Below are 287,135 nucleotides of genomic sequence, written 5' to 3'. Positions count from 1 at the left end.
TGCTCCTCCGAGTGCCGGTTGTCCCTCCGAGACTCCGCCTTTAGGAGGCTGAAGCAAAACCACTGGTCGTTGACCACACAGGATGGAGGGGCTGAGGACCCCGGCACTCCCAGGCAGAGAATAAGCTGCCTCCTCAGGGTAGGTCTGAGCCGATAAGCGAAGAGCAATCGGCAGGCCCTCAGAACCACCAGCCCGCTAACCGTCTCATTCATTCAATCGTATTTATTGAGCGCTTAGTGGGTGCAGAACACTACTAAGAGCTTGGAAAGTACAATTCTCCAACCTTCTCAGGTCCCCCGCATTGTCAGGGGCCAAACCACTGCCTAACAGGAGATCCCCACAATCCCGCTGGGGCTACCAAGCCGCAGGGACAATCCATCGATCTTATTTATTGAGCGCTCACTGTGTGCAGGGCATTCTTGGGAGGGTACAATAAACAGAGCCGGTAGACGTATTCCCTAGCTACGTGAGCTGACAGTCCCACTCCTCAGGATGCTCCAGGCCATCTTAGCCATCCTGGATGTGGGTAGGACCCCCTTTACCTCTCCGCAGCTAAACCCTCCTTTTCCCCTTTTCCCTCTGCTCCTCCACCTCTCCCTTCCCATCCCCACAGCACTGTACTCGTCCGCTCGACTGTATATATTTCCATTACCCTATTTATTTTGTTAATGAATTGTACATCGCCTTGATTCTATTTAGTCGCCATTGTTTTTACGAGATGTTCTTCCCCTCGACTCTATTTATCGCCATCGTTCTCGTCTGTCCGTCTCCCCCGATTAGACCGTAAGCCCGTCAAACGGCAGGGACTGTCTCTATCTGTTGCCGACTTGTTCATTCCAAGAGCTTAGTACAGTGCTCTGCACATAGTAAGCGCTCAATAAATACTATTGAATGAATGTAGGACCAGGGGAGGGAAGCTGCTCGGCTTCAGAGTCGTGACAGGATTCTGTTCCAGGCTGGGCCTTGGCTGCCTGGAGGTAGCCAAATGGGTGGGGTGGTTTGGGATCCTCTGCCTCCGGAGCTTTGCTCTGTAGCTTCCAAGGATCCCAGTCAGACCTCCTTGTCCAGGGAGTCCTCCAGATCAGAGCAGACCTCCCTCTTGGGGCAGGCGGATCCAAATGCACTGGCTGTGGGAGGCCATGGAGACTCAGGAACCAGTTGGGAGACGAGGTTGGCATGGGAGCCGTGGCACCTGGTATCCACCGACTCTCTAGACTGTAAGCTCATTGCGGGCAGGGAATGCATCTCCCAGCTCTGTTGCCTTGTCCTCTCTCAAGCACCTAGTAAGGTGCTCTGCACATACTAGGTACTTAATAGAGGCCATTGATTGATGGACTGATTGACTCAGATCATTTCATGAGGGGCGGGAACAACTTTCCTCCCAGCAAAGAACAGCAGGCACTCCCCGGGGGAGGAAGACTGAAACATCAAATCACCACTGAGAGTCTTCCACCGATCTGGCACTCGATGAAATTCCAAGTCAATCACAGAACAGCACAGGCCAGATGCAGAGTCAGTGCCAGGCCGGGCTTTTGGATAAGCGCTGAGTGATGAGAGGACACTTAGTTCAGGACTGTGAAATCAGTGAACGGATCAGTAAATGCTTGCTGATAGAAGGACTAGGTCTGCACAGGGCAAAACTCCAAATGATCTCCACAAAATGCCAGAGCCCTGTTTCCTAAGAAAGGAATCGTGTCCTGCTCCATTTTCACTCCCCCAAAAAGGGACTGCAAAACAGAAAAATCGGTCAAAGCTGGTCATCGGAAGTTTCGTGGACCTAGATCTGTGACTGATGCTCCTGCAAGCCTCTTGATCGGTCCAGGAGGTCCACTGACAACTACAGCCTAGGGGTCCTCTCCTCGCCTTCTCATGAGGCCTTTGGTCTGGAAATTATCTAGGGGTTCCTCAAGATGGTAGCAGGAAGGGGACAGGAATAGGAGCTGGAAAAATCCGAAGCGGAGTCAGCCGAGCCGGTGAGAAATGCCGTCTTGAGGCTCTCAGGGACGGCTCTGGAGAGAGGCTAGTGGGAAGGCACCACTCCTGCCTGCGTGTTTTGTTTTTTTTAATAGTATTCGTTAAATGCTTACTATGTGCCAGGTACTGTATTAAGTGCTGGAGTAGATATGAGTCTACTACAGGTTGGACACAGTTCATGTCCCATATGGGGCTCACAGTCTTAATCCCCATTTTATAGATGAGGGAACTGAGGCAGAGAGTTGAGTTGAGTTCATTCATTCATTCGATCGTATTTACTGAGCGCTTGCAGAGCACTGTATTAGTTGGGTCCTTGGAATTGGTTCTGCTGTTTCCTATAACTTAAAGAGAAAAGGTCTTTCAGGGCCAAGCTTGGCTGTTGTGAATGATTTATAAAGAAGTAGGGATGAAAAGCTGGCTTCTTTTCATTCCTAGTCTTCTCTTAAGGCTGGATCCACCCCCTTTCTCTCCACCTCAATGGCCACACCCAGGTTCAGATGCACGGCATCTAATGATTACACTTCTCTAGCCACGTGCTCATTGGTCTTCTAACGTCCAGCCTCTGCCCTCTTCAGCATATACTCTACGCTGCTAATCTCCGCCCTCTTCAACATAGAATAATAATAATTGTGGTATTTGTTGAGCGCTTACTATATGCCAGGCACAGTTCTAAGCACTGGGGTAGCTATGAAATAATAGGGTTGGACATGGTCCCTGTCCCACCTAGGGCTCACGGTCTTAATCCCCATTTTACAGATGAGGGAACCGAGGCACAGAGAAGTGAAGTGACTTATCCAAGGTACACACAGCAGGCAAGTGGCGGAGCCGGGATTAGAACCCAGATCCTTGTGACTCCCAGGTCACACTGCTTCCCTAGCATATACTCCTTCCTGTCGCCCAAGATCATCTTCCTAAAATATCATTCAGCATGTACCTCTCCACTCCCCTAAAAACCTCCCATGGCTACCCATTTCCCTCCACCTTAAGCTGCAACTCCAGTCCATAAGCGGCAAGTCTCATCGCCAGCTTTCTCCATCTTAGATTTTGAGCCCCGAGGGGGACAGGGACTGCTCCTGATCTGATTATCCTCTCTCTACGCCAGTTCTCAGCTTAGTCTTCGGCCCAGAGTAAGTGCTTAACACTGTTATTGTTATCTATCTTCTCTCTCCATCCGCTACACCCCACTTCACATCCTTTGCTTTTCCCTAGCCCAACCTAATAAATACTAGTAATAATACTATTTGTTAAGCGCTTACTATGTGCCAAGCACTGTTCTAAGTGCTGGGGTAGATCCAAGGTAATCGGTTTGTCCCACGTGGGGCTCATAGTCTTAATCCCCATTTTACAGATGAGGTAACTGAGGCACAGAGAAGTGAAGTGGCTTGCCCAGGGTCACACAGCAGACAGTGGCGGAGCTGGGATTAGAACCCATGTCCTCTGACTCCCAAGCCCATGCTCTTTTCACTAGGCCACGCCGCTTCGGTGGGATGTGTTAAACCAAGCCCTGAACTAAGTACTGGGGTAGATACATGACAAGCAGGTCAGACACAGTCCCTGTCCCGCAAGGACTCAAAGTCTAAATGGGAGGGAGAAGAACATGCACTTAAAAACTCCATTTTACAATTGAGAAAACTGAGGCACAGAGAAGTTGAGTGACTTGCCCAAGTCACCCAGCAGACAAATAGCAGAGAAGGGGTTAGAACCCAAACCCCAACTCTGAGATCCACGCTTTTTTTGATTAGGTCACGCCGCTTCCTTCTAACTGTTCTTCACACTAAATTTTTCTACTTTAGATCTCTTGCTCGTCCTCTTCTCCCTTCACAATCACAAGACCATGGCTCTCCCCACCGTCGAGGCTCTCTAAAAGGCTCCTTCCTCCAGGAAGCCTTCCCTCATTAATTTCCCCCAATCCAACAACCACCCACAGCAATTAAACACTTACACCCAACCTCGCTGATAATAATAATAATGGCATTTGTAAAGTGCTCAGTATGTGCCAGGGACTGTACTAAGCACTGGAGTAGATACAAAGTGATCAGGTCCCTCACAGTCTAAGTAGGAGGGTGAACAGGTAGTCAATCCCCATTTTACAGATGAGGGAACCGAGGCACAGAGAAGTGACTTGCTCAAGGTCACAGAGCAGACAAATGGTGGAGCTGGGATTAGAACTCAGGCCCTGCTAGTAAAGAGCTACTTTTGCTCCTTATTTTCACTTACGCATTCATCTTCCAGACTCCTACCACTACCAAGTGCATTCCTATTCTTTCTCCTGCTCCGGGGGTATATAAATAATTTGTCTGCTTACCTCCTCCATTAGATTCTAAACTTCTTGTGGGGGCAGTGACCATGTCGTTTGTTGCTTTTATTGTGCTCTTCCAAAAACTTAGTTCAATGACCTGCACACCTTGTGCACTCAATAAGTATGGTTGATTGAAGGTGAGGTAGGGCCTACCCCCACCCGCACTATCTCCAACCCCCGCAACATAATCACTGTCAACAGACCATCAGGAATGGAGCTCTCCCAACCCAAATGCCTTCCCTCCATGCCTCAAACTAGACATTAATCTTCTGCTCCTATTTATACCCAAACCCAGTAGAATTCCGGCTCGAGACTACATTTTTTCTACCTTCCCAGGAAGCTGGAGTCAGCCATGATCGGCCTCGATTCCACTTTAAATACATATAAGACTTTCCAGCACTGGCCAAACTTCATTGTTTCTTCCTTTTTTGCTTAAAAAAAAAAAAACCTTCCCCACTAGCTTCCCCAACCCCCTGACCACAGGGTCGGGATCAGTATCCCTGAGCCATCTCTTCCCCTAGTTTCTATTCCCAGGACCTCTCTCTGAGGTCCCCGTCTGGATCCGGATTCCCTGTGCCGCGATCCCACCTCTGCCCTAAACGGCATCATTTTATCACCTCCCACATCTATCCAGACGTCTAGCCTCACGGCATGATATCCAAGTCCAAGCTACCCAAACCCGGCATCCAATTCGGTCCTTTGACTATTTATAAAATGGCCCCGCTGGGGCCCCCACTGACCGCAAACACATACCGGAAGGCCCACCTGACAAGGACCACATTTTAACAGGCTTGTGTAAATATCCCGACAATCACACTCCTCCCTTCCGATGCAGCTGTCTAAAGGCTCTCTGGATATCAGATGTGGCATCGTTCATTCATTCAGTAGTATTTATTGAGCGCTTACTATGTGCAGAGCACTGTACTAAGCACTTGGAATGTACAATTCGGCAACAGATAGAGACAATCCCTGCCCGTTGACGGGCTTACAGTCTGATCGGGGGAGACGGACAAAAACAATAGCAATAAATAGAATGAAGGGGATGTACATCTCATTAACAAAATAAATAGAAATATATACAAATGAGCAGATGAGCACAATGCTGAGAGGAGGGGAAGGGAGAGGAGGAGGAGCAGAGGGGAAGGGGAGGAAGGGGGCTGAGCTGAGGGGAGGGGAAGGGGTGGGGCAGAGAGGCAGCAGATGGAGCAGAGGGAAAAGGGGAAGCTCAGTCTGGGATCGTACAACCCACTACCTGACACCAGTGACATTGGAGCCCCTGGCCGGAGGCTGACACCTGAAACAAAGCAGAGGGCAGCTCACCTCTTGGGTCCAACTTCTAGTTTCTCTGTCAGTCAATCATATTTACCGAGCGCTTATTATGGCAGAGCTTTGAACTGAGCACTTGGGAGAGTACCATACAATATACCACGCACATTCCCTGCCCGCAACGAGCCTACAGTCTAGAGGGAGCTTAGAGTATGGCCAAGAATCCCCTCCCACGGCCCTGACCTGCTCATCCTCCCAAACACACTACATAGTCTCGGGTCTAAGCGCTCTGAAACTCCCAGAGGCAGCAACGTTCTGGGGAGACTGGCTGCCATCCCACACAAGACCCTGGGTTCCAGGCCCGGCTCCATCACTTGTCTGCTGTGTGACCTTGGGCAAGTCACTTCACTTTCTAGGCTATAGTAACCTCATCTGTAAAATGGGGATTAAGACTGTGAGCCCCATGAACAGTGCTCTGCACATAGTAAGCGCTTAACAAATACCAACATTATTGTTATTATTACGTGGGACAGGGACTGTGTCTGACCTGATTACCTTGCATCTATCTCCCTGCTTAGAGCAGTGCCTGGCACAGAGTAAGCGCTTAACAAATACCATAAAAAAGAAGCGACCAGCCCCGCTGTCCTACCAACCCCATCAGAGAACCAGAGTGGGCATCAGGTAGCTGGGGGTGGCAAGCCACAAGGGCTTCATTTGGGTAATGCCTTGCTTTGTCAATTGTGAAACACAAAACTACCACTCAATCAGTGTTATCTCTTGATGTCTAAGTCCGGCCCAGAACACTTGGAAGACTACCCACGTCGTTCATCTAAGAAGTGGGAATGTTATAAACAGCTAAGAGTCAATTGACAAATAGTATTTATTGAGTGCTTTACTGTGTGCAGTGGACTGTACTAAGCGATTGGGAGAGTAAAATACAACTGCTGGTAAAGATTTTCCCCGCTCACAAGGAGCTTACAGTCGAGGACTAGCACTCCTACAGAGCTCCATTAGGAGGTTTTTATTTGAAGTAAACTTGCTTTGACTGTATTTTCAGCAGTGTTATTGTCCACAGTGATGACATTAATATGCTGCACTTTCAAAGCCATAACAAATTTTAAGGGTACAATTACTAGCCATGAGTCCCAGCATCCCTCTCCGAAAATATTAACCACGTTCCAACCCCTCCAAGAAAGTACTGGGGCAAGCAGGCCACCTGGGGAGGTGGGTGCCAGGAGAGCGGGCTGCTGGGTGAGGTGTGGGCAGGGTTAGGTAGGGGCCGGGTGAAGTAGGGATCAGGCAAGCGGGCTTTCCCGTGAGGTGGGGGCCGGGTGAGGTAGAGGCCTGGTTTGACCCGGGCCAGCAGGTCAGTGGGTGAGGTGGGGGCCAGGTTAGGGAGGGGCTGGGCTAGTAGGCTGCTGAGTGAGGTGGGGGACGGGTTTGGTGGGGACCTGGGAGAGCAGGCCGCCGGGTGAGATGGGGGCCGGGTTTGGCAGGGTCTGGGTGAGGTAGGGTCCGTGTGCGGTTAGAGACTGGACGAACAGACCACTGGGTGAGGGTAGACCTGGTTTGGTAGGGCCCTGGTGAGCAGTCACCTGGGTGACTGGCTGGGTGAGGTAAGAGAGACCGGGTGAGCAGGCCACCGGGTGAGGTAGGCAAGGGCGAGCGGGCCGCTGGGTGAGGTAGGCAAAGGCGAGCGGGGCACCGTGAGGTAGGCAAGGGCGAGCAGGCCGCCGGGTGAGGTAGGAGAGACTGAGCGAGCAGGCCGCCGGGTGAGGTAGGAGAGACCGGACGAGTGACCGCCGGGTGAGGTAGGAGAGCCTGGGCGAGCTGGCCGCCGGGTGAGGTAGGTCCGGGTGAGCGGGGCTCCAGGTGAGATAGGCCCAGGTGGGCAGCAGGTGTGAACTTAAGAGGTGGACGACGGCATAGCCCCATGTGGGTACTCTCCCCTGGCTCTCCGAGGCGTTGGATCCCCCACCCCGGGGGCGAAGAGGCCGGGGGGTGGGGGTCGAAGGGGCGAGAGGAAAGGAGAGGAGGGCGGTGGGCTGGCAGCAAGGGGCGGCTGAGTTAGGGCGGCCGAAGCGGCGGCGGGGAGGGGAGGGGGCGGGGCGGGGCCACGTGACGGGCAGGTGGGGTGGGGAGGGGCCATGAATCACCTTCTCCTCCCCCCCCCAGGTGACCCCTCCCCCCGGTGACCCCTCCCCCCCGGCGGCCCCTCCCCCCGGGCCGACCGCGCGCTCTCCCGCCTGTCCTTTCCGTGTCTCTACCTGTCGGGCTGAGCGCCGGTCCCGGCCGAGGAGCCCGAGCGTGCCGCGCAGACCCCCCGGGTAAACCCACCGGGACGGGGGGGGGCGGGGGGAGGGGTCCGCACGGGGAGCCCCCACCCCCAGCCCCTTCCCACCTCGGGCCGCTCGGAGATCGGCGGGCACCCGCCGCCCGAGGCCGCGCTTGGGGCCATCCGAGCGTCCGGCGAGGACGAAAGGGACCGGGGGACCCGAGTCCCAGCCCCCCCGACCCTCCCCACCCTCCCAGCTCCGGGACCCTCCCCCTCCCCCTCTCCTCCTCTCCCGAATCTGGGATCCTCCGACTTTGGGAAGGTCCCCCCGTCCGCCCTCCCCGCACCGGCGACCCCTCCGTGACCCTCCGCTCTCTCTGTCCGGCTTTTCCATCCAGGTTCCCTATGGGCAGCATCGAGGCCACATCATCATCGAGGCCCAGTCGCCCCCCTGCCAGCCCTGCCCCGGGGAACGAGTCGGACCGTCCGGCGGGAAGAGGAGCGGACTTCGCCTAGCGAGGCGAGGGACGCGGGAGTCCGACCGCCCGAAAGAGAAGAAGGAGACGAAGAGGGTCCTGCTTGGATTTAACCAGCTTCCCCCAGCCCTCTCTCCTCCCCTCCTGTGACTCCTCGCCCCCCACCCCGGGACTGCCCGGTGCGTGCGGCTGGGGCTTGGGAGGAGCCGCCGCTTGAGGGTCGAGGGGTGAGGAGGACGGGCGAGCGGCCATGGCCTACTCCCAGGTCCAGTGTCTGGACGACAGCCACGTAAACTGGCGGTCCAGCCAGTCCAAGCCAGAGTTCTTCTACAGCGAAGAGCAGAGGCTGGCCCTGGAGGCCTTGGTCTCCCAGGGGCCCGAGGCCTTCTACGAGGTCCTCAAGAAAGAGAACATCCGGGACTTCCTCTCGGAACTGGAGCTTAAAAAGATCCTGGAGACCATCGAGACCTACGACCCGGGCTCGGAGGATCTCCGCGGGTCGGGGAGCCCCGGGGGCGGGGGCTGGGGCCCGGGGCCCGAGGGGGAGGACGCCGAGCCGGGAGGGGAGGTCGAGGACTCGGTCCCCTCGCTGGAGTACTGGCCGCAGAAGTCGGACCGCTCCATCCCGCAGCTGGACATCGGCTGGCCGGACACCATCGCCTACCGGGGGGTCACCCGGGCCAGCGTCTACATGCAACCCCCCATCGACGGCCAGGCCCACATCAAGGAGGTGGCCAGGAAGATGATTAACCAAGCCCAGAAGGTGAGCCGGGGCCAGTGGGGGACGGGTCCGTGGCCGCGGGGGCGCGGAGCGGGGAAAAATGAGGTGACTCCGAGGGAGAGCCGAATCCCTACCCCGTGCCTCTCTCCCCGTGCCTCACTGTCCCCATCAGTCCAAGGCGGGGGGCTGGATCGAGGCTATCCTGTCCTCAGTTAGGGGAAGAACGGTCGGTGCGAGCCCAAAAGGAGATTGATGAGGTGTAAAAACGGAAAGCGTCTACAAATTCAGGCCACCGTCGTCATTATTATTATACTAATGGGGTTTGTTGGAGAGCCTCCTTTATTCGCCTTAGCAGGATGCTTTGTACCTGCCTTGACTGCTTCGTCTGATAGACGAAACCCAAAGTCAAAGGCAGATCATTCCAGAGCTAGAGATGGCGTTCATCAAGCCAGTTGTCATCAATCAGTCGGTCGGATTAATCCGTTGTTCTTATTGAGCGCTTACGGTGTACAGGGCATTGAACTAGGTGCTTGGGGGAGTGTAATAGAGCAGAGTTGGTAGGCACATCCCCTGCCCGCAAGGAGCTGACAGTCTAGAGGAAGTGTCCTTATCTCTCCTCCCCCAGAGTCTTACGGAAAAGGGTTCGAAGTCCGAAAATGGACTCAGTGGGAAAGAACTCTGATGTGGCGTGACAGTTTGAGGGGATGGAGGTGGGCTTGGTAAAGTCTAAGATGGAGCTATGGGTGGTGGGCCTCGGATGACTAGGTCAGAGCAGATCCTGGGGGACGGAAGCTCAAACCGGTCAAAAAGAGATCGCAAGGCAGAGCGTGGCGGGGAGAGACTCGGCCCCGAAATCTGTATCGTAACCCTGACTCGCCGTGTGACCTCAAGCAGATAGCTTTACGTACGTGCCGCCGGTTTTTTCGGGTGTAAAATGGGAAAGTAATTCCCACCGACCGTGCTCGTGGCTCTGCCGCGGCGTCCGGGGGGGTTCGCGGGGCAGCGGAGGGCATGGCCGTGGCACAGCTGAGCCCTAAAATACAACCGGGCGGGAATGCCGAAATGGAGGGCGGGGACCGGGCAGTGACCCCTCCCCACTTAAGTCCCTGTTGGACTTAACAACACCGGCACAGGCTGCTGCAACCTGGCGGGCTGATCTTGAGTCATTCTAGGGCACGCTGGGTGAGGGCAGCAGAGGAGGAAAGAAACCATGGGAAGAGGAAGCCCTTTATCTCTGGGAATACTGGGTGATTCCGTGCCCCTCTCTGCTGCTCCCCCCCAACTCCCACTCCCCACACCCACCGGGCAGCTCACCTTGTGCTGCCCCTCTGGGCTTTGGAGCAGAAGCAATAGCTAAGCCAACAGGGGAGTGGAATTGACTCACTTCTGTCCTTGGGACTGATTTAAAGACCAAAATTGCCACATTGCCAGCCTGGATTTTTTTTGTTTTCCTCCAGAGACTCTTCCAGTGCCGCAAGAGACAGTGAGACTTTGGGGGATTGATGTATACTTTCTTAATGGGCTCTTCACCCCACGTTTGGTAAAACAGGCCTCCTTCGATATAGTCCGGTCTCAAGTGGACCAGGTAATAGAATGTGTCGGGCCTGCTTATGGATCGCCGCCCTCTGTCTTTTAAGCAGAGAGCCGAACGGCCAGCTCAGATTTGCTTGTTGAGTTCCTGAAAGTCTCCCTGTTGCTATTTTTATGTTTGTTTGTTTGTTTTTCTATTGGCACTTGTCAAGTGCCAACTATGTGCCAGGCACTGTACTAAACACTGGGGCAGATACAAACTAATCCGGTTGGACACAGTCCAGGTCAGTCTTAATCCCCATTTTACAGATGAGGTAACTGAGGCACCAAGAAGTGAAGTGACTTGCCCACAGCAGACAAGTGACAGAGCCGGGATTAGAACCCGGGTCCTTCTGACTCCCAGGCCCGGGCTCTATCCACTAGGCTCCGCTGCCGTTTGGTGAGGGGAGGTGGGTGCAGAGGTGGGGGAGGATATGTTTCAGGCAGGGCCGGGAGTCTGTTAACCTCAGTCCTCTCAGGTTGACAAACCTGCCTAGGATGATCTCTGATCTCTGCAGACGCACACTCAGAGATGGAAGATGTAGGTCAGGAGCGGATGAGGTCACGTCCTGACTGCGTATCTGCCTGCCCTCCTTAGAACCATCCTGCCCCTCGGGACAGCCTGGCAACTCAGCCCGGGCTGACCAGAATCAGGGTGAGCTCGGATAACTGCCGGGGAACCGGGCAGTTCCCAAGTTCGTTCGTTCGTTCAGTCTATTTATTGAGCGCTTACGGGGTGCAGAGCACTGTACTAAGCACTTGGAAAATGCAATTCATCCATTTTAGACCTCCCCCCGCCAGACCTTTTTCACAGTGGCTAATGGAGAAAGAAATGGCCCTGCTTGAAAGCTCTTCCTCTCCCCACCCCTGCTGCCCTTGTGTCTCAGCACCCACTGCCCGGAGCCGCCGGATTGGGGCTGGATTGATGAATTTCAAAAGATGGGACCTCAAGTTTTAGCCTGGAGGGAATCTTAAACTTGGTGAAAGCTGGAAAGTGAGGACAAGTAGCAATACTGCAAAAATGAGCAGCTGGAGGGAGGGGGAGGAGAAACATCTGAGGTGGGCCACGTCCGAAAAAGGCTGGGAAGCCCGCTGGGGCTGCAAGGGCAGCCCAGATCTATCTGGGCATGGCCCACTGTGCCTCCTTTAGCTGAAAACTACCCCCTGCCCCGGGAACAGAGAGAGTAAAGCCCCATTAAGTACCCCTGGGCCTGATCCTGTGTTCGAGGGGAAAGGAGGGAGGTTTGAGGCCCCATCCATCCTAAGATCCAAAAAGGGGGAAATTCTCTCTGCCGGCTTTCCGCCCAGCCTGGAGAAAGAAGTCAAGATCCCTGTGAGACTCAAGGCAGGGACGGGGCGGGACTCAGGAGGAGAGAGGGGAGTGTCTGGCCGGGCGGGGTGCCCTGACGCCAGCAGCTGAGCCCTGTGCAAACGGAGAAACCACCCAGGGCATTGTCAGGCCTGTCGCCACCGTGCCAGTGCATTAACGAAGCTTTTCTCTGGACACGCCGAGGCTCCCGTTGCTACGTTTATTGTGGCCGCGTGCGGGAGACGTTGGCTTCCCGGGACAACCGTCTGGCTGCCGTTCGAGTTGGGAGCGTAGGGGTGCAGGGTCTGGTAGCCCCCTACCCTAAACCTGCACCTGTGCAGCGAGGCGTCGTGCCAACCGGAAGCGAGACCGCAGAACCCAACTGAGCCTTTTAAGTCTGCCTCTCCCTTCCTAGCCTCGTTCCCCCGGAGATCCAGGATTGTGTCCGCCGACTCTCCCGAGCGTCCGGAACAGTGGTCTGCGCGCAGTAAGCGCTCAGTAGATACCACTGATTGATTGATCCAAAGCTACCCCGGAGGGCCGGAGGCAGAGAGGACCCCCATCCAGGCCTTAGCTCCCTGTGGGAACGGAACGTCAAACCTGTAATCTCCCTGAAACTGCGCCCGCCCCGCCCAGTTCTGCCCCACCAGGGAGGCTGGGATGGGCAGAGTGGGGCTCCCCAGCCTTTGTTCTGAGCACTTTATCAAGTGACATTTCCCACGCCGCCCGCCACCTTGGAGTGAGGCTCCAGGGAGGAAAGCCACCTGTGGGGGAAGCTGATCGATGACAACGTGATGTAGAGAAAGACAGGGACCCAGCTCTGCCATGTCTCTGCCTACAGAGACCCCTTATTCCCACCCTGCCCAGAGATTAATTCATTCAATCATATTTATTAAGTGTTTACTGTGTGCAGGGCTCTGTACTAAGCCCTTGGGTAAGTACAAAGCAACAATAAAGAGTGACAATCCCTGCCTACAACAAGCTCACAGTCTCGAGGAGGGAAGGAAGGGTTGGCCTGGGCCCTTAATTCTGATTGTTGAGAAAGGGAAAAGTGCTTCTATTTAAAAAATTAAAAAAAAAAAAATCAGCAGGCAGTGCCCACGTAAAGCTAGAAATCCAGGTAACTGGCTAGACCGAGGGGACCGGGGCCAGGCCTCAGTTTACCTAAGAGACACTCCTTTCCCCTGGCAAGGAGGGATCTGATGTCAGCTCTTTGGACACCCTTGGCGGAAATGCTCTCCGAGGTCCAGAAGCGATGACGAATGCTGACGGGGCATTATTCCTGCCAGCTCTGATTCCCCGCCAGCACTCCCGAGACGGCGTTCCACCTCCTAACGAGGTCTCGGGTCCTTATCTCCCCACCCCCCGGCTGCTTCCATCTCCTGAATCACCCCGCCGCCGCAGCCTCACCCTCCACCCCATCCCACGCTCGCCCCAAGTTGAAAGTCGGCCCAGGAGCCTGGAAATCCCAAGTCGTCAAGCCAAGCGTCCTCCCTAGCCACGTTGCGCCCCTCTCTCCAGCTGGGTGCCACAGCCAGGGTGAGCAGGAGGCTCGGAGGGGCTCTCCCGCCCATCCCAAGTTGCCTTTTCCTTTCCCTCCAGTCTGGGCCAGAGTAGCTGCCATCAGCATGATTCACACTGGGTGCAGCAGCACCTGGGCCTCACGAACACCCGTCGCCCGACAGCCACCCCGGGCCCCCGGGGCAGGGAAGTGACTCTGCCGAGACTCACACAGGGTCTGGCCGAGGGGGCGGGAAGGGGTGGGTGTCTGCCTTCCCAACAACCACCTGGCAAGTCAAGACAACAAGCTGGAAGAAGAGATGGCTTTCTCCCGGTGAGAGGCCTCACTCGATGGGTTGCCTTTTCCCCCTGGGGAGGATGCCCAGAAGCCACAGGGCATCTGGCCATTGTGTGGGGCCACGGGAAGGTCGTTGTCATCTCCGAGCCGTGCTCTTGGCTTCTAACTCTATCTCCCTCCCTTTGTTCCCCCCGCCCCGCCGGCTCCCCGCCACTACCAAGTGCTCGCGCGTATGAAATGGATTTATAAGGGGGAAAAACCTGTTGCTGCATTCTACCTTCAGCTGCTGGAATTTCCAACTACATTCCGGGTGACCTGTTCCCTCCGCGTGGCTTGTTGTTTCATGTTGGGAAAGGGCAGAGCTCTGGCTTGGCTTCTGCAGAAGCCAGGATGGGCCACAATAACATTCCTCCGTGTGTTTCTCAAATTGCCTTCTGGGATGGGACTGGAGTTTGGGGCAGGACCCCCCGCCGGGGCCAAGAGGGAGACGGAGGTAGGGAAGGGGCATCAGGACTGGAGGGTCTTGGGAGGAAAACGGGCAGGGACGATTGATTACTGCTCCTTCCCGGAGAGGTGTCCCCGGAGGTCTGGCCGTATGACTGCCCAGGGTAGCCCCCCCCAAACTAGACTTAGGCATGGGATGGTGGGATTCCTGTCTCTGGAGGGACACGTACTCTGCCCGTATTGAGCTTACAGATGTAGAGGGGAGCCGATGATCTAGTTGGGGAGAAACACACTGAAATAATTTACAGGTGAAGGAGCGACTATGTTTCTGAGCAGTGTGACCTTGGGCAAGTCACTTAATTTCCCTGTGCCTCAGGATTGAGACCGAGTCCTCTGTGGGACGTGGACTGCGTCCGACCCGACCATCTTGTACCTACCCCAGCGCCTAGTACAGTGCCTGGTACATGGAAAGCACTTAAATACCATTATTATTATTATTATTAGCTAATGCTTAAATAGGGCTGTAAGTCAATGGAGACAGAAACACTACAGGCGGTAGCAAATATAACAGTCCCTCGCTGTCCCCTTTCCTACCTTCCGTCCTGTTTCCCTTCCTCCCCGTGCCCCCTTCCCCTCGCGCACACGCACACAGACACACATACACTTTGCAACCTCTGCCCTTCAGGAGCCCGTAAGGTGTGTTGGCTTCTTTCAGACCACAGCCTCAGGAAGCTAGCAAACCAGACTCCGGTCCCACCCTAAAGCAGCTACCCACACGCCAGACCTTTAATTGTGCTTCGGAGACTTTCTATTAAGGAGGAGTGCGTGTGCCGTACATCACAGCTCCACCGGGTCCAGTTGGCCCGTCTGCTGACAGTAAAATTAGTGATAATGGCCCTCCCTCTTCTACAGGACCATCCAACCATTTGTGCACTAATGACCTAGGGTGAGGCCCAAACATGGCAATTACTGCCGGGCCTCAACTAAAGACTGCTTTTCGCCTTCCCCCCTGGCTGTTTGGGAGGACCAGCCCCACACAGTCCAAGTGCGCCCGCGGTTATCCGCAAGTCTGGCAAGAATCGTCATCTGGAAGTAACTCGAGCCATCGATCGTATTTGTTGACCGCTTACCGTGGGCAGAGAACTGTACTTGGGGGAGTACAGGAGAATAGAGTTGGTAGACACGTTCCCTGCCCACAGGGAGCTTACAGTCTAGAAGAGACAGACGTTAATGTCAATACATGAATTATGGATTTGGACATAAGTGCTGCGAGGCTGAGGGAGCAAATCCAAGGACCTGGGCGACGCGGAAGGGAGCCGGGGAAGAGGGAATGAGGACTTAGTCAGGGAAGGCCTCTTGGAGGAGATGTACCTTCAATATGTAGAGATCCACAGCTTGGCCTTCATGATCGTAGGGAACCAAGGTGACCCTCTGGGACTTGGGAGAACTTTGACTGCTCCAACTAGGTGACCTGGGATGTCTGATAATTTCTTTTTGGCCTTTACCCCTGAACTGCCTTTTAGTCCCGGGAAACAAACTTCCCAGGTCATAGGAATGGGATAGCCCTCGTAGCTTTCATAATTCTAAGATGGAAGAGGAGGCCTCTGACCATCAAATCTCATTGCAACGAAAACTCAGGATCACACACACCCAGGCTGGGTGTGGCTCAATCCTGGCTGGGTTGGGTGGCCATCCTGCCCCAGCTCTCCCCGGCCAAGAATTCCATCTGCGAAGTAGCAGGTAACGAGCCAGAAGCCAGTTAGGGGGTAGCAGAAAAGTGTGCTTGTTTTTTTATGGTACTCGTTAAGTGCTTACCACGTGCCCAACTGTTCTAAGCACTGAGGTAGATATAAATTAATCGGATTGGACGCAATAATAATAACGGTGGTATTTGTTAAGTGCTTATACCCTCCCGCATGGGGCTGACAGTCTAAGTAGGAGGACGAACAGGTAGATATTCCCCATTTGAGGTAGCCGATGCACAGTGAAGTGAAGAGACTTGCCTAAGGTCACACAGTAAACAATTGGCAGAGCCAGGATTAGAACCCGGGTCCTCTGACTCCCAGTCTCATGCTCTTTTCCTCTAGCCCGTAGCTAGTGGAGAGGAGTGACGGCCTGATCATTGTTTGCGGTGGTGAGACCTTGCCAGACCCGACTCCTAGAAGAACCACCTTCTCCCTGGGACAACTCCATCTTCCCTAACTGATTCTGCACCCGACTGTTTGTCCGTGTTAATCCAGGGTGGCCCATTTAAGAGCAGTCCCATTTAGGTCAAGGAGCTGCTTGTCAAGGAAGCTTCCTTGCCGTAGAGTGCTTAGAATAGGTCATGACCCACAACCGTATCTATTGAGAGCCTGAGGCGGGCAGAGGACTGATTGTACTTGGTTTGCAGGAGAAGCATCAGGCGTAATCTCTGCCCTCAAGGAGGTTACTTTCTGAATATGTGAAACCGTACACATTGTTCTGAGCTGAGGAGCCCAACTTTCTGATTCCTTCACGTTAGCCTCTGGTCCGGGAGTCCGAATTTTCCTTACTTCCTGGTTCTGGGAAACCCAATTCCAGCACTCCTTCCGGAGGGCACCTCAAGCCCAACGGAATTCAGCCGAGAGGCAGGCACCAGGCAGGAGTTGAGGCAAAAACTGGAAGGAAGGATGGCCGAGGCGGCTTTCCGGGAACAGAGAGGGGATTCTGTTCGAGCTGCCGACGTAGGAGATGGGCATAATGGGGTATGGGTTCTGGAGCTCTGAAAGATGAGCAGCTCCATCCCCACTTGGACGAGGGGGAGGAGCGAGCTGGAGGTAAATGACCGCAATGGGGCCTTTGGCGTTACCTTAATTTAGTACCTTTCCCTTGGCTTGAAAGCATTTCAGGAGCCACACAACGTCATGTTTGGTTTTGCCCCTGAGTGTAACAAGGGAGGGTTTTGGGACCTGTGTATAACGGGGTGTGATAGGTGTGAAGTTGTGGCAATCCCATTCCGGCTAACATGGCCCTCCTGTTTCCTAATCCGGCCCCACTCTAACGCCACGAGCAGACAAAAGGCTAAATGCGCTGGATCCAAAGAGCAAGCAAAAGACACCTTCCAGTTCCCCCCAGAAAGACAAACTGGTTTTGGCCCTACCCTGGGTGTGCGCTCAATGTGATGGGGATGGGAGGGAAAGTAGTCGTAGAGAAGTAGAGTAGTAAAGAGGCAGCGTGGCTCAGTGGAAAGAGCCCGGGCTTGGGAGTCAGAGGTCATGGGTTCAAATCTCAGCTCTGCCACTTGTCAGCTATGTGACTTTGGGCAAATCACTTCACTTCTCTGGGCCTCAGTTCCCTCATCTATAAAATAGGGATGAAGACTGTGAGCCTCACGTGGGACAACCTGATTACCCTGTATCTACCCCACCATTTAGAACAGTGCTCCGCACATAGTAAGCGCTTAACAAATGCCATCATTATTAGTAGTAGTAATAGCAGCAACATTTACTGAGCACCATCTTCGGCCAGTGCACTGTTCTGGCTGCTTGTCTTAGGACAGTCCTGATCTCTCAGAGAAGCCTTCGAGTTAACACTGCCTCCTGAGGGTCCTGAGGTCTGGGGTGACCTCCAGACCGGGATATATATTATTTATTACTCTATTTATTTTATTAATGATGTGTACATATCTATGATTCTATTTATCTTGATGGTATTGATTCTTGACTACTTGTTTTGTTTTGTTTTGTTGTCTTCTCCCCCGTTTAGACTGTGAGCCCGTTGTTGGGCAGGGATCGTCTCTATCCGTTGCCGAATTGTCCATTCCAAGCGCTTAGTGCGGTGCTGTGCACACAGTAAGCGCTAAGTAAATACACTTGAGTGAATGAATGAATGAATCCCACCGAGAGCCTCCTGGGCATGGCTGGGGAAGCAGCGTGGCTCAGTGGAAAGAGCCCGGGCTTGGGAGTCAGAGGACGTGGGTTCTAATCCCAGCTCCGCCACTTGTCCGCTGTGTGACCTTGGGCAAATCACTTCACTTCTCTGTGCCTCAGTTACCTCATCTGTAAAATGGGGATTAAAAGTGTGAGCCCCACGAGGGACAACCTGAGTGCCTTGTATCGACCCCAGCGCTTAGAACAGTGCTTGGCACATAGTAAGCGCTTAACAAATACCATAAGTATTATTATTATTAGGGGATAGCACTAATAAGAGGATAGGGGAGACAGAAGGATCTGGGTTGTAATCCCGCCTCCGCCACATGTCCGCTGTGGGAACTTGAGCAAGTCACTTCAGTTCCCTGTGCCTTGGTTACCTCCTCTGTGAAAGGGGGATTAAGAGTGTGAGCCCCTTTGGGGACAGGGACTGTGTCCAAACTGATTAGCTTGTATCTACCCCAGTTATTAGAACAGTGCTTGGCACATAGTAAGCGCTTAACGAGTACCGGAATTATTATTAGTAGTAGTAGCGGTAGTTGCATTTACTGAGCACCCGTTCGGGCCAGGGCACTGTTCTGGGCACTTGTCAGAGAGCAGACCTAATCTCTCGGGGGAGTTTTGGGGCTAACACTGCTTCCTGAGGGGCAGTCTGAGATCTGGGGTGACCTCCAGTCTGGGCCACCCCGCCTAGGGCCACCTGTGTCACACCCAGCACCCCCCCAGGGTCGAGCCAGAATGGGCACAGACCACAAGAGAGAGCGGAAGGAGGAGGGCTGCCTCTCGGTGAACCCGGAGACAGTCGCCTTGCAGGAAAACTCAGCTCACCTCGGAAACCTCTCCCAGACCCCAGCGGGCCAACAGAGGGAAAGAGCATCCCATCACACCCTCCGGCTCCCTTGGCTGATCCGGCCAGGCCTTGTTCACTCCGAATTCTCCACCGATTCCCAGACTGGCATCCCTCCACTGTTTCACCCTTCACGGGCACCCTTCACGCGTGAACTCAGGCTACACAGTTAGCGGCGGGAAGAACGAAGCCGTGTCCCTGAAATTCCCTGGATCAGAGCTGCCTCTTTCAGGGGCCGGGTGAGGAGAGAACTGGTTTTTGGATTAGAGAGAGGGAGTGCTCCTCCGCGGGCTGTTCAGCGGGGCCCTCCGGGATCTGGCTTCTGCTCATCCCCCGGCTACGGGCTCTCCCCGCTTTCATTCCGGGATAACCGCACGACCCACGCCTCGGTGAAAGAAGCGCAGAACCGCCTGGGCTTTCCCCAGCCCTTTCCGCATGAGCCCTTCAGAGCCCGGACAGACGTTATCTCACTAATCCTTTCAGCGCCACTCGGGGGGATGGAGGCGGCGGCTCTGTGATCTTCCAGAGCGACTTATCCCGGCCGGCCCGGCCCGATTGCTCTAACCACTGGGTCGGGCCTTCCTCTCCTCCTCCCTTAAATCGTGTGGCTGCCCCAGCCCTGCGGGTTCTAGGAAGAGAGAAGAGACACTAGCTGCAGTCGAATCCTTGAAGGCAGCCACAGGCCTGTGGTCAGAATTGAAGAATGTCGGCGTGGGCTGGACGGAGAGCCAAGGTGGGGGAGGGGGCAGAGGGGGAGAAAGGACAAAGTTTTAGTTTAAGTGACCGGCTTGTGCAGCCCAATGGATCCCAGTTGGGTTTAGGAGGCGAGTTTTCCCAGGTCCGCACGAGATTCCTTCCGGGGGTTCCCGATGGTGTCTCTGTACTGAGAAGCTAATCCCGGCTCCGCCATGTGTCTGTTGGGTGACCTTGGGCAAATCACTTCACTTCTCTGGACAGAGGTTACCCCATCTTTTAAGTGGGGACTAAGACCGTGAGCCCCATGTGGGACGGGGACTGTGTCCAACCTGACTAGCTCTTAGTACGGTGCCTGGCGCATAGTAAGCGCTTAACAAATGCCATAAAAATAAAGACAAAAAGCTTCTCCCCCGCCGGGTGGCTGGGTCCTGCGGGTTTTCATTGTCCCTGAGTCAAGAAGACTTTGAAAATGGACTCCAGCAAACTCGGGTGGTGGAAAGGTGCCGTGAGATGTGGCGGCCCCATGAAAACTCTCCCGATTCCCAGCTCGTCTGTCATCCAATAAAACGCCCTGTGTCTTCAAAGGGCATCAACGAGCACCCGGATCGGGGAGTCCGGGCCCGCCACAGCAGCGTTGTGGGATTTTAACAGTGCTGACCGCTGAGCTACACGCATGCAGATCATGCCCTCGTCACCCATTGTAAAACCCCACCGGGGGAGGGGGAGGGCGAGGTCTAGCAGCTGGAGAGTAAAGGTGCCCGGGTTCCTCATTGGTCAGCGGCTTCCTGCGGTCCCCGTCGAACCCATCTGTCTCCCTTTTTAGCGCAAAGACAGCAATGGGTATATGTGTACATATTTATAATTATAATTCTATTGATTTTTCTTAATGATGTGTATATATCTATAATTCTTTTTACTTATAATGATGCTACTGATGCCTGTCTACTTGTTTTGATGTCTGTCTCCCCCCTTCTAGATTGTGAGCCTTTTGTGGGCAGAGATTATCTCCATTTGTTGCTGAACTGTCCTTCCCAAGCGCTTAGTACAGTGCTCTGCACAGAGTAAGTGCTCAATGCATACGATTGAATGAATGAATGCATCCGCTTCAGGATGGGAAGCAGAGGATAGAGAGGTGCCCGGTGGAGGGTCAGAGATAAATTATGGATGAATGTCTGGGCACGAACAGGAATTTTTTTATGAAAACTCCCCGGTGCCTCTGTGGGTCCAACCGGATTACGAGGGCCGTAACCATACCAAAGTTTGGTTGAGCTGACCTCGGTTTGGCATGCGTTTCCACATTGCCTCAGTTTATTTTCCCATCCACCTGTCCAGCTAAGGGTTCAAAAGAGTGAAGATGCCAGAGGCCAAGTGCGGAGGTCATTCGGCCCAGGTTATAGTGGAAAGTGGGAAGGACTCGTGAGACCTCCCTTCCTAGCTTTCTTTTCATGCATTCAATTCTATTTATTGAGCGCTTACTCTGTGCAGAGCACTGTACTAAGCGCTTGGGGGAGTACAGTACAACAGTAAACAGACACAGTCCCTGTCCGTTACTCACATTAGTAGACTGCACTCTCCCCTTTGGTGATTTTTAAGGTTGGCTTTGGGTTGGCAGGAGACCTTCCTGAAGAAGGAGAGAGAGATGGAAAGAAAACCCCAGGGAAGCAGCATGGCCTAATGAAAAGTGCCGAGGCCTGGGAGTCAAGAGTCCCAGGTTCTAATCCTCGTTCTACCACTTGCTTGCCTACTGTGTGACCTTAGGCAAGTCACCTAATTTCTCCGAGCCTCCGTTTTCTCATCCGTAAAATGGGAGAGGGGGGAGTTCAATACCTGTTCTCTCGTCTACTCAGACTGTGAGTCTCGTGTGGGGCAGGGACTGTGCTCAATCTGATTATCTGGTATCTGCCCAAGTGTTTAGTATACATTCATTCATTAGTATTTATTGAGCGTTTACTAGGCGCAGAGCACTGTACCAAGCGCTTGGAATGTACAATTCTGCAACAGATAGAGACGATCCCTGCCCAATGATGGGCTTACATTCTGATCGGGGGAGAACAGTGCTTGGCACATAGTAAACACTTAACAAATGCCACAATTATTACGTATTATCACTATTATTATTATTACTAGGTATATTCGAATCTTGCCTTTTCTAACTTTAAGATCCCCAACTTGGTTATTGCAGTGCATTCTTGATAATAATAATAATGGTATTTTTTAAGTTCTTACTATGTGCCAGGCACTGAGTGAGCAAGCGCCTAGTTCAGTGCTCTGCACAACGTAAGCACTCAATAAATACGATTGGATGAAAACGCTTGGGGAGATTGTAGTAAATCAGGTTGGACACAGTCCCTATCCCAGGTGGGGCTCACAGTCTCAATCCCCATTTTTCAGATGAGATAATTGAGACACATAGAAGTGACTTGCCCAAAGCCACACAGCAGGCAAGCGGGGGAGCCAGGATTATCATTATTGTTACGCGCTTACTATGTGCCAAGCACCGTTCTAAGCCCTGGGGTAGATACAAGGTAATCAGGTTGTCCCACGTAGGGCTCACAGTCTTAATCCCCGTTTTACGGATGAGGTCGCTGAGGCGTGGAGAAATTAAGTGACTTGCTCAAGGTCAAACAGCAGGTAAGTGGCAGAGCCGGGATTAGAACCCGTGACCTTCTGACTCCCGGGCCTGTGCTCTCTCCACTAAGCCATGCTGCTACCTGTCCGTTTAAACCGGACCCTCTCTAGGTTTTAGATGGGGTTCTGACTGGTTAGAAAGTCCAGCCCACTCACTGACTGGTGTCCGTAAAGACCGTTTTCAAAACGGACGCGCCGGGCCTCGGCTCAGGGGGAGTTTCCGTCCCTCCACCCCCGTCCGTGATGGTCACCCAACTCTCCAACCCACTTCACGTTGAACTCCGTGTTAATGGTGTGAATGGCTCTCTGAATCATCACGGCGTTGCCGGATTTCGCTCCTGAGAGCTGCAACACGGGCATCAGAATCAATTGCAACACTTCCTTCCTGGTAAGGAGCCATCCAGACGGAGCCAGCTTCAGCAGACCTCTGCCCGACCATAAAATCGAATAGCAGAACTTTAGCATTCAGGTGCCCCACAGCCCGAGCTTCCTCAAGCTGTACTTTACCCGCTCTCCGCCCAGCGGCCTGGAAGTCGTCCGTCTGGGGAAGAGGCGGCGGAAATCAGCGGAGCCCGCCGGGGGCAAAGAACAGCCCGTGGTCAGCATGTCATTCATTCCGACTACACCCCTGCTCCCAGGATACAGTGTGTTCCTCGGCGTCCAGGTTGTTAATCGGATTTTTATGGGCTTTCCGGCGTGTCCTCCTCCTCCTCCTCCTAAGACACGTATGGGCAGGACGTCTCTCGAGCAGCCCCCCTGGCCTTGGGGTGCCCGAGTCGGCCGACGTACGCCCCATCTGGGAAAGGGTGGGTCGTGTGGCCGTCGCCCTGGAACTGCCTGGCCTGCGTTCTCTTGGAACAGCGTACCCCCTGTTTATTATAATGGTATAAGAGAAGCAGCATGGCTTAGCGGAAAGAGCCCGGGCTTGGGAGTCAGAGGTCATGGGTTCTAATCCCGGCTCTGCCGCTTGTCAGCTGTATGACTTTGGGCAAGTCACTTAACTTCTCTGGGCCTCAGTGACCTCATCTGGAAAATGGGGATTAAGACTGTGAGCTCCCCGTGGGACAACCTGATTACCCTGTATCAACCCCAGCTCTTAGAACGGTGCTTAACAAATACCATAATTATTATTTAAGCGCTTACTACGGGCCAGACACTGGGGTGGATACAGGCAAATCGGGTCGGACACAAATCCATGTCCTACGTGGGGCTCACAGTCTCGATCCTCATTACACAGAGGAGGAAACTGAGGTCCAGAGAAGCAAAGTGACTTGCTCAAGGTCACACAGCAGACATGTGGCGGAGCTGGGATTAGAACTCATGACCCATTAGACTCCCAGGCCCGTGCTCTATGCACATCACGCCGCTTCTCAGTCGTGCCAGTACATATGTCCCGGTGGGCCTGCTACCCAGCCCTGCGAGTCTTCGTCGTTTGCCTCCGGAGTCGCCCTGCCGGGGAGCGGGGAAGGAAGGCTTGAGCCTGCCCTGACCTATTTTGCAACTGGATTCTCCCCTCCGGCTGGGGCCTGGGTCCCGCCCGGGATTAAGGCGGCAGAGGGTTCCTTTCCAGAGCAAGCTCTGCCCTCCCGTGTTCCCCTGCAGTGGGAGCAGCGGAAGAAGCAGCCTGGCCTAGTAGATAGAGCCAAAACGTCATGGGTTCTAATCCTGGCTCTGCCACTTCTCTGCTGTGTGACCCTGGGCAAGTCACTTCACTTCTCTGGGCCTCAGTTCCCTCATCTGCAAAATGGGGATTAAGACTGTGAGCCCCATGTGGGGCAGGGACTGTGTCCAACCTGATTAGCTTGTATCTACCCCTGCACTTAGAACAGTACTTGGCACATAGTAAGCACTTAACAAATACTATGATGATGATTAGCAGATTATCCCAACTCAGGACAGCGAGAGGCTTGGGAACTTCTAGTCCTGGGAAACTGCGGGATGGGAGTCCCCTCCACCATCAGAAAAGGAAAGCTGTAAAATCTTCGGCTTGGATGTCACTGAGCCCCGGCCAAAACGGAAGCAATCGATCAATGGTATTTATGCAGCACTTGCTGGGTGCAGAGCACTGTCCTAAATGCTTGGGCGAGGGCAGTAACTACAGAGTTTGTAGGTACGGTCCCTGCCCACAACGAAGCAGTGTGGCTCAGTGATAGAGCACGGGCCCGGAGGTCAGAAGGACCTGGCTTCAATCCCAGCTCTTCCCCGCGTCTGCTGTGTGACCTTGAGCAAGTCATTTCACTTCTGTGGACCTCAGTGACCTCATCTGTACAATGGGGATTAAGCCTGTGAGCCCCACGTGGGACAGGGACTGTGTCCAACCCAGTTAATTTCTACCTACCCTGGCATTTAGAGCAGCGCTGGGCACATAGTAAGTGTTCAACAAGTACCGTAATTATTATTACGGTGATTATAATAGTAATAATCATAATAATGATGAGCTTACAGTCTAGACAGGGAGTCAGGCATTAATAAAAATAATTCCTAACTTCGGCACGATCTTCTGAGGGGAGGGGAGATGCTCTCTGGAGCTTCGCTGAAGTCTCTGGCTTCAGGAGGAGGAGGCCTAGTGGAAAGAGCACAGGCTTGGGAGTCAGAAAGACCTGGGTTCTAATCCTAGCTCTGCTACTTGTCTCCTGTGTGACCTTGGGCAAGCCATTTCACTTCTCTGGGCCTCGGCTACTTCATCTGTAAAATGGGGATTAAGACCGGGCGCCACATTTGGGACCTGGACTGGGTCCATCCAGATTAGCTTGTATCTCCCCCAGTGCTTCGATCGGTGCCTGGCACATAGTAAATGCTTAAAAAATGTCATTAAAAAAAAAGGTAATAGAACAGAGCTGGCAGGAATCGGCAGGTGACATAAGCTCCGTCGAAGCTTTACTGGTGACTGGGTCAAGACGACTTGGTTAATCGATCTTCCCTGGGATGGACCCGGCAGGGACAATTCCAGGAGTAGAGAGGGAGCTTGGCGTGGCCCGGAGCCGAGGGAAAGGACTGTTTGACATTCCGTTCTAATAATGTTGGTATTTGTATTTGCTAAGCGCTTACTATGTGCAGAGCACTGTTCTAAGCGCTGGGGTAGATACAGGGTAATCAGGTTGTCCCACGTGAGGCTCACAGTTAATCCCCATGGTACAGATGAGGTAACTGAGGCACCGAGAAGTTAAGTGACTTGTCCAAAGTCACACAGCTGACAGGTGGCGGAGCCGGGATTAGAACCCATGACCCCTGACTCCTAAGCCCATGCTCTTTCCACCGAGCCACGCTGCTTCTCCGTTCTCCCCGTCTAGACTTCCACCTCGGTGTGGGCAGGGAATATATCTGTTACATCGTTGTGCCGTACTCTCCCAAGCGCTTAGTACAGTGCCCTGCACACAATCAGTGCTTAATTAATACAACGGATGGATTGATTTCTAATTGTTAACAAGGAGCGGGTGCAGTGGCTAAGTGCCGCCTCTCCCTCCCACACGGCCATCATCGTCATTCAAAGCGTCGAGTGCGCCAGTCAGACTGCCGGTCGTATTTATTGAGCGCTTACTGTGTGCAGAGCACTGTACTAAGCGCTTGGGAGAAAGCAGCCTCCAACCCCTCAGCTCAAAAAATCGGCACTAGTAAAACAAAAACAGGCCTAAGGGAAATTGTGCTCATCACCTTCCCCGTTGCGTTTTACTAGGGACCCTGATTTGACTGCAGGGAAATGCTGGGCTTTCCTACAAAGCCATGCTGACGACGGCGGGGAGCGGAATAAATATTGATTAGCCCTAACGGGAAATATGGCAAGAGTCACTGCCGGTACAGAAGGCCAGAGAGAACTGTGCTGGTCTCGATTTGCAACCGGGCATAGTGGGCACGGGCCTGGGAGTCCTAAGGTCTTGGGTTCTAATCCCGGCTCTGCCGTTTGTCTGCTGTGTGACCTAGGGCGAGTCACTTCACTTCTCTGTGCCTCAGTTACCTCATCTGGAAAATGAGGATTGAGACTGTGAGCCCCACGTGGGACAGGGACTGTGCCCAACCCGATTTGCTTGTATCCACCCCAGCACTTAGAACAGAGCTTAGATGCTGCTTAGAGAAGCAGCACGGCTCAGTGGAAAGAGCACGGGCTCAGGAGTCAGAGGGACCTGGGTTCTAATCCCAGCTCCGCCTCTTGTCAGTTGGGTGACTTTGGGCAAGTTGCTTCACTTTTCTGGGCCTCAGTTACCTCATCTGCAAAATGGGGACAAGACTGTGAGCCCCACGTGGGACAACCTGATTAGCTTGTATCCCCCCAGCACTTAGAACAGTGCTTAGCACATAGTAAGCGCTTAGCAAATACCATCATTATTATTATTATTATTATTATTACAGTACCTGGCACCTAGTAAGCATTTAACAAATATTGCAATTATTATTTTTATGAGACAGCATGGTCTAGTGGATAGAGCACAGGCCTGAGAGTCAGATGGACCTGGGTTCTGATCCCGGCTCCACCACTTGTCTGCAAAAGTGACCTTGGGCGAGTCACTTCACTTCTCTGTGCCTCAGTTACCTCATCTGTAAAATGGGAAATAAGGCTGTGAGCCCTATGTGGGATGGGGACAGTGCCAAATCCAATTATCTTTTCTCTACCTCAGTGCTTAGTACAGTGCCGGGAACTTAACAGATACCACAATTATTATCATTATCATTATTTTCTGAGATATCTGCAAGGCTACAGGCCGCCAATCTCCCGGCCTCTCAACACGGTCCCCCTCCCAAGATAGTCAGTCAGTTGAACTTATTGAGACATTACTGGGTGCAGAGTACAATATAACAGACACATTCCCTGCCCACAACGAACTTCCAGTCTAGAGGTCGCTCAGTTAAAAAGGAGGGTGGGGAGGCTGTGCTAATTCACGCTTTACAAGTCAACCTGAAATGATGACAGTTGTGACCGGTGCGGAGATGGTTTGCCGCCGGGATGTTTGAGAGTGAGATGCAGGTTGAATCGAGCCCGGGACAGGCAGTTCACAGGCTCAAAGAGTAACGTAGAAGCCCTGCTGTTTTCTGGGGCCCTCACCTCTGGCAAGGCGGCATTGTAGCCAAGGTATGACATATGCCTTGGCGGGCAGTAGCAGAGGAGATTTGGGGTGAGGGCAGGCCTGTAAGGGCCTGCTGACTGGGACGAAATGGTTCTGTGCGCAGAGGGTACGCAAACACGCCCCGAAGCATGCCTCAGGCCTCCAGGCTGTGAGCTACGCGAGGGGTTGGGCTGGAGGTAAGCGGGCAATGGTTGCGGGGGTGGATTTTGAGTAGGGGAGGGCAGGGGGCAGAGGGGCGGCGTTCCAGTTCGGAAGACCACGTGTACCTACCGGAGTAATGTGTGTGTGTGTGTCTGTATATAACACAACCCTGTAGACTAGGGCATGTCGGGGCCCTGAATGTTCCTGCAGGAGGGGCGGGATTGTGGGGATGGGAGGGTGCCTCGCTGTGGCATTAAGGTGCGTTTCGTAAGAACTGCAGGTAAATCCTAAACCAGCCGAAGGGCTTAAGGTAAACAGAGTCACCAAGGAACCCTGAAGCTTGTTCAGAGGTGCACAGAGGTATGAAATAACAGTCGCCCAGGTGACGTTCCCAAGCACCAGTTTGCCTTCCCTGGTGCTGAAATGTCTGTCGGTCCGTCAGTCAGTCATATTTATTGAGTGTTACTGTGTACAGAGCACCGGGCTAAGTGTTTGACAGAGTACAGTACGACAATAAACAGACACATTCCCTACCCACGTCGAGCTGCTGCGCTGGCCAAATATTTTGGCCACCATTGCCAGGGATTTATTATTCTGGGAGGGTGTAAAGTTCACCAGCTGATAATAATAATAATAATAATCGTGGTATATCTTAACGTTTTCCGTATGCCAAGCACTATTCTCAGCACTGGGTAGATACAAGATCATCAGGTCCCACATGGGACTCACAGGCTCAGCAGGAGGGAGAACACGTTTTGAATCCCCATTTTGCATACGAGGGAACTGAGGCCCAGCAAAGTGAAGCGACTTGCCCGAGGTCACACAGCCGGTTAGTGGCATAGCCGAGATTAGAACACAGGTCCACCGACTCCCACGCCTGTGCTCTTTCCACTAGACCACACTGCCTCTCTAAACTAAGTAACAGAGAGGCCCGATACCACAGATCACGGGACAGTTCAGTGGAAGGTTCAGTGAAAGGTTTTGTGTAGAAACCTTCCCCTACCCTTTCCACAGCAGCAACTTTGGTCCGGGGTTCTAATTTCCTCTTGGGCTCCTCCCGGCCACCATTTTGGAAGCATGGCCCACTCACAACTCATGGTTCAGGCAACACATACTTGCTGTCATCACTCACCCTCGCCCCCACTTGCCTATCCCCTTTCCAGTGGGAATCCCCACCTCCGGCTTTGATTTCCTAAGGCTCCATTTCCCCAGGCCCACGTCTCCCTTGCCGATGATTTTTCCACACAGAAAATGGGGGTGGGGAGACCCTTCTGGTCACCAGCCCCGGATACTGACTGAACTCACCTTACTGGAGTGGCCTTGTCAGTCAGTCAGTTGTATTTATTGAGGATTTACTGTGTGCAGAGCACTGTACTAAGCATTCATTACAAAAATAAACAGATACAACCCTTGCCCACAACAAGCTTACGGTCTAGAGAAGGAGAGAGACATTAATACAAATAAATAAATTACACATATGGGCGTAAGTGCTGTGGGCCTGGGAGGGGGGATGAATAAAGGGAACAAGTCAGGGTGAGGCAGAAAGGAGTGGAAGAAGAGGAATGGAGGGCTTAAGGAAGGCCTCTTGGAGGAGATATGCCATCAGTAAGGCCTTGAAGAGGGGGAGAGTAATTGTCTGTTGGATATGAAGAGGGAGGGCGTTCCAAGCCAGAGGCGGGACGTGGGTGAGAAGTCGGCGGCGAGATAGACGAGATTGAGGTTCAGTGAGAAGGTTAGCATTAGAGGAGCAAAGTGTGTGGGCTGGGTTATAGTAGGAGAGTGGTCAGGTGAGGTAGGAAAAGGCCAAGGTGATTGTGTACGTCAAAGCCAATGGTGAGGGGTTTCTGTTTGAGGCAGTGGTGGGTGGGCAACCACTGGAAGTTCCTGAGGAGTGAGGAAACTTGGCCTTCCCTCTGGAATTTCCGCTCTCTCGTGCCCCTCTGCACAGCCACGTTTGTTGGCTTTAAAGCATAATGCCAGCACGCGGGGTGGCCGCGTGACTAGTTGCCGAAGCAGTTAACAGCCCACCCACCTGCAGGGTGCGGGGTAACAGTCCAGCGAACAATAGGTTGGCCAAGTCCGGACAGGGAGGACAAGAGCGACGTCGATGGCCGATCAAACTGATCAGCTGTAGGGCGGGGAAGAGAAGCATTTGGAATTTGACCTTCCAGTATTATTAAGACCTTTGACAGACCCCCGAACTAGGTCAAAGATGAAAAACCTTTTCCCCTCGGTCAGCATGGTGCAACCCGGCTAGAATATATACAGACTCGGAGAGAGCCAACCCCTCGGAAGAAAACCCCCAGCAGGCAGAGGACCCAACCGGGGCTCACGGGGCCCTCCGCTCCGGACCCACCCGTCCGTCCTCACCCCGAATCCCAAGCCGTCCCGGTCACGCCTCAGGTGAGGAGGTGCCGGGTTCAGCCGCTCCCGGCTTGGCTCCGGGCCCACACCTCCTCTCAGTCAGTCAGTCGCATTTACTGAGCGCTTACCGTGTGCGGAGCGCTGTACTATGCGCTTGGGGGAATACAATACAGCAAGAGACACATTCCCTGCCCGCGACGAGCTTATAATCTAGAGGGGGAGCTGCCCAAGCCGGGTTCGGGATCTAACGTGCACTCTGGGCCCTTCCCCCGCAGGTGATCGCCGTGGTCATGGACATGTTCACGGACGTGGACATCTTCAAGGACCTGCTGGACGCCGGCTTCAAGAGGAAAGTGGCAGTGTACATCATCGTGGACGAGGCCAACGTGAAGTACTTCCTGCAGATGTGCGAGAGGACGCAGATGCACCTGGGTCACCTGAAGGTGAGTCTGCAGCAAGAGCTAGGGCCTGGGAGTCAGAGGACCGGCGTTCTAATCCCAGCTCCGCTGCTTGTCTGCTGTGTGACCTTGGGCAAGTCACTTTTCTGAGCCTCGGTTACCTCATCTGTAAAATGGGGATTAAAACTGTGAGCCCCATGTGGGTCAGGAGCTGTGTCCAACCTGATTGTCTTGTACCTACCCCGGTGCTTAGAACAGTGCCTGGCACGTAGTAAGCGCTTAATACCATAATGGATAATTATAACCCACTGGGGAAGGGGGTGGCCTCTATCTCTGGGAAGCTGCGTGGCTCAGTGGAAAGAGCCTGGGCTTCGGAGTCAGAGGTCATGAGTTCGACTCCCGGCTCTGCCACTTGTCAGCTGTGTGACTGTGGGCAAGTCACTTCGCTTCTCAGTGCCTCAGTTCCCTCATCTGGAAAATGGGGATTAACTGTGAGCCTCACGTGGGACAACCTGATTACCCTGTATCTACCCCAGCGCTTAGAACAGTGCTCTGCACATAGTAAGCGCTTAACAAATACCAACATCATTATTATTATCTCTGCAGGGCCTCCTGCTCCTTTGTAGCCTGGGGTGAGCAGAGCAGGAAGGAACCTTGCCCGAGGGAGGCAGAGTCGAAGGAATCTGTCCTGGTGCAGTGCGTGCTCACCCTTCCCCCGCCAACAGTCACCTCAAACTGAGAAGCACTGTGGCCTAGTGGATAGAGCACAGGCCTGGGAGTCGGAAGGACCTGGGTTCTAATCTTGGTTCTACCACTTGTCTGCTCTGTGACCTTGGCCAAGGCAAGCGTGGCTAGGTGGAAAGAGCCCGGGCTTGGGAGTCAGAGGTCGTGGGTTCTAATCCCGACTCCGCCACTTGTCTGCTGTGTGACCTTGGGCAAGTCACTTAACTTCTCCGGGCCTGAGTTACCTCATCTGTAAAAATAGGGATTAAAAAATGTGAGCCCCAAGTGGGACAATCTGATTACCCTGTATCTACCCCGGCGCTTAGAACAGTGCCCTGCACATAGTAAGCGCTTAACAAATACCATAATTATTATTATTATTATTTAACTTCTCTCTGCCGCAATGACCTCATCACTCAATCAATCAATCGTATTTATCGAGCGCGTATTATGTGCAGAGCAGTGTACAAAGCGCTGTGGGGAGCACAATACAACAGAATTAACAGACGTGCCCTGCCCACAATGAGTTTACAGTCTAGATGGGGAGACAGACATCTGAAAGATTTGGATTAAGACTGTGAGGCCCATGTGGGACAAGAACCGTGTCCGGCCTGATTAACTTGTATCTATCCCAGGGATCGACACGTAGTAAGCGCTTAACAAATACCATTTAAAAAAAAAAAAAGCGGGTCGGACCTTCTCCGGCCCATCAAGGCCCGAGGGACGCCAGTGCTCAAAGTGATTTAGACTCGCCAGGCCAGAGGGATGTAAGGACTAGAATGAAAGAAGATTTTAAAAAGGAGAGACTCCCAAATCACTGCCTGCTTTACAAGCTCCCCAGCTCTCGGCACCTATAATTTACGGGCTTTTTTCAAGAGGGATCTTTCTTTCTTTTTTCTCCAAAGTCTGAGTCCTTTCAAGTGGGAAAGTGCAGGCCGTATGTGTGTTGCCTCTGAGTTGGCAAATTCTCCCCCTTGCCCATAGGGAGAGCCTGGTGAGCGGCCTGAATTAATTAATTCATTCATTCGATCATATTTATTGAGTGCGTACTGTGGGAGAGCTAAGCGCTTGGGAGAGTACAACATAATAAAGACACATTTCCGGCCCACGACAGGCTTACAGTCTAGAAGCTGCAGCATCCTGGCCTGTGTTAGGTAACTAAGGTCTTCGAAGGGACGATTCTTAAGCTGGGAACTCTAACCGGCTGCCACTCAGGGCTGCCCGGGGGGTTCCCCTTTGGTGGATTGGCCATCGGCAATCACCGTTAGTGGAAGCCGGAATAAAATCGGGCCACCGGGTCCAGGAAGCTTAGCAGGTAGACCGTAAGCTCTCTGTGGGCAGGCATCACGCCCACCAATTCTATTAGACGTAAACTGGGAGCCCCTTGTGGGACAGGGACTGTGTCCTGATTACCTTTTTTCTACCCTAGTGCTCAGAGCAGTGCTTGACACCTAATAATAATAATAATAATAATAATAGTATTTGTAGTAGTAAGCCCTTAGTAAGCACTTAAGTACCATAATAATATTGTATTTTACGACATTGTACGCGTTCTGGAAGCTGCGTGGCATAGTGGATAGAGCACCGGCTTGGGAGTCGGAAAGTCATGGGTTCCAATCCGAGCTCCACCACTTGTCTGCTGGGTGGCCTTGGGCAGGTCATTTCACTTCTCTGGACCCCAGTTACCTCATCTGTAAAATGGGGATTGAGACTATGAGCTCCCGTGGAACGGGGACTGTTCCAACCCAATTGGCTTGTATCCACCCTAACACTTAGTACAGTGCCTGGCATATAGTAAGCGCTTAACAAATACCACAATTATTATTGTATGACAGAAGCAGATAGTAAGTCCTTAACAAGTGCTTGGCACGTAGTAAGAGCTTAATAAATACCATAATTACTATTGTTACTAAATACTTTCCCAAGTGCTTAGTATGGTGCTCTGCACGTAATTAACCAAATAAATACCACTGATTGATTGAAAGGGGTTAAGGAGCAGAGATCCTCCTGTTCTCCCTCTCTCAACCCAGGAGTCCCATGTGGGACCAGCGCTTAGTACAGTGCTCTGCATAAAGTAAGTATTCAGATAAATACTATTGATTTATTAATAGGAACCAGGTCCAATCTAACGATCGTGTTTTTATCCCAAGCCCCGTGCCTAACCCATAGTAAGTGGTCAATATTGCTATCGTCGTCCTTTTTAGATTGTAAGCAGGGAATGTGTCTGTTATATGGTACTCTCCCGAGTGCTTAGTACAAGGCTCTGCACCCGAGAAGCCCTCAATAAATACGATCAACTGACTGAACAGGTGATTGCCTCTCCCCTCCCAGTCCCCCTTACACCCCCAGGAGGAAAATCTGGGTCTCACCAGGGAAAGGAGATGGCCATCAAGTAACAGTGCCGTCCTCTCCAGTGCTGCCTCCCTGCCACCAGGCCAGAGGAGAGGAGAGTGCCACCTAATAAGAAACACTCATTAATGAATCCACCCCCAGCGCCCCTTTCAAAGGAGACTGCTCAGTGCCTACATTACAGATGAATCGATCAATTGATCAATCGGAGCTACTCCCTGATGCTTACTTTGGGCAGAACACTATACAAGGCACTTAGGAGAGTACACTACAGTAGAGTTGGCGGGCACGTTCCCTGCCCACAATAAGCTTACTGTCGAGAGGACTCTAGATTGTAAACTCGTTACGGGCAGGGATTTTCCCAAGCGCTTAGTAGAGTGAGCTGCACACAGTAAGCGCTCAAATACCACTGACCGATGGATTGAGAGGAGCTTACAATCAAAGGGGAGAGCCACGGGTTTCGCTTTAGGTTTATGTATTTATTTGTGAGCAGCAGCATGGCCTAGTGGAAAGAGCACGGGTCTGGGAATCAGAGGACCTGGATTCTAATCCTGGCCCTGCCACTTGTCTGTTGTGGGATCTTGGGCAAATCACTTCACTTCTCTGGGCCTCAGTCCCCTCAACTGCAGAATGGGGATTCAGTGCCTGTTCTCCCTATTTAGAATGTGAGCCCCGTGTAGGGCCCGATGATCTTGTATCTACCCCTGCGCTTAGAACAGTGTTTGGCACATAGTAAGCACATAACAAATACCACAGTTATTCATCTCTGTGCCTCAACTTCCTCGTCTGTAAAATGAAGATTAAATCATATTCCCTCTCACTTAGACTGTGAACCGCTTGTGAAACAGGGACTGTATCCCAGGTGATTATCTTTTATTGTACCCCAGTGTTTGGTACAGAGCTTGGCACATAGTAGCCACTTAAAAAATACCCTGATTGTTTATTTTACCCTGTCCAATGGATCTGGCCTCCACCTATCCCACCCAACTGATTTTTCAGTTCCCTTCCCTCGAGGCTAGCAAAGAACAGCTGTCTGGAAGGATACTGGCTCGGCCTCTAACCTCCTTGCAACCCCACTGCCTCATCTTTCCTCGCTTCAAAACTGTCCACCTCACAGGGAAGAAAAGAGCTCATCGTGGGCAGGGAACATATCTACCAACTCTGTCATAATGGGCTCTCCCAAGCACTTAGTCCAGTGGTCTGCGCACTGTACGCAGTCAATAAATACCATTGTTGGATGGATTGATTAGAGGGCAGCATTGGATGTAGACATGAAAACAAAAGATTGGTGCCACAGAAACCTAAGTTGGTGCCAATGCAGCCACACTGGCCCCGAAGTGGATTCTTCCAGGCTTCGTCTCATTATGACTCTTCCTTCAACAGTCACCCTAGTCACCTGGCCCGTGACTTTAACTTGTCCCTGAAACTCTGTGAAGACTCCTGAGAGCATTTGCATCTGTTTGAAGAAGATGCTTCGAAAGCGAAGGGAAAATTAGGACAGAGACTCCATTGGCCCCGAGGTAGCACTTGGAGGGCTCTGGAGGGAATTTTCCTTAGGTTCTGCCACCCATGAGCAAGTAAGCTCCTTCTTTTATGGCAGTCAGGTGCCCCGTGAAAGCCCCAGATTTCTGCCATCTCCAAAGTTTCCCCACATATCAGTAGACATTGTCTACCTAAACACCCACATGATGACACTTCATTGGAAGCTGATCATGAATCAACTTGGCAATATATACCATGTGCTTCTTCATTCCTACCCACGCCACCCAAAAATTATTCTCCTATGACCTCTACCCTTGAAATAATAATAATAATAGCTGTGGTATTTGTTTAAGAGCCTCATATGTGCCCAAAACAGTGCTAAGCAACATAGCCTAATGGGTAGGGCACAGGCCTGGGAGTCAGAGGGACCTGGGTTCTAATCCCGGCTCTGCCTCTTGTCAGTTGGGTGACTTTGGGCAAGTTGCTTCACTTTTCTGGACCTCAGCTACCTCATCTGTAAAATGGGGATTAAGACTGTGAACCCCATGTGACACGGACAGTGTCCAACCTGATTAGCTTCTGTCTACCTCAGTCTTAGAACAGTGCCTGCCGCATAGTAAGTGCTTAACACAGTCCATAAAAAAGCCAAACGCTTGGGTAGAAAGAGTACAATCAGATCAGATACCATCCCTTTCCCACTTAAGGCTCACAGTCTAAGTAGGAGGGAGAGCAGGTACCAAACCCCCTTTTACAGATGAGGAAACTGAGGCACAGAGAAGCTAAGTGATTCACCCATGGTCACACAACAGGCAAGCCAGGGCTGACGGGATTAGTACCCAGATCCTCTGACACCCGGCGCTGTGCTCTTCCGACCAGTCCATGGCGTTCCCCTGCCGCCGGAAGCCGTCGATGGCCAAAATGGCCGATGGCTCCACTCCCCCTCCTCATCCCAGATAACTCCTCTTACTGTTTCCTGCCCTGCCTCTGACCCACCCTCCTGCCCAGCCTCCGCAAGGTGTTAGCTGCTTCTGCCTCACTCTGCAAGTTACCCTGCCCTCAACACCCAACGTCATCTGGGCGTCTTGGGTTATCTTGTGTTCCTCAGCAGCTCCGTCCCTCCCTCTCTCCCTGTGCTTCCCTCCTTCCCTCCAGGCCACACGGGCCGAGGCTTGTTGGAGGTTTTCCTTACAGCTTCCTCTCTTGGCACCCTCCCTCCCGCTCCCCGGCCTCGCCCGTCGCCACCCGGGAGTTTCCAGTCTCTTGAAGGGTGCCAGCCTGCTGTATTCATTCCTTCCCTCCCCGCGAAGCGTGCTGTGGTTTCCCCACACTGGGGGAAACCGGTCCCAGTCAAGGGACTTAGGTCAGCCATGGCCTCCCCGAGGACCGAGGGGCCTCCAACCCTAAGGGTGACCCGGGGGCGGGACGGATGTCCGGCAAACCAAGGACGCAGGCCTGTGCTTTTCCACCGAAACCAGGCTGAGGCCACTATTTTTGCCAAGTCCGACCTTCTCACTAAGTCTGGCAGGGACTGGATTATCAGCAGATGACCGAGGAGGCCTTCCTTGTCTCAACCCTCATTTCCTTTTCTCCCACTCCCTTCTGTGTCATCCTGATTTGCTCCCTTTATTCACACACCCCTCAGCCCCACGGCACTTACGTACGTATCCGTAATTTATTTATTTATATTAATGTCTGTCTCCCCCTCCAGACCATAAGCTCACTGAAGGGAGGAAATGTGTCTATTATATTGTTATATTGTACTCTTCCAAGTGCTTAGTACAGTGCTCTGCACCCAGTAAGCGCTCATTCAATACCATTAATTGATTGCCTGATAGAGGCTCGGCCTCTTGCTGGTCACCGGACCCTTTCTGGGCCCACTCTGAGCCAAGCAGTGAAACCTTCAGTGCTCTGTCCACAAGGTTGCAGCCTGCTCTGTTTTTAGAACAGTGCTCAGCATAAAGTAAGCGCTTAACAAGTACCATCATCCTTTAGCAGACTATTTCTCTGTACAACTTATTTAAGACCATTACACCTGTACTCAAGAATAATCCTTTCTCTGAGTACACGAGTGAGAGGGTGTGTGAGTGAGAGAATCTTCTTTCCTCCCACTCCCTCAGTTATACACTTCTGAGATATGGGTTCAAAGTCTGTGATAATGGATGACTAGGAAGGAAGAGAGAAGACAAAAATCAAAAAATGATAACCTCCAGGAAGCACAGACTATGTTAAGCTCATCTCTAGATTGCAACCTTATTGTGGGCAGGGAATGTGTCTATCAACTCTGTGATATGTCACTCTCCCAATCACTTAGATAAGTACCTGTGGGACATTCAGTCCTCCTGTAACATAGAGGTTGGGTTCTTGAACTTTGCGTTGTGAGAAAATTGTGTTACAGCAACCGTTGATTGAATGAGAATTAATGGGTTAGGGGGTTGATGGTTCAAAGATAACCATAACTGACACTTTTTTAAAAACCAATTCCTGTATGATTATGACCAGTACCAGTAGAATGTTTTACACCAGTGCCACTCATTGCTATTTCACTGTTTTCACCGGTGTAAAGATAAAAAAAACACAGAGTACTTACTGCAAGTTCCAGATAGTACGGCTAAGGTAGCAAAGTCCTGCCTTGACCAACAGAACACACATACACACCCATTCTTTCCTACCTCAAATAATGCTTACACCACTTCTGGAGTCCCCAGTACGAATTCATGTAATGGGAAGAACTGTCCTAATTCTTATATCCAAACTGGGAAATCAAAACCCAAATAATAAGCTCTTAGTACAGTGTTTTGCACACAGTAAGCGCTCAATAAATACAGTTGAATGAATAACAGAATTTACCGATTTGCAGTGTCTCTCCCTCTTCACTTTCTGGGAGAGTCTTAGCACCTTTCTCCAAGGCACCCGGTGCCTTTTGCAGACTCTCACAACAATGCCAGGAGGGAAGAGCCATTAATCCCAGGGGAAATTAAGGCACCTAGGTCAGTTTGGGGGTAAGGACCTGAGGCCTTAGCTCCCACTTGAGCCTCACTGGGCTGGTTCTGGGCCTTCATTCCTCCTGACCAAGTCATCTCCAACCAGTGTCTAACCCTAAATATGGGGTCATAATGGGTTCTGGCTGTAACTGTCCCTTCAGACCCTCTGTATCAATCAATCAATGGTATTTATTGAGCACTTACTAAGTGCAAAGCACTGTAACCACAGAATTAGCAGACTTATTCCCTGCCCATAACGAGTTTACAATCTAGAGGTCTGTATCTCCCAACATGATCCTGCTCTCTGGTCCTAGCAACACCCATGCTTTGGCTGCAGATCCTACTAAAGATTTCTGCTTCTGAGATCTTTTATGTTTTTCCTTCTTAGAGGGACCAAATGTGGCACCTTTCGAGCTGGTGACCTTTAAAATCGGCAACCACCCCTCTAACGAGTCTAAATGGGTCCGTGACCGAGACTCCGGTCCGGGAACCCATCCGTTTGGATTCTCATCCTTAACCGGACGCGACCCCATTTGGTGACTTTGGGGCAAATCACTGAGCCACAACATGCCTCCATTTCTGAAAATGAGCAGAATAATCCGCACTTCCCTTTTCATCCGACAAGGATGAGGTGAAAATTACATCTGCATCATGATTTCACCTCTGGGAAAAGTTCTCGAGAGGGAGTTACCTTCTTTGGCTTTTCCAGGGTTCGTGAATTTGGTTCTCAAACAAAAATAGCCAGGTACAGGTCCTGGAGAGAGGTTGGGCCGTCATATCTTTTGCATCTTACATTTTAACAAGATCCTGCGTTCTCCCCTCCCAGGTTCTGCCTTCCTTTAGAAGCCGCGTGTCCTAGTGGATAGAGCATGGGCCTGAGAGTCAGAAGAACTTGAGTTTTAATCCCAGCTCTGCCACTTGTCTGCTGTGTGGTCTTGGGCAAGTCATTTCATTTCTCTGTTACAGTCCTCTAGACTGTAAGCTCGTTTTGGGCAGCGAATGTGTCTATAATATGATACTCTCCCAAGCGCTTAGTACAGTACTCTTTACACAGTAAGTGCTCGATAAATACGACTGACTCAGTCCCAATCCCCATTTAACAGATGAATATTACCAAAGAAAGAAAAATGACCCCTTTGGCAGCAATGTAGGAGATGTTAGACCTAAAATATTTAATGTCTCCGTAGGAAATCACATATATTAGTATTGCAAAATACTAGCGTGGCTTAGTGGAAAGAGCATGGGCTTGGGAGATGTGGGTTCTAATCCCGGCTCCGCCACTTGTCTGCTCTGTGACCTTGGGTAAGCCACTTAACTTCTCTGTGCCTCAGTTACCTCATCTGTAAAATGGGGATTAAGACAGATGAGATAACTGTGAGCCCCACGAGGGACAGGGACTTGCCAACCCGATTTGCTTCCATCACCCCAGCACTCAGTGCTTGACAGATAGTAAGTGCTTAACAAATGCCACAATTATTATTATTATGGACACTCTCCAGACCCCCGAGAGCCAGGATCGGGGCACGTTGGGGCGATGGTTGAGTGGAAGGGCCAGAGCTTGGGGAAGCCCGTCTAAGGAGGCTTCCTTGAGGTCTCCTGCACCTCAGCTGTGCTGGCAACTAGCCAGCCCCCATTATTTTCGTCTCCTTTCCCTGGCAAGATCAACAAGCTGGAAAGTGTCCCAAAGGGGTTTTGCGGTAGACCAAGAAAAATAGGACTTTGTGTTTTACTTGCACTCTTTATCTCAGGAGCTCAAAGGCTCTGCAGACGTTACCTCATTAGCCCACACGGCAAACAGTTGGTCGGGAGGGGGCATACGGGGTTCTTCCTTCCCATCCTAAGGATGGGAGAAACTGAGGCTTCTTCCTGTGTCGGAAGGAGCCGGAAATAGAACCCAGCCCCCACCCCCAACCCCGACCACCGTCCTGATGCCCTCTCCCCCTAACCACATCCTGGTGCCCTCACTGCTTCGTGATACCAGCTCAGTATTCAGGAAGTTGACAGGCACCCGCTAGTAACAAAGAATTGTTTTGTGGTTGCTGCAGTGACAGCGTACACACGTTCAGGAGGGTTCTTCCAAGGTCTTCCTCTTTATTTCCACTTTCTGGCCCCTCTTTAGTTTTTTGTTTGGGTTTTTTTTATGGTATCTGTTAAGCACTTATACGTGCCAAGCACTGGACGAAGCTCTGGAGTAAATACAAGATAATCAGCTTGGACACAGTCCAGGTCCCACCAAGGACTCACAGTGTTAATCCCCATTTTACAAATGGGGTAACTGAGGCACAGAGAAGGGAAGTGACTTGCCCAAGGTGGCAAAGCCAGAATTAGAACCCAGGTCCTCTGATTCCCAAGCCAGTGCTGTTTTCCACCAGGCTTCGCTGCTTCTTATTATTTTTGCATGGCTGGTTCAAAGTCACCGATGCTGATTGCTGCAGGTTAAGGCCAACTTTCTCTTCCAGTCTTAAAAAGAAATGGGGGGTGAACAAAGCTGTGGGAACAAATTATCATCATTGTTGTTGTTATTGTTGTATTTGGTAAGTGCTTACTATGTATCAAGCACTGTTCTAAGCGCAGGGTAGATTCAAGATAATCAGGTCGGAGACAGTTCCTGCCCCACATGGGGCTCACAGTCCAAGTAGGAGGTAGAACAGGCATTGAATCTCTGTTTTACAGAGGAGGAAACTGAGTCCCAGAGAAGTTAAGTGACTTGCTCAAGGTCACACAGCAGGTAAGTAATGGATCCGGGACTAGAACTCTGACTCCCAAGCCGATGCTCTTTCCTGTAGGCCCCGCTCTTCTCGCTAGCAAGACCCCCAGCTGAGGAGAATCGCTCCTCGATCCGCCCGCATGCTGACGGTGCTGGTGTCTTCCCTGCCGTGACACGGTTCGGTTGAGCACCACTGTTTGTGGAGCAGTCGGCTGGTGGCGGAATGACTCAAGTTATTTGAAATGGTTATTGCGTGCTTGCAATCCGTCATCAAAACCTTTGTTGGCTGGCACTTTCTTCCCGGAAGAGATTATGTAAACGGGCTTGTCCGGTGCAGTGATCTTCCAGAGTGAGGACAGGGAAGAGTGAAATGCAGGACATCTCCCCTGGGCGTTTTGGGCTCTCAGAAAAGGCCAGTAAGGCACTGGATGAAGCCAGGCAGCCCGGAGCGGGAGGAGTAGGGAATGCAGAAAAACAAAGGTTTGGGTTTTGGGACCTTGTCTCCCCCTCTAGACTGAACATTTCTGCTAGTTCCATTGCATTGTACTCTCCCAAGTGCTTAGTTAAGTGCTCTGCACGAAGTAAGGACTCGATAAATACCGGTGATTAATTGTAAGCTCCTTGTGGGAAGGGAAAGTGCCTGCCAACTCTGTTATATTGTACTCAACCAAGCTCTGCTCACAGTAAGTGCTCAGTAGATACCATTGATTGATTAATCGATTGATCGAAGAGGGGCTAAGAGAACACCCCACTTCCTTTAACCCTCCCAAGCCGGGGCTAGGGTTTGCCAAAAATTAGACCCCAGTTGTCTCTTGGGCATGGTTCATCCTGCAGGGCATCTGAGGCTTCCTTTAGGCAATTTGTAAAGGGAGCAGACACTTAGCAGTCAATTTGACTTGAAAACCTTGATTGCTTAAAATCCTCATGAGAAACATCTCTTTCCCCTCAGAGGATTTTGATTACTCTGGTTTTCTCCACACCACTTGGCCCATAGTGAACATCCCCCTGCTTGAGAACTGAGGGTACACACGGAAAGGCTTCCTAGGTTGGAGTCCGAGCCCGTTGAGATCTTCATTCAGCTCTCCCGTCCTCAGTTTCTAGAGACGGCTCTGTTGGCCGCCTCGATCGAGACGAAAAGAATCGTACTTTTCCGTACAGTCATGGATCGGGATGGAATTCGGAGGAGAAATCCTGTTAAGGGCCAGGGTGAGGGAAATGCCCTCCAGCTTCCTGGGGCCTCCCCCCAGACTCGGGGTTTTCTGGAAATCATAGCAAGGGAGGAAAGTTAAGCACCTGAAGAAAACAGGGCCACAGTCAACTGGCGATTATTACCAATGGTCAGGGGCACTATTAATCTTCCAAAAATGTATTTTAGCTCCTTTTCTCTTCCTCCTTTATCATCATTATCGGTGGTATTTATGGTGGTATTATGCCCTTACTTAACTCTTAGGAGAGAACAGTAGAACAGAGTTGGCAGACACCTTCCTTGCCCACAGCGAGCTTAGCGTCCAACAAGCCTTTCACCCGAGGCCTCTAAATAAGCAGCAGAGCTGTCCCTGCGGAACAGCTGCTTATTCGTCAGCCTACGGTGGTCCAGGGCCAGGCATCATGTGGGAGAAGGAGGCCGAGAGGAGAAGCGGGAAGAGGCTGGCTACCCGTTGTCCACCTGGACATTCCGCCCCACCCCGGGCACACGAGTCCATTTTCTCTTTCCCCCGTGCTCGACAGCCCGGGAGCCTCTCCCGCCCATCATTTTTTTTTTCTTTCCAGAATCTGAGAGTCCGGAGTATCGGAGGAACTGAGTTCTTCACCCGCTCAGCTACCAAGTTCAAGGGAGCCCTGGCCCAGAAATTCATGTTTGTGGATGGAGACCGGGCGATGTGTGGCTCCTACAGGTGAGATCCCGGCCAGCGGAAATAGCAGCAGCAACAGAGCCTGCGATAGCTTCTCCGGGGCCACGGCCTACCTGCTTTCCTATCCCGTGTGACAAAGACCCCGGAGAGTACCTCTGAGGGTCAGGGTGTCTGGGAGGCAGACATAGAGAACTTCTCTCACGCCCAGTGCTGTCGCCGATTCTCCCCACCCTCACCACTTCTGGCTGTGGTCATTCCGGGCAACGCCCCTTAATCCACGCCCTGGTTATTCCAGTCTTGGGATGGGCTGCTGTGGACAGAGGCGACCGATTCCAGCTAATGATGCTGGGGTTCTGAGGGATGGTTTTCCGCCCGGCAGACTCACCTGCACCCTGGCTCTGAGCCTGAATGTTTCAGCCTGGTCTCTGGAACCCAAACAATGCTGTGCCTCGATCCTGCACTTTTTGAGGAGCTGGGAGCTGCTTCCTCACTCGAAACTAAATACCGCAGAGGGAGGAGGGGTGGCTGGCTCGATTATTCTCCCCATTTAGCAGATGGAGAAACGGAGGCACAGACTGAGCACGGGGCTCTTGGAACTCACATGACTCTCTGGGGGAAGAGCAGAAAGTAGGCCTTAGGCCTCCTGAATCCCCCACGTCGGCTCTACCCTGGTTGCTTTCCCGTCAAGCCGGGGAAATGGCTCCCAGAGAGTAGACCGCCTATTAGCGCAGTGTTGTGAGGGAATCGCAAATATCTATCAGCCCTCGTGGCTAATCCACCGGCCCACCCTCTTCCAAGAGGTAACAAGGAATAAGATAATACAGCTCCTTGCCGGGCACCAACCGTGACCTAGAGAAGAATGGTTATCTGCCGGAAGTTGCCAAACGGCTTCCTTCAGGTGAAACTACCCACCTAGACCCAGGCTAAGGGTCGGCAGAGCCCGAGTGCCAGCCTGAGGAAACCGTCCAACCCAACCCGTCTCCTTTCTGTCCTAGCTTCACCTGGTCGGCGGCCCGGACAGACAGGAACGTGATCTCGGTCCTCTCGGGCCAGGTGGTGGAGATGTTTGACAAGCAGTTTCAGGAGCTGTATCTCATGTCCCGTGGGGTCAGCCTGAAGTCCATCTCCATGGAGAAGGAGCCCGAGCCGGAGCCCATCATCCTGCCCAGCGTGGTCCCCCTGGCACCTTCCGGCACCGTGGCCAAGAAGCTCATCAACCCCAAGTACGCCTTAGTGAAGGCCAAGAGCGCGGACGAGCTGGCCAAGGCCGCCCCCTCCTCCTCCGAGAAGCAGGAGAACGGCCCCGCCAAGCGGCTCAACGACAAGGGCAAGGCGCTGCCCGGCAACCAGCTGGCGGGCGACCTCCTGGAGCCGCCGCCCCCAATCCACCCGGGGCTGCTTAACATGGAGCGCGCCAACATGTTCGACTACCTGCCCACGTGGGTGGAGCCGGACCCCGAGCCCGGCAGCGACATCCTGGGCTACATCAACATCGTCGACCCCAACGTGTGGAACCCGCAGCCCTCCCAGATGAACCGCATCAAGATCTGCGACTCCTCCCAGGCCGCCAACGCGCAGCACAGGCAGCAGCTGCTGCAGGACCGGGAGGCCCAGGCCCAGGCCCCGCCATCCCCCTCCCTGGAGGGGAGCGAGGCTCCTCCCGGCCCGCACAGCCCTTGCTCCTCGGGGAGGGACAAGGCCGGAGCGTCTGCCTCCCCCGCGGGGAGCTGCCCCCTGAGGGGCGGGGGGGTGGACCGCGGAGAGGAGGAGGAGGGAGAGGAGGAGGAAGACGCGGGGCTCAAGCCGCCAGTCCCCAAGCCCCGGACCGTCCACGTCTCGGACTTTATCAACCAGGGCAAGGCCCTAGACGGAGGCCGGTGCTCCCGGGCCGGGGCGACCTCCGGCCAAGTCCCCACCAACGGCCACCCCAAGCTCCGCCGGCAGCTGTCCCTGGCCCAGGAAGACGACGACCCCCCGGCCCCGGGGACCCCCAACGGACTCGACGGGGCGGCGGAGCTGGGGGAGGAGGTGGAGGAGGAGGAGAGGAGGAGAGACGGGGACGAAGAGGACGAAGAGGAGGAGGACGACGACTACGTGACCATCAGCGACCAGGACAGCTTCTCGGGCAGCTCCACCCACAGCCGTCCCCGGCGGTCGGCGGCGTCCTCGGTGTCGGACGAGTACTTCGAGGTGAGGGACCGCTTCTCCGGCCTGCGGAGGCGCCACTCGGATCACGTCCCCAATGGCGCGGGCCACGGGCAGCTGCACAGGAAGCTGAGCGACCCGCACCTGAGCCGGGGGACGTTGGGCAGCCCCCAGTGGATGCAGAGCTTGAGTGTAGAGGATGAGTTTGGCAGGAAGAGAAACTGCACCATTGAGGAAATTAAGCATGTGTTGGGCAGGGGACTCCCGCTCAACGGCAACGAGGCGTATTCTAGCCCAGCAGCCCAGGTAGGACGGCGTCTCTCCTCTCACGCGCTGGTTCGGTAGTCTGCCCCCCCGCCAGTCCCCACCCCAGACAGACTTCAACACGAGAAGCCGTCCCCTCGGCCCCGCCAGACCCCTGTCCACCCAGAGACGCCTAAAACCCTGAGCTTGGAGGCACTGGGAGTCAGAAGGACTTGGGTTCTAATCTCGGCTCCGCCACTTGTCTACTCTATGACCTCGGGCAAGTCATTTGAAGCAGCGTGGCGTGGTGGATAGACCACCGCGTGGATAGTGCTCTATCCACGGGCCTGGGAGTCAGAAGGTTGCAAGTTCTCCTTCCAGCTCTGCCACTTATCTGCTGGGTGACCGTGGGCGAGTCACTTTATTTCTCTGTGCCTCAGTTTTCTGATCTATAAAATGGAGATTAAGACTGTGAGCTCCATGTGGGAGAGGGATTGGGTCCAACCTTATCTGCTTGTATCCATCCCAGCGCTTAGTACAGTGTCTGGCACACAGTAAATGCTTAACAAATACCAGAATTATTATTATTATCATTATTGTTATTATCCTCTGGGGTTCAGCTACCTCATCTGTAAAATGGGGATTAAAACTGTGAACCCCCCGTGGGACAACCTGATTACCTTGTATCTACCTCAGCACTTAGAACAGTGCTTGACACAATAATAGCACTTAACAAATACCATCATTATCATCATCGTTTATATATCACTCTCTGCGGACTGGCCCAACTCGAGCTCTGTAAAGCCACAGCGCTTCAGTTATGTGTCCACTCTCGACTCTTCACAGGTCTTTTTATTCCCGAAGGTTAACAGCATTCAATCCTCTGTGCAGACAAAATAACTGAGGGACAAGGAGAAGGAGACCTAGCAGCCAGTCGTAGTGCTGAGATAATAATAATAAGCACTTACAGTGTGCCGGGCACTGTACTAAGCACTGGGATTGATACAGGCAAGTCGGTTTGAACACCGTCCCTGTCATTCATTCAATTGTATTTATTGAGCACTTATTGTGTGCAGAGAACTGTACTAAGCGCTTGGAAGATACAGTTCAGCAACAAAGAGAGACAGTCCCTGTCCACGTCGGTTCACGTGGGGCTCACAGTCTTAATCCTCATTTTTCAGATGAAGTAACTGAGGTGAAATGAAGTGACTTGCCCAAGGTCACACAAAAGACAAGTGGTGGAGCCTAGATTAGAACCCATGACCTTCTGGCTCCGAGACCTGTGCTCTATCCACTATGCCATTCTGCTTCTCAGTCCTGCTAGTGAGTCTCTCCATTGGCTAAGCTTCTGCTGCAGGTCTTTGAGGTATGGGGGTGGCTGGATAGAGACAGTTGTTGGGAGAATTGGCTCACAGACCTCTAGATCAGATCCCATTCCAACTCCCATTTGATAGAAAAGATTAACCTGCATGGTGACCTCTACTCCACCTTTCAAGAGAATTGTGTGTTAGACTGTCCATCCAGCCTGCTACCCAGCAAGTCCCAGGCCCAGAGTTGGCCCTGGATTTTTGTTTTCTTTCTTAAGATACATGTTAAGCCTTTACTCTGTACCAAGCACTGTATTAAGCACTGGGGTAGATACAAGCTAATCGGGTTAGACACAGTCCCTGTCCCCCATGGGGCTCACAGTCTAAGGAGAAGAACTGAGGCCTCATTTTACAGGTGAGGAAACCAAGGCACAGATCAGGGAAATGACTTGCCCATGATCACACAGCAGACAAGTGGCGGAGCCAGGATTAGAATCCAGGTCTCCGACTCCCAGGCCCGGGCTCTTTCCACTAGACCACGTTGCTGGCTCTAACTGGGAGGAGTTGCCAATGTGGGAAAAGAGCTCAGAAACTCCGAGACCAAATGTTGTGGGCTCCATTCCATCCAGAGGCACCAAGAAAAGTCCTAGTAAAATCCCAGCCTGTTCCGAAAGCGGAAGCTATCGGGAACCACCCACCTTATGCTTCATGCCTGGAACCAAAGCCCAGGGTATTAAGTAAATCTCTCATATCCACTTGTCTGTTTGGTAGGCTTTAGAGTAAGAGGAAACTGCCCAGGTGAGTGATAAGAGTTGATCTCTCTCTCTCTCATACATACACACACAATGCCCCTGAACATGGAGAGGGAAGAGACTGAAAAACCAGAATATAGAACTTCCTTCCTAAAAAGGGCCAAATAGAGCTGGTTGAAGGGCAGTCTGGACATGCCAGGGAGGGATGAGGGGGGCACCCCAGTGCTGGCTTCTGCTGTAGTGGAGCTCTAGTGGAGGTGCGTGGAGCAGAAATTCCCTCCCGGGAGAACCGAGAGGGCTGGGGCCTACGTGGGAGATGGGAGGAAGGAGACATGAGGCCTTGGGGGCTCCTGGTCCGTATTAGCCGGCTGTCCACAGGGAACAGGAGACTCCTGCCCCAAGCCCTCTCTCCACTCCCTTCAGCATGGGGAGGGGGCAGCACTCGAGATGACCAGCCTGGCGCATCCCCAGGAGCCCTCCCTTCTCCTCGGCCTACCACCACCCACTCGGCCCGGAGAGCAGAGAACACGGCCTGGGAGTAGCCAAGACAAACCCACTGCTGTCCGTGTCCCTCTCACCAAGCTCACACCCGAGCACCGACAGGCCCCCGCTCACCAGCCCCTTCACCGGGGAGCCTGGCAGGGTGGGACTCTTCTGCCTCTGCCCTTTTGAGATCAGGCGAGGAGGCCAAGCAGGAGAACAGCATAGGTGCAGAGCAGCCGCGTGGGCAATACCGGTCGGCCAGGACCGAGCCAGAGGGCCCCGGCCCGCTGAGCCTTACCTGGGTAGAGGGCCCGGCTAATCATTCCCGGCATGATGATGAGGACCATGGGCAGCATCTTTAGGTAGCTGGCAAAGATGGACCCCCCTTTGGCGTGGTTTAGGTCCTTGGCCGAGAGAGATCTTTGGACGATAACCTGAAAGGAAATGAGGAGAGTGCGGCATTTGGATATAATAATAACGGTGACATTCGTTAAGCGCTTACTATGTGCAAAGCACCGTTCTAAGTGCTGGGGGACAAAGGTGATCAGGTTGTCCCACGTGGGGCTCACAGTTTTAATCTCCATTTTACAGATGAGGGAACTGAGGCACAGAGAAGTGAAGTGACTCACCCAAAGTCACACAGCTGGAAAGCGGCGGAGCTGGGATTAGAACCCATGACCCCTGACTCCCAAGGGTTTAATATCCATGGTTAAAAGGAGCTAAATGCTAAGGATGTTTGGGTTGGGTTTTTTTTAAGTGCTTCTATGTGCCAGGGACTGTACTAAACGCTGGGGTAGATACAAGATAATTAGGATGGACACAGTCCATATCCTACATGGGGCTCTCAGTCTTAATCCCCATTTTACAGATAAGGGAACCGAAGCACAGAGAAGTTAAGTGGCTTGCCCACGGTCACATAGCAGTCAAGAGGTGGAGCCAGAATTAGAACCCAGGGCCTCTGCCTCCCAGGCCTGAGCTCTTTCAACAGGGCCACACTGCTTCTCAGAGGACAGAAGGGTGGACCTGTCCTGAGATTTTGCCAGCGCTTCTCTTCCCGAGTCTTCGCCGGTCCAGAATGGTAGTGGAGGCGGCAGGCAAGGGCCTCAGAGAGGGCATGGGGCTGAGCTCCTGGCTCTGATCTGATGCCAATTCCAGCGCTAGGGTACCCCATAGCCCAGAGTCTATCTTCTCTGAACCCCCATCCTTCATGCTCCACCCGAGGCTGGGGTAACTCGGGGCCAAGCCTGTCATCAATCGCAGGGCAGTGCAGCCTGATGGCTCTTGGCAAGCAGTAACAGGCTGGCCCTCATTCGGACAAAGTCGGATTCCTCGTGATTCCACTATTCGGCTCTTTAGCCTGAGAGAGAAGGAGAGAGATAGTAAGGAGAGACACTGAAGGAATGTGGCCACAAGCATCTGGGTGAAAAATGTTCACGTCTGGATTCACTCAATCGTATTTATTGAGCACTTACTGTGTGCAGAGCACCTACTAAGCGGCGGATGTGGGGAAGAGCACCACATCTGCCGTAGGTAGAGTTGGAGTGGCGGGAACCAATGCCCTGCAGGATGAGGGTGAGGGAGGGGGGCTTGTCCAATTTTGTTGGTCTTTGACTCTGAAAGGCCTAGGAGCAGACAGCACGAGGGATTTTGGGGGACAAGTAAATCTTGGCTGATGGGTACAGTCACCCTGGCACTCCGGCCCAACTCCGCCTGTAGTTTGACCGACAGGGCCTGGGAATGGAGGTTCCCTCTTGCAGTCACCTTGCTTTCCTAGCACAGCCCAAGATTTTCCTCTCCCTCTGTCCAGAACCGAAGTAAACGCAGACAACTGGGACATCCCCCCACGAAAAGCCTCCGAGCAGTGTGCCCCCAGCCTGCCTCCCTGCCTGCCGTTCCGGTGGCCCTTTTGGCCTTGACCAGTTCTTCAGAGAGTAGCCCCCGGGCTGGGAACAGTATCCCAGAGGCCTGGGTGGCAGCTGGGGCCAGGGTCTGACCCCGTGGCCTTTCCCAAAATATCCAACGTAAAGAGAAGTAGTCTCACATTAAAATCATAAGAGCTGCAGTAGGAGAAGTGTGTGGTCTAGTGGAAAGAGCACGGGACCGGAAACCAGGAAACTAAACCCAAACCCACTAAACCACCCTGGTTTGAAGAAGGTGGTCTGCGGCCTTAAAGAGAGAGGGAGTACCAGGGAGGAGGGAGCTATTAGTATTATTAGTTTAATTATCGGTAGTAGTATTATAATTATTACCTTCCGCTTCGATGTGGATTTGGAGGTGTGGAAAGGGTGAAACCTGAATGGTGTCGTCTCTGAGAATTTTCATTCAGCTGTATTTATTGAACGCTTACTGTGTGCAGAGCACTGTACTGAGTGCTTGGGAGAGTGCAATAGAACAATAAACAGACACATTCCCTGCCTACAACAAGTTTACAGTCTACAGAATGGGGTCCCATTACAGATGACAGGCTTCAGGAGACCCTGAGCAGTGATTTTTGACAGCGTTTAGGAGAGGGGCTTTCTTAGGCCCAAATCTGGCTTTCAGCCGAGCAGGGGTCCCTCTTAACAGCCCCAGATGCTTGCCCCTGTGTGGTTACTGAGGTTAACGGCAGCATGTCAGGGAAGAGAGTGCTGGTAGGGGTTGGTTGAAGATGGAAGGAGACTAAAATGGTTTTGCCCTCAGGTTCTGGTTGGGAGTAAATAAGCTGTGCTCTATTGGTGACCCTGAAACTGAAACCAGGGGCCCCAGGGACCTGTTGCAGTGGGATTTGAAAGGCTTCCAGATCACCACTGTGTTAAGTTCTGGAAAGCAGTGTGGCCCATGCAGGGCAGGGCCTGTGTCCAGCCTGGTTAGTCTATATCTACCCTAGCACTTAAGAACAGCGCTCGGCATATAGCAGGCATTTAACAAAAATCACCAGTTCTTTATTTTTAATTTATAAGTGGCTGTGCCCAGGAAAGGAATATTTAACTGTGGTATTTTTTATGCCCTTACTAAATGCCAAGGACTGTAGTAAGTGCTGGAAAATAATTGTGGTATTAACCGTCACTGAGGGTAGCCAGGAGGAAAGGAGAGGGAAGAATGGAGCCAGGAAAAGAGGCCCGCTGATCTTCCATGGGTCGCCCCATGGAATGCCTCTCGGTCTGCTGCGTGGCGCAACTGGCTGAGAAGAGGCCTGGGGAGGAGAGGGGAAACAGGCAGGTTAGGTAGGACAGTGGCTGGCCTGAGCCTCTCCCACTAGCCCAAGGAGTGTGGTGGCTTTAAAACTCTGTCCCTGGGGCCACCTCCCTGGGAGTTGTGCATATTCTCGTGGGTCCCTGAACAGAGCCTGGCCCCCAAACGTCCAAAGCCAAAAACTTTGATCAGAAGGACCAAGAATCTGAGAGAAGTTCATCTCCAGACTGAAGAACATTGCTTTTCCAACTGTCAGTGTTCAGAACGAACAGGGGCAACCGTCCACGCTGGTTCTCAACTCTCCGAGTTTTTCCTATCCCGAGTCGATTTCAGTAACATTGCCAGTCAGTTGTATTTACTGAGCATTTTCTGGGTGCAGAGCACTCTACCAAGTGCTTGGGAGAGGACAGTATAACAGTAAACAGACACATTCCCTGTCCTCCAGTGAGCTTACAGCCTAGAAGGGGAGACCAGCTTTCCTGAGCCAGGAGGCCAATAACGGCAGCAACGGTGGCCTAGTGGTGGAGCACGGGCCTAGAAGTTGAAAGGACCCGGTTTCTAATCCCGGCTCCTCCACTTGTCTGCTTTGTGACCTTGGACAAGTCACTTAACTTCTCTGTGCCTCAGTTACCTCATCTGCAAAATGGGATTGAGACTATGAGCCTCATGTTGGACATGGGCTGTATCCAACCTGATTAACTTTTATATAACCCAGCACTTAGTACGGTGTCTGGTAAATAATAAGGGCTTAACGATTACCATTACAATAATAATAATGATAATAGCAATAATAATTGTGGTATTCATTAAGCACGTACTACGTACCAATCACTCTGAGAAGCGTTGAGGTAGATACAAGACGACCAGATTGTACACAGTTCCTGTCCCACCCGGGACTCGCGGTAGGAGGGAGAACGGGTTTAGAAACGCCACTTTACAGATGAGAAAACGGAGGCACAGAGAAGTTAAGGGACTTGCCCAAGGTCACACACAGCAGGCAAGAGACAGAGTTGGAATTAGAACCCAGATCCCCTGACTCCCAGGCCTGTGATCTTTCCACTAGGCCAGGTTGCAATGCCCTGAAGAATTCCACTGCAGCATCTCTCCATCCCTATAGCTCTGGAGAAGGGTCTCGGTTTCCTCCACAATGCGGGACCAAACCACCCAGGGGAAACGTGAGTTGACAAGCAGAAGTATGAAGCGGTCACTTTTATGGGAGGACTGGGGACCAAGATCCGGCTCTTCGAGGGAGACCAATGAAAAAAAGGCCTCAGCCAAGAACAGTGCCAAGCACTGTGCCGAGCACCGGGGTAGATACAAGATAATCAGACGGGACGCAGTCCATGTCCCGCATGGGGCCCACAGTCTAAGGGGAGGGGAGTGTTCTAATAATAATAATGATTGTGGTATTTGTTAAGCATTTACTATGTGTCAAGCACTGTTCTAAGCACTGAGGGAGTACAAGATAATCAGGTCCCACGTGGAGCTCACAATCTAAGTAGGGAGAACAGGCACCGAATTCCCATTCTGCAGTTAAGGGGACTGAGACACAGGGAAATTAAGTGACTCGCCCAAGGTCACAACGCAGGTATATGGCAGAGCTGGGATTAGAGCCGAGCCCTCTGACTCCCAGGCCTGCGCTCTCTCCACGAGGCCACACTGCTGTTCTGGGTTCCGTGTCACCCTAGTTGCTAGTCCCTCTGCGACTGAGGTTTCTGTCGTCCTACAGGCGGGCTCCCAAACCCCCTCCTCAGGTGGTCCACGGTCCTGGATCGTGGCCCCGATTGCTGCTGCCGACTGCTTTCCGTCTCCAGGCCGGCTGCTCCTTAGAGAGTTAGATGGGAGTCTTTCAGCCGGAGAGTCCCCTTCCACCCGACCCCCGCCGTTGGTCAAGTCCCTCTGTTTTGGGTCTGCGTGGGCGTTTTGGTGAGGGGAACCTCTCCCAAGAAGCCTGGCAACCACCCTGCCGGGGGCTCAAGACCATATCGTCAGGGGCTGCAGGGCGAAATGAGAGAAAGGAATGCGAAAAGGCGGCCGTCTCCGAGCCGATGGCTGGGCAGACCCTCCTCGGGCTACGTGATTTCACGGAGCTCGGTTCAGCCCGGTGGCACCCGAGGAGGAAATCCCTATCGGTGCCACGGCCCACAGAAACGCCCACAGCAAGGCAGCTTCAGTGGAGGCGGCCGGCGGCGGCAGAGCTGACCCTTGGCTCTAGCTCGGGGTCACCCGGCCGACCGGATCCTGCCCCGTGGAGTAGGTTTGCTGGCAACCAGGAAGCCATCCCCCAAGGCCGGCCGGAGATCCGGGCCCCCTCCCTTCCGCCAACTCCCACGTCCCTGTGTTGGCTTTTGTGCCAAACCGCTGAATGAGGAAATGACTGGGAAATGACAGGCTGACCCAAAAGGTACAGACCAGAGTCCAGAGCTGTATTCACTGGACCGTTGACTCCCAAAAAGCCTCTAAGGTCAAAGGACATTTCTGCTGCCACACTGGCCTCCAGAGGTACTGACCCCACCCCACGTCACTGTCACCCACTTCTATCCTAAAAAGAAGAATTGTGGTATTTGTTAAGCGTTTTCTCTATGCCAGACACCTGGCGGAGGACTGAGAACCAGCAGGGTGTAGTGAGACGCGGCATGGTTTAGTGGCCTGGAAGTCAGGAGATGATGCGTTCTAACCCCGGCTCCGCCACACGTCTGGCGTTTGACCTTGGACAAGCCATTTAACTTCTCTGGGCCTCAGTTACCTCATCTGTAAAATGGGGATTGAGAGTTTGAGCCTTTTGCGGGGCAGGGATTATGTCCAACCTGATTAACTTTTACCTACTTCAGCTTAGAACAGTGCTTGGCACATAGTAAGTGTTTAACATTTACCACAATTATTATTACTATGATGGAAGATACGGTTCTAAGTCTTCTTCCTCCTCAACCCCATCCCCTGAGGGCCCTTAGTAAAGATTCGCGTTACCGACTGACACACCCACTGCTTTCTCCTTCACTCAGGTGAAAGAACAAATATCCAATATCCGCCTGCAGCCAAATAACCTCAGGGTTTCGTGTTAAAGACAAACGTGTGTGCATCGGAATCTCTCTCTCTCTTTAACCCTAGGAAGCAGTGTGGTCTGGTGGAAAGAGCAGAAACCAGGGAGTCAGAGGACCTGGGTTCTAATTCCTGCTCCGTCACGTGCCTGCTGTGTGACCTGGGCCGAGTCACTTCTCTGCGCCTCAGTTTCTTCATCTGTAAAATGGGGGTTCGATACCTGTTCTCCCGCCTACTCAGACTGTGATCCCCAAGTGGGACGGGGACTGGGTCCAACCTGATGACTACCAGATCATCACCCCGGTGCTTTGAATCGTGTTTGACACAACAGGAAGCGCTTAACGAGTATCACAGTTAACAACTCTCCTCCCCACGTCCCGAAATGAAGAGGCAGAGTTTGAAATGCCTTTTGTTTGGACTTCGCTGTTTGCTATTTCTTAAGTTCTGGGCTGATCAACTCAAGATAGGGGTTGGTCTGAGAATCTCTGAACTCCACTCTACTTGTTTCATCAGAGGTAGACTATGGTGCCTCTGGCTATTCTGGGGCCTTGGTAGACTAGTAGAACCCTGTAGGTGTGGGGTCTGGCCTCTGCCTTTAAGGAGCACAAGGACCTAACAGATTTCATCTTCCTGACACATTAGAGAGCTAGAGATGGCCTTGTCGTCAGTTGCTTTGAGAGATTATTTTTCATACTCTTGTTAAATACTATGTGTCAGCCACTGTACTGAGCGCTGGGTTGGACACAGTCCATGACCTAACATGGGGCTCACAGTCTAAGTTGAAGGGAGAACAGGTATTGAATCCCCATTTTACAGATGAGGTAACCGAAGCACAGAGGAGTGAAGTAACTTGCCCAAGGTCCTACAGCAGGCAAGTGGCAGGGCCGAATTAGAACCCAGGCCCATGCCGTTCCCTCCAGGCCACGCTGTTTCCACACGGCTCGTTCCCGTCACCTGACCTTCCCACACCATTCTTTAGAGGGGGAGCTGAGGGGGAGCGCAGAGCATGGCTCGACCCAAGACCCCAGAATAGCCCGAGGTGCCCAATCCGCCAAACCTGGGCCCTTCGGAAAACCAAAGAGGAGGGTTAGCCCGGGTTTGCCAGGCGGAGCACCCGCCAGGCCTCACTCACCGGACGTTGGCTCACCGGCCGTTTCCCACCTTGTTCCCTCCCGGCAGGGGCAGCAGTTCTACTACTACGGAGACAAGCGTCCCCCGCTTGGGAGCAGAGACAAGGACAGCTGCCAGCAGTTGGTGAGGAACCCAGGCCTACCCAAGTACCGGCGGGACGGCGCCCACCCGAGCGACGGCCACCAGCAACCCGCCCAGAAGCCCAGCCCGGCCGTGGCGGGGCAGCGGTACTGGCAGAGTCAGGGTTACTCCGGGACCAAGGGCGGACCCCCCTCCCGCCTCTCGCCGGACGGCGGCCCCCTGAGAGCCGGCAAAAGCCAGGCCCTGGGCTCCCCGGCCGAGAGCAGGACCCTGGACGAGATGAGGACCCCGTTTGGCATCCCTTACTCCAAACTGTCGCAGACCAAGTACCTAAAGAACAAGATGGGAGGAGGCCAGTGGCAATCCCCTGATTCCAGGAGGAGGAACCACGGACCCACGAGCCACAAGGACCTGTAGCGACCCCTCCCCTGCAGGCAAACGTGCTCTCTCTCCCTCTCCCTCTTTCTCTCTCACTTTCTCTCTCTCTTTTGCTCAGACTAGACTCTGATCGTGCAAGTATTCTAGACCATGCTGCTTGGATCGCGGATGACCACGGGGGAAATGCAATTGTGTCGTGCTGGGGAAGGGGGAGGGCGGGTAGAGGGGGCGGGGGGGGGGGGGCGGAGGGAGGGTCAGGGCAAGCCGGGGAGATGTTTACATTTACCTGATCGGTGCACCAGTACCAGGTGGCCAGGACGGTCAAGCCAAACGTCATCCCGGTCCACGGCAGGTCCCCCGCCACGGGATCTCGGAAAAGGTGCATGGCGTCGGGCCGGGGAAGGTGGCACGTGGTGTTGGGGACCACCTTGGCTGGAGTGGCCTTCATGTACGTGGCCTCGAGCTGGTGGTAACCCCCGATCTGGTTAAAAGCTGAAAGGTAAAAGGGGTGGGGGAGGGAGTGGTGGGGGGGAGAGAATGGTGGCCCGGGAGATTTCAGATGCATTTTCTCAGTTCTCCCGTTGAGTCAGCTGGTAGCACCCTCTAATCCTGCAACAGACTTCCTAGTGCATCAAGTCTGGAGTCTTTTCACCCGCCTGCCCCCACCCCCAGCTCTCCCCCGGCGGGGCACACGGGGGAGAGACGGGGCGTGAAAAAACTCAAGTTTTATGATTGTATTTTATTTGTATTTAAAGAAAAAGAAACTATTAAATGAGCATTTTGCACACTGGTACTATTAGATTCCTGTTAACAGGACAGGGGGTGTTTCTGCTGCTCCATCCCGCACCACGGGGCCCTCAGAGGGAAGGTCTCCATTGGTTTGGGAATGGTAAGAAAAAAACATATATTTTTATTGAAAAGGGAGGGCCCCTGGGGGCAGGAGACGGTTAGGTTTCGTGTGTTAAACTGGTGGGCGGAGGAACCCTGGTTAAATTCCAGGCCTGGAGTCTAAGGTATGCTGACAGGGATTGGCAGCTCCTTGAGAGAGGGTTAGGGTGTGGTTGCATAGGCCTGGTGTCTCTCTGTCCCCCTCCCCAGCTTTCCTCCCACCTCAGAGACTTAGCTCAACTTCCACGGCGCTTCCCGGAAGCCCCCTTTCATTTCACCTACCGCCTCACGCCAGCCCCGAGCCGTGCGATCTAAAAGCTGCTCATGACCCTCGGAGACCAGTCTAGTACCGGTCTGCAGCGTCTGGCTTGGGAGACAGATACGCTGTCACCACGGCTAGCATCTCTACGTTTCTAGCCGTGTTGGGAGCGGGGGGTTTGCTGTGGTGGTGGTCAAAACAGGAGCTTGCTGACCCAATTCCTTCTGCCAGGCACATCCCTGAGCTAGTGACCCAGTGTGGCCAGACGGGGCCAAGGGTGAGCCACAGTTGTTCGCTTAGAAAGTCCAGAGCCCTCTGTTTGGCACCCCCCAGGCAGGGTCAGAGACGGATTGGCAGTCCGAGGAGAAGCAGACAGTCCAGCTCAGTGAGCTTGCTAACCCCAATCGCGACCCCAGAACTCTCCTGACAGAGAAGCAAGGCCTTGTTCTGAGACTAAGCCCTCTGGGGGGTTTTTACCCCTTCTGAGCGAGAGCTCGGGTGCTGTCTTCCGAAGGGGCGGGGAGAAAACCTGGAGCCCCTCCTTTGGCCTGCTGGAGCTGGGTTTCTGCCTCTCTGGGAGAATTCCTATCCAGTGGGGTCTTCTCTGACCCCAAGCTCACAAGCAGCCTTTTCTGTCAGCTCAAGTCTGTGTACCCAAACCTTCTTCCTGGAAAGGTCTGCCTGAGCCCAGCAACCTGAGAGAGTTGGGGATTTGGGGGAGAGCAATTCAGAGGATGGGAAGAGATAGGGGATAAGCTTCTATGCCTTTCTCCTGAGGCCAGCAGGGGATTTGGGCACCAAGGACTGCCCCTCGGGAACTGCCTCACGACAGCAGGAATGGGACGGGCAATCAGAATGGATAAAAGGACATCCCAGCGGATCTGGAGGGACCCAGAACAACCCCTAAGGACAGATCCCTAGGGATATTGTTTTAGCCACTAGTTTGGCCCAGAGAGCCAGATTCCGGGCTGACCCTTTGGACATCTAGGCCCCTCCGGGACACCTGTTTCCCAACTTCTCCCTGCTCTCCTTGTGGCTCTGCCCCCCTCCCCAAGCAATATGATTTTTTTTCCTTAACCCTAAGATTGGTAGATCCTTTCCCTCCATTCAGAAGCAGCCAAGGGATTTTATCCTTCCTATCCAGGCCCCTTCCCTTTCAGCTTGGCTGCATGTCAGTCACGCTATCATATTTATTGAGCGCTTACTGTGTGCAGAACACTGTACTAAGCTCTTGGGAGAGAACAATACAATAACAGATTCCTTGCCCACAATGAGCTTGCAGTCTAGAGGCCCTCAGCATGTGGCCCTCATTGGCTTCCCTATTCCCTGCTTCCTTCCCTTTGGAGGCCCTAGGCCTGGGTATTTGAAACGACAGCTGCCCTAAAAGATGCCTGCAGCTGTCTTAGCGAAGCAGGGGTCCCAGCGGAAAGGGCCACTGCTCACCCAAGGTTTTGCCAACATTTTGGTTCCCAAAAAGGGTTAGATGAGACTTCCCTGGGGTTCCGGTTTCTACCTAGTCCAGAATGTGAGCGTATGCGTTCTTGCATGTGCCTGTGGGTAAATGGGAAACCAGGGTAAGAGCTTTGAGGATAGAGGGGATGAAGAACCAGGGGAGCGGCCAGGGAAGATTGGAACCTGAACACTGGCTGTCGGGGCTCAAAGTCACCACCGGAGTAGAATCACAGTTGGCAGACTCAGCCCTTTCTGAGATCACGTGCAATCCTTAGGCGCCATCGATCCCAGTCCAAGCGCCATACTGGACAACCTGTCGTCCCTCTGAGGGCCTCGTTGTGCTGATGTGACCAGAGAGGGTCTGGCCTTTGATCCATCAATCAGTGGTATCTATTGGGCGCTGCCTGCTGCTGTGGCGGAATCTGTCTTTACCTGTTGGTAATTCACACTCAAAAAATGGGAACAGAGCCTATTTTGGGAGGAAGCTGGCTGCCTGCAGGGGCTGGGGTGCTTTATAGGGTACACAGCAATAGTAATGGCAGACGCCCTCAGAACCAGGACTTGAGAGCAAATTCCCCATCCGTAATGGGAAGGAGAAGTAGCCGGCGGCTGAATCTTCCGGCTTCTCCGGCCCGAGCCGAGGCAGATTTGCTGCCATCCAATGGGTTTAGACGGGGAGTGCCCAGTGCCCCTACCAGGATTTTGAAAGAAGAGAGGGAATGCTGGGGTGGCTTTCAGGGGCGTCCCCAGGGGCTTAGGCCGGAGACCAGTCCCAGTAACTGATTCAGGATGTCATGGCTCCCGGAGGCGGGGTGGATTTAGAGCCTCTGGGCAGCAGGGTACAAAGTTGAGACCTGGGGTCTACCAACTCCAGGAATCCTTTGGGAGCCAGCTTGGTCTGGAGGTCCCAGCATCAGGGCAGCCCGCTTCCTCCCCCTCAGCCAGTGGTCCGTGTTACCGTTTTGTGAGGTTTTTGTTTTTGTTTTTTTGTATTGTTTCTGGGGATTATTATTTTTTTAATGGTTGAGAGACATAGGTGGGTTTTTTGCCTCTGAATTGTACCTTTTTCAAAGTCTGTTTCTGGCTCCTGCGTGTAGTAGAACCACAGCAGAGAAATATGCACTGGAAACCCAACTTTTCTTGGGTTAATCGAGCAGTCAGATCCTGGGTCCAAACCGAGGAAGGGTTCTGCTTCTACAGGAGAGCTGGAAGAGGATGAGGCAGAGAAAGTCCGTGAGGACCACTCGCTTTGGCCCTCTTTTAATGGGGGCAGATCGGTTGCAGGTGTTTCCAGTGGGACCACCAGATGTACTGTACTCCGTGACTGTAGACACCACAACTAATTCTTGCTGAGCCAACAGCTGCTGAGCTATTCGGGGGAGAGGACCGTGTTGACTGCCAGTTCTGTTGCTGGCCTTTCCATCTGTATTATCACCTGAATTTGGCTTTGAGTATTTAAAGACCCAGAAAGCAAAAAGATGTATGGCAGAAACCAAACCAATAAAAGACTTGAAATTTACTCAGCCTGCTTGGTTGATGTTATTGTCTTCGCGTGAGAGTCCCTGAAAGGAAAGCTCGCTGAGAAGCAGCTTGACCCGTGGATAGAGCACGGGCCGGGAGTCAGAAGGACCTGGGTTCTAATCCGCGCTCTACCATTTGTCTGCTGTGTCCTTGGGCAAGTCACCTCACTTCTCTGTGCCTCAGTTTCCTCATCTGAAAAATGAGGATGATGACTGTGAGCCCCTTGTGGGACAGGGACTGTGTCCAACCCCGATTTGCTTGTATCCGCCCCAGTTCTTAGGCCAGAGTCTGGCACATAGCGCTAAACAAATACCATAATTTTTCTTATGGCCCTGAGCACGGGGGCCTGAGCCTCCTCCCTACCTTTAATCGCCAAGATGACAGCGCCAATTAGCATGATGAGTGTCTGCAACGCATCCGTATAAATCACAGCGGCTAGTCCCCCTGCAAGAAGAGAGAGCCATGTTGAGGGGTAGGTTCTCCGCCCTGATGGGGGCGGCGGGGGCGGAGGAGGAGCGGGAAGAGGAGCAGGAGAATAAAGGGCGATTGGATGCGAGGGAACAATGAACAAGGAGGGAGGAGGGGGTGTTTATCCCTCTTCTCTTTCTCCTTTCCTGCCGAGGCAAAAGGACCGACCTTGCCCATTAGCCTTCTGCTGCTCTCGTCCCTCCTCATTCACCACGGATCACCCACTCGGCCCCACGTAGGGGGCTGCCCAATAAGAGACCTTAGAGACAACAACGACTGGTCGACACTCAGTATTTCCTTTCTGATTTTATGGCCTAAGAGCAGCTCTATGGGTAGGACGATGGCAGAGGGGAAAAAGAAGATGGAATGGAACCCACTCATCTTCTCTTGCTTCTTTCTCTCATTCACGCACAAACGCCTACACACGAACACCGTACACACCCTCCCCCTTCCTAAAGTTCAGTGATTGGCTATCTTGGCCCTGACCTAAAGACTCCTGATGCTTTCAGTTGCTGGGTTTCAGAGACCTCCCAGGAAACAATCCCATTACATGAGTATGGTCCCAGCGGAACATCCCCCAGACAACACACACCCCCACTTCCTGCCATGTGGCAGCACGGCTCAGTGGAAAGAGCCCGGGCTTGGGAGTCAGGGGTCATGGGCTCGACTCCCGGCTCTGCCACTTGTCAGCTGTGTGACTGTGGGCAAGTCACTTCACTTCTCTGGGCCTCAGTTCCCTCATCTGGAAAATGGGGATTAACTGTGAGCCTCCCGTGGGACAACCTGATTACCCTGTATCTACCCCCGCGCTTAGAACAGTGCTCTGCACATAGAGGTGTGCTTAACAAATATCAACATTATTATGTGGTAATACTGGTGTCCTAGGCCCCTTGTGAGACCACAGGCTTAACCCACAAACTGCAGAAATGCCAACCCAGACCCTGTGGGATCACTTGGGGGCTTCTGGAGGTTTCTCTCACTCTTTCGCTCCTTCAGGAGAACAGCCGACGAAAGGGGACTAAATGGATAATCCAAGAATCCATAAGGAGAAAGAAGGTGCTCTCGAAATGTATGAGCGTGCCTCAGCCCTCCTCCTTCCCCTCCCAGTGCCAAAGGCCCCGAGCAGTTCTAATCCCGACGCCGCCTTTTGCTGATGTGTGTGACTTTGGGAAAGTCACTGGACTTCTCTGGGCCTTAGTTACCTCATCTGTAAAATGGGGGTTAAGACCGTGCGACCCATACGAGACGTAGACTGTGTGCAACCTGATTATCTTGCATTTACTCCAGTGCCTGGCATATAGTAAGCGCTTAACAAATTCCATTATAGAAAAAAGCTCAGAATCCAGGATCCACTGGCTACCAGTACAGCTACCGTGGACTTTCCTCGCTGGTCAGACCAGAGCCAGGTCTTTGCACCGGGGATGGACGTTCAGGCCAGGCCATGGGCCCTGGGTCAAGTGGTCCAAGTCGGTACCGAGAGGAAGGCAGAGGGGCTGGGGCTCTGCTCGGCATAAGCAGGAGGCCCAGAAGAGCCAACGGGTTATGAAATTATGGCGGGGGCAGCAGGAGGAGCGGCAGTCCTTCAGGCCGGCAGAGAATGGCGGGAGTGGTCTTGGGTCAGAGAGGAGCAGCCCCGTCCTCAGAGGGTGGAGCCGGAAACTGGGCTTTGGGCAGCGGCGGGAGTGGGGTGATGGGTGGTTAAGGACTGGATCCAGACAGCCCTCTTCCCGGAGACCTGAGGAGGTGAGCACTGCTGGATCGGAGGTGCTCTGTACACAGTAAGCGCTCAACAGATACGATTGAATGAACGGAGGACCCGAAGGCAAAACCACTTGGAGTCAAGACTGTGCTCCTCCTCAGCACAGCTCTTTCGGTCCAGCCAGCTGGGGCCCCCAGCCACCTCTCCCTGCCCACCAAGGTAATAATAATAATAATAATGATAATTACGGTATTTGTTAAGCACTTACTATGTGTCAAGCACTGTTCTAAGCGCTGGGGTAGATATAATAATAATGTTGGCATTTGTTAAGCACTTACTGTGTGCAATGCACTGTTCTAAATGCTGGGGAGGATATAAGGTGATCAGGTTGTCCCACGTGGGGCTCACAGTCTTAATGCCCATTTTACAGATGAGGGAACTGAGGCGCAGAGAAGATAAGTGACTTGCCCAAAATTACACAACTGACAAGCAGTGAAGCTGGGATTTGAACCCATGATCTCTGAGTCCCCAGCCCGGGCTCTTTCCACTGAGCCACGCTGCTTAAATATAAGCTAATTAATTTGGACGCAGTCCCTGTCCCACAGAGGAGTCACAGTCTTAATCCCTATTTTACAGATGAGGTCACTGAGGCCCAGAGAAGTGAAGTGACTTGCCCAGCAGACAAGCAGCGGAGCTGGGATTAGAACTCAGATCCTTCTGACTCCCAGGCCCTACCCACGAGGCCACCCTGCTCCCCGACCCCTATCTCGCCACGAGCCTGGTCTCGGAGGTTACAGGGAGAAGCAGAAGGAGGAGGAGGAGGAAGAACAGGAAAGGCTCAGGTCTGAGCAGGAAGTCCCAGCCCAGTCCTTCAGCCCCAAGGGCCCTGTCCCATAGAACTGTGGAAAGAGCCACTCTGGGAGTGGGGACTGAGGGGGAGGGAGGAATAATTGCCTCTCTCTGGGGGTTTCTCGTCCCTGGCTCGATAAGTCGAGACCAGAGGGAGCGGGAGGAAGAGGTTTGAGGGTGCCCAGCCTGCGGCCCCGCCCACGACATTATCACATTAAGCTGCGTGCCCGGCATAATGTGTGTGACATCATTAGCCGTGTAGTCAGAACTTCGATCTAGCTTCAGCAGCCCTAGCCTCAGTAGCCCTGCCAGGGGAGAGTGTCGGGGTCTCGGAATAGGCAGCTGCATTCGGCCTTTGAAGAGTAATAATAACGATAATAATAATGATGATGGTATTTGTTAAACACTTACTATGTGTCCAACACTGTTCTAAGCACAGGGATAGATACAATTAGTCACTATGGGCACAGTCCCTGCCCCACTCGGGGTTCACAATCTAAACAGGGAGGAGGACAGATACTGAATTCCCCTTTTACAGATGAGCAACCTGGGGCCCAGGGAAGTTAAGTGACTTGCCCGAGGTGGTACAGCAGGCAATTGGCAGAGCGGGGATTAGAACCCAGGTCCTCTGACTCCCAGCTCCCCACCATCTCCCTGTCCCTTACCTGCAATGGTGTAGAGAGCTGTGACCGCCAGCATCAGGACGGTGGAGAGGTACAGGTTCCAGCCCAGGCAGATCTGCACAAACAGGGCACCCGAGTACAGGTCCGTCTGAAAGAACCACACCAGACATCAATCCCCTGAGACCCGTCTCCTCCTCTATCTTTTCTTCCTTTTCCTTTTCTTCTTCTCCTCCACTGGCTTCCTGGGTCATCTCAGTCCTCAGTTTCCCTCCCTTATAAAATGGGGGGGTGGCCAGCCTGAGGTATGAGGAGGTATGAGGCACATATCTACCAACTCTGTTACATAGTACTCTCCCAAGCGTTTACTATAGTGCTCTGCACACAATAAGCACTCAATAAATACCATTGATTGATTGAGTTGGAGATGAGGAGCCTTAAAGCCCCTGGAAACCGTGGTATTCGTTAAGCGCTTTCTGTGTGCCGGGCACTGTACCAAGTACTGGGGAGGATACGAGCAAATCGAGATGGACACAGAACCTGTCCCACCTGGAGCTCTCAGTCTTAATACTCATTTTCCATATGAGGTAATTGAGGCACAGCGAAGTGAATGACTTGCCCAAGATCACACAGAATCGGGATTAGGACCCAGATCCTTCTGACTTCCAGGCCCAGGCTCTATCCACTAGGACACACTGCCTCTCCAAAGAAGTGTTGGTCTATTCCAGTCGTTTGCGTCGACTGTGGGAGGGTTCGTGAGCTTCAAGAAGTGCTTGGGCCCAAATGCTGAGAGGAAAGATCTATGCTTGGCTTCCCTCTCCCACCCAACGTGGTAGGGTGAGCACCTGAGGCCTTGCCCTCTTCTGAGAGCAAGGATGGGATGGAACCAAATGTTAACTCCACAGCAACCCAAGTATAATAATAATAACTGTGGGATTTAAGTGCATACTACGTGTCAGGCACCGCACTTACGCGCTGAGGTAGAAACAACATAATCAGGACCCACCCGGGGGTCACAGTCTAGATAGGAGGTAGAACAGGCCTCATTTTGCAGATGAGGGATCTGAGGCCCAGAGAAGCTAAGTGACTTGCCCAAGATCACACAGCAGGAAAGCGGCAGAGCTGGAACTAGAACCCGGGTCCCTCTGACTCCCAGGCCCGTGGCCCTATCCACTAGGCCACACTGCTTCTCAGCATCACAGAGCGAAAGACTCCACAGTGCCAATGAGCCTTTGGGAAGAAAGGGCTGCCGCAGGGAAAAAAGACACTCGTTTCTGAGACTACCTCCCCCCACCCACACATATATACTGATACCCACCAGCCCCTCGGGGTCCCAAACTCCATTTCTGTGACAGTTTTCCAAGAGGTCAGACTTCTCGGGCTTCCTTCCTTCAGGATCCTCTGAAATCTCCCCCAAGGCGCTCAGGAGGTGTTTGGATACATTTTTTTTTTTTAATGGTCCTTAAGTGCTTACTATATGCCAACATTGTACTAAGCAGTAGGGTAGATTCAGGATAATCTGGCTGAACACAGTTCCTGTCCCACATAGGACGCAGTCTTAATCTCTGTTTTTCAGACGAGGCAACCGAGGCCCAGAGAAGTTAAGTGACACGGCCAAGGACACACAGCATACAGGCAGCGGAGCCAGTATTAGAACCCAGATCCTCTGACTCCCAGGCCTGTGCTCTTTCCACTAGGCCAAGCTGCTACTCATTCACGGCCCAAGGGGACTCAGGGGTGTTTCGGTTGGGTGTTCCCTTCCTAATAATAAGGACGGTTGCTAAAAACACCAGTTGTCACCCGGACCCTCCCCAAACGACGCAGTCACCAGCGGAGGGAGAACACCAGGCTGAAGGGACCTGGTTTTTTTCCTAGGGCTCATTATAGCATAGGTGAAGGCCCTTCCTTAGGAGCTGGGGAAACCGAGGGGCCGAGCTGAGACATTTAGCCAATGGAAGTCCCCACCCCTGCCTTCACGCTCCCTGCCCCACCTGCACCCTCGGGCTGACTGGCCCAACTCCACCGGCAAGAAGCCCTTCCAGGCTGCGTCTCAGCCCTTCTGTGCCAGCTGGGGGTTGAGGGAAGGGTCCCCTCTTGCTACTGAGCCACCTCAGATTGCAGAAGCCTGCCATTTGCATGCTTGTTCAACGCAAGACTCCAGACATAGTAGCTGCCATCAGTGGAGCGGGCACAGTGACGGGACACGTACCCCCCGTGAGAAAGGGGGAAAGTCACCACTCTCCTCTAATAATAATAATAATAATGTTGGTATTAGTTAAGCGCTATGTGCAGAGCACTGTTCTAAGCGTTGGGGGAGATACAGGGTAATCAGGTTGTCCCACGTGAGGCTCACAGTTAATCCCCATTTTCCAGATGAGGGAACTGAGGCCCAGAGAAGTGAAGTGACTTGCCCACACTCACACAGCTGACAAGTGGCAGAGCCGGGAGTCGAACCGGTGACCTCTGACTCCGAAGCCCGGGCTCTTTCCACTGAGCCACGCTGCTTCCCCATACGTACATATATATATGTATACATCTATAATTCTATTTATTAATATCGATGCCTGTTTACTTGTATTGATGTCTGTCTCCCCACCAGCTCCAGACTGTGAGCCCACTGTGGGCAGGGACCGTCTGTCTTTATTACTTGTATTGCTCCATCCCTTGTCTGCTGTGTGACCTTAGGCAAATCACTTAACTTCTCTGTGCCTCAGTTACCTCATCTGTAAAATGGGGATTAAAGTGTGAGCCCCACATGGGACCACCTGATTACCCTATACCTATCCCAGTGTTTAGAACAGTGCTTGGCACATGGTAAGCACTTAACAAATGCCATAATTATTATTATTCCAAGCACTTAATACAGTGCTCTGCACACAGTAAGTGCTCAATAAATGCAGTAATGAATAAATGGTGACTAGTCCCCACTCCTGGTCCTAGGGGCCACCTACCCGGCCTTGAGATTGAGACCCTCTGGGGGAATTTGTTGGGGCTCAACTGCTCTCGTGACTCCTTTTCTGTCCACTCTCAGCTCTCTCTCGGTGTGCAGTCAGCTCCCACCTACTGCCCTCAGTCTCCTGCAGTGACCTCTTCTCTGCCCACTATCATCTCTCCCAGTCCCTCCAGTCAACTCCCACCTCCTGCACTCAGGCCCCACCTGTGACACCAGGAGTCCCTGCCTTTCCAGCCTCCGATTCCCATTCCCGGCCTGCGGCTCGGGCCTCGGGCTGACCAGACGGTATCTGAGCAAGAAGGAAGACACTCCATCAAATCCCAGTCAGGCCTACGACCTCCTGGAAAGCAGGGGCTCTGATTCCATCCGGCCGGGCCTGGGCCGCTCTTGAGCCACGCGTCAGGGCTACTTCCGTCACGGTCAGTCACCTGGCAATTCAGGACCGTGGCTCTTCTCCGGGTGAGGGGGCCGTCTCCTGCTGGTCAGTGCTCGTACTATTCATTCATTCAATAGTATTTATCGAACGCTTACTATCTGCAGAGCACTGTACTAAGCACTTGGAATGGACAATTCAGCAGCAGATAGAGACAATCCCCGCCCAATAACGGGCTCACAGTCTATACTACACTGCCTGCTGCCCTCACACACGCTGGCACAGGGTGAGGTTCAGTGTAGCTTGGTCGAGCAGATACGGCTCGGGTCTGGGAGTCCGAAAGATCCGGTTCTAGTCCCGGATCTACCATTTGCCTGCTGAGTGATGCTGGGCAAGTCATTTCACTTCTCTGTGCCTCAGTGGCCTCATCTGTAAAATGGGGATTAAGATTGTGATTATATCTACCCCGGTGCTTAGCACATAGTAAATGCTTAAATACCATCATTTTTACTTAATTTCTCTGTGCCTCAGTTACCTCATCTGTAAAATGGGGATTATGACTGTGAGCCCCACGGGGAACATGGATTGTGTCCAACCTGATTCCCTTGGATCTACCTCAGGGCTTAGAACACTGACTGGCACATAATAAGTTTGACAAATACCACACAAAAAAATTAACAATGAAGCCCTTGTTCCTGCTTTCGAGGCGCTCGAAGACTTCAAGGAGCATTTCTCCGGAAGTCGATCCCTCAGTTGGCAGTCCCCTTATGGTCTAAATGGGAAGGCCAAGGGTGGAGGGAGCTGGGGTACCTGTCAGGGTGGATGGGCTAACGGTAGCACCCAGGGGGAGACTAGGGTGCAGTTGGGAGTGGGGCTAACAGACGGGAAAGGAAGCAACAAGAAAGGGGAGGAGGTGGAAGCGTGAGGTACTGGGTAGAGCCCAAGCTTGGGTGTCAGAGGACTTGATTTCTAATCCCAGCTCCACCACTTGTTTGCTGTGTGACCCTGGGGGGTCACTTAAGTTCTCAGTTTCCTCAACTGCAAAATGAGGGTCTTCCCTTCAACTTGGACTGTGAGCCCCACGTGGGACAGGTACCGTGTCCGTTCTGATTCTCTTGTATCTATCCCAGCACCTTAGTACAGTACCTGGCTTATAGTAGGCACTTTAACAAAAAAAATAGAGCCCAGGCCTGGGGTCAGGAGACCTGGATTCTAATCCTGGTTCTGCAACTTGCCTGTTGTGTAACCTTGGCCAACTTCCCTCTGACTCAGTCTCCTCATCAATCAGTCAACCAGTGGTGTTTAGTGAGGACTTACCACATCCAGAGCACTGTACTAAGCACTTGGGAGAGCACAATACAATAGAATTATCAGACATCTGTAAAATAGAGGTTAAATATCTCTTCTCCCACACCCTTAGACTGAGCGTCCCATACGGTAGAGGGACCGTGTCTTCCCTGATTCTCTTTTATTTTCCCCGAGCTTAGTGCAGTGTTTGGCACATAGTTAGTGCTTATCAAATACCACAGTTATTATTACTAGGTAAGAGATGGGAGGTAACAGATGAAGGGAGAGATAAATTGGGAAGAGGGAGTAATAACAGGTGGGGAGCTAGGGTAATGTCCTGACGAGACATTCTTCCCCCTGCATTTCCCTTGATTTTCTGCTCTGGAATGGATTTTTCTCCCTTTTTGTGTGCTGGCTTTTGCTTTTGCCAAAAAGGACACTCCCTGTTTGCGCCCCTGACAAACTCCTCTCTCTTAAATTGTAAACTCCCTGATGATTGGGATTGTGCGACTTGAGATTGTTGTACAAAAATCTACTCTGTTTGTGAGGTCGTGACGCAGGTACGTCAACAGTCACTCCTCTCCTTGCCTCAACAGTTTCTGACCCATTCAGCGTCCCTCCTGTCCTGCCAGAACACCCCGCCCCCTCATCCCCAATGCAGAGGTTCAGGGCCTGGGAAGAAAGGCAGTGCCTAGAGCTGGGGGAAATGCCACGGCCATGTCTTTTCCCGGCTCAGCAGAGTGGCCAGGGAGAGACTGGCTTGGTGAGTCCTCAACACCAGCTCTGTCCGGCCCTCTGTCTTGCTGCCCCTCCCACAGTTCCCCCCTTCGGCTCCGGCAGCCTTCTGTCCCGCTGCCCCTACGGCCAGCTCCGCCCGGCCTCCTGGCGCGATGTCTCCACCATCAGTAGTTGTCCAGCTGCCTCCGCAGTCAGGTCTCTCCAGTCCCTGTCCCACAGTTCCTACCAACAGCTCTGTTCAGTCCTCACTCCCACAGCCCCAACCAACATTCTGGCTGGACTCCTGTCCTTCCCACTTAGACCCCCATCATCTGATAATCAATCAATCTTCAATCATATTTCTTGAGCACTTATTATGTGCAGAGCCCCTAATCTCACAAAGCACATTACAGGGCTAACTAGGTCCAGACCCAGCCCAGGGCCCGCGTCAATGAAAGTGCCTAAAACACACGATGTTAATTTTGATTGCCCACTCTGTCTCTGCCACAGCTGAACCTGGACTCAGCATCGTTCCCTGCTAGCCATTCGGCCCCACAGTCAACGAGAGGCCCGGCAAGGAGTGGAAGCCCATTTCCCAAATAGGGAAACCGAAACACAGAGAGGTTACGGGACTTCCCCGATGTCACCCGGCTGAGGGTCCCGGATAAGACCTCGTTTCCTTTTCCTTTCCACCACAGACGCGGATAAAAGAACCTCAGACCTCGACCCCTGGATTCCTCTGCCGGAGTCGTGACCCCGCTATCGCCCACTCAGGCTAGAGAATGATGGGTAGCCTCTGACAGAAGCAGGGTGCGAGGAGGGGTGGGAAAAAGGGTGCCGGGGGGCATCTGTGAGGGGCCATGCCGATAACCAGCCCACCGAGGGTGGTCCCCAGCCGATCCAAGGTAGATCGCCTAGCAGCGGCTCCCATTCCCCCACCTCTATGCTGCCTGGGGTTTTTTTTGGTGTTTTGTTTTTTAATGGTATTTAAGTACTCATTATTAATAATAATAATAATAATTGTGGTATTTGTTAAGCACTTACTACGTGCCAGCCACTATCTTAAACACGGGGGTAAATACAAGTTTACCAGGTTGGACACAGTCCCTTTCCCACATGGTGCTCACAGTCTCAATCCCCATTTAGCAGATGAGGGAACTGAGACACAGAGAAGTGAAGTGGCTTGCCCAAGGTCCCACAGCAAAGTGGAGGAGCCGACTTTAGAATCCACGTCCTTCTAACTCCCAGGCTCATACTCTACCCACCAGGACGTGCTGCCTGGCACATACGCTTACTACGTGCCAGGCACTATACTGAGCACCGGGGTCGCCACAAGTTAGTCGGGTTGGACACACTCCACGTCCCACATGGGATTCATGATCGATCCTCATTTTACAGATGAGATAACTGAGGGCCAGAGAAGTGAAGCCACCTGCCCAAGGTCACCCACAGCCAACAAGTGGCAGAGCCGGGATTCAAACCCAGGTCCATCTGACTTCCAGGCCCCTGCTCTATCCACTAGGCCCTTCTAAGGCGGGGAATCCTCAGAGGACCAGAGCGGGCAAGACCGACTGCTCCTCAGTAAATCCTGCCAGAGGAAACAAAGCCAACCCCACAAGGCCACCACTCCTCCCGAGGGTCTTCTTGCCACAGCTCTTCCGTCCAGGAGCTCCGCCTCTCATGGAGGACCTCCTTGCCAAGCTCCCCTTATTGAGCGCTTACTATGTTCTGAGCACTGTACTAAGGGCTTGGGGGAGTCCAGTGTCCTGGAGAGGAAGAGGACCACTGAGGGAGCGAAGTGAGGAGGGGCAGGCATCTCTCCGTACCCTTCCCAGCCCCGGGGGTGGACTAAGGTGTGAGCTCAGAACTGCCGATCTGCCGTCCGGGATGGTCACTCCCTGGCCAGGAGGCTCCCGCCCTTGTAATTTGGCCTTGGGAGGGGAAGATTGCAGGCACAGTCCTGCTCGTTAAAGACGTCTGTCGTCTGGGACAAGTCGGATAATTACACTGCTGCTTCCAATGAGGCTGGTGGGCCAGAGGCCTTTGAAGCCCGCTCCCTTGGGTCTATGGCCAAGGTCACGGCCCACGTGTTGGGGAACCTCTCTGTTCCGGGCTTCCCGCCCACCTCCCATCCCCTCTACCCGCCCCATCCTGACTGCAGGGTCTTGGGGGGGCCGGCCTCCTCGGCGTCTCTGGATTCACAGCGGGGAAGGTGACAGACGTCTTCGAGAAGCAGCTCTGCCTAGTGGATAGAGCATGGCCCTGGGAGTCAGAAGGACCTGGGTTCTAATCCCACATCTGCCGTTTGTCGGCTGTGTGACCTTGGACAAGTAACTTAATTTCACTGGGCCTGTTTTCTCAAATGTAAAATGGAGATTAAGACTGTGAGCCCCATGTAGGACATAAACTGCATCCAACCTGATGAGCTTGTATCGATCCTAGGGTTTAGTACAGTGTCTGACATAGAATAAACACTTAGATATTATTTTAAAAAAAACTTCCATGGGGATATGAGGATATTCTGTAGCCTATAAACTCACTGTGGGCAGGTAACATGTCTACCAGCCCTGTTATATCCTACTTGGAGAAGCAGCGTGGCTCAGTGGAAAGAGCACGGGCTTTGGAGTCAGAGGTCATGGGTTCGAATCCCGGCTCTGCCACTTGTCAGCTGTGTGACTGTGGGCGAGTCACTACTTCTCTGTGCCTCAGTTACCTCATCTGTAAAATGGGGATTAAGACTGTGAGCCCCACGTGGGACAACCTGATTCCCCTGTATCTACCCCAGCACTTAGAAAGGTGCTCTGCACATAGTAAGCGCTTAACAAATACCAACATTATTATTACTCTCCCAAGTGCTTACTACAGTGCTCTGCACACAATAAGTGCTCAGTGAGTACCAATGGCTGACTGACTAGCTATTCAACCCTCAATTCAACTCTCCACACATTAGTCCCCGCCTGGAGATTCCCTTCAGTCGGACCCTCAGCCAGTCAACAGATGGTGTGGATTAAGCGTCCCAGAGCTAAAGGAAATTCTAGAGGAAGAATGAGACAATACCTGCCCTCAAGGAGCTTATCATCCATTGGAGAAGTCGGGACTGGCACCTCACGTGAGAAACTAATAAACGTAAGCGCGAGGAGGGAAGAAAAGTAACATCAAAAGATACCAGAAACCTAGAAACCTAGAATTTCCGACCACGTGGATGATGAGGAGCGGTCGAGGCTCGGCAGTCCTGACGCGAACGTGCAGGGAGGAACTGGTTATATTGCTCACGGCTCGTTCAGGACCATTAGTCCTCTCTGGTCCCTGCCAGTCACACTCCTCTGGGGCCCAGGATGCAACGAGAAGCAGACAAGCAGCGTGGCCTCGTGAAAATAGCACAGGCCTGGGAGCCAGAGGATCTGAGTTCTAATTCCAGCTCTGCCATATACTTGCTGGGTTACTTTGGGCAAGTGACCTCTTTCTGCCTCGGTTCTCCTGTTCTCCCTCCTACTTAGGCTGTGTGCCCCATGTGGGACAGGGACGGTGTCTAATCTAATTGACTTGTACCTACTCCAGCACTTAGAAGAGTGTTTGACACATAGTAAGCACTTAGCAAGAACCATAAAATGAAGCAAAACAAATAAGAGTAGTCATCGTGGCATTTGTTAAACTCTCACTTTGCGCCAAGCACTGTACGGGGATCTGGGGTAGAGACAAGATCATCAGGTTGGACGCAGTCCAGCAGTGTGATAAGGGGCTGCCCCATCCCCGGCCAGAACTAAAAACCGGCACACTGCAAATGACAAATGTGACAAGAGAGCTAAGGTTGAGGTTTACTTGTGCACGGGGGAAATGTGCTCATGTTCACAATCATCCAACACTCCACTGCGCGCGCGCACACACACATGCAAGGAAGCAGATCATGTGTAGCACTCACACCCCAGGCTCCATCTCTCTCAGAAGTTCCAGTGTTCCCGGTTTCGCTCCTCTTCTCTTCCCACATACTCAATCTGTCACCAAATCCTGTCGGTTCCACCTTCACAACATCGCTAAAATCCGTCCTTTCCTCTCCACCCAAACTGCTGCCGGGCCGATCCAAGCACATATCCTGATCTGTCTTGATTACTGCGTGGCTCAGTGGAAAGAGCCCGGGCTTGGGAGTCAGAGGTCATGGGTTCTAATCCCGGCTCCGCCGCTTGCCGGCTGTGTGACTTTGGGCACGTCGCTTAACTTCTCTGTGACTCAGTTCTCTCATCTGGAAAATGGGGATTAAGGCTGAGCCCCATATGGGACAACCTGTTCACCTTGTATCTCCCCGCAGAGCTTAGAACAGTGCTTTGCACATAGAAAACGCTTAATGCTACCATTATCATTATTATTATTACTGCATCAGCCTCCTCAACCCTGCCTTCTGTCTCCCTCCACTCCAGACCATACTTGACTCTCCTGCCCTGATTATTTTTCTCTAAAACCTCTCCTCAAGAACCTCCAGTGGTTGCCCATCCACCTCGGCATCGAACAGAAACTCCTTTCCATTGGCTTTAAAGCACTCAGTCACCTTGCCCCCTCCTACCTTATCTCACTGATTTCCTACAACAACCCAGCCCACACTCTTTGCTCCTCTAATGCCAAACTACTCACTGTACCTCGTTGTCATCTATCTCGCCCTGACCCCCTCGACTATATCCTGCTTCGGGTCTGGAATTCCCTCCCCTTTTATATCTGACGACCCATCGCTCTCCCCACTTTCAAAGCCTTATTAACATCACATCTCCAAGAGGCCTTCCCCGATTAAGCCCTCCTTTCCTCCACTCCCTCTCTCTTCTATGTCACCCTTGCACTTGAATTTGTATCCTGTATTCACCCCACCTTCAGCTCCACTGAACATATGTATATAGCCATAATTTATGTAAATATAGGTATATACATCTCCTCCAAGAGGCCTTTCCTAACTAAGCCCTCCTTTCCTCTTCTCCCACTCCCTTCTGCGTCGCCCTGACTTGCTCCCTTTATTCACCACCCCCTTCCAGCCCCACAGCATTTGTAATTATATTTGTTTATATTAATATCTGCCTCTCTGTCTACCCCTCTAAACTGTAAGCTCATCATGGGCGAGGAATTGCCTGTTACACCGTATGTACTGTCCCCAGCGCTCATTAGAGTGCTCTGTACATAGTAAGTGCTCAGTAAATACGAAAGACTGACTATAGTCATATCTGTCTCCCCCAGTGGACTCCAAACCCGTTATGGACAGGGACCAGGGCTGCCAACTCTGTTCTAGTGTGCTCTCCCAAGCGCTTAGTTCAGTGATTGACTGACTGACTGATTCTCTCCGAATGTCACGAATGGGAAATGATGATGCTACAGCTGTGGCCTTTCTCCAGGACGACCCAGGGCTCCGGGCTGACACAGACCATCCTCAATTGACCAGATAAGCTCGTGGCTGTGGGGAGAGGTCCTAAAATCATGGTGGTCGGCGTCAGAGTGCACTGACCGGAGCCCGTTGCTGGGTTCCGGTACCACCTCGTCCCAGAATCTTTGACCTCCTTTACCCATCCGGTGCGTTCTCCGCAGGAAGCCGGGCGCATGTGGACTGTTCAAAGGGAGCTGGGGTGACTCCTCTCCTGCCCGCCCACGTCTGGACTACAAGGCGAGCCAGATGGCAGCCGGTGACGCGTGATCTTCAGCCAGAAATAGCCAAGCAAGCCGTGGCCAGACCTAGAAGCCGGGGGGTGGGGGGCAGGGGTTGGGGGGAGGGTGGCTTGCCCTGGGAGGAGGATCAGCTGTCTGCTGGATGTTTGTGGTTCAGCTCACCTCAAGGCCTGTGGCCATGTAGGCAGCTACACTTCAAATAGCCAAGATAAAACATTCTGCCCGGAAGCCATAGCTCATCAGTGGCACCTCTCCTTAGCCTGCTGTGAATATAATAATTAGCATTCTTGGCCTTCTGTTAGCAGCTTTCATCAAAATGCTTCAAAGCCCTTTACCGCCATTTATTATTCTGACCTAACCGTAGGTATTAGGTATTATGCTCTCCATTTTACGAGCAGGTAAACAGCAGGCCCTGTGAGGCTGCCTGAGTCGGCTTGGCTACCCACCAGTGGTGGAGCCAGGTTTTATAGCCAGGACTTCTGGATGCCAAAGACACCAGCACCCCTCTTCTTTCTCCCACCACACAATCCCAGCTGGATTCTTGATTTCCAAAGAATCCCCTGCATCCACTGTATTTTCAAAGCCAATCTACCATCTGACTGAACTTCCTCATATGCTGGATTGGTATTTTCCTCCCTTTTTGGCAAAGGACGAAACTGAGACAGGGAACGATTAAGTCATTTGGCCAACATTATCCATCAACAGTGGCAGAGGTCGGATTTGAACCCAGCTCTCTGATCTCCCAGGTCTAGATTCCCCCCGATGCCTTGGCTGGGAATATATTGCCGCTAAATGGTACAGGAAACTAACTGCACCCTGACGTGAGGCATTCTTGGAGTCCCACAGGGAGGAGAGGGTAGTAACTCTCAGAGTAGTGAGTACCGTAAGGTTGTTGTCCTCCCTGGAACCCAACTGAGTTCAATTTGCCTTCATTCTGGCCTCCTGCTAGCCAGTCCGGCAGACTCCACTTATTATCATTATTATCGTATTTGTTAAGCACTTACTATGTGTCGAGCACTGTTCTAAACGCTGGGGCAGATACAAGTTAATAAGGTCAGACACGATCCCTAACCCACAAGAGGCGCACAGTCTAAGAACGGGTATTCAATCCCCATTTTACAGAAGAGGAAACTGAAGCCCAGAGAAGTGAAGTGACTCACCCAAGGTCACTAGGCAGGCAAATATAGAGCTGGGAGTCTGGGAGAATTTCTCCCTTCCTCCCAATTACCTCAGCAGCTCAGCCCCATGGAGGATGTAGACTTGTAAGGAAAACTTGAGAGAAAGAGATTCTTTGTTTCCCAGATGTTTTAGGCTTAGGTTTTAGGTTGCCAGGGGAGAAGTCAGCTGAAGGCTGTGACAGGTTCAGTGTCATTAAGTTGAAACCTGACTATTGTTTTAACACAGCTCCCCAGTCTAGATCAGCCCTATAAAGAGCTTTTTTACTCTCTGGTCCAGGTACCACGTGGAAAAGGTACAGGTAAGAGTACTTTCCCAGCTCTTCAAGCCCCACAACTAATGCACAAGTGCTCTCCCTGTCAGGCACTGTATTAAGCATAGAGAGAGAGAATGAATGAATATGAATGACCCAGTGGATAAAGCATAGGCCTGGGTGTCAGAAGGACCTGGGTTCTCATCGTTGCTCTGCCACTTGGGTGCTGTATGACCTTAGGAAAGTCACTTCATTTCTCTGGGCCTCAGTAACCACCTGTAATATGGGGATTAAGACTGACCCCTATGTGGAGCAGGGAACGTGTCCAATCCGATTGGCCTTTAACCATCCCAGCGCTTAAAACAGTGCCTGGTACATAGTTAGTGCTTAACAAAATACCACAACTATTATTATTATTATGCTTCAATTACTTTGATTACTCTATAAATACTTTCACACCCGTCTGCTCTGTTAGAAGGCAGGCACCTTGCTTGCAGGGAATGTGGCACTAGCTTGTTTGGTATTTGGTACTTTCCAAGGACTTAAAGTAGTTTATTGCTGCTAGTGGGCCCTCATAACTGAGTTGGGGTTTTTTGTGGCATTCTGTTAAATGCTCACTGTGTGTCAAACGCTGCGGTAGAGACGAGATAATCAAGTTGGACAGAGTCTCCGTCCCACAAGGGGCTCACAGTCTAAGTCAGAGGGGGGAGGATTTAATCCCTGTTTTACAGATGAGGTAACAGGAATGGAGAAGTGAAGTGACTTGCCCGAGGCCACACAGCAGGAAAGTGGCCGAGTTGCATTAGAACCCAGGTCTTTTCACTAGGACACCATCACTTGCTTCTACACTACTACTATTATTAGTTGGGCTCATCCTGCTGGTCACCCTGATCAAGACAGGGTCAGAGGCAGAGAATCAAAGCAGCTTCTGTAATCTTCCCGCTGAAGACCTGGGTATAGAGTCCTTTCAATCCCCTGTCCCAGTTCATCTGAGTTAGGCAGAAGAGGAGAAGCAGCATGGCCTAGTGGATAGAGCATGGGCCTGGGAGTCAGAAGGACCATCGACCGATTGATTGATTAATTGACTCCTTCCCTGGGTAGTCCGGAGGGCGGGTGGTGGGACCCATCTCGCCCCTGAGCCTCCCGGGGCCCCACACTTGCCGTCACCTCCAGACCTCAGGCCCTCAAGAAGTGCAGGGTCCCTTGCAGGGGCCCAGAAGGATGAGGGGGGACAGGGGCAGGGCCACTCACCGATATCTTGGTGAAGACAGACAGCAGGAGTGACAGGACGGACAGATACACCCGGATCCTCTGTCCACCGAACCGCCTCTGGAGGTACTCTGGCACGGTGACCACCTGCGGAACACACAAGCCTCTGCACCTGCACAGCCTCGCCCACGGACCCCAGATCCCCTCCCTTCCCCGCCCCTGCCCCCGGGACCACGAGCCAGATGCCAAGTCACTTAAGCTAGGGTCTTCCCTACTTGGCCAAACTGGGCCTCGCCCTGAGCAAGAGGCTGACTCTAATGGGGTCATCATGGTCTTTGGTCAGAACCCCAGAAGGACGGGGATCCCCAAGTTGGGGGACATCCGAGGCGTCTCGGGGCTTCTGACTCTCTTTGCAAGAGCAGTCCAGGATGGGGCGGTGGGAAGGGCAGAGGTGAGGGGGATCGGTGTGGGGGGAGGGGAGAAGGGGCAGTGTAGGAGGGACTGGAAGCTCTTTATGGACAGGGAATGTCTCTGTTTATTGTTATATTATACTCTTCCAAGTGCGCAGTACAGTGCTCTGCAGATAGTGAGCACTCAATAACTACAAGTGACCGACAGCGAGGACCGAACACAGGAGTGTCAATGCCTGGAAAGAAATTGAGACATTCCTTCCCCCAACAGGCTCTCTTAGGGCTGATGGACGCCAGCCCACCACAAGTCTCCAAGTCTCCAGCTCCTGACTAGTGTGTGGTAAGATCTGAGTCACAGCCGGGGAATCCCCTTGGCCCTCTTGCCTCCCCCACTAGCCTTCCTCCCCGACGGGGGCGGGCGGGCAGGCACTCACACACACCCTTCTCAGAGCCCTCCCTATTGCCAACTGTTCAGGAGCCAAAATGAAATCAATCCACCAGAATAGAAGACAAGTGCTCCAAGGACCCTCTCCCACCTGAGGCCCTCCAGACACCCAATGGCCAAGATCCCAGCACTCTTTGGACCTGGGGTAGGGAAGAGCTTCAGGGACATTCAAGGTCCTTTCCCTTCTTATTTATTTCAATGCATCTGTTAATACGGCCAGGCATCGTACTAAGTGCTGGGGTTAGTACGAGCTAGTCAGGTTGGACACAGTCCCTGTCCCACAAGGGGCTCACAGTCTTAATCCCCATTTACAGACAAGGTGACCGAGTCACAGTGAAGTGACTTGCCCAACGTCACACAGCAGACAAGTAGGGGAGTCAGGATTAGAACCCAGGTCCTTTTGACTCCCAGGACCTGCTCTATCCATTAGACCACGCTGCTTCTGGGCTCCTTCTCACAGGCAAAAGGTCAGGATCCCCGAGCAATGGGGGCTGTGATGGTGGCCCCCGGCCAAAGTCACGCTCCCCGCCCCTCACACCAGCCCGGCCGGCCGCCGTCGGACGGGACGTGCTGACCCGCGGCGGAACACTCACCCCTGAGGAGATGTAGACGGGCAAGAACACCCAAGCCAGGGCCAGCAGCACGTAGGTAGCCTAGGGAGTGGAAAAACCCAAACCCAGTGTCAGAAGCGGATTCTTGCCCCAACCAAAGCCAATAAAATCCCCATCCCACTGCAGGACCGAGACCCAGACCCTCAGCCAAAGGCCCTGGGTCCTTATCCCGTGGGAGAGACGTCACCTCCTGCAACAGGAAGGCCCGGGCGGGGGCGGCGGGAGACTTACGTTCCACTCGAAGCCCGCTACCGCCAGGCCGCCCGCAGCACCCGCCCCCGCCAGTCCGATGAACAGCCCGGATCCTTCGCTACTGGCAAACAGGGAGGCACCGATCTGCAAAACAAACCCACTGAGCTGAGCTCAGGTGGAGGGCCAGCCCCGGGGCCTCGCCACCACCCCCAGGATGGAGACGGGTCCCGCCTTGGGGGAATGAGGTCCGCGCAGGGCGACTGGGGGCTGCAAATCACCGTCACGCTGCCTCCGGGCCTCCTCACATCACTGCCACCTCCCGATTCCTCTCCCCTCAGTCATTCAGTCGATCGTATTTATTGCGTGCAGAGCACTGTGCTAATTGCTTGGGAGAGTACAACCTAACACATAGCATCGTGACACAGCTCCTTCCAGCCTTCTCTGGGTCCCCCTTGCCTACCCCCATTCCCTCCTTCCGACTTCATCTTTCCTCCTTCACCATTTCCCTACATTTCTGGCTCCCCCAAATTCTACAACCTCCTCAGTTCTGCCCTTGGGTGATGTAGGGGGGGAGGAGAAGGGAGAAAGAAGTGGAAAAATTACTACTACTAATAATAACAAATAGCTTATAAAACTAAAATAAAGAGATTTATTGAGTGCCCATTGCTCAATGTGAGCAGGAAATGTGTCCTATCGTTATACTGTACTCTCTCAAGCGCTTAGTACAGTGCTCTGCACACAGTAACTAGTCAACAAATATGATGACTGATTGCAAGACACTGTCCTAAGCGTCTAGGCTTCGCCCTGCTCAACAGGGAGGAACTAAAGGATGGCCTAGGAGCAGGCATGGACAGAGGGAACTGGGAGAGAGGCTCAGTTGCAGTGGTAGGAAGTTGGTGGCTAGGAGTCTGGTGTTGGGGGAGCGGGCGGAGCGGGAGATTTTAGCAGGGGATTTAGGAGTCAGGGGCTGGGAGTCGGATAGCCTGGGAGTTAGGTGGCTGGGGGCTGGGAGCCAGAGGGCTAGGGGACAGGGAGCTGGGAGAGGGCCCGACAGAAAGGTGCCGGGGCCTGCTGTACATCCCCTCGATTCTATTTATCGGGATCAATTTGTCTTGTTTTTGTCTGTCTCCCCCGATTAGACTGTGAGCCCGTCAATGGGCAGGGATCGTCTCCATCGGTTGCCCAATTGTCCGTTCCAAGCGCTTAGTCCAGTGCTCTGCACATAGTAAGCGCTCAATAAATACTATGAAATGAACGAATGAATGGTGGATCAGGGAACGGGCCTGGAGAGAGAGGGTGAGGGCAGCTAGCTGAAGAGGTTGGGGAGGGGGCACTCACCGGCCACCAGGCCACATTCCTGCCCGCGAGGAAGTATCCGCTCACCGTGTCCGTGCTCACTCGGCACGAGGCCTGCAACGATAGGGTAGAGTCGGAGAGGGGAGAGGAGCGCCGGAGCGGTCTCAAACCCGGGGCCCGCGCTAAGGAGACACGGCCTCGCCAGCCCCCCGGGTGGGACGGGGGACGGACCAATCTGACCACATCTGCCCCGGGCCCACTGCCCGCCGGCCTCGTGGCCAAGGCGACCGGCGGTGACCTCGACACGGGGACCTGGAATCTGTGGGTAAAAGTCACCTCCTGGGGTTGGAAGGGCCACATTTTGGAAATGCTGGGACGGGGTAGCCGATGAGCCGGCGCGGAGAACTCCCGTGGCGGGACCGTCAGTCTGAGGCACGCAGGTGGAGGATCCCTGAGAGGGGAGCACGCACGGCTGCCCCTGCCCCAAGCTGGACGGGCCAAGCAGCCAAAATTAATTAACTATGGTTCCTGTTAAGTGCTTACTTCGTGCCAAGCACTGTTCTAAGGATTGGGATAGATACAAGTTAATGAGGTTGGACACAGCCCCCGTCCACTTAATAATAATCGTGGTGTTCGTTAAGCGCTTCCTATGTGCCAGTCACTCTACCTTGTCTTCTCTGTGCCTCAGTTTCCTCATCTGTAAAATGGGGATTAAGAATGTGAGCCCTATGTGAGAAAGGGACTGTGTGCAGCACAATTATCTTGTAACTACCCCAGCACTTAGTACAGTGCTTGGCACATAATAAGCCCATAAATACCATTCCCTCCCACCTAGACTGTGAGTCCCATATAGGTCAGGCATGGTGTCCACCTATCTTGTATGTTCTCCAGTGTTTAGTACAGGGCCTGGAACATGGTAAGTGTTTAACAAACGCCATTATTATCTGTGCTCATACTATTATCACTATCATACTATTATTACTGAGCACTTATAATTCTTTGGTCGTATAAGCTATTTGTTATTGGTAGTAGTAATAATAATACTTATTATTAAGCACTGTACTAAGCACTTATAACTTTTTATTTTAGTTTTACAAGCTATTTGTTGTTATTAATAATGATTAATATAATAACATTACTATAACATTAATAATAATAAAAATATTCGTATTTGTTAGGCGCTCACTATGTGCAGGGCACTGTTCTAAGCGCTGGGGGAGATACAGGGTGATCAGGTCGTCCCACGTGAGGCTCACAGTTAATCCCCATTTTACAGATGAGGTAACTGAGGCCCAGAGAAGTGAAGTGAGTTGCCCACAGTCACCCAGCTGACAAGTGGCAGAGGCGGAAGTCGAACCCATGACCTCTGACTCCGAAGCCCAGGCTCTTTCCACTGAGCCACGCTGCATTAAATGTTAAATAATATATTATAATATTATAATTGCTTATAATTAGTCAATAATAATAACAAATAGCTTATAAAACTAAAATTAAAAATTATTATACGCGCTTAGTACAGTGCTCTGCGCAAAGTGGACAGAGCACAGGCTTGGGAGTCAGAGGACGTGGGTTCTAATCCCGGCTCCTCCACTGGTCTGTTAGGTGACCTTGGCCAAGCTGTTTAACCTCCTCCCTACGCCTCAGTTCCCTCAACTGTAAAACGGGGATTAAGACTCGGCGCCCCGTGTGGGCCGAAGACCTGATTACCCTGTGTCTACCCCAGCTCTTAGCCCGGCGATGGGCACGTAGTAAGTGCTTAACAAACGCCATGATAATGATAAGAATTGATGATAATAGTCCTTAATACTGTTATTATTATATAAAACCGTGGATTGGTTATTCCTATTGCTGCTGCAAAAAAGAACCACACAGAAGAGATAGCCAGGAGGGGGCGGCCTCACCCCACACATCCTCTTTGATGAGGTTTCCACCCCCTTGATTCTATTTATCGTGATTAAGTTGTCTTGTTTTTCTCCCTCTGTCTCTCCCGATTAGACTGTAAGCCCGTCAGTGGGCCGGGACGGTCTCTCTCTGTTGCCCGATTGTCCATTCCAAGCGCTTAGTACAGTGCCCAGCACCCAGCGCTCAATAAATACTACTGAATGAATGTGTGGAGGCCATGGACACAGCTGACGTTGCCCCCTCCGGGCCCAGCTTGGGGGCTCAGACGAGGAGGCTGTCGGACTCCGTGGATAATAATGTTGGTATTTCTTAAGCGCTATGGGCGGAGCACTGCTCTAAGCGCTGGGATAGATACGGGGTCGTCAGGTTGTCCCACGCGAGGCGCACCGTCTTCATCCCCCTTTTCCAGATGAGGGATCCGAGGCCCGGAGACGTGAAGCGCCTTGCCCACAGTCACACAGCTGACAGGTGGCAGAGCCGGGATTCGAACCCGTGACCTCTGACTCCCAAGCCCGGGCTCATTCCACTGAGCCACGCCGCTTCTCGGGGATCCGATCCGTGCCCCCATTCCCCCTCTTCCCCAAGGCCCTTGTCTTCAGCCACCTAAACCACCCAGAGCTGACTAGTATCACGTAGTCCTCTCCCCTCCTCCAGGAGGCCTTCCCAGCCTGAGCCCTCCCTTTCCCTCCGCTCTTCCTCCCCTCCCCATTCCCCCTCCTCCCTCCCTCTGCTCTACCCCCTTCCCCGTCCCACAGCACTTGTCTAGATTTCTATATATTATTTATTACTCCATTTTATTACGTCAGGAAGCAGTGTGGCTTCGTGGCAAGAGCAAGGACTTGGGAGTGAGACGTCGTGGGTTCTGATCCCCCGCTCTGCCACTTGTCAGCTGGGTGACCTCGGGCAAGTCGCTTAACTTCTCTGGGCCTCAGTGATTTCATCTGTAAAATGGGGATTAAAACTGTGAGCCCCACGTGGACCATCCGATGACCTTGTATCTCCCCCAGCGCTTAGAACGGTACTTGGCACATAGTAAGCGTTTAACAAATACCATTATTAGAGAGGCAGCGTGGCGTAGTGGAAAGAGCACCGGCTTGGGAGTCAGAGGTCATGGGTTCTAATCCCGGCTCCGCCACTTGTCAGCTGTGTGACTTTGGGCAAGTCACTTAACTTCTCTGGGCCTCAGTTACCTCGCCTGTAAAATGGGGATTAAGACTGTGAGCCCCACGTGGGACAACCTGATGACCTTGTATCTACCCCAGTGCTTAGAACAGTGCTTGACACATAGTAAACACTTAACAAATACCATCATCATCATTATTATTATTAATGATTTGCATATATCTATGATTTTATCTGTTTTGATGGTTTTGATGCCTGCCTATTTGTTTTGTTTTGCTGTCTGTCTCCGCCGTTTAGACTGTGAGCCCACTGTTAGGCAGGGACTGTCTCTATCTGTTGCCGAATTGTACATTCCAAGCGATTAGTACAGTGTTCTGCACACAGTAAGCGCTCCAGAAATACAATTGATTGAATGAATGAATAATAATCATGATATCTGTTCAGTGCTTACTATGTGCCGGGCACTGTTCCAAGCGCTAGGATGGATACACGATAACTGAGTTGTCCCACATGGCGCTCACAGTCTTAATCCCCATTTTACAGACGAGAGAATTGCAGCACAAAGAAGGTGAAGTGACTTGCCCAAGGTCACCCAGCGGACAAATGGCGGAGCCGAGATCAGAACCTTCTGACTCCCAAGCCCATGCTCTAACCACCAGGCCATGCTGCTGCTCCTTCTTGGCAGAGAACGTCAGGTTTGAATCCTGTGAAAGATGGCATGTAGCGTGGCGATTTTAGAGGGATTTTGAAGACACTGGGTAGTCACTGAAAAGCAGGAAAGTCTGCAAAAACGTGATTTCCGGCCATCAGAGCCTTCAGTTAGCTAGTAAATAATGGAAAAATAAAAAGAACTGACGAATCAGTATCCACATAGAGCTAGGCAATGATTTTCCCAGTTGATTTTCCAACACCCCGGATAGTAAACGCTTAAAATATACCATATTTACTACTTACCGTATTTACTTACTATGTGCACAGCACTGTACTAAGCACTTGGGCTAGTACAACAGAATAAGCAGATCCGTTGCCTGCCCATAACAAATTTACAGTCTAAAAGGGGAGATGGACATTACTATAAATAATTTACAATATATAATTAAAAGACTAGTAACCTGTATCATATTTCTGCTGTTCTCTCCCAAACACTTAGTACAACGCCGGGTACCTAGTAAGGTCTCGATAGTAACTACTGATTGATTGGCTGATTGATGGCATCCAGCAGACAGAAAAGGACTATCCCCCTGCCCTATAAACGGTGACATTCTAATCCCACCGACTCGTTCGAGCCTCCTCACAATATCTCATTAAAAATAATAACAATGCCATTTGTACAGCATTTACTATGTGCCAAGCACTGTGAAAAGCGTAATGGTCGGTACAAGATAATCAGATCAGACGGTCCCAGTTCCACATGGAGCTCAGAGATTAAGCGGGGAGGGAGAACTCATTTAACCCCCATTTTACAAATGAGGAAACTGAGGCAGGGACAAGTTAAGTGATTTGGTCAACGGGTTAGGCCTGCCTCGACCATTACTGTCTGAACCCTTATGATCCAGAAGGAAATTATTATTATTAGTCAATCATACTTATTGAGCACTTATTGCGTGCCAAGCACTGAACTGAGTTCTTGGGCGGGAACAATACAACAATTGAACAGACATTCCCTGCCCACTACGAAATTACATTATTCCTATTATATTTCCTGAGTGCTTATTATGTGTCAAGCACTGTACTAAGCCCTGGGGTAGATATAAGTTAATCAGGTCCCACATGGGGCTCAGAGTCTGAGTAGGAGGGAGAACAAGTATTAAACCTCCATTTTGCAGGTGAGGTAACTGAGGCACGGTTAAATGAAGTGACTTGCCCAAGGTCACACGGCAGGCAACGGGCAGAGCCAGGTCCTCCGACTCCCAGGCCCGCGTTCTTTACACTAGGCCTTGCTGCTCCTCGAGGAAAGGGGGAAGCTTAGGATGTCCATCCAAGAAAGACTTCCAGGAACTCTCAAGAGTTATACAACATGTGGCCGGGCAAGCTGCCAAAAGGTAAATCCACAAGAACGACAACAATAGATTGGCCGACAGATCCGGGAGACGGAAGCCCATAAGGGCAGAGCTCACCTCCTCCAAGAGGCCTTCCCAGACTGAGCTTCCCCTTTTCTCTCTGCTCCCTCTCTGCTCCCGCTTCGCCTCCCCTCAGCCAAGCCCCCTTTCCCTCTGCCCTTCCCCTCCCCTCAGCACTGTGCTCATTTGTATATATTATTTATCACCCTATTTATTTTGTTAATGAGGTGTACATCCCCTCGATCCTATTTATCGTGATCACGTTGTCTTTTTTCGTCCGTCTGCCTCCCCCGATTAGACAGTGAGCCCGTCATTGGGCAGGGATGGTCTCTGTCTGTTGCCGAATTGTACGTGCCAAGCGCTTAGTACAGCGCTCTGCACCTAGTAAGCACTCAATAAATACTATTGAATGAATAAATGAACACCTTCCTGGAATACGCATCCCAAGTGCAGAGTAAACTCCTTCATGGGTTGACTTTAGAACCGTGAGAGGCACATAGTAACCGCTTAATAAATATTGTAATTATTATTATTATTATTGACCTTTGAACTTCCTGCACAGCAGGGAAATACACCCACAAGCCATGGCTCCTGCTCTCACTCTTCCTTGAGAGAATGAATGAATGAATGGCCGCTAGGAGCCCAGGCCAAGGGGCCGCCGTAATTTGGGGGGCGTAAAGAGGGAAAGGGGGTAGAACATCCGGGGGGTGGGGGGTTCTGCAGAAGCAGGAACAGAGGAAAGGGAATCGAAAGACGGAGAAGCAGCACGGCCTGCTTGGAAAAAGCCCAGGCCTGAGAGTCAGAGGACCTGGGTTCTAATCCCAGATCTGCCTGTTGCCTGACCTTGGGCAAGACATTTCACTTGTGTGCCTCAGTTACCTCATCTGCAAAATGGGGTTCAATCGCCTTCTTTCTGATTTTAACCGAGTAGCAACGTGGCTTCGTGGATAGAGCCCGGGCCTGAGAGTCAGAGGACCTGAGATCTAATCCTGGCTTGTCTGCTGTATGACCTTGGGCAAGTCACTTAGCTTCTCTATGCCTCACTTAGCTCATCTGCAAAATGGGGATTAAAACAGCGAGCCCCCGTGGGACATTGTATCCAACCTGATTAGCTTGTATCAACCCCAGTGCTTAGTACAGTGCCTGGCACACAGTATGCAGGCCCTGTGAAGACTGTGAGCCCCATGTAGGAAAGGGGCTTTGTCTGACCTAATTAACTTGTACCTACTCCAGTGCTTAGAAGAGTGTTTCATTCATTCAGTCGTTCTTATTGAGCGCTTACTATGCGCAGAGCACTCGACTAAGTGCTTGGAATGTACAATTTGGCAACAGATAGAGACAATCCCCGCCCAATGACGGGCTCACAGGGAGACAGCAAAGCAAAACAGAACAAAACAAGTAAGCCTGGCGTAGATATCACCAAGATGAATGGAATTATAGATATATACACACCATTAACAAAAGAAATAGTGCCAGGCACATAGTAAGCATATTATTATTATTATTATTATTCATTCATTCATTCGATCGTATTTATTGAGCACTTACTGTGTGCAGAACACTGTACTTGGAATGTACAATTCGGCCACCGATAGAGACAATCCCTGCCCAACAATGGGCACACACAGACAATAACACAAAACACATAAACAGGCATCAAAACCATCAAAATAAACAGAATCATCGTTAATAAAATAGAGTAATAAATAATATATAGAACTATACACAAGTGCTGTGGGGAGGGGAAGGGGGTAGAGAAGAGGGAGGGAGGAGGGAGGGGAGGAAGGGCAGAGGGAAAGGGAGGGGTCAGTCGGGGAAGGCCTCCTGGAGGAGGTGAGCTCAGTGTTTGTTACATAGTAAAGCGCTTAACAAATACCATAAAAAAAAACAACTCAGCGAGCCCCATGTGGGTCAGGGACTATGTCCAACCTGATAAACTTATGCCCACCCCAGTGCTTGACACACAGTAAGCTCTTAATAAATACCATAAAAGAAAAAGGAAAGAAAAACTGACAGGGGCAGAAGTTATAAAGTCAGGCACTGAACACAAAGCCAGCTTCCCAGGTACGATCGACAGGCCGGTGATACTTCATCAGGTGTCCAGCGCGGCTCAGTGGAAAGAGCATGGGCTTGGGAGTCAGAGGTCATGGGTTCGAATCCCTGCTCTGCCACTTGCCAGCTGTGTGACTTTGGGCAAGTCACTTAACTTCTCTGTGCCTCAGTTCCCTCATCTGTAAAATGGGGATGAAGACTGTGAGCCTCGCGTGGGACAATCTGATTACCTTGTGTCTACCCCAGCACTTAGAACAGTGCTCTGCACATAGTAAGCGCTTAACAAATACCAACATTATTATTACCTGCCCGCAACTCTGAAACAACTGTGGCCTGAGAGATGGGTGGGAAGAGGAACAATAGTTTTTTGGTCACATATCCAGTCGGATGATAAGAGATGAGGTGAGAGATGAACCTCTCTTGGTTTAGGTGAGGTCTACTGAGATAGTGGAGCTGTGAGGAGTTAGCCAAGTTTAATATTAATGAAATATTAGCATTCCGTGGTCTGCTGGGTGACTTCGGGCAAGTCATTTAACTTCTCTGGGCCTCGGTTACCTCATAATGGTGGTATTCGTTAAGCGCTTCCTATGTGCAAAGACAACCTGATTCCCCTATGTCTACCCCAGCGCTTAGAACAGTGCTCGGCACATAGTAAGCGCTTAACAAATACCAACATTATTATTAAGTGCTGGGGGAGATGCAAGGTGACCAGGTTGTCCCACGTGGGGCTCACAGTTTTAATCCCCATTTTACAGATGAGGTAACTGAGGCACAGAGAACTTAAGTGACTTGCCCAAAGTCGTACAGCTGGCAAGCAGCGGAGCCGGGATTAGAACCCATGACCTCTGATTCCCAAGCCCGGGCTCTTTCCACTGAGCCACGCTGCTTCTCAACACCTCCCACCGTCAACTGAGATGGGTGGGAAGAGGAACTACAGGCTTTTGGTCACAAATCCAATCGGATGATAAGAGATGAGGTGAGAGATGAGTCTCTCTTGGTTTAGGTAAGGCCTACTGAGATAGTGGAGCTGTGAGGAGTTAGCCGAGTTTAATATTAATGATATATCAGCATTCCGTGGTTTGCTGGGTGACTTTGGGCAAGTCACTTAACTTCTCTGGGCCTCAGTTACCTCATCTGAGATGGGTGGGGAGGGGAACTATAGGTTTTTGGTCACAAATTCAATCGGATGATAAGAGATGAGCCTTTCTTGGTTTAAGTAAGGACTAATGAGTTGTGCAGTTGTGAGGAGTTAGCCAAGTTTAATGATAATGAAATATTAGCATTCTATTAGCAGTCACTTGTCTGCTGTGTGACCTTGGATAAGTGACTTAACTTCTCTAGGCCTCAGTTACCTCATCTGGGATGTGTGGGGAAGGGAGCTATGGGTTTTTGGTCACAAATCCAATCAGATGATAATAATAATGTTGGTATTTGTTAAGCGCTTACTATGTGCCGAGCACTGTTCTAAGCGCTGGGGTAGATACAGGGTCATCAGGTCGTCCCACGTGAGGCTCACAGTTAATCCCCATTTTACCGATGAGGTAACTGAGGCACAGAGAAGTGAAGTGACTTGCCCACAGTCACACACAGCTGACAAGTGGCAGAGCCGGGAGTCGAACCCATGACCTCTGACTCCCAAGCCCAGATGAGATAAGAGATGAGAACCTTTTGGTTGGGATAAGGCCTAGTGAGATAGCACACCTGTTAATTAAATATTAGCATCCATTAGCAGTCACTTGTCTGCTGTGTGACCTTGAGCAAATCACTTAACTTCTTTGTGCCTCAATTACCTCATCTGTAAAATGGGGATTAATAATAATAATAATAATATTTGTTAAGCGCTCACTATGTGCCAACCACTCATTGTTCTAAGGGCTGGGGGAGATAAAAGGTAATCAAGCTGCCCCTGTGAGTGGAGCTCACATTCTTAATCCCCATTTTACAGATAAGGTGCCTGAGGCACAGAGAAGTTAATAATAATAATAATCATAATCATAATAATGATGATGATGGCATGGCTCAATGGAAAGAGCATGGGCTTGGGAGTCAGAGGTCATGGGTTTGAATCCCAGCTCTGCCACTTATCAGCTGTGTGACTGTGGGCAAGTCACTTCATTGCTCTGTGTCTCAGTTGCCTCATCTGTAAAATGGGGATGAAGACTGTGAGCCTCACGTGGGACAACCTGATCACCCTGTTTCTAGTCCAGCGCTTAGAACAGTGTTCTGCACATAGTAACGCTTAAATACCAACATTATTAAGCACTTACTATGTGCAAAGCACTGTTCTAAGCACTGGGGAGGATACAATTCATTCATTCAATAGTATTTATTGAGCGCTTACTATGTGCAGAGCACTGTACTAAGCGCTTGGGATGAACAAGTCGGCAACAGATAGAGACGGTCCCTGCCGTTTGACGGGCTTACAGTCTAATCGTTACAGTCTAAGGATACAAAGTGCTCAGGTCATCCCACGTGGGGCTCACAGTCTTAATGCCCGTTTTACAGATGAAGTAACTGAGGCATAGAGAAATGAAGTAATTTGCCCAAAGTCACACAGCTGACAAGCGACTGAGCCGGGATTTGAACCCATGACCTCTGACTCCCCAGCCCGTGCTCTTTCCACTAAGCCACGCTGCTTCTGTGAGTCCTATGTGACGTATAGACTGTGTCCCGTCTGATCAGCTTGTATCTACTCCGGTGCTTACTACAGTGTCTGGCACACAGTAAGTGCTTAAATACCTTTTTTCTTTTTTTAAAAAAAAGCTACTTTATTAAGAAAATGGGCTACATCAGGGGAGATAAATTATAACACATTCATGGGGGGGGGGGGTGCCCAAAGCCAGGTGAGGTAGCCTGCGTCTTTGAAGCCACGAGTCCACGTGGACACTGCAGGGCTTATTGAATTTCCTTCCCATTGAGTTAGCACCTGCAGGGTGAAGCATCGGCTGGTTCCATTCACAACCTTAAACCAGGGATGTGGGAAGAAAAAAAGCTGGATTATAATGTTGCAGAAAGCAGAAGAGTCCTCAAAAATTGAAAAAAGGAAAAAGGCAGATTTCAAGTGCGACCGGAAGGCCCTCTGAGTCACCATCAGCTCGCACCAGCCAAAACGACATTTGTTCATTGTTGCACTGTATTTTCCCAAATGCTCAGTACAGTGCTCCACACAGTGAGCGCTCAATAAATGCGGCGAGAGAATGAATGAACGTGGGGGCTGATGATCTGTGGGCACTCCACGTTTGCCCAGAAGTCTTAAGATTTAAATCCATTTTCTCCAGGTTTCGTTGCCGATGCTACAGACCCAACAAATTGCCTGGAAAGAGTTCATTGAAGCTGAAAATGAAGGGCTTGAAGGACATCAATATATAATTCTTTATGATCATTTTGTTTGATACTGATGATATTTGCTAAGCGCTTACTATGTGCCAAGCACTGTTCTAAGCGCTGCGAAGAATAATGACGGTATCTAGAAAGGCCCAGCATGACTTAGTGAAAAGAGCGCAGCCCTGGGAATCAGAGGACCTGGGATCTGATCCCGGCTCCGCCACTTGTCTTGTGTGGTCATTCGATCGTATTTGTTGAGTGCTTACTGTGTGCAGAGCACTGTACTAATAATAATGTTGGTATTTGTTAAGTGCTTACTATGTGCACACAGTCTTAATCCCCATTTTACAAATGAGGTAATAATAATAATAATGTTGGCATTTGTTAAGCGCTTACTATGTGCCGAGCACTATTCTAAGCGCTGGGGGAGATACAGGGTAAGCAGGTTGTCTCACGTGGGGCTCACAGTCTTCATCCCCATTTTACAGATGAGGGAATAATAATAATAATAATGTTGGTATTTGTTAAGTGCTTACTATGTGCCGAGCACTGTTCTAAGTGCTGGGGGAGGTACAGCGTAATCAGGTTGTCCCACGTGAGGCTCACGGTCTTCATCCCCATTTTACAGATGAGGTAACGGAGGCACAGAGAAGTGAAGTGACTTGCCCACAGTCACACAGCTGACAAGTGGCAGAGTTGGGATTAGAACCCACGACCTCTGACTCTCAAGCCCGGGCTCTTTCCACTGAGCCACGCTGTTTCCTAGGGAGGAGTGAAGTGACTTACCCAAGGTCACACAGTTGACAAGTGGCAGAGCTGGGATTCGAACCCATGACCTCTGACTCCCAAGCCCAGACTCTTTTCATTGAGCCACGCTGTTTCTCAAGGAGAGGTGACCTTTATACTGCTTTTCCATATACAGAGGTGCCAGGGTTCATTCATTCAATCGTATTTATTGGGCTTATTGTGTGTGCAGAACACTGTATTAAGCACCACGGGGAGTACGCTGTAACAGACACATTCCCTTCCCACAACGAGCTTGAAACTCCCGCTGGGCAATCCAGGCCCCAGTTCACTAGAACAGTAATAATAATGTTGGTATCTGTTAAGCGCTTACTATGTGCAGAGCACTGTTCTAAGCGCTGGGGTAGATACAGGGTCATCGGGTTGTCCCACGTGAGGCTCACAGTTAATCCCCATTTTACAGATGAGGGAACTGAGGCACAGAGAAGTGAAGTGACCCGCCCACGGTCACAAAGCCAAGTGGCAGAGCTGCGATTCGAACCCATGGCCTCTGACTCCTACGCCCGGGCTCTTTCCACTGAGCCACGCTGCTTCTCATAAACAAGGGATCCCAGAGGGAGGGGCTGGGGCTTAGGAGAGTGGCCTAGTGGATAGAGCGTGGGCCTGGGAGTCCAAAGGACCTGGGTTCGGGATAGCCAATCTTATTTATTGAGCATTCCGTGCCAAGTACTGTACTAGGCACGTGGGAGAGTACAAGACAGCCGCAAATGGACACATTCCCTGTCCACAATGAGCTAGGTCAAAAATCACATCAGATAAGAGATGGGCTGAGTCTCTCTTGGTTAGGGTAACCCCTAGTGAGATAGCGCAGCTGTGATGTGTAAGCCAAATTTAATGCTAATGAAATATCAGCCACTTGTCTGCTGTGTGACACTGGGCAAGTCGCTTGGCTCGTCTGTGCCTCAGTCACCTAATCTGTAAAATGGAGAATTAAGACTGTGAGCAGCATGGTGTAGTGGATAGAGGGTGTGGGTGGGAGTCAGAAGGTCATGGTTTCTGATCCCGGCTCTGCCGCCTGTCTGCCGTGTGACCTTAGGCGGGTCACTTCACTTCTCTGGGCCTCAGGTCCCTCATCTGTAAAATGGGGATTGAGACTGTGAGCCCCACGTGGGACAGGGACTGTGTCCAACCTGACCTTCTTGTATCTACCCCAGCATTTAGTACAGTGCCTGGCACATAGTAAGCCCTTAACAAATACCTTGATTGTTATTAGTATGTGGGACAGGGACTTACTCTATCCTAAGTTTCTATCCACCCCAGCGCTTAGTACGATGCCTCAATAAGGCCCCAATAATTATCATAAGCACTATGATAATCATAGTAAGTATTATTATGGTACTTCTTAAGCACTTACTATATAACGTTGGTATTTGTTAAGCGCTTACTAGGTGCAGAGCACCGTTCTAAGCGCTGGGGTAGATACAGGGTGATCAGGTTGTCCCACCGAGCCACGCTGTATCTACCCCAGCACTTAGTACAGTGCCTGGCACAGAGTAAGTGCTTAGCAAATATCATTTTTTAAAATACCATTAAAAAAAGAAAAGGTAAAAGAAATGACCCTCGCCAGGGGACTCTCTCCTTCGGACACCGATTTTACTAAATCCCATACAAAGCAGTGGGTAGCCCCAGGAGTTGACGAGGGACAGGAAAATACGACTGACTGACAAGGGTCAGTGTGGCCCAGAGGAAAGAGAACAGAACCTTTTGCCCGCTGTTGACCTTGGACAAGTCATTTAACCTAAGCCTCAGTTTCCTCATTTGTAAAATGGCGCTAAGATCAAACAATCGACGGTATCTGTTGGACACTGACTGTGCCGAGCACTGTACTGAGCACTTGGGAAGAGTACGACAGTTATCAGACATGATCCCTGACCCCCAAAGATTCTACAATCTAGCTGGAGAGACTAAACTAAATTATAGATGCCCTCCTCGTCACTTCGATTTTGAGTCCCGTGTAAGACAGCGATTGTGCCTGATCTGACGGGCAGGTATCTACCCAAGTGCTTAGGCCCTAAGGAATAGCTAAACATAACCATCGTTATTACTATTATTAACAAGGAGACACTTTCAACACACCCATAGTCCTAAACAATCAGTAAACTGGCAGACCGAAGCCAATGACTGTAGAAAGAATTATAACAAAAAAAAAAAAAATACCTCCATTGAGCATCTAAAGACAATCCTACAGCCTGCGATCGCTGGGTTTTTGTGAAAAACGCTGTCCCCAAAACGCTGAGCCCTATACTCCTCTAAACTGTAATCTCCTTGTGGGCAAGGAACGTGTCTACCAACTCGGCGCTATTATAACTCTCCCAAGCATTTAGTACAGTGCTCTACACACAGTAAACGTTCAATAAATACCGTTGATTAGCCCAAAAGCACCACCTGGGGCTACGGGAGCCCACAACTGTATGGCAGTGTTCAAATCTTTTTTTTTTTCCTATCGAGACTTCGCAGGAATGAATAGTAGCGACTCTCTCGAGCACTTGGTAAAAAGCTTTCAATAAATTCATGGATTGATCGACTGATTGACCACTTATCCCGCTTCCCCAGTAGCTCAGGGTTTCACAGCTCCCGATCCCAAAATAATCTGCCGGGAAATCAGTAATAATAATAATAATGGTGATACCTTTAAAGTGCTTACTCTGTGCCAAATACTGTCCTAAGCACTGGGATAGACATAAGTAGATCAGGTTGGACAGGATCCCTGTCCCACGTGGGGTTCACGCCCTCCCCATTTTACGGATGAGGTATCTGAGGCCCGGAGAAGTGAAGCGACTTGCACAAGGTCACACAGCAGCAGAGGAGTGGTGGAGGCAGGATTAGAATCCAGGTCCCTCTGACTCCCAGGCCCGTGCTCTCCCCAGCTAGACCACGTTTCTTTAAGGTTAAACACTTCAGGGGAAACCCCGAGGGACTCTTACCCATATTCCCACGGCCACATTCAAGGCAAAATACACGACGATGACGACGACGTCGGCCACGTGGAAGGGAGGCTGAGGCCCGGAGGCTCCGTCGGTAGAGTTGTCTGCCATGACCCCTTCCTCCTCTTGGGCTCAGTCCGGAATGAGTCCCGCAGAGGGGCAGCCGACGGGGGACCGCGGGCCGGCCTCGCTCACTGGGAATTGATCATTAAACCAACCGGCGACTGCATTTCCACCCCGGATCTTGCCCAGGCAGATCCCGGACTGCTTCGAAGCACACATGAAGAGTCCCCTCCTCCCTGCCGGATCCCAAGAACAAGGGCGGCGGGGCCGGGGTGGGGGTCGGAGGGCAGACCCGAACCCCCCCGGGAGCAAAGACCTGATGTCTGGAGGGGTAAGGGGGGACTCCTTAGACACCCCTTACTGCTCCCGGGCTGAAGCTGAAGGGGAAGTGACCGAGGCTGTATGGCAGGGAATGTGTCTGCTCATTCTGATGTATTCTACCTTCCCGAGCGCTTAGTACAGTGTTTTCTACACAGTAAGCACTCGGTAAACACCACTGATTGTTTGGTGGAAGGGACTAGAGGGAAGATGAGAGGAGTCCAAATAGGTGTTTTTTAGGGTGGTTTTTAAAAATAGGCTTCCTTAAGCGTTTACTATGTGTCAGGCACTGTACTAAGCCCCAGGGAAGATACAAGCCCACCAGCTTGGACAGAGTCCCTACTTGAGTTAATAGCGTGCCCGGTGCTAGCCAGTTACTCCCTGATTCCAGAACTCCACAGTCCAGCTTTAGTGAGGAATTGGGAGTCTCCTGAGGTTCTCAAACTTCAGATGGCCAGCGGGAATCTCCCCCCTCTTCACTTCCCAGTTTCATCCATGAAATCTGGAGCTCGGGACTGTTTGAACCCGGAGCCTTACTGCTCCCCAGAGCTTCGAGGGCGCCCAACGGTGGACGTGTTCATTTCTGGACACCCTCCAGGGCTGCTGCATCGTCCACTGATCAACCAACTGAAGGTCTACAGGGAAAATACTCAAAGAACAGGCCCATCTGCCAATAAAGATGGATTTGACTGATTGTTTTTAAACGGTACTTTTTATGCACTTACTGTGTGCCAGGCACCGTACTAAGCACTAGGGTAGAGTGCTTAGACAAACTAATCAGGTTGGATGCAGTCCACGTCCCATATGGGGCTCACAGTCTTAAGTAGTATGGCTTAGTGGATGGAGCACAGGCCTGGGAGTCAGAAGGAGCAGGGTTCTAATCCTGGCTCTGCCACATGTCTGCTGGGTGACCTTGGTCAAGTCTCTTAACTTCTCTGGACTTGTTACCTCATCTGTAAAATGGGAAATAAGAGTGTGAGTCCCACGCGGGACACGGACCGTGTCCAACCTGATTAGCTTGTATCTACCCCAGCACTTACAGAATAGAGCTTGGCACACAGTAAGAGCTTAACAAGGACCATGATTATTCTTATTATTATTAATCCCCATTTTACAGATGAGGGAACTAAGGCACAGAGAAGTGAAGCATCTTGCCCAAGGTCACACAGCACATAAGTGGCAGAGCTGGAATTAGAACCCAGGTCCTCTGGCTCCTGGGCCTGTGCTCTTTCCACTAGACCACAGTGTTTATCAGAGTTTCAGAGATGAAGCTCAGCGGGACAACTTTTGCTTGACTGGTGGTTCTTGGCATCATTTATCCTGGGATCCTTAGCTGCCTTGGACCAGGCCGAGACTCTAAAACACAGGGTGTTGTAACAGTAAAAGAGATATTATTTATTAAGCACTTAGTGTGTACAGAGCTCTGTACTAAGCACTGGGTAGGAATTAGACACGGCAGCCTCTGTATCTCATGGGGCTCCTCCAGAGAGGAAAGATCTTTCAGGTCAATCTCAGAGAGCCCCTCAGTTCCCTCTGTCTCATTTATTGAGTGCTCTGCGTATAGCACTGAGCTAAGCGCTTGGGAGGATATAACAACTGACACATCCTCTGCCCATAAACAAGCTTACAGCCTAGAGGTGGCGAAATTCAAAAGGGTTCTTCAGGGGGTCAGAAGTGAAACCGGAAAATTCTCCATCTGGGTACCCACGAAACCATGAACTTGGTTTAATTGGATCTGATTCCTTGCATATATTCTCCAAATTATAGAAAGACACTCCTGAAGTTCCAAAAGTCAGCATGGCAGGGGAATGAAGGGGTCCTGGAATCTGTTTAACGGTCCTTCTCCCCCCTGCCCTCTTCTGGGGGCAGGCACCTCTTTTACACCATGGTCTAGTGGACAGAGCACGGGTCTGGGAGGCAGGTCGTGGGCTCTAATCCCAGCTCTGCCACTTGTCTGCTCTGTAGCCTCGGGCAAGTCGCTTCACTTTTCTGTGCCTCAGTTACCTCATCTGTAAAACAGAGATTAAGACTGCGTGGGACAGGGACTGCGTCCAACCCGATTTGCTTATATCCACCCCGGGGGCTTAGTATGGTGCCTGACCCATAGTAAGCGCTTAACAAATACCATAATTATCATTATTATTATAACCATGCAGACCGACGGCGGCCCCAGGATAGGAAGCTCGCCCGCCCACCCAGTCAATTCCGGGGAGATGAAATGGCCGGGGAATCCTCTAGTTTTGCAGAAACTTCAAGTCACATAAGTTTCTCTTACAGGATCAAAAACCCAACTTCTGGGAGTGGAGTCAGTTTAGCCAGCAGAGCCAACCTGTGGTCAGGGCCTGTCGATCAGTGAAGAAATCCAGTTTTAGAAAACGATTTCTTTAATGTCTGGTCTTCCTAATCTGAGTGGAAAATTTGGATCACTCTTGCGTACACTAGAATCAGTAAATTCAACTTTTGCATCTGCTGAGTACTTATTAGCCAATTTCATTTTTCTTATTAGGACTCAGTTATGCGTTTTCAATGTATTTATTTCACCTTGGAATCGGGTTACCCTACCCTCTTTCTCATTCTAATTTTCCCCAATTCAATCATCACATCAACCTGGACCAAGCATTCACTGCTCTCCCAAATGGAAGATTTTTCCAAAACTTTCTTAATGTCACTCCATTAAGGTTTAATCTCTGGTCAAACTTGCTGTTTTTAATGTGTCAGGTCAGTGTTTATAGTAACACTGCTAAACCGCACAGTCATCTACTTCTGGTAAACTATAACCTGGAGGTGAAATGTTAAAAGATTTTCTCCTTAAATAGGAAAGATTTCAGTGCAAGAGAAAACCCCGCAAAGGTAAAATGGACATAACATTCCACCCCTCTAAAAGAAAACTTGCATTGGAGGTGGCGATGTATCATTCTTAGCTAAATTCTTTGAAATCATTTGCATTAGTGATTTTTCTAAGCCCCCCGAAAAGCAGGTCTTTAGTTTTTTTTTTAACGCCCTGAAGGATAGAAAGTGAGACGAAGATTAAAGATGGTCGAGACGTATTTCCATCAATTCCTCTCTTTGCTCACTCTGAAAGGGGAAGCGGCCTGGCCCAAGTGGAAAGAACACGGGCCTGGGAGTCAACGGCCCTGGGTTCTAATCCCAGCTCTGCCACTTACCTGCTGTGTGATTTGGGCAAGGCACTTCACTTCTGTGCCTCAAGATTTCTCATCTGCAAAATGGGGATTCGATACTTGTTCTCCCACCTACATAGACTGCAAGCCCCATGTGGGACCTGATTATCCTGTATCTAATAACAATAATAATGGTACCTATTAAGTACTTACTATGTGCCAAGCACAGTTCTAAGCACTGTGGTAGACACAAGTTAATCACGTTGGAGACAGTCCTTGCCCAACATGGGGCTCACAGTCCTAATCCCCATTTTACAGATGAAGTAACCGAGGCCCAGAGAAGTAAAGCGATTTATCCAAGATTATTATTATTATTATGGTATTTGTTAAGTGATTACTATGCGCCGAGTACTGTCCTAAGCGATGGGGTAGATACAAGGTAATCAGGTTGCTCCACTTGGGGATCGCGGTTTTATTCCCCATTTTACAGATGAGGTAACTGAGGCACAAAGAAGTTAAGTGGTTTGCCCAAGGTCACACAGGAGACAGGCGGCATTAGAATCCACGGCCTCTGACTCCCAAGTCCGTGCTCTTTCCATTAAGCCACACTATGGACACGTGACGGAGCCAGGGTTAGAACTCGGGTTCTTCTGACTCTTAGGCCTGTGCTCTACCCACTAAATCATGTTGCTTTCCCAGCACTTAGTACTGGCATAAAGTAAGCACTTTTCAAATGGGATTGTAGACCCTTATTTAAAAAAAAGCAAAAAGAAAATCACTATGATTCTACAGAGCACTTTAATTTTCCATCAGTGCACATGCCCAACTCCCAGAAGTGAATCCTGGGCTATTTCCACCTTGGCTGTTGCCCCACTGCTGCACCACAGGCTTGTAAGCTCGTGGAGGCGCTGAGTACAGTGCTCCGCACACAGTAAATGCTCGACTGATTGGGACCTGGCCACAGATCTGCAGCCCACACAAGGCTCCACGGTCCCATTTCACTTGAGACTTCACGGTGAAGGCGGAGGAAGCAGCTGGATGAGAGGGAGATGGCTGGATGCAGTATCAAAAACAGGGACTTTTCCAACACAGAAAATAACTCCTTTTTATGTCATCGATACAACGGTTTTCTAAAGCAAAGGTGCATAGAGACCACCCCCAGTCCTTAGTGCCCACCTCAGTGACATTATTATTAATGATAATAGTAACAGTATTTGTTCAGCACTTGCTATGTGTCAAGCACTGTTCTATATAGAAGGTAATCAAGTTGTCCCATGTGGAGCTCAATCTTAATCCCCATTTTACAGATGAGGTAACTGAGGCAGAGAGACATGAAGTGACTTGCCCAAGGACACATAGCAGACAAGTGGCAGAGCTGGGATTAGAACCCATGACCTTCTCACTCCCAGGCCTGAGCTCTATCCCCTACGTGGGTTCTAATCCCAGCTCCGCCACCTGTCAGCTGTGTGACTGTGGGCAAGTCACTTCACTGGGCCTCAGTTCCCTCATCTGTAAAATGGGGATTAACTGTGAGCCTCACGTGGGACAACTTGATAACCCTGTATCTACTCCAGCGCTTAGAACAGTGCTCGGCACATAGTAAGCGCTTAACAAATACCAACATTATTATTATTATTACCCACGTCTATCTGGCGTGAGAACGCTACAGCACTCCTGATTGAAAAGCCCTAGCAGGTAATAATAATCATGTTGGTATTTGTTAAGCGCTTACTATGTGCAGACCACTGTTCTAAGCGCTGGGGGAGATGCAGGGTCATCAGGTCGTCCCACGTGAGGCTCACAGTTAATCCCCACTTTACAGATGAGGTAACTGAGGCACAGAGAAGTGAAGTGACTTGCCCACAGCCACACAGCTGAAGAGTGGCAGAGCCGGGGGTCGAACTCATGACCTCTGACTCCGAAGCCCAGGCTCTTTCCACTGAGCCACGCTGCTTCCCATCTCCCCCTCTAGATCGTAAGCTACCTGTGGACAAGGATCGTATCTACCAATTCTACTGTACTCTCCCAAGTGCTTAGCACGGTGCTCTGCACACAGGAAGTGATCAGTAAATTCCACCTGTCGAGAGTCCCTATTTATTAACAACTTCCCTCAAGGTGGGCCCTGTTTCAGACACTGTTACTGGTCCGAAATGTCTCGACAAGTTCCAGAACCGATTCGATCACATAAAACGCCATAGGATTTTCAACTTCGCTGTGGCTCTAGTTAGAAGATTCTAGACACACGCCACCGCGCTAGCTCCCAGCAAGGAAACCATTTCCACAACCTTTAAACCGAGGCTATCGTCAGGGCGAGCAGGTGGACCAACTCAAAAGCCAAGGCCCTTCCCCTAGGTCCACTGGTCAGTCGCGCTCCTTGTCGTCCCACAAGAGAGGGCTGTGGGCAGGGATTGTGTCCATTATATCGTTGTGTTGTACTTTCCCAAGTACCTAGTACGATGCTTTGCACACAGTAAGTGCTCAATACGACTGATTGGTTAGATGTAAATCACGGAGTGGGGTGTATGGAAAAAAATTAGACTGTCCTTTTTGCACAACTGCTGTAAAAAGGACAATTTCCTCCATGCCTTTGGGCGACGGGATTTCGATTCGATCTCCGTAACAAATGGTAAGTATTTCTGAGTCGAGTTTCCTATGTTATCACAAAGCTAACCATCTCGACTGGGTTCCTGGCCAAGCGATTAAGAAAATGCCCCTAGCTTCGATCTCTCACCAAGTGAACAGCGAGAGTTGTAGACGGCACACATCAATCCCTGGCAAAGGAGAAAGTGGAAACTGACTTAGAAAGTCGTCTCAGGCACGTGAAAGAGAAGAGAGGACTAACACTCTCCACATAAACAAACCAAGTACCTGAGTATGGGCCAGACAAGTGAGTGAACAATTCCGAAGGGTGAAGAATACAGATACCCAACGAAGAAACAGCTTTACATGGTAGGAGTTCAAATTGCCATGTCCTTTACTCGAGTAGAATGCATGATCAGATATGGAACTTCAGAAAAACACCCCAGTAAACACCTTATTTCATTTATTTCTGTTTTGGTCTTGAAGAGCATCTTATTAAAAAAATGACTGAAGATGCAGAGTCTCAGTTAAAAATCACAACCAAGAAGAGTAATGTTTCGTAGAATGAGACCGAAATACATCCATTTTCTAAAGAGACTCATCATCGATGCACAAAATACACAATAGAAGGAATGTACACTTTCAGTCCTACGAGGCTTGACGGATATGTTGCATACACACACGCGCATACACACAACAGAAAAGAAATGAAGAGTGACCGTTGTTTCAGAGAGCGAAGGAAAAGCACGAAGACAGTTTGCTAAATTCTTCACGGAGCACTGGAGAGTAGATATCGGTCAAGTGGTATTCACACAAAATCGCCACAGTTGTCACTGTGAAAACAGGTACTGAGCACAGAGTGAAACAGCAAGCTTTGGAATCCATTTTCCATTGGTAAAGACAGTGCAGTTGAATCACTCTCAGCAAACACAGCAGCAACACTGAACGATCGATACCCTGCCAGAGAAATCAGCACGTGTGAAAATAGCTAAGAGATTGTTCCGAAGGCATATTTCTGCACTCATTTCTCCAGAGCACCTCAGAATTTCATATGCTTCCATTACATTTCTTCCTTATTTTTCTAATTTAGATGATCCTGAGACTAAACAGAAATCTTGATAAAGGCTTTAAAAAAAAAACCAACTTAGCCACTCTCTGAATTAGCTATCGGAGCACGGCAAGACTTCGAATACATTAAACTTTGGCGCAAATCCAAAGCCTGGCTCTTGGCCACACAAACCCATGGCATTCCTCACCTCTCCAGATTCTGCTTTCCACCGGGGTCCTCGGCTGGCTCAGGATCTACAAAAGGTAGCTGGCCAAGCTTTTCTACTCTGTGTTTTCCCACAGCTAGGAAGCCCATACGCCCAGAAACAAGCAGGTTCAAAATGTTAACATTTTGTTTCCTGTTTCCTTTGGTATTCAAAGCGTTAGGAGGTTCGGGCAGAAGGTGCATAAAGATTTCTATTAAATCTGTTGCATTTTGCAAAAATGACCCTAAACCACCAAGAATACTACCCTTTGCATTTCTGTGCCAAGATTTTGAGGTACCCTGTTTCTTATCCTTCCAAAGAGCAAACTGTGTTAAAGGATAAGAGCACATGGCTAAATATATTTCATCATACTCAGATGTTATAGTTTCCCTCAATTCGATGGGGCTGCTTTAGAGTAGATAAAACAACTGCACAACTCTGATAAGTTAAAAAAAAAAAAAAACCTAACAAATTCTTTTATTCCTTCTTTCGTTGCAGAAAATAAATACAGATGCATATTTCATTTGCTCTTCTATAAAAGCACCTACAAAATGTCACTGTATATCACAGTTTAACAGTTTTGGCTTGTAAAATGCAAATATACAGCAATTACTTCATTTCATAACTTCTTAAACCACTTGAATCTAATGACTCAAATGGGACACTTCATTTGTGATCTAAATTCCTGGCTTCAAGTGTTTATGGGATTTGCTTTGAATAGTGAGCTAAAACTCAAAGAACTAGGTCTTTTTCCTCTGTTTTGTTTTTTGGTTTTTTTGTTTTGCTTGAACCTGAGGAGCTTGGAAACGGGTCTTTCAAAAATGTGTTTTAAAAAAACCAAACCACCACCAAAATAACTCAACCGATCGTAAAAGCACACCCATACGAACGCTTAAGAATTTGGTCTACCTTGATCGGTAGTTTAAAATCAAGTGGAAGGGGTGAAGAAAAAAGACATCCTCCCCACCCCCCCCAAAAAACAAAACTGGCTCCAATCAACTAGTCCAAATTCAGCAGGTCACTTCACAGTCATGTTCTGTATGTACATTTCCAGTTTGGCCCTTGGAACTTCGAAATGGAAGAAAGCTCAGTCATCCAGGCCTATATTCCTGAAAAGGTACGACATGGATTCCCCGTTGTGAATTCGGCGGATGGCTTCGGAAAGAATCATGCTGATATCCACTGTCTTAATTTTGGGGCACTGAAGCTTCTGAATTTCGTGTGGGATTGTGTTGGTGACCACCACCTGGGAGAGCGAGAAACAAATTCAATACAACCCACCAACAGGGAAACGTTCCCCGACTCGGCCCTTCGGCTGGGTGTGCAAGGGCTGGGGCTCCGACGCAGCCCACTGAAAAAACCCCGAGAGAGAACGTGGCCTGGGGGAAACGGCGTGGCCGAACACGGGGCCGGGAGTCCGAAGACCTGGGTTTTAATCCTGTCTCCACCACTCATCTGCTGTGTGTGAGAGCCCGGGCAAGTCACCTCACGCAGTGTGGCTTAGCACAGGCCTGGGAGCCGGAAGGACCTGGGTTCTAATCCTGGCTCTGCCCCATGTCTGCTCTGTAACCTTGGGCAAGTCACCTCACTTCTCTGGGCCGCAGTTACCTCATCTGCAAAATGGGGATTAAGAGTGGGAGACCCATGTGAGACAGGGGCTGTGTCCAACCTGATTAACTTGTATCAGCCTCAGTGCAGAAAACTGTGCTTGCCACAGTAATAAGCACTTAACAAGTACCATTATTATTAGTCTCTGGACCTCAAGTCCCTCATCTGGATAAGGGGGATGAGGACTGCGAGCCCCATGTGAGACAGGGACTGTGCCCAACCTGATTACCTCGTACCTACCGGAGCGCTCAGAACAGTGCTTGGCACACAGTCCACGCCTAACAAATACCACAATTATCACCATCCTCGCTTGGCTCCAGGGAGACGAATGACTATGGCACTCAAGAGACATCAAGTATTTACCGACTGCCTACTGAGCCCAGCGCACTGTACTAGGTGTGTCTTCTGGAAGATGATTTCGCATCCGCCTGCGGATCCCCCTACCTCATCGATGGCAGACTCTTCTATTAACCGGGGAGCATCTGAAGAAAGAAGGCCGTGGGTTGCCATCACAAAGATCTTATAGGCGCCCCTCTCCTTCAACGTCTCCGCTGCTGCGAGAAAGCTGTCGACGTCATCGATGATGTCGTCCTGCCGAGTTAAGGAGGGAGCACAGAAGGGAATCGGTGAGTCCTCGGATCAAAAAGCAGACCCCTAGACGAGGCACCGGCAGCTATGTCTGGTCCACGGGAGAATTAGCCCCGAGGGGTTAGGACACCTCTTCTGTGTAAAATTCAACAGAATGGGTTTCATCTTTTTGTGACCTATTTTTGAAAAGAGTCCTTCAATAAGGATTCTGATCTGTTTATTACTCTAAGACCACACTGTATGTCATTCAAGAACAATCAAGTATTACTGCGAAATACCAAATAATGTGCCTGGCAAAACAAAGACAAGCCTACTCGATTACACTTAAAGAGGGACACGATATTATCAGGATAAATTGGATGACCTTTCACTCCACTGTACGCTCACCCTCCAGACTGTAAGATCACCGTGGGCAGGGAACATGTCTACCAACTCTATCGTATCCCAAGCACTTAGTACAGTGCTCTGCACAAGGAAAACACTCGATAAATACCACTGACTGAATTTCTGACACAAATGCATTTCGTCTTTCATAAGTAGGCATAGAGGAGTCAATCTTATCTGGAAGTACTGAAAAGTAAAACAAAATTTCCTTGAAATGTCTTCTGCAATAAGTGAAGATCTTTGTGCTTCTTTAAACGTAAGTTAAAATGTTACCGATTCACGGACTAATCATTGTGGGAGTCATCTTTCCACATTAACTTATTTTCTATCACCTGGGCAATTTAAATAAGAAAAATGCCTCCAAAGACACTCCAAACAATCATTACATTAATTAACTGTTGGCAAAAGTTAATACATAAGCTAGTAATATTGCTGCTAACATTTACAGTTGTTGTACAAAGCTCACGGCTGTCAGATACAGTATATTCGCAATCAGCAAATCATATATGTACATGCATATGTTTGTATGCATATATCTATATAAATATATTCCTTATGTAGCCCACAATTTAATCCTTAAAACTCCTAGCTTCACTTTCCTTTACAAACGTTGCCATTTATAGATGGACGCTGTCCAGTTTGCCAGACTGCAAATTGTAGTGAACTGAGTCAGCATGGAAGAGGTTCTTCTTTTAAAGAGGTCTAAAGTGTGGTCGATACATTCTTTTCTTACGACCTTCAGCTCTATGTCCAAGTCTTGGTCAAGGAAACCTGCCTCTGCTCCCCAGTTCCCACCTGTCAGTTGGAAGACCAGCTCCCCATTCAGTCAGCCTTTTTTCCGGTAGGAGGAATATTGAGCAGGTGTTGAAAAAAGTCTTCAGTTGAGGTGTCTGAGGTTTACTTTCAGATAAAACTAGGACGGTTCTAATGTCAGTGGAGTCTTAGGTTACTATGTGAACTGGCCAAGAGGGAATAGGGCAACTTGGTTTCTCCTTGAGCCCATGAGCTCAGGAAGCAGTTTAAAACAGTGTCTACACTACTGATGAAACTCAAGTCATAAACCATAGGGCAGGACTGACATATGTAGAACTGGCCTTCATATCCCAATCACTCAATGGCATTTATTGAACAATTTATTGAACAATTTCTGTGGGCCGAGCACTGAACTAAGTACTTGGAGAGTATGATAAAATTTGAAGACGGCACTACTGAAGGTGATCAAACTTAGCAATTCCAAAACAGAACTCCTAATCTTCCCACCCAAACCCGACTTTCACTCCGACTTTCTCGTCACCGTAGGGAGCCCCAGTCATCCTCCTCGTCTCGCAAGCCCGTAACCTTGGCGTTACCTTCACTCCTCTCTCATTTGACCCACAAAGTCAATCTGTCACTAAAACCTTCACAGCGCTAAAATCTACCTCTCCCTCTCCATCCAAATTGCAACCATGCTGATCCAAGGACTGATCCTATCCCACCTTGACCACTGCATCTGCCTCCCTGCTGACCCGTGTGACTCCTATCTCTCCCCATTTCAATCCGAACTCCCCTGCGTCCAGGCTTGTAACCGATCTACCTCAGAGCTTACAAAAGTGCTTGGTACATAGTAAGAGCTTAACAAATGCCATCATTACTCTCTCTGCTGCCCGGATCAAATTTCTACAAAAATGCTCAGGCCATGTCTCCCCAGTCCTCAAGAGCCTCTAGTGGTTGCTCACCCATCCACCGCCCCATCAGACAGAAGCTCCTCACCGTCGGCTTTAAAACACTCAATCACCTTGCCCTCTCCTACCTCACCTCACGACTCTCCTACTACTCTCCGTAATTTATTTTTATATTAACGTGTCTCCCCTCTCGTGGGCAGGGAACAGGTCTACCAACTGTTATATGGCACTCTCCCAAGTGCTTAGTACAGTGCTCTGCACTCACAGTAAGTGCTAAATAAATGATTGACTGGGTATCTCTCAACCACACGTCAGCCTCTTTATCGGTCATTCTGCATTCAGTTCCTCTTCAATCTACCCTACAATCCATTTGCCCAGGTCATCTTGCTCAGAGTGCACCACTTAAAAATTTCTCATACCCAGTTTTCTCTTCAGACACAGGAACTCCTGCCTGCATGGCTCTACGCCAGATGTTGACTCTCCTGCTACACACCAGCTCCTCCCCAAAACTGGACCTCACGCTCAACTCTCCCATCTCCAATCCATCGGCTAGGGCCTTCCCCCCCTCCGCCAAGAGCTCCCCTTCCCTCAAGCCCGCATCCTGCCCAACCATTCAACCCTTCTAGAAAGACACTGCCTCCAGGAAGCACTTCCTAAGTAATCCCCGACTCTCTGATTCTGTTTTCTCATCAGTCACTCTTGGCACTTATGTGTATATTGACTGATTTGACATATTCATTTTGCTTACATTCATTTTTACCTGCTCTGTCGATGTTTCTCCTCTTCTGCTTTCTGTTTTTACTTAATCTCCGTCTGTCAGTCTTAAAACTCCAGGGCTAATGACTGTGTCTTCTACTACTGTACGCTCCTAAACTCCTAGTTCAGTGCTCTCCATATCGGAGGTTGCTCCATAAATACTGAAGTTGCTGATGTGTGTGTGTGTGTGTGTGTGTTTACATAAATACTATCACTATTGAGTTAAATGAGCAATGCCTAGGTTCCCCCTGCCTCCCACGCCCCCTGTTCCCCCCCCTCCTCCTCCCTTCCAGAGGCTCCAATATTCCATCTCTTAGCTACAGATTGTGCCCAGGGCAAAAAATTTTTTTCCTTCATTTTCATTGACTGAAAGGTGAGAGACATTTGAACTGATCAAAAACACACTTTGTGCTATATCCAAAAGAATGAAAGTAAATGCTTTTCCAAAATGGGAGCCTTGAATTTGATACTTTGTTGCTTCAACTCACAGACGGTCACATAAGCAATATGAAAATATTTTACTTCCCCTGTAATTTTTTAAAATATTGAAAAACTACATACCACAATAATGGCTATTCTTCCTCCTACATCTCCGACAACTGTAATGGGTGGCTTTTCTTTAGGAATCAACACTAATCAAAAGAACAAAAACAAGAATAAAGTACACCGGAACATTTCTGCCAGAACCATTTCAACAGTTTTAGAAATATAGTCTGCAATTCTCTAAGAAAACTTGTTTCACGGTCTAGAAAAAAGTCCCATCTCCCTCTTTGGTGGACATTTTTCTTAGCAAGGTGGTATTTAAGCAGCACCTACTCTGTGGCAAGCACTGTTCTAGGCGCTGGGTAAATATAAGCCAATTAGGTTGGCCACGGTCCCTGTCCCACACGGGACTCACAGCCTTCGTCTCCATTGTTTTTTGTTTTTCTTTTTACGGATGAGATAACTGAGGCACAGAGAGGTGAAGTGATTTGCCCAAGGTCACACAGCAGACAGGTAGCAGACCTGGGAGTGGAAACCAGGTCCTTCTACCTCCCAGGCCCGTGTTCTATCCACTAGGCCATGCTGCTTTCCAGCACGTAAAGCTGTAAAGAGCCTTCCTTTCTAAAGCAGAATTCATTGGAGAATTAGTTACTAGACTCTTGCTCTCCAAAAACCTTGGATGACAAAGGTTCGTCTCTGGCGGGTTCCCTAAGGTGGAGTTTAGAGTGGTGTAAGACAGCGCTCTAATCTTGGGGGTGCAGAATTTTAGCAGTTAAAGAAGCAAGCGAACGCTCATACTCACTGGGTATCTCCAAACTAGGATGGATAGCGGCGATATTTTTGACGGTAGGTGGAGAATGCCTGCCGTCCACCAAGTCAGACTCAGCATCCTGAGCTTCACCATGAATCACGGCAATTCCTAATCTCAGTCGTTCAGCAAAGGACTGGGCCCTAAATTCAAGTTAGAGGAAAAAAACGTTAAAACTCTCGACACCAGCTTAACCTCGGCAAAATGCCGAGAAAGAAAAAGTGAACTTCCCTTTTCAAGTAAAATGAGTAGCACTTTCTTCTCCCCGTCACCACTTAAACGTGCACGCAGTAGCTTAGACGGTTTTAGCTTTATGATTTCAGAAACACTTAAGAAGTGACAAAAATGAGATGCACTTTAGTTACGCAAGAACCGGAGAAGAGGTGGATGAACCTACCCTTAAGAGAGTGGCTGACTAATTTACTAAATTTGAACTTGCTTAAAGAAATGATGTTGTTAGGCAGATTGCAATCCTGTTAATGTTATAGAGCTTGATTTGGTAGATAATGAGAACCTACATTTAGGTCTGTCGGTATGTTCCCCAGGCACGCCAGAATTTGATTTAATTCTGTACATTAAAACCAGGAAGTGAAGCTAAAAAAAGACGACAAAACTCCCTCCCATCACAGAGCGTGAGCTAAGGGCAAAAAGAAAGCAATCACCATATACGGCAAAGAGCATGTAAGAACTAAAACTATTTTCTAAACGAGTGAGGAAATTTCAGTGACAATTTCATTGTAGAAGAGATGTTGTAAAGTAACTAAGCACATTCAAAATTCCTAAATAGTTCAAAATGGAAAGCCCCCTACTCTCGCTGCTGGTTTTGCCAAATGATGAATGCCGGTCTGGTCAATTCTCCTTCGACGGGTCAATGAAACTATCCAAACTCACAAGATCTGGGCCATGATCCCACAGCGGCAATCACCTCCTGAATATAGCAGCTGGAGTGAGTACACAGTCTAAGCGGGGGGGGGACGGACAGGCACTGAATCACCATTTTGCAGATGAGGGAACTGAGGACCACAGAAGTGAAGTGACTTGCCCAAGGTCAACCAGCAGGTTAGTGGAGGAGCTGGAATTAGAACTCAGGTCCTCTGACTCCCAGGTCTGTGCTCCTTCCACTAGGCCACGCTGCTTCTGTCATTTTAGAACACGTTAGTGTCTTATTGCCCCTTGACCCATCACAACAACTCTCACCTTAAAACGGGCGAGCCGACCATACTTTCAACTCCATCTTCAAATAGCTTCCTTACAAAGGTTGTTGAGGAGTTAAAAGCCGAGGGATTAATATTCTATCCACCTTCATAAATCAACCATCACACTGATAGGAGGGAGGTTGTATTTATTGAGATGGTGCTTTTAATGAATTCACCTCACCTATGTCATTTTATAAACTGAGCTTGCATGCAGCAAATTTCATATTACATTTCCTTTTCAAGTAGAAATCCCAAACCCCAAGTTATGTTTTTACTTTCTCCTAGCTATGAAATGAAGCAGCTCCAAGACAGTACTTTCATGATTTAACATACGTGGCTTGTGACACAGTATATGGCAACTCCGTGCTAACCTGACACTTCCTTCAAAAAAAAAAAAAAATGGGAGCTATTTCTTTCGGCCAAGAATTGAAGATGCACAAGGATCAAGAAATCGCTGGGCTGAAGGGTGCTTTGAGACACTGTCTAGGTCTGGTTTATCTCCCTGCCTTCAGGCCAGACCCACCAAAATATACATGCACAGGACGAATCATAGGTGTTTTTCAAGGTAACATCATTTCCTTTTTGCTCTCTGGTTACGTACTAGATATTTTGAGATTTTTGCCCGTCGCTTTTTTAAACTGGCCAGATTGTTCCAATTGCTCAGAATACCTTTCAAAACTCAAAGAGCAAAGAGAAACAGAGTCAGAGAGAGCACAGTAGATGTGAAAATGAGGAAATGAAAGTAATGGTGGAAAAAAGTGCTTGGCAAATTGAACCTGAAATTTAAAAAAAACGAAACTAAAAAGCAAACTGGATCTAACCTTTTGAAATTATCTGCAGCTATTTTCATATCTTTTCACAATTAAGGGACAAGTTCTATAGGCCACACAGCTGGCCTCATCTGAAAATTGGATAAGTGGCATGGCCAAGAGTACATTCATCCAGTGCCTGCTTGCTTCACATTATTAAAAAAAAAGGTCCAGAAGGGAAGGACAATGACTTCCTCTAAAAAGACTGGCATTTCTATGAAATAGCTGGAAGAGGCAGACTCGTGATGCAATAATGTATTATTCCAATAGAAACTGACAACATATTAATGGTACACTGTCCACAGCCAATAAATATAGATTTTAAGCCCTATTTTTCAGGAAGACAAAAAATTTTCAGAGCCACATAAAAAATGTGCATATTGCAGCCATGTAGAATAACTCTAACACTGCCTTGCTCATTTACTCACTTGTTTTCTGTCCACAGTGACTAAAAGAAGAAAAGGGTTGTAAAACCTCTGTTACCTTTTAGTAGTATTAGCGATAATGATTAAAGGGGAGGAGGGGAGGGTGCGGGGAATGGAGCCAGAAACATTCATTAGATTCCAAACATCATGGGAAATGCCTAGTACAGGGCAACTGGTTATCTGAGGATCCCTGTTATCAGGAAAGGAAATCCAAATCTTGGAAGAGGATAAGCCCATTTATCTATAATAGATAGCTAAAATATGCAGGGGTTATCTGAGGATCCCTATTATCAGGAAAGGAAATCCAAGTATCTGAAGAGGATAAGCCTATTTATCTATAATTGGTCGCTAAAGTATGAAAATTTGCACGGATTAACAATATGCACGGGTTAACTGAGGATCTCTGTTATCAGGAAAGGAAATCTGAATATCTGAAGAGGATATGCCTATTTATCTAAAACTGATAGCTACAATATGCAGAGTCATTTTACGAGAAACATTAAATCACATTTTTAGTAAATATTTGGAAGGACTCCGCAGAGGATTCATAGTTCTTTCATTCAGAATTGGCAATTCCACTGCACATATTTTCACCAATTACTGCACTGTACTCTCATCATCATCATCAATAGTATTTACTGAGTACTTACCATGTGCAGACCACTGAACTAAGCGCGTGGGAGAGTATAATACAATACAGTTAGACACGTTCCCTGCCCACAACAACTTATGCACAGCAAAGTGCTCTGCCCACAGTAAGCTCTCGAATACCACCGATTGCTAAGCTGATCACGGAAGTTAAAAATGTACACATTTTAGTAACATTCCTTTTAAAAACCTCAAGCAGAATCAAAACACAGGTAATGGTTCAGAAACTGGAACTTCACGTCTCACTGTGAGGTTGTTTCACCCTTAATGTAGACCTTCTAGCTTTGGGGCTTTATGTCTCACAGTAGGAGACCTCTCAGTTGCCTCTGACGCGGTGGACCCACCCCTTCTCCCGGAAACATTATCCAACCTCAGCTTCACTGACACTGTCCTCTCCTGGTCCTCCTCCTATCCCTCTGGCCATTCAATCTCAGTTTTCTTCGTGGGCTTCTCATCCGCCACCCAAACCCTAACTGTGGGGTGTCCCTCGAGGTTCGGTTCTAGATCCCCTTCTTCTCTCCATCTATACGCGCTCTGTTGGGCAGTTAACTCGCTGCCATGGCTTTCACTACCAGCTCTACGTGGATGATTCCCAAATCTACATCTCCAGTCCTGATCTCTCTCCCTCACTGCAGACTCCCATTTCTACCTGCCTTCTAGACATCTCTACTTGGATGTCCCATCACCTCAAACATGGCCGAAACAGAACTCCTCATATCTTCCCACCCAAACCCTGTCCTCCCCATGACTTTCCCATCACTGTAGATGGTGCCACCATTCCTCCTTTCTCAGAAGCCCATAACCTTGGCATTATCCTTGACTCCTCTCTCTCATTCAAGCCACGCATTCAATCTGTCGCTAAATCCTGTCGGTTTCACCTTCACAACATCGCTAAAATCCACCCTTTCCTCTCCATCCAAATTGCTACCACGGTCATCCAATCACTTATCCTATCCCACCTTGATTACTGTAACAGTCTACTTGCTGCCCTCACTGCCCCCGTCTCTCCCCACCCAGTCCATACTTCAATCTGCAGCTCGGATCTTTTTTTTTTTTTTTTTTTAACAAAACATAAAGTCCATGTTTCCCCACTCCTCAAGAAACTCCAGTGGTTGCCCATCCACCTCCGCAACAAACAAAAACTCCTCACCATTGGCTTTAAACCACTCAATCACCTTGCCCCCTCCTACCTCTCACCTGGCACCTCTCCTACTACGACCCAGCCCACACTTTGCTCTTCTAATGCCAACCTTCTCATTGTACCTCAATCTCGTCTATCTCGCCGCCGACCTCTCAACCTCTTCTGTCCTGGAATGCCCACCCTCCTATCTGACAGACGATTTCTCTCCCCCCTTCAAAGACTCCAAGAGGCCTTCCCCAAGCCCTTCTTTCCTCTTCTTCCACTCCCTTCTGCATCTTCATGGCTTGCGCCCTTTATTCATGCCCCCGCTCAGTCCCACATCACTTACGTACTTAGCTATAATTTACTTATATTTATGTCTACCTTCCCCTCTAGACTGTAAGGTTGTTATGGGCAGGGAATGTGTCTGTGATACTGTATTTTACCCTCCCAAGTGCTTAGTACAGCGCTCTGCACACAGTAAACACTGAATAAATATGACTGACTGACTGACTAGGAGCAAGTGATGAAGCTGGCTGAACTGAAGTGGGGGAAAGAAGCGGGCAAGTCGTTCTGACGTGAACAGCTGTACATGCTCCCCTTCCCTCCAAGACATACGTCCTTTTCCTCTGAAAATAACCTCCCTCTTTTCTTACTGCTGCACAGGCTCATGTGGAACGAATGGTCTGTCCATGGGCCCTCAGGCTTTGGGGATGTTCCCAAAACGAATACTGGTTTGATCCACCTCCTTCACCAACCCAAGGGCCTTGAACTGGTTCAATTGCCCCAGTTTCCACTTAGAAGCAGCATGGCGAAGTGGATAGAGCAAGGGCCTGGAAGTCAGAGGGTATGGGCTCTAATCCCAGCTCTGCCATTTGTCTATGTGACCTTGGGCAAGCCACTTCACGTCCTTGTGCCTCAGTTAACTCATCTGTACGATGGGGGTTGAAACTGGGATCCCAATGTGGGACAGGGACTGTGTCCAATCTGATTAACTTATGTCTACCCCAGCACTTACAAAGGTGCTTGGTACATAGTAAGCGTTTAACAAATTCCATAATTATTATTATTATTTCGCCTCCCTATCATCTAAATACATGCCCCAACTCGGCCCTTCCTCCCATAACCACAAGGCAGCTGCATGGCTCCCGAGGTACTCGGACTTCCAAATGCCTCCATTTCCGATTCTGAAAAAGGTCACCTTTCAACCCGCCCACCCGTGTGTGACCTCAAAGACCAAGGTAACTTCCCTTAACGATCATTAGCCCTTTAGATGACAGGTCTGAAGGGTGTCCATCGGCAATCTGTGATTCCTACTCCCATTAACCAGGTCTGAGGAGTTTCCACCTCCCTCGGGTGTCTTCTGCCCAGATATATCATGAATGACACGGCCACGCCCGAGGCCGAAATACCATCGAGGCTCTTTCCTTTTCTTGTATGACAGCTGGAGTCGTGCATACGTGCTACCAGCCCCTTTTTGAAGTGTTTTGGAGAACAAGGGGAGTACGGTCAGGCAGAGGGTTATTTTGGAGTAGACAAAGTAGTAGAGATGTTTGTGCGGGCACGGAAAAGGGAAAAAGGGGGTATGTCCCCGAGGCGAAACAACCCCCAGGGTTCTCCTTCTTCACAAAGGTGACTCAAACACAGTTACCTCTGCTTCTCCAGGCCGAAATGGCCCACAGGGGTTCAAAGAACATACCCTCAGTCTCACGGCACTTACGTACATATCTTTATTTATATTCATGTCTGTCTCCCCCTTGACACTGTAAGTTAGCTCCTTGTGGCTAGGGAACACCAATTCTACCAATTCTACTGTATTGTACTCTTCCTCGTGCTTAAGCGCGGTGCTCTGCACAAAGTAAACGCTCAATCAATACCACCAATTGCTTGGTTGATGCTCTGACCTATTTGTGAGGAGGGTTACAGAAGTGCAAAGCGTCTGTCCTGATTTTTCCACGGCAGATTCTAAGGCCTAAAAATGTCGATCCTTAAACTGAGATACGAGTTACTTCTTAAATAATTACTCTAAGGAAAGGGAGACCGGGTGTCCTACCTCTTTGCCGAGGCCGGTGATTTGGCTACAATCACTGCATTCCTGTAATCTGGAATCTGTAGCAAATAACAGATGTCAAGTTTTACTGCCATGTCAGTTATGAATCTGTTCACATTCGCCTCTCAGCACCAGCAAAATGAAAAGTTCACCTGATCCCCAAGTGACAGTTTGCTGACGCTTCCCAGAACGCAGCGTTCACAAGCGTGAATGGTCAGGTGAAGAGAATCCTGACCTCTGAAAATGCAAGCATCTAAAACCGTTATTTTGGATACCATTTGTCTAGTTCAAAGTATATAGCTTAATAATGACTCAATTATGACATATTTCCATTTCCATCAAAAACTACCTTCCCTGGTGCATCCTTTAGTGCAGTGCTTAATTTCCTCCTTCTAATCTTCTGGAACTCAGAGACCCACCCAGAAGGTAAACGTCTGAAAAGATGAGATGTTGGTCCCGGAGGCAAACTGGCTTTGGAAAGCCAGCGGCTGCCTGACGATCCAAACTCCCTCCCCTACCTCCACCGTGGCCACTTCAGGATCTTTTTGGTGGGGAGTTGGGGGCCAGTAGAGAGGGGGATCAGCAGATGTACCGGGAGAGGGAAAATCCCTACAAGACAGCACACCCCCACACCTTAGTCTGGCCCCTAGCCATCTTCCAGCACATCTCCACACCATAGTAGTCTGGCCCCTGGCCATCTTCCAGCCTGGCCTAGTGGAAACAGCATGCAGAGTCAGAGGACGCAGCTTCTAATCCCGGCTCTCCCACACGTCTGCTGTGTTACCCTGGGCAAGTCATTTCACTTCTCTGGGCCCGTCACCTTGTCTGAAACGGGGAGCAAGGCAGAGCTCCATGTGGGACAGGGACTGTGCCCAACCTGATTTCATTGTATCTAACCCAGTGCTTAGAACAGTGCTTGGTACAGAGCACTTAACAAATATCACAATTATTATTATTATCATCTTCCCCAGTGTACAATCTCCCTTGGAGGGCGAGAGAGGATGAGGAATGCAGGATGACTGCTTGTGGGTGGAAGGTGGGGCAGGTCAGGGCCGCTCTAATGCTACCAGCTACCATCTTACGCATTTCCTGCTAATTCTGTTGTATGGCACTCTCCCAAGTACCTAGTACGGTGCTCTGCACATCATCAGTGCTCAGTGAATACCACTGATTGACTCCTCTCTAAGGGCTCTGCTCCCTGGGCCTCTGTGTCAGCTGGGGATTCAGCGGGAGAAGGAGGGTCCAGTGTATGCACTCAGCGGCTGCTTCTTTAATAGTTTCACTTTAGGTCTTCAGCTCTGACCAATAAACGCCACACTTTTCAGAAGCTGAGCTTCTCCGAGCGCCGTCACAAAAATCCTTTGGCCGTGATACAGGATGGTACACACAAAGGATCTTTTTAAAACAGCTAACGGAGTAACCCAGAAGCTTAAAAGACAACAGAAAAAATGATGTGCCTCCCATCGTAAAACAGCTGACCCTGCAAGTAACCGATGAATAGAGTCACTATGGGAGGCCATTTCCACTGATAGGCAAGCTTCGAAAGGGCAAAAAACTTCCTCTATAAAGTTTGGAAAGCAAAACCTTAGCAGGCTTAGAGCACTGGCTAGAAACGCACAATGGAAAGAAAGCAAGCTCACACTTCGGCATTCATATCTATCCTTGGCACTTAGCTGAATAAATAAATATGTACCCAGCTCCATCTGACCTATTTCTGTTACTCTGTTATGTCCTTGTACATTCAATTCATTCAACTGCATTTACTGAGCACTTCTTATTTTGCCTCCCGCTCCCACTCCTGGGAAATGGATTCGCTCTGCCCATCTTTCCCATTAGGTTGTAGATTTCTAGAAGTCAGGGACCGTGTCTTTTGTTTCTGGGGTACTCTTGGGAGCGCCCCGCTCTGGCAATCAGTAGACCCGGGTTCTACTGGCTTAGTGGAAAGAGCCTGGACTTGGGAGTCAGAGGTCTTGGGTTCTAATCCCAGCTCCGCCAATAGTCCGCTGGGTGACTTTGGGCAACTCACTTCACTTCTCTGGGCCTCAGTTACCTCATCTGTAAAATGGAGATTGAGACTGTGAGCCCCACGTGGGACAACCTGATAACCCTGTATCTACCCCAGCACTTGGAACAGTGCTTGGCACATAGTAAGTGCTTAACAAGTACCATCATTATTATTATTACTATTATTATTAGTCCTGATCCTGACTGTGGCTGGCTCAGGTGGGCCAAGACCACACACACATGCTGCTCCTGTGCCCCATGGGAACGTGGCTGGTGGGGACAAGAACGTGTAAGTGGCACATCCCAGACCACCATCATTTTCATCTGAAGTCCCAAGGGGCAGGGTTCACTGTCCAGCCATGCCCGGCAGGAGACTCCCTATCCTCTCTCTCAAGCACAGACTACAGTGCTTGGCACATAGGAGGCATTCGATAAACACCCCTGGCGATGGTGACGGTCGTTCCTCATATAGAAAGTTCTGCAGGCCCACAGACAAACCTCAACACTGAATAGGAGGGACAAGAAGGACGCAAGCCAAGTGGGCAAGATCCACGAGATTTGGGCAAAAACTATCAAGAGAGCTAATTAGACAGCAAACCACTGGAGAGTAGTACAAACTAGACAAGACAGGAAAAGCAAACACCAGAAAAGAGATCCAATTTTACTAGGCAGATAAGGAGGACCAGAAGATAACACCTCCCAAATAGACAAGAAGGGAAAACTGATCAGTGATGAAAGAGAAAAGGCGCTATTTATTTTAAACTTCTGACCTCTACAGAAGAGCTCAAAGAACAATGTGAGCCTCTGTTGCCATAAAAACCTGGACGATCCCCAACTAGGGGAAGAAAAAGCAAAAGGACACCAGAGAAAACTCAATGAATTTAGATCAGCAGAGCCCGGTGGTTCCTAGAGAGCTTAAGAAATTGGCAGATCCTATTACAGAGCCATTAGTCATTATTTTTGAAAATTATTTGACACAAGGACAAATGTATCAACTTGAAAAAAGAAATAAGGATGGCCTTGTTATCAGATCAGTCACCTTGCATCAGCGTCTGCTAAGGTACTAGAACAAATTATCCCACAGAGTGTTTTGCAACCACCTTGAAGAAGCAGAGGAGGGTTGAAAGTAACAGAGTGGCTTTATGAAGACAGAATTATCCTCGGCCAATCTAATTATCTTCGTTGGTAGGCTACAGGCTGCAGAGATGTAATCTATCTAGCCTGCAGCAGGGTTTTTAATTTCAGTCTGCACACAATATGTTCCCCAAATCTGAAGAGGATATGAAATCGGGAAACATTTCAGAAAGCAGGAATAAAACTAAAGCAACCATTCTAAAGTATACAGCATCCAGCGCCAGGAAGTATAATTGGGTGAAGGGGCGGAGATTGAATACCATATACAAGCAGGATATGGAAAGTATGGCTACCCACAGTGCGACAGAGTTAGTCTACGAGGCTAAAGCTGACCACAAGCTGAACAGAGACAGCCATATAGGGCTCAGGCAAAAAGAGTCAACCTAATGTCTGTCTGGATTAAAAGCAGGATGACATGCACGCACCAAAAAGCAGCCTTCCACTACACTCTATGATGGTCTGATATTTCAAATATTAGGTACTAGACTGAAAGCTTACTGTGGGCAGGGAACAGGACTACCAATTCAGTTGTACTGAACTCTCCCCAGTGTTTAGTAAAGTGCTCTGCTTGGAGTAAGCACTCAATAAAACCACTGGTTGATGTCCTGCTTTTATTACTTTGCTTTAAGTAGGATGTAGTGAAAGTGCAGGAAAAGGGGACAAAAATGACCAAAGGGATGGAAAATGAGTCCTCTGATGAAAGATTAAATGAATTAATAATATAATGACAGCATTTATTAATCCTTTACTTTAAGCCAAGCACTGGGATAGATATGAGATAATCAGATAATCAGATAGGAGATATTCCCTCTCACATGGTGCTTACAGCCAAAGAGTTTTACTGATGATGAAACTGAAGCCCAAAGAAGTTGAGAGAGTTGGCCAAGATCATACAGCTGGCAAGTGACAAAGCAGGGACTAGGACTCATGTCCCGACTCCCAGTCCTCATGTCCCTTCCACTAGGCCATGCTGTCTCCCACTATTAAAAGAGGATATAGGTGTAATGGTTAACACCCTAATTGGTTTTTTTTCTATCAACAGAGGCCTGAAGCAGAAGAAAAGGGCTTATATTAAAGTCGGGGAGATTTTAGTTGCACATAAAGATGACGACCTTGGCGTGAAGCGGTGAAATTCTATCTCCATTTCTGGAAATTTTCAAGTTGATTTAGTTGTTCCCCTTCGGGGAGGCAGGAGACTGGCTGGACCAGGAGATATCTTGAGGTCCCTTCAGCTCTTTGACCCTATGGCAACTTTTATCTTCTGCTTATAAAATACTTGATAAAAGTTTACTCAGAAAGTTACCAGAAGGGATAACTACATTCATGAGGAACCTATCTGACCTCTAATTTTAAAGTATGTGATGAATTAAAATGATCTAAAGCGAAGAGAAAAATGCAGACAAATGTTTAAATTTTAAAGGAGAATAGCATCCTACAAACTACGTCAAGTTTCACTGAACTTCTTTTTCCTGAATTTGGCAACGTATCAAAATAGAGCTCTCATTCAGTTTTAGATACCACATTAAAAAAAAAAAAGAAGCCCCCAACAATGAGCTAATTTACCTCTTCTTGAATATACTGCAGTAAGAAGGGAGAAGCTCTTAGATTATCAACAGGAATGTTGAAGAAACCCTGTATTTCCTTCTGATGTAAATCCATGGTGATAAGGTGAGTCAGACCTTAGAAAATAAAAAGGAGATATAGATACATACATGAGAAAACGCCTCTGAAAAATTGACTGCTCACGTCTTCACTAAGACGGGTATTAAAAATACACAAGTCTACTTCTCCTCGAGAAGCAGCGTGGCCTAGCAGGAAGAGCACAGGCCGGGGAGTCAGAGGACCTGGGTGCTAATCCTGGCTCTGACGCTTGCCTGTGTGACCATGCAAAAATCACGTGTAACTTCCCCGGGGGTCAATTTCTCACCTTTCAAATGGGGATGAAATAGCTCTCTCTCTCTCTCTGAGATTATAAACCCCCTGTAGGGCAGGAACTGGATCCAACTGATTATCTTGTATCTCTCCTAGTTCTCAGTACAATGCTTGGCGCATAGAAAGCATTTAAATACCACAACTGTTATCATCATTTAGAATTTAATGTATTTCTTCAATAATACTGTGACAATCCCATGGGAGGTTTAGAAGTTCTCTGAGGTGGGCGTCATTTCAATAATTCTCACAGAGCTTGGCATACCTTTGCCTCACTGATCTACAGGAAGACTGTTTTAAGTGTCAATCCCCAAGGACCAAAGCCAGGGGAGTGGAAAAATAAAATAGAAAGATCGATCTCTCTCTCACAGAACACAAGTCACTGGGTATTATCAAAAGTGTGGATGGCACAGTGAGAAAATTTGTCAGGGAAGCAAGCTTGCCCACAAAAATATGACAAAGGAGATTTGGAGCAGAAAAGCAGGACTGAAAGGATTATACCTTCCAGAGCACTGAATCAATTTTCTGGAAATTCAGTAAAGGTCTGTTCATTTTTATGACAGATTTCGATTTTTGCTGGGAGGGATTTTATTAGGAGAAGGGAAAGGGACTTACATGCATTAAGTTTGTGTTTAATTTTAGGGTTGCTTTAGTTTTAATGAAGTATTTTTAATAGTAATCTTTCTGAGAAATTGTGTCATTCTAGATAATGACTTGGATGGGAGGCTTAATTCTGTTCACATCAGTACATTTAAAACACACACCAAAATGTCCCACCCCAAACTGATTCCAAACCTTCTTACCAGCTTTGCACATCATTGAAGCCAACAATTTAGAGACAATAGAGCCCCGTTTTCTCATCTTACACTGCTTGCTGTATGGGAAGTAGGGAAGCACACCAATAATGCTTTTAGCACAGGAGGTTTTACAAGCATAGACCATGATCAGGAGTTCCATGATGGTAGTATTCACATCCCTGGAAAGAAAGATTTCTAGTCTGAATCCATTCATTTACTTAGAAAAAAATCCTTCAGCTGACTTCATTGAGACAGCTTTCTGATTTCCCCTTTATAGCGGAATACAAATGGTTCATCGAGTTGGACGGGCTTTGTTCTAGGGCACAGTTAGAGGGTGCCACGCCAAGCCAGAGGGGCACAGCCCGAAGTGATTTAACCTAGCCAACCACCTCGGTCATGAAGATTTATTTATGTATGTATGTACGTTAATGTCTGTCTCTCCCTCTAGACCAACAGTTTGTTGTGGGCAGAGAATGTGTTTGCTCTCTCCCTCTAGACCAAGAGCTTGTTGTGGGCAGAGAATGTGTGTTTGTTTTGGTTTTGTACTCTCCCAAACACTTAGTACAGTGCTTTGCACACAGGGTAAGTATTCAATATGATTGAAAAATTGAATAAATAGCCACTTTTCTGGGGGCTCTGGGATTTCACAAGCTTCTAGCACTGTCTTTGCTAATCCAAGTAGGTCCCTACTGCCTCGTCGATTTCCCGCTGCTCGCCCCATCCACTCCTGCCTCCCCTAGGACAGGTGGTCCTTGAAACTCCACAGAAGCCACACTCCGGGATAAAGAGCAGAATCCTGGCCCCAATGGACTGGGGTCCAAGCCTGATTTGTCCTGGAAGATCTCATAGACAAAAGATAGGGAAAGTGAATGGGGAAACTCCCTTGGAGAAAAACAGAGAAGGGGCACAGAGATCCATAAGTGTCTAACCATCGAGACTATTACTAGTCACCTTTGGGAGTCAGTCAACTGTATTTATTGAGCCTTGACTGTGAATCCCACAGAGAGCTTCTAAGAAGCATTCTCTGAGGGCTTTGAAGGAGAGAGAAGTATATGAATTAACGGTGTTCATTCATTCCAGGAACTCAGTGTGGCTTGGAATGGCCCAAGGGGAGAAAATAGCATAATCCGCTCACTCTAGTCATACTTTTAGCTTAATGCTGTCTGGTGCTTAAGGAGTAAGTGCCACCTGGGGTGCCACTTGCACCATAAAAGACTGTTATGCCCAGATGAAGGGGTCTAAAGGGTAGATCCAAGAGACCAGGAAAAGGTTTGGCTTCTTAGTGAGCTCCCGCTCCTTACAGTCTTTCCTTGTGCTACTGAAGGATTCAGAATCTCTTTCAAATTCAGGGTTCCCTTCAACACTGTACGGGCTACTCCTGAGAACCGTTCAGACTCTGAGACAGTTATTGGGCAGGGATTGTCTCTATCTGTTGCCAAACTGTACATTCCAAGTGCTTAGGACAGTGCTCTGCACATAGTAAGCGCTCAATAAATACACTGAATGAATGAAAGGCGTTGAAGGAAATCCTAGGCAGTGTTCCAGGGCTGGCATTCCCCAATCTTCAAATCCCTGCCAAATCCACCTTTTAGTTACTGACACTTCCAATGGGACATCCTCCACTCTTAGTCAACGGGAATTCCCAATTACCTGGCACTACATTCCTCATGCCAAAGACCAAAGTTCTTACAGTATTCACTGCTCCTCCAGAGTCTGCCATTTGATACAATATGGCTTAAACTAGGCGAAAAAGATAGTTTCAACATGAAAAGTATATGTTTTGAGCTCCTTACTCTGAGAAGGCACTATTTACAATACAATAATATACTGCTAAGTACTCGGTTCGATTTCCAAAATATATCCAAAGATCTCAAAATAATACACATTCCCTTAAAATAGTTCTCTATTATCTACTCAACTCATAAACTTTCAGTGCGTGAGTATTTACCCACCATCAATTTGCTTTCCCCTATGTCCAAAATGACTCAAAATGAAAACTTTCATTTTGGAACAACCAAGTAAACAAGTCCCTTTATTTCTGCTTTTGGAATGGAAAAATGTTTTCACGGCTTACAAAGTTCTGAAAAAACCATAAGATTCTGAGATGTTGTGGTCCTTTGTCAAAGAGGTGACTGCAAAGAGATCAAACTGCAAAAAGCCTAAAAAGAACATGGTGAAGACTGCACACAAATCATAAGAATGTAAAGGCAGGTGTAAATTTCTTTATATTCAAACAAAACAAAAAACATCCATATTCAGGGACTCAGGAACCCTCCTGGGACACTGCTTCACTCTTCTAGCATCATTAATAACTACTTACCAAAGCAGTATATCTTAAATTTACAAGAATAACTTTGTCCAAAGACTGAGATTTCCTTGGAGCACTTAAGATGGTAGTTACTCACTTTGAAATCGTTTGGATGATAAAAACATCTTTTCCTCTTACAGATTCTTGAATCTGTACTCTCGTTTCTGCCAAAAAAAAAAAGGAAAGCTTCAGTTGTTGAAAACACTGAAATTGAGAACCTCAACTACACTAAAGTTAAAGTTTGGCAGTGTATAGTTTGTCATGGCGAGAATAACTGCATACCATATTTTCAGCCAAGGGGGGTGGGGGGAGATATGTGAGCAAATTTCACTACAATTTAAATAAATACATATCTAAATATGTGACCCATTACAGAAATGTACATGTTCAAGAAATGAGTCACTTAAGAAGACATCAACACGTACATGTTCAGTATACAGTGTGTAGTTCTCCATAGAGAAAAACTCAATGTTGTTGAAGATGATGCTTTTCTTCTTGAGACTTTTAGACCCAGAATAATCTAATTAGGAAAACTAGTACATTCTCTTAATGCAAATTAATTGCTAACTTTCCCTCTACCCTTCAGTGTGGTCCTATTCATCTCAAGGAACAGATTTCAGACAAAGGATCCCATATAATTCCCTCTGAACATGGACTTTTCCCAGAGTCTCTAATACACTCCCTTGTCCATGAGAAGAGAGTAGTTTTGGGTTTTTATGTGATTTATTTTGGTTTTTTTTTTTTGAGGAAAGGATTAGTATGGCAGAGACGGACAGAGGAGAGAGGAATGTTTTTGGATTAAGCCTATTTCATATAAAATTGTACAGAATGGGCATCATTTAAACACTTAAAAGTTAAGAAAGCACCTACTGCTCCCTGGATGAAAACCAGGTATATAGATATCAGGATTTAAGAATAGAAGCTTGAGGGAAGCAGCACTGACTAGTAGGAAGAATATGGATCTGAGAGTCAGAGGACCTACTTTCTAATGTTGGCTCTGCCAATGCTGTGTGACCCTGGGGAGGTCACAACTTCTCTCTGCTTCAGTTACCTCATCTGTAAAAAAGGGATTCAATATCTGTTCTCTCTCCTACACAGACTGCGAGCCCCATATGGGACAGGAGCTATATCCAATCTGATTAACTTGTATCTACCACAGCACTTCAAAGAGTGTTTGGCATATAGTAAGCAGTTAACGAATACCATGATTATTATAATTATCATTTGTGTATATCCATAATAACCCACCTCTGTTTGGCTCCTGGTAAACCTGAACTTTACCCATCTCTACACCCAACCTCCTATCATCGAAAGAGAAAAAAAATGGAGTTTAGATCAAAAAAGACAAAACTGAAAAGTCGGTAACCATTCTTAACAGTTTAAGATAGATTCTTAGCTTTCCAGTGAAACTTCCTACTTTTTTTCCCCAAAATATAATGGCAATATATGAGAACCTAAAATGCTTTCAGTTACACTATTTAAAAAAAAACATTTTAAAAGAGACAACCGACAGCCTGTGACTAACTGCAAAGTTTACTCTCTTGAGCAGAACTAGCTATATGAGCAGGGAATAGACTGGGGTCAGGCCCTTCAGAGTTTTTCATCTGGCCCTCTGGCTCTAGGAAGATGAAGGACCTGGGCAGCAGCGGCCTGTCACAAAAGGTCGAAAGTGCCTCTTTAAACCATAAAATGTGCACGTTCCTGGCCCAAATTTAGAATACCATAGTACCACACCCAAGAGCAGTAAAGCTGGCACTACATATGGAGATATTGACAGAGTTATTTTGTTGCCAGGCTTTTAGATAAACTTGAAGCAGTTTAAGACTGGGAGCAAGACTGTGTTCAACCTGATTATCTTATATCTAGCCCATTGTTTAGCACACAGTGTTTAACAAATACCACAATTATTATTATTATTATTATTATTATTATTATTACTCTTTCTTCTTAGATGAAGTCAAAGGATCCCAGACACTGTAGTATATCGGGATTTTATTTCCAAAAAATGTTAGGTGATAATGAACATTTGCCTTGCAAATCACACTTCCCCTTAGTCGTAATCTTTAATCCTAATCCTCAATTCAAATTCAAATCAAAGGGAATAAGAACTTTACTTACTCGGCAATTTTCTTTGACAGTTCCATACAAGAGGAATTTGAATTTGCTGAAAACAGCACCAAGCCACCCTTCGTTATATTCATGTTGGCTCCTAGTTCAGGTGGTGTCTCACAAAACATCAAAACCTAATTTGGTTTTTCAATTTCAAGAATACTGGAAAAAAAGATTTTTTCTTAATTTAAAATCATTGCATTTTAATTATTGAAACACTACCATTTCTTAATAGAGCAACTGAACTGAAGCAACCTGGACCTCACCCAGAATACCATTTTTAAACATTCAAGCCATATGCACAGGCATATTAAATATTCATTAGAATTTCAGGGATGCTCTATTCACTGAGGTTCTGTTATTCCATGATTTCAATATTTTGGGGAGAGCGGAGGAGATAAAAGTATATACTTACAAGAGAGGTGGAGACTAAAGACTTTAAGCTCAGTTAAAACTGAAGTTGCGACTTAATGTCCTGCTGAACAACCTTTGAAATCAACAATGGTGCCGCTGTCATCCTTTGACATCAACCTTTCTCCTGGATGGACAAGAGGTAGAAATGGCCTATCATGAACCACACAATCCACTGGAGAAGCAGCGTGGCTCAATGGAAAGAGCCCGGGCTTGGGAGTTAGAGGTCATGGGTTCAAATTCCGGCTCTGCCACTTGTCAGCTGTGTGACTTTGGGCAATTCACTTAACTTCTCTGGGCCTCAGTTTCCTCATCTGTAAAATGGGGATGAAAACTGAGCCCCATATGGGACAACCTGATCACCTTGTATCCCCCAGCGTTTAGAACAGTGCTTTGCACATAGTAAGTGCTTAAATGCCAGCATTATTATTATTATTATTATCCTAAAGTCACTTCTTTACCTGACCTGAGGCCAGTAGATTTACGATTGGGAAGCAGCCCCAGCCTACTAATCAAAGAACCTCCTTCTAATCCCACCTCCATTGTCGCTTGCCTGCTGGGTGTCCTGGGACAAATCACTTAACATCTCTGGGCCACACTTTCCTCAACTGTAAAATGAAGGTTCAATACTTAGACTGTAAGCCCCATATGGGACAGAGACTGTATCCTACCTAATTACCTTGTACCTATCCCAGCAATTAGAATAGTGCTTGACATAGTAAGTGCTTAACAGATACCATTAAAAAATAGCTTACTTATCAAACTGCATTTTATAATGGTCCTGGGGGCCGAGGGGAGGGGAGACACATATTGAAACGCGCCTTATTGAAGGCACATTTCCAGGAGACCTTCCCCAACTAAATCCTCATTTCCTCTTCTTCCATTCCCAACTGCATCACCCTTACTTACTAATAAAGGGATCGGTTCCTTTTATTCACCACTCCCTCAGTCCCATAGCCCTTCTGTCTACATCTGTTATTTATATTCATGTCTGTCTCCCCCACTAGACTGGGCTCCCTGTTCACAGGGAATATGTCTACAACTGTTATATTGTCCTCTCCTAAGCCCTTAGTACAGTTCTTTACACATGATAAGGACTCAATAAAGATGACTGATTGACATCCCTGAGGAGGGAGGCTACCAACCCAAAATCAATCAATGGTATTTATCAAGTGCTTACTGTGTTCGGAGCACTGTAGATCCTGAGAAGCATCTACATATCATGTCAAGACTATGAAGTTCAGACACTGAATCCAAGAGCACTAGGCCGAGTTAAAAAACAAAACAAAAAACCCAAGCCCTTCCCTAAGCGTTACTCCCCTTTGCACTCTAAAATATCAAGTCTCCGTGATCCATCTTATGTTAGATTTTTAAGCTCCTATCTCTTGGGACTGTCGCCTTTTTAGAATTCACGAATGTTTCAAAGATTTGGAACTCCGATTGACAGCCACATTTTGCACAACCCACAGAAGCCGCTCTCTTCAAATTGCACTGAGCAGGTCTTTCTCCCTTCGCTGCCCACATAAGCCAAGGGACCACTTCCCTTCCCTGCCAGTCATGGCCCAAGCCTCTTCTCTTTATTTTATCCACACTACTTCTCCCTTCAGTTGAGACAATCTTTGCTGGTTCTTGCTCTGCCTCCCACTCTCTAACTGTGGGTGACCCACCAGGCTGTTCTAAATCCTCTTCCCTGCCCCGTCACACTCAATGATATTTATTCATTCATTCATTCAATAGTATTTATTGAGCGCTTACTATGTGCAGAGCACTGTACTAAGAGCTTGGGATGAACAAGTCGGCAACAGATAGAGACAGTCCCTGCCGTTTGACGGGCTTACGGTCTAATCGGGGGAGACGGACAGACGAGAACAATGGCACTAAACAGCGTCGAGGGGAAGAACATCTCGTAAAAACCGATGGCAACTAAATAGAATCAAGGCGATGTACAATTCATTAACAAAATAAATAGGGTAACGAAAATATATACAGTTGAGCGGACGGGTACAGTGCTGTGGGGATGGGAAGGGAGAGGTGGAGGAGCAGAGGGAAAAGGGGAAAATGAGGCTTTAGCTGCGGAGAGGTAAAGGGGGGATGGCAGAGGGAGTAGAGGGGGAAGAGGAGCTCAGTCTGGGAACGCCTCTTGGAGGAGGTGATTTTTAAGTAAGGTTTTGAAGAGGGAAAGAGAATCAGTTTGGCGGAGGTGAGGAGGGAGGGCGTTCCAGGACCGCGGGAGGACGTGACCCGGGGGTCGACGGCGGGATAGGCGAGACCGAGGGACGGCGAGGAGGTGGGCGGCAGAGGAGCGGAGCGTGCGGGGTGGGCGGTAGAAAGAGAGAAGGGAGGAGAGGTAGGAAGGGGCAAGGTGATGGAGAGCCTCGAAGCCTAGAGTGAGGAGTTTTTGTTTGGAGCGGAGGTCGACAGGCAACCACTGGAGTTGTTTAAGAAGGGGAGTGACATGCCCAGATCGTTTCTGCAGGAAGATGAGCCGGGCAGCGGAGTAAAGAATAGACCGGAGCGGGGAGAGAGAGGAGGAAGGGAGGTCAGAGAGAAGGCTGACACGGTAGTCTAGCCGGGATATAACGAGAGCCCGTAATAGTAAGGTAGCCGTTTGGGTGGAGAGGAAAGGGCGGATCTTGGCGATATTGTAGAGGTGAAACCGGCAGGTCTCGGTAACGGATAGGATGTGTGGGGTGAACGAGAGGGACGAGTCAAGGATGACACCGAGATTGCGGGCCTGCGGGACGGGAAGGATGGTCGTGCCATCCACGGTGACGGAGAAGTCTGGGAGCGGACCGGGCTTGGGAGGGAAGATGAGGAGCTCAGTCTTGCTCATGTTGAGTTTTAGGTGGCGGGCCGACATCCAGGTGGAGACGTCCCGGAGGCGGGAGGAGATGCGAGCCCGAAGGGAGGGGGAGAGGACAGGGGCGGAGATGTAGATCTGCGTGTCATCTGCGTAGAGATGGTAGTCAAAGCCGTGAGAGCGGATGAGTTCACCGAGGGAGTGAGTGTAAATGGAGAACAGAAGAGGGCCAAGAACTGACCCTTGAGGAACTCCAACAGTTAAAGGATGGGAGGGGGAGGAGGCTCCAGCGTAGGAGACCGAGAATGATCGGCCAGAGAGGTAAGAGGAGAACCGGGAGAGGACAGAGTCCGTGAAGCCAAGGTGAGATAAGGTATGGAGGAGGAGGGGATGGTCGACAGTGTCAAAGGCAGCAGAGAGGTCAAGGAGGATCAGAATGGAGTAGGAGCCATTGGATTTGGCAAGAAGGAGGTCACGGGTGACCTTAGAGAGAGCAGTCTCGGTAGAGTGGAGGGGACGGAAGCCAGATTGGAGGGGGTCTAGGAGAGAATGGGAGTTAAGGAATTCTAGGCATCGATTGTAGACGACTCGTTCTAAGATTTTGGAAAGGAAGGGTAGTAGGGAGATAGGACGATATCTGGAGGGGGAAGTGGGGTCAAGAGCGGGTTTTTTTAGGATGGGGGAGACGTGGGCGTGTTTGAAGGCAGAGGGGAAGGAGCCCTTGGAGATCGAGTGGTTAAAAATAGAAGTTAAGGAAGGGAGGAGGGCAGGGGCGATGGTTTTAAGAAGGTGAGAGGGAATGGGGTCCGAGGCGCAGGTGGAGGGGGTGGCACTTGCAAGGAGGGAGGAGATCTCCTCTGAGGATACTGCAGGGAAGGATGGGAAGGTAGGGGAGGGGGTTGTTGGGGGGGAGGGGAGAGGTGGAGGGGTGACTTTGGGGAGCTCAGACCTGATCGTGTTGATTTTCGTGAGGAAATAGGTGGCCAGATCATTAGGGGTGAGAGATGGGGGAGGGGGAGGAACAGGGGGCCTGAGGAGAGAGTTAAAGGTCCGGAACAATCGGCGGGGGTGACGGGCATGGGTGTCGATGAGGGAGGAGAAGAAGCTTTGCCTGGCGGAGGAGAGGGCAGAGTTAAGGCAGGAAAGGATAAATTTGAAGTGTGTGAGGTCGGCTTGGTGCTTGGACTTTCGCCAGCAGCGCTCAGCAGCTCGAGCATAGGAGCGTAGGAGGCGGACGGAGGAGGTGATCCAGGGCTGTGGGTTAGTGGCGCGAGAGCGGCGGAGGGAAAGGGGGGCGAGAGAGTCGAGATGAGTAGAGAGGGTGGAGTTGAGAGCGGAGACCCGCTCATCGAGAGTGGGAAGAGAGGACAGGGCGGCAAGGTGAGGCGAGATGCTATTGGAAAGACGGATGGGATCGAGAGAGCGGAGGTCTCTGTGGGGCAGTAGCGAAGATTTGCAGGGGGAGGGAGTGTGAGAGATGAGGCAGGTGAGAAGGTTATGGTCCGAGAGAGGGATTTCAGAGTTGGTGAGTGAGGAGATAGTGCAGCGGTAGGAGATGACAAGATCGAGGGTGTGACCGAGTCGGTGAGTGGGCGCGGTATGGTGGAGGAGGAGGTCGGCAGAGTCGAGGAGGGATAGCAGGCGGGCGGTAGAGGAGTCGTCGGGTACATCCGTATGGATGTTGAAGTCTCCAAGGATCAGAGTGGGCAGAGAGAGGGAGAGGAGGAAGGTGAGAAAGGGGTCAAGGTGGTTGAAGAAGTCGGAGGTGGGACCGGGAGGGCGGTAGATGACGGCGACAAGTAACTGGAGTGGGTGGTAGAGGCGAATGATATGGGCTTCGAAGGAGGGGAAGGAGAGGGAGGGGGGTGTTACTATGTGCAAAGCATTGTTATAAGTGCTTGGGAGAATACAAGAGAAATTAGCAGACATACTCCCCGCCCATCATGAGCTTAGTGTCTAGAGGACTCTCCCACAGAGTTCTTCAGCTCCCACAGCTTCAACTACCTCCTCTACGCAGATGGCTTCCATTGACTTTTCTCCACCTTCAAAGCCTTAAGGATGGCAGGAGGCCTCCCCTAAGATTTCATTTCCTCTTTTGCCTTCTGTGTCACCCTGACCTGCTCCCTTTACTCACCACCCCACCAGCCCCACAGTACTTAATGTATACATCTGTAATGTTTTTTTATATTAATGTCTGGCTCCCCCTCTAGACTCTATAGCTCACTGTGGGCAGGGAATGTACCTGTTACATTGTTTTGTATTCTCCCCAAATGTTTAGTACAGTGCTCTGCACACAGTAAGAGCTCAATAAATATGACTGACTCACCGCTCTATAACTTGCACACTTGATCTAATCATCTCTAGTCATGTACAACCTCTACCCTGGCCAACTCACAAATCACTCTATTCAACCACAGACTCCTCACCTGCCTTCTCCCCCAGAGACCTCCTCCCCACAAATCTGTTCTGTTCCCCCCGAGACCCCTCCAATCTTTTGACCCCATCCAATTTTCTCAAGTCATCATGCTCCAATTAGCCTCCAAACCAAACTACCTTCTCTTGATGACCTCAGCACGACTCTCTCTACTGAACTCAACACACTCGTTCCCCTGTCCCTTTGTCGATCTCATACCACTGACCTATAACCCTGGATCACCTCCACAGTCTGCTTCCTTCGCTCCTCTGCACGAGCTGCTTAGCGCTGCTGGCAGAAATCTAGATGTCAGGCCGACCTCATCCAACTCAAGTTCATCCTTGCGTGCTTTAACTCTGCCCGGCAAAATTATTTCTCTATCCTTATTGACACTTACGCTCATTGCCCTCACCAGCTGCTCCAGACATTTTAACTCCCTCCTCAAACCCCCTGCCTGCCCCCATCTCTCACTCCTAATGACCTGGAGGCTATCTACTTTGAGAAACTTGAAACTATCAGGGGTAATCTCCCCTGCTCCTCTCAGTCCCTCCCTCCTCATGTCCCTTCTTCAATCCTCCTACCTTCCCAGCAGTATCCCAAGAGATCTCCTGCCTTCTCTCAAAATCCACCCTCTCCAACTGTGCGCTCAACCCCATTCTTTTGCTCCTTATCAAAACCCCTGCTCCCCCCTTCCATCTCCCCTCCCTGACCACCACCTTCAAACTGTTCGCTCTCCAATGGCTTCTTCCCCACTGTTTTCAAACAGGCCCATGTCTCCCCCATCCAAAAAAAAAACCCACAAAAAAATCCCTCCCATGACCCCATAGCTCCCTCCAGCTATCCTCATCTCTCTCCTACCATTCTTCTTCAAACTCCTTGAGCGAGTTGTCTTCACCTGTTGTCTCAAGTTCATCTCCTCCAATTCTCTCCTCAATGCCCTCCAATCTGCTTCCTTCTCCTTCACTCCAGAGAAACCGCCCCCTCAAAGGTCACAAGTGGTCTCCTTCTTGCCAAATTCAACAGCCCCTACCCCATCCTAATCCTCCTTGACCTCTCAGCTATCTTCACAGTCAACCACTCCCTTCACCTAGAAAAATTATCCAACCTCAGTTTCAATGACATTGTCCTCTCCTGTTTCTCCTATCTCTCTGGCTGCTCATTCTCAGGCTTCTTGGCCAGCTCCTTTTTTGCCTCCCACCCCCTAACTGTGGGGTGTCCCTCAAGTTTCAGTTCTGGGTTCCCTTAATTAGCTCAGATGGCAGAGCGCTCACTTAGCCATGCGAGAGGTAGTGGGATCGATACCCGCATTCTCCACTCTTAAGAAGCAGCGTGGCTTAGTGGAACGAGCACGAACTTGGGAGCCAGAGGTCATGGGTTCGAATTAAGGTTCTGCCAATTGTCAGCTGTGTGACTGTCGGCAAGTCACTTCTCTGTGCCTCAGTTGCCTCATCTGTAAAATGGGGATTAAGACTTTGAGCCCCACATGGGACAACCTGATCACCCTGTATCTACCCCACCACTTAGAACAGTGCTCTGTACATAGTAAGTGCTTTATAAATACCAACATTATTATGATTATCTGCAAAATGGGGATTAAGACTGTGAGCCCCATGTAGGACAATCTGATTACCTTGAAACTATCTCAGTGTTAAAACAGTTCTTGGCACACTGTAAGCGCTTAACAAATACCACCATTATTATTACTTTCCAGGATTCTCCCCTTCTATTCTACACCCATTCCCTCAGAGAACTCATTCATTCCAATGGCTTCAACTACACCTCCATGCGGATGATTCCCAAATCTGCATCTCCAGCCCTGATCACTCTCCCCCTCTACAGTCTCACAGTTCCTCCTTCCTTCAAGACATCTCTACTCGGGTGCCCTGCCACCACTTCAAACTAAAACTCGTCCAAAACAGAACTCCTTATCTTCCCACCCAAACCCTGTCCTCCCTGACTTTCCCAACACTGTAGACAAAACCACCAACCTTCCTACCCCACAAGCCCGTAATCTTGATGTTATCCTTGACTCCTCTCTCTCATTTAAGCCACGAATTCAATCTATCCCTAAATCCTGTCAGTTCAACTTTCACAACATCGCTAAAATCCATCCTTTCCTCTCCAACCAAATTGCCCCAACGTTAATCCAAGCACTTATCCTATCCACCCCGATTATAACTGTTCTCCCTGCTTCCTATCTTTCCCCATTCCAGTCCATACTTCCAATCTGCTACGCGGATCATTTTTCTACAAAAACGTCGAGTCCATGTTTCCCCACTTTTTCAAGAACCTCCAGGTCCATCTACCTCCGCATCACACAGAAACTCCTTACCATCAGCTTTAAAGCACTCAATTACTTTGCCCTCTCCTATCTCACCTCACTACTCTCCTACTACCACCCAGCCCACACACTTGGCTCCTCTCATGCCAGTCTTCTCACTGGACCATGATCATCCATCACAACACCGACCACCCCATATCCAACAGACAATTACTCTCCCCATCTTCAAAGCTTATCAAAGGCAATTCTCCTCCAAGAGGCTTCCCCCAAGAACTCATTTCCTCTTTTCCCACTCCTGCATCACACACATATGCATAGTTTATATTTATCAAGTCTGTTTCCCCCTCGCTTACACTGGGGGCAGGGAATGTGTCTGTTATATTGTTGTGTTGAAGTCTCCCAGGCACTTAGTACAGTGCCCTGCACACAGTAAGCACTCAGTAAATCGACCAACTGATTGCTTCTCAGCACTTGTTAGCAGCTCCAAACTGTATCCAAAAGGTTAGGGAAAGAGGGAAAACAATTCATTCTGCTAATCATTTGCTATTCAGATGAAAAGGTTTAGCTGAAGGCAGAATTTTTCATCACCAATTATTAAAGATTTAGCATCAAAGTTTTGTTTTTCCCCCGTCGGAAAGGCAGAGACCTAATTTCCAGTGGAGGAAAAACCAACTGTAAAATCAGGATAGCAACTCTTAAAACCAATGAGGCTGCTAGGCAAAAGACAAAACCCTTTGATTATATGAAAACATCAGGAAAAAACCCAAAACAAAGCTCTGTCTTGTGTGGGATGGGGGGGTGGGGGGTGGGGGAGGGGAGGAGAGACACTTTCCGTTGATACAAACGTATTTATTTCAGTTCTTTAGACCTAGATTTTCAAAGCCGGTCCCTTTAGCCCTACGATTACCTAATTAACCCAGAGATTTGTTTAACCTTGCTTTAGAGAAGTCTATTTCTGACAGCTGAGTCTGCTTTCAGCCTGGCTAAACGCGGCCATGTTGGAGATGGCAGTGGCACCACAGAGAGGTGTGGAGCAACAGCAATGAGTCTCCATTTCCCACGGGCCCCTTCTTCCTTTTCTCCCTCCCTTCCGCCTAATAGATTTTGAGCTCCTAGGCCGCTAGATCACATCCTTTATTTCTCCTTTGTTTGCTTCTCAAGCACCCAATACAGAGCGCTGCATTCCTACCCCAGGTCAATCAGGGCAACTGGCCCAGGCCCCTGGCTCTAGAGAGTCTCACATCTCTAAGATAATGAATGGGGTGGGGGTCTCTTTACCCCAGGCTACAACAAGAAGGGAAGGAGCTGCTCGGGGTGGGGTGAGGGGTAGGTAGGAGGAGGAGGAGTTGTAGAGAGACTGGACTGATCGATAGCTCCTAAGGACCACGGATGCTGGTTAAATCTGTGGTATTGTCCTCTCCCAGTCGTTTAGTGCTGTGCTCTACGCAATGAGCACTCACTAAATTCCACTGATTGACTGAATTAAGCTGCAAAAGTGTGTCCCTCCACCTCTTTCCACCAGGTTGGGGTGACAACTGAAGCTGCGGGGTCCATGGGAGGGGAGACAGTAGGAGTAGGACTACTTTGCAACTCAGCCCACACAATAACTACTGGCGGAATTAAAGCACCTCATTGGGGATCTGTTCTTTCTGCCCTTTCCTCCCCATCCATATTTCTACCCCGTTAATAATAATAATAATGTTGGTATTTGTTAAGCGCTTACTATGTGCAGAGCACTTTTCTAAGCGCTGGAGTAGATACAGAGCAATCAGGTTGTCCCACGTGAGGCTCACGGTCTTCATGCCCATTTTACAGATGAGGTAACTGAGGCACAGAGAAATTAAATGACTTGCCCACAGTCACACAGCGGACAAGTAGCAGAGCTGGAATTCGAACCCATGACCTCTGACTCCCAAGCCCGTGCTCTTTCCACTGAGTTATGCTGTTAAATCATCCATTCATTCATTCAGTAGTATTTACTGAGCGCTTACTATCTACAGAGCACTTTAAACCATCCATTCATTCGATAGCATTTATTGAGCGCTTACTATGTGCAGAGCACTGTACTAAGAGCTTGGAATGTACAATTCGGCAACAGATAGAGACCATCCCTGACCAATGACGGGCTCACTGTCTAAACGGGGGAGACAGAAAACAGAACAAAACAGAACAAGACAAAACAAGACCACATCATCAAGGTAAACAGAATCAAGATTATATACACCTTATTAACAAAAAGGGTAATAAATAATATATACAAATGAGCACGGTGCTGAGAGGGGAAGGGGGACGAGCAGAGGGGGAGGAGAAGAGGCGAGGAGGGGGAGCTCAGTCTGGGAAGGCCTCCTGGAGGAGGTGAGCACCAAGCACTTGTCCTATTCCACCTTATTACCGTAGCAGCCTCCTTGCTGACCTCCCTGCCTCCTGTTTCTCCCCACTCCAGTCTATACTCCACTCTGCTGCCCGGTTCATTTTTCTACAGAAATGAATAGGTGGCCACTTTTCCCCACTCCTCAAACAACACCAGTGGTTGCCCAACCAGCTCTCCATCAAAAAGAAACTCCTCGCACCTGGCTTCAAAGCATTCAATCACCTCACCTTGCTACTCTCCAGCCAAGCACACTGCGTTCCTCTGCCCATCTCGCTGTCGACCTCTGGCCCTCCTCCTGCCTCCGGCCTGGAACACCCTCCCTCCGCATATCTGACAATTACTCTCCCCACCCTTCTAAATCACTCTATGTACATATCTGCAATTTGTTTATTTACATTTATGTCTGTCTCCCCCTCTAGACTGTAAACTCATTGTGGGCAGGGAATGTGTCTGTTATACGGTTATGGTACTCTTCCAAGCGCTTACAACAGTGCCCTGCACACAGTAAACACTCAATAAATCCAACTGAGGACAGTCCTGGTCCTGGCTTTCCATGCCATTCTGCTGAGGGTGGTAGTCCCTTTTCTCCGGTACTGGCCCCCTTCCCAACCCTTCCCCTTTTCCATGGATTTTACTCTCTCCCCACCCCAATCCATATACCACACTTCTATGTGCTCTACCTTCCCCCTCCTTCAAATTTTTTGTTTTGCTGCCTGTCTCCCCCTTTCAGACTGTGAGCCCGTTGTTGGGCAGGGATTGTCTCAATCTGTTGCCGAATTGTACATTCCAAGCGCTTAGTACAGTGCTTTGCATACAGTAAGCACTCAAATTCAACTGAATGAATGTCCCTCTTCTATAGGACCCACCTGTGACCTGGGGTCTCTAGACACACGGGGCAAAGCCAAAAGTTGTGCTACTTCACTATATTCCTTCCTTAAGAGTGGCAAAATAAGCGTTAAAAAGTTGTTCTTATATTTAATTGACCCAGCAATCAAAAGCCCGATAAAGATCAGATAATTACCCAAATCATTATCCGTAGGCTCATTAGCACAAATTTTGGGTGAGAAATGCAGAATGAAAATAATGCTCTTCCAAATATTTTTCGTCAAGCTCTGATTGCCTTCTCAAATAACTGCTCCAAGTTTACTCTAACTTGTCAGAATTACTCGTGAAATGTGAAAAATATATCCAACTAGACATGATAAATGCACTCCTCTAGACTGTAAGCTCCTTGTGGGTAATAGTATTAATAATAATTATGCTATTTGTTAAGCGCTATGTGCAGAGCACTGTTCTAAGCGCTGGGGCAGATACAGGGAAATCAGATTGTCCCACGTGGGGCTCACATTTTTTAATCCCCATTTTTACAGATGAGGTACAGAGAAGTTAAGTGACCTGCCCAAGGTCACACAGCAGACAAGTGGCGGAGTCGAAATTAGAACCCACCTTCTAATGGGTAAGGAACATTTCTACCAAATCTCTTATACTGTACTCTCCCAGGATCTTAATACAGTGCTCTGGCACACAGAAAGTGTTCAGTAAGTGTGACCGACTGATTACTTCGAGACCACCTTGGGCAAATCACTTCACTTCTCTGGGCCTCAGTTACCTCATCTATAAAATGGGAATTAAGACTGTGAGTCCCATGTGGACTGTGCCCGACCTGATTAGCTTGTATCTACCCCAGTGCTTAGAATAGTGCTTGACACAGTAAGCGCTTAACAAACACCCTTATTATTATATTGAGAATAATTAAGTTTAAGCACTGATTTTTTCATATTTTTGCACTAAAAAATTTATCATTTAGATTACAAACTCCTTGAGGGTCAGAAAGCATGCCTTGTTTTTCTACTTCCCCTGACTTAGGTTCACTGCATTGTACTCAGTGGGTACTCAATAAATACAAGTATTACTATGACTGTAACCTACTCGATAAAGGTCAATTTCTTGGAAATTTATCGGAGGGGAAACAGAAAAACAAGGTGACATTCCACTTCTTGAATTCTTTTGAGTAAACACATGTTCATTATTTATCCTTTCAATGATCCCCTAGAAATAAGGAATCCAAAACGCCAAGAGGATAAAAGTACCTTGGTTTGGAAAAGATGTTGAAGTGTCCCTGAACCGAATGGTCGATTCTGAGATCTGGTTTAAGAACATGCTTTTCAAAAGCCCTTCTACACGCAGGCAAAACTTTTCTTCGAACTCAAGACTTTCCTAGAAATGCTACTTATGATATGAATACAATACTTATGAAAATGACTGCATTTAAACGGCACGATAATACTTGTGAAAATTCCTGCATTTAAACAGCACAGTGAAAAGTGGGTGCGACTCAAACCTAAAAAGGACTTTTCCATTATGAAGCTCGCCCAAGCTTTGGAGGGGGGTGGGGTAAAGGGGAACCAGAAACTCCTTTCAGGATGATACAAAATTCCAAAGCATCAAAAGATCTGTCTCGGAGAACGACCCACTAATTGATCTAATTTACTATTCAGTCTCAGGAACTGACTCCATGCTCAGGAAGCGCTAATGGATGGAAAAGGGATGGCAGATTTGGCTCCTGAAGACTCACATAAAAATTCATTCCAGTCCTGATCAGATTTAAAACCCAGTTGGGTTCACTGTTGAACCATCTCACGCCTTTCCCTGGGCCTCACGGCTCACATTTTTCTACATACTGGTGCCCAAGAGGCAGTCATTAAAAACTAGGATGAAACCTCATCGAGACTGTGGGCAGAGACTGTGGACAGGGAAGGCATCTACTAAATCTACCATAATGTCTTTAATACAATGATCTGCGCACAGTAGGCGCTCAATAAATACCACTGATCTTCAACCAAGCACTGAAGCAGTGTGGCCAAATGGATAAAGCACAGGTCTGGGAGTCAGAAAGACCTGAATTCTGCCACTTGTCTGCTGTTTGACCTGGGGCAGCCCGTTATTGGGCAGGGATGGTCTCTATCTGTCGCTGAATTGTACAATCCAAGCGCTTAGAACAGTGCTCTGCACATAGTAAGAGCTCAATAAATACGATTGAATGAACGAATTTCACTTCTCTGCACCTCGGTTCTCTCATCTGTAAAATGGGGATTAAGACTGAGCCCTATGCGGTATATGGACTGTGTCCCAACTGATTATCTTAAATCGAGCCCTTGGTGCTTAGTACAGTGCCTGGCACATAGTAAGCGCTTAACAAATACCATAAAATAATTTTAAAGAACTGGAGGGAGGCTGAAGCCTCGAAATTTAAAGCTCATACAGTAGCCCATGCAGAAGCAGCATGGCCTAGTGGATAGAACACAGGCCAGGGAGCCGGGTCACGAGTTCTAATCTCAGCCCCGCCACTTGTCTGCTGTGGGACCTTGGGCAAGTCACTTAATTCTCTGTGCCTCAGTTCCCTCATCTGTAAAATGGGGATTAAGACTGTGAGCACTTTGTGAGACAAGGACTGTGTCCAAACCAATTTCCTTATATCTACCCAAGCGCTAGGCACTTAATGCCCTAATGATTATTATTATTGCTATTATTAGGTCTCGAAAGCCCGGAGAGTTTGCTGGGGCCTGCGGGCATCATCGGAAGAGAAGGGGTAGAGGCGAGGAGGAGGAGGAGGGAGAGAGGTGAGGGGGAAGCAGGGAGAAGGGAGAGGGAAGGGGGGGGGGCAGGGAGAAGGCAGCAGTGGGGGGAAGCACAGAGGGAGGAGAAGGGAAATGGGGGAGGTGAGGGGGAGATAGGGGAGGCGAGGGAGAGATGGGGGAGGTGAGGGGGAAGAAGGGGGAGATGAGATGGGAGAGGTAAGGGGGAGATGAGGAGATGGGAGAGGTAAGGAGGGTAGAAGGGGGAGATGAGGAGATGGGAGAGGTGAGGGGGGAGGAGGGGGAATCAAGGGGGGAGATGGGAGAGGTGAGGGGGGAGGAGGGGGAGGTGAGGGGGGAGGAGGGGGAGGTGAGGGGGAAGGAGGGGGAGGTGAGGGGGAAGGAGGGGGAGGTGGGGGGGAGATGGGGGAGATGAGGGGGAGATGGGGGAGGTGGGGGGGAGATGGGGGAGGTGAGGGGGAGATGGGGGAGATGGGAGAGGTGAGGGGGAGATGGGAGAGGTGAGGGGGACATGGGAGAGGTGAGGGGGAGAAGGGAGAGGTGAGGGGGAAGGAGGGGGAGGTGGGGGGGAGATGGGGGAGATGAGGGGGAGATGGGGGAGGTGGGGGGGAGATGGGGGAGGTGAGGGGGAGATGGGGGAGGTGAGGGGGAGATGGGGGAGGTGAGGGGGAGATGGGGGAGATGGGAGAGGTGAGGGGGAGATGGGAGAGGTGAGGGGGAGATGGGAGAGGTGAGGGGGAGATGGGAGAGGTGAGGGGGAAGGAGGGAGAGGTGAGGGGGAAGGAGGGAGAGGTGAGGGGGAAGGAGGGAGAGGTGAGGGGGAAGGAGGGAGAGGTGAGGGGGAAGGAGGGAGAGGTGAGGGGGAAGGAGGGAGAGGTGAGGGGGAGATGGGGGAGGTGAGGGGGAGATGGGGGAGGTGAGGGGGAGATGGGGGAGGTGAGGGGGAGATGGGGGAGTCAAGGGGGAAGAGGAGAGAGGTGAGGGGGAGATGGGGGAGCTGAGGAGATGGGAGAAGTGAGGGGGAGGCGAGGAGGGCGTCCGGGAGGAGGGAGCTGGTGTTTCGGGCCGCCTCTCCGAAGGGCCTCTGGCCCGGAGCCCGCCCGTCCGTCCGTCCGTCCGTCCGTCCGCCCGCCCTCCCGTCTGTCGGCCCGCTCCTCCGCCCGCTCCTCCGGCCGCCTGCCCGTGCAGCCGTCCTGGGGCCGCCCGGCCTCCGCCCCCCGGGGCCTCCGCCCTCCGCCCCGCAGCGCCGCCCATGAACGCTCAACAAATGCCGCCGGACACCTGCTCACCCACCGACCGACCGACCGACCGGCGGGAGGGAGCAGGGAAAGGAGCAACGAAGGAAGGCAGGACGGCTCGCATCCCGGCCCGGCCCCCTGCACCTGTGCCCGGCGCGGCGCGGCGCGGCGCACCTCACCTGTCGGCCCTCTGCGCTCCGCTCCCCTCCGCGGCGCTCCGCCCAGCCCCGCCGCCGCCGCCGCCGCCTCCTCCTTCTCCTCCTCCTCCTTCTCCTCCTCCTCCTCTTCCGCCGCCTCACACAACCGGCTCCCAGTTGGCGTCTGTGGGAGCAAGATGGCGGCGGCAGCGGGCGCCTCAGCGGGGCCCGATCCCACTCCCGCTCCCGCTTCGCCGGCGGAGGGTCGGGTCGGGTCGGGTCGGGTCGGGTCGGGTCGGGTCGGGTCGGGCCGGGCCCCAGGGGGGAGGGGCCCGAGGGGCGCCGAGGGGCGCGAGGGCACCGGGCGCGAGACCCGCCCCGCCAGGCCACGCCCCTTGGGGGCCGCGCCCTTCGGGGGGGCGGGGAGCAGGAGGAAGGCCGGAGAGGGGCAAGGGGAGGGCAGGCAGGGCAATTATAGCATCATAATTATGCCCTTTTCTTCATTCATTCAATCGTATTTATCGAGCGCTCACTGGGTGCAGAGCGCTGGACTAAGCGCTTGGAATGTCACTTCTCCTATCTCCCCTCACCTCCCCCTTCTCCCCCTCACCTTCCCCATCTCCCCCTCTCCCATCACCTTCCCCATCTTCCCCTCACCTCCCCCTTCTCCCCCTCACCTTCCCCATGTCGCCCTCACCTCTCCCATGTCCCCCTCACCTCTCCCATGTCCCCCTCACCTCTCCCATGTCCCCCTCATCTCTCCCATGTCCCCCTCACCTCTCCCTTCTCCCCTTCACCTCTCCCTTCTCCCCTGCACCTCTCCCTTCTCCCCTGCACCTCTCCCTTCTCCCCTGCACCTCTCCCTTCTCCCCTTCACCTCTCCCATCTCCCCCTCACCTCTCCCTTCTTCCCCTTCACCTCTCCCTTCTTCCCCCTCACCTCTCCCCATCTCCCCCTCACCTTTTCATTCATTCATTTCATTCATTCATTCAATAGTATTTATTGAGCTCTTACTATGTGCAGAGCACTGTACTAAGCGCTTGGAATGTACAAATCGGTAACAGATAGAGACAGTCCCTGCCTTTGACGGGCTTACAGTCTAATCGGGGGAGAGAGACAGACAAAAACAATAGCAGTAAATAGAATCAAGGGGATGAACATCTCATTAAAACGATAGCAAATCTCCCTCTCGCCTCCCCCATGTCCCCCTGACCTCTCCCATGTCCCCCTGACCTCTCCCTTCTCCCCCTCACCATCCCCTTCTCCCCCTCAGCAACCGACAGAGACCATCCCTGCCCAACGACGGGCTCACAGTTTAGAAGGGGGGATGCAGACAGCAACACAAAACAAGTAGTCAGGCATCAGTACCATCATTTGTATTTAATGATAGTAACCTGATGGCATTTTGTTAAGCGCTTACTATATGCGAAGCACTGTTCTAAGCGCTAGAGAGGATACAAGGTAATCAGGTTGTCCCACATGGGGCTCACAGTCTTAGTGGCCATTTTACCGATGAGGGCACTGAGGCACAGAGAAGGTAAGTGGCTTGCCCAAAGTCACAGAGCTGACAAGCGGCAGAGCTGGAATTTGAACCCATGACCTCTGACTCTCCAGCCCGTGTTCTTTCCACTGAACCACACTGTATTTATTAAGCGCTTACTATGTCCCAGGCACTGGACTAAGCACAGGCAAGCAAATTCGGGTTGTGTACAGTCCCTGTCCCAGGTGGGGCTCACAGTTGCAACCTCCATTTTACAGATGAGGGAACTGAGCCACAGGGAAGTCTTGCCCAAGGCCACAGAGCAGACAAGTGGCGGAACCGGGATTAGAACCCGTGACCTTCTGACTCCCAGGCCCGGGGGGAGGGGGGAGCAGGAAGATGAAAGGGGTGAGGGAGGAAGCTGGGGGGGTGGGGAATAATAATAATATTGATATTTGTTAAGCACTTACTATGTGCAGAGCACTGTTATAAGCACTGGGGTAGATACAGGGTAATCAGGTTGTCCCATGTGAGGCTCACAGTCTTCATCCCCATTTTACAGATGAGGTAACTGAGGCACAGAGAAATTAAGTGACTTGCCATCGGTCACACAGCTGACAAGTGGCAGAGGTGGGATTCGAACCCATGACCTCCGTCTCCCAAGCCCGTGTCCTTTTCACTGAACCATGCTGGGGAAGGATGGCACCCCTGAAAGAGGGTTGGGCCTGGGGTAGACAGAGAAGGAGTGAGGGGACACAGTGAGGGGCTGGGCCTGAGGGACAAGGGGACAAGACCAGAAGTGTACTGCTGGAGGGAAAGAGGAAAGATGGTTGCGGGCAGAAGGGACTGAAAAAAAACAGTCACGGTACCCTACTGGCCTTCTGGTTTCTCTGGCTCCAAATTATTTTTCATGAGATTTAGATTATCTCTGCCAACGTAAATGCAATGCTAAAAAATCAAACTTTTTTCAAAGTAGTAAAGTGGAAAAACTTGGAAAGACCGTAGAAATAATAATGTTGGTATTTGTTAAGCGCTTACTATGTGCAGAGCACTGTTCTAAGCGCTGGGGTAAACACAGGGGAATCAGGTTGTCCCACGTGGGGCTCACAGTCTTAATCCCCATTTTACAGATGAGGGAACTGAGGCACAGAGAAGTTAAGTGACTTGCCCACAGTCACACAGCTGACAAGTGGCAGAGCTGGGATTCGAACTCATGAGCCCCGACTCCAAAGCCCGTGCTCTTTCCACTGCGCCACGCTGCTTCTCCAAAAGAAAAAGGTCGCAAGAAAGGGGAGGCACTGGCAGAGAATATCTGAATCCGTCGATGACATTTATTTGTTTTTAATGATATTTGTAAGTAGTTACAATGTGCTCTTTACAGTGTGCCAGGCACTGTGCTAACTTCTAGGGTAGGTACAAGATAATCAGGTTGGACACAGTCTATGTCCCTTGTGGGGTTTATATTCTTAATCCCCATTGTACAGGTGAGGTGACGAAGGCACGGAGAAGTAAAGTGATTTGCCCGAGGTCACGTAGTAGATAAGTGGGGGAGCAGAATTAGAACCCAGCTCCTTCTGATCTCCAGGCCCCAACCCTTTCCACTAAGCCATACTGTTTCTCAATAAATCCCTGTTTCCTGAGCATATACTGGGTGCAGAGCACTGAACTAAGCCCTTGGGAGAGTACGATACAACAATAAACAGACACATTCCCTGCCCACCAGGAGTTTACGGTCTAGAGGCGGGGGAGACAGACATCAATACAAATAAATAATACTAGAGATAGCTACATAAGTGCCGTGGGGCTGGGAGGGAGGAAGAGCAAAGGGAACAAGTCAGGGTGAGGCAGAAGGGAGTGGGAGATAATAATAATAGGTGGGGTTTAATCTGGAAAGTCCTCTTGGAGGAGATGTGCCTTCAATAAGGCTTTGAATGGGGAGGGAGGGGGAGTAATTGGATTTGAGGAGGGAGGGTGTTTCGGGCCAGAGGCTGGGGAGTGGGTGAGACTTGCTTTACTTGCAAAAATGGTCCCTTATGTTTTCAATTTAATTGACCACAGTCAAATCAAAGAATGCGGCAAAAAGGAGGTTAGCCGGATGTCAGTCCCAGATGCCAAGGCCAAGAAGGGTGACGAAGTGCAAGTCACACAGTGAGATTTTGCTTCCTAGAGTTCAAAAGCTATTGTTCTAGAGTTTACCCACCACCACCATCTTGATTTTTCTATTTAATTAGTAGTGGCATTGGTTGCCAAGGTCCGTGTGGGGAAAAGAAAGGGGAGGGACGATTTGGGTTTCAGAAAAGCCAAGTGGCTAAGTTTCGAATCAAGTGTAAATACGTCCAACTGCAATGTAGCTCCTGTCTGAGAATGAAAACCGCTGCTGTAATATTGCTTTGGCACTACCTGTCGGAACGATTCCACAAAGTCGGTAAGGCGTTACAAAAAATGGGACTTGGTTTGAAATGAATGTTTTGTCTTGATTTCATGATTTCACCATCAGTGATTCAAAATAGAGGATCAAATTCGGAAGGGAAATGAGCAGAGGTATGCATCCTTTGCTAGAAGTAGCGTGGCTCAGTGGAAAGAGGCGGGGCTTGGGAGTCAGAGGTCATGGGTTCTAATTCTGGCTCCGCCGCTTGCCAGCTGTGTGACTTTGGGCAAGTCACTTAACTTCTCTGGACCTCGTCTGTAAAATGGGGATTAAAACTGTGAGCCCCACATGGGACAACCTGATCACCTTGTATCCCCTCAGCTCTTAGAACAGTGCTTTGCACATAGTAAGCACTTAACAAATACCACTATTATTATTATTATTAAATATAACATCTGCCCTGGATCCCAAAATTTACTTTCCACTACTGCCATGCCCTCATTGTGAGACTGAAGACACTATTTCTATCCCCAAATGAGAAAAAGCTTGTCTTTGTAAGAAAGAGCACGGGCCTGGGAGTCAGAAGTCCTGGGTTCTAATGCTGACTCTGACGCTTGTCTGCTATGTGACCTTAGGCAAGTCAATTCACTTTTCTAGGCCTCAATTGCCTCATCTGTAAAAATGGGGATCAAGACTGTGAGCCCCATGTGGGAGCTGGACCATGTCCAACCTGATTAGCTTGTATCTACCTTAGAGTTTTGTACAGTAGCTGGCATATAATAATAATTCTGGCATTTAAGTGCTTCTTATGTGCCAGGATAGTAAGCGTGAAATAAATACCATTTAGCAAGGGAAAAAAAGGGGCTAGGAAGAAGTGGAATCAGATAGCCCCAGAGCTGGAAGTTACATGGAGATCTCACCCAGTCCTCCTCTCAATCAGATTCCCTGAAAGCATCGCTAACACGGAACATGAGATCAGATGGGATGCTAGTGAGAAACCTCTCTGAAAAAGACTCCATTTAACAGTCCCCAGGGATAGGAAGTTCTTTATCTCTAACCTAAATCCCTCCTGTGGTGATTTAAGATCCTTCTCCCTTCTTGCTTTAATAGAGTTAAAAAAACATCTGATTATCACCGTTCCCTATTCCATATACTTCATCGATCACCGAGTTACTGAAGTTTGCCATTATATTTGCTCTGTGTGCCTCTTCTCTCTGAATAATCTCAATTTCTTTTACCTTTTTCTCAATCTGGCCTCTACCTAGGTGATTTTTCATCTGTTGTACAACTTTGATCCGTGATTCAATTTGATCAAATTGACCTCTGGAGAAAAGAGGGAAGCAGCTCGGCCTAATAGAAAGGGCACAGGCCTGGAATTCAGAGACCTGAGTTCTAATCCATTCAATCATATTTATTGAGCGCTTACTGTGTGCAGACCACTGTACTAAGTGCTTGGACTCATTAATCCAGGATGGGCCATTTGCCTGCTGTGTGGCCTTTCATTCATTCATTCATTCAATAGTATTTATTGAGCGCTTACTATGTGCAGAGCACTGTACTAAGCACTTGGAATGTACAATTCGGCAATAGAGACAATCCCTGCCCATTGATGGGCTTACAGTCTAATCGGGGGAGACAGACAGACAAAAACAATAGCAATAAATAGAATCAAGGGGATGCACATCTCATTAACACAATATATAGGGTAATAAAAATACATACAAATGAGCAGATGAGCACAGTGCTGAGGGGAGGGGGAGAGAGAGGGGAAGGAGAAGAGGGAAAGGGGGCTTAGCTGAGGGGAGGTGAAGGGGGGGCAGAGAGGGAGCAGAGGGAAAAGGGGAAGCTCAGTCTGGGAAGGCCTCTTGGAGAAGGTGAGCTCTAAATAGGGCTTTGAAGAGGGGAAGAGAGTTAGTTTGGCGGAGGTGAGGAGGGAGGGCGTTCCAGGACAGCGGGAGGCCTTGGGAGAGTCAGTCAGTCATATTTATTGAGCGCTTACTGTGAAGAGGACTGAACTAAGTGCTTGGGAAAATACAGTATAACAATATAACAGATACATTCCCTGCCCACAGCGAGCTTACACCCTTCTTCTGTGTCTGTTTCGCCATCTGTAAAATGGGGATTCAATCTCTGTTCTCCCCCTGTTTAGAATGTGAGCCCCATGTGGGACAGAGACTCTGAATTGATTAACTTGTATCTACCCAAGGATTTGGAACAGTATGTGAAACATAGTGCTTAACAAATACCATTAAAGGGGGAAAAGGGGGAGGGTAGCCTCCCTTCTATCCGAGCAACCAGGTACATGACACCCTCTTTCTCTCCAGCTGGAAAAAGCCCGAACAAAATGGCTAGGTATCTCTACCCCAATCCCTTGAGAATACTCCTCCTCCAGATTTCCACCCATAGCTCACCTCCTGAGAACCCAAGAAGTAGTGAACCCATCAGACTGGAAGCTCCCCTGTTAGATGGTAAGCACTTCTTCAGCAAGAATCTATTTTATTGTGCTCTCTCAAGCACTTAGTACAGTGCTCTGCAGATAGTAAGCCCTCAATAAATACCACTGATTGAAGGATTGTGTCTACCAGCTGTATTTTACTCTTTCCCAAGTGTTTAATCCAGTGCTCTGCTCAAAATAATAATAATAATGTCGGTATTTGTTAAGTGCTTACTATGTGCAGAGCACTGTTCTAAGCACCGGGGTAGATACAGGGTCATCAGGTTGTCCCAAGTGAGGCTCACAGTCTTCATCCCCATTCTACAGATGAGGGAACTGAGGCACAGAGAAGTTAAGTGACTGGCCCACAGTCACACAGCTGACAAGTGGCAGAGCCGGAATTCAAACCCATGACCTCTGACTCCCAAGCCCAGGCTCTTTCCACTGAGCCACGTGCTGGAGGTATACCTGATGGATTGGACCATCCTGATTTTAAGGACTATTAATTCTCGGGTCGGAGGGGACCAAAATACCATGCTGGGATAATACCAGTTCCAGCTACAGGCATGGGGGTTTTATTCTGAGGTGAGAAGCAGCATGGCCTAGTGGATAGAGCATGGGCCTGGGAGTCAGAGGTCATGGGTTCAAATCCCGGCTCCGCTGCTTGCCAGCTGTGTGACTTGGGGCAAGTCATTTCACTTCTCTGTCCCTCTGTTACATCATCTGTAAAATGGGGATTAGGATTGTGAGCCCCAAGTGGGACAGGGACTGTGTCCAATCTAATTAACTTGTATTCATTCAAATCGTAGTTACTGAGTGCTTACTGTGTGCAAAGCACTGTACTAAGTGCTTGGGAAAGTCCATACAACAATGAACAGTCACATTCCCTGCCCACAATGAGCTTACAGTCTAGATGTATATGTACCTGGTTGCTAGGATACAAGGGAGGCTGCCCCCACCCCCACCCCACCTTTAATGGTATTTAATGGTAAAATTGCAGATCTAAGTGCTGTGGGGCTGGGAGGGGGGAAGAGCAAAGGGAGCAAGTCAGGGCGACGCAGAAGGGAGTGGGAGATGGGGAAAGGTGGGGCTTAGTCTGGGAAGACCTCTCGGAGGAGTTGTGCCTTCGATCGACCCCAGTGTTTGGAACAGTGCTTGGCACGTAGTAAGCACTCAACAAGTACCGTAATTATTATTATTATTCGCTCTTGCTAGATTAGAGAAGAGAAATGAAAGGTCAGCATGAGCTGTGGCTTTCTGAGGTTCAGTCCAGGCTGACTGGCCAATACAATGGAAGGCAAGATGGAGAGGCAGAACAGCCAGCAGGCTCCCAACCCAGAGTGGGGATTCATCCAGGAGTGACAGTTCCCTCAAGCTCTCTCTCTCTCTCCCTCTGTGGCTACAGTGTTCTGCAGGGAGAGACTTGACTCAGCAACGGGAGGGAAGCCGGATTTCAGCACCCTGGCACCTCTCCCGGGATCATTTAAACCCTGCCAGGAGTGAATTTTATTAGCGCAATATAGACACAAGTTTATCAAGTTTTCAAGTTCTGCTCCCAGCAAAGCTACATAAATAGTAGCTGACTAATTGGCCTTTCGTAAATAATTGCAGATGACAATGGAATATCCTGAGGGGTAGCATAGGAACTGAGCTCCTGATAGCCTCCTCTTCATACAAATGGACATTTCTTTTTCCCAAAATTGATCATTTGCGTATCCTAGGATACTACAGTCTTGGGGCTTGACACTTCCACTTGATCCCTGAGGGATCAGCTGTGTGCCTGCTCAGTTCAAAATAGTTGTTCAACTAACTTTAAAATTTAGCAGCAGTCAGGGCCCTCAAGGGCCTCCCTGTGGGTGTCCCTGGGAGTAGTGGGTGAAGAGATCAGATATGGAAAACGTGGAGAGCCTAGGATCCGGTGGTAGGGGATTTCGGCTTGATGCACAGGGAAATGGGTAAACATCAGGGGGTTTCGGCCTGTGTCAGCCTTCTCTCTGACCTCCCTTCCTCCTCTCTCGCCCCGCTCCGGTCTATTCTTCACTCCGCTGCCCGGCTCATCTTCCTGCAGAAACGATCTGGGCATGTCACTCCCCTTCTTAAACAACTCCAGTGGTTGCCTATCGACCTCCGCTCCAAACAAAAACTCCTCACTCTAGGCTTCGAGGCTCTCCATCACCTCGCCCCTTCCTACCTCTCCTCCCTTCTCTCTTTCTACCGCCCACCCCGCACGCTCCGCTCCTCTGCCGCCCACCTCCTCGCCGTCCCTCGGTCTCGCCTATCCCGCCGTCGACCCCCGGGTCACGTCCTCCCGCGGTCCTGGAACGCCCTCCCTCCTCACCTCCGCCAAACTGATTCTCTTTCCCTCTTCAAAACCTTACTTAAAAATCACCTCCTCCAAGAGGCCTTCCCAGACTGAGCTCCTCTTCCCCCTCTACTCCCTCTGCCATCCCCCCTTTACCTCTCCGCAGCTAAAGCCTCATTTTCCCCTTTTCCCTCTGCTCCTCCACCTCTCCCTTCCCATCCCCACAGCACTGTACCCGTCCGCTCAACTGTATATATTTTCGTTACCCTATTTATTTTGTTAATGAATTGTACATCGCCTTGATTCTATTTAGTTGCCATTGTTTTTACGAGATGTTCTTCCCCTTGACGCTGTTTACTGCCATTGTTCTTGTCTGTCCGTCTCCCCCGATTAGACCGTAAGCCCGTCAAACGGCAGGGACTGTCTCTATCTGTTGCCGACTTGTTCATCCCAAGCGCTTAGTACAGTGCTCTGCACATAGTAAGCGCTCAATAAATACTATTGAATGAATGAATGAATGAAGACGTTTTAGGAAATGATCTTGGCAGGGACGTAGAGGCAGAAGAGGAGAGAGGCTGGAGGCTAGGAGATCCATGAGGAGGCTGATCCAGTAGCCTAGCTGTTGTTATGAAGAGAGACTGAATCCCGTGACCATCTGGATAAAGAGGATAGATTAAGATATCCAGGAAGGATAAAGTCCGGCTGTGAGAGTTGGAGCTTGCTGTCCTTTGGGGGATCTCAGGAAGAAGCCCATAAGCTTCGTGAAACATGGGTCCCTTCTAGATAGCAAATAAACCTTCGTAGCCCCCACCTGTGTTACCTGACTGCTGAATTCCAGTTTCGGGGATCAAAAAACACTGTCCCTTCATTCCCCTTAGCTCTTTTTTTTAATGGTATTTGTTAAGCACTTACTATTTGTCAGGCAATGTACTAAGCACTGGGGTAGATCCAGTGATGTTAATAATAATAATAACTCATTCATTCAATAGTATTTATTAAGCACTTACTATGTGCAGAGCACTTGGAATGTACAATTCGGCAACAGATAGAGACAATAATAATAATGGTGGTATTTGCTAAGCACTTACAATGTGCCAAGCACTGTTCAAAGCACTGGCAGGGATACAAGGTAATCAGGTTGTCCCACGTGGGGCTCACAGTCTTCACTCCCATTTTATAGATGAGGGAACTGAGGCACAGAAAAGTGAATTGACCTGCCCAAAGTCACACAGCTGACAAGTGGAGGAGCCAGGATTAGAACCCTTGACCTCTGAACTCCCAAGCCCATGCTCCGCAGCCTCTATCCCACATAGGGTTCAGTCTTACTCTCCGTTTTACAGATGAAGTAATTAAGGCACAGAGAAGTGAAGTGACTTGTTCAAGGCCACACAGCAGATACGTGGTGGAGCGAGGATTAGAATCCAAGTCCTCTGACTCCCAGGTCTGTGCTCTTTCCGCTAGGCCACACTACTTCAAGCCTAGATAGCCAAAAGTCTGATATCCTTATGTTAGCTTGAGAGGTTTCATCAGGAGCAGGTAGAGATTTTCTCTGCCCTATGGGCTAGGGAAATTTCCATGCCTTGCCACCGGACATTCATTCATTCAATCGCATTTATTGAGCACTTACTGTGTGCAGAGCACTGTACTAAGCACTTGGAATATACAATTCGGCAACAGAGACAATCCCTGCCCAACGATGGGCTCACAGTCTAAAAGGGGGAGACAAGGTATTCAGGTTGTCCCACGTGGGGCTCACAGTCTTAATCTCCATTTTACGGATGAGGGAACTGAGGCACAGAGAAGTGACTTACCCAAAGTCAGCCAGCTGATAAGTGGCGGAGCCAGGATTAGAACCCACAACCTCTCATTCCCAAGCCCGTGTTCTTTGCACTAAGCCACGCATAGAGGCAGAACTTCTAGGATTTAGTGACGATAAGCAGTGTGAGGTAGGTCAGGAGGGCGAGAGGCGTTCGCCATCACCATTACTCTCCCATGCAGGCCCCATCCTGCTCTAAATACCTCAGTTGTTCCCTCAGTTCCCGCTGCGGCGAAAGGCAGCTTTTTGATTCTCTCCTTTCCAGCCCCGCTCCAGCACAGGGTCAACAGAGGTATTACTTGTCCCCGGAACCCAATCAAATTTCCCAATCAGTTAAGTAAAACCTCAGAACGCTTCCAAAGCTTGTACTCATTCTTTAGACAAAAAGCAGGCATTATTTCATATTAAAGCTACACTCCTCTGAAACAAGCGGCCAAACTAATATTTAATTTACAGCTTAATATTTTAGTCCCTTCCATGTAACAGATCTTGAGAAAGCAGTACTTTACAACCTTTCGACAAGACGAGGAAATGGAATTATTTCCTAACAAGCAGCAGAGAGAATGAGGAGGGACAAGTCACTTAACTTCTCTGTGCCTCAGTTACCTCATCTGTAAAATGGGGATTAAGACTGTGAGCCTCATGTGGGACCAACTGATGACCCTGTATCTCACCCAGCGCTTAGAACAGTGCTCTGCACATAGTAAGCGCTTAACAAATACCAACATTATTATCCTTAGTCGTGCCATTGGAGCTGGGGGCAGCAGGGGGCGCACTCCCACTGCACCAGTTTAGAGGGGGATGATTTGATAATAATAATAATAATAATGATGTTGGTATTTATTAAGCGCTTACTACGTGCCGAGCACTGTTCTAAGCGCTGGGGTAGACACAGGGGAATCAGGATGTCCCACGTGGGGCTCACAGTCTTAATCCCCATTTTACAGATGAGGTAACTGAGGCACAGAGAAGTTAAGTGACTTGCCCACAGTCACACAGCTGACAAGTGGCAGAGCTGGGATTCGAACTCATGACCTCTGACTCCAAATGATAATGATTATGGTACTTGTTAAGAGTTTATTATGAGCCAAGAACTGCTCTAAACGCCGGAGTAGATACAGGGCAATCAGGTTGTCCCACGTGAAGCTCAAAGTCTTAATCCTCATTTTACAGATGAGGAAACTGAGGCACAGAGATTTTAAGTGACTTGCCCAAAGTCACACAGCGGACAAGTGGCAGAGCCGGGATTAGAGCCCACGAACTCTGACTCCCAGGCCCGTGCTCTTTCCACTAAGCCACACAGCTGAAAAACGCAAATCATAAGAATAATAATGTTGGTATTTGTTAAGCACTTACTATGTGCAGAGCACTGTTCTAAGTGCTAGGGTAGATACAGGGTAATCAGGTTGTCCCACGTGAGGCTCACAGTTAATCCCTATTTTACAGATGAGGAACCTGAGGCACCGAGAAGTTAAGTGACTTGCCCACAGTCACACAGCTGACAAGTGGCAGAGCTGGGTTTTGAACCCATGACCTCAGACTCCCAAGCCCGGGCTCTTTTCCACAGAGCCACACTGCTGAGCGCTTACTATGTGCAGAGCACTGTACTAAGCACTTGGAATGGACAATTCGGCAACAGATAGAGACAATCCCTGCCCAATGACGGGCTTACAGTCTAATCGGGAAACTATTTTCCAAGTTGCTTAAATTCCTTAAGCACACCATCTGCTTCCCCGCCGAGGAGATCTGCTCTTAGAGTCTTGGAAGTATAAATAAATAAGTCATTAAAAACTTGATTTGTAACATTTTGAATATTGATTTGGCCACTTGACCTTTTTGCTTGGGCTGATGACCCAGGCAGCTTGGTCTAGTGGAGCTGAGAGTCAGGAAGCCTGAGTTCTAGTCAGCACTGTCACTATTATGCTGGGTGACCTTGGACAAGTCCCTCAATCTCTCTGTGCTTCAGTTTCTCCATCTGTGCAATGGGGATAATACTGGCCCCTCTCTACCTCACAAAGATATGTTTTCAAAATGATGGGAGGAATGCTTTGGAAAAATTAAAGCGCTACACAAATTCAAGCTATTATTGTTCAGTAATTTAATAACCTGGCCATATAGTCATTCATACTCAATCTTATTTTTATTAATAATAATGGTATTTGTTAAGTGCTTACTATGTGCTAGGCACTGTTCTAAGTCCTGCGTTAGATACAAGATAGTTGGGTTGGACATTGGCCCTGTCCCGCCTACGGCTCAGAGTCTTAATACCCATTTTACAGATGAGGGAACTGAGGCCCAGAGAAGTTAAGTGACTCTCCCAAGGTCACAGAGCAGACAAGTGGCAGAGCCGGGATTCGAACTCATGATCTTCTGACTCCCAGGCCCATGCTCTGCTTTATTGAGCACTTACTGTATGCCGAACACCACACTAATTGCTTGGGAGGGTATAGTATAACAGAGTTGGTAGACATGTTCCCACTCTGCATGACTCGGACAGATTCCTTATCATCCAGAGGAATTCTCACCCAGAATCGAGACATTCAACCCTAACGCAGCGTGGTTCAGTGGAAAGAGCCCGGGCCTGGGAGTCAGATGTCATGGGTTCGAATGCCGGCTCTGCCACTTGTCAGCTGTGTGACCGTGGGCAAGTCACTTCACTTCACTGGGCCTCAGTTCCCTCATCTGTAAAAAGGGGATTAACTGTGAGCCTCACGTGGGACAACCCGATTACCCTGTATCTACCCCAGCGCTTAGAACAGTGCTCTGCACATAGTAAGCACTTAACAAATACCAACATTATTATTATTATTATTATACCGTGTTGCAGCAGTAAACCCTAAAGAGAAATTTTCACGGCGGCCATGAGGATGGCCCATTCCTAATTGGTTCGGGTTTTAGGTGGTAATCTGCCTACTGTGCCTCCATTAAGGTTTCCTCCTGAATTTGGGCTATTATAGGGCATGCCGGTGAAAAATACACTAGGAATGACTCGGAAATGAAATCAGAGCATGACTCAGACCGGTGAGCAGCAGGGAAGAAACTAGAATTTCCTGCAAGTTCTATTAACAGTATGGGAGCTTGAAACGGAACCATTTCCTCCCTGAGCCCAGCAGCCTCACCAGCCGTTGGCTAATAAAAAGATGTGAAACTGGACAGTGGCTCAGAGATGTGGGTCCTTCCCAGGCGCTGCTACATCGGAAGCTCTTTGAGGGCAGGAATCCTGTCTACCTACCCTATTATACTCTCCCAAGTGCTTAGTACAGTAATGTGCATGTAGTCGGCACTCAGTAAATACCACCGACTGATTGATGAATAGCAGGAGAGCTTATTGGAGTAAAAGCTTTCGTTTCCTGACGGGGGAAAAAAAAGCAGTTTATTGAATTTACCTTATTGTGCCGTATGGAAGGCACATCTCCTCCAAGAGGCCTTCCCTGACTGAGCCCTCATTTCCTCTTTTTTCATTCATTTGTTCAATCGTATTTTGCCACTCTCTTCCGCGTTGCCCTTCCACTGGGATTGGCTCCCTTTATTCATTCAATTATATTTGAGTGCTTACTATGTGCAGAGCACTGTACTAAGGGCTTGGAATGTACAATTTATTCACAATGTACCATTTATTCACCCCCTCCCTCAGGCCCACAGCACTTATGTACATCTCCGTAATTTATTTGCGTTAATGTTCTAGACTGAATGCTCAATGTGGGCAGAGAAAATGTCTACCGACTCTGTTATATTGTACTCTCCCAAGCGCTTAATACAGCGTTCTGTATGCGGTAAGTGTTGAATAAGTATGATTGATTTGCAGCAGGTCACACAGCACACCTTGCGGTGGGAATTAACCCACGCGATTATTGGATTAAGCGAAGGATCGGGAAGCTGAGAAAAGCCGCCAGAGATACACAATCTCTCCGTTTCTTATTTCTGGCGCTTTTTCAAGGGGTAGGTGGAGGAGGGAATATTTGCAATTCTTTTTCCGCTTCCACTGTTCCCCAGCGCTCCTTGGGGCAAGTGACAACAGCCAGCACGGCCCCTATATCGGCCCACCCGCACCTCCTCGCCCATGTCCTACCTTGACCTTCTGGCATCCTGCTAACCGCCAGGCTGATGAGGGAGGCCAGTTGGCAGAGATTCCATGGTCACAGCAACTGTTGTTTCTTCTGCTGCTGCTCTCTTCTAACCCGCCGAGCGAGAGTGAAAATATTACTTCTCCTCCTTGGCCTTGAAAAGAGTCAGTGTTTACACTCCCCCTTGACGAAGCTCGTAATGGGCAAGGAATGTCTGTTTATTGTCCTACTGTATTCTCCCAAGCGCTTAGTACAGTGCAATAAATACGATTGACTGACTGACTCCCACCTCCTGGCACTTTACAATAAACTTACCCAATTTCAGGGTCTGTCCCCAGCCCCAGTAGGCGGAGGGTAACTGGAGAGGCGGGACCCCCCCAACAGTAGTAAGAGACTTCCCCCTTTTCCCTCTGCTCCCCCTCTACCCACCCTTCACCTCCCCTCAGCTAAGCCCTCTTTTCCCCCCTTTCCCTCTGCTCCTCCCCCTCTCCCTTCCCCTCCCCTCAGCACCGTACTCGTCCGCTCAACTGTATATATTTTCATCACCCTATTTATTTTGTTAATGAGATGTACATCGCCTTGATTCTATTTATCTGCTATTGTTTTAATGAGATGTTCATCCCCTCGATCCTATTTATTGCTATCGTTCTCGTCTGTCCATCTCCCCCGATTAGACCGTAGGCCCGTCAAAGGGCAGGGACCGTCTCCATCTGTTACCGATTTGTCCATTCCAAGCGCTTAGTCCAGTGCTCTGCACATAGTAAGCGCTCAATAAATACTATTGAATGAATCAATAATAATAATAATAATGTTGGTATTTGTTAAGCGCTTACTATGTGCCAAGCACTGTTCTAAGCGCTGGGGTAGACACAGGGGATGAATGAACTTCCCAGACCCCCGAGCGATCACCGCCGGCCGGTATCCCCTCCCAGGGCTGCTAACTGCCATCCAACCCAACCCTCATTCGTTCATTCATTCATATTTATTGAGCACCTCCTCTGTGCAAAGTACTGTACTAAGCGCTTGGGAGAGTACGATTTAACAAGACACATTCCCTGCCCACAGCGAGCTTACAATCTAGAGGGGGAGACAGGATCCCTGAGCTGGGTGCCCTGGGAAGGGACAGCAGGAGCCCACCGCATCGACTAGGTACACGACCTCCCGCCCTGAGCACTCATTTCGATGTCTGTCTCCCTCTAGACTGTAAGCTCGCTGTGGGCAGGGATTGTCTCTCTCTATTGCTGTATTGTACTTTCCAAGAGGTTAGTCCAGTGCTCTGCAGCCGGCAGGCACTCAATAAATACGATTGATTGAATAAGTCAATCATTCAACCACCCCCAGGCCCAGCCAGTGGGACACCTCAGCCTGGATCCTGGCCCCACAGACGCCGCCCCGGTCAGGCCTTCACAGCAGCAGGGACTCAAAAGTCCAACTGGAATAGACTTTTATTCATTCATTCATTCAATAGCATTTATCGAGCGCTTACTACGTGCAGAGCACTGTACTAAGCGCTTGAAATGTACAAATTGGTAACAGATACAGTCCCTGCCCTCTGAAGGGCTTACAGTCTAATCAGGGGAGACAGACAGACAAAAACAATAGCAATAAATAGAATCGAGGGGATGAACATCTCATTAAAACAATAGCAAATAGAATCAAGACTGTGAGCCCGTTGTTGGGCGGGGATGGTCTCTGTTGCCAAATTGTACATTCCAAGCGCTTAGTACAGTCCTCTCTAGGTGCTCAATAAATACGATTGAATGAATTAATGAATAGGAGGGTGGAGAGAGCAGGTGCGTGTGTATGCGCGCTCACCGTCTATATTTTTAGGTCAATCCCGATCTCCTTTTCCTTGTTGCCCTCTTTATCACTTCCTCCCATTCCTTCTGTCCTCCCCGGCTCCCCCATTGCTTGCTCCTCCTTTCTCCATGCCCTTCCTTCACTGTTTTTCCTCTCCGTCTCTATATTCCTGCCCCTCTTTATCAACTCCGGGCCCCATACTTAAAAATGTTATAGAACCCCACCCCCAAACAGACTAAGAAACAGGGTTTTGAGGCAATCTGAGATTCTCTTCAACTTTCTCCAACCCCGCTCCTCCGACATACCTGGATAACCAAGGTCTTTTGATAAATGAGACTGAAATCCCTTGGATGGCTTAGGCCGCATCTCTCGTTGTGACGTCAGAAACACAGGAGCTGTGCATTCCTGGGGGGCGGGAGGGAGGAGGCATCATGGGTCCCCTGGGACGCAATTACAGGGTCAGAATGGTAAGTCAAGGCTTTATTAGTGTGAAAGAAAAACTTTAAAGACTCTGTGTAGTGTTCAGAAACAGGTATATCAGAGACAAGTTTTATTACTAGCGCTTCATCGGAACCAGGAGGGAGAGGCACAGCGTAGCTCAGTGGAAAGGGCTTGGGAGTCAGAGGTCATGGATTCGAATCCCTGCTCCGCCACTTATCAGTTGTGTGATTGTGGGCAAGTCACTTCACTTCTCTGTGCCTCAGGTACCTCATCTGTAAAATGGGGATGAAGACTGTGAGCCTCACGTGGGACAACCTGATTACCCTATATCTACCCCAGCGCTTAGAACAGTGCTCTGCACATAGTAAGCGCTTAATAAATACCAACATTATTATTATTCCCCTGCTAGTCAAGGCCAGCTCCACTTCAAGCAATACAGAGATTCTCTATATTCCATTAGTTCAGCTTGCCTGCTGTGTGACCTTGGTCAAGCCACTCAACTTCTCTGGGCCTCAGTTCCCTCATCTGTAAAATGGGGATTAAGACTGTGAGCCTCACGTGGGACAACCTGATTAACTTGTATCAACCGTAGCGCTTACAACTGGGAAGCAGCATGGCTCAGTGGAAAGAGCCTGGGCTTGGGAGTCAGATGTCATGGGTTCTAATTCCGGCTCTGCCACTTGTAAGCTGTGTGACTCTGGGCAAGTCACTTAACTTCTCTGGGCCTCAGTTACCTCATCTGTAAAATGGGGATTAACTGTGAGCCTCACGTGGGACAACCTGATGACCCTGTATCTCCCCCAGCGCTTAGAACAGTGCTCTGCACATGGTAAGCACTTAACAAATACCAACATTATTATTATTAACAGTGTTTGGCACATAGTGAGCGCTTAACAAATACCATTATTATTATTATTATTATTATTACAGCATTCGTAATAATCAGAATACAATACAATAGAAGTACTTGAGGATAGACAGCAGTGAGTTTCTGGGGCGTTTTCTGGTCCTGGACCTCCTTTGATGAGGTGATAAGTAAGGCCTGGGGCTTGATCTGTTCAAGGGTGGGGTTTCACCAGGTTGTGAAGTTCTTGACTGAGAGCGAGCTTGGCCACTCATTTTGAGTCAATCATGAAACCAAATTATTGAGTCAGAGAGCTAAGTTATTTGAGTCAATCAAATAACTGGGCTTGGCTTTTAGTAAATCAATTAACCAGGGAGTTTGGGTTCATCAAACTCTCGGGTTTGACTTGATTTAGTCAAGCCTGGAGTCAGTAATAATAATAATAATTATATGTGTTAGACGCTTACTATGTGCAGAGCACTGTACTAAGCGCTGGGGTGGATACAGGATAATCAGATTGTCCCACGTGGGGCTCACATTTTTTTTTAAATCCCCATTTTTACAGATGAGGTAACTGAGTCCCGGAGAAGTGAAGTGACTTGCCCAAGGTCACACAGCAGACAAGTGGCAGAGCCGGGATTAGAACCCACTTACCATGTGCTAAGCACTGTTCTAACCACTGGAGTAGATACAAATTGACGGGGGAGGGGGCGGTGTTGGTCACAGTCCCTGTCCCACGTGGGGCCGAGAGTCTCAATCCTCATTTCCCAGATGAGGTAACCGAGGCACAGAAAACGAAGCGACTTGCCCAGGGTCAGACAAGCGGCAGGGCGGGGATTAGAACCCAGGTCCTTCTGACCCCCAGACCCCCGCTCCTCCCACTAGGCCACAGCGCTTCTCGTCCACCTATCGGTCGCGGCCGCCGGACCTCTCGGCCGGAATGCAACCGAGGGAAGGGGATAGTTTTCTAGTGTTTCCTCTTCCCTTCGGTGAAAAAGTGGGTCTCTGTTCCCTAAGGGTGGGTGGGCTCGCGTCTCCCTCCCGCTAGCCCTGGCTCCCGTTTGCGGTATTCCCGCCGTCCGCTCCGGACCAAGGAAAGGAGGCCGGTCACTGTTTAGCTTCAGATCAGAGGACGGAGATGCCTCAAAAGACTCGGGCTCTGGCTCCGAGCCTTGCGCGTCCTGGCCCCGGAAGCAGTTGGGCCGAGAGACCGAGGAGCCCGAGCTACCGTATTTTTAAACCGCGCACTCTGTCGGAGTTTTTCACGCCCCCGCCGCGGCCCCCCCCGACTCTTAATCAACCCATCAGGCACACCCAAAGTGGTCAAGGGGGCCTAGGCAGAAGGAAAGCTCAGAGAGAAAATAGGACAAATGCGGGACCTTGACCATTGTGCTTCCATACTAGTCAGGCGTTGATGGCGATAATGAAGACTATGAACATGATGGAGTCTTCTGCCACTGATTTAGGAGAGATTATTTATTTCTCTACGTTAATGTCTGTCTCCCCCTCTAGACCGTGAGCTCATTGTGAGCAAGGAGTGTCTGCTTGTTGTTATACTGTGCTCTAGCAAGTGCTTAGTACAGTGCTTTGCACACAGTAAGCGGTCAATAAATACAAGTGAATGAATGAATGAAAGGTCTCAGTGCTGTCATGAAGTCTTGGGGACCAAGAACACAAAGAGAGGAAAGAGGCCGGGCCTGGGAGTCAGAAGGTTCTGGGTTCTGATCCCAGCTCCACCACTTGTCTCTTGCGAGACCTTGGGTAAGTCGCTTCACGTCTGTGCCTGATCCCTCCTTTGTAAAATGGGGATGTGAGGCCCAGTGGGACAGGGACCGTGTCCAACCTGACTTGCTTGTATAATAGTGTTGGTATTTGTTAAGCGCTTACTATGTGCACAGCACTGTTCTAAGCGCCGGGGTAGATACAGGGTAATCAGGTTGTCCCCCGTGAGGCTCACAGTCTTCATCCCCTTTTACAGATGAGGTAACCGAGGCACAGAGAAGTGAAGTGACTTTCCCACAGTCGACAAGTGGCAGAGGCAGGATTCGAACCCATGACCTCTGACTCCCAAGCCCGGGCTCTTTCCACTGAGCCACGCTGCTCGTATCCATCTCAGCGTGGCTCAGTGGAAAGAGCCCGGGCTTGGGAATCAGAGGTCGTAGGTTCGAACCCCCACTCTGGCCTTTGTCAGCTGTGTGACTGTGGGCAAGTCAATTCACTTCTCTGTACCTCAGTTCCCTCATCTGTAAAATGGGGATTGACTGTGAGCCTAACGGGGGACAACCTGATGACCCTGTATCTCCCCCAGCGCTTAGAACGGTGCTCTGCACATAGTAAACGCTTAACAAATACCAATACCAACATTATTATTATTACTATGTGCAGAACGATGTACTGAGCGCTTGGGAGAGTACAACAGAATTAGTGGATGCATTCGCTGCCTATAACGAGCTTACAGTCTAGAGGGACAAATAGGCAGACACGGGCAGCACAATGCCAAATGCAGATGGGACTTTTACAGGCCAGCGAATGGTTGCCGGAATAGGAAGCAGGGTGGTCTAGAGGATAGAGCATGGGCCTGGGAGTCAGAGGACCTGGGTTCTAATCCCAGGGTTCTTGGCCCTCTTCTGTTCTCCATTTACACTCACTCCCTCGGTGAACTCATTCGCTCTCACGGCTTTGACTACCATCTCTACGCAGATGACACGCAGATCTACGTCTCCGCCCCGTCCTCTCCCCCTCCCTTCGGGCTCGCATCTCCTCCCGCCTCCGGGACGTCTCCACCTGGATGTCGGCCCGCCACCTAAAACTCAACATGAGCGAGACCGAGCTCCTCATCTTCCCTCCCAAACTCGGTCCTCTCCCAGACTTCTCTATCACCGTGGATGGCACGACCGTCCTTTCCGTCTCTCGGGCCCGCGATCTCGGTGTCATCCTTGACTCATCCCTCTCGTTCACCCCACACATCCTATCCGTTACCGAGACCTGCCGGTTTCACCTCTACGATATCGCCAAGATCCGCCCTTTCCTCTCCACCCAAATGGCTACCTTACTGCTACGGTCTCTCGTTATATTCTGGCTAAACTACTATGTCAGCCTTCTCTCTGACCTCCCTTCCTCCTCTCTCGCCCCGCTCCGGTCTATTCTTCACTCCGCTGCCCCGCTCATCTTCCCGCAGAAACGATCTGGGCATGTCACTCCCCTTCTTAAACAACTCCAGTGGTTGCCTGTCGACCTCCGCTCCAAACAAAATCTCCTCACTCTAGGCTTCGAGGCTCTCCATCACCTTGCCCCTTCCTACCTCTCCTCCCTTCTCTCTTTCTACCGCCCACCCCGCACGCTCCGCTCCTCCGCCGCCCACCTCCTCGCCGTCCCTCGGTCTCCCCTATCCCGCCGTCGACCCCCGGGTCACGTCCTAGAAGCAGCGTGGCGCAGTGGAAAGAGCACGGGCTTTGGAGTCAGGGCTCATGAGTTTGAATCCCAGCTCTGCCACTTGTCAGCTGTGTGACTGTGGGCAAGTCACTTAACTTCTCCGTGCCTCAGTTCCCTCATCTGTAAAATGGGGATTAAGACTGTGAGCCCCACGTGGGACAACCTGATTCCCCTGTGTCTACCCCAGCGCTTAGAACAGTGCTCTGCACATAGTAAGCGCTTAACAAATACCAACATTATTATGTCCTCCCGCGGTCCCGGAACGCCCTCCCTCCTCACCTCCGCCAAACCGATTCTCTTTCCCTCTTCAAAACCCTACTTAAAAATCACCTCCTCCAAGAGGCGTTCCCAGACTGAGCTCCTCTTCCCCCTCTACTCCCTCTGCCATCCCCCCTTTACCTCTCCGCAGCTAAAGCCTCATTTTCCCCTTTTCCCTCTGCTCCTCCACCTCTCCCTTCCATCCCCACGGCACCGTACTCGTCCGCTCAACTGTATATATTTTCATTACCCTATTTATTTTGCTAATGAATTGTACATCGCCTCGATTCTATTTAGTTGCCATTGTTTTTACGAGATGTTCTTCCCCTCGACTCTGTTTATCGCCATCGTTCTCGTCTGTCCGTCTCCCCCGATTAGACCGTAAGCCCGTCAAACGGCAGGGACTGTCTCTATCTGTTGCCGACTTGTTCATCCCAAGCGCTTAGTACAGTGCTCTGCACATAGTAAGCGCTCAATAAATACTATTGAATGAATGAATAATCCCGCTTCTGCCACCTGTCTGCTGTGTGACCTTGGGCAAGTCACTTCACTTCTCTGGGCCTCAGTTCCCTCATCTGCAAAATGGGGATTCAAGACCTGTCGCCCCTCTTAGACTGTGAGCCCCACAAACAACCAGATTTGTCTCGTATGTAGCCCAGCTCTTAGTTCAATGCTCGGCACATAAGTAAGCACTAACAAATACCACAATCATCATTTATTAGTATTATATAAGACGTATGGTCTTCACAGCTGGTCATCCAGCGGACCGACATATTAATTCATGACCTCATTAGCCACTTGGGTTGTAAAGTTAGTTTTCAACAGCTGTGCTGTTTTGGTGTTTCTAATATTTCTTCATCCCTTTTGGGAAACTTCTAATGAATGACTAATCATTACTGTTTATGAAAGTATGAAAAAATGGGAGAAGTAGCACGGCCTAGTGGAAAGAGCCTGGGCCTGAGTCAGAGGACCTGAGTTCTAGTATAGTGCCTAGCACAGAGTAAGCGCTTAACAAATGCCATCATTATTATTATTAGTCCCAGCTTTGCTGTTTGTCTGCTCTGTGACTTTGGGCAAGTCATTTCACTTCTCTGTGCCTTGGTTTCCTCATCTGTATAAAAGGAATTAAATACCTGTTGTCCCTCTCTTCTAGACTGAGCCTCGCGTAGGACAGAGATTAATAATAATTACGGAATTTGTTAGGCGCTTACCGTGTGCCAGACGCTGTATTAAGCGCTGGAGAGGATACGAGCAAATTGGGTTGGACACGGTCCCTGGCCACGTGGGGCTCACCGTCTCAATCCCCATTTTACAGATGAGGTAACAGGCACACAGAAGTGAAGTAACTTGCCCAAGGTCACACAGCAGACAAGTGGTGGAGTCAGAATTAGAATCCATGACCTTCTGACTCCCAGGACCATGCTCCATTCACTACACCATGCTTCTTCTGTATCTGATCTAATTGGTACCTACCCCAGTACTCAGTAAAGTGCTTGGCACATAGTAAGTGTTTAACAAATACCAGGAAAAAAAGTGCAGCTACATTGAGTACATTGTTTTTTAATGGTATTTAAGTGCTTACTATGTGCCAGGCACTGTTCTAAATTCTGGGGCAGAGACAAGGTAATCGGGGTGGACACAGTCCATGTCCCACATGGAGCTCACACTCTTTGAGAAGCAGCGTGGCTCAGTGGAAAGAGCCCAGGCTTGGGAGTCAGAGGTCATGGGTTCAAATCCCTGCTCCGCCACTTAGCTGTGTGACTGTGGGCAAGTCACTTCACTACTCTGGGCCTCAGTTCCCTCATCTGTAAAATGGGGATGAAGACTGTGAGCCTCACGTGGGACAAACTGTATCTCCCCCAGCGCTTAGAACAGTGCTCTGCACATAGTAAGCGCTTAACAAATACCAACATTATTATTATTATTATTATTATTAATCCCCATTTTACAAATGAGGTATCTGAGAGCCAGAGAAGTGAAGTGACTTGTTCAAGGTCACAGAGCAGACAGGTGGCAGAATCGGGATCAGAACCCAGGTCCTTCTGACTCCCAGACCCATGTTCCAGCCATTAGATCACACTGCTTGGTGCAAATAGGTACCATTTGGGGTTGTATGACTATGGCTTGAATTGGGAGGAAAAAAAGTGTCGATTCAGGTGATGGGAGAGCCCTCGGGGTCTGACTGAGGGGCTCTCTGGCCCGGCACTGTACTCCCAAATGAATGCCCAAATGATGCCCTGCCCGCCGAGCTGGGCAGGAGAGAGACAGACTCATCCGTCAAGGTTGCCAGGACAAAAGTTAAATTCCTCCAGCTTCGCTGGAATTTCCCTCTGAGCTCTGACTTTGGAAACAAAATCCCAGTCAGGTATGAAATACCTTGCTCAACCGGAAGGCAAACCGGTATTGAAAGAAACAGTTGCACGCTTTTTTTTAAATGGTATTTATTAAATGCTTAGCATGTGCCACGCACTAAGTGCTGGGGTTGGTACAGACTAATCAGGTTAGACACAGTCCTGGTCCCAGATGGGACTCACTTTCTTCATCCCCATTTTATAGATAAGGTAAATGAGGCCCAGAGAAGCAAAGTAATTTGCCCGAGGTCACACAAGCAGGCAAGTGGCAGAGCTGGAATTAGGTCCTTCTGACTCCCAGGCCCGTGCTCTATCCACTAGACCACAAAAGGAATAGATTTTTCAAGTTTACCGAATCTGACTCAAGGTCTGTCCCCAAGTTCATTTTTTCTTAGATGTGAGTAATAATAATAATAATAATAATGTTGGTATTTGTTAAGTGCTTACTATGTGCAGAACACTGTTCTAAGCGCTGGGGTAGATACAGGGTAATCGGGTTATCCCGCGTGAGGCTCACAGTTAATCCCCATTTTACAGATGAGGGAACTGAGGCCCAGAGAAGTTAAGTGACTTGCCCACAGTCACGCAGCTGACAAGTGGCAGAGCCGGGATTCAAACCCATGACCTCTGACTCCCAAGCCCGGGCTCTTTCCACTGAGCCACGCTGCTTCTCTAAATATGAAAAAAAAATTATGTGCAAATATGTGTAAATATGAAAAAAAAAACCATCTCAAAATTCAATTATTAAAACGTTTGTTCCATTTCTTAAAACTCCTTGACAGGCAAATGGTTTTAACTGGATTTACAAATCCATCCTAATTTCTTCCACAGTCGACTGAAGATGATTTTGTACATTTGTGCGGTGACTCGTCAGGGTCACCGCTGTCATCCATTGAAGCAACATGAATTTTGGAATATGAAATTCGGAAGGCCGGATCATTTTAAAAATGTCATCCAGATTTTTACCAGGCAGATTTCTCTCCGCTCCGCAAATAATGTTGGTATTTGTTAAGCGCTTACTATGTGCAGAGCACTGTTCTAAGCGCTGGGGTAAACACAGGGGAATCAGGTTGTCCCACGTGGGGCTCACAGTCTTAATCCCCATTTTACAGATGAGGGAACTGAGGCACAGAGAAGTTAAGTGACTTGCCCACAGTCACACAGCCGACAAGTGGCAGAGCTGGGATTCGAACTCATGAGCCCCGACTCCAAAGCCCGTGCTCTTTCCACTGCGCCACGCTGCTCCTCTGCAAAGAGTTTCCTGGGTAACTGACTCGGGTGGCCAGCATCGGTTACGTTTTGTGTGTGCCTTCACTTTTCAGGTTCCAACATAAAAGCGTCACCTCAACACCAAGATTCAGACATTGTTAAGCTTTGGATCGATGATGGAATCCGATACCCTGGGGCCACTTGAAGGAGGACGGAGGTAGAGCAGTCTAGTGGCAAGAGCCCGGGCTCAGGAGTCAGAGGACGTGGGTTCTAATCCCGGCTCCGCCCCTCGTCTGCTGTGTGACCTTGGGCAAGCCACTACACTTCTCTGTGCCTCAGTTACCTCATCCGTAAAATAGGGATTAAGCCCGTGAGCCCTACTTGGGACAAGCTGATTACTTTGTATCTACCCCAGTGCTTAGAACAGTGCTTGGCACATGGTTGAACAGATACCATCATTACTATTATTATTATTAGAGGAGGAAGGGGAGAAGCCACTGTCAGGGAGGGAGGCAGAGTCAGGGAGGGGAAGACTTTGTGTAGCCATGGAGAGTAGTCTGTGGGTGGGCAGTGAGGGGGCATGGTCACAGTGGAGATTATGATATTATGGTATTTTTTAAGTACTTACTATGGACTAAACACTGTACTAAGTGCTGGGGTCGGTGCAATACAACTGCATCAGAACAAGTCCCTGCCCCACATGGAGCTCACGGTGTAAAGAGGAGCCAGAACAGGTTCTGAATCCCCCCAATTTACAGATGAAGAAATTGTGACACAAAGAAGTGACTTGCCCAAGGTCATACAACAGCCCAGTTGCAGAACCAGGACTGGAACCCAGGTCTCCTGACTCTCACACCCTGCTCTTTCCACCAGGCCACACAGACTGAGCAGGCTGCAAGCTCGTTGTGGGCAGAGAATGTGTCTATTATATTGTTGAGTCACAATCGCCGGAGTGCTCAGTACAGTGCTCTGTGCGTAGTAAGCACTCAATCAGTACGACTGGCTGACTGATTGACAAGAGGGGAGGGCAGGAAGGGGGAGGGTAAATTGAAGGTTAAGATTAAAATGCCTGAGGAGAGGGGCTGAACCGCCTCTGCTTTCACGAAGCAACAATCATTACACAATTTAGGGGCTTGAGAAGCAATAATAATAATAATAATGGTGGTATTTGTTAAGCGCTTACTATGTGCAAAGCACTGTTCTAAGCACTGGGGATACAAGGTGACCAGGTTGTCCCACGTGGGGCTCACAGTTTTCATCCCCATTTTACAGATGAGGTAACTGAGGCCCAGAGAAGTGAAGTGACTTGCCCAAAGTCACACAGCTGACAAGCGGCAGAGCTGGGATTCGAACCCATGACCTCTGACTCCCAAGCCCAGGCTCTTTCCACTGAGCCACGCTGCGTGGCCTAGTGCTTCCTGCCAGGGCCTGGGAGTCAGAAGGACGCGGGTTCTAATCCCAGCTCTTCCACCTGGCTGCCGTGTGACCCTGGGCAAGTCACTTCCCTTCTCTGGGCCTCAGTTACCTCGACTGTAAAATGGGGATGAAGCCTGTGAGCCCCACGTGGGACGGGGACTGGTTTTGCTGCAGCTGTATTGCACCGACCCCAGCACTTAGTGTCCACCTGGATTACCTTCCACCTACCCAAGCGCTAAGAACGTAATGAGCACTTAGCAAATACCATTAATAAAAAAACAAAGCAAAACAAAGGAGGCCCTCCCACTGGTTTCAAACTTCTGGAGGGGCCATTAATCAAGTCCAGGGGAAAGAGCCCCCATGGGTACATCCTGATCCGGAAAGACGGCAGCGTCCTGAGCCACGTCCAAAGGTCAGCTTTCCCGGTCAAGGAGGGATAAGAAAGAAATGGCCTTGCCCAGGCGGCGGCCCTGGACGAGGCAAATAGTGTCACCGTGTAAACACTCATCATGCAAGAAACCAGGGCAGTTAGCTGGATGGAGACGGACACCGGCTTGCTTCCCTCCCTCCTTCATCCCTGGAGGTGATGAGTCCTGCCTTTGCCTCTCTCGCCCTAGACTTCCTGTTGAATGCAGCCCAGGAAACTCCACGGTACAGAGACCGAATTCTCCAAGAACGTTACGGTTGTGATTTCATTACGTACCTGGACGTACGTGAGCACGTTGAAACACCGCTAGTCAGTCAGTCGATCGTGAGCACCTACTGTGTGCAGAGCACTTTACCAAGCGCTCAGGAGACAGAACACAGACACAGACACATTCCCGGCTCCCAACGAGCTTACGGTCCGCTACCGAACTGATGCGGGCAGGGATCTGTCTACCGACTCTGCTCTTTCTAGTGCTTAAGTAAGGGCTCAATAACTTGCACCGATGGACTGATGAGAAGCAGCGTGGCCCAGTGGCTAGAGGACGGGCCTGGGAGTCGGGACGACCAGGGTTTTGACGCCGGCTCTGTCACTTGTCTTCTACGTGACCTTGGACAAGTCACTCCACTTCTCTGTTCCTCAGTTACCTCATCTGCAAAATGGGGATTAAGACTGTGAGCTCCACGTGTGCTTCTGTCCTACAACCCAGCCCACACACTTTGCTCCTCTAGTGGTCCCTCACTGTGCCTCGATCTTGCTTGTCTCGCTGCCGACCCCTGCCCACCTCCCGCCTCTGGCCCGGAACGCTCTCCCTCCTCAAATCCAACAATTACTCCCCCTCCCGCCCCCCAAAGTCTTACCGAAAGCACATCTTCTCCAAGAGGCCTTCCCAGACTAAGCCTCACTTTTCCTCACCTCCCACTCCCTTCTGTGTCCCCCGACTTGCTCCCTCCCCCGTCCCAACCAGCCCCACGGCACTTATGAATATATCTGCAATTTTATTTATTTGTATTGATGTCTGCCCCCCAGCCATCAAGACTGTGAGCTCCTTGTGGACGCGGATCGTCACTGTCTACCGTTGTACTTTCCCAAGTGCTTAGTACAGTGCTCTGCACACAGTGAGCGCTTAATAATCACAACTGAATGAATGACCGAATGTGGGACAGAGACCGTGTCCAACCTGGTTAGCTTGTATCTACTCCAGTGCTTAGTACGGTGCTTCGCACATAGTAAGTGTTTAACAGATACCATTTAAAAAAACAGATTGAAATATCAGCCATTTCTCCTGCCTCTCTTTCCTCTCCCTGGGGCAAAATCAAAAAGGAATCCCTGGAAACCAGGTGTTGGGGGCTGTGAGCCGCCTGGGACCGAGCCCGGAGAGGGAATGATGGGCCACGGAGTATTGCTGAATGAATTTATTACTATAAATATAGAAACAAACAAAAAAACCCTACATCAAATAATAGCACATTTTTGAGATGAGAACACTGGCACCCCCATCTTTTCAATAAAGGACCGTCAGGGATATCGATGAGGAAAAAGGCGCCAAGTGAAGTGATGGGGAAGGAAGGAAGCGTGCAGCGAAGAGGAAAGAGAAAGCGGCTGGGTGGAGGGGGAAGGGGTGAGGGAGGAGCGGGGATTCGGGTAGAAGGGTAGGTGAACACGGCAGCGGGACTCCAGGGCTAGAGAAAAGGCCGGCTCGGGGGCCCAATTCCAACGGCAATCGTAGAAAATGGAAAACCCATTAGTGTTTTTTTTGTCTTTTTTCCTTTTTTATCTCCAGCTCCTTCCCAGCCCATTCCACAGTGCAAATACAAGGCACACACACCGCAAGGTCGTGGGACCGAACTACATGCGTCAATGTGGACCGAGAAAAACGAAAGAAGGGCCGCTCACTTAACACATACACGAGCACAGTGATTCTGAGGCCCCACGGGGCTACCTGCAAAAGCCAGAGGGTTCTCCCCACCCACAGTCCGAACCGCCCACCTAAGTGCCCACCGAGGCGGAACCCACAGCACCCGCGGAGGGCCCGGCTCGGTTCCCGACGGGATCAACGGGAGGAGCGGGAAAACCTCCCCCTCCTTCGGATGCCCGGCGTCTGTCTCTACACGGGTTGGGGGGACGACCGGGTGACCGCTCGGAGGCCTCAGCTCCCCCAACCGTGAAGCCAGCGGGAAGATGATGCCGCCGAAAGGCCTGTGTTTTCAACTTGCCCGTCTCCGCTTCGGCAGAGCCTGCGTGGGGGGGGGGAGGGATCTTGCTGGAAGGAGTGACCTTTCTGTTTCCGGAGATGGATCTCTTGGCCCAGGTCGAGGAGACTGGGCTCCAGACGGAGGTTCAGAAGTGCCCCCCCCCAACAGTCCGGGGTTGACTTTTGATGAGCAGTTCCGGAATGGCAAGTCGATGACAGTTCGGAGCCAAGAATGGGGGTGGGTTGGGGAGGGTCTCTCGGCAACCTATCTTTGAGGCCACCCAGCCCGGGGAGAGGTTTTCAATCTGCGACAGGAAGACAAACCCGTCCTGACTGCTCCCCCGGGCCCGGTTTAAGCCTCCAACCGACGTCCCGTTCGACCCTTACAACCCTAGGAGCCGCCCCTTCTCTCTCAAAGTCAGCAGTGTGGCTCGGTGGAACGAGCCCGGGCTTGGGAGTCAGAGGTCATGGGTTCTAATCCCAACTCCGCCACTTGTCAGCTTTGTGATTTTGAGCAAGTCACTTAATTTCCCTGGACCTCAGTTACCTCATCTGTAAAACGGGGATTGAGACTGTGGGCCCCACGTGGGACAGGGACTGTGTCCAACCCGATCTGCTTGTATCCAACCCAGTGCTTAGTACAGTGACCGGCACAGAGTTAAGCGCTTAACCAATACCATAATTCTTCTTCTTCACTGAATTCCCATTGGGGCCCTAAACGTCAATCAATCTGACTCTCCTCACACCGCTCCCGCCTCCACCGCTGAGGACCGAGGGCAAAGGGACACTTCACAGCCTCTCCAAAAGCAGGAATGGTGCCTATTTACTCTCTAGTACTCTCCCAGGCACTTAGTAGGGTGCTCCGCACATTAGAAGCACTCAATAAATACCACTGACCGACGGACCGTCGGACCTATCCCGACTGGTCCGTAACCCCAAGCCGTTCCCACTGTAGGTGCGTTTCTGGAGGGCCCGATGACATCAACGACAAGGGATAGTTAAAATCTGAGGAGCAGAACGGACTCCGGCTAAGGACCGGGTAGTTCACCAGGCTCCCTTGCCCCCCGAGAGGCCATCGATCCCGGACCCTGAGCCAGATTTAAGGCCTCAAGGAAGTCAGGGGCGCTCGGAGTTCTCACCCCGTGGAGATTCCAGCCAAGTCCAGGGTTCGGGGAAGAACCTACCCGGGAAAAAGGGGCCCTAAAGAATTAAAAAGCCAAAGGCTCGCATTCTGTGCTTTGGATCCCAGCCCCGAGAAGCTTGCCAAGACCGATCTCCCCTAGAAGGCTCTGGGGAAAGCCGGCTGGAAACCGCCGAGGGGGGTGTGGGGAGGAGCGGGAGGACGAGTTGGAGATTCCCGGTCCTTGGGAGCCGAAGCAGTTGGATGCCTTCCCACCCCCGCTGCTTGCAGGAGAGGTGGACACCCCTCTCCCGCCCTCAGCCCCACCGCCTGCTGGGCCGATCGGAACCATTGGTGGCTTGGAGTCCCACAGGAAAAAGCTAAGAGGCTCTGACTTCCAGAGCAAGGGTCTCCAGTCGGTCTCCGCACACCGTTCCCCAAAAGCCAGCGCCTGCGGCGGCGGAGGCCTCTGGGTGAAGCGGCAGAGAGAGGGCCCCCAACGAAACCCAGTTCCCTCGTGCCGTGGGAGGAAGAGGACTTTGACGGTGCCACCGCTGAGCCACGCACGTCTACGACAAGCAACTGACAAGCAACCGGGCACGACAGCAAAAGGCTGCCTTCGGCCGCCACGTGATATTACAAAACGCAGAGTGTAATTTCCTTCATAGAGTTTGACTCGACCTCCTCCTCTCTTTCGCTCTAAATAATCCCCGTGAGGAAAAACGCCCCCTCCGACCCCACCCACGGAACGCCCTTCCGCTAATTTAAATTTGGTTCTGGGTGGGAAGAGTACAGAACTGCTTAGGGTCTGAACTAGGCCTGGCCTCCCCCAAAACCGCCTCGGCCAAACTCCGGGTTGGGTAGCCGAGAGGTTACCTCAGCTCCCGGGGAAGGTCCCGGCCTTCCAGGCCAAACGGCGGCTAAAAAAAGGCCCTTAACTCCCGATGGGGAAAGTTGCGGTCCTTCATCTCACGTCGGTTACAGACCGGTTTAAAGTACAAAAGGGGAATTGGGGGTTGGCGGGGGGGGGGGGGGGGGAGACGGGACGGTTCAGAGGAGTAGGTTAGCTGTGCTCTTTCGTTCGGGCCCGGGGCACGTCCGAGCCCGCTGCTTCCGCCGTGATGTGCAGAGAGAGGGAGGTGTGAGTGTGGGTGTAGTCTGGGGTCCAGTCGGGTGGGCCGGGGGCTCCAAACCAGCACCTCAGAGAGGGGTCAGCTCGGCCTCCTCCAACCCGAGGCCGGGGGCGCTCAGCGGAGGAAGAGGAGACCCGCTCCTGCCGTGGCTCCGGAAGGTCTCCATGGAGGCTGAACTTCCTGAAAGGGAACGGAAGAGAAGGGAGAAAATGAAGATTGATTTCTCAGAGGAAAGTGGTGACCCCGGAGCTCCTACCCACATTACAGGCCTCCAGCCTGAGGCCGGGGGGAGCCCCGCTCGGGGGTCAGAGAGGCGGACCCGCTTCGGGATACCACGTGGCCATCGAAGGCTGAGGTTAGAGTCGGATTCTTCGGGTCTGCCTGGGAGAGGTGGGGGAAGCTGCTTTCGGGCAGAAGTCCGGCAATGGGACGCCAAGGTCGGCTCCTACCGTAAGCTCGTTGGAGGCAGGTGATCGGCTCTGCCAACCCCGTTGCATTGTACTCTCCCAGGCGTACAGCGCTGCGGTAGATACGAGGTAATCGGGTTGGACACGGTCCATGTCCCCCGTGGGGCTCACACTCTTACCCTCCAATTTACAGATGAGGTAACCGGGGACCAGAGACCTGCCCGAGGCCACCCAAGCAGACAAGCGGCAGAGTCGGCATTAGAACCCGGGTCCTCCTGACTCTCCGGCCCGAGCTCGATCCACTAGGCCGCGCTGCTTTTCTGAGCGCGGTACAGGCTTAATAAATAGCATGGATCGACTGATTCAGCTCAAGCCACCACTTTGGTTCCAGAGTCTGTGACACAGAGAGCAAAATCAATCCAATTCCTGTTCTCTGTCGGGTTTCCAAGAATAGTATAAAAAGGTAGTTGCTAGCTAAGATGCAAACCAGCTCTCTCCATTTTACAGCTCTCTACCTTCACTGAAAATGACTTGAATGTCTTGTATCTACCCCAGTAGTTAGGACCATGCTTGGCATATGGTAAACCCTTAACAAATACCATTATTATTATTATTATTATTATTATGACTCAGTCCTCCCAAAGCCACCTTCTGACCCCCGCTCTCAAGTCTCCCGCCTCTGACCCTTTACTCATACTGATCCCCCCCGACTCGAAGTCAGACTTTCATTCTTCAAATCTGTCAGAACATCGGGCTCCCCCTCTGCAAAGCCCTCCTAAAACCCTGTCTCCCCCAAGAAACCTTGGCCAATGAATCCCCAACGCGTCAAGCTGCGCCATCTCAACAGCGAACTTTTGCCGTTGTGGGTTTATACCCATCCTCGGTGTGTGTGAGAGAGAGATTTACTCAGTTTTCTCAGGATGACGTATTTATGCGATCTGTTACATGAGAAGCAGGGTGGACTAGTAGGAAGAGCACAGGCCAGGGCCTGGGTTCTAACTTCAGCCTGTCACTTGCCTGCTGTGTGACTAGGGGAAAGTTCATTCATTCATTCTCAATTGTATTTATTGAGCGCTCGCTGTGTTTAAATACTAAGACCGTGGGAGAGCGCAATATAACAATAAGTGACTCGATTTCTCTGTGCTTCAGTTTCCTCACTTGCAAAATGAGGCAATTTTTTTCCCTCCCACTTAAACTGGGAGCCTCATGGGGTACAGAGATGTGTTCAAACTGATCACTTTTTATCTACCCCAGTGCTCAGTACAATGCTTGGCGCATAATAAGTGCTTAACAAATACCACAATGATTATTACTGTCCTTATTCTTTCCGCTCCCCCATTAGCCTGGCACATAGTAAGCGCTTAACATATTCCATAATTATCATTATCATTATTATTTAGCGTGAGTTTTGTCGTGAAGGTGAACCCCCGTTACAGGAGAAATGACTTTGTGCTCAAAACCACAACTGATGACGATGTTTTCCTTCTAGCCAAATACGTGAAGGCTCGTAACTGCTTGGTGAGGATTTCCCGAGGAAGAATCCTCTCCGTCCAGTGCCCTCGCCAAGAATGGAAAGAGATGGGGGTGCTGCTACGAGTAAGGGGAGTTGGGAGGCCAGGTCGCTAACGGGGAGGCAAAGGTGAGCCCGGAGAGGGGAGGGACCGCAGGGGCGGGGAAGGGCACGAAAGCGGCGAGGAGGAGGGAGGGAATCTCACTGCAGTAAGAAACAGGAAGAGGAGGACAAGAGCTGGTGGGCTTCAAGTGAAACGCACAATGACTAAGGGAAGCTCTGGATGAGAAGCAGCGTGGCTTGGTGGATAGAGCCCGGGCCCGGGAATCGGAAGGACCTGGGTTCTAATCCTGCCTTCGCCACCTGCCATGTGACCTTGGGCAAATCACTTCCCTGTGCCTCAGTTCCCTCACCTGCAAAATGGGGGTTAAGACTGGGGGCCCCCTGGGGGACGGGGACCGTGTCCAACCTGATGAACTGATCTACCCTTAGTACAGCACAAAGTAATCGCTTAAGGAGTACCATAATTATTACTACGAGAGACCCTCTCAGGCCTTAACTTTGAAGGAATCACAGAAACAAGGTCGTCTCAGAAGTTTCAGGCCCCAGTAGCTGCTCTGGGGGAAGGAGGGAAGCCTCGGAGTAATCGTCGGTTCTGCTAGGAGCGCTTGCACTACGCATTTTGGATAAAACACAAAGGCCGAGTTAGGGTGCGTTGTCCAGACGCGTCTCTGGATAAAACAGGCTGCACATGGTTGCTTGCAGGTGGGTGGAATTTGCACGGTGACCAGTGCAACACGACTGGTCCTTAGCGTGATCAAGAAGGTGAACCCCCCTGTCACTAGAGAAACGAGTGTATTTTCATGCTCATATAAAATAGAAATAAGTCCAATCACTGTCAGTGCTCTGGCACTTCTAATTCTGCACTTGCCTCTGCTCTCAGCTTAATTGGCTTTAACGCAGGGAAGCAGTGTTGCTTAGTGGATAGAGCACGGGCCTGGGAGTCGGAAGGACCTAGGTTCTAATCCCGGCTCCGCCGCTTGTCCGCCGTGTGGCTTTGGACAATAGTAATGTTGGTATTTGTTAAGCGCTTACTATGTGCAGAGCACTGTTCTAAGCGCTGGGGTAGATATAGGGTAATCAGGTGGTCCCACGTGAGGCTCACAGTCTTAATCCCCATTTTACAGATGAGGTAACTGAGGCACAGAGAAGTGAAGTGACTTGCCCACAGTCACACAGCTGCCAAGTGGCAGAGCCAGGATTGGAACCCATGATCTCTGACTCCCTAGCCCGGGCTCTTTCCACTGAGCCACGCTGCTTCGCTTCTCAATGCCTCACTTATTTCAACTGTAAAATGGGGATTAAGACCCTGAGCCCCACGTGGGACAGGTACTGTGTCCAACCTGATTAATTCGTATTTGCCCCGTGCTTAGTATGGAGTCTGGGACGTAGTAAGCACTTAAGTACCAAAATAGAAAGAGACAATCTAATGAAAGTTTCTGCAAACAGATTAAAATTTAAAGCCCATGTGAGTGAGATGAAGAGAATGGCAGACTCACAGACTCGATCCGTCCATCGATGACATTTACTGAGTGCTTACGATATTTACTGAGTGCTTACTGTGCGCAGAACACTGTACTAAGTGCTTAAAAGAATAAAATAGAGTAAGTAGACCCAATCCCTGCCCATGAGGTACTTGCAGTCTAGATTGGGAGACAGACGGTAAAATAAATTACAGAAGGGGTAAACGGCAGATTATAAGAATATGTACAAAAACGCTGTGCACCTGAGGTAAATATCAAAGTACTTAAGAGGAATAGACCCAAGTGCATAGTTGAATAATAATAATAATGATAATGGTATTTGTTAAGCACTTACTATGTGCCAAGCACTTTTCTAAGCACTACGGTAGGTACAAGGTAATCAGGTTGTCCCACGTGGGGCTCATGGTCTTAATCCCCATTTTACAGATGAGGGAACTGAGGCACAGAGAAGTGTCTCGCCCTAAGTCACGCAGCTGAGAAACGGCAGAGCCAGAATTAGAACCCACGACTTCGGCGGATGTGAGATCTTAGTCAAGGAAGACCTCCTGGAGGAGATGTGATTTTAGCAGGGCTTTGAAGGTGGGGAGAGTGGTGGTCTTTCAGGTATGAAGAGGGAGGCGGTTCAGATAGGTGACTTGTCCGTGAGTCTCACAGCAGACAGTGGGGGAGCCGGAATTAGAACCCAGGTCCTCTGACTCCCAGGCCCCTGCTCTTTCCACTAGGCCACGCTGCTTCTCAAGCTCACGCACGAGGCCCCTTTTAGAGTAAACCAGCACAACTTATAAAAACGCGCTGTTTAACCCTCATTATCGAGACTGGACCCGAACCCTTTTGGGGCCTGGTCTCCCCTCTCCCCCCGTGGCCGCTTCGCAGAGTCTTTCAGTCTCCCTCTGCTATTTGGAGGGTGACCACCTACTCTTCCTACTCCTGAATAAATAAGCTAAGTACCTCCTTGTTGTCGACTTGGGGTGGTTGCTCTGACTCTCAGGTATTGCTCCGAAAACCTGTTACGGATGGGCACGGAGTCAGCGGCAAGACAGATGAGACCAAGGTGGGGAACTGGAGTAGGAGATCAGTGAGGCAAGATAGGAGGGGGAGAGCCGACTGAGCGCCTTAAAGCTGAGTATCTGTTTGATGGAAAAATGATGGGCAACCACTGGAGGATTTTGAGGAGTGGGGGGATGTGGACTAAGTGTGTTTTGAGAAAGATGATCCGGGCAGCGGTGAGAAGGATGGACTAGAGTGGGGAGAGACAGGAGGCGGGGAGGTCAGCTGATGCGGTAATTACCGTAGGATACGATAAGTGATTGGATTAGCGTGCGGGCAGTTTATAAGGAAGAGACAAATAATTGCGTACATTAATATGTCTCCCTCTCTACACCGTACACTCGTCGTGGGCAGGGAACGCACCTGTTATATAGTTACATTGTACTCTCCCAGTAGTGCTCTGCACATGGTAAGCGCTCAGTAGATACAATTGACTGAAGTGGAGAAGAAAGGGAAGATTTGAGCAGTGTTCTGAAGATAGAACTGACAGAATTTGGTGACACTGAATATCTGCTCTGAATGACCGAGACGAGTTGGGGATAATGCCAAGGCTCAGGTTTGTGAACCGGGCAGGTGGGGTCGTCTACTGTGACGGGAAGGACGGGGTTCGGGTGGGACGATGAGGAGCTCTGTTTGGAGACGTTAAGTTTGAGGTGTCAGTGGGACATCCAAGGAGAGACGTCCTGGAGACGGGAGGAGATGCGAGGCTGCAGAGAAAGGAGGGAGGTCGGGGCTAGAGAGACAGATTTGGGAACCATCCGTGTCAAGATGGACGTTGAAGCCCTGGGAAGGAATGACTTTTCCAAGGCAGTGGGTGAAGTTGGAGAAGAGACGGGGACCTGGACCTAAGGCTTGAGGAATTCCCACCGTGAGAGGGTGGGAGGCAGAGGAGGAGTCTGCGAAGGTCACCGAGATGGAGCGGCCAGGGAGAAGCAGCGTGGCTCAATGGAAAGAGCCCGGGCTTGGGAGTCAGAGGTCGTGGGTTCTAATCCTGGCTGGGCCACTTATCAGCTGTGTGACTCTGGGCAAGTCACAACTTCTCTGGGCCTCAGTTAGCTCATCTGTTAAAATGGGGATTAAGACTCTGAGCCCCACGTGGGACAACTTGATTACCTTGTATCTACCCAGCGCTTAGAACAGTGCTTGGCACATAGTAAGCGCTTAACAAATACCAAAATTATTATTATTCTCCATCTTGGGCATCACTTTCAAGCATCCTGCTTCCAGCGTGCCCCCTGGTGACAAGGAGGAGGCACTGCATCATTTATGATAATAATCATCATAATTATAATTATGGTATTTGTTAAGAGCTTACTGTGCGCCAAGCACTGTCCTAAGTTCTGGAAATAATAATGATGGGACCTAGAAAGACCCAGCATGACTTAGCGAAAAGGTCACAGGCCTGGTAACTGAAGCACAGAGAAGTTAAGTGACTTGCTCAAGATCACAGAACAGACAAATCATAGATATATATACAAATCATTAATAATAACGATGGCATTTGTTACACTACGTGCCAAGCACTGTTCTAAGCACTGGGTAGATACAAGGTAATCAGGCTGTCCCACGTGGGGCTCACAGTCTTAATCCCCACTTTACGGGTGAGGTAACCGAGGCCCGGAGAAGTTAAATGACTTACCCAAAGTCACACGGCTGACAAGTGGAGGAGCCGGGATTAGAACCCATGACCTCTGACTCCCAAGCCCGGGCTCCTTCCACTAAGTCAAGCTGCTATGTGCCTCCCACAGCCCTGGAGAGGGACCCTCTGCAGCCACTTGATCTAGTAGCCAGAGCAGAATATTTAGCAGCCTGACGTAGAAATTTTCAAATCCTCCTCTTTTCTGGCCGCCAGCTATAAGCAGCTCCGGGCCCACAACAGCCTGCAACGTGGTTAAGAGCATGGGCCCGGGAGCCGGAAGGACATGGGTTCTAATCCCGGTTCCACCACTTGTCTGCTGTGTGACCTTGTGCAAGTCACTTCACTTCTCTGTGGCTCATCTGTAAAATGGGGATTGAGACTGTGAGCCCCATGTGGGACAGGGATTGTGTCCAACCTAATTGGCTTCTATCTACCCAGTGCTTAGTAGAGTGCCTGGCACAAAGTAAGCGCTTAACAAATAACACAGTTATCATCATCACTAAATGCAATATTAGCACACCCAGCCCCTTTCTCCGGAAGCAGCCTGGGCGATCCGAAGCCCCAGGCCGTGGAAAGATTGAAAAGCACCGATTTATTTTCTATTTTAGGACCAGTGCCTCACGCTGGCAAGTGGTATCTACTGATGCCGACTAGAGGAGAGGGAGAGGGAGGATTGCCTGGGCACCTTCCATGGCTTCCAACCAGAGGAAGAACCTGGCCAGCTCAAGGCCCTCAAAGTACCTGTGCCACAAGCCCAGGTCTCTCCTCCACAAAGTGCTGGTAGGCTGGTAAGCTCCTTGTGGGCAGGAAATGTGTCTGTTTATTGTTGTACTGTACTCCCCCAAATGCTTAGTACAGTGCTCTGCCCACAGTAAGCGCTCACTTAATGCGATTTACTTCCAGCCTGTGTTGCTCTGGAAGCCCTACGTGGGCTGATTATCTTGCATCTACCCTGCACGTAGTGGATAAAGCACCGGCCTGGGAGTCAGAGGTCATGGGTTCTAATCCCGGCTCCGCCACTTTTCTGTTGCGTGACCTTGGACGAGTCACTTCACGGTGCCTAAGTTACCTCATCTGTAAACTGGGGATTCAGAGTGTGAGCCCTATGTGGGACATGGATTGTGCCCAGCCTGATCATCTTTTATCTACATCAGTCTACCACATAGAAAACACTTCACGAATAATATATTTTTTTAAGAAAATCTGTAATTCATTTATATCAATGTATGCCTACGCTTCTAGACTCGAAGCACATTGTGGGTGGGGAACGTATCTATCAATTCTTTTACACTGTATTCCCCCAAGCGCTTAGTACTGTGCTCTGCACACAGTCAGCACTCAATAAACATGACTGATGGAGTCACTTGGGACAACAAGATGATTGTGGACACTCCACAGAAAGCTGTGGGTTTGGCTTTCCTTGGCCTTTGGTGAAAGAAACCCCAAATGGAAAATGAAGTTGCGTGGAGAGTCTGCTAGACTGTGAGCTTGTTGTGAGAAGGAATGTGTCTGTTGTTCTATTGTACTCTCCCAAGCGCTTAGTACAGTGCTTTGCACACAGTAAGTGCTCAATAAATACGACTGAATGAACGTAGGGGGATGTGGGCCAGTTCTCCTGTCTAAGGAGTCGTGCAGGCACGGAGCCATTCATCTGGAGCAATTAGGTGGCTGGGGCTCAGTTTCTCAAGTCTAAGAAGTGGCCCTTCCTTTCTTCCCTCCCTCCCAGTTGACTCCACTTACATCACAGACCTACATCTGTGAAGAAATGTCTCAGGCACAAACAGCCAAGGGGGCGGCCACCCCGATTTCGGGGGAGGGAGTGGAAAATGGAAGGAACCTCCCGAGATGGTCCAATCAATCAGTGGCACTTAGCGAGCGCTTGCTGTGTGCAAGACCCCGGTACTAAGTGTTCCTCCGCAGCTCGTGAGCTCTTTGAGGGCAGGGAATGTGGGCCTTGCTTCTGTTGTACTTTCCCAAGCATTTAGTAGAGTACTTTGCATTCAAGTATAGGCCACTGTTTGATAAACTGAAGGTTCAGCTGGCTTCCCCTAGCTCCGAGCCAGCCGCGAATGCATCCGGCAACCTCTGCGTGGCCAGGGCCCCACTGCAGCGACCTTCAGCCCTCTCTGTTCATCTCCCGCAGGCGGGCAACCGCCCAGTCAGAGAGAGGCTTGCTCGGCGCCGTGGAGATAGCCCTGGGCCGGGAGGGAAATTACCAGCTACGCCTGCCTTTGCCTCTCGAACATTCACGGCTGAGTGGACCGAACTCAGGCCTGGGAGTCAGAAGGACCTGGGTTCTAACCCTGGCTCCGCCACACGTCTGCTGTGTGACCTTGGGTAAGTCGCTTCTCTTTTCTGAGCCTCAGTTACCTCGTCTGGAAAATGGGGAATTAAGTGGAGCCCCGTAAGGGACAGGGCCTGTGCACACCTGATTAACTTGTATCTACCCAGGACTTAGAACAGCGGTGGACACACGGTGAGCGCTTAACAAGTACCACTGTGTGCCACTGTGTACGCAGTGCGACCTTCTGCGGAACAAGTGAAGGGGTGCTCATCTGTACCCCCTTAAGGATGGCACTGCGACCGGGGCCGTTCCATCGGTGCAAGCAGTGTGGCCTAACGGAAAGAGCACGGGCCTGAAGTCAGAGGCTCCGGGCATGTCAAGCGCTTAGTACAGTGCTCTGCACATAGTAAGGGCTCGATAAATACTACTGAAGGAATGAATGTCTGCCTTGTGACCTTGGGCAAGTCATATAACTTCCTCTGTGCCGCAGGTACCTCATCTCTAAAATGGGGATTAAGTCTGTGAGCCCCATGTGGGATGGGGACTGTGCCCAACCTGATTACCTTATAATAATAATAATAATAATGTTGGTATTTGTTAAGCGCTTTCTATGTGCAGAGCACTGTTCTAAGCGCTGGGGTAGACACAGGGGAATCAGGTTGTCAGTGCTTAGAACGGTGCTTGGCACATAGTAAGCGCTTAATTAATACTCATTTTTTCCCCCATCCTTGCCTGGACTGAATTAGGCTAATCCAATCCCAATACCCCCAACTCTCCCCACATCCGCTGCTGAGGGGATGTCGCTTGTTGGATAAAACCCAATGGTGCATATGAAAGAAAGAGAAAACATACCATCTTACTCCTCTATACCAATAGAGCAGGAATCAGGACCCAGTGCTGGCCAGACAGGAGAAGAGGAGAAGAGAGACAGAAAAGGAAGGAGACGTTAGCAGAGTCTTCAGAACAGACGGCCAATAACACTGTAGCTAGAACAAACGGGTTAGGGTGGGTGGTCTCGGAATTAATTACGTTAGGCGGAACACATGTATTTGCTGCAGCCAAGAAGGAAAACAAACCTCATCCTCTATGTATTTTTTCTTTTAAAGACTCGAGTCAAATTTACTTCAGAGAACTCTTCCCTTTAAGCAATTTCTCAGTGGGTGATTAAAAAAAAAAAATCCCAAGTCGTTCCCACCCACTGAAGAAATGAGTTAGGGATTTGGGTTTTTATTTCTGTATCTATAAGAAGTCCTCATCACACAGATCCTTAGCTGTCTTCCTAGGCAGTGGATTTTGTTGTTCACGTGCAAACTGCTTCCCTAATCTACAGGTGCGAGAGGCCGGGGAGAGGGCGAATGAGTTTATCTCGCACAATAAGACCCGCTATGACAGAAATTAAGTCCTTCCTTTGTGCCAAAGCATTGTGCTTTATATCGGGGTCAATATATTACAAGCTCTTTTAAGGCAGGGATCTTTCTTCGACATCTACTCTACTCTCCCAAGTTATTACAGTGCTTTGCACACGGCAGGAACATACTACTACGGTCCTAGGAAAGACAGTTAGATGCTGGGGAGTGAAGAGAATCCAGGAAGCTTGGTTTCCTCCCCCTTTTTCGAACAGAATTGTGTATCTAGAGGATCTTATCCAATGCAACACCTTCTGGGAAATAATCATCTCCTGCCATTTAACAAAAAACTAAAAATCAACTGTACTCGGCTTCCCTGCTGCTGTCCTGGAATGATCTTCCCTGTCTCTCATCATTACTGGCATTTACGGAGTGCTTACGCTATGCAGAGTACTGTGCACTAAGCACTTGGGAGAGTGCTCCCGCCCACGCGGCCCCCCCCCCCCCCCAAAAGGGAAGCATAGCTCGTATGCAGGTATTTCAGTATGCTGAATCTGGACACCCCTCTCAGGGTCGTACTTGGAAAGTTTCCAGTCCTCTACCAGTCTCAACTACGGGAGGGAGAATCAAGCAGAGGCCTGTCCATTCCAATCCACTGCCAAATTGGACATTCCAAGTGCTTAGAACAGTGCTCTGCACACAGTAAACGCTCAATAAATACAATTGAATGAATGAATGAAAGATTCCTAGCTTGGGCAGTGGCTAGCGAGTGGCAGGCCATCTGCTACACGTCAAAACTCCCCCATACTGGGCAGCAGCGGCTCGGGAGAGAGTCGAGGGCGGAGACTCAAGTTTACCGCGCAGAAGGAGGCAGGGGTAAACCAATTCCGTATTTTTACCTAGAAAACTCTATGGATCCACTACCAGAACGATTGCAGATGGAGAGAGGGGCGTTCTGGGAGAGTTGCGCCCACGGCGTCGCCGTGGGTCAGAGATTCCTTCATTCAATAGTATTTATTGAGCGATTACTATGTCCAGAGCACTGTACTAAGCGCTTGGAATGTACAGTTCGGCAACAGTTAGAGATAATCCCTGCCCAATGACGGGCTCACAGTCTGAATGGGAGATGACTAGACGGCATAAGACATGACAAGAATCTGGACGCTTTGGTATTTGGAGGGTAGAGGCATCAAAGTTTATAGGAGAATAATAATTATTGGTATTCATTAAGCCCTTACTCTGTCCCGGGCACTGTACTAAGCGCTGGGATGGATACAAGCAAATCAGGTTAGACACAGTCCCTGTCCCACATGGGGTTCACTGTCTCAACCCCCATTTTACAAATGAGGTAACTGAGGCCCAGGGAAGTGAAGTGATTTCCCCAAGGTCACACAGCAGAGCTGCGTTTAATAATAATGTTGGCATTTATTAAGCACTTACTATGTGCAGAGCATTGTTCTAAGCGCTGGGGGAGATATAGGGTAATTAGGTTGTCCCACTTGAGGCTCACAGTCTTAATCCCCATTTTACAGATGAGGTAACTGAGGCCCAGAGAAGTGAAGTGACCTGTCCACAGTCACACAGCTGACAAGTGGCAGAGCCGGGATTCACACCCATGCCCTCTGACTCCCAAGCCCCGGCACTTTCCACTGAGCCACGCTGCCTTTTAACTCCCTGGCCCCTGATTGAGCCACTACGCCACGCTACTTTCAGAGATGGCCCAGAGGTTTACGAGCTTTCAAGATGTCACCAGCAACCATCGGCCGAACCCCACAAAAGTAATCCTAAAGCCTGAGAGATTTAGTCCCCGTAGGATCAATGCCTTGGCGGGCCATTACTTGTATGAAATCTGAGGGTTCCCCGATTTGAAAACACTCACTAGACTCCAAGACTAGAGAAGCAGCGGGGCCTAATGGAAAGAGCACGGACCTGGGAGCCAGCGGACCTGGGTTGTAATACCGGCTCTGCCACCAGTCCGTGCCTCAGTCTCCCCACCCGTAAAATGGAGATTGAAGCTGTGAACCCTACGCGGGACAGGGACTGGGTCCAACCTGATTATCTTGTATCTACCCCAGTGCTTAGTACAATGCTGAATACATCGAAAGGACTTAACAAATGCCATTAAAAAAGAACGACGAAAAAACTCCGCCAAATCTGATTTCCATTTCGTAAGGAATTTCGATCCTGGCACGACCCAGCATGTTCTTCTCTCTCATCTCCTGATGCTCGGAAGTCGGACTGGCTTGATAGAGGTCGATCTTTGGTGAAATTTAAGGGCAACAGGGCAGAGCTTAAATGACTCTTCACCCCTCAAGACTGTAAGCTCGGGACGGGCAGGGAACGTGCCTGCTACTTCTATTGATTCGTACGCTCCCAGGCGCTTCGTACAGCGCCCTGCACATAGTAAGCGCTCCCTGAACACCATCGACTGATTGACTCTCCCTAGTTTCCATTAGCCACTGCTGCTGAGGAGACTCCCTTGCTCTTAGATCATTCAAAGGGCCCAAGGCAAAGCGCGGGTGGCGTGCACCCTTTATGTCGGTTGTTCTGATGTCCTCGAGAAACCCCTTACAAGAAGGGCTGAATTGTGGCAGAGCTGATTACAAGCCCTTCAGATTCTGGATTTAATTACTCCTCGTTTCTTCCTCCGCAGCAGCACTCTCTAACAGCTGCAGAAATTAAGACAGATGCCTGGAGTGGGAATCTGTGGGTACAGATTCAACGAGGCTTTTGAGATGAATCTTGTTCCAGCTCAGGGTCTTCCCGGATACTGACTTCCTTTGGGCTCGCCTGCCTCAAAATAAACCCAGGATTCAGTGAACAGAAGGGTGGCTTTGGTTTACTTAAGTCCATTACCTATTTTCTGCCAACTTTTAAAATGTTATTAAAACCAAAGCCATCGAGAACTCTGTGTGCTTCCCACTCTGTGTGGTTTTGCAATGTTTTTTTTTTAAACAATTTTCACCCACAGGGTTACAATTATTAGAAATCTTGGCCAAACCATGCCGCACAGCGAAGAAGGCTATACTGACTGCTGCCTTTGTGGAGCACAGGGAGGGAGAGAAAAACGAGAACTTGGCATTTCCCTCTAGACTGTCAGTTTGTTAAGGGTAGTCGGACAGTCAGTCGTAATTACTGAGCGCTAACCGGGTGCAGAACACTGTACTAAATACTTGGGAGAGTACAGTATAACAGACACATTCCCTGCACACAGCGAGCTTACAGTCTAGCGGGGTGTCAGACATTAATATGAATAAATAAATTACAGATCTCTAGGTTGAGTGCTCTGGGGCTGATGAATGAAGTAAGTCTGGGCGATGCCTAAGGGAGAAGAAGCGAAGAGGGCTTAGTCAGGGAAGGCCTCTTGGAGGAGACGTGCCTTCAAAAAGGCCTCGAAGCCGCGGAGAGTAATTGTCTGTCAGATCTGAGGTAGGAGGACGTTCCGGGCCTGAGGCGGAACGTGGGCGAGAGGTCTTCTTCTTCTTCAATAGTATTTATTGAGCGCTTATTATGTGCAGAGCACTGTACTAAGCGCTTGGAATGTACAGATCGGTAAAACAAATGGTGGTATTTGTTACGCGCTTACGATGTGCAAAGCACTGTTCTAAGCGCTGGTGGATACAAGGAGATGAGGTTGTCCCATGTGGGGCTCACGGTTTTTAATCCCCATTTTACAGATGAGGTAACTGAGGCACAGAGAAGTTAAGTGGCTGGCCCAAAGTCACACATCTGGCAAGCAGCAGAGCCGGGATTCAAACCCATGAACTCTGACTCCCAAGCCCGGGCTCCTTCCACTGTGCCACGCTGATAACAGGTCGGCAGTGAGATGGATGACATCGAGGCAGAGCGAGAAGGTCAGCATTAGAGGACAGAAATGTGCGGGCTGGGTTGCAGTAGGATTCATTTGACTGCCCACAAATAGCCTCCCAGCCTTAATCCCCATTTTACAGATGAGGGAACTGAGGCCCAGAGACGTGAAGTAATAATAATAATAATAATTATGGTATTTATTAAGTGTTTACTATGGGCCGAGCACGGTTCTAAGCGCTGGGGTGGATACAAGGTAATCAGGTTGTCCCACGTGGGGCTCAGAGTTTTAATCCCGACTTGCCCAAGATCACGCAATGGACATGTGGCAGGGCTGGGAATGGAACCCAGGTCCTTCGGACTCCCACTAAGCCACGCACTCTGCATAAAGATGATAATAATTACGATATCTGTTAAGCGCTTCTAGGTACTGGGCACTGTACTAAGCGCTGGGATGGATCCAAGCAAATGGGTTGGACACAGTCCCTCCCTCTCCCACGTGGGGCTCACGGTCCTCTCCATTTTCCGGATGAGGCAACGGAGGTCCAGAGGAGTTAAGTGACTCGCCCAAGGTCACACCGGAGACAGTGTTCCCTGGCAGGATCCTGCTCTGACGAAGGAAGGGAAGCCAAAGGGTGTGAGGTTCTATTACCGTGGGGCTTGGACAGAGTTGCCAAACCATCACTGTCCCCATCTTCAAAACTTATTGAAGGTACATCTCCTTCAAGAGCCTTTCCCCGACTAAGCCCTCATTTCCCCTTCTCCCACACCCTTCTGCGTCACCCTTATACTTGCCTTTGCTCCCCACCCTCGGTTTTGTTTTTTTTTTTTACATGGTATTCGTTAAGCGCTTACTATGTGTCAGGTCCTGTTCTAAGCGCTGACGTGGAGACTGATCCGGCCGGACACAGTCCGTGTCCCCAGTGGATCTCCCAGTCTTAATTTCCATTTTACAGATGAGGTGACTGTGGCACAGAGAAGTGAAGTGACTTGCCCAAGGTCACAGAGCAGACAAGTGGCGGAGCCGGAATTAGAAGCCGGGTCCTTCTGACCCCCAGGCCCACGTTCTATCCACTAGGCCATGCTGCCTCCCTCCCCACACAGCAATTATGTATATATCCATGATGGATTTATTTATCTTTGTGCCTCTCCCTCCCTCTAGACTGTAAACTCCTCATGGGCAGGGACTGAGTCTATCAACTCTGTTATATTGTCTGTTCCAAGTGCTTAGCACACAGTAAGAGCTCAATAAATATGACTAATTGATTGGTAAAGTCTTCCAAAGTAAATTTAACTAGGCCCTCCCCCACCCCCGCCCTACCAAAGCCCTTGCTATTGCTGCTTAGAGAAGCAGCGTGGCTCAGTGGAAAGGGCACGGGCTTTGGAGTCAGAGGTCATGGGTTCGAATCCCGGCTCTGCCACTTGTCAGCTGTGTGCCTGTGGGCAAGTCACTTTACTTCTCTGTGCCTCAGTGACCTCATCTGTAAAATGGGGATTAAGACTGTGAGCCCCACGTGGGACAACCTGATTCCCTTATGTCTACCCCAGCGCTTAGAACAGTGCTCTGCACATAGTAAGCGCTTAACAAATACCAACTTTATTACTATTCCTCCTATCCAGCATGGCAAAGTGGATAGAGAATGGGCCTGGGAGTCAGAAGGTCGTGGGTTCTAATCCAGGCCTGGCCACCTGTCTGCTGTGCGACCTCGGGTAAGTCTGCGTCCAACCTGATTAACTTGTATCTACCCCAGCGCTTAGAACAGTGATTTGCACATAATAAGCGCTTAAGAAATACCGTCATTATTATTATTATTATTGTGCTCTCCCAAGTGCTTAGGACAGTGCTCTGCACAGACTAAGAGCTCAACAAACACCAGGGATTGATTGTAGAGATTCACTGTCAGTCAGACCTAAGAGCACCTATCCAAATGGACCTCTGACCCCAGAAACCATTAGAAAGACTTACTCAGTGGCATCAAGCAAGGGAACAGATTACAAAATTCTCTGATTTCCCCAAAACCTCCCACCAACAAGGACCAAAAATGTCACATCTTGAGCCAAAGGCAGGTTCACAGCTCAGCCCGAGTTAAAATGGAGCACTTCGTCTCCAAGGCCAAGTCATCCCCTGCCCTTTCCCCCTCCTCCCCACCCGACCCCACCCCATCCCTCCGCCGCCTAGGAGCGGCTTGGGCTCCGTTACCTGGTAGGTAAACGTCGGCTGGAGGGTCACCCGCAGGTTTGGGAAGGCTTCTGGGGTCACTGCTGCTGTCTTGCAGGACGTCCTCTAGAGATGGGGGTTGGCTTTCTAAATTGCAAGGGGGAGAAACGAGTCAATACTACTACTACTACTAATAATTGTGTCACTTGTTAAGCACTTAATAATGATGTTGGTATTTCTTAAGCGCCACTATGTGCCGAGCGATACAGGGTAATCAGGTTGTCCCACGTGAGGCTCCCCGTCTTCATCCCCATTTTACAGATGAGGTCACTGAGGCCCAGAGAAGTTAAGTGACTTGCCCAAAGTCACACAGCTGACAAGTGGCAGAGCCGGGATTAGAACCCATGACCTCTGGCTCCTCAGCCCGTGCTCTTTCCACTGAGCCACGCTGCAGGCACTGTACTAAGCGCTGGGGTGGATACACTCTCTTAAAACGTGCCTCTTGGAGAAGCTCTTTAGAAGCTGCATGGCATATCGCAGTGGATAGAGCACAGGCCTGGGAGTCAGAAGGTCATGGGTTCTAATCCCTGCTCCGTCACTTGTCTGCTGTGTGACCCTGGGCCTTCTCTGTGCCTCAGTTACCTCTTCTGTAAAATGGAGATTAAGACTATGGCTCCACACGGGACAACCTGATTACCTTATATCTACCCCAGTGCTTAGAACAGTGCTTGGCACATCGTGAGTGCTTAACAAACACCATCATTATTATTATTAGAAGCGAATCTGCATGGACACAGTCCCTGTGCCACATGGGGCTCACAGGCTCAACCCCCATTTTACAGACTGAGAAACAGAGCAGTGAAGTGACTTGCCCAAGGTCACACAGCAGACAAGTGGCGGAGCCGGCATTAGAACCCAGGACCTCCCGACTCCTGGGCCTATGCTCTATCCCCTTCGCCATGCTGCTTCTAAAGATCTCCTCCAAGAAGCACATTTTAAGACAGTGGCCTTGGCCACGCCGCTGCCGTATCCTCCCGGATATTTCGAGACCGGCAGGATCCAGTGTCTGGCCTCTTCTATCCCCACAGGGGGACGGTTCCCATCAGGGAATTCCCAAAGCCCCACACAGCTGTGCGAGGGAATATAACCAATAATGTAAAAGTCTCGCCTTTCCCAATTCAGCACTGATATAAACCGTTTCCAGAAGTTCTCTTTACTTGATGTCGAAGGATGGAATATGCCAGTATTAGGGACTTTTACCAGAGACAAAAACCTGAAGCTCACAGGAGTAATAATAATAATTGGTATTTGTTAAGCATTGAGCAATCACCGTTTTAAGCGCTTACATGTGCACGATATCTGTATTCTGGACAGGATCCCGGTCCCGCAAGGGGCTAGCAGTCTGAGAGGGAGGGAGGATGAGTATCTTCTCCCCATTTTACTGAGGAAACTGAGGCACAGGGAAGTGAAGTGACTTGCTCAAGGTCACGCAGCAGGCAAATGGCAGAGGCGGAACTAGAAACCAGGCCTCCTGGCTCCACCCTGAAGTTACACCGTGACTCTGGCAGTATACGGACTTTGCTGGAAGATCCCTGTGGGGAGGGGGCATGTCTACCAACTCTAGAGTTGAATTGTACTCTCCCAAGTGATTAGGACACTGCTCTGCATACAGTAATTGCTCAATAAATACCATCGACTGATTGATGGTCAATAAGGTTCCTTACTAGCAGATGCAGAATGCTGAGATGCTACGGTAATACTAATAACTACGGCACGAGCCCGGGGGTCACGAGGACCTGGGTTTTATCCCTGCTCCACCACTGGGTGACCTTGGGCAAGTCTCTTCACTTCTCTGGGCCTCAGTTCCCTCATCTGAAAAATGTGGATTAAGACTGCGAGCCCCACACGGCACATGGACTGTGTCCAACCTGATTATCTTGCATCTACCCCGGGGCCTAGTACAGCTATATAGTAAATGTTTAACAGATACCATAAAAAAACAAAACAGAACCAAAAAAACCTGTTGACTTTGTAAAGCTCTGGCATGTGCCAAGCACTCTACTGAGGGCTGGGATACGCACAACATAATGTTGGCATTTGTTAAGCGCTTACTATGTGCAGAGCACTGTTCTAAGCGCTGGGTAGATACAGGGTAATCAGTTTGTCCCACGTGAGGCTCACGGTCTTAATCCCCATTTTACAGTTGAGGTAGCTGAGGCACAGAGAAGTGAAGTGACTTGCCCACAGTCACACAGCTGACAAGTGGCAGAGCTGGGAGTCGAACCCATGACTTCTGACTCCGAAGCCCAGGCTCTTTCCACTGAGCCAACGCTCCTAAAGCCCAATCCAACCCAAGAAACCTCCCCTTCTCCCTCTCCCCAAAGATTTCCGACCTGGAAGAAAAGCAGGGAGCTGCTTAATTTTGTGGTGGGGAGGGAAGAAGGATTGGTGGGGGGAATCATCGGGGAGAAATCAAATCTTCCCGGAACTTTGCTGGGCAAACCCCAGCTTCACTGCAAGTTCACAGAGCGTTGGCGAGAGCAGCTGCAACCCAAGAATGCTTCGCTCGGGAAGGGAGTAAGGTAGCTTGGATCTGTGACCTTTGGGCACTTGATATTCACCCCACCCTCAACTCCGCAGCACTTGTGTACATATCTTTAAATTATATATTATAAACTACTTATTTATATTATGCGTCTCCCCCTTTCTGTGTCTGCCAACTGCTGTGTCGTACTCTCCCCAAGTGCTTAGTACAATGCTCTCCACTCATTAAGTGCTCAGTAAATACCACCGTTAATGATGAGGACCTTACCTGGCTTCAGAGGAGTCACCTCTTCGATTTCCTCAGTAACGATGCTCTTATAAAAGAAAACAAAAATCCACCTCATTGCTTTGACAGTATCTGACCCTCCCGGCCCGGAATGTCCTAGCCCAGGCCGGCTAGATCAGGGTCCGGTGGTAGCAGCTGACGAGTGACCAATCCGCTGGGCACCGCGTCCCTAAACTCAGAGCTGAAAAGTGGACCGATGTCACGGTATTTCCTACCCTCTCCTAAAGTCGTTGCCAAAGCTCCTTAAGCGTCGCTAGATTCTAAGCTCGTCTCCGGGCTCCAAGCTCATCCCCAGGCCCTAAGCTCGTCGCCCGACTCTAAGTTCTAAGCTCACTGCGGGTAGGGAACAGGCCTTCCAACCCTGTTCTTTTGTCCTCTCCCAAGTGCTCAGTACAGTGCTCTGCGCACAGTAAGCACTCGATAAATGCCCCCGATCGATGAGCCAACCGCACGTGCAGAGAAAATAAGTCATCCCTCCTCTCGCCCCAGGCCCCAACACACCCCTCCTGCCCAACACTCGGAGTACCACAACGGCTCTCACCCAAGTCCGTCCCCTTCCACACCACACCAAAATCCCGAGCCCTCAGTTTACCTCGGGCGAGCTGCTCTCCCGAAAGGTGAGCTCGGTACCGCTCAGCGGGGGAGGTGAATCAGAGTCTTCGGATAATTTCTCCTCGTCCTCCTCGTGGATGGGAGATGACGGAGACCGTAGTGTGCTGAGGCGGGAAGAATGACACATAAACACCACGGACACGTCGAGAGGCAGTCTCCTCCCTGGGGATTTCCATGGGGTACGCTACTTTCCACGCTGCTCCGTGGTAACTCTGCACATCCTTCACTCATTCAATCGTATTTATTGAGCGCTTACTGCGTGCAAAGCACTGTACTAAGCGCATGGGAGAGTACAATACAACGAACAAGACACATTCCTGCTCACAACGAGCTCACAGTCTAGAGGGGGAGACAGACATTAATATCAATCACTATCAAATAGATAAGTAAATAAATAAAAGATATATACATAAACGTATATACATCCTCTAGACTATAAGCTTGTCGAGAGCAGAGAAAGTGTTACCAACTCTGTTATGTATAGAGAGGAGCAGCATGGCCTAGTGGATAGAGCACGGACGTGGGCTCTAATCCCGGCTCCACCACATATCCGCTGGGTGACCTTGGGCAAGTCACTTCAAGTCTTTGGGCCTCAGCTCCCTCATCTGTAAAATGGGGATTAAGAGTGTGAGCCCCATGTGGGGCAGGGACTGTGTCCAACCTGAATGATTTGTATCTACCCCAGTGTTTAGAAGAGTGCTTGGTGCCTAGTACCAAGCAGCGTGGCTCAGTGGAAAGAGCCCGGGCTTGGGAGTCAGAGGACCTGGGTTCGAATCCCGGCTCTGCCACTTGTCATCTGTGTGACTGTGGGCAAGTCACTTCACTTCTCTGTGCCTCAGTTCCCTCATCTGGAAAATGGGGATTAACTGTGAGCCTCACGTGGGACGACCTGATTACCCCGTATCTACCCCAGCGCTTAGAACAGTGCTCTGCACATAGTAAGTGCTTAACGAATACCAAGATTATTATTATTATTATAAGTGCTTAATGAGTACCATAATTATTAAGTACTCTCCCAAGCGCTTTCATACAGTGCCCTGCACACAGTAAGCGCTCAATAAATATGACTGATCTGCTGCCACACCCTATCCCTACTCCGTTTCTTCACTCTGAGGGTGGAACAGGAACTTCCTGACAAAAGAGTCACTTAGCAGTTCTATAGGTAGCCGCACCCCAAGACGATACCTCTTGCTGGGTGAAGGCCCAGCAAAGGGGATATCATTTATCTTACACCCAGAAGACCTCCTGAAGAGAAGGAAGGGTGGGAGGAAAATCAGTTGAGCCGGAAACGTTTCGCACTAGTTTGCTGGGAAACTCTAAGGATTCAGATGGTCGTGCGGGCATCTGCAAAAGCTGGAAAGAGCTCCTTGTTTAGGGCAAAGATTTTAGGCCTGAAAATTCAAACGTTTAATAATTATGGCACTTATTAAGTGTTTACTGTGAGCTAAATCCTGTACTAAATGCCGGAGTAGTTACAAGAACATGAGGTTGGACACAGTCCCACTCCCACACGGAGCTCGCGGTCTAAATAGGAGGGAAAATTTCCTCTTGATTTTAAGGAGCCGAACGGTTTTTCATGTACCAAGATCTGAGCTCCGGGGCCCATGACTCTGGGTTCTAGCACTGTTGCGTCTCCAGGGATCAGCTACTAGTTTCCTTTTTATGAAACGGAGGCAGATTTCCGGGGAACGGTGAGGCGCTGGAGAAAGGGAGACCTCTGGAAAACGGGCTGGGGTTGAGCAATAGTCTTCTCTCAGCCCTTAGTCCACAAAGAGGCCCCCGCATCTCCCCAGAGCCAGGACCACGTCCTGCCATCTTGGAAGGACCAACCTCTGCTCCCCCAGCGGTGACACTAACCTATCAGGGGACTTGCTCTGCTTGCTCTTCTGGTGGCCGTTCTCCACGGCTCTGTCGATCCCAGCAAGGGGCCGCCCGGCTTGAGAGAGCCCCTCCGAGATGCCCGAGTAGGTGATTTCTTCATAGAGGGGGGCGGAAGGGATGGCCGGGGAGATGGAGCGGAGGCCGTTCAGAGCTTCGAGCAGAGAGATGGGCTCGTATCCGGGAGGGATGTTGTCAGAGCTCTGCGAGGGAGGGGGGAGAGAGACGGGAAGGGGCCCAATCCCATTACAAACTGCCACACACTCCTTAAGGCACCGGAACAAAAACGTGGGACTCCTGCCCGAGCCGGGTCGGTAATTCCCCTGACCCAAGACTACGTTCCCCAGGTTATGCATTTTCTAGCTGTGCACATTAACTGGAACGGAAATATCCTACGAGGAGACTCCAGGGTGACCGACACCGAGAGAGCGCTTCTTAGCCTGTTGGTTGCAAAGAGCTTCCCCTCCCAGTGTGCTAGCCACCATCTCAGGGGTTGATTTAGGTGTGGCTGAAAGGAAGCCATTTCGGGGATGCGACCTGAACTCCGACAAGAGGCAACTCTGCGAACACGCACGATGTCACCCTGACTCATTTCCTCCGTTCATCCCCCTTACCAGCACTCCAGCCGGCAATTATGTCCATATCTGCACTTTATTTTTTTATTTATATTAATGTCCGTCTTCCCCCTAGACCATAAGCTCGTTGTGGGCAGTGAATGTGTCCGATAATTGTTACGTTGTACCGTCCCAAGCTCTTAGTACAGTGCTCTGCACGCAGTAAGTGCTCAATGAATGCAACTGGCTATGTCAGTGTCAGACTGCAAGGGTTGGTGCAAGTTTGATCTTTCTGCCAACTTTGCTGATGTGCATTCAGGGCTCCCCTTTCTGTTTTTGAGTCCTCGTACCGGCAAGCCCTTTGAGATCTCTATGGGTCCCTAAGTGCCGAAAACCACTTCTTACAGGCTAGGATATGCTCTCCTCTACTACTCTGTCGATCGGTAACCGAGATGGCTCTTTTGGTCAAGTTTCAGCACTTTAAAAAACAAAAAAAGGCTCCTCCTAAAATAACGGTCTCAAACAGTTGGGTAGCTGAAGCCACTTTGCCCTCTCCTCACACCTCAGACAAACTTTCCCCCTCGCTGTGGGCAGGGAAGGTGTCCGTTTATTGTTCTACTATAGTCTCCCAAGCACTTACTACAGTGCTCTGCACACAGGAAGCACTCAATAAATACAACTGACTGAAATGGTCTGAGACAGGCTGGAGTTTAGGATGGAAAATGCTGGAGAAAGAAGATGATCAAGGTCGGTTGGGGAATTTTGCCTTTAATCTTTCTGGCTGACAATGCCCCCATTTGTCTAAACCCTCTCCCTCTCTAACTAGCTATGTCACTCTCTCTTTTTTTACGGTATTTGTTAAGTGCTTACTATGTGCCAGGCACTATGTTAAGTGGTGGGGTAGATACAGGCTAATCAGATTGTACGTAGTCTATGTCCCACTTGGGGCCGGGGGCAGCGTGACTAGTGGAAAGAGCCTGGGAGTGGGAAGGACCCGGGTTCTAATCCCAGCTCCGCCACTAATCTGCTGAGTGCCCTTGGGTAAGTCACTTAACTTCTCTGTGCGTCAGTTATTTAGTCTATAAAATGGAGATTAAGACTGTGTCCATCCCGACTTGGCTATCTATCCTAGCGCTTAGTACAGTGCCTGGCACATAGTAGGCGCTTAACAAACCATAAAAAAAAAGTGAGTGGAAGATCCTGCTAGACTGAACCTTCTTCGAGGGGAAGGACTGTGTCTTCTATCTCTATTGCAAGCCCTCCTAAGTGCTGAGCACCACACTCTGCACAGAGAAAGCACTCAATTAATATGATTGGTCGACTGCCTGAGCCTCAGTCCCAGGCTGAAAGGAGAGTTTTCAGGTAGGGCCCCAGAGGACGGGCATGAAGGGGTACCGGCTTTCTTTCTCCCTCCCAGCTATTCTGAAAAAGGCAGGAGTAAAGCCCGGGCTCAGAACAAGGAGCTCGCGGAGTTGGACGATCAGATCTTTTGAGACACGGGAGGCCGCAAAGCAGATGCTCTGAGAGGGCAACCCCCGGGCGAGGGCCGGGATAGTGCCCAGCGCTTAGAACAATGTTTGACGCATAATAAGCGCTTAAGGAGTACCATTAAAAAAAAAAAAGAGGCCTGAGAAAATGAAGCAGAGCCACCGCCTGCTCCGCTGCCATTTCTCCTCCGACTCCATTTAGTCGGTCCGGACGTCGGGCCGCCCGGAATTCCATTTTCGCCATCAGCCTTCTTGGGTGGCAGAAGAGCGGGGAGATGGTTGGTGTAGGATTTCGTCCTAAAGCTACACCCCCTCCTCCAAAAATACGCCCCTAGAAGTTTCTACCACAACTATCAGCCACCGCTTTCAAGGCCCTATCTTTCACTAGAGCAGGCACGGTTCACTTTCAATTCAGAGCGGCTCGGTACCCAGCGGCAATGTCTTTCTGTGGCCACCCACCCACCCACGCTACTCCCCACGGTGGTTGGACTCGGTTGGCGAAAACGACGATTTGAACACAGATCAAGGAAGGCAGGGGGATCAGATCCCTGTAAGAGATGTTGTTTGCAATAAAAAGACAAAACCAAAACGACGACGACAAAAAAAAAAGCAACAACATTAGTTCTTCAACATGGCATCTCTAGTCCCATTGCCAGCAGGAAAAAAAAAGGGTAAACGTGAGCATTTAAAGAAAATTAAAGAGCTTAAGCAAAGCTGGCAAGAGATCTCTGAGCTGATGGTGTGGCATACTGATCTCAGTCTCTCTCTTGTGCAAGAAGCTTCATTTCTGTGCGCGGGGTCGAGGGGGAACAGTGATGGAGAAGGGCAGATCTGGCTTTGTCGGGTTAAAATAAATGAAACATCGAGGTTAGCAAACCTGCTGGGAGTGAGAGGAGCTTTCCATGCTAGTGATTATTTTTTTGGCGAGGGGGTTGGGAGGGGGTGGGGAGAGAAGGTGGGGAAGGAAGAAGGGGCGATAACATAGCCAAGTAGGACCAAGTACACTTACTGTTTCCCTTTTAGGTTTCTTGCTGGCCAATGAGACAGGGTTCGACTTTGATTTTTTAAAGGGACACTGTCAAGAAAAAATCATAGATTTTACAATAACCACCATCCCTCATGCACCGCTGGAAACGACTGGAGCGGAATTTTCCAATTGGCTTTTCGCTCTGGATGGTGGGGGTTCCCTCCCCTCCGCTCAGTCTCCTGTCCTTTTCCCAAGGCTCAGCTCACTCACAGGACCCCTCTCTGTTGGTCGGTTCAGGGTCCTTTGCACCCTGAAAATTTCTCACACACCCGAGTTTCCAAAGGACCGAAAAAACCCCCACCACCCTACATAAATAGCCCTACGATGTCCGGAAACAGCCACGGAGAGACAAGAGACTCGCTTCTGCTCCTCCAAGAGGCCTTCCCTGATTAAGCCCTCACTTCCTTGTCTCCCTCTGCATTCTGAGTTGCCCTCACACTTGGATTTTCACCCTTTTTTCACCCCTCCCTCAGAACCACAGCACCCATTTACATAGCCATAATTTATCTATTTCTTTTAATGTCCACCTCCCCCTCTAGACTGTAAGCTCGTTGTGGGCAGGGAACGTACCTACCACCTCTGCTATAACTGTACTCTCCCAAGCGCTGAGCTCAGTGCTCTGCACACAGTAAGCACTCGATAAATACCACCGATGGATTGATCCTGTTGGATTACACCGAGAGGAAATCTGTGAACGGCTCCTGGCCCAGGATGAGTTCTGATTTTCGCTGGTGGGAGGGAAGGTGGGCTGGGAAAACCACGTCTCGGGCTTCTGAGTTTGGGATCGCTGTTTGGAAGGTTGAGGTTTGAGAATTTTTGTTTGGGTGACTTTTTTTTTTTTTTCCAATGAAATCCATTGCTTGACAGTGTCCCTTTAACGTACCAGCCGTAGGAACTCCCCACCCCCCACCGAGCCACGGAACAGACCTTCTCGTTCTCGAGAACATGCAGTTGGAAAGGTTGGTGGGTTGCAAAAAGGACAAACCCGTTGGATCTTCGCTCCTTGTCCAAAAGCACTCGGAACCGTCAAAGCTCTTGGTCATCCCAGGAGTAAGCGCTCCCCCTCCCCGGCCCCCGTTTCTAATCGGCACCTACGCCGGGATGTGAGCACGCGGGCATCACAGCCACCGGGAGAACGTGAGGAAAACGGATGTCTCAACCGGCAAGAGCCAGAAGGGCCGTCCTCGACATATCGACGGAGAGGACCGCCTTAAGTCTTCCTCACGACCCAGAATGATTTCGGCCATCTGGCTCCGCCATTGGACCTGAGGAAAATGGCTTCTGAGCAGAACTTCCCCTCCCTCCGAGTTCTGTGCGCGGCTCAGACGCTTTCAGGTCCCGGGAAGTCTGGCGACGGAATATATTCCATTATCGCCGCGGGGCGGGGGGAGCCTAGGAGAACTCTGAGGCCCTCACGCTACCATCAAGGCTCATGTCCAGGCTGCCGAGAAGCAGCGTGGCGTAGTGGATAGAGTACGGGCCTGGGACTTGGAGCCTAATCCCGGCTCCACTTGTCTGCTATGTGACCTTGGGTAAGTCACTTCACTTCTCTGGGCCTCAAGTTACCTCAACTGTAAAATGTAGACTGTGAGCCCCACGTGGGACAGGAACTGCGTCCAACCCGATTTGCTTGCATCTACCCCAGCGCTAGTACAGTGCCCGGCACACGATAAGCGCTTAACAAACACCAGTTATTACGTCACTGGACCTCGCTCCCTCTTGGGCCCGAAAGGTGTGACCCACCCACCCCAGCGATCCTCACCCTGGGCCTCTCCCTCCCTGCCTCCTCCGCCTTCGGGTGGCTCGGGAGACTCTGTGCATCACTTACAGAGTGCTCGTCGTGATCCATGCTCTGTGCCAAGACGGGACTGAAGGAGACCGGGGAGAGGGCTCCGGGCTTCTTCCTCACCGCCCGAATCTGTAGGAGGGCTCGGAACGCTAAAGGAAAAAGGTGGGAACCCGTCAGCGGGGGTGACGGTGGCGGCCGCTTAGCGTCGGAGTGCCCGCGCCTCTGGGACGCCCAGGTGGTGCGTCAGGCACGGCTCTTTGCGCAGCGTGGGTGGACAAGGACTCTTCCTATTTCAGAAACTTGGGCCGAGGAGGGTGAGGAGGAGTGCGGCCCAGTGGGAAGAGCAGGGCCCGGGTTCTAGTCCCGGTCCTGCCACTCATCTGCTGTGTGACCTTGGGCAAGTCACTTCTCTTCTCTGGGCCTCAGCTCCCTCATCTGAACATGGAGATTCAATCTTACTCCCTCCTACTTAGAACAATAATAATATTGTTGGTATTTGTTAAGCGCTTACTATGTGCAGAGCACTGTTCTAAGCACTGGGATAATACAGGGTAATCAGGTGGTCCCACGTGAGGCTCACAGTCTTAATTCCCATTTTACAGATGAGGTAACTGAGGCACAGAGAAGTGACTTGCCCACAGTCACCCAGCTGACAAGTGGCAGAGCCGGGGTTTGAACCCATGACCTCTGATTCCCAAGCCCGGGCTCTTTCCCCCGAGCCACGCTGTGGGACTGGGACTGTATTTAATTGATGAACTTGTATCTGTCCCAGCGCTTAGAATGGTGGTTGGCACAGAGTAAGCACTTAACAAGCACCATTATGTAACAACTACCATTCTGTGTCAAGGGGGAATAGAGAGAGCCGGAAAATTTCTGTCAGCTCATCACTTCCTCCTCCTCCTCCTCAGAAAAAAAAAAAAAAACCCCAACAAAAACACAACTGCCTTAGTCACCAACTTTAGCTTTCTTAGCTAAACAGGCTGCGTGTGAGAAGAAACATTTAGCTTCTACCTCCAATTACAGCTTCAGCAAAGTCAGATATCTGGAGATAGTAATGATAATAATTGTCATACTTGTTAAGCGCTATTTGCCGAGCACTGGTACTAAATGCTGGAATGTTGGACAGCGTGGCTCAGGGTTGGGTAAGCTCCCTCTAGACGGTAAGCTCGCGTGGGCGGGGAATGTGTCTGTTTATTGGTACAGTGCACTCTCCCAAGCGCTTAGTACCACCATAATATTCACAGCATAGCATATTAATAGTGTAGTAAGCGTAGTGTAGGCATCAAGCAATAATAATAATAACTGTGGCGTTTGTTAAGAGCTCACTATGTGCCAAGCACTGGGTGGATACAAGAGAGTGGGGTCGGACGTGATCCCTGTCCCGCACGGGGCTCTCCGTCTAAAGGGGAGGGACAAGAGTTGCAGAGTCTTGAGAAGCAGTGTGGCTCAGTGGAAAGAGCACGGGCTTTGGAGTCAGGGGTCATGAGTTCGAATCCCAGCTCTGCCACTTGTCAGCTGTGTGACTGTGGGCAAGTCACTTCACTTCTCTGTGCCTCAGTTCCCTCATCTGCAAAATGGGGATTAACTGTGAGCCCCACGTGGGACATCCTGATTCCCCTGTGTCTACCCCAGCGCTTAGAACAGTGCTCTGCACAGAGTAAGTGCTTAACAAATACCAACATTATTATTAGTTCTGCCAGTTCCCGACTCGGTGATCATAATCAAAAGATGGATTCCCCCCGAAACTGCCGCTAGCAGGGTGGCGAGAATTAATGAGATGCAGGGACACCATCTTCTCTTCTGCTAAACCTGAAATGTGTGAACCACACTCGATGAAACCAGGGGGCGGTGATGACAGTGTTGAAACTGAATAAATTCAAGCTTTCCCCTCTAGACTGTAAGCTCCTTGAGGGCAGGTGTTAATGATAATAATGGCATTTGTTTAGCACTTACTATGTTTCATGCACTGGCGTAGATACAAGGCAATCAGATTGGACACAGTCTCGGTCCCACGTTGGGGCTCACAGTCTTAATCCCCATTTTACAGATGAGGTAACTGAGGCATAGAGAAGTGAAGTGACTTGCCCAAGGTCACACAGCGAGCAAGTGAAGCAGCGTGGCTCAGTGGAAAGAGCCCGGGCTTGGGAGTCAGAGGTCATGGGTTCGAATCCCGGATCTGCCATTTGTCAGCGGTGTGACTCTGGGCAAGTCACTTAACTTCTCTGGGCCTCAGTTACCTCATCTATAAAATGGGGATTGTGAGCCTCACATGGGGCAACCTGATTACCCTGCATCTACCCCAGCACTTAGAACAGTGCTCTGCACATAGTAAGCGCTTAAACACCAACATTATTATTATTATTATTATTATTATTATTATTAAGAGGTGGAGCTGCGATTAGACCTTCTGGCTCCTAGGCCCGTGTTCTACTCACTACACCATACTCCTTCTATCAACTCTGCTGTTCTGTATTCTCACATCTGTTTAGTAACAGTGGTCTGTACATCATAAATGCTCAAAATATTCCACTGATTGATAGATTTCCAACCTTCTCTCAGGCAGGCATTAATGTGCTCATTATACGTAACTGTTAGTTGTGGCTAGTGGAAAGAGCAGGGACCTGGGAGTCAGAGGACATGGGTTCTAATCCCGACTCTGCCACATATCTGCTCTGTGACTTTAGGCAAGTCACTTAACTCCTCTGTGCCTCAGTTTCCTCATCTGTAACATGGGGATTAAGTCTGCGAGCCCTATGTAGAACAGGGACTCTGTCCAACCCATTATCGGTGTCTATCCCACAGCTCAGTACAGTGCTCGGCACATAGTAAGTGCTTAACAGATACCACAATTATCATCATCATCATTACTGGTTTCCTTTCCCAATTGGGAGGCGATCTTGCTCCTTCTGGACTAATCTCTTTCCGGTCAGGTTTCTTGACTGCTCCCAATTGAACTCCTTTTTATTTTTCCCCCCTTCATGTTGCAATGGCGAGAGAGCCCAGAGAGGGAAAGATCAGATCTCCTTCTCCTCTTCAGTCAGTCATCACAATTTCTCACACACCCACACTGTGGCAAGAACAGCCCTGGCTGTTCGTTACCAAGGGAGCGGAGCGAGAATTTTCAAGCTAGTTCTACACCCAGTCAACAAACAGAAATCCCAGCATTCAGCCCGAGTGATGACTAGCAAATCTAAAAAAAAAATCCCCCCAAAACAAAACCCATTCCCGTTTTAAATCTTGCCCCAAGAAGGCCATCTTCTCAATGAACACTAGGTGCGTCAAATGAGGCTGATTTTCCCTTTCATCGTCAGACCATTCCTAAGATCTGACCAACAGGACTATAAATGGGGAAGTGACTACGTCATCACCTCTAGTGAATATTATGGTGGCACTAAGCGCTTGGGAGAGGCCAATATAACAATAAACAGACACACTCCCTGCCCACAATCTAGTTTACAGTCTAGAGGGATCTTACCCAGTCTTGTGCTAAGCGGTTGAGTAGGTACGAGAATATCAGATTGGACATAGTCCCTGTCTCACATGAGGTTCACAGTCTAAGGACTATAAAGCAGCCTGGTGTAGTGGCTAGAGCTTGGAACTGGAAATCAGAAGGTCATGGGTTCTAATCCCGCCTCCACCACGTCTGCTGTGTGACATTAGGCAAGTCACTTAACTTCTCCGGGCCTCGGTCACCTCATCTGTAAAATGGAGATTAAGGGCGCGAGCCCCATGTGGGACAGGGATTGTGTTCAACCTGATTCACTTGTATCTACCCTAGCATTTACAACAGTGCCTGGCACATAGTAAGTGCCCAACAAGTACCATTATTATTATTGAAAAGGAGTGAGAGCAGGTATTGAATCCCCATTTTACAGATGAGGAAACTGAAGCATAGAAAACTGAAGTGACTTGCCCAAGGTTACATAACAGGCACCCGGCAGAACCGGGACTAGATACCAGGTCCTCTGACTCTTAGATCCACGTTCTCTCCACCGGCCCTGATGCGTCCCTGGCTATTTGGCTCCTAAGCCCACTTGGAGTAACTAGTCCAGGCCAAAGCAGCACCAGGTCCAAGGCCCTAATTGCCCCAGTGATCCACAGCGCCCCCAGTTGGCCTGATGGATCTCATGGCCCCGAGGAGGACTCTATCACCCTGAACACCAGATCAGACTCAGGGCAACACCAGGCTGAACCAGATTCCAGAGGAGTCCAGTGGTTCTGGGAACACTTGAGGCCAGGGATCAATCGATGGTATTTACTGCGCACTTACCGTGTACTAAGCGCCTGGGAGACTGTTAAACAACAGAATTAGCAGACATGTTCCCCGCCCAAAACGATCTTACAGTCTAGAGGGTGCCATAGGGCTATTTTCCTTTTTTTTAATGTTATCCATTAAGTGCCTACACTGTGCCAGGCACTGTACTAAGCACTGGAGTAGCTACATGACAATCAGGTTGGATCCAGTCCATGTCCCACGTGGGAAAATGAGTCCCCGTTTTCCAGATGAGGTAACTGAGGCAGAGAGAAGTGACTCGCCCGAGGTCACGGAGCAGATGAGGGGCAGAGCCGGGATTAAAACTCAGATCCTCCGACCCCCAGGCCTGTTCTTTTCACACTAGGCCACAGTGCTGCTCACATATAAACCACTGCTCCTTATAATACCAATGGAGCCCTGGGTGTGGGTTGGAGTTTGCTAATAAAGACAGAGAAGGGCGGGGGTGGGGCAAAGAAAAACATCATACAACCAGCAAATCGAGTGAATGAAGTGGCTCAGAGCCAAACAGAGCCGATTTTTTGGATCCAGCTCATGCACATCTGCGTAGCTGTCATCATCCCAGTTTCAGCCGGGAAATCACCAGCATTTTCCCTGAGCCCGCTCTCCGTGAAATGTGTCCCTCACATTTCTTTCTGGTTTGTTGGCTTTCTCATTAAGCCGAATGAACAAGACCCATGACTGATGTTGGATTTGTTGGGGCATGTTGTTGGGAATCTGCGTATCTATGGGATGACAGCGGTCAGATCTAAAGGAAGGTGGGAGTTTTGTTCACAGAATCTGCTGGCGTTTTAATGACCCAAACAATACGTCCCACACCAGCCAACACCAGGTGGGTTGGTTTGCTATTGGCTCGCTTGGGCTCAGAGGAAAACCTCGAAAGGTTTGGCTGAGCAGCAGCTAGGCATTTCTGGCCTGAGAAAGTTTCTGTAGACACGTCTCCTCATTGACTGGGAGCGGTCTGTCCAGACCTGGGTTCTAATTCCGGCTCCGCCACTCGTCTGCTGGGTGACCCTGGGAAAGTCACCTCACTGCTCTGTGCCTCAGTTACCTCATCTGTAAAATGAGGATCGAGACTGCGAGCCCCATATGGGACGGAGACTGTCCAACCCGACTACCTGATTTACTTCTATCCACTCTGGGGTTTAGTACAGTGCCTGGCACATAGTTAAGTGCTTCACAAAAACCACTGTTATTATTATTATTGTTACTATTATCATTACCAAAGCAGCGTGGCTCAGTGGAAAGAGCACGGACTTGGGAGTCATAGGTTGTGGGTTTGAATACCGACTCTGCCACTTGTCAGCTGTGTGACTTTGGGCAAGTCACTTCTCTGTGACTCAGCTATCTCATCTGTAAAATGGAGTTCGAGACTGTGAGCCCCAAGTGGGACAACCTGATAACCCTGTATCTGCCCCGGCGTTTAGAACAGTGTTTGGCACGCAGTAAATGCTTAACAAATACCATCATAATTATTGGTATTATTACCACCACAGGAAGCTGCGTGGCCTAGTGTCATTGCTCTTTATGAGCCATGTCCAACCACCCCTCCAATCTCTCCGGGAAGTCCTGGATGTAAATATTATTATTGTTATTATTAATACTAATGATAGTAATAAAGATCAGCATCATTATCCCCATTTTCCACGCAAGGACGGAGTGATGCACCCAGGACAATGGTAGAGCCGATACAATTCCTGGGTTGATACTTTTTTGGTTATGTTTTTTGTTAAGCGCTTACTATGGGCCAGGGACTGTACTAAGCGCTGGGGTACATACGAGCTAATCAGGTTGGGCACAGTCCGTGTCCCACATGGGGCTCACAGTCAAGGAGCTTCGTGGCTCAGTGGAAAAAGCACGGGCTTTGGAGTCAGAGGTCGTGGGTTCGAATCCCAGTTCTGCCACTTGTCAGCTGTGTGACTGTGGGCAAGTCACTTAACTTCCCTGTGCCTCAGTTACCTCATCTGTAAAATGGGGATTAAGACTGTGAGCCCCACGTGGGACAACCTGATTCCCCTGTGTCTACCCCAGCGGTTAGAACAGTGCTCTGTACATAGTAATGGCTTAACAAATACCAACATTATTATTATTATCTTAATCCCCATTTTACAGAAGAGGGAATTGAGATACAGAGAAGTGAAGTGACATGCCCAAGGTCACACAGCAGACAAGCGGCGGAGCTGGCGTTAGAACCCAGGTCCTTCCGACTCCCAGGCCCGGGCTCTAACCACTAGACAACACTGCTTCTCAATACTACAGAAGAAAAATCTCCTGCTTATTATCATCATTATTGTTGCTATTTTTAACCAATGGCCAAAATGAGATCACTAATGTGAGGGTGCTTTGGGAATAAAATCACTATAGAAAAACAAAGTATTACTAATGCTAACCGTGATATTTGTTAAGGAGGTAATAGGTGCCAAGCACTGTACTAAGCATTTAAGTAGATGCAGTGCAATCAGATGACATACAGTCCCTAATAATAACAAGATGACTGTGGTACTTGCTAAGCGCTTACTATGTGCTAAGAAAAGCAATAAGCCCAGGGTAGATGTAAGATTATTAGGTTGGACACGGTCCCTGTCCCGCATGGGGCTCACATTCTACACAGGAGAACAGGCAGAGAAGCAGTGAGGCTTAGTGGGAAGAGCTCGGGCCTGGGGTCAGAAGATCTGGGTTGCAATCCCGGGTCCACCACCTGTCCGCTGTGTGCCCTTGGGCTAGTCACTTTACCTCTCTGTGCCTCAGCTACCTCATCTGGAAAATGGGGATTCAATCCTTCCCCCTCCACCTGAGATTATGAACCTTATGTGGGACAGGGACTGTGTCCAATCTATCTTGTACCTACCCTAGTGCTTAGGACAGTGCTTGATACATAGTAAGCACTTAATACCATTAAAAAAAACAACAACAAACCAGGTACTGAATCCCCATTCTACAGAGGAGGCAATCAAGGGACAGAGACATGAAGTGACTTGCCCAAGGTCACAGAGGAGGAAAGTGGAGGAACTGGAATCGGAGGCCCGGCCCCCTGACCCTCAGGCCTGTGCTCTTTCCACAAGGTGACACCGCTTCCCAGACACGAAGCACATACCGGGAGGGAGAAAAGGCCCATAATAATAATAATAATAATAATAACAATAATAATGGTGATAATTGTTAAGCGTTTACTATGTTCCCGGCACTGTCCTAAGCACTGGTGCAGATACAAGCTAATCAGGTTGGACACAGACTCTGTCCCACATGGGGAGCTCACAGTCTTTATCCCATTGCACAGATGAGGTAACTGAGGCACAGAAAAGTGAAGTGACTTGCCCATGGTCACACAGCAAACAAGTGGTAGAGCCAGGATTAGAATCCAGGTTCTTCTGATTCCGAGGTCCATGCTCTGTTTTTGTTGTTTTGTTTTATGGTATTTTTTTTTAGTGCTTACTTTGCGCTGGATACTGTATTGAGCATGGATTGTCTGTATGTTGCTGAACTGTACATTCCAACCGCTTAGTACAATGCTCTGCACACAGTAAGCACTCAATATATACGACAATGAATATAAAATAACAGGGTTGGACATAGTCTTTGTCCCACCTAAGGATTACAGTCTTAATTCCCATTTTAGAGATGAAGTGACTGAGGCCCAGAGGAATGAAGTAGCTTGCCCACAGTCACGGAGAAGACAAGGGGTGGAGCTGGAATTAGAACCTGTGCTCTTTCCGCGTGGCTTAGTGGAAAGAACCCGGGCTTGGGAGTCAGAGGTCGTGGGTTCTAATCCTGGCTCCGCCACTTATCAGCTGTGTGACTTTGGGCAGGTCACTTCACTTTTCTGGGCCTCAGTGACCTCATCTGTAAAATGGGGACTAAGACCGTGAGCCCCATGTGGGACATCCTCATTACCCTGTGTCTACCCAGCACGTAGCGCAGCGCTTGGCACAGAGTAAGCGCTCAACAAATACCATCACTAATATTAGGTCACGTGGCTTCTCTCCTCGTCAACTCCTCCTACTTCTACTCTTCATCTTGAAGGAACGCTGCTGCTTCTCTAAGGGAGTCAAAAAGCACCACCACCATCCCCAGAAAGCAGCCACCGCGACGGGGTGAGCCCCGGCAGAAACGACATTCGGTAGTATTTACTGAACGCTATGTGCAGAGCACCGTACTAAGCGCTTGGAATGGACAATTACGCAACAGATAGAGGCAATCCCTGCCCAATATCGGGCTCACCTTCCCCCGGCCAGGCCAGTGCGGGGGGACCAGAGGGGCTGGAGAGGAAACGGAGTACTCACGCAGTCTGCAGATGGGACAGTTGTTGGCTTGGTAGCGCAGGGTATCCGCACACGAGTTACACAGGCACAGGTGTCTGCAGGGCAGGATCAGCGTATCGCGCAAATCCGACAGGCACACGACACACTCGTTGCTGTTGTCGCTGTTCTCGTCGTCGGAGGGCTGCAAAGAGAGGCAGAGTCCAGATCGGTTTATCCCAGGACGGGGAGAAGGGAGGTCCCGGGGGGAAGGAGGCGGAGTGGCCTAGTGGACCACGAGCCTGGGAGTCAGATGGTCATGGGTTCTGCTGTGTGACCTTGGGCAAGTCACTTCATTTCTCTGGGCCTCAGCTACCTCATCTGTAAAATGGATATTAAGAGTGTCAGCCCCGTGTGGGCCAGGGACTGTGTCCAACCTGATTAACTCATATCCACCCCACTGCTTAGGACAGTGCCTGACACATAGTAAGCGCTTAACAAATACCATTATTATTATTATTAGAGCACGGGCCTGGGAGGCATAAAACCCGGGTTCTAAACCCAGCTCTGTCACTTGTCTGCCGCGTGACCATGGGCAAGTCATTTCACTCCTCTGTGACTCAATTCCTTCCTCAGTTACTAGCCCGCAAACTTCGTTCCTCTAATGCTAACCTCACCGAACCTCGATCTCATCCATCTCGCCACCAACCTCTCGACCACTTCCTGTCTCTGGCCTGAAACACCTTCCCTCCTCATATCCGACAGACAATGACTCTCCCCCACTTCAAAGCCTTATTGAAGGCCCATCTCCTCCAAGAGGCCTTCCCTAAACCCCCCTTTCCTCTTCTCCAGCTTCTTCATCCTGATTTACTCCCTTTATTCGTCCCCCTTCCCAGCCCCCAGAGCACATATCTGTCCTTTATTTATATGAACGCCTGTCTCCTCCTCTAAACTGTAAGCTCATTTTGGGCAGGGAATATATCTGCTGTAGTACTGTACTCTCCCAAGCACTCAGAACAGTGCTCTGCACACAGTAAGCGCTCAATAAATACGACCGACTGAACGACTCCTCTGTAAAATGGGGATTACGACAGTGAGCCCAATACGGGATAGGGACTGGCTTTTTTTATGGTATTGGTTAAGTGCTTACTATGTGCCAGGCACTGTACTAAGGTGCTGAACCTCAGAACAACCTAATCAACTCGATTAGCTTAAATCTTCCCAGAGTTCAGTACGGTGCCTGGCAGACAGTAAGCCCTTAAATACTATTTAAAAAAAATAAAGCAGTTGAGGCTACACAGGCAAGAAAGACTTGACCAAATTGAGAAAACGAGTCCTCCGGGACAGGTTCCAGCCCATGTTCATGGGAGCGTGGAGGGGAAAGCCCCCAGCAGAGATTGACGCACCACCTTCCCCATCCCCTTGCCCGTTTCCCCCACCCAAAGGGGAACTCTCGGCCATTAGCAGACTTCCGGGCGGGGACCCTGCTTTGAAAGAGGAGTTTAACGTGGATGGCTTCCTCTACATGGAGAGCCAAAAATGTCCAGGTCAAAAGAAAGGAGAACGATGTGGATGAACGATATCCTCCCACTCCCGTAAACCTGATTTTTTAAATTTTGGAAGTCCATGCAGACCTTGGTTTCCTGGTTGTTTTTGTTCTCGATGCCGTAGATCTCCTGGAGAAGGTAGCTGACCCGATCCACCTAGGAAACAAGAATAAGCTGGTTTATTCCGGGAGCACCCGGGCTCCAAGGTCGGCGTGGGGCTTGACTCTGGCCAAGAGCCACTCGAGGAACCGTGCCGAGACAAGCACGATCACGAGGCAAAGCTGAGACCAGGCCTGAGTCGCTCCGTGGCAGCCCCGGGAGAGAGGAAGAGAGCAGGGGGAATGGGATTGGGAAGTCTGGCTGGTTCGCTGACCCCCGCATGGGCACCTCTGGGGAATCGGAGCCGGCAGCAGCCGGCTCTGCAACTTGTCTGCCGTGTGACCTTGGACAGGTCACTTCTCTGGGCCTCAGTTACCTCATCTGGAAAAGGAGGATTGAGACTGCGATTATGTCCAACTCGATTTGCTTGTATTCACCACAGTACTTAGTATTCATTAGTATTAGTACTTAGTATTGGAGAAGCAGCGTGGCTCAGTGGAAAGAGCCCGGGCTTTGGAGTCAGAGGTCATGGGTTCGAATCCCGGCTCTGCCACTTGTCAGCTGTGTGACTGGGCAAGTCGCTTCACTTCTCTGGGCCTCAGTTACCTCATCTGTAAAATGGGGATGAAGACTGTGAGCCCCACGTGAGACAACCTGATTCCCCTGTGTCTACTCCAGCGCTTAGAATTGTGCTCTACACATAGTAAGTGCTTAACAAATACCAACATTGTTATTATTCATTCATTCAATAGTATTTATTGAGTGCTTACTATGTGCAAAGCACTGTACTAAGCGCTTGGAATGTACAAATCGGTAACAGAGACAGTCCCTGCCCTTTGACAGGCTTACAGTCTAATCGGGGGAGACGGACAGACGAGAACAATGGCAATAAACAGAGTCAAGGGGAAGAACATCTCATTGAAACAATAGCAAATAAATAGAATCAAAGTGATGTACATCTCATTAACAAAATAAATAGTACAGTGCTTGACAGAGTAAGCATGTAACAAATACCATAATTATTATTATTAGCTGCCTTCCGGGATCTTAACCCACTGAAAATTCTTCTGCGGCTCTGACTCGTTGATCCTGGAAGTGTGTAACTCAAGACTCTTTGTACCAAATGAAAAGATATTAGAAAAGCAGTGTGGCTTAGTAGAAAGAGCATGGGCTTGGGAGTCAGAGGTCGAGGGTTCTAATCCCAGCTCCGTCACTTGTCTACTGTGTGACGTGGGCAAGTCACCTAACTTCTCTGGGCCTCAGTGACCTCATCTGTAAAATGGGGATTAAGACTGTGAGCTCCAAGTGGGACAACCTGCTTACCTTTTATCTACCCCAGTGCTTACAACATAGTAAGCGCTTAACAAATACCATTATTATCTCCTCACCACTCTAGCCTCTGACAGTCATTTGTATTTTTTGTGCACTCACTATGGGCAGAGCACTATTCTAAGTGCTTGGGAAAGTACAATATAACAATAAACGAGACACATTCCCCGTCCACAACGAGTTTACGGTCTATGAGGGTAGACAGACATTAACAGAAATAAGTTATAGACATGGACAAGAGGGCAGATGAATAAAGGGAACAAATCAGGCTACGCAGAAGGGAGTGGGGAAAAAGGAAAGGAGGGTTTAGTCAGGGAACTCTGCCTGGAGGAGGTATGCCTTCAATAAGGCTTTAAAGGGGGCATGAATCACTGTCTGTCGAATAACTGTCTGCCAGGAGTCACTTAACCAAGATAAACCCCTCAGAGTTTAACGGAGTTTGCTCCGTTGTCCAGCATCGTACTAAATGCTGGGGTAGAGACAAGATCATCAGGTCTCACGTGGAGTACAAGAACTGAATCCCCATTTTCGAGGTGAGAGAGCTGAGGCAAAGAGAAGTGAAGCGCCTGGCCCGAGGCTGCATGGCAAACAAGTGGCAGAGGCAGGATTAGCACCCAGGTCCTCCGACTCCCAGGCCCGTGCTCTTTTCACTAGGCCACGCCGCTTCCCAACCGTACCCACCCAGCCGGTCAGCCGCAAACACTTCGATTCAAGGCCCGGCAGCTAACGGCCCAGATTTCAGCACAGGACACAGCCCACAGCACTTATTTTCTGGGTTTTCGTTTCAAGACAATGAGGTCAGCCAGAATCTGACTCCCCAGCTACAGTCAGGTCAGTTTTCAAATTACAGTGAGAAGTTACCTAAGAGGAAAGGAAAAGGGATTTGCGGGGCGGAGGTTTTGGCTGACGCAAGCTATCTGCTTGTGTCCCGTCTCTTTTATGGTCATGGAATGTTGAAAAGACTGAAGCAGAAAATATACACTCCCAATTATTCATTAAAAGTTTATTATCCATGTTATTGATTAACTAGCCCCCTTGTTTCTCCTCATTCTCCCTCCTGCTGTAGGCTATTTGTGCACTGAACTGTTGGTATGTGCCACCCTGACTCTCTTTCCAGAAGGCTTTGGGGTGAGGCGTCCTGGTGTGATGGAACCAGCGACACTGGGTCAGGATGTGTAACGGGGGTGTGGGGTAGGGTGGGGTGTCGGACCCCGGCCGGTCCACAGTCTTCTGGTAGTTTCCGGGGGCACAGTGGATGAGGCAGCGCTCTGATCCCATACAGGAACTGTGCAATTCTTGTTTGTGCCCACCCAGCCCCTATCCCCTTCAGACTGTTCCAGCTAGTGGCCCTTATTCATTCATTCAGTCATATTTATTGTGCGCTTACTGTGCGCAAAGCACTGTTCTACGAGTTCGATATAACTGGGCTGAGCCCCTCCCGGCCAAATTCCAGCAAGCGCTGCCAGATCCACCCTAAACCACGACCTTCTCCAGTCAAAACCAGTCAAATCCCCGAATGGGCCGAGTTCCAGTGTCACGCCCCGCCCAAGCCAAGCCCAGTCGGCGTGAAGCTTGTACTGACCTGGCCTGGTTTGGGATGGGCCTCAGCAGAGTCGGACTGATTTCCAAACTGTGTGTGTTGGGGCGATGGGAGGAGGGAGGAAGGATTTGCTCGTGGGTGTGACTGGGCTTGGGAAGTCCAGCAGGCTTGCACACAGACTTTCACGTGTGGGGGACTTCGTACTATGACCATATTTGTTGGGACCTTTGGTCTTCCTTAGGGAACTAAACTCCTTCCCATCACACCACTTTCTGCCCTGACAATGGCCAAGGGCAGAGGTCAGACTCGAGCCCACCCAGACCACTGCCATAAGCCTCTGCCTAACTCTGCCCTCCAAGATAGGCCCGAAGCCCAACTTGGATTAGCTCGATGGCCAACAAGACTCAGGCTCAAATATAGAGGAAGTCAACAAGTCCAAAGACTTCCCTAATCCCAACCTTGCCTCAGGCTCAACGTTTTTCCTGGGTGGAAAACATCTTCCCAGAAGCAGAATTTGGGTGTTGGAAGGGGAGGAGTCGAAGAGCATTCTGATAGAGGACAGGCTTGAGAATCAGAAGGACTTGGATTCTAATCCTGGCTCCACCACTTGTCTGTTCTGTGACCGTGGGCAAGTCACTTCACTTCTCTGTACCTAAGTTCCCTCATCTATAAAATGGGAATTCACACTGTGAGCTCCACGTGGGACACGGACTGGGTCCAACCCAATTATCTTGTCTCTACCCCAGTGCTTACAGTGCCTGGCATACAGTAAGTGCTTAGCAAATCACTCCCTGCCTCCCTCCCACTGACATGGTGCTATATTTCCCTGCTTGACTGCTCTCCTGTTCTCCATCTGCTGTCTCCTCTGCTTTTTCTGAACTATTGACACAAAAATTAGAGAGTCAAAACTAGCTCCGAGAGTGCAACTTTATCAAAAAATCAGCAAACGTCAAAGCCAGGGGCAGATACATTAAGATAACAGCATGACTTACCCGGAGCCAACAACAGTGAGAAATCACTGGATTAAAGAGAGTTGAACCAACCAAGCCTAATAGAGACCGCAATTATCACTCCAGAGAAGAGGAATGTCTCAAACAACGTTCCTATTGAGAAATGACAGAAGAGCTATTTTCTTCAGATTCTATTCCCCCCTCTGCAGTAAGAACGCCAGCTTTTCAGGGCTAGTGTGTGGGTGAATTGGGGGCGGGCCTCCTTGAGTGTGGGACTAAGGGAAAAATGGAAACGTAGGCACACTGAGGTCAGAGAGATGCGCACGTGGACACACACCTTGGGTCAAGGAGGTGACCCGCCAGGCACACGCAAGCACAGATGCACATACGGGGTGAGGGAGGTGCATATACAACCACACACCCAGGCCCGAAGCATGGACGCATGACCAAAATGGACCCAAGAAGGAATAATACTTATAGTATTTGTAATGTGCTTACTATGTGTCAAGCACTCTTCCTAGCACTGGGGTAGTTACAAGATAATTGGGATGTCCTAGGTGGGACTCTCAGTCTTGATCCCCCTTTTACAGATGAAGGAACTGAGACACAGCGAAGTTATGTGGCTTGCCCAAGGTCATACAGCAGACAAGTGGCAGAGCCGGGATTAGAATCCATGTAGAGGAGAAGACAGATGCACCCAGACCAGGAGCGGTTGGTGAGGAGACCCTTCCTTCCCTGCTGAGGCCGGGGTCAGGAAGGATCCACTGAGGCCTGGGTGGGCAGGGTCCTGAGGGTCTGTTCCTTGCTCATTCATTCTATTGTATTTAATGAGCGCTTACAGTGGGTAGAGGACTGTACTAAGCACTTGGGAGAGTAAGATACAACAGGCTCGATGCCAAGGCTGGCGCACACTCATACTCTGGAAATCAGAGTGTCTGCCCACAGCTCTAGGACAGGGATTGGAAGGAACCATGACCAGCAGCTCCATGGTGATTCTGGTTTCCTGTCAGCTCCACTCACACACTGAGAGGGGCGAAGCAGGCCAGCTAGTCAGTCAGTCGTATTTATTGAGTGCTGACTCTGTGCAGAGGACTGTACTAAGAGCTTAAAAGAGTACAGTGTAACAATAAACTGACATATTCCCTGTCCACAACGAGCTCAGTCTAGAGGGGGAGACAGTCATTAACGTAAATAAATTAATTACAGATATTTACCTAAGTGCTGTGGGGCTGGGAGGCGGGATGAACAAAGGGAGCAAGTCTAGACAATGCAGAAGGGAGTGGGAGAAGAGGAAAGGGGGGGCTTAGGGAAGGGCTCTTGAAGGAGATGTGCCTTCAATAAGGCTTTGAAGTGGGGGAGAATAATTGTCTGGCGGATATGAGGAGGGAGGGTGTTCCAGGCCAGAGAGAGGATGTGGGCGAGAGGTCGGCGGGGAGATAAACGAGATCGGGGTAATTGCCCCAAAAGTTCCACTTCTGTGGGGACGCTGACAGCTTCCCCTCCCAACTCCCTGCAGTCAGCACCCACTTCTGCTGAATCGCTCACCCAGGGGACACTGGCATTTCTCCTCACCGGGGAAGAGCCTACATCGAAACCTGACTCGGGAGCGTTTGTTTCATCATAAAACAGGTGAAGAGAACAGGAAATAAAAAAGGTAGCTCATCTCTCTGGAGTAGTTAAAGGTAACTAAGCTCCTATGAGTTGACAAGTTGAAGATGGCCTTAGCTGTGGTTTTTCTAAAGAATTCACTAGAATGACAAAGACTGTTCAAACCCAGGCTGCTTGGGGGGCTTAGCCCCTCTAAGCTTCCAAAGGGGTAATAAGGAAGACCCTTTAGCCAAAGAATTTTCCTTACTTTGCATTCCAACTGCATTGTTCTTCCCCACCTCTCACCTACCTACATTTTTCACAACTCATCTTCCCACCCAAACCCTGACAACCGACAAGACTTTCCTATTACTGTAGACGGCACCACCATCCTAACAAGCCCATTACCTCAGTCTTATCTCTATCAGTCTCACCCCACAGACTCGGTGTCACAAAATCCTGTCAGTGCTTCCTTCACTGCATCTCTAGAACCCATACTTTCCTCACCAACCAAACTGCTATCACCCTGATTGAAGCACTTCTCCTATCCTACCTGGATTACTGCATCAGCCTCTTTCCTCATGGATCTCCCTGTCTCCTGTTTCTCACCACTTAATTCCACTGATGGTATTTATGGAGTGTTACCCGTGTGCAGAGGACTGTACTAAGCACTTAGAAGAGTACAACAGAGTTCCATGATCCCTGCCCACAAAGAGCTTACACTCCAGTCCTTACTTCTGCTTCTCAGACCATTTTTCTTAAAAAAAAAATTCAGTTCATTCATCCACACTCTTCAAAAGCCTCAAACGGTTGCCCACCTACCTCCACATTAATCAAGGACTCCCCTTCTTACCTTCCCTCACTGATTTCCTACAACCCAACCTGTACACTTTACTCCTCTAATGCCAACCTTCTCTGAACCTCAATCTTGTTTATCTTTGCCACAAACTCCTTTCCCATATCCTCCCTCTGGCCTGGAACTCCCTCTCATATATTCCCAAAAGGCCACCACTCTCCTCACCTTCAAAAGCCCATCTAAAAATCCCATCTCCTCCAAGAGGCCTTCCCTGAGTAAGCCCTCATATCCCCTGCCTGCCCTCTCTTCAGTGTTGCCTACGCACTCAGATCTTTATTCATTCATTCATTCAGTAGTGTTTATTGAGCGCTTACTATGTGCAGAGCACTGTACTAAGCGCTTGGAATGAACAAGTCAGCAACAGATAGAGACAGTCCCTGCCGTTTGATGGGCTTATAGTCTAATCGGGGGAGACGGACAGACAAGAACAATGGCAATAAATAGAGTCAAGGGGAAGAGCATCTCGTAAAAACAATGACCACTTAGGCACTTCATATTCACCCCGACACCAGTCCCACAGCACCTACGTACGTTTTCTTACATTCTTCCATCTCCCCTGACTGTAATTTATTCTGTCTGCCTCCCCGTCTAGGCTGTAAGCTCCTGTGGGCAGGGATTAGGTCTGCCGACTTTATTGTACCACATTCTCTCAACCGCTTAGTACAGTGCCCTGCAAAGAGTAAGTGCTCAATTAACTGAGTATTAACTGAGAAGCAGCGTGGCCTAGTGGAAAGAGCCTGGGAGTCAGATGGTCATGGGTGCTAATCCGGGCGCCACCACTTGTCTGCTGTGTGACCTGGGGCAAGTCACTTCACTTCTCCGGGCCTCAGTTACCTCATCTGTAAAATGGGGATTGTGACTGGGAGCCCCACACGGGTCAGGGACTGTGTCCAACTCGATTTGCTTGTATATACCCCAGTGCTAAGTACACTGCCTGACATATAGTAAGTGCTTACCAAATACCAATATTATTATTAATTAATCAACGACCCAGACAAGAACTCGTTGGGGGCCAAGATGCCCATCACACCCAGCAGAACACTATGGGCCCACTCAATCCATCCATCCATCATCTTTACCGAACGCTTACTGTGTGCAGAGCCCTGTTCTAAGTGCTTGAGAGAGTACAAGATATCAATAGAACAGACGCATCCCTACCCACCACGAGCTGACAGTCTATTAAGGGAGACGATTTACCGACTGACTGATTATTCAAAGTTGGCTTTCAGAGCAGGAAGTTGCTCAACACGAGCAACCCTATGCCAGCTACTTGATTAGCTGGCTCACATGAGGGTTTCCCCTCTCCACTAAAGTCTCAGCATCAGACCCCTCCCCCAACACCCCAACTGGCTCAGAGGAACCTGCCGTGGCCCAGCAGGAAGAGTGGGCTCAGTTTGCCGGGCTGCTCCCCGCCTGATTCCCTGAGAGTCCAAGCTCCGGTATCCCTCCTCTGCAGCCTCAGTGTTCTCTCGCCGACCCTCTCTTCCCACCTCCCCCCCCGACCTTTTAAATGCAATAGGACTGTGGGCCCTGGTGTTTGAATTTTTTCATAGCTTTTAGGTCATTCGGGCTTCTTTAGGGTGAAGTTTCCCTTCAACTGACCGAGCGCTTGATAAACGGCACAGGAAGACAATACATCCGGTGCAAAATGGTTTGCATTTGGTGAAAACCCACACATAAGAGGAAGTAGGACATTGTAGTCACAGAGAGGAGCCACAGAGAAAGACCTGAATGAGATAGTCTTCCGACACCCAGTAACCAGCTGGCTGTGGAGGCCGGTGATGCTGGATCTAATCGCCTCAAGTCTGGGTTAATAACAAGTACCATTGTAAAGCGCTTACTATGTGCCAAGCACTGTTCTAAGCACTGGCGTAGATGCAAAATAATTGAGTTGGACACAGTCCCTGTAATCCCCATTTTATAGATGAGGTAACTGAGGCCCTGAGAAGTTAAGTGACTTGCCCAAGGCCACACAGCAGGCTTGAGGTGGAGCTGGAATTAGAACCCAGGACTTCTGATTCCCAGGCCCGGCCTCTTTTCACTAGGCCATGCTGCCCCCCTTGTCGGGGACAGGCACTTCTCTCAAAATCTGAATCATGGCACTTCCTGTTCTATCTTGCCTAAGGTCCTGGTTCGAGTGTGACCTCCACACAGTGCTACACACAGTGCATACGCGGTACTTTCTGTGGGATGCCATGCTACCGCAATATCCCCCGAAGCAGTAGCCCCTGACAGCGAAGGCTGAGGGCTCCTTTCAAGTCTGGCCCGGTCGAAAGAGAACTCCAGAACCCCATGGTTGGGCTTGGGTACGACGGTTTGGCAAGGAACATCTTGGCTCACGAAGACCTCTAACCAGAAGCTACCTTGGCCGGCAACTCAGAGACACGGGCCACTGAGGTCACGGGGAGCTGTGTGAGAAAGCTCACGGTGTGCTCTGGGATTTGTAGCGTTTGCACCTTGTGAGCCTTTTACTAATGATGATGATAATAACTGTGGAATTTGTTAAGCGCTTACTATGTGGTTGGTACTGTACTAAGGGCTGGGGTAGATACAAGATAATTGGGTCGGACACAGTCCCTGTCCCATTTGGGGCTCACAGTCCTGATCTACATTTTACAAATGAGACAACCAAAGCACAAGAAGTGAAGTGACTCGCCTAAGGTCAAAGAGCAGACAAGTGGCAGGGGGCCAGGATTAGAACCCAGGTCCCTCCGACTCCCAGGCCCATGCTCTTTCCACTAGGCCATGCTGCTTATAAATAAATGATCTGCTGCTGTTTGTCCCCTTTCACAGAGGGAAAGGAGATAACGCTACAGCCTTCAAATGGAGCCTATGGCTTAGGAAGTGGAATGCAAGAGAGTCATTGGCATTAAAACTCTTACAACGAAGGATAAGGTACTTACAATCTGCTTTTGTTTTAAAGGTTTCACAGAGAAGCTGCCATCAACATGCTGGGGGAGGAAAAGAAAGAGGAGCGTAAGTGAACAAGTGACCTAACGAGAAGGGCATTAACAATGTCTCAGTGCTCTTGACTGGGGATTTTCTCCTCCTCACATCAACAGGGGCAAAAGGGGAAAATGATCTTCCAGATACTGAGGAGCTGAGGCCAACCGGTTATTCAACCCATTCCTGACATAGATAACTGGGAATGAGATTTAACTCACTCGACAGAACTGCGTAGTTTGGTCTAAGCTAGCTGAGAACAATTAGATTTGGCTCTCTAAACTTTAAATCATCCGAACGGTCACAGTCCTAATTAGAAAATTTGCTTTCTACTGTAGTAGATTTGAGTACCTATGAAATTTCCCATCCCCTCTAAGCTCTGACTAGGGAAGGGATATGAGTCAGAAAAACCCAGGAGATACTGAAGAAAATAATTATCATACTTAAGTGCTTACTATGTGCCAAGCCCTGTTCTCAGCACTGGAGCAGATACAAGTAAATCAGGTTGGGCAAAGTCCCTGTCCCACATGCGGTTCACAGTCCAAGTAGGAGGGTGTAGGATTTAATCCTCATTTTACAGATAACTGAGGCAAAGAGAAGTGACTTGTGCAAGGTCACACTGCAGACATGGGGCTGTTGAGCTCTTCCAAGTGCTCTGCACAAAGTTAGCGCTCAATAAATACCCATTGATTGATGTGGCAGAGCCTGGATTAGAATCTAGGTCCTCTGACTCTCAGGCCCCTGCTCTTTCCACTACGACACAGGGAATGTTGTACTCTCCCAAGCGTTTGTAAACATCAAGTGCTCAATAAATACGACCGAATGAATGGATGGCAAGTGAACAATGCCACACTCTAAAGCTGCACCTAGCTATTAAACAAATTGAGCTAATTCAATCACTAGTATTTACTGAGCGCTTCCTTTGTGCAGAGAACTGTACTAAGTACTTGGGAGAATACGATACCCTGCCCACAAAGTGCTTACAGTCTGTTTGTCCACAACAATTTGTAAATTATAGTGAGTCACAGTGTTTACACAAAGCCCTTGTACATCACCTAGAGGACTAGAGAAAACAGTGCCATCATTTATGGAACAATTTTTTTTTTTAAAATGGTATTTAATTGCTATGTGTCAAACACTTCTAAGCACTGGCATAGATATAAATTAATTAGGTTGGACACAGTCCCTGTCCCACGTGGGGCTCACAATCTAAATATGAGGGAGGACAGAATTCAGACACAGAAGTTAAGTGACTTGCCCAAGGTCACACAGCAAGCACTTGGCAGAGCTGGGATTAGAACCCAGGTTCTCTGACTCTCAGGCCTGTGCTCTTTCCATTAGCCATGCTGCGTGGAGAATGGAAGTGAAATCTTACTGTAAAGGTTGAATTTCATAAGCTGAGAAGCCTGGAAAGGGGAAGTGTAAAAATGTACAGCGCAGTCCAAGGAATAGCAAAGTTCCCCACCACGGCTTCTCGTCGCCAGCCCTCATCCAATATACCACAGCTGTCGTCATGTTCAAAAACTGTGAAATCACATCTCCAAGACACATTCCTCAATTAATCGTTCACCTCCCCACGTTCTATCCCCTATCGACTGCTATAGGTCACCAGAAGCAGCGTGGTCTAGTGGACAGAGCCTGGGCCTGGGAGTCAGAAGGACCTGGGTTCTAATCCTGGCTCTGCCACTTGTCTGCTGTGTGACCTTGGTCAAGTCACTTCTCTGGGCCTCAGTTACCTCATCTGTAAAATGGAGGCTGAGACTGTGAGCCCCACGTTGGATGGGGACTGTGTCCAAACCGATTTGTTTATATGCCCCCGCGCTTAGAAAAGTGCCTGGCGCACAGTAAGCACTTAACAAGTACCACAGTGATTATTATCACCACTCTTATGCCTCCTAAACAATGACCTACTCAGATCCTCCCAGAGTACTTGGTTACCTCTTACATCCCCGACTACCTACGTACTAAGTCCGGCACGTAGCTTCTTTTCCTTCTTCCCCCATGTGCAAATTATTTTAGCACCTGTCTCACCTTCCCCACCAGCTTGTGAGCTTCCTTGAGAGCAGAGATCGTGTTCAGGCCCAGAATGAAGTCATACAAATGGCGACGTTGGCGACACTCACCTTTTCGAAGGCAGCTAAGAGTACATGGGCATGACCGGTAACTTCCATTACTGCCAGGAGAAGAGAGGAAAGGTTACGGTTCATCTTAGCCTGCCTCCATTTTACCTGTCGCCCAGAAGAATCGAGCCCCCAAGAGGCTCCTCTTTTCCCGCCGACTCTGCCTTCTTCAACTCTCGGATCGTTTACAAGCTCTACGGTCCAGGGTTTTTTGTTATGGTATTTATTGAGTGCTCACTATGCGCCGGGGGACTGTACTAAGCACTGGTGATAATACGAGATCATCGGTTTGGACACACTTCCTGTCCCACATAGGTCTCCCAGTCTGCATCCCCATTTACCAGATGAGGAAACTGAAGCACAGACAGAAGTTAAGGGACTTGGCCAAGGCCACACAAAGGAAAGGCGGCAGAGCCGGGATCAGAACCCATATCCTCTGACTCTCAAGCCTGTGCTCTTTCCTGACTCCTTTTTATGGGGCTTCCTATTAGAGGCTCTATTGATCCCTCTCTGGTGACCAGATCTGAAGATCCACCCCGCAAGACTAAGCTTGTTGCGGACAGGAAATGCCCCTGTTATGCTCTGCACACAAGTAAGCACTCAATAAATACGACTGATCTCATCTGTCACGGGGGCTCCCGACACCCGACATGGTTGACTCCTCCTCTGTTAGCTCGCTCGGCACACAAGGATGAGTTCTGCTGACACGAACGGATTTACCAGGACGCTAGCAATTCAGCAATTCTTGACGAGTGGGCTGGATGTGGCAGGCATAATTACTAATCATTTGGAGCAACGATGACAATTGTTCTCCCTTGAGTCATGACGATCATAATGATCACGATACTGGTATTTGCTAAGTGCTTTCTACCTGACACCATACTAAACGCTGGGGTAGCTTCAAGATCATCGGGTTGGACACTGTCCCTGTTCCACGCGGGGCTCCCACTTTGTATTCTGGGTTAGGTTGTCACGCTGAGTTTAGGGAGAACCAAAAAGGCAGTACACTGTGAGCCCGTTATTGGGCAGGGATTGTCTCTATCTGTTGTCGAATTTTATACTCCAAGCGCTTAGCACAGTGTTCTACACATAGTAAGCGCGCAATAAATACTACTGAATGAATGAATCATTAGGTGCTCTAAAATACAGGCAGGAAGACAACACTGGACATGATGGGGAGAACAACAAGACTCCATCAGCTGCTACTGTGGCTAGACCCAAGAATTGGCAGCGACGTGGTTCAAAAGGTCAGCCTGCTTTGCCTGATGATTCTCTCTCCTGTGATGTTTACTTAGTTCTCCATTTAATGAGTAATAAACCACTCTCTAACCTCCTTTATCCTTGCAAAGGAGTCTTCTGCTTTGTTTTAGGTGATTAACCAAGGGAAGAGATTGGCCAAGCAATCCCCTGGTGAGACCAGCTGCCCAATCCAAATTCAGGGGAGGAAAAAGCTGAGGGTGGTTGAGCAAGTGGTCACCACTTGTTTGCTCTGTAGCCCTGGGCAAGTCACTTCACTTCTCTGTACCTGGGTTCCCTCATCTGTAAAATGGGGATTAAGACTATGAGCCCCACATGGGATGTGGACTGTGTCCAGTCTGATTAGCTCGTATCTACCCCAGCGCCAAGTACAGCGCCTGACGGAGAGTAAGGGCTTAACAAATACTATTTCACAATGAAAATCCTGGAAAAATGCTGGCTTTTGGCAGATGGAAAGGACCCGGTTCACTGACCGCTTTCCTGGGAGCCAAGGACTGTGTCCGCTGAAGACTGAAGGCAAATTATTAAAATGCAGACAACCAGTGTGGTCTAGTGGAAAGAGCATGGGCCTGGGAGTCCGAGGACTTGGTGTCTAATCCTGGTTCTGCCACAGTGTGACCTGGGGCAAGTCACTTAATTTCTCTGTGACTCAGTTACCTCATCTGAAAAAAACGGGGATTCGATCCTACTCCCTCCTACTTAGCTTGGGAGCCCCATGTGGGACAGGGACTGTGCCCAACCTAATTCACTTGTATCTACCCCAGTGCTTAGAACAGTGCCTGGCCGAGAATAAGGCCTTAACAAGTACCATCGCAAAACTCCACGAGGTGACTACCTTCCGGGGTGAGCTTAAAAGGGCAATAAATTCAAGCGAGAATTTACGAGATTTAATGAATTCTTCTTACCATCCCCTTCATCCACCACAGCCTGGATCACCACAGGAAAAACACCCCGGTCCAGATCGAAGTTTAACTGAAGGGGAAAGAAAGAGGAGGAAATGTCATCATCTCTACTATCGCTGCTATTCAGCAGGCCTCAAGAAAGCAGGATTCATTCAATCCAATCAATCGTATTTATCCAACGCTTACTGTGTGCAAAAGCACATAAAACAATAAACAGACACATTCCCTGCCCATGGCAAACTTACAACCCAGAGGGATCAGAGGACACAACTCATGTTCGAGAAAGGAGGGAAAACGGGAGAGAAATATACATCATGACTGCTGGAGAGGGGGAAAAGGAGGCAAAAAGGAAACCACCCAAATATATGCAAATAAAAGAGAAGCAGCGTGGCTCAGTGGCTAGAGCACGGGCTTTGGAGTCAGAGGTCATGGGTTCGAATCCCAGCTCTGCCATTTGTAGGCTGTGTGACTGTGGGCAAGTCACTTAACTTCTCTGTGCCTCTGTTACCTCATCGGTAAAATGGGGATTAAGACTGTGAGCCCCAAGCGGGACAACCTGATTCCCCTGTGCCTACCCCAGCGCTTAGAACAGTGATCTGCACATAGTAAGCGCTTAACAAATACCAACATTATTATATGTCTGTAATTAGACTGTAAGCCCATCAAACGGCAGGGACTGTCTCTATCTGTTGCCGACTTGTTCATTCCAAGCACTTAGTACAGTGCTCTGCACATAGTAAGCGCTCAATAAATACTGTTGAATGAATGAATATGTCATCAAATTCTATAGAATGTATTGTACGGCTACTTGTGCACTTCACACTGTGCTGAGTGAGCAATGAACACAGCAAATTACGAGCAAGTCTCTGTCTACTAGAACCTTACATTCTAAACCATAAATACCACCAAAGCCAAATGTACAGAGCAGAGGAAAACGCCAGAGCAAACCCAGAGCTTCATTCATTCATTCAGTCGTATTTACTGAGCACTTGCTGTGTGTACAGCACTGCACTAAGTGCTTGGGAGAGTACAATACAACAAAAAGCAGACACATTCCCTGCCCAAAACGAGCTTAGAGTCTAGAGTTGGGGAGATGGACACTAATATATAAAAAAATTACAAATATGTTTAGTGATGACCGAATGGCAATAATCAAATCCATGAGTGTGCATTTACATTAGGTAGAATTTGGATTCTAATCCCGGCTCTGCCACTCGTCTGCTTTGTGACCTTGGGCAAGTCACTTCATTTCTCTGTCCCTGGGTTACCTCATGTGTAAAATGGGGATTAAGACGGTGAGCCCCATGTGCGGCAGGGACTATGTCCAACCTGATTAGCTGGTACATAGTAAGATGATTAGCTGCTAAGTGCTTTTAAGAAATGCCATTTAAAAAAAGGAGGGGGGGAATCAAATGGTAAGGTAGCCATAAGCTGAGGGAGCAAAATCACCACCTCTATTCTGTTCAGAAAGGTTTTTGTGAGGTGATGGGATTTTAGGGGATTTCTCATCAAGAGAAGAGAGGGTCCTGGACTAGGACTCCTAGATCATAACTATAATATATCCCAGTTACATACTGTTTTTTTTTTTTAAAATAATGGTCCTACATTCCTGGCTCATATTCAAATTACTTTTCAATTTGACCTCTAGGTTTCTTGTGCAGAACTGGTATCTTTCCCTTTCTGTATTTATGTGGGGTTTTGGGGGTTTTTGGTCCCTACTGAAATTCAGCCTAATTCTGATCATTTTTCTATTTTATCGAGGTTACTTTGCATTTTTTTCCATTTTTCAAAGCATTCTCAACCCTATTCAATTTACTGTCACGGGAAAACTTAATATGAATTTCCTCAAGACCTTCATCCAAACTATTGCTAAAGATATTGAACAGTCCTGACTTCAGGGCCAATACATTCAACCCCACAGCACTTAAATACATAGCTGTAATTTATTTATTCATATTAATGTCTGCCTCCCCTTTTACACTATAACCTTGCTCTGGGCTGGGAAAACGTCTACCAGCTCCCCTGTATTGTATTCTCCCAAGTGATTAGTAAAATGCTCTGCACAGAGGAAGTGCTCAATAAACAGAAGCAGTAAGGCACACTGGATGGAGCCCAGGCCCGGAAGTCAGACGGACCTGGATCTAATCCCTGCTCTGCCACCTGTCTGCCGTGTGACCTTAGGCAAGTCACTTCACTTCTCTGAGCCTCAGTTACCTCATCTGTAAAATGGGGATTAAGACTCTGAGCCCCACGTGGGACACGGACTGTGTCCAACCCGATTTGCCTGTATCCACCCCACCGCTTACTACAGTGCCTGGCACAATGTAAGTGTGTAAAAAATACCACAAGGATTATTATCACTACAGCTACGAACTCGTCCTCAAGCGACTGAATAGCCAAATAATTGATCTGAACCCAAAAGGGGCCCCCGGGCCCACGTGTTCCCCAGCAGGAGGGTCGATGGAACCCATCTTGAGCTTGGCCTTCTGTTCATCTTTGGACCCAAGACACTGGCTTCCATAAAAGACTGAGTTCTCCACAAAAGACTGCCTGAAAGAATCCTTCTACTGGTCATTTCTTTGTACCAGATGGCTCCACCGCTGCTGGTGAATTACCACATCTACTCTATAGGTAGGCTGCACCCAACAAACCCCAACCCTCCCCATCTTCAAAGCTCCCCTAAAATAATAATAATAATAACGGTATTTGTTAAGAGCTTCCTATGTGCCAAGCACTGGACTAAGCACTGGGATGGATACAAGCAAATCAGGTTAGACACAGTCCCTGTTCCACATGGGGCTCACAGACTCAATCCTCATTTTAGAGATGAGGTAACTTGAGACAGAGAAGTGATGTGACTTACCTAAGGTCACCCGGAAGACAAGTGGCAGAGCCAGGATTAGAACCCATGACCTTCTGACTCCCAGGTCCGTGCTGCTATGCCGTGCTGCTTCTAAAACCGACGCTCCTCAAAGTGGCCGTCCTCCCCTCATCCCTACATCCCTGATTAGGTCATCCTATTAGCCATTTACTTCTTTAGTTATTAAATTCCTTTTTATTTTCCCAATTGCCGGTTCTATCTGTTTTCCATTACATTTCCGTACACACCCATGTCCGTCCATCCCCATTAGACCGTAACAGAGCAGGTCTGTTGAGAGCAGGGACCCTGTCTTCACTGAGATTCGATGTTCCCTGCTTGCTGCTGCTGGAACAACTACGGTAATTCACTGTACAGAAATAAGGTAGGAGGTGACGGTTCCCGCAGCCTGAGGCTGCTGGAAGTACACAAACGAATGATAATTTTAGGAAAACACCTTCATGGCCCATGAGTATTGAAGTGCATGATGAAGGGAGAAGCAGTGTGGCGAAGTGGATGGAGCATTAGGTCTGGGCGTTTGAAGGACCTGGGTTCCTCCCCCGGCTTCCTCACTTCTCTATTGTGTGATCTTGGACAAGTCACTTCAGTTCTCTGTGCCTTAGTCACCTCCATCTGTAGAAGGGTGATTAAGACCGGGAGCCCCATGTGGAACACGGTGTGTCCAATCTCGATTAACTGGTTATCTACTCCAGTGCTCAAGTTTACTGCGCGGAAGGAGGCAATGGTAAACCATTTCCACATTTTTACCAAGAAAATACTGTGGATCCATTACCAGTACGACTGCAGATGGAGGTGGGGAGTTCCGGGAAAGATGTGTCCACGGCATCGCTATGGGTCGGGGATGACTCGACGGCATAAGACAAGACTCCTGCACTTAGTACAGTGCCTGGCACTTAGGAAGCGCTCAACGAATACCAAAAATAATAATAATAATCAAGTAGTTTATGGGGTGGGGTAGGGAGAATATGCGATGAGAAAGAAATCAAAACAAGGATGTAAATCCTTTGGGAACACATATTTAGGAATGTGCTCGGTAACGCATGAATGCTGGCAAAGATTTGTAGGCACCTGAACACAAAGTTCTTATTTGCTGACATAACACTGAAACTCTAACAAAACTGGCAGGGGGGGTGTTCATTCAGACATGCAGAAAAGCCAATCAAAATCGAATTCTTCATTCTAACTCTGATCACAAGTCTTCCGTGGATGGTGCAAGAAAGACTATTGGCAGCCCTTAAGCCCTGAGGAAAAATATCCCTTGGGAGGCCATTCTGGTCAAACTGCCCACATGTTCACCTGTCTGCTTGGGGAAAAAGCCTTCAAATAGGTTTGAGGAAATCGCCTGAGTGGTTTCCAGCCCGTTCTCCTCCCTTACTTCAAAAGGTGGGAGGGAGGGGGAACGCTGGGGAAAGCCAAATCAGCAACAAATCCCACCCTCATGCCCCGTAACAAAGTCAAGAGCCCAGGATAAAAAAGGAAGTGTCCCTCTCCCCGTGGACCCCACACCAAATCTTCCAAAGCCCCACAGATCTCCTCTCTAGAAACTCAGGATTATTAGTTTAGGAGGAGGTCTAGGTAGGCGCCAAGGCGGCTCCAGCTGGTTTGATATTGGCCGGACTAGACGGTGAGCTCGTCCTCTACACTGTAAGCTCCTTGTGGGCAGAGAACGGGCCTATCAACTCTGTTATCTTGTACTCTCCTGAGCATTTAGTATGGTGCTCTGCACACGGTGTTCAGTAATTACCACTGATTTATTAACTTGGGCTGGCAAGCAGTTCTGTGCAGGTCCCTAAGCCCTCCTTTCCTCTTCTCCCACACCCTTGTGCATCACCCTGACTTGCTCCCTTTATTCATTCCCTCCTCCCAGCCTATTCATTCAATCATATTTACTGAATGCTTATTATGTGCAGAGCACCGTACTAGGCACTTGGGAGAGTACAACAGACATGATTCCTGCCCACGATGAGCTCACAGCACTTATGTACATATCTGTAATTTATCGATATTAATGTCTGTCTCCCCATCTAGACTGTAAGCTCGTTGTGGGCAGGGAATGTGTCTGTTTATTGTTGTGTTGTATTCTCCCAGATGCTTAGTATAGTGCTGTGCACACAGTAAGTGCTCAATAAATATGACCGACTAATCAGGCTATAGTCCTGTCTGGGTGAGGGAATCTCTGTTTTCATTAGTCAATGTGGCCCACGTGTGATCCTGGACTTGGGCTCTCAGAGAGAGTTCAGTTCTCGTTAGCCGCAGGGATAATGATAATAATTGTGGTATTTGTTACGCGCTTACTATGTGCCAGGCACTGTACTAAGCACTATGCTCTCAGGGAGGTGGAGTGGGGCTCGGGTGCATTCCCGCCAACCCGAGACATGTCCTGTCGGCCTGCCTGTCCGGGTTTTGACTCCCGTGAGACTTCCTCAGCAAGGAGGAACTGTGATGACCTATTAACTGCAGCCCAATGGGCATCGGGCTTTCAGCCGACCCTAAGTTTTCACAGGAAGCAGCAGAACGGCAGCAGAAGCCGGGGGAAGTGCAACGCAGAAAGCCAGGGGTCGACAATTGCGCCCAAATCGCCAAGGGAGGGCCCGGGTCTCCGCTCTCTCCCATAGTCACGGATCGCAGGCTCCGTGCCTGGGCCGTAAACCGAAACCTGGAACCGAGGGAAGGGAGGCAGCAGAGGAAGGCGTGGCTGAACTGACTTCCAAGCACCAGGGCTAAGCTTCCCCAAGGGGGCTAAAATCCCTCAGGCTGCCCAAGTGCCCCCACCCTGGCTGGTGGCTAGTTCACATTCAGTTAGCTGGCCGTAGCCACCAGTCTTGAAAAGAGCAGGACCTGACTCTGGAGTCAAAGGTCGGTACTTGCAGGACAAGAGTCCCCGGTTCAACCCTCCTGCCATTGGCCAACCCAACTGCCGGGGGAAGACTTGTTTACCTCTTCAGAGCTGGTGTTCCACATCCTTCCAGAGGGACCAACGCTCACAATCACAACAGCTGCCAGTCACAATCCCTCCATGGAAACTCTGTTCCCTAAAGGGGCCAAAATAGCAAACCCAATGCCCGGTTGGCCATGAGATCGGAGGTCTCGGGGAGCTAATAATAATGATAATGAGCTTACAGCCTAGAGGAGGAGACAGACATCGTTATAAATAACCGATGCACCTGACCAGGTACATCAACAAATTCAGAATAAACTGAATAGCTACGTAGGACTCTTCTTTGGCTGTGGCAAAATCAGGAAATTACAGGTCGATTCCTGACCGGAAGCCAGCCCTTTCCCAGGATGACATTTTCCAGGAGTCGATCACTGAGTCTCTCGCTCATCCCCGAGCCAAGAGAAGAATGAGTTATTCTTCACAGGGACAGAAAACGACTGCTTAATCAGAAGCACTTGTTCAGGCGACTGGTCCGAATTTCAGGCAGTTGAAAAGCGGGCCGGTCTTGGAGCCCCGGGAATAAGATCACAAACATGCTTTTTTTCCTCCCCAGGAACTCGGGGTAATGAGCTTTCATCTTGATGAGCACAGAGTTCCCTACTTCAGCAAGCTAAGTGCTGAGATGGGTTATTGCTTCCCCGCTTAGAGACGTCTGGAAAGCCTAGGAAGGCCAACCACGGCTTTAACAACTCTGTTTCATTTAATAAAAACGTCCTGGCTGTCGACCAAGCCCATTCGATATTAATATTCTTTTGCTTGGCTGGAAATACAAACTGCCAGCGCTGTCATAAGAAAAAACAAAAACGACTGAAGGGTTTGTTTAATTCCATCAAGTCTGCAAGCTGTTTTGGGACCTCTTGTGGAGATGCCAGTCGCTTGTGTGTCCCTGCAGCTTCTGTGCATCCAAACATCCACCTCTGGTTTCCCTCCCTGTTTCCTCCCTGGTTCTCTGGATTGTCTGGAGGGGAAGGGTCTCCGCTGTTCCCTTTTCATCCACAATCACCCACCTCCTCTCCAGTGGGACTCTAGCACTTCCCTTTGGAAAGTCCAATGCAACCCAGTTGTGTCCTAAAAGAGTAACTGAGGTGGAAGAACAGCAAGTTCAAAAGCAACGGAGGAAAAGATTAAGGCTTTCCCAGAGACTACAGGGCCTCGAGTATAAGCTTCTTGTGGGCAGGAATCGGGTCAACCAACTCTATCCTATTGTCCTTTCCCAAGCGCTTACTATAGCAGTCTGGACACAGGATGTGCTCAATAAATACCACTGATTTGACTGCTACCTTCCTCTAATGATGGAGCTCTCTAACAGAAGCAGGCACGCATTTTGCTGGGGTGTCAGCAGTAGCAGTAATAGTGGCATTTACTGAGCACCCAACCAGTTTGGTGCACTGTACCAGATGCCCGAGAAATACAGATTACAAAGTGACACGTTCCCTGCCCACAAGCTTACACTAAACCAGAGAAACCAAAATATTTATAAGTAGTTCTAGGTAAATGGGTACTAAGTTGGGTATAAATTCATTCATAAGTATCAGTCCTTTCTGACCTGCTGAGGCGGCCGATGGTAACTACTTTTCCAAAGAATTTTCCATTGCAGTTCAGTCCAGAACCCACGGGCCGAACTTCCCGTTTTCCTTTTCAGTCTTTTCTCCTTTTTTCCCTCTTTCAATCTCTCTTTACCTTCACAGTGTCTTTCAAGTCCCTAATTTTACCTTCCATTTTGAACCCCCACCAACATTCCTGCTTCTTTCAGATTATTCTCTTCCCTGGAACCGTGCTTTCCTTCAGTCCCAGCAGCAGTTTGTGTTCTTTGTGTTTTTAATGATTCATTGAGCCCTTACATGTACCTCGTGCTGAAAATGTTCCCAAGTTGAACCCCTGCAAGAGCCTATGTGGAGAAAACCTTCCCTCAGCTCCATGGCCTTCAGGGTATCCTGCTGACTACCAAGGCACATCTTTAGAGCTTTGCCTTTAATCGGAGATTAGGTTCATCACTTTTTTCATGGAAGAAGCCAAGATCTAAGAAGATAGGGCACCCAGGGGATATCCAGGCATGCTTCCTTTCGGGATTGCAATCTGTGTGGGCCACACCCTGAGGTTTGATTAAAGAGAGTGCCTCCATGGACGTCCTGCCATTAAATAGCGAATTGTTTCAAAAACCAGAATTTACCTCTCTTTGGGAATCGAAAGTCTGGGAAGTGGGGGGTGGCTAATCCACTGGGGAAGTAATGTACTCTCCCAAGTAATTAGTACAGTGCTCCGCACCTAGTAAACATTCAATAAATACCACTGGTAATGATGAAGGGTCTCGGGCTCTTCAGATGGTTTAAATCAGGTATGTCAGACTGGTGTCCAGGGACTGATGAGGACGGTCTCAGCAGGGAAACAGGAAACAGGTCATCTATCATATCACCGACCACTCGCCCACGTCCCGCCTCTTAGCCTGGAACTCCCTCCTTCCTCATATTCAACAATTACTCTCCCCCGCTTCAGAGCACATTTCCTCCAAGAGGCCTTCCCTGACTAAGCATCATTTCCTTTTATCCCATTCCCTTCTATGTCACCCTGACTTGCTCCCTTTATTCATAGTCCCTTGACCCAGCCTCAAAGAACTTATGTGTATATCTGTAATTTATTTCTTTATAGTAACGTCTGTCTCCCCTTCTACACTGTAAACTTGCTGTGGGCAGGGAATGTGTCTGTTTATTATTGAACTGTACTCTCCCAAGCACTTTAATACAATGCTCTGCATACAGAAAAGTAAATACAATTAACTGACTGCCTGACTGAGAGGAAGACAAGCAAGTCTGCCCCTTGCCCATTTGGCTCCATGCTTCACGCTGCTGCTGGCCTTCACCATGGCTGCTCTCTGGGGCTTGAGGATCTAGGGACCCCTCGCCATGCAGACCCTCCCCAGCCTTGCTAGACCCCCAGTAGCGATGGGAGCCACTCACTCTCCAACCCAAATGAGGGGTCGTGATCCTCTCTCTTCTGCTGCTAAATCCACTAATGTCCTCTCTGGGAGAAACCATCTAGGTAAAAGTAAGTGTTGGTAGAGTGAGAGGGTGTGAATCTTCGTCCATTCCCATTCTTCGGTCTCCGTCTCCTTTCTGTCTCTCTCTTGCTCCTTCTTCTGCCTTCTTTTCCCAATAAACATTGGCTTGTCATCCTTCCTGCAAGGCTTCCTGCAGGGCTTCCTGCAAGCCCTGCTCACTTACAGAATATCTGCAAGAAAATAGCCACAGAGCCTCTTCTGCCATGACTTGGGAAGCAGTGTGGCCTAGCAGAGCATGGCCCTGGGAGTCAAAGACCTGGGTTCTAATTCAGGCGCCGCCACTTGTCTGCTGTGTGACTCTGGGCAAGTAATTTCACTTCTCTGTGCCTCGGTTACCTCATCTGTACAATGGAGATTGTCTGTGAGCCTTACGTGGAACACGGACTACTTCCAACCTGATTAGCTTGTGATAATAATGACAATAATAATGGTATTTGTTAAATGCTCACTATGTGCCAGGCACCGTATTAAGCACTGGGGTGGATAAAAGCAAATCGGGTTGGACACAGTTCCTGCCCCATGTGGGGCTCACACCCTAGACCCCCATTTTATAGATAAGGTAACTGAAGAACAGAGAAGTTACGCAACTTGCCAAGGTCAAACAGCAGACAAGCGGCAGAGCCGGAATTTGAATCCATAACTTTCTGATTTCCAGGCCCGTGTTCTATCCACTACGCCCGCTGCTTCCCACTGCACCATTTTGTATCTACCCCAGTGCTGAGAATGGTCCCTGGCATATAGTAAGCGTTTAATTACCATTGGGAAAAAAAAACCTTAGCAACTGAGTTCCCGAAGAATCTCACATTTGTGAAAACTTGAGCTGTGACCCAATTCTCTTTCTTGTGAGGAAGAGGCTGTGTCCTCGCGAGGCCAGTGTTATAGAAATCTTGTGCTGTATGACTTGTGGTGTCCGATGCCAAGCGCGGATACCATCTCTTCCGATGCCAAGGTACAATGTGCCCACAAAGGCTCTCGCTGTCGGATGCAACTTCCCTAATTCTAAAGCAATGTCCGAGTCAAAAAGCGGAACCAGATTGCATATTCGGCATGGGAGACCTGAGCGCTCAAGCTGCGTCCAACACTGCATGCATGAGTAAAAGCGTTTTCCCCACCACCTTATTGCCCTGAATCGAGACAGATCCGCGTTGTCAGAAAAATGTTCTCCGATCCCACGATAGGGCCCAAATCTGGGAATGAAGCTCTCTTCTCCAATTTCCTTTCCTTTTGTCTTATTTCATAACATTAGGTTGCTCATAATTACCCAAATCATTTCTGGTAGCATTTTTAAGGTGTGGCATACAAATGGATGTAAATCTGAGTAAGCAGTCCATCCACAGGAATCAGAGGCAGTTACTGAAAGCTAAATGCTTGGGAGAATACAATACGACAGGATTAGTAGACACGTTCCCTGCCGATAATAAGATCACAGTCTAGAGGCGTGACTCTGACAAGCCTGCCTTACATTATTGTTACAGTTCAGACTGACAGAGGAGGCTCACTCTCCACAGGAAGAATACAAAAGGGGCATGGAGAGAAATTCAGGACAATACACATCTGCGCTTTAAAAGACAGGGTCAGCGTGAAGCCAAGGTATCCGATCCTCCATCAGGGAATAATGATATGACCACACTGAGTTATCGCATTCCATTCACATGTGATAAGGAAAAGAGAGGAAAAAAGAAAGGGAGAATCAGAGAGTAAAAGTCGATCTACATTTTTCGATTTTTTTTTTTTTTACAGTACTTGTTAAGTGCTTACTCTGAGCCAGGCACTTCATTAAGCACTGGGGTAGATACTATTTAATTATTTTGGACACAGTCCATGCTGCAAATGGGGCTCCCACTCTTAATCCCCATTTTACAGATGAGATAACTGAGGTACAGAAGTGCAGTAACTTGCCCAGGGTCATACAGCAATCGATCGTATTTATTGCGCACTTACTATACGCAGAGCACTGTACTAAGAGTTTGGGAGAGTTCAAGAGAACTAGCAGAAACGTTCCCCACCCATAACGAGTTTAGAGTCTAGAGGGGTGGTGGAGTTGGGATTAGAGCCCAGGTTCTTCTGATTCCCAGGCCCGGGCTCCAACCATTAGACCACCCTGCTCGTCTACTCTCTATAGAGCGTCCTTTGGGCTTTCTCTGTGAGCAGGCCTCATATGGCCAAGCAACAGTGGACAGTGAGGAGCAGGTCAAATCAATCCTCCATCCCTAAATGAAGTTAGGATAAAAGACATTTGATGCCAGGCCTTAGGACCGCTTCCACCTCCTTGTCCCCGTGAGCCTCCCGAGTGAAAGATTAGGTCATCGCCATGGGGGCTTTTTACTGGATCATCTTTTCCCTTCTTCCCTGAAACTGCCAAAGTGTGTGTCTACGGCTGGGAGGGATGAGGGGGGCGGAGAGGGGCGTTTTCTTGTCGAAAGACTAAAATGACCTCCCAAGAGCGTCGTACGGTACTTTGCACACAGTAAGCGCTCCACAGATACAATCGAATGAATGAGAAATGAGGACATATTTATTTAACCTGGGAGTCTGAAAGGACTGCTCCGTTGGTATTTTCCACCCCACGTTTTAGATGGGACTGCAGCAACCATTCCTTTCTCATTAACATAACTGCTTCAAATTTTGCTGAATGGAGCCTTTATATTTTCGCTCAGAGGGAGAACAAAGCTGGAAGGGAAAGGAGGGGGCAGAAAGCCCAGAATGACCACTTCTCTGCAGAAGGAGTTTTAGCCCTTTTGGGAATGTACCGCCTCCCGAAATTTTATTGCAAGTCTGGACAGAGAACAAGGCCCCGGGGGAGCAGAGCTGAGCTGCAGAGCTGCAGAGCCAGTCCTGATGAAATAGTAGGGAAACCAGACATCCACAGATCGGGATTCCCGTAAGGACCCGTAGGCTAATCATACTTCTTATAAAGACCCCAACCGGCAGAACCAGCTGCCCAACATCTTCCAAGCACTTAGTAATGAAAATAATAATAATGATGTCTTTTAAGCGCTTCTATGTGCCAAGCACTGTTCTAAACACTGGGGTAGAGACGAGGTAATCAGGTTGTCCCCCGTGGGGGTCACAGTCTTAACCACCGTTTTCCGGATGAGGTAACTGAGGCACAGAGAAGTTAAGTGGCTTGCTCAAGGTCACAGAGCCGACGGGTGGAGGAGCCGAGATTAGAACCCACGTCCTCTGACATCCAAGCCCGTGATCTTTCCACTAAGCCACGCTGCTTCTCTACAGTGCTCTGCACACAGTAAGCACTCAAGAAGTACCACTGACTGACTGATGGATTTGCAGAATTCTCAGAGCTCTAATCAGGCTCTCAGGGGGGTGGTCTAAGGCGAGAACTTTCAAGAGTTGCAAGAGGGAATCTCTATGGTGAGGCAAAATGGGAAGCAGCGTGGCCTAGTCAGTCGGTCGTATTTATTGAGTCCTTACTCTGTGTGGAGCACTGTACTAAGCGCTGGGAGGGGGAGACAAATAAAGGGAGCAAGTCAGGGTGGCACAGGTGGGAGTGGGAGAAGGGGAAAGGAGGGCTTAATCAGGGAAGGCATCTTGGAGGAGGTGTGCCTTCAATAAGACTTTGAAAGGGGGAGAAGAATGTTTGACCTGGGTTCCCTCTAGACTCTAAGTTCACAGTGGGTAGGGGATGTGTCTGTTATATTGTTGCGTGATACTCTCCCAAGTGCTTAGTATAATGCTCTGCACACAGTAAACAAGCAATAAATAATGATTGATTGAGTCTGATTCCAGCTCTGCCACTTGCCTGCAGTGTGACCTGGGGCAAGTCACTTCATTTATCTGTGCCTCAGTTTCCTCAACCGCAAAAAGGGGACTCAATCCCTGTTCTCCCTCCTGCTTGACTGTGAGCCCCACATGGGCTAGGGACTGTGTCTGACCTGATTGACTAGTATCTTCCCCAGTGCTCAGAATAGAGCTTGAACCACAGTAAGTGCTTAACAAAGACCATTAGGAGGTATACAAAATTAAAAAGTGGGATTTACTGAGTTACTCTCAATGGATCGCTCAATTAATGCTATTTATTGAGCATTTACTAAGTGCAGAACTCTGTACTAAAGCGCTTGGGAGAGTAGAACACAATACACTGGCAGATGCATTTGAGATCTTATTTGATCCAAGCTATTCAGCCAGACCACCTGATGCAGTACAGTTTAAGGGACATATAACAAAGCATCACCCACCAATAACTACTCCCAAGTGCTTAGTACAGTGCTTGGCACAAAGTAAGCACTTAATAAATATGACTGACTGAATGAATGCTCATTTATCTACCTTCTGCTGAACACAATCAAAAATATGCATGTGCCAGTCAATCTATGGTATTTATTGAGCAATAACTGTGTGCGGAGCACTATTCTGAGCACTTGGGGAGTTCAATTCAACAGAGTTGGTAGCCATATTCCCTGCCCACAATGGGCTTTCAGTCCAGAGGGAGCTTAGTGTCTGAAATCAATCAACGAGTGATATGTGATATTTATTGAGCACTTACTGTGTGCAAAGGGCTGTACTAAGTACCCGGGAGAGTATAACAGTTTGAAGACAAGTTCCCTGCCCACAACAAGCTTACAGTCTGAGATGACACGTCACTCTAATTATGCTAAGCAATTTTGATTGAACTTGACAAACAGCTGGTCTATTGACTTGGCTGAAAATATCTTCTCCAGCTTCTGGCTGGTGTTGGAACTACCCCCTTAAAAGTTTATCATACGGTCTGAACACTTTCCCCCTTATCAGGAATATGACATAGCTTCAACAGATAATAGGATGTCTCAATTACATATTTGACACTAATATCCGGGACAAATGTCAACCTCCTCGGTGAACCTCGATCTCGTTTATCTCACTGCTGACCTCTTGCCCACTTCTGCCTCTGGCCTGGAACACCCTCCCTCCTCAAAACCCACGGACAATGACTCTCCCTGCTTTCGAAGCCTTACTGAAGGCCCATCTCTTCCAAGAGGCCTTCCCTGACTAAACCCTCATTTCCTCTTTCCCCACTCCCTTCTGCCTTGCCCTGATTTGCTCCCTTTATGCAATGCCCCCTCAGCACTCATGTACATATCCATAATTTATTTATTTATATTAATGCCTGTCTCCCCTTTTAGATTCATTGTGGACAGGGACTATGTCTACCAACTCTGTTTTACTGTACTCTCCCAGGTGCTTAGTTAAGTGCTCTGTACCCAGTAAGTGCTCAATAAATGCAACTGATGGATTGATGAATATAACTTTAATATTTTAAACTGTCTCGATTCGTTTCTCAAGCTGTCTTCCCAGTTTCTTTGATCTTTCGGGTATCCAGTGTCTGTTATCTTCACTCACAATACTGTCATTACTACTAGAGTTTTCAATCCCACTCCAGTATTCCTCAGATCTGTGAAATCCAAGCCATTCGTTTGAACTCGTAGAGGCTGGCCAAATCTTGCTCCTTCTGTAGGTCTGTCTTTTCCGCTTTAGCTTCAAATTATCTACTCGCTACTTCCTACATAATCACACCTTCCTCCTCTAGGTGTTTCCTACTGACCAAGCAACTGTGAGCTTGTTGTGGACAGGGAATATGTCTGTCAACTCTGTTGTGCTGTACTGTCCCAAGCACTTAGTACAGTGCTCCGCACACAGGAAGCGCTCACTTTCTGAAAAGTTTGATGAGCAATTGATTAAAATATGCATTTCTCCACCAACACAAGTCGATCCCTATCTTACCCTGCATGCGCTCTCCAAACTATCTGATTTCTAACCTCTGAAGATTGGTTAGACAAATGCTTAGATTTTTGACATCTCTAATTCTCAAAATTCTATATATTCCTATTAGTTTGTGGGCCTTACATAAATTCTCTCACCCTTCTACTACATTTTTCCCCAAGCGGCCCTCAAATGTTCACACTAACATGTTTAACTTGAGATTTGTCAGGACCAATACCCAGCTACTTTTGAAGAGTACCTCATGTTTTGCACAAAATGTATTAATAAATTCCTGATAGGATGGCACGGTCGCCCATGGGGCACAACCCAAATACATTTCAATTCTTTTTTTTTCCCTCCACTGTAATCTTGAAAAATGGTGGCTTTAGAAGAGTAATTAGTAAGATTAACCTACATACCATGATGCTTTGGAGGTAGTTGGGAATAACCCAGGGGCCTTGAGGTTGTTACTGCCCCTCTGATCCAGGAAACACTCCCCATCAACCACAAAATTCTATTTAAGCCATCATATGATGAATTATGTACATGGCTATTAACAAACAACGTCCCTCAGGTGCTACTAACAAGTCAGACCTCTAATACGGTTCCTAAATCGTCCAACATCAGTTGCATCCACTGAGCTAAGGGTGAGAAAACTTGGGTAATAATGTTGGTATTTGTTAAGCACTTACTATGTGCCAAGCACTGTTCTAAGCGCTGGGGTAGACACAGGAGAATCAGGTTGTCCCACGTGGGGCTCACAGTCTTAATCCCCATTTTACAGATGAAGTAACTGAGGCACCGAGAAGTTAAGTGACTTGCCCAAAGTCACACAGCTGACAAGTGGCCGAGCCAGGATTCGAACCCATGACCTCTGACTCCAAAGCCCGTGCTCTTTCCACTGAGCCACGCTACTTCTCTAATGGAAATGGTCACACAGGAGGTATATCTTCCCTTCATACAAAGTGGGATGGAAAAATGCTAACGGACTCATAAAATGAGAGAGATTTCCAAGGGAAAGAGCAGAGATTTGTAGCTCAAAAAGGAAAGCAGAATCATAAGTACGGATATCACTAAAACATTCCCCAGCTCTTGGCCTTGACAGACTCTCCAAATTCTGAGTTCCCAGCACTTTTTGGGCACTTAATCAATTAATCAGTGGTATTTATTGAGCACTTACTGTGTGCAGAACACTGCTTATTTATTTATATTAATGTCTGTCTCCCCCTCTAGTCTGTAAGCTCGTTGTGGGCAGGGAATGTGTCTGTGCACTGGTATATGGTACTCTCCCAAGTGCTTAGTACAATGCTTTGCACAGAGTAAGCACTCAATAAATGCAACTGAATGAATGAATGAATGTTCCAAGCACTCGGAAGAGTACAAAAGCATTGGCAGGAACGTTCCCTGCCCACCAGGAGTTTACTGACTAGAAGGGAGACAGACAACTTACTCACTGTAGCTTGATCTCGCCTATCTCACTGCCCACCCCTTGCCTTGATATAAGACAGATAATCACCCTCCCCTCCTTCTACGTCCACCTAAAATCTCATCTCCATGAAGTCTTCCCCAACTACGTCCTCATTTCCCCTACTTCCTATCTCTTCTGCATCACCTATGCCCTTGAACCTGTACCCTTTAAGCATTTGCTATTCATCCTTAATGGCCACATTTAAGAACCACAAAACCTGCCGGGGCAAGCAGAGGGAAACTCCCTAAGGATGGCTTCATCCACAGCTTCCAGGAGCAGCCTTCTCTACCTCTCTGAGTGGCACTGCATTGGGAAGAGGCGTCAAACCCTGCCTGCTGCAAACTGGTGGCATTCCTTGCCTCTCTGGGCAACACAAACTTTTCAACTGACTCTTTCTGAAGGATTTCCTCCCCTTTTGAAAACAAAAATGCCTTTTCCCCCAACACCCTTCTTCCTCTAATGAGAGCTGGGGGTCAAGGAGAGCTGACAGTCAAACCCGCCCCAACCAGGGCCCTGCAGTCTCTCCTTCCTCAGTCCGGAGCGGGCCCTATAATGGAGGTTGAGGGCAGACAAGCACCACGATCACCTACCCTGAGAAAGATTCGCACCTCATCCCTGACTGTACTGCTGAGCGGCCCAGAGGTGAAAAGAGCAGAGCAAGGACAGAAGCGTGATTCAGAGTCACTTGGCATGAAACACAATCATTCCGCTAAATCTTTCCAGGCTGTGATGCTGCCTTCTGTACAAAGACTTATGAGAGGGGAAGAGAGAGGGAGAAGAGAGAGACTGCATGCATGTGTGTGTCTGTGTGTGTAGAGAGATAGAGATACCTGCTTAGCTGGCTGATGTGATCTTTTCCACCTATAATTCTCCAGGGTACTAAATATTAGTAGTAGTAATAATAATACAATAACAATAATGAAATAATACCAATAAAATAATAACAACAACTGTGGTATTTGTTAAGCTCTTACTACATGCCAGGCACCGTACTAAGCGCTGGGGTGGATACGAGCAAATCAGGTTGGACATAGTCCCTGTCCTACGTGGCGCTGACAGTCTTAATCCCCATTTTACAGACGAAGCAACTGAGGTGCAGAAATTGAAGTGACATGTCCAAGGACACACAACGGACAAGTGGCGGAGCTGGGATTAGAAACCAGATCCTTCTGACTCCCAGGCCTGTGCTCTAGCCACTAGGCTCCACTGCTTCTCAATCTAAATGTCACGTGCCGAAGAATCCGCCATGAATGCTGCTAGATGCTGCTGCTCCTGCCATAATTTTCCCATGGGTCATCCTCCTGGCCCAAACATTATAGCAACTGGACCCTTTCAGCCCTCTCCCACCACACAATCCTCTTCCCTTCCTGGAACCCAATCACCTCCCCAAATCCCATCAACCCTCCTTAGAGATCCGACGACGACCAACATCCCCCACCACTTCCCTGTTGCAGGGAAATTGAGAACTGTTTCTGAGCCCCCAATACTCGGGGACTAGCGCCGGCGACAGAAGGGAGACACAGAGGCAGAGACTTTATTTACCTCATCGTCCTTCCACTCTGAGAAATCGATCTTGAAGGACGGAAGGGAGAACTGTTGGCTCACGCCTCTCTTATAATGCACCGTCTCCGACTGCAGAGAAGGGTTCTTTGTGCTGTATCTGGAGTGGGAGGGGAAAGAGAGAGAGAGAAAAGTCAAACTTGACTGTTACAGGTGACGACCGGGCCCGGTTCTCAGGCATCCGGAGCTGTCGGCTTTCCAGGAATCCCCAAAAGAGGGTCGGAGAGGGCCGGCCGTCGCTCCCCCCACCTTTTGGAGACAAAGGGGAGAAAGAAAGGAGCCCATGCCAAGGCCCGGCGTGCCCAGGAGGTGTAGAAATAGAAGTATCTGACAGTCAGCCAGTCAGTCAAATGTATTTACTGAGCGCTTACTGTGTGCAGAGCAATAAGCGCTTGGGCGAGTACAATACAGAGCCTGTTCAAAAGCCTGCTTGCTTGAAAGGGATTTCCAAGTCCTTTGAATTGTGTCTGTATAAGCATTTCTCAAATCTGCATATAAATTAAGCACCATCCTTGGCCCTTTGAAATGAATCTGTTCTCCAAGATGTCATTTCCGGGTTGTTTCTCTGCTCCCTTCTCCCTCACGTTCTCCCTTCAGCGCCCTGCTCCTGCTGGGCACCATTTTACGTGGGGACAGCGCTTCTCTGAAGTGACCCAGCACTGTTTCTGTTCCTGCACACATGAGTATCCAACCCAGAAGGTGTAAGGGCTGGAATTTCACTTTGGGGTGTGGGGAGGGTGGTGGAGGAAGACACCACAGGGCAGGAACCAACAGGCTGCAGATAACACAACAGGGAAATTAGGCTTCTAGTCGCCATGAAATGGGCCACCACCCACATTCTGTAAACACCTGCTTATCGTGGTCAGGGAATGTGTCTTTTTATTGTTATATTGTACTCTCCCAAGCGCTTAGTACAGTGTTCTGCACACAGTAAGCTCTCAATAAATATGACTGAATGAATGAATCCTCTAAACTGTCAGCTTGTTGTGGGCAGGGAATGTTTTAGATTGCACTCTGCCAAGCACTTAGTACAGTGCTTTGCACACGGTGAGGGGTCAACAAATACAGCTGATTGATTGATCTGGCCAGAGCTCAGCAATTGGGCTCTCAAGCCTAGGCCTGCCCCATCACCCAGCCTCATGCCCAGTGGACAGAACCACACACGTGTCCCAGCATATGGGATTGTCACTGTGGGGAGAAGGTCTTCTAGTCTCTAAACGTCAAATCCCAGTGGCGTCCAAAGACCGCCATACTGCCAACTTCTCACCCACATCCTGCCTCTGTTCTGGAACGCCCTCCCTCCTCATATCTGACAGACATTTACTCTACCCACTTTCAAAGCCCTATTGAAGGCACATCTCCTCCAAGAGGCCTTCCCTGACTAAGCCCTCCTTTTCTCTTCTCCCACCCCCTTCTGCATCTCCCTGACTTGCTCCCTTTACTCGTCCCCCCGTCAGCCCTACAGCACTTATGTACTTACCTGTGATTTATTTCTTTATATTAATATCTGTCTCCCCCTCTAGACTGTAAACTTGGTGTGGGCAGGGAATGTATCTGTTATAATACTGTACTCTCCCAAGTGTTTAGTACAGTCTTTGCACACAGTATGCGCTCAATAAATACGACTGACTGATTGACCAGTCCCTAAATGTCGAGTCTCAGCAGCACCCAGTGTCCACCACACTTGCAGAGACACGGTGGGGTAGAAACAACAAACTGTGTGGGACAACAAAGGTGAGCAAGACCTACTCTGAGCCTTCAGCAGCAGAAAATGACAACCTTACCCCACCCGGATCAACCTGGCCCGCAGACTCAATCAAACTAAGGCCTGTGGTTAGAAGTGAATTGTATATTGTATGGTTCTTTACCAAGTTCATAGTATAGTGCTCTGTACACAGTTAGCACTTTATAAATACGACTGTATAAATGCACTGAATCCATTCAGAATGAAGAGTAACTAAGGAAAAGGCCTACAAACTTCCAGATAAACTCAACACTGCAGAAAAGTTGAAAAAAAACAAAAACAACGGGGTCGGCATGTGGCTTTCCACAGATGTAAAATGGCGGCTGGGTCTGGCGGGTCTGTCGACTGGCTAGATCGCTAGAGGTCCCACCCTACCCCCCGCCTCCGCCCACCCCACCAGGAGCAGTGGCGGCGGCTCGGCCACGACGGTCTCCCTGCGGCTCTTTGGCCGGACGCGCTTCAACAACGAATTCCAAGACTCCACAAGTCTGGAATCAATAGACTGGGAACAACAGCTGAATTCATTGGATTCATTCTACGGAAGAAGCCGTAAATGGGATTTTCAAATCTGTGCTTCTGAGAAAGCCATGTGATTTATCAGGTGGCCACCGCAGTTGCCAGCTCTGAAGCCAATTCTTCCCAGATACCACCAGAGTCAATTATTCTCATTACTATTATTAATATATTATTACTACAGTAGTGGTATTTCTTAAGCACTTATGTGCCAAGCACTATACTAAGCATTGGGGTGGACACAAGATAATCAGGTCCCACTCTAGGCTATAAGGTCGCTGTGGTCAGGGAATGTGCCCCTTATTCTGTGTTGTATTCTCCCAAGCGCTCAGTACAGTGCTCTGCACACAGTAAGAGCTCAATAAATACAATTGACTGACTGAGGCTCACGGTCCAAGTAGGAGGAGAATAGATACTGAAATCCCCATTTTGCAGATGAGGGAAGAGGCACCGAGAATTAAGTGACTCGCCCAAGGTCACACGGCAGACAAGTGACGGAGCCGGAATTAGAACCTGGTCAATCATAACGACTGAGTGCTTCCTGCATGTAGAGCACTGTATTAAGGCTTGGGAGAGTATAATATTATAACAGACATATTCCCTGCCCACAACAAGCTTACAGTCTAGAGGACCCAGGTCCTCAGACTCCCAGACCCCTGCTCCTTCCACTAGGCCATGCTGCTTTTGCCAGGAGATCCTAGCCTGGAAGAATCAAGTTGTAAAAGCTCCCACATGTGGAATCTTTAGAGAGGTGGATCGCTGAGCCTGGGGCCTTAGAGGCACCCCTAAATCCATCTTCTGTGTTTTCACTGCTTCTTCTCCATCAATAAGACTGAGTAATTCTATCAAATTGAGAATAAGTTCTGTTTCAATATTGCATTTTGAATAAATATTATTTTTCCAATTAAACATGGGCCAGGAATTCTCCAATTTCAACGGTCAGCTTACGTTTTCAAAAACAACTTAGTCAAAAATCGTCTCCCGAAGCTATGATATTCAAAATCAACTCTGCAAAGTCAACAAATAAAAGTCAAGAGAGACAGTCTTGATTTTTCTTTCCTGTGTCTTACTTTGCGAGGTTGAGTGATTTCTCTATCGGAAAAAAGCCACTGAGAGGGGAAGGGAATCCCTGGCACAGATGCCCCTGGGGCAGGTGTGGGTGATAGAGAGGTCCCAGATTTCTGGTCTTCCCCAGGCCGGACCTACGCAGTGTTTTAGAGCAGACTTCCCGGCCTCTTTTGCGAGGGACCAACCTCCCAAATGAGCTGATGAGAAGTTCACCCACCAATCCAAATGGAAAGAAAACGCTTCCCTGATTTACTCGGATTGTTAGTTTTTACTTGCCAACTTCCTCCCAGTGTACACGAGAAGGAAATGACCAGACACATTCACACCAAATAAAATCCAAGTACTATTCAGTGCTTTTGGAAATGAATTCTGAGGACAAATGCAACCTTTCGAACAGGTTCTCTGGTGTGTGAGATAAGAGTCCTCTCATGGTCTTCCAGGAGCCTAGTACGGTGCTTTGCATATTGTAAGTGCTCAATAAATATGACAATGAATGAATCAATGACATGCATGCTCTTTATAGCCAGCTTCAATAACCAAGACAACAGTGCTTCCTCAAGGGAACTGGAATGTAGAATCACTTAGATTAGCACTGATGGGAGCTCGGAATTGGTTACTGGAGGTTGAAACAGTGGAGAACTGCCAACTCAAAGGGAAGATGGAAATCATCACCACCTCCATTACCTCCAGAATATAATTTGTCTATGGGGCAATCTGTCTGTGGGGCAAAGCGGGGAGGGGAGAAGCCAAAAGTGAAATGAGTAAGAGGCAGGCTCCATTTCCCATCTGGCCCCAGGCCCAAGGCCTGTTGGGACTCCCATCACCCCTTCCAGGTTTTGGGGTGAGGAGCTCACGGCCAGCCTATCTTCAGGATTGGGCACCAGGTCCTCTCCAAGAGCTTGGTGGGAGTTCTAGAGGAAGCTGAGATATTTTATTTTGTTTTAACGGTATTTGTTAAGTGCTTACTATGCACCAGGCACTGTTCTGAGCGCTGGGGTAGATACAAATTAGCAAGGTTGGACAAAGTCCATATCCCATATGGGGTTCACAGTCTTAATCCCCATTTTACGGATGAGGTACCTGAGACCCAGAAGTGACTTGCCCAAGGTCACCCAGAGGACAAGCGGCAAAGCCAGGATTGGAACCCAGATCCTTCTGACTCCCAGGCCAGTGCTCTCTCCAATCGAGTTCTGGGGCCCAGGTTGGGATTAGGGAGGGAGAGGCAGCGGGGAGGTTTCCCCAACCTTGCTGAACGGGCTCTAAAGAAAGGTTTATTGTGCCCTGACCAGGGTGGGCAGGGGGCTTTTCTCTCCCCCTTCAAAATCTGAGCAGGCTTCCCTCCACCTTCTCTTCGAGGCCCGGCACAGAGGTCGACAGAGCCACAGGCTTGCGTCAACGCCGGCTTCAGGATGCGAGTCGGAGTGAGACAAGGACGGCTTTTAAAGACTGTGAAATTCATTCCCATCACAGAAAGAGCACAATTAAAGTGTCGACGAGCTGGAAGAATAATACAACCATTTTTTTTCCCAGTTTTCCTTTTTCTCTTTTGTTTCCTTCATACAAACCGAGACCCAAAAGTGACTCACACTGCCATCCCACTCATGAACTCCTCCATCGCCTGGCAGTAGATGGTGATAGCCACACGGGCATCGGCATCAAAAGTAAATTCCAAACTGTACATGACTCTGGCCTTGCCGTTCTCCTCGGTGGGGCTGTCGGCGTCATCTTTGTACCTGCGCACATGAGGAAAAAGGCATCAGCCCATCATCATCGATGCACATGAGGAAAAAGACGTCAGCCCATCATCATCGATGGTATTTATTCATCATCAGTGGTATTTACTGAGCGCAGGGCACTATACTATGTGTTTGGGAGATTGTCAGCACCTCATAGGCAAGGAACATGTAATTTGCTTCCGTTGTACTTTCCCCAATATTGTCCTTGACTCTAGACTGAAAGCTCCTGGTGGAGAGGGAACTTGGCTACCTACTCTATTGCATTATACACTTCTAAGTGCTTAGTACAGTGCTTTGCACACAGGCAGCGCTCAGTAAATACCTTTGATGATGATGACTGATCTCTGCCTGCTGTGTGACCTTGGGCAAGTCACTTCAGTTCCCTGTATCTCCGTTCCCTCATCTGCAAAATGGGGATTCAATACCTGTTCCCACTTCTGCTTAGACTGTGAGTCCCATGTGAGACCTGGCAATCTACCTCAGGATTTAGAACAGTGCTTGGCCCTTAAGTAAAGCACTGAATGAATGCCACGATTATCATTATTACCATTGTAATCTCTCTTAGTCTGTCACCAAATCCTGTCAGTTCTAACTTCACGACATCTCTAGAATCCGCCCTGTCCTCTCCATCCAAACTGCAACCATGGCGATCCAAGCACTTTTCCTATCCCACCTGACTACTGCATCAGCGACCTTGCTGACCTGCCTGTCTCCAGTCTCCCCTCTCCAGTCCATACTTAAGTCTGCTGCCTGTATCATTTTTCTAAAAAAAAAATAAAATAAACAACCAAAGTTCACCTCTCCTCTCATCAGGCCCACGGCTGACCATCTATCTCTGCATCAAATGGAAAGCCTTTACCATTGGCTTTAAGGCCATCAATAATAATAATTATGGCATTTGTTAAGCGCTTACTATGTGCAAAGCACTGCTCTAAGCACTGGAGAGGATACAGGTGATCAGGTTGCCCAAGTGGGGCTCACAGTCTTAATCCCCATTTTACAGATGAGTTAAGGCACAGAAAGGTTAAGTGACTTGCCCAAAGTCACAAAGCTGACTAGCGGCTGAGCCGGGATTTGAACCCATGACCTCTGACTCCCAAGCCCGTACTTTTTCCACTGAGCCATGCTTCTTAATCTATCAGTTCTCTCCCTCTACTTTACCTCAGTGATCTCTTTCTACGACCCAACCTGCACACACCTACTTACTGTACCTTAATCTTGTCTGTCTCGCTGCCAACCCCTTGTCCATACTCTCCCTTTGGCCTGGAACTCCCTCTAGACTGTAAGCTCGTTGTGAGCAGGGATTCTCTCTGCTAATTCTGTTGTACTGTACTCTCCCAGTTTAGTATAGTGCTCTGCACATAGTAAGCGCTCAACAAACACCACTGAACGACTGATAGGGTGCATAGCCCTCCGTAGTGCCCGACTGATAACGAAACCAAACACAGCTCTCCTCACCACAACACCTTGCTACACTAATCATCTTGCTAAATCTAAGCCTATCAGGTTTGGGACTAGCCCAAGATAAGGCTAAGGAAACCAAGATCAAGTCCTTATTTTCCAATGCTCAACCTCCAATTTTCCATCAGTTGTGGACTTTAAGTCACCTCTGACTTTAAACATGAATAAAGTTCACATCAATTACCAAAAGGAAAAAGCCCACTTATGCTTTTTACCTCTGTGCCTTCTCTCCTACTAACCCGTTCTCTTGGAAAGTCTTTCATTTAAAAAAAAAAAATCAAATTACCCCCATTGAAAGAGCTCTCTAATTCCCTATGAAAAATAAACTCCAGCTAAACTGTAAGCTACCTAAGGGAAGGTTTGATTTTTTTTTAATGGTATTTAACCACTTACTATGTATCTTACACTTACTGCTGGGATAGATATAAATCAATCATATCTGATATAGTCCCCGTCCCACATGGGAGTCACAGTCTAAATAGGAGGAAAACCAGGCGACTCCCCATTTTACAGATGAGGAAACTGAGGCACAGAAGTTAAGTGACTTGCCCAAGATCACACAGCAGACGTGTCAGAGTGAAGATTAGCACTTGGGTCCTCTGACTCCAAAGCCCGTATTCTTTCTACGAGGTCGTGCTGTTTCCCAGGTATTATGACTTACTCTATTGTACTCTCCCTCATACTTATTTACATGCTCTACACAGAACAGACATTCAATAAATACTACTGATTGATTCACCATACCATATTTATCAGAATCCAAAGATGCACTAGACAGTAAGAACCATGAAGATTTTGAAAGAAAAAATTTTGGTGATTTCCTAAATTTTTCTTTTCAAAAATGTTTTTCTTGCTTTAGCTTACTTTTTTATGCTGTTAAGTGCTTACTGTGTGTTAAACATTGCTCTAAGCACCAGGATAGGTAGAAGTTAATTAGGTCAGATACAATCCCTGTCCCGCCTGGGGCTCCCAGTCTAAGGAAGAGGGAGAATGGGTAATCTCATTTTACAGTTGAGGAAACTGAGGCACAGACAAGTTAAATGACTTACCCCCAGGTCAGATAGCAAGCAACTGGCAGATCCAGAATTAGAACCCAGGTCTTCCTGTCTCCTAGGCCCATGCTCTCTCCACTAGGCCATGCTGCTTCTCTTTGTAACCCCACTTCCTTGTTAATACTTTTTCTCTTCTTAATTTTTTCTCTTCTTAATCCTTCCCTTTTTCAACTCCTGATTCCCCATTAATACTTTTATGCATAGAGAATAGAGCACAGGCCTGGAAGCCAGAGGGTCATGAGTTCTAATCCCAGCCCCGCCACTTGTCTGCTGTGTGACCTTGGGCAAGTCACTTCACTTCTCTGGGCGTCAGTTCCCTCATTTGTAAAATGGAGATTGAGACAGTGAGCCCCACATGGGACAGGGACTGTGTCCAACTCTATTTGCTTGTATCTGCCCCACCACTTAGTACAGTGCCTGGCATATAGTAAGCACTTAAAAAAAGCCGTGATTATTATTATTACTATTACCCTGAGCAATATGGTCTACGAAATTAATTATTCCTTCCAAGATGGTGGTATTGGATTATAAAACATTGGGAATTTCCTTTGGAATAATTTCACAAGGAGTTTGAATGCAACTTTCCTAAAGCAGGAACTGTGACGGTCTTAGTTTACTCGAGTCTACTGGAAGGATTGCTGACGCTCCTGACCCGAATGTGCGGGTGTCAATATTGGGGAGGGGAGAAGATGTGGAGTCGCTGCTTTCCTCTCCCAAGAAGGAAATGGAGTAGAATTAATTGTAAGTGATTCTGAGCTCATGCTTAGCACACTGAGCAGGCCACTGCTGGTCAGTTGAGTCATTCCACAGTCAAAAACACAGTTTGTCACTTTTCAGAGATTACCTCACCAGCCGGAGGGAGTCTTTGCGGATATTCACCAAACTTCTCAGTGTTTTCACAGGCTCGTGAGGGGCGGGTGTGACATAAGGAAACTAGAACAAAAGATCGGCATCAGTTCAGTATAGTACAGTGCTCGAGTGCTTAGTTCAGTGCTCTGCCAGGGCAGGCGCTCAATAAATACCGCTGTCGACTAGAGAGAGGATGAGGCTGAGAAAACACTCTTCTACCACCCACACGGTATCAAAAAACTCACAGGACAAAAATCAACGAAATTCAGGCAGTGCTCAATTATGCCACTCTAGCCCAGAATTAAAGCATCTATTCACACACTGCACCATCTATCAATAGCTTCTAAATTGGATGAGGATACAGCCAACATTCTGAGCTGCTGTTGTGAGTTTGTCACTCAGCAACAGAAGTAGTGTGGTCTAGTGGAAAGAGCCAAGGCCTGGGAGTCAGAGGACCTGGGTTCTAATCCTGACTCCACCGCTTTGTCAGTTGTGTGACCTTGGGCAAGTCGCTTGGACTTCTCTATGCTTCAGTTGCTACATCTGTCAACTGGGGATTAAGACTGTGAGCTCTATTTGGGACAGGACTGTGTCCAACCTAATTTTCCTGTATCTACCTCAGTGCTTAGTATAGGGCCTCATTTTTTAAATTTAAAAAAATTAAAAAAAAAATAGGCTGGAAGTAAAGCAGCCATTGAAGGGGAGTCCCAAAGACATTCTCTCTCTCTCTCACTTTTTTTATGGTATTTGTGTAGCTCAGCTCCAGTGATGGGGAGACAGACAGAGTTAGCAAATATGCACATATGCACAAGTGCTGAGGACCGCCAGGTAAGTGAATAAATATATAAGTGCAAGACATGGATGAGGGGATGCTGATTACTTGGGGAAGACTTGTTAGAGGAGGTGGGATTTTAGGAGGGTGTTGGGGGAGGAAGTTCCAGACCCTGGGGAAAAAGTGGGGAAGGGTTGAGAGGTAAGGGGACAGTAGAATACCAGGAGGGACACAGAGAGTGAGCAGGGGAATAATGGGTGAAATTAGGTGGTGAGAACCGATGGAAACAACGTATTTTTTAATGGTATTTGTTAAGAGCTTACTATGCGACAGGCACTGTACTAAGCACTGGGGTAGATATAAGCACATGGGACTCACAGTCTTAATCCCCATTTTACAGATGAGGGAACTGAGGTATGCTACACACCAGATCTGTTTCTCATCCATGTATTCTTCCCCGGTACTTGGTGCAGTGATTTGGCCACAGAAAGCACTTAATAAATGCTATTCTCCTATTGCGCCAAGTAGGTGCTCAATAAATACCACTTCTACCATTGCAACTAACATCACCACCTCTTCCCACACAACAAGCGGAGGGAGAGAGTGACAGTTCACAGTACTTTTTGGTGACTTGGATCACCCACAGACTTTGAAATTTCACAGCTTTCCAGGCTCTCTCTGACCTCAGACGAAAAAATCTATCATAAAAGATCCTCACAGGAAATAATCTGCAACGGGGACATTCCAATGTTTAGCCATGTTCAACAATTCCATAAGAAAATTATTCCTTCAACCTTTTTGATATCCCTCGGGCTGCAATATAAATCCGTTTCTTCTAGTTTGTCCTCTGTAGAAACAAAGACTAGTCATTAACTTCTGTATAAACTTTTCTAGAGTACACAAATATTTTGAAATTACGCTTTGACCTTCTCTTCTCTTAATAATAATAATTATGGTATTCATTAAACGTTTGCTCTATGCCTAAGCACTAGGTAGGCACAAATGATCAGTTAAGAGACATACAGAGCTCACAATCTAAGAGACCGGGCTTCATTTTACAGGTGAGGAAACTGAGGCCCAGAGAGATGAAGCGATTAGCCCAGGGCCAGTGACAGAGTTGCGAATAGAACTCGGGCTTCCTGACTCCAAATCCCGTGCCCTTTCCACTACACCACACTGCTTCCCGTTCTTTTCCTTTCTTTATGAAGTCTCAAGTGCTCCTCTCTATGATGAAGACAAAACTGGACAAATCCAGAAGTAGTATGATCTAGTGAATAGAGCAGGGGCCTCAGTCAGAAGGACCTGGGTTCTAATCCCGGCTGCCTGCTGGGTGACCTTAGGCGAGTCACTTCTCGTCTCTGTACCTCGGTTCCCTCTTCTGTAAAATGGAGATTAAGACTGTGAGCCTCATGTGGGAGAGGGACTGAGTTCAACCTGATTAACTTCCATCTACCCCAGTGCTATGTGCCTGGCACTGTACTAAGTGTTGGGGTGGATACAAGTGAATCGGGTTGAATGCAGTCCCAGTCCCACATGGGGCTCACAGGTTTAATCCCCACTTTACAAATAGGTAACTGAGGCACAGAGAAGCTAAGCGACTTGCCCAAGGTCACCCAGGAGACAAGTGGTAGTGCCAGATTAGGACTCAGATCCTACGACTCCCAGGCCCGTGTCTTTCCACTAGACCTCGCTGCTTCGGTTCACGCCAACAACCCTGTTCTGTTTTTTCATGTCATTCCAATATCGTCCTTGCCCGTAAAATGTCAGCCTGCATTTGTAAACTGCATTTACTATCCTTCATGTTAACAGCCAGACATTGCCATGTAATAGGAGTACAAGACGCAGCAGGGCGTAGTGGAGAGAGAACAGGCCTGGGAGTCAGCAGGTTATGGATTCTAATCCCGGCTCTGCCACTCGTCTGCTGGGTGACACTGGGCAAGTCACTTCACTTCTCTGGGCCTCAATTACCTCATCTGTAAACTGGGACTGAGACAGTGAGCCCCACATGGGACGGGGACTGAGTCCAACCCCATTTGCTTGTATCCAATGCTTAGTACAGTGCCTGGCACAAAGTAAGTGCTTAACAAATACCATGATTATTATTAGTAGTAGTAACAGCAGCATTTATTTAGTGCCTGCCCAATGCAGTGCCCTGTACTAGGCAGTGACAAGTTCCCTGCCCACAGGAAGCTCACGTTCTACCGGGGGATAAAAACAAAAACATTTACAACCAGATGGCCAAACTAAGTAATGTGAGCAGACATAGCTACATGAGGACTATGGGGAATGTAAGCTCATTGAGGTCAGGGAACGTTTCTATTGCCTCTACTGTTCTGTACTTTCCCAAGCCCTTAGAACAGTACGTCGTATAGAGTAAGTGCTCAATAAATACCACTGATTGAGGATGTAAATATGTTCCTAAGTGCTAGAAGTGGCTAAAGGAATAATATGGTTCAGGATGCCAGGGAGCATTTCACTTCACTGACTTTCTTCTCTTCATCTCTGGACCACTTCTCCAAGGTGCCAATGTTATTTTGAATGCTGACTTACAGTCTGCTTCTCCCTGCAGCTCTTGTCAAACGGTATTTAATAAACATAGCTTCTACCCCACTTTTTTATGGTATTTGTGAAGTATTTACTATGTTTCAGGAACATAGTACAGTGATTGCCACACAATAAGTGCTTAAATACCTCAGTTGTTATCATTATTATTATGTTGACTTTTTTTCGAGCCAATATTACACTGCTGTTCAATTTGTGGTCGACCTTGGTGCCTAGGTCTTTTTCTGCTACTCATAACGGTACTTGTTAAATGCTTACTATGTGCCAAGCACTGTACTAAGCGCTGAGGTAGACACGAGACAATTAGGTTGGACACAGTTCAGGTCCCACATGGAGCGCACGGTATTAATTAATCCCCATTTTACAGATGAGGTAACTGAGGCCCAGAGAAGTGAAGTGACTTGTCCAAGGTCACAGGGCAGACAAGAGGCGGAGCCGGCATTAAAACCCAGGTCCTTCTGACTCACAGGCCCGTGGTCTAGGCTGCACTGCTTCATGTTTAATTAATGACTACAAAATCTTAAGGTACCCAGAACTGACTCCTGGAGAACACCATTTATTTCCTCCCCAGATTGACCTTGATCCATTAATAATCACTCTTGGAATAGAATCCTACATCCAAGTGTGTCGGTTTATTGACCAGGATGCCAGACAGGAAATAATTAAAAATTCAACTCACTGTATCACTTTCATTCAGTGTACCGAGCTTGTCACTCCACCTCAGAAAGGGGGTGAGACTACAGTGATGGCTCTTTTTCTTTATACTCTAGAAACTCACTCTCTTAAAGGGCATAAAAGCTGAGGTGGAGATTGCTCTAGACTTCCTGCTGGCCAGGCAAACAAAAATAACAATGTGGCCTACTGGAAAGAGCCAGAGGACCAGGGCTCTAATAATGACTCTGCCACTGCCCTGCTGGGTGACCTTGGACAAGTCATTTAACTTCTCATCGGTAAAATGAGGATTCAATGCTTGCTCTCCCTTTCCCTTACACTGTGAACCCCATGTGAGACAGGAACTGTGTCCAACTTGATTACCTTGTATCTTCTACTGAGAAACAGCGTGGCTTAGTTGGAAAGAGCCTGGGCTTGGGAGTCAGTGGTCATGGGTTCTAATCCCAGCTCTGCCACTTGTCTGCTGTGTGACCTTGGGCAAGCCACTTAAATTCTCTGGGCCTCAGTTACCTCATCTGTAAAATGGGGATTAAGACTGTGAGCCCCATGTGGGACAACTGCTTACCTTGTATCTAGCGCAGTGCTTAGAACAGTGCTTGGCACATAGTAAGCGCTTAAAATAAATACCATAATTATTATCTTGGCGCTTAGTTCAGTGCTTGGCACACAATAAGCGTTTAACAAATATAATGTAAATCGCAGAAAAAGACCTAAGCACCATGGATGACCACAAGTTCATTCGTTCAATCGAATTTAATGAGCGCTTACTCTGTGCAGAGCACTGTACTAAGTGACTGGAAAGTACAATTTGGCAACAAATAGAGACAATCCCTACCCAACAATGGGCTCACAGTCTAGAAGTTGCACACCAGCAATGTAATGTCGGTTCCAAATAAAAGTCAATACGATAATAGCAATAACAACACTGCTCTGCACATAGTAAGTGCTCAATAAATACTACTGAATGAACTGTGGTAGTTCATTGCTTATTATGTGCCAATCACTGAACGCTGGGGTAGATTCAAGATAATCAGGTTGGACAAAGTCCCTGTCCCACATGGGTTCAAGAGAATCAGGGGGCTAACAGCTTAAGTAGGAGGGAGAATTGACACTGAATGGAAGGACAGAGAAGTGACTTGCCCAAGTCAGAGAGGAGACAAGTGGCGGAGCCAGGATTAGAACCCAGGTCCTTCTGACTCCCAGGACCGTGTTCTATCCACTAGGCTACGCTGCTTCTTGTTGGCCTAAGTGCCTTGGAGAGCATACTAGACGTAAAAGATACGTTCCCTGCCCTCAAGGGCCGGTTCAATCAGAAGCACTTATTGAGCAGAGACCACTGTTCTAAGCGCTTGGAAGAAGGCAGAAAGGAGAAGAGGCAGGGGCCCTGCCCTGAACGAGTTGACCCCTCCAGTTAGGGGAGATGGCAGACAGAAATTATTTTCAGATAGTGGGAGTGGGGAAAAGGTATAGAGAGTCAGTAGTTAACAGCGAGAGGATGAAAGGACAATAACTGAATAAATTAGCAGAGTGAAACAATCACTATATACATAAGTGCCTTGGAGGCTGGATACACATCAGTGCTAAGGAGTTTGCAGTTTGCAACCTAACACGGAGGAAAACAGACACAAATCAGAGAGAAGCAGCGTGGCTTAGTGGAAAGAGTACGGGCTGGGGAGTCAAAAGTCACGGGTTCAAATCCCAGCTCCGCCACCTGTCAGCTGTGTGACTTTGGGCAAGTCACTTAACTTCTCTGGGCCTCAGTTACCTCATCTGTAAAATGGGCGTTAAGACTGTGAGCCCCACGTGGGACAACCTGATCACCTTGAATCCTCTCCAGCGCTTAGAACGGTGCTTTGCACATAGTAAGCGCTTAACAAATGCCATCATTATTATCATTATCATTTACAAATAGCGGGCGCAGGAGGTTAGATAAACTGATAATTTTAAGAAGATGGAAAGGTAAATAAGTGAATAAATACGTAGAACATGTAAATCGATATTTGTATTAGTGCTAAGGACGACTATGCACTTCAGTGCTAGGGTTGGCTGCTGGGATCGCATGTCCTGAGAGGGTGGAGATTAATTAGGGAGAGCTTCCTGGAAGAAGTGGGCTTATGGGAGGGAGGGGAAGGGCTCTGAATCAATCATTCGTATTTAATGTGTGCAGAGCACTACATACTGTGCCCTCAAAATCCACCCCTCCACCTGCAAATCCAACCCAATCCCTTCGCACCTCATCAAAGAAGCACTTGGGCCATACCTTCTTCCCTCTCTGAATGCCATCTTCAACTGTTCACTCTCCAGTGGTTTTTTCCCCTCACTGCTTTCAAACATGCCCATGTCTCCCCATCCTGCAAAAAACCTCCCTTGACCCCATGGCTCCTTCCAATTATCACCTCATCTCCCTCCTAATATTCTTCTCCAAACTCCTTGAGCGAGATGTCTACATCCACTGTCTCAAGTTTCTCTCCTCTAATTCTCTCCCTGACCTCCTCCAATCCGGCTTCTGCCCCCTTCAGTCCACAGAAACTGCTCTCTCAAAGGTCACAAATGAGCTTCTTCTTGGTAAATCCAAAGGCCTCCATCCTAATCCTCTTCGACCTCTCGGCAGCCGACCATCCCCTTCTCCCAGGAATGTTAACAACCTCGGCTTCACTGACACCTCTCCTAGTTCTCCTCCTATCTCTCCGGCCGCTCATTCTCAGTCTCCGGCACAGGATCCTCCTCTGCTTCCACCCCGAACTGTGGGATTCCTTCGAAGTTCAGTTCTGGGTTCTCTTTTCTACTCTCCATCTACACCCACTGCCTTGGAAAACTCATTTGCTCCCTTGGCTTCAACTACCACCTCTATGCGGATGATTCCCAAATCTACGTCTCCAATCCTGATCTCTCTCCCTTTCTGCGGTCTCGCATTTCTTCCTGCCTTCAAGCCATCTCTATTTGGATGTCCTTCCGTCCCCTCAAACTTAATATGTCTCAAACTGATCTCCTTATCTTCCCACCGAAACCCTGTCCTCCCTGATTTTCCCATCACAGTGGACAGCACCACAGTCTTCCTGTCTCACAAGCCTGTAACGCTGGTGTTATCCTCACTCATCTCTCTCATTCAAGCCACATATTCAATCTATCACTGAATCCTGTCGGTTCAACCTTCACGATATCACTAAAATCCACCCTTTCCTCTTCATCTAATCTGCTGCCACGTTAATACAACCGCTTATCCTGTTCTGCCTTGATTACTGTATCACCTTGCTGATCTCCCTGTCTCCTATCTCACTCCACTCCAGTACTTACTTCACTTTGCAGCTTGGATCATTTTTCTACAGAGACGTTCAGGCCACATTTCCCCATTCCTTAAGAACTTCCAGTGGCTGCCCATCCACCTCTACATCAAGCAGAAACTCCTTACTAACAGCTTTAAAGCACTATATCGCTTTGCTCCCTCTTACCTCACCTCACTGCCCTCCTACTAGAACCCGGCCTCCACACTTTACTCCTTTAATACCACCTACTCACTGGACCTCAATCTCAACTACCACGCCACCGAGCCCTCGCCCACATCCTGCCTCTGGCCTGGAACACCCTCCCTCTTCACATTCGACAGACGATTACCCTCCCCACCTTCAAAGCTTTACTGAAGGCATATCTCCTCCAAGGAGCCTTCCCTGACTAAACCCTCATTTCTTCCTCCCCCAACTCCCTTCTGCAGCATCCTGATCTGCTCCTTTTACTCACCCCTCAGCCCCCAAGTGCTAATGTACCTACCCGTAATTTATATTAATTTCTGTCTCACCTCTCTAGACCGTAAGCTTCTTGTGGGTAGGGAATTAATCTACCACTTCTGTTACTTTGTACTCTCCCAAGTGCTTAGTACAATGCTCTGCATGCAGTAAGCGCTCAATAAATACGACTGATTGATACAGGTGGGGATGTCTCAATCCTGGCAGATTTAAAGCAGGGAGGGACTTAGGCAAGAGGCATCACGGGAGGAAAGGGTCAGAAGTGGAAGAGTCAAGACCAAGCTTCACTCGGGAGGAGCAAATTTAGGGTGAAACAGAGCACACATAAACCCTCGAGGCCAATGGTCAGGACCTCCTGCTTGAGGCAGAGGGGGGTGTGTCTGCTAATTCTGTTGATTTGTACTCTCCCAAGCACTTAGTACAGTACTTTGCACATAGCAAGTGCTTGATAAATACCAGTGATTGATTGAGATGGGCAGCCAGTGGAGGTTTTCTGAAGACCCGGGAGCCATTTGAGGTTTTAAAAAGGTAATCTGAGCAGCAGAAGGCATCACAGACTGAAGAGAGGATTGAAGATTGACAGTGAGTAGGTTGATATCACAAGAGGGAAGTGTGTGGATGGGGATGTAGCGTGAGGGGAGAGAAAATCCAACGGGAGTGATAGTGACTCAACTTACCTGAGGGCTCTGGGCAGGATTCGGGGTTGGGGTTCCCCCAGCCCCAGTCTTGGGCTCATCCATTAAATGGGAAGGGTGGGGAGGGCAGAGCTGGCTGGGTGAGGAGGGAATACAGGTGGCCTAAATACCATTTTTTATTCCCCTAATGGTATTTGTGATATGCACTTCCCCTCCCTCTCTCCCTTTAACTTTTCTCACTTAGAGAAGACTCCCCATTTCCCCGTAGCTTTGTTGCACCCTCTCCCACACTGCCTGAGCCCCCAGAAGGATGCCAGAAAGGAGACTTGTTTTGTTATGTTGTCCGTCTCCCCATTCTAGACTGTGAGCCCGTTGCTGGGTAGGGATTATCTCTATCTTCGCCGAATTGTACTTTCCAAGTGCTTAGTACAGTGCTCTGCACACTCAATAAATACAGTTGAATGAATGAATTAATGAGACGAGACTCGTAAAGTTGAAACCGATGTGTTGTAGAGTGGAAACAGGGTGCAAAGTTTGACTCAAGGTTGTCATCTGTCTTTACTTGAACGTCTGAAGTCCAAGGTTGCCAGTCTGTGGTCAGAAAGACTCCAGTGTGGTGGATTTCCATGGAAAGAAAAAAAAAAACTGCCTGCAATTTACCCAGAGGCCTACAAGACTCAGGAGGTTCCCTGAACCCTTCCCCATCCGACCCAGAAGGACTTGCCTGCACTGGTCGGTTGCCCAGGAAGTTCAGGTCCATGTTCTCTCCAAACAGGTAACCCTCAGGATGTGGTGTATCAAACTTCTCACCTCCCATGAAAAAATGAGTTGCAAAGTAGTTTCCTGAAAGGAGAAAAAAATAACACTATTATTACGGAATTTGCTAAACGCTATGTGCCAAGGACTGTTCTAAGCACTGGAGAAGATAAAAGGTTATCAGGTTGGACGCAGCCCCTGTCCCGCATGGGCCTCACAGTCTAGTTATGAGGGAGTATGACTTACTCTCCATTTTAGACCTGAGGAAACTGATGCCCAGAGAAGTGAAGTGACTTGCCCACAGACACACAGCAGACAAGTGGAGGAGCCAGAATTACAACACAGGTCCTCTGATTCCCAGGCCCATGTTCTTCCTACTAGGCCATCCTGCTTCTCAAGCTCTGGTTACTTGTGAAACCAAAGCAGAATGGGACTGTTTTAGGGATGGAAATAGCTGAGCCATAGGGGAACTGAATCTTTAGCAAGACCTTTAAATTACCAAGTCAGAGCCACATTTCTGACCCAACTTTCAGACCAGTTTCTCCCACAGATGTCCCATGAAATTCCCCCAACGTTTCTCTAATTGTTTTTCCTGCAGGGCTGAAAAAGGGAAAAAGACATTGGACCGCTCACCGTAAGGCTTAATAATAATAATAATGCTTTTGTTAAGCGCTTACTATGTGCCAGGCACTATTTTAAACACTGGGGTCGATACAAGGTAATCAGGTTGGACACAGTCCCTGTCCCACATGGGGTTCACAGTCTTACTCTCCATCTTCCAGATGAGGTAACTGAGGCCCAGGGAAGTGAAGTGACTTGCCAAGACCACATAACAGACAAGTGGCGGAACCAGGATGAGAACCCGTGACCTTCCGACTTCCAGACCCATTCTCCATCCACTTCACCATAGACACACAGAGTTGGTCAGGGGAAAGAGGAACAAATTAAAGCGGAGGCAGGGGATGGTCATTCAGAAAACAAAGAACTGCTTTTAAGAAAAATGATCTGGACAACAGAAAACATGAACCCACCTTCCATTCACTGTTTTCCATTTTGAATTTATCTAGCACCTGATTCAAATGGACCTCAAAGTAGTTCACATAAAACCCAAGTTACCTCCTATTAAAAAAAAAATTACGCGATGCAAGAAGAGGAAAACAGCAATCGTAGCCTTGATTGACCAGTCCCAGAATGAGCCTCGATCCCTACTGGAGGCCCAGCTGGGACAGAGGGAGTCACCAGTGAAGTGGCTGCAGGATTCAGTCCTGCAGGGAAAGCAGTTCTGGGACACATCCTCTGGTATTGCCCCACCACCTTCAGTGCCCATGCCTGACACTACTGTCCAGGAGAGGTAAAGGAAGCAGCATGGCGCAGTGGATAGGGCATGGGCCTGGGAGTCAGAAGGACCGGGTTCTAATCCCGGCTCTGCCACTCGTCTGCTGTGTGACCTTGGGCAAGACTATTAACTTCTCTGTGCCTCAGGTCCCTCATTCATAAAATGGGGGTTAAGACAGTGAGCTCTATGTGGGACAGTAAACCCTCCTGTGTCTCCCCCATTTAGACTGTGAGCCCATTATTGGGCAGGGAGCGTCTCTATCTGTTGCCGAATTGTCCATTCCAAGTGCTTAGTACAGTGCTCTGCACATAGTAAGCTCTCAATAAATACTATTGAACGACAGGGACTGTATAACCCAATTAGCTTGCATCTATCCCAGCACTTAACAAATACTATTTTAAAAAAAGGAAAGAAAGTGGGGGGGGCTGATTGTGACATGGGATTGGGGTGCAGGGGCTTTCTTCCTTCCACACCCCACTGTTAACTCCCCCTTCCCCCCTCCCCCTCCAGAGGAGGCCTCATCTGAGCTAAACGAGGGGGAAGGACAGGAGGTGGGTGTTTTAGGAGCATAATGGCTAATTCGAGCCTTGAAGAGGGTCAGCAGTTAGTGTCCTTTCCTTGTTTACCGTTTTGAAAGTCCAATCACCCTTCCACTAAACATTATTAGATCCCGAGGCTAAGAAAAGGAAGAGACCTCGACTTCTTTGCGCTCCACTCTGCTACGCTCAGAACAAAAGTTTCTCCTGACCGGTTCCCTTTTCCTCTAACCTTTCTCTCGCTGTACTGGAAACCTGGCCTTTTTCACCCTGGCAGATCGTGCTTTGATAAAGTCAACCTTCCCACTGTTGAGCCTGGCCATCAAGCCCTCCTTCTTTCAAAAACAAAACAAAATCCCACAATTCAAAAACTCTGAGAGCATTGTTTCTGCCTTCCCTTTCCGCTCTGACTCCTCTACACGCAAAATGGGGCCAGTCTAGCAATATCATTCTGGCTTCATTATTTCCCGAGTTTCTTGGAGCTCTTCCTCGAGGAAGAAGTGTGAGAGAGGCAAAGACGACAAAGAGAGAAAGCAAGAAAGAGAAAAAGAAAAAAGTATGTGTGTTGGGGGGTGGTGAGAAAATGGAAGAGAGAAGCAGCGTGGCTCAGTGGAAAGAGCACGGGCTTTGGAGTCAGAGGTCATGGGTTCAAATCCCTGCTCGGCCATTTGTCAGCTGTGTGACTTTGGGCAAGTCACTTCACTTCTCGGTGCCTCAGTTCCCTCATCTGTAAAATGGGGATTAAGACTGTGAGCCCCACGTGGGACAACCTGATTCCCCAGTGTCTACCCCAGCGCTTAGAACAGTGCTTGGCACATAGTAAGCGCTTAACAAATACCAACATTATTATTATTATTAAAAGAGAGAGGAGTGAAAGAAAGGGGAAAGAAAATCGATTAAAGTAAGGAGAGGGAGAGAAAGGAGAGAAAGACCCTAAGTGTGGCCTAGGGGATAGAGCACGGGCCTGGAAGACAGAAGATCTTGGGTTCTAATTCTAGCTCTGCCACTTGTCTGTTGTGTGATCTTGGGCAAGTCACTTCACTGGGCCTCAGTTACCTCATCTGGAAAATGGGGATTGAGACTATGAGCCCTACGTGGGACAGGGACTGTGTCCAACCTGATTAGCTTGTAACTACCTGTAAAATGGGGATTAAGACTGTGAGCCCCACGTAGGACAACCTGATTCCCCTGTGTCTAACCCAGCGCTTAGAACTGTGCTCTGCACATAGTAAGCACTTAACAAATACCAACATTATTGTTATATTATTACCCCAGCACTTAGTACAGTCCCTGGCACATAGTAAGTGCTTAACAAATACCATAAAAAAAAATTAAGGAGAGAGCAAAGTGTGGGGGGCGGGGGAGAGAGCGAGAGAGTGTGTCCCATGGGAGAGGCTCTTGGATTGTGTTTGCAGGAGGTCAGCCGATTCACAGTTTGGCTGTATTACACCATTCTGCTGACAGTGTGCTTTCCCCCAAGGAGGAAGGGCAAACCCAAATTAGGAAGGAATTTAGCTTTTTATGTAGGCCAAGAAGGATGATGCCTTGCTGCTGAGAATCAAATTAGCCCTAAGAGTAGGGAGAAAAGCTACACACACATCTACACTTCCCTGGGAAAGTTCTGTCATGGCAGTGGTTGTTTAGTGAATGCGAGACACGGAGGGAGACAAGCATCTTCCGACCAGCACGGTTGTGAGGGAGGTTTTGCTTTGCCTCAGCCAAACTCCCGGTTCCCACTTACCTCCCGGTGCCCTTTAACATGACATAATTTTGGCTTTCACACCATTTCCAGGGGTCTAAAACAGGCCAGTCCTTAGATGCTGATAAACTACTGCTGGATCACCCTCACTCAGGGTGAAAAGCAGGCATCGCACATACACAATCATTACTGGCAAAAGAGGAAGGCCCAAGTGATATACTACTGTGTGCAGAGCACTGTACTAAGCACTTGGAAGAATACGATAAAATTAAACAGAGTTGGTAGACACATTCACGAAAGATGAGAGAGAAACGAGAGCGAGAGAGAGAATGCATAGACTTTAAGCTCATTATGGGCAGGGAACAGGTCTCCCAACTCTTCTGTAGAGTACTCTCCCCAGCGCTTAGTTCAGTGCTCTGCACACAGTAAATGTTTAGTAACTACCATTGATTGATTGACTACAGGGCTCTGCAAACACTGAGCATTCAATAAATACACCATTGAGAGAGACCCAGAGCCAAAAGAGAGAGGCAGGAGAGTGAGAAAAAGACAAGAGAGATAGGAGAGACAAAACAGAGGAGAGACGGGAGAGAGGGAGAGGAGAAAAGCAGAGAGAGAGAGAGAATCCTCCTCAGCTCAAAATCAAAAACAATAGTTCCTTATCCCCTTCAGGGAACAAAGACACACAAGTAACTGACAATTAGAAGACTGAATGATGCATGAAATGAGGCTCTGCTGTCAGATAAATTGCTGTGGCCAAAAGAAACTCCCTGTTAGTATCACGTGTCTGCACTCTGATAATAATAATGATGGTATTTGTTAAGCGCTTACTCTGGGCCAAGCACTGTTCTAAGCGTTGGGGGGGATACAAGGTGATCAGGTGGTCCCACATGGGGCTCACAGTCTTAACCCCCATTTTCCAGTTGAGGGAACTGAGGCCCAGAGAAGTTAAGTGAGTTGCCCAAAGTCACACAGCTGACAAGCGGAGGAGCCGGGATTAGAACCCATGATCTCCTACTCCCAAGCCCGTGCTCCTTCCACTGAGCCACGCTGCTTCGAGCGGCCGGACACTGGGAGCAGAGAGGATGGGGGGAGTCCAGAGCCCTAAGCCAGGGCCACAGTCTCTTCCAGTCCATCAGGACCACGGAGGGCCACCAACCCCGACCCACGATGGGCAGAAGCCAGGAGTTCCAAGTCAGAGCTTCACCTCACACAGTCAACTCCACCACCACCAAACTACCAATTCCACCAAACACCTCCAACCTCTACCAATTCCACCGACTTCACCAACCACCACCGACTCCAGTGCATTTTCGGTTCCCTACAAACAGCGGACTGAAAGATACAGTGTGCCAGAGTATAATAATAATGATGGTATTTGTTAAGCGCTTACTATGTGCCAAGCATTGGGGTAGTACAGTCTAATCAGGTTGTCCCACATGGGGCTCCCAGTTTTAATCCCCATTTTACAGATGAAGTAACTGAGGCACAGAGAAGTTAAGTGGCCCGCTCAAAGCTACACAGCTGACAAGTGGTGGAGCTAGGATTAGAACCCATGACATCTGACTGCCAAGCCCGGGCTCTTTCCACTAAGCCACTCTGCTTCTGAAGAGGCCGGATGAACAAACTAAGGCACCACGGCCTAAAAGCTCTGGGCTGGAGGTCAGGAATCTTTGGTTCGGCTCCCAGTTCTACCACTAAAGTACAGCCTGTAATTTCCCTGAGTCTCACTTTCTCCATCTGTTTGAAGAGAAGAAAATGACTTCCTTGCTTACATCACAGGAAGGCTATTTTTAATATTTTTTTTAAAACCGAAGACAAAAGAAATATCTGAAAAAGCATCATGAAGCTCTTTACAGGAAAGCTATTATAGGAAACTAAGGGATTACTCACGACCACCTGTAGCACTTCAGGACACAGTGTCTCACATACCCTATTTATTACTTAAGCGATCACTCACTCATCTACAGAGCCGCTTTTTCTTCTTCCTCCTATCTGTAAATGACTTTTGCGTCACCTCCCCCACCACACTGAAAACTCCCTGAGGGTCGGCACTGTGCCTACTAATTCTAGTGTGGCCTCCCAAGTGCTTAGGACGATGCTCTGCGCTCAGTAAATACCACTGGTGGATTGATTCCGATCCCCTTCGTGCAGAGAACGGCCTCTCTCATCCTATTTGCTCCTCCAAATCTGCCCCTCCTGCAGCTCAAGGCTCACGTCCCCAAGTAGCTTTGCTCCACTTGGGTCGAGAAGCAGTGGGGCTTAGCGGAAAGAGAACGGGCCTGGGAATCAGAGGACCAGGTTTCTAACCCTTAGACTGCTGTGTGACCTTGAGCGAGCCACTTAACTTCTCTGTGCCTCCTTTTCCTCATCAGAAAAGCCTGTTCTCCCTCCCGCTTAGACTGCGAGCCCCACATGAGGCAGGGACCGTATCCTACCTGATAATCTTGGATGGGCCCCAGTGTCTGGCACAGTGCTTGGCAAACAGTAAATGCATAAATACCGTAATTATTATTAGGTCCTCCCCCTTCCATTTTCTCATGAAGCCAGTAAAATCTGTGACTCTCCCCTCTCCAACTCACTCGAACGACAACTGGTATCTAGTACTGAGGAACAGGAGGAGATCAGAAAGGGGCTGCGCGGGCAGGGAGGGGGCCGATGGGGAAGCACGGACAGAGTTTTGAGAAAACGGCACAGTCAGAACGGCCAAGGTGCAGATTTCAGAACTACTGGAGAAGGGTGGGCACCACAGTGAGCCCCCAGCCTGAAAATAATTAAATAAAAATAAATGAATGGTGGAATTTGTTAAGTGCTTACTATGTGCAAAGCACTAATCTAAGCGCTGGGGATACAAGGTGATCAGGTTGTCCCAAGTGGGGCTCACAGTTTTAATCTCCATTTTAGAGACGAGGTAACTGAGGCACAGAGAAGTTAAGTGACTTGCCCAAAGTCACACAGCTGGCAAGCGGCAGGGCCGGGATTAGAACCCACGACCTCTTACTACCAAACCCGGGCTCTTGGATTAGCACAATCTGGTCAGCAATGGTCAGAGAAGCAGTGTGGCCTAGTGGATTAAAGCACGGGCTCGGGGGTCAGAAGGACCTGGGTTCTAATCACAGCTCCGCCGTTTGTCTGCTGTGTGACCTTGGGCAAATCACTTCACTGTGCCTCGGTTACCTCGTCTCTAAAATGGGGATTGATCCTGGGAGCCCTATGTTGGACAGGGCTGCGTCCGACATGATTAACTTGTGTCTACCTCGATGCTTAGTACAGCGCCTGGCACATAGTAAGCACTTAACAACACAGACATGCAAGCAGTGACGCACGGTGGCCTGGGTAAAGGATGTTGATAAAACCCCAAATTGGCGAGAGATTTAATAGCCGTCCCAAGCCACCCACTCTCTTCTCTCCTTCCACAAACTTGGCTGACCTACACAGCAGGTCATCCGCCACACCACCACCATCATGGTGGCCGGGCCCCAGACCCTCCTTCGAGATGTGAGTCACTGACCGAATGCGGTAATAAAATGGGATAAGTACCCTTCAGCGGAGACTAAACTCAAGAGACTTCAATCTGAGATCCCCACGTCGATGACCAGGCGGCAAAGTGGAACTAAGAAAACCAGAATAAATAGCAGCGGAGGAACTGCAGTAGAGCGCTTGAGAAAGCGCAACGGAACCATAAGACAGACGCCCTGCCCGCGATGAGTTTACACTCTGAGGAGACAGACAGAAAATATTTACGAATGGGATAATCAGAACAAACTGGCTGTACAATTCATTCGTTCAATCGCATTTACTGAGCGCTTACTGTGTGCAGAGCACTGTACCGAGTGCTTGGGAGAGGACAATACTGGAGCACACATATCAAATATTATTTAATATTTAAATAGTATAAAAGACGCCTCTTAATCCAGCCCCACCCTCAGAGGAAGGGGGTGTGGAGAATTAATCAATCTGTCAATTGTGTTTATTGGGCACTTAATGGGTGTAAAACATGCTGATAAGACTCGGTGTTCTGTATTTATTGTATTTACCTCTAGATTGTAGCGCTCAATAAATACAACAATGAATGAATGAAAAGCAGCACAACAAAGAGATGGGACGATCAATCAGTGAATCCATGATATTTATTGAGCGCTTATCCTGTGCAGAGCATTGCATTTAGCGCTTGGGAGAAAATAATAATAATAATTGTGGTATTTGTTAAGCGCATACTAAGTGCCAGGCAAGGTACTAAGCGCTGGGGCGGATATAAGCAAATCGGGTTGGACACAGTGTCGGTCCCAGATGGGGCTCACAGTCTTAATCCCCATTTTACAGATGAGGGAACTGAGGCACAGAGAAGCAAAGTGACTTGCCCAAGGCCACACAGCTGACAAGTGGCAGGGCCGGGATGAGAACCCAGGTCCTTCTGACTCCCAGGCCCGTGCTCTATCCACTAAGCGAAGCCATGTTGCTTCTCATACAGTAGAGTTGGTAGACATGATTCCTACCCACAAGGAGCTTGTAGTTAAGCGTGGGGGATAAGCATTAAAATAAATAACTGAGAGAGGGGAAATGGGAGAGTATAAGGAAATGAACATAAGTGCTATTGGGCTGAGGAAGTAAAGGGGAACAGGTCCGAGTACATAGGCGACGTAGATGGGCCAGCCAAAGGAAGAAATTAGAGCTGAGGCAGGCAAGATTTCTTGGAAAAGGTGTGCTTTTAGCCTTCACAAATGGGATGGAGTTTCTCGGGAGGATCAAATGAACAATAATTTTACACCCTTAATGGCTACAATAATTAAGCCCTGTAAATTTGTCACGAACTTTACAAGCATTAGCCCTCATAATAAACCAAGAAGGGAGAGCGGTACAGGAAAATGACTCCCCGGGAGCCCAAGGCCCGGCTGCAGATGGACCTGGCTGGCTTTCCTTCGGCCCTCCGGACCATGAAATCCTTTTGGCCGGTCGCCTACTCTCAGTCCCCGATGAAAGAACGTATTGTTCAGCTCATGGCTCGTTAACACGAACTGGCTTCCATGGGATCCTGGCTCCGATGAGACTATGTGCTGCTACGACAACATTTTGGTTCAGCCGACTACTGAATTTGGAAACCCCTTTGAAGTTTGGTGTAATAAAGTTTGACCTGAATTCATTTTAAGAACGGCTGAGTAATGAAAATAAGTCCCAGCGACACTAGGTATTTGGGATTGCGGGTTGGAAATAAATGGGAAATAGTACAAAAAGGGAAATGTACAGTGCTCCGTACACAGTAAGCATTCAATAAATATGACTGAAGTAGAGCTCAGAGATAATGTCTTCCCTTCCTGAATTCAATCCATCAACCAATCAATCGGTAGTATATACTGACTGTTTACTGTGTGCAGAGCATTGTTACGTGCTTGGGAGGGTACAACAATTTCAACAATAAACACTGTAATTACAATGTTCTGATTTAATACTGAATTACCAGGTATTTGTCTAGCCATAAAATATTCCAGAGAGCCACTCAAAGAGTTCCCAAAACGGTCTTATTCGACCTCAAAACCTGTCTTCGGGGGGGAGAGGGAGCTGGTAGACCCATTTCACAGATGGAAAAACTGAGGCAGGACGAGTATATGGACTGGCGCGATAGCCCACGATGAGTAAAAGGTGAAACCGGGACCCAAACTCAAATATTCTACCTTCCCTTTCCACATATCCCATTCCAGATGCTGGAGACTTCATACAGAGATTCCAAAAGGGATTCAAGTGAAAATGTAAAGACTGGCAGGGTGGATCCATTTTTCCCAATGAAAAATGACTTGCTCCTGCAGAACCCGGCTCCTCCGATCCTCCAGGTCGGCGGAGGTCAGTGGCTGGGCTCGAGGACCTCAGTGGTCAGCACCCAGAAAGTCTGAGCTGGGCACAAAACGTCTCGAAAAAAATCCAACACAGTTCCAATAAATTCTAATAAAGAATCCTTCACGCATTTACATTCACGGGCTAAATTCCAACTGTGTTAAAAAGACACGGTCAGTCGTATTTACTAAGTCATATTTACTAAGAACTGGGGAGAATTCAATACCACAGACACATTCCCTGCCCACAGTGAGCTCACAGTCTAGAGGGGGAGACAGACATTAATATAAATAAATTACAGATATATACATAAACACCACAGGCCACTCGATGCAGGTTAAGAGATTATTACTTTTATTATTAATAGTATTTACTGAGCACTTTCTGTGTGCAAAGCACGGTACTAAGCACTTGGGAGAGGACAATATAAGATCAAACACAATCCCTGCCCACAACGAGCTCACAGTCTGGAGGAGGTGGCATTGGGACCAATTTGGGATTTCTGCCCTTTTAGTTGAGAAACGGGCTGCAAGAGGTACCTAAAAATGGTCACTTATCAGTCGATCAATCGATGGGATATACTGGGTGTTTACTGTATGCAGAGCATAGGACCGAGCGCTTACCGGGCTCTAAAAACGGTAATTATGGTACTAAACGCTTATTATGTGCCAGACACCGTACTTATTTACGTTGATGTCTATTTGTATCGATGCCTGTCTCCCCCCGTCTAGACTGTGAGCTCGCTGTGGGCAGAGATTGTCACTCTTTATTGCTGTATTGGACTTAGTGCTTAGTACAAGTGCTTAGTACAGTGCTCTGCACACTGTTAAGCGCTCAAGAAATATGACAATGAACGAATCAATCAACGGCATTTACCGAGCACTTACTATCTTTGGAGCACTGTACTAAGCACTTGGGAAAGTATAACAGAATAGAATTAGTGGACGTATTCCCTGTCCACAGTGAGCTTCCAGTTTTGAGGGAACTATCCTCCCGGGCAATGATGAACTATGCAGTTTTACTTTCCGCTGGGAAGAAACAGTTCGCCGAACGCCTGTGGCCACTGGCCCCAACCTTACCCGCCCCTGCCCAAAACTGGATATATCGGTTTGTTTTGTGCTAAATTGGGCTCCCGTAGTTGCTACGGGAACCGGTAATTTTGCTACACTGACGTTTTCTGTTTGAAAACATAAAATCAAGCAAGGAAAATGAGGAAAATGAGTGGAAAAGAACAGCTGCTTTACTCCGGCCTTGAAACTAAAGGTTTTCAGAGAATTGGGCTCACCTCTTCCCCTACACCTGCCCCCCACAGTGGGTCCCTAAAAGAATGGAAGCCCCGACCGGGGGGGGGGACAGGTCCCCCATGTTCAGGCCGTACGTTCATCCAAGAAGACCGACCTGGAGGGGGACAGGAGGGGGATATTTCAAAGAACCAAATTCAACCCTTAGCTACGGCCATTAACTTTCTTTTTTAATGGTTTTGGTTCAGTGCTCACTAGGTGCCGGGCGCTGTACTAAGCACTAGGGATAGATGTAAGGTTACTGGGTTGGGCGTGAGGTTGATAACAGAAGAGTGAAGTGCACGGGCTGGCTTGTAGTAGGAGAGTAGCGAGGTGAGGTATGAGTGGGCAAGGTGGCTGACAGCATATATCGCTCCCATTGCCCTGTGCCTCACGGCATAACGGATAGGGCACGGGCCTGGGAATCAGAAGGTCGCCAGGCGTAAGGACCTGGGTTCTAATCCCGGCTCTGCCACTTGTCCACCGTGTGACCTTGGGCAAATCACTTCATTCTCTGGGCCTGTTATTTCGTCTGTAAAATGGGGATTAAGACTGTGACTCCCATTTGGGACAGGGACTGTGTCCAACCTGATTAGCTTGAATCCACTCCAGAGTTTCGTACAGCACCGGGCACAGATCATGCGCTTAACAAATACCACAGTTACTATTATTATTACTAAAAATGGGCCTGAACCACACCGGGTTACCTTGATTTCCTTCTGAAATCAAATAACCATCCTGAGACGGGACAGCATCACTCCTGTAAAGGGCAGGCACCACCTTAAAGCACTCAACAGGGGCAAAGTACATTCAGTTTGGCCATAATGCCTGCTTTCACTATGTCTTTCGGCCGAAACGTCGTAAGGGAATCAGGGAACGTTTGTTTGTTAACACTAATGGTTTGGATCCAACGTGGCCCAGTGGCAGGGGTTGCACCTGTCAATAATAACAACAATAAAAAGAAGAAGAAGAAATGAATGTGACACTGAAGTGCTACTATGACCTCCGCACTGCTCTAAGCGCTGGGTAGACACAAGGTAACTGGATTGGACACAGTCCCTGTCCCACAGGGCTCACAGTCTTAATCCCCGTTTTACAGATAAGGTAACTGAGGCACTGATAAGTGAAGTGGCTTGCCCAAGGTCACACAGCAGACAAGTGGCAGAGCTAGGATTAGAACCCAGGTCCTTCTCACTGGCTCCCAAGCAAGTGCTCTAACCACCAGGCCGTGCTGCTCCTTTACCAACTCAACTGTACTCGCCCAATTAATCGATCAATGATGTTTATTCAGCGCTTACTGTGTGCAGAGCACGGCGCTAAGTGCTTGGGAAAAGTACAAGAGGTATGAACACTGCCCTCATGGAGCTCCCAGACTAAGGGGGAGACAGATATAAAAATAAATCATAGGATCAGGGAAATAGTACAGTGTAAGGATACTTACCTAACTATTGTGGGGCTGGGACAAGTATCAAAGTACAGTGCTCCCAAGTACTCAGCGCAGTGCTCGGTACACAGTAAGCGCTCAGGATATACCACTGATTGATACCAGACGAGTACAGTGTCGGCAACAAATGACAGCTTCAGCAAATTTCCCTTAGCGTAGATTTTTTTCAAGTATGCAACCCCGGGTTATAGCAGAATGAGAACGGGGCATTTTGGAATTATTCCTTTCCGGCAACAAGCATCAATCTGGTTTGACAAGCGGTACCTTCTAATCCGAAAATAATAATTACGGAATTTGCTAAGCACTTACTATGTGCCGGGCACTTTAGTAAGCGCTGGGGTGATAGGAGCAAATCGGTGTGGACACGGTCGACGTCCCGCAGTCTCAATCCCCATTTTACTGATGAGGTAACTGAGGCACAGAGAAGAGCGGTGACTTGCCCAGGGTCACGCAACAGACAAGTGGTGGAGCTGAAATTACAACCAGTGACCTTCTAATTCCCAGGCCCGGGCTCTATCCACTACACCATGCTGCTGTGATAGGCTGACATTCAAAACCAGTTTGCAGATCTTATTGCTGCCCCATCTTGACGCTACACACACAGAGTTAGTAAAGCTTAGTAAGTGCATTTCAGTGAGACTAAGAAAGATCATTTTATGACTAAAATAATTGCTACAGGGCACCTCTCCAACATACCTCCTCAACTGGGAAGCAGTGTGGCCTCGGAGAGCAAGCACAGGCCTGGGAGCCAGAGGACCTGGGTTCTAATCCCAGCTCTGCACGTGCCTGCTGGGTGACTTTAGGCAAGTCACTTCACTATTCTTGGTTTCCTCAACTGTAAAATGGGGATTCAATAACTGCTGTCCCTCCTATGAGCCTCATGCAGGAGAGGGACTATATCTGGCCAGATGAACTGACTAATTTGTATCTGCCCCAATGCTTAGAACAGTGCTTGCCTCACATTAAGAGCTTAACTATACCATTAAAAAAAAAATTTTTTCCTCCCCAGGCAGGCTACATTCATGGCATGCCATGACTGGTGACACGCAAAATAATGATTCATTCATTCATTCAACAGTATTTATTGAGCACTTACTATGTGCAGAGCACTGTACTAAGTGCTTGGAATGTACAATTCGGCAACAGAGAGAGACAACCGCTGCCCAACGACGGGCTCACGGTCTAAACGGATAATAATGATGGTATTTGTTAAGCGCTTACTATGTGCCACGCTCTGTTCTAAGCGCTGGGGGAGACACAAAGTCATCAGGTTGTCCCACGTGGGGCTCCCAGTCTTCATCCCCATTTTACAGATGAGTTCACTGAGGCACAGAGAAGTGACTTGCCCAAAGTCACACAGCTGACAGGCGGCGGAGCTGGGAATGGAACCCATGACCTCTGACTCCCAAGCCCGAGTTCTTTCCACTGAGCCACGCTGCCCAGCACTGGAGTGACACTTCACCTCACAAAGACCCAGGGGCAGCATAATGCTTGCTCCTCTGCTGATGCGACATAAAGCCCTGCAAAAGGCCCCCCCCAAAAAAAATAAGGATCCAAAGAAAACAGGAAGGTGGAGAGGCATTCCTGGAAACAGAGCCAACAACCCAAAGGAAGAAAAGGGCAAGAGTTTAAATATCACCAAAAGGGGAAAGGAAAAAAAATGGGAAAAATACCCCCCCCATAATAGAAATTGGGGGAGTAGGGGGTGGTGCAGCATCTTCCTCAAGGAAGATGAAACTAAAGAATTCTATGAATCTCTTGGCTAGCCTTCTCACCCCTGAGAGCAGCTTCTAACCCACGATATCAAGAACCTCCAGTGGTTGCCCATCTAAATCTGCATCAAACAGAAACTCCTTACCGTCGCCTTTAAAGCACTCAATCATCTTATCCCTCCTACCTTACCTCTCTTCATTCAGTCTTATTTACTGAGTGCTTAGGGTGTGCAGCGCACTGTACTATGCACTTGAGAGAATACAATGACAGTAAACTGACACATTCCTTGCCCGTGATGAGCTTACAATCAGCCTACTCTACCCTTCTTTGCCCCTTATATACAGGACTGCATTTATTTTAAAATCTGTGTCCCTCTCTAGACTGGAAGCTCCTTGTAGGCAAGGAACACGTCTATCAACTCTATTGTACTCTTCCAAGAGCTCAGTACAGTCGTCTGAAACCAGCAAGCGCTCGATAAATACCACTGACGGTTGGCTGGCAAAACGGCACGCCGACTCCCTGCCTGGCTTTCAGCTTTAGAGATCTCTGGAAAATATCTCGCTACCAGGATTAGCATCCTTTGCAAGACGCTCTTCAAATTCCTTCTGGCCAGCCTCATTTCCCATTTGCCCCTCTCAGGGTCACACCTGGAGAGTTCCCAGTCCTCTACCAGTCTCGACTACGGGAGGGAGAGCCAGGCAGGGGCCTGTCCATTCCATTCCTAGCTTGGGCAGTGGCTAGCCAGTGGAAGGCCGTCTGCTACAAGTCAAAACTCGCCTGTGCTGGGCAGCAGCGGCACGGGAGAGGATCAAGGGCGAAGACTCAAGTTTACTGCGCGGGAAGAGGCAATGGTAAACCTCTTTCGTATTTTTCCCAAGAAAACTATGGATCCACTACCAGAACGATGGCAGATGGAGGTGGGGCGTTCTGGGAGAGATGTGTCCATGACGTCGTTTGGGTGGAAGACGACTCGACGGCATAAGACAATTTCCCGCTGGCACCTGACCTCTCCTCCAAAAGGCAGGGACCATTTCTGTTCCTGACCTGTGGACTCTTTCCTAGAGCTCAGTCCAGTGCTCTGCACACAGTAAGCCCTCAATAAATACTACTACTATTACTTCCCCCGCCTACCGCAATTTATGGGCTTTACTGTTCCAGTCACTCCGAAGGCCATTCCATTTTTAAAAGGTGGTATTTCTTCCTCTGATGACACCTTTAACTGGACAATTAGCCCTGCAGTTTTTCATTCTGGTCAACTGAACTGATAATCTGTTCCGTGGCATTTATTTTAACACGGTCTATTAGTGGCATTTTTTTTTTTTGAAGCCACCAAGATTCTCGTAGGATTCTTATATCTTCAGCAACTCTTTGCAAGCTTTTCCCAACTACAGCCTGCATTTTAGTCCACTTCCCTTTTTCTAAAACTTCCAAATCTTTTGGCCTTCAAAAACAATGTTACATTTAACTGCACTGTAATTTCCCCTATGGTATTTTAATAAAATGCCGTAAGCACATAGTACGTTTAACACTATTTTGAGACTGTGTATCTTTCCCAATTGTAGGTCAATTTCCTAGAATCAACATAATGCAAAGGGATTCTTCTACCCAGAGCGCCAAGGCAATTTTAGAGGCTTTAGAAGGAAGCAGGCAACGGTTTAGTTCACCAAACTATGTGGAACGCAGACTTATTACGAGACAAGTTAAATCGGCCAAATTATTTTCAACTCAACATAAAGGATCAGTTTTCCTGCTTGCTCCCAGAGGGATTTCTAGAGGTTCCTCAAAGACATTCAGCCTTACTGTCTCCAACAGCTGCTGTTTAGAAACCTGATTCTGAGGCACACTGAAATCTGTCAGCAAACACATGTGAAATTAAAGCAGCACGGCCTAGCCGCAAGAGCACGGGAGTCAGAGGACGTGGGTTCTAATCCTGGCTCCTGTGTGACCTTGGGCAAGTCACTTCACTTCTCTTGGTCTCATCTACCTCGTCTGTAAAGTGGAGATTAAGAGTCTGAGCCCCATGTGCGACAGGGACTGCGTCCAACCTGATTACCTTGTATCTACGCGAGGACATAGCTTACGTAGTAAGCGCTTAACAAACAGAAGCAGAGAGGCAGCATGGCAGTGGATAGAGCCCGGGCCTGGGGGGTCATGAGGTCATGGGTTCTAATCCCAGCTCCGCCACCCGTCTCCGGTGTGACTCTCGGCAAGTCACTTGGCTTCTCTGTGCCTCAGTTCCCTCATCTGTAAAATGGGGATCGAGACTGTGAGCCCCGCGTGGAACGCGGACCATGTCCAACCCGATCTGCTTGGATCCACCCCAGCGCTTAGCACAGTGCCTGCAAATAGTAAGCGCTTCATAAAGACCGTAATTACTACATATTATTATTATTAAAATCCCACTGCTCTGCAAGCTACAGAATGTACAGGGAAAGCTGCCCTTTGGGTTCAGAGCTGACACTATTGGCAGTGACAGTGTGCATGTGTGTGGGTGTTCACATGCACACACCGAGGACCTAAACGATCGCTTCCTCACTCCACCCCTTTTTCTCATCCGCTCGCTCCCATTCCAGGAGAGTATTACATCCTCAAGGTTGTCCATCTTCAAAGCCACACTGCCAGGGGTGAGGCTGCCATGGTCCCTGTCCTTGGGAGAGGTCAGGTGCCAGTGGGAAATTAGGCTGACGGAAAGGAATTTGAAGAGCAACTCGCAAAGGACGCTAATCCTGAGAGCAAGGAACCCGTGAGCGTCGTTGAGAGACGATGTCTTGGGCAGTATCGTAGAGTGAATTTACGCCTCTTTGGGCCTCGTCCCGATCTGTAGTATTTTCGGCGCCTCCTCTGTGGACAGAGCACTGGAATAAGCGCTAGGGAGGGGGTCATTAGAATCAAGGAGCTGAGGGGTAGACACCATTCATTCAATTGTATTTATTAAGCACTTACTGTGTGCACAGCACTGTACTAAGCGCTTGGGAAAATACAACAGAACCACCAACGGTGACATTCCCCGCCCCCAAAGAGCTCAAAGTCTAGCGGGGAAGGAGTCCGACAGCAATACACCAAGGGCAAAGGCCTGGGAGTGGGAGGCCCTGAGTTCTAATTCTAACTCTGCCATTTCCCTGCTGTGCGACCTTGGGCAGGTCACTTCACTTCTCTGGGCTTCAGTTTCCTCATCTGTAAAATGGAGGTTTTCTACCTGTTCTCCCTCCTAGACCGTGAGCTCCACCTGGCACGGGGACTGTATCCGCCCTGGTTATCTCATGTCCAGCCCAGCGCTTAGTAGAGTGTTTGACGCATAGCAAGTACTACGTTTGGGCTATATCAGGCGGGAGGGGCCAGACGGACATCCATATGGAGATGTCATGGAGGTAGAGGAGAGGTGAGATTGCGGAGAAGGAGAGAGGTCATCCACACAGAGGTGATTAGACTGTGAGCCTGTCAATGGGCAGGGACTGTATCTGTTGCCGAACTGTACAATCCAAGCGCTCAGTACAGTGCTCTGCACATAGTAAGCGCTCAATAAATACTATTGAATGACAGTTGAAGGCCCAAGAGGGGATGGTCTCTTAGGAGATGAGTATAAAGTGAGAAGAGAAGGGGGCCCAGGACAGAGTCTTGAGGGACACCCCCCACCCGCCAAGTTAGGGAGCGGGGGCCAAATAGAAGAGCTGATGAAAGGACCGACCAGAGAGGAAAGGGATGCAGGAGAGAAGAGTGGCAGGGAAGAAAAAAAAATTGAGTCCTTGACACTGCTCAGCCACTGACGGTCAAGAGGAAAAAGTTAAGTCCCCTTGGAGGCAGGACGTGCGCTTGAGGTTTTTTGTGGCAGTCTTCCCTCGCCCTTGGATTTGCACCTTCCCTCAGCCCCACAGTACCCATGTATACATTCGTAACTTACATTAATGCCCATCTCCCGCCTAGACCGTAAGCTTGTCGAGGGCAGGGGACGTCTACCAATTTTGCTCTATTGTAATAATAATAATAAGGTTGGTATTTGTTAAGCACTTACTCTGTGCAGAGTGCTGGGGGAGGTACAGGGTCATCAGGTTGTCCCACGTGAGACTCACAGTTAATCCCCATTTTACAGATGGGGAAACTGAGGCCCAGAGAAGTGAAGTGACTCGCCCACAGTGACACAGCTGCCAAGTGGCAGAGCCGGGATCGAATCCATGATCTCTGACTCCCAAGCCCGGGCTCTTTCCACTGAGCCACACTGCTTCTCCCCAAGCACTTAGTACAGTGCTCTGCACATGGCAAACACTCGATAAATACGACTGCTTGTTGATCGCGGTGGTAGTTTGCCCCGAGCCATCCACACTCTCTCACCTGGTGATCCCAGGCCTGGTGACACGCAATGCATGACAAGAGGGAGAACGGGTGCCCGCAGAACACATCTGGGGCCTCCACAGCAGCAGACTAGACACCCTCACCCATCTCATTCATTCCCTCGTGCTGTGCGCAGAGCACTGTACAAAGCGTTTGGGGTACAACAATAAACATAAACGTTCCCTGCCCACCACGAGCTTACGGTCTAAGCTCCCATGCTCAAGTTGACTACAGAAAGTCGGCGGGGAAGAAGGGGCGGGGAGGGGAGGGTCCTTCCCACTTTCTTGTGAAAATCAGAGCAGAAACCAAAAAAAGAAACGAAAAACAAAACAAAGAAGCGCAACCAAAGTATACAGCTTTCCGGGAAAATGGCAGGCACATCTGTGGCAGCTATATTTGGGTCAGGGCTGTTATTTCAGGGGACTACCCAGCATCCCAAGACTTCTACCGTCGGCGGGGATCTGGAAGGCCTGAGCCCAGAGAACCCCCTCCGCCCCCAAAAGCAGCCACTCCCATGAGGGAGTGTCCGTCTACCCTTCTAAACTGTAAATCCCTTATGGGCAAGGAACGGGTCGGCCAACTCTGCTACGTTGGACTCTCCCGAGCCTTTAGTACAGAGTTCTGCACACAGTAAACACCCCCAAAATACCACTGACCGATGGACCGGCTACGGCAGCAGGCACAGTCCGGTGCCACAAAACTTCCCGTCTCCGTGCGCCTCCGATTCCGCTTCCCTCACCCATTTTCGAAGCCACGGTTTACGACGGCACTTGGGTTGGGTCCTGTGATGGCAGGGAGGAGGGAGGGGTTCCTTCCCGTGTTCTTTCATGGAAAAATCAGTGGGAAAGCAAAAGCAAAATGCAAATACGCCTAGCCGACCTTTGAACTCAGAGAAGACGAGACTCTTAGTGAAGTGGTGCCTATGAGTGACTTCCTCATAATGTTCCAGGAGGCCAAAGATCATTTCCTAACGGTAAGCCACGCCCGCCACTCGGGAAGGCCGGAATGGTCATCCTACAAAGTTTGAGGAGGTCCACTTTTCGTTGTTGGGGAGCCCAATCGGTAGTCCTTTGGGGGCTCCATCTCTTTCGAAGGGCTGTGACCCCTACCACAAAGAACGTGTCTGGGGAAATTCCAAAAATCCCCAGATGGTTGGATCCAGGGCTCGAAATAGACCATTTGAGAGCAAACACTCCTGCTGCAGTCTCTTCCTCTCCTCACCTCCTCTCCTCTCCCCATCCTCATATCTGCGGACCCAGGAAGGGAGGCCAGGACTAAGAACGAACTCTGTCCAGAGCTGGGGAAGAAGTTGTTCTGCACCTAAATTCAGTTAACTCCCCGCCCGGTGCGTCATCACTAAACACAGATTTCCTAATATTTCAAGTATTTCGAGAGAATTCTGTCTCCCCAGCTCTAGACTGTGAGCTCGTTGTGGGCAGGGAATGTCACTGTTTATTGTTGTATTGTTCTTTCCCAAGAGTTCAGTACAGTGCTCTGCACACTTTTAAGGGCTTATTAAATACAAATGAATGAAGTGCTGCCTCCCCTAACAAGCCCAGGGTACATCCACTTTCCAAAAGCACATAGCTAGTTGTGAGAAGCTATGTGGCCTAGTGGGTAAGCGCACGAGGCTGGGAGTCCAAAGGACCTGGGTTCTAATCCCAGCTCCTCTACTTGTTTGCGGTGTTACCCTGGGCAAGTCACTTAACTTCGCCGTGCCTCAGTCACTTCATCTGTAAAATGGGAATTAAAATTGTGAGCCCCATGTGGGACGTGGATGGTCAACTACCCGATTAGCCTCTATCTGCCCCAGGGTTTAGTACAGTGTCTGGCATATAGTAAGCGCTTAACAAATACCACAAACCACAACAACAAAAGCTAGTTGCCCCATATCAGGACTAGGAATGACTTAGGCTTATACCATTTCCTTTGCTCTCTGGGTCCTTCCCCAAAAATGCCAGTTGCCTAATATATTTTTTGTTCCTTAAATGCTGGACCAGAGAAGCTACAAGAGAGTAAAGGCTACTATATGGAGACTAATTCAAAAAACGCTTTCGGTATCCAGCTAAAACAACGTAAACAAACACTCCCATGATGATTCTTCTTCCTCTAGGGAGAAATTTCCACAGCTGGTACTTCCCTCTAGACTGTCAGCTTCTTGTGGGAAGAGAATGGGTCTACCTACTCTGTCATATTTTATTCTCCCACGCGATTCGCACAGTGCTCTGCCCACAGTACGTGTTCGAGAAACACCACTGACTGCTTCTTTATGAAACCCACAAAACACTCATTTTTCCTAAAGTCGTCACCTCCGTTCCTCCAACTCCCTCCCTCTCTTCTTTCCCAATCCCTCGCATCAATCATCACCTCCCTCTCATCAATCATCATCATCAGTGGTATTTACTGAGTGCTTACTGTGTGCAGATCTCTCTCCGTGATTCTGCATCTTTTATGGGGATCCAGATGAGGAAACAGATATTCAACTAATAATAATAACTGAGGGATTCGTTAAGTACTTACTGTGCATTAAGCACCGTAATAATAATAATGTTGGTATTCGTTTAGCCCTTAACTATGTGCAGAGCACTGTTCTAAGCGCTGGGGTAGATAGAGGGGAACCAGGTTGTCCCACGTGAGGCTCACAGTCTTAATGCCCATTTTATAGATGAGGTCACTGTAGTTAGGACTTGGGGAAGATTCAAGAAATTCAAGTTGGACATAGTCCCTGTCTCGTCCAGGGCTCACGGGCTAAGTAGGAGGAAGAACAGGTATTAAGTCCCCATTTTATAGACGAGGAAACTGAGGCACAGAGAAGTGAAATGACTTGCCCAAGGTCACACAACAGGCAAGTGGAGCAGCGAGGATTAGAACTAGGTTCCCTGATTTCCAGGCTTGAGTTCTTTTCCCGAAGCCACGCTGCTTCCCCAAAACAATTCAGTTCTTCTTTCTTAGAAGAAACCAACAGAAGGCCCTAGCTTAACTTAGCAGAGGCTCATTCTTTTATGGTATTCGTGAAGCGCTTACTACGTGCCAGGCACCGTAAAAGCACTGTGGTAGGTGAAAGGTAATCAGGTTGGACAGAGTCTATGTCCCACATGGGATCCCAATCCTAATCTTCAATTAATCTGAATCCTCCTGAGGAAGTGAAGTGACTTGCCCAAGGTCACCCAGAGCGACAAGGGGCAGAGCCAGGATTAGAACGCGAGTCCTTCGGACGCCCAGGCCCGTGTTCTACCCACTAGGCCACGTTGCTTTCCTGTTCATCGCAACAGAGAGCACAAACAAAGATGCATACGCACATACCCATTCAGCCCCTCAGACGGACAAATTCAAACATCCCCGGGGTCACGGGGGAGCACAGCAGCGTTAGTTCGGGAGAAGTGAAACAGTAATAGATCGAGTCAGTCAGTCAATCGCATTTATTGAGTGCTTTCTGTGTGCAGAGCACTGTACTGAGCGCTTGGGAGAGTACACTAGAACAAGATATCAGACGCATTCCCTGCCCACAGCAAGCTTACAGTCTGGAGGGGGAGACATTTGCTAATCTTTTAGAAAATTACAGAAATGCACAAAAACGCTGTGGGGCTGGGAAGAGGGATGAAGGGAGTGAGTCAGGGCGACGCAGAAGGGAGATGAAGAAAAGGAAAAGAGGGAAGGTCCGAGCCCAGGGGAGCCGGCAGAGGAGGGAGATTGGTCGGCAGGAAACCTTTCCCTTCCCGCCGCCATCGACGCCGCTCTGCGCCATTTTGGGCTTCCTGCGTTTCCGTTCCCAGCTTGGCCCGTCTCTCCCGTCCACTCGGCATGGAGAAGCAGAGTGGCTCCGTGGATAGAGCCCGGATTTGGGAGTCAGAAAGACCCGCGTTCTAATCCCAGCTCCGACACACGTCTGCTATGTGATCGTGGGCAAGTCACTTCACTTCTCTGGGCCTCAGTTACCTCATCTGGAAAACGGGGATTAAGAGGATGAGCCACGTGTGGGACACAGGGACTGTGTCCAACCTGATTAACGTGTATCTATTCCAGCGCTTACAACGGTGATTGACACAGAGCAAGCGCTTAACATGTACCATAATAACTGGTATTATTGGACTAAGCGCTGAGATAGATACAAACTAATCAGGTCCCAAGTGGGGCTCACAATCTTAATCCCCATTTTCCAGTGGAGGTAACTGAGACCCGGAGAAGTTAAGGCCACACAGCAGACAAGTGTGGAGCTGGGATTAGAACCCAGGTCCCTTTAATTCATCCCCCCTCCAAGCCCCACAGCACTTTTGTACATATCTGAATTTTATATATATATATTAATGTCCGTCTTCCCCCTCGAGACTGTAAGCTCACTGTGGGCAGGAAATGTGCCTGTTTATTGTTGTATGGTACTCTCCCGAGCCCCTAGTATAGTGCTCTGCACACGATTAAGTGCTCAATAAATATGATTGAATGAATGAAAGGTCCTTCTGACTCCCAGGCCTCCGGCCCGTGCTCTACCCGCTAGGCCACGCTGCTTCACTTCCCTGGGGCTCAGTGACCTCGTCTGTAAAATGGGGATTAAAACTGTGAGCCCCATGTGGGACATGGACTGTGTCCAACCTGATTAGCCTGTGTCTATCCCAGAGTTAGTACAGTTCAGAACAAGCACTTAAATGCCATTTTATCTTTTTTTTTTAAAAAAAGGTAAGTTACCATTTCCCTTCCCCTTCCACCGCAGTGATTTTTCCAAGCCCCTGCCCCCCGTCCCCTCCCCAGCAGAGGACAGACAGTGACGACAGCAGAGGCAGCGCAAACCAAAAGCCCCATCGGCTCCAGAGGCTGCTTCTGGTCCAAGCTTTGCCCGCCGACGGCCGTCCCGAAGCTCACACCTACGAAACCCCCTTCCCACCTCCGCCACCACGGGGCACAGAACTTCAGCATGGTAGAGTGGACAGAGCAGGGACCAGGGAGGCAGGAGGTCACGGGTTCTAATCCCAGCTCTCCCCCTCGTCTGCTGTGTGGCCTTGAGCAGATCGCTTCCCTCCTCTGTGCCTCGGTTCCCTCGTCTGTAAAATGGGGATTGAGACTGCGAGCCCCACGTGCGACAGGGACGGGGTCCAACCTGATTTGCTTGGATCCACACCCGCGCCTAGTACAGTGCCTGGCACCCAGTAAGCACTTAACACAATTATTATTATTATTATTATTACTATCTGGAGCTCGGGTCAGGCAGCTGCGGAGGGGCCGGGCCCAGCCCGTTTTGAGGTCTTTCCCGGGACGCTGGCGGCTCGGCAATCCTCTCTCCCCGATGCTTCCCCTTTGCTCATCCAGATCGAAAACAGGAAAAGAACGATCTTTTAAAAAGGGAAAAGCACCAGACAACAGGAGGAAAGGGAGAGGAAGGCTTTGCTTCCCCAAGACCTCTCTCCCAGCAGCTTGGGAAGGCACGGTAGGATGGAGAAATTGGTGGCTGACTGCACGGTACCTATTGAGGGATTCCAAGGTAGACGTGAAAAGGTCTCCTTCCGACTCCTCCTGTGTCGCCCTGACCTGCTCCCTTTATTCTCTCCCTTCCCAGACCCACAGGACTTTTGCATTTACCTGCAATTTATTTATTTCTATTAATGCCTATTAGTGTCTGTCTCCCCCTCTAGACTGTAAGCTCGTTGTGGGCAGGGATCGTGTCTGCTCTACTCTGCCCAGAGCCTAATACAGTAGACTAAGCTGTGAACTCGGGGTGGGCAGGGATTGTCACTGTTTATGGTTGTATTGCACTTTCCCAAGCGCTTAGTAGAGTGCTCTGCACACAGTAAGCGCTTAATAAATACAACTGAACGAATAAGGGGGTCAGAAGGACCTGGGTTCTAATCCTGGCTTCTTGTCCGCTGCGAGCCCTTGGACACGTCACTTCACTTCTCTGTGCCTCAGCGACCTCATCTGCAAAATGGGGATTAAGACGGCGAGCGCCACGTGGAGCAGGGGCTGCGTCCAACCCGATTGGTCTGTATCCACTCCGGCGCTCAGTACAGTGCCTGGCACTTAATAAGCACTTAAGAAATACCACAGTAAGTGCTCAATAAAAATGATGGAGTTAAAGGAGGAGAAGCCCGAGGCCCTAAGCCCCACTTCTGACAGGGAGAAGGGTGGGAGGGCTCTAATGGAGGTTAAGAAAGGTGACCACCCCCTTCCACCCAGGACCTGTGAGCAAAAAGCCAGTCCCACCATTCATTCAACTGCATTTATTAAGTGCCTACTGTGTGCGGAGCACTGTACTGAGCGTTTGGAAAGTACAACACAGCAGTAAAGGTGCAATACTCCAAGGTTCGTTTCGGTCACCTCGCCGAGGTGAGCCAGAGCCGAGGGCAAGAGAAGAGATCGGTGCCGGTGAACACGCGGAGAAAACTCTTCTCTGTACAATGCACTCTGAAGTGGGAGCCAACTAAAGGGAGGAATCGAATAAAAAAGAAACGAGCCAGAAAGAGAACACAAGCCTTGGGATTGGCCCAGTTCATTTGCAGAGGAGGAGGAGAGAGAGACTGAGGCCCGGGCGTCTGTTGGTTATTCCGATTATCCAAAGTGTTTTCGGGCTGTGTGGTGGGACGGACTGACTGCCAGGGCGAGAGCCAGCCCCAGAGGTTACGGCATAACTGGTCCGCGCACAGAATAACGTCGGCTTTTATAATAATAATAACAGTGTTTGCTAAGCACTTAATAAGTGCCAAGCACTGGGGTAGATACAAGTTAATCAGGTTGGACACGGTCCCTGGCCCACATGGGGTTTACGGTCTTAATCCCATTTTACAGAGGAGGAAACGGAGGCCCGGAGAAGTGAAAAGATGTGCCCGAGGTCACGCAGCGGATAAGTGGCGGAGCCAGGATTAGAGCAGCCGTGTGGCTCAGTGGAAAGAGCCCGGGCTTAGGAGTCAGAGGTCATGGGTTCTAATCCCGGCTCCGCCACCTGTCAGCTGTGTGACTTTGGGCAAGTCACTTCACTTCTCGGGGCCTCAGTTCCCTCATCTGTAAAATGGGGATGAAGACTGGGAGCCTCACGTGGGACAACCTGATCTCCCTGTATCTACCTCAGCGCTTAGAACAGCGCTCGGCACAATAGTAAGCGCTTAACAAATACCAACGCTATTATTATTAATCCCCGTCCTCGGCCTTCCAACCCCGTGCTCTTGTCGCTAGACCCCGCTGCTTCTCTTCGTCCTCGCTCGACGGCACCGCGAAGAGGCACGGCGGCAGACGGGATGGCTCCCAGTGCCACTGCTTTTTGTTTATGCTTAATGGTATTTGCTAAGCGCTTACTTTGTGCCAGGCACTGTACTAAGCGCTGGGGTAGATACAAGTTAATTGCTTTTTAATCATCCGAGATTCTTCGGTTGATTGTCTTTTCTCACCATCCCAAGAAAGAACCGGGCTAATAAAAGAAAACTTTGGCTCAGTTCATCAGGGGAGAGAGTCCCCGAGCCAGTCAGCCTGGCCCTGGAGGTTGGAAGTCTCCCACTTTCAGACACTTCTTTGGGAGTAGGATTTGCTAAGCGCTTACCATGTGCCAGGCACCGTACTAAGCGCTGGGGGGGGATGCAAGCAGAGCGGGTTGGACACGGTCCTTGTCCCACAGAGCGCTCCCGATCTCGATCCCCATTCTACAGATGAGGTTACCGAGGCCCCGAAAAGTGAAGCGATTCCCCCACGGTCACAGAGCAGACGAGTGGCGGAGTCGGGATTAGAACCCAGGTCCCCCTGGCTCCCAGGCCCGTGCTCTATCCACCAGGCCGCGCTGCTTCTCTTGGAAGGAAAGGGGAGAAGGAGAATATTCAACTCCTGCTTCCGCCCTCAATCCCTCCCATCCCTCCCAACACAATCGCCCCCCCACCTAGGGACCCTCAGAAACGCGGGATGGTGTCCGGAGGAGTGTTAGTTCAATCAGATCCTCTGCCATGCCAATCAAAGGAATATTTTTATATTCGTTAAGCGCTTACTATGTGCTGAGCGCTGCTCTAAGCACCGGGGTAGAGAGAGGGTAATCCGATTGTGAGGCTCACAGTCTTCATCCCCATTTTGCGGATGAGGGAACTGAGGCACCGAGAAGTGAGGTGACCTGCCCAAGGTCACACGGCTGACAAGTGGCGGGATCAGAACCCATGACCTCTGACTCCTAAGCCCGGGCTCTTTCCACTGAGGCACGCTGCTTCTCAGTTAACTCTGGGAGAATGGTGTCGGGGGGCCGCGATGGGTCTGGGTTGAGCCGAACCCCTCGACGGGCTTCGCGTCGGTTTTTTTGGTCACGGGTTAGTTGGGAAAGGAGCTCGGTGGAAAGAGCCCGGGCTTGGGAGTCAGAGGTCATGGGTTCGAATCCCACTTGTCGGCTGCGTGACTTTGGGCAGGTCTCTCTACTTCTCTGTGCCTCGGTTCCCTCATCGGCAAAATGGGGATGAAGACTGTGAGCCTCAGGTGGGACAACCCCATGACCCTGTATCTACCCCAGCGCTTAGAACAGTGCTGAGCCCACAGTAAGCACTTAATACCAACATTATTATTATTATGATGATGAATCTGTAAAATGGGGATTAAGAGTGTGAGCCCCATGTGGGACAGGGACTGCGTCCAACCTGGTTAACTCGCATCTAACCCAGTGCTATGTGTCCGGCACACAGTAAGCACCTGAACAGATGGCGTTTAAAAAACAAAAATCGAGTCGGCGGGGTCCTGGGGATGGAGGAGAACGGGCTCCAGCACCCCAACTTTTAGGAACGGAGATCTCCTACGTGAGGGAACCGTTCCACCTGGAAGCAGCGTGGCGCAGTGGATAGACTCCTGGCCTGGGAGTTAGGGGGTGACGGGTTCGAATCCCGACTCCGCTACTCGTCTGCCTGTGTGACCCTGGGCGAGCCACTTGGCTTCCCCGGGCCTCTCGGTGACCTCGCCCGCCGGATGGGGATCGAGACCGTGGGACGGGGACCGTTTCCGACCCGATCTGCTTGCATCCACCCCAGCGCTTAGCCCAGCACCTCGCACATAGTCCGCGTTTAACAAATACCATAATTCTCAGCTGGGTGACGGTGGGCAAGTCACTTCACTGGGCCTCAGTTCCCTCGTCTGTAAAACGGGGGTGAAGACTGTGAGTCTCACGTGGGACCACCTCATTCCCGTTTCTACCCCAGCGCTTAGAACAGTGCTCTGTACGTAGTAAGCGCTTAACAAATACCAACATTATTATTATTATTTCGGAGAGAGGATGTCCTGTGAACATCCTCCCCCTTTTCCTCAGATCCCCGTCCTCCCCGTCGCCCTGACTCTCTCCCTTGGACCGACCCCCGTCCCCTCCACACGGCACTTGCGTACATACGTACAGATCTATAATTCTATTCGTATTAATGCCTGTTTACTTGTTTCGATGTGTGGATATCTATAATTCTATTTATTTACATCGATGCCACTGATGCCTCTTTACTTGTTTTGCTGTCTCTCTCCCCCCTTCTAGCCCGTGAGCCCGTAGTGGGCAGGGAATGTCTCTCTTTATGGCTGAATGGTACTTTCCAAGCGCTCAGTACAGTGCTCTGCACACAGTAAGCGCTCAATAAATACGACTGAATGAATGAAGGTCGGTCGGGGGGGCAGGATATCATCGATTGACGCTCCAACAGGGAGGGGGAAGCTCCTGCTCAATGTGTTCCACTGTCCTTTTTCCAACGCTCAGTACAGTGCTCCGCGCCCAGTAAGCGCTTAATAATAATAATTACTAGGGTATTTATTAAACGCTTACCACGTGCCAGGCGCCGTTCTAAGCGATGGGGTAGATACAAAGTAATGAGTTTGTCCCACCTGGGGCTCCCAGTCTTAGAGAAGCAGCGTGGCTTAGTGGCGAGAGCGCGGGCTTGGGAGTCAGAGGTCGTGGGTTCTAATCCTGCCACTGCCACTTATCGGCTGTGTGACTTTGGGCAAGTCACTTCACTTCTCTGGGCGTCAGTTCCCTCATCGGCACAATGGGGGTTAAAAGTGTGAGCCCCACGAGGGACAACCTGACTACTTTGTATCAGCGCTTAGAACGGTGCTCGGCACGTAGTAAGCGCTAAACAAACACCATCCTTATTAAGTGCAGAGCACTGTACTAAGCGCTTGGAATGTGCAACTCGGCAACAGGTAGAGACCCCTCCCCGCCCAATGACGGGCTCACAATAACGACGATGGCATTTGTTAAGCGCTTACTATGTGCTGAGCACTGCGGAGAAGCAGCGTGGCTCAGTGGAAAGAGCCCGGGCTTGGGAGTCAAGAGGTCACGGGTTCGAATCCCGGCTCCGCCACCTGTCAGCTGGGTGACTTTGGGCAAGTCCCTTCACTTCTCTGCGCCTCAGTTACCTCATCTGTAAAACAGGGATGAAGTCCATGAGCCCCACCCGGGACAACCCGATCACCTTGTAACCCCCCCAGCGCTTAGAACAGCGCTTGGCACATAGTAAGCGCTTAACAAACACCATCATTAAGTGCAGAGCGCTGGACTAAGCGCTTGGAATGTACAATTCGGCAACAGGTCCCTGCGCAGTGAGGAGCTCACAATAATAATAATGGTGGTATTTGTTAAGTGCTTACGATGCGCAAAGCACTGTTCTAAGCGCTGGGGGGTTACAAGGTGATCAGGTTGTCCCACGTGGGGCTCAGTCTTAATCCCCATTTTCCAGATGAGGGTACCGAGGCCCAGAGCAGTGAAGTGATTGGTCCAAAGTCACCCAGCTGGCAAGTGATGGAGCCGAGATTAGAACTCATGACCTCTGACTCCCAAGCCCGGCCTCTTTCCACTGAGCCACGCTGCTTCTCCTAATGACGTTGGCATCTGTTAAGCGCTTACTATGGGCTGAGCGCTGTTCTAAGCGCTGGGGTAAGGACAAGAGAATGAGGTTGGGCCCTGGGGGGGGCTCTGAGATTTCACCTCCAATTTGCAGATTCATTCAGTCGTATTTAGTGAGCGCTTACTAGGTGCAGAGCACTGGACTGAGCGCTTAGAATCTCATTCAGTCGTATTTGAGCGCTTACTAGGTGCAGAGCACTGGACTGAGCGCTTGGAATCTCATTCAGTCGTATTCATTGAGCGCTTACAAGGTGCAGAGCACTGGACTGAGCGCTTGGAATTTCATTCAGTCATATTTACTGAGCGCTTACTAAGCGCAGAGGTATTCATTCATTCAGCCGTATTTATTGAGCGCTTACTAGGTGCAGAGCACTGGATTGGGCGCTTGAAATTTCATTCAGTCGTATTTATTGAGCGCTTAATAGGGGCTGAGATATTCATTCAACAGTATTTATTAGGCGCTTACTAGGTGCAGACCACTGGACTGAGCGCCTGGAATTTCATTCAGTCGTGTTGAGCGCTTACTAGGTGCACAGGCATTCATTCATTCAACAGTATTTATTGAGTGCTTACTAGGTGCAGAGGCATTCGTTCATTCAATACTATTTATTGAGCGCTTACAAGGTGCAGAGCACTGGACTGCGTGCTTGAAATTTCATTCAGTCGTGTTTACTGAGCGCTGGCTAGGTGCAGAGGCATTCATTCAACACTACTTATTGAGCGCTTCCTAGGTGCAAAGGCATTCAGTGAACACTATTTATCAAGCGCTTCCTAGGTGCAAAGGCAATCATTCAACACTATTTACTGAGTGCTTCCTAGGTGCAAAGGCATTCATTCAGCACTATTTATTGAGCGCTTCCTAGGTGCAAAGGCATTCATTCAGCACTATTTACTGAGTGCTTCCTAGGTGCAAAGGCATTCATTGAACACTATTTATCGAGCGCTTCCTAGGTGCAGAGGCATTCATTCAACACTATTTACTGAGCGCTTCCTAGAGTGCAAAGGCATTCATTCAGCACTATTTATTGAGCGCTGGCTAGGTGCAGAGGCATTCATTCATTCAACACTATTTATTGAGCACTTACTAGGTGCAAAGGCATTCATTCAGCACTATTTATTGAGCGCTTCCTAGGCGCAAAGGCATTCATTGAACACTATTTATCGAGCGCTTCCTAGGCGCAAAGGCATTCATTGAACACTATTTATTGAGCGCTTCCTAGGTGCAGAGGCATTCATTCAGCACTATTTATTGCGCGCTTCCTAGGTGCAGAGGCATTCCCTGAACACTATTTCCTGAGCGCTTCCTAGGTGCAGAGGCATTCATTCAACACTATTTACTGAGCGCTTCCCAGAGTGCAAAGGCATTCATTCAGCACCATTTATTGAGCGCTTCCTAGGTGCAGAGGCATTCATTGAACACTATTTATTGAGCGCTTCCTAGAGTGCAAAGGCATTCATTCAGCACTATTTATTGAGCGCTGGCTAGGTGCAGAGGCATTCATTCATTCAACACTATTTATTGAGCACTTACTAGGTGCAAAGGCATTCATTCAGCACTATTTATTGAGCGCTTCCTAGGCGCAAAGGCATTCATTGAACACTATTTATTGAGCGCTTCCTAGGTGCAGAGGCATTCATTCAGCACTATTTATTGAGCGCTTCCTAGGCGCAAAGGCATTCATTGAACACTATTTATCGAGCGCTTCCTAGGTGCAGAGGCATTCATTCAACACTATTTACTGAGCGCTTCCCAGAGTGCAAAGGCATTCATTCAGCACCATTTATTGAGCGCTTCCTAGGTGCAGAGGCATTCATTCAACACTATTTACTGAGCGCTTCCTAGAGTGCAAAGGCATTCATTCAGCACTATTTATTGAGCGCTGGCTAGGTGCAGAGGCATTCATTCATTCAACACTATTTATTGAGCACTTACTAGGTGCAAAGGCATTCATTCAGCACTATTTATTGAGCGCTTCCTAGGCGCAAAGGCATTCATTGAACACTATTTATCGAGCGCTTCCTAGGCGCAAAGGCATTCATTGAACACTATTTATTGAGCGCTTCCTAGGTGCAGAGGCATTCATTCAACACTATTTATTGAGCGCTTCCTAGGTGCAGAGGCATTCACTGAACACTCCCTCAGTGGAAAGAGCACGGGCTTTGGAGTCAGAGGTCATGAGTTCAAATCCCGGCTCGGCCACTTGTCAGCTGTGTGACTGTGGGCAAGTCACTTAACTTCTCTGGGCCTCAGTTACCTCATCTGTAAAATGGGGATTAAGACTGTGAGCCCCACGTGGGACAACCTGATTCCCCTGTGTCTACCCCAGCGCTTAGAACAGTGCTCGGCACATAGTAAGCGCTTAACAAATACCAACATTATTATTATTAGCGCTTCCTAGGTGCAGAGGCATTCATTCAACACTATTTACTGAGCGCTTCCCAGAGTGCAAAGGCATTCATTCAGCACCATTTATTGAGCGCTTCCTAGGTGCAGAGGCATTCATTGAACACTATTTATTGAGCGCTTCCTAGGTGCAGAGGCATTCCCTGAACACTATTTCCTGAGCGCTTCCTAGGTGCAGAGGGATTCATTCAGCCCTATTTATTGAGCGCTGCCCCCGTGCAGCGCACCGAGCTGAGCGCCTGGGATGCGCAATTGGGCCCCCGAGAGAGAGACCATCCCCGGAGCGGCGGGGGGGGGGGGGGGGGGGGGGTGAGAACCCAGGCCCTCGGCAGCCTTACTGAGCCCAACGTTGCGGCGAGGAAATGGTGGAGGGGCAGAAAATGGTGGCGGCGGCGAGGGGGGGGAGGGGGCACTCACCGGATTTGGGCGGGTAGCGGTAGGCCGAGTTGGCCTGGATGTCGATGTCCTCCACCCCGGCCATCCTGCGGCTGAGGATGGACCCCATCGTGGAGCGCAGTGCGATGGCGGCGGCGGGGGGAGGCCGCGCCGGCGGGACCCTCACCCCGACATGGCCGGGCGGCCGCCTCCGCTCCTCCCTCCTCCCCCCCCCCCCCCCCGCCCCGAGGCTCCATGGGAAATGTAGTCCGGGCCCCCGCCGCCGCCTCCGGAGCCGCGCCCGCCCCGAACTACAAAGACCAGAAGCCCCCGCGGCGCGGGCGCCGACCTCGGGACGGACCAAGTGGACGGGCACCGGCGGGGGGGGCGGGGGGGCCTTTCCCACCGGCCCAGGAGGGTTCTCCCCTCGCGTCGCCTTTTTTTTTTTTTATTCGTTTGAAATCGGGTTCAAGCTGAGAGGGGCTAGATGGAGAGGAAGGACGCGGGGCCGCCCTGAGCAATGGGAGTCAGGTGGCCCCCTTGGTGGGGTCCTCTTGGCCAGGTCCTTTGCTCTGCGGCCAGGAACCAGCAGGGGGCGCCGCCCACATTGCCCCTCGGCGCCCAATGAGAGAGTGAAGGGGCGGGGCCGCCTCCTCCCTCTTTTCCCCAGCAGGATCCCTGTAATAATAATAATAATAATAATAATA

The 287,135-nt window shown here is 49.4% G+C and overlaps 4 protein-coding genes, 1 long non-coding RNA gene and 2 other non-coding genes across 14 annotated transcripts in view; 3 read left to right on the top strand and 4 right to left on the bottom strand.

The window, feature by feature from the left end:
- SLC5A10 (solute carrier family 5 member 10) overlaps positions 1-93,692 on the bottom strand; it is a 144,581-nt gene extending 50,889 nt beyond the window's left edge. The window contains exons 1-9 of one of the 3 annotated variants that reach the window (XM_039910692.1): positions 93,478-93,692; positions 79,332-79,403; positions 78,033-78,137; positions 77,784-77,843; positions 76,378-76,482; positions 62,779-62,884; positions 59,461-59,541; positions 55,264-55,469; positions 47,476-47,611 (exon numbers count right to left, since the gene is read on the bottom strand). In XM_039910692.1, the coding sequence (XP_039766626.1) occupies positions 47,476-47,611; positions 55,264-55,469; positions 59,461-59,541; positions 62,779-62,884; positions 76,378-76,482; positions 77,784-77,843; positions 78,033-78,137; positions 79,332-79,403; positions 93,478-93,588 (982 nt within the window). In that variant the 5' untranslated portion in view covers positions 93,589-93,692. The remainder of the gene's footprint in view (positions 1-47,475; positions 47,612-55,263; positions 55,470-59,460; positions 59,542-62,778; positions 62,885-76,377; positions 76,483-77,783; positions 77,844-78,032; positions 78,138-79,331; positions 79,404-93,477) is intronic. The other 2 variants (XM_029056944.2, XM_029056952.2) reach the window with 2 other exon arrangements.
- FAM83G (family with sequence similarity 83 member G) lies at positions 7,779-55,115 on the top strand. Of its 2 annotated transcripts, none has more exons than XM_039910691.1 (6): positions 7,779-7,866; positions 8,213-9,053; positions 30,030-30,197; positions 42,165-42,289; positions 43,243-44,437; positions 54,567-55,115. In XM_039910691.1, the coding sequence occupies exons 2-6, from the start codon at positions 8,541-8,543 to the stop codon at positions 55,014-55,016; spliced, it is 2,451 nt and encodes an 816-aa protein (XP_039766625.1). In that variant the 5' UTR covers positions 7,779-7,866; positions 8,213-8,540; the 3' UTR covers positions 55,017-55,115. The 2 variants fall into 2 exon arrangements, with proteins under 2 accessions (XP_039766625.1, XP_028912761.1); XM_029056928.2 differs by having other exon boundaries at positions 43,243-44,698.
- A 6,311-nt stretch (positions 93,693-100,003) lies between the features above and the next one.
- On the bottom strand, positions 100,004-155,458 carry PRPSAP2 (phosphoribosyl pyrophosphate synthetase associated protein 2). Of its 2 annotated transcripts, XM_029057660.2 has the most exons (14): positions 155,444-155,458; positions 153,344-153,447; positions 138,917-139,058; positions 124,043-124,165; positions 123,637-123,789; positions 122,767-122,819; positions 121,616-121,682; positions 119,217-119,389; positions 118,048-118,163; positions 113,350-113,405; positions 107,093-107,241; positions 106,369-106,439; positions 102,863-103,009; positions 100,004-102,056 (listed from the first exon to the last, which is right to left on the bottom strand). In XM_029057660.2, the coding sequence occupies exons 5-14, from the start codon at positions 123,753-123,755 to the stop codon at positions 101,898-101,900; spliced, it is 1,110 nt and encodes a 369-aa protein (XP_028913493.1). In that variant the 5' UTR covers positions 123,756-123,789; positions 124,043-124,165; positions 138,917-139,058; positions 153,344-153,447; positions 155,444-155,458; the 3' UTR covers positions 100,004-101,897. The 2 variants fall into 2 exon arrangements, with proteins under 2 accessions (XP_028913493.1, XP_028913494.1); XM_029057661.2 differs by lacking the exons at positions 138,917-139,058; positions 155,444-155,458 and having other exon boundaries at positions 153,344-153,492.
- Positions 155,459-168,398: 12,940 nt separating this feature from the next.
- Positions 168,399-286,645, bottom strand: MGRN1 (mahogunin ring finger 1). 4 transcript variants are annotated; one of them, XM_029055190.2, is made up of 18 exons: positions 286,471-286,644; positions 254,642-254,760; positions 245,532-245,620; positions 242,025-242,171; positions 237,096-237,213; positions 219,521-219,587; positions 217,362-217,411; positions 215,199-215,246; positions 206,022-206,090; positions 204,433-204,592; positions 195,919-196,028; positions 194,073-194,138; positions 191,002-191,225; positions 189,125-189,248; positions 188,515-188,560; positions 185,745-185,849; positions 179,244-179,288; positions 170,052-170,140 (listed from the first exon to the last, which is right to left on the bottom strand). In XM_029055190.2, the coding sequence occupies exons 1-17, from the start codon at positions 286,556-286,558 to the stop codon at positions 179,248-179,250; spliced, it is 1,671 nt and encodes a 556-aa protein (XP_028911023.1). In that variant the 5' UTR covers positions 286,559-286,644; the 3' UTR covers positions 170,052-170,140; positions 179,244-179,247. The 4 variants fall into 4 exon arrangements, with proteins under 4 accessions (XP_028911014.1, XP_028911015.1, XP_028911023.1 ...); XM_029055181.2 differs by lacking the exon at positions 179,244-179,288 and having other exon boundaries at positions 168,399-170,140; positions 286,471-286,645; XM_029055192.2 differs by lacking the exon at positions 194,073-194,138 and having other exon boundaries at positions 286,471-286,645.
- MIR1353 (microRNA mir-1353) lies at positions 190,834-190,948 on the bottom strand. Its single transcript, NR_034711.1, has one exon. It is a non-coding gene; the product is annotated as a microRNA mir-1353 (primary transcript).
- On the top strand, positions 215,121-218,696 carry LOC120638136. The gene is made up of 2 exons (XR_005659643.1): positions 215,121-215,271; positions 218,508-218,696. It is a non-coding gene; the product is annotated as an uncharacterized LOC120638136 (long non-coding RNA).
- LOC114809938 lies at positions 269,137-269,274 on the top strand. Its single transcript, XR_003757709.1, has one exon. It is a non-coding gene; the product is annotated as a small nucleolar RNA SNORA7 (small nucleolar RNA).
- Positions 286,646-287,135: the final 490 nt, after the last annotated feature.

The sequence above is a fragment of the Ornithorhynchus anatinus genome, chromosome 2 (assembly GCF_004115215.2).
Source record: "Ornithorhynchus anatinus isolate Pmale09 chromosome 2, mOrnAna1.pri.v4, whole genome shotgun sequence".
Classification (NCBI taxonomy): domain Eukaryota; kingdom Metazoa; phylum Chordata; class Mammalia; order Monotremata; family Ornithorhynchidae; genus Ornithorhynchus; species Ornithorhynchus anatinus.
This window is presented reverse-complemented; position numbering and strand designations above follow the sequence as displayed.

Excerpts from the sequence above, each read along its gene's own strand:
- MGRN1 (XM_029055181.2), bottom strand. The coding sequence starts at position 286,558 with ATGGGGTCCATCCTCAGCCGCAGGATGGCCGGGGTGGAGGACATCGAC. Across the intron at positions 254,761-286,470 it reads CCGCTACCCGCCCAAATCCG|GAAACTACTTTGCAACTCAT; the intron begins GTGAGTGCCCCC and ends TTCTCCTTTCAG. Across the intron at positions 191,226-194,072 it reads AGAAACCTAAAAGGGAAACA|AGCTCTGACAACATCCCTCC; the intron begins GTAAGTGTACTT and ends CCTCCCTCGCAG.
- PRPSAP2 (XM_029057660.2), bottom strand. The coding sequence starts at position 123,755 with ATGTTTTGTGAGACACCACCTGAACTAGGAGCCAACATGAATATAACG. Across the intron at positions 118,164-119,216 it reads TTCAATGATGTGCAAAGCTG|GTCTGACTCACCTTATCACC; the intron begins GTAAGAAGGTTT and ends TTATTTTCTAAG. Across the intron at positions 107,242-113,349 it reads TCACCGGCCTCGGCAAAGAG|GGCCCAGTCCTTTGCTGAAC; the intron begins GTAGGACACCCG and ends ACTTGAATTTAG.
- FAM83G (XM_029056928.2), top strand. The coding sequence starts at position 8,541 with ATGGCCTACTCCCAGGTCCAGTGTCTGGACGACAGCCACGTAAACTGG. Across the intron at positions 30,198-42,164 it reads TGCACCTGGGTCACCTGAAG|AATCTGAGAGTCCGGAGTAT; the intron begins GTGAGTCTGCAG and ends TTTTCTTTCCAG. Across the intron at positions 42,290-43,242 it reads GCGATGTGTGGCTCCTACAG|CTTCACCTGGTCGGCGGCCC; the intron begins GTGAGATCCCGG and ends TTTCTGTCCTAG.